Genomic DNA, 286,179 nt, shown 5'->3' on the forward strand with positions numbered 1-286,179 from the left:
ACAGAAATGTCCAGCACGGAAACAGACCCTTCGGTCCAACTCGTCCATGCCGACCAGATATCATGACCTAATCTAGTCCCATTTGCCAGCACTTTGCCCATATCTCTCTAAACCCTTTCTTGTCATATAATCATCCAGCAGCCTTTAGAACATATAGAACATTACAACGCAGTACAGCCCCTTTGCCCTTGGTGTTGTGCGACCCTGAAACCAATCTGAAGCCCATCTAACCTGCACTATTCCATTTTCATCCATATGTCTATCCAATGTCTATTTCAAATGCTGTAATTGTACCAACCTCCACCACCTCCTCTGGCAGCTCATTCCATTCACGTGCTACTCACTGCATGGATAGGTTGCTCCTTAAATCCCTGTTATATCTTTCCTCTCGCACCCTGATCTCTGCCCTTTAGTTCTGGACTCCCCTACCTTGTGTATTTATCTCAACCATGCCCCTCATGATTGTATAACCTCTACAAGTTTATCATTCAGCCTTCGATGCTCCAGGGAAAACAACCCCAGCCTGTTCAGCCTCTCCCTATAACTCAAATCCTCCAACCCTGTCAACATCCTTGTAAATCATTTCTGAATCCTTTCAAGTTTCACAACATCATTCCGATTGGAAGGAAACCACAACTGCATGCAGTATTCCCATGGTGGCCTAACCAATGTCCTGTACAGCCACAACATGACCTCCCAACATCTATACTTGATGCTCTGACCAAATAAAGGAACGCATACCAAATGCCTTATTCACTATACTATCTACCTCCGACTCTACTTTCAAGGAACCTACTCTCTAAGCTCTCTTTGTTCTCCAACACTCCCCAGGACCTTACCATTGGGTAATGTACCCTGGGTGGCACAGTTTTTCAGTGGTTAGCACTGCTACCTCGCTGCACCAGGGATCCGGTTCAATTCCAGCCTCGGGTGACTGTCTGCACGGAGTTTGCATATTCTCCCTGTGTCTGTTTGGGTTTCCTCTGGGTGCTCTGGTTTCCTCCTCCAGTCCAAAGATGTGCAATTCAGGTGAATTCGCCATGATAAGTTGCCCATAGTGATAGGTGCATTTGCAGGGAGTAGGGGAATGGGTCTGTGCGGGTTACTCTTCTGCGGAGTGTCAGTGTGGACTTGTTGGGCTGAAGGGCCTGTTTCCGCACTGTAGGAAATCTAATCTAATCATTAAGTGGAAATGATCTGCTCTGATTTACTTTTCCAAAATGCAACATCTCACATTTACCTAAATTAAACTCAGTCTGCCACTCCCCAGCCCATTGGCCCATCTGTTCAAGATCCTGTTGTACTCTGAAGTATCTTACTTCGCTGTCCACTAAACCTACAATTTTGCTGTCACTTGCAAACTTACTAACTATACCTCCTATGTTCATATCCAAATCATTTATATAAATGACAAAAAGTAGTGGACCCAGCACAGATCCTTGTGGCACTCCACCTGTCACAGGCCTCCAGCCTGAAAAGGAATCTCTGCCGCCACCCTCTGTCTTCTACCTTTGAGCCAGTTCTGTATCCAAATGATTGGTTCTCCTTGCGTTCCATGAGATCGAGCCTTGCTAACCAGTCTCCCATGGGGAACATTGTCAAATATCTTACAGAAGTCCATATAGATTACATCCACGACTCTGCCCTCATCAATCCTCTTTTAACCTCTTCCAAAAACTCATGATTTGTGAGGCATGATTGCCCATGCACAAAGCCGTGCTGACTATCTCTAATCAGTTCTTGCCTTTCCAAATACATGTAAATCCTATCCCTCAGGATTCCCTCCAACAACTTGCCCACCACTGATGACAGACTCACCGGTCTATAGTTCCCTGGCTTTTAGATTAGATTAGATTAGAGTAGATTACTTACAGTGAGGAAACAGGCCCTTCAGTCCAACAAGTCCACACTGACCCGCCGAAGCGCAACCCACCCATACCCCTACATTTACCCCTTATAACCTAACACTACGGGCAATTTAGCATGGCCAATTCACCTGACCTGCACATCTTTGTGACTGTGGGAGGAAACCGGAGCACCCGGAGGAAACCCACGCAGACACGGGGAGAATGTGCAAACTTTTCCTTACCACCTATCTGAAATTGTTGTAGCATATTAGCCAACCTTCTGGCATCTCACCTGTGACTCTTATTGATACAAATATCTCAGCAAGTGGCCCAGCAATCACTTCCCTAGCTTCCTACAGAGTTCTATGATATACCTGATCAGATCCTGGGGATTTATACACTTTTATGCCTTTCAAGTTATCCAACACCATCTCCTTGTAATATGGACATTTTTCAACATATCACCATCTATTTATCCACGTTCTGTATCTTCCAAGTCCTTCTCCACCGTAAATACTGATGTAACATATTCGCTTAGTACCTCACTCATCTCCTGAGGCTCCACACATAGGCGGCCTTGCTGATCTTTGAGGGGCCCTATTCTCTCTCTAGTTACCCTTTTGTCCTTACTATACTTAAGGATTCTCCTTAACTCTATTTCCCAAAGCTATCTCATGTCCCATTTTTTGCCCTCCTGATTTCTCTCTTAGTATACTCTTACTACCTTTATACTCTTCTGAAATATCACTAAATCTCTCCTGTCTGTGCCTGATATATGCTTTCTCCTTTTTCTCAGATAAAAACTCAATTCCTCTTGTCATTCAGCAATACCTGCAACGTCCAACCTTACCTTTTATCCTCACAAGAATATACTGTCTCTTGACCCTTCGTATCTCACTTTTGAAAGCACGCAAACCCCATTTCCCTGCACTTGGCCCATCTCCATCTTATCCATGTATTGGGGACAAACTGAGGACTGCAGATGCTGGAGATCAGAGTCGAATCTGGTGCTGGAAAAGCAAGGCAGGCAGCGTCAGAGGGGCAGGAGAATCGAAGTTTTGGGCATAAGCCCTTCCTGATGAAGGGCTTATGTCAAAACATCAATTCTCCTGGTCCTTGGATGCTGCCTGACATGCTGTCCTTATCCATGCATTTGGCCAAATGCCTTTTAAATGTTGTTAATGTACCAGCCTCAACCACTATTGCTGGCAGCTCATTCCATATGTGTACCACCCTCTGTGTAAAAAAGCTGCCCCTCAGGTTCCCTTTTATTCTTACCCCTCTAACCTTAAACTCATACCCTTCATTCCTCGATTCACCAACCCTGGGAAAACATTGAGTGCATTCATCTATCCATCCCACTCATGATCTCATACACTTTTACAAGATACATTCCCCCATTCTCCTACACTGGACAGAAAACAGCCTAGCTTCCCCAGCCTCTTCCTATAACTCAGTCTCTTGAGTCCTGGAAACATCCTTGTAAAGTTCTTCTGAATTCTTTCCACTTTAATAACATCCTTCCTATAGCAGGGTGACCAAAACTGAACATAATAGTCCAAGTGCAGCCTCACCAACCTCCGGTATAAATGTAACATAACTTCCCAATTTCTATACTCAATGCCCTGACTGATGAAGGCCAGTGTACCAAAACCCTTCTTCACAGCCTGTCTACCTGTAACTCCACTTTCAGGTAGCTGTGCAGCTGAACTCAAAGGCCCCTCTGTTCCACTACATGCCTTCAGGCCCTACCATTCACTCCAAACTCCTACCTCGAGTTGACTTTCCAACCTGCAACACTCACACATCTCTATATTAAACTTCATTTGCCATTCCTCAGCCCGCTTCCCATCTGAACAAGATCCTGCTGCAATATCTGATCACATAAGAACATAATATCATAAGAACTAGGATCAGGAGTAGGTCATCTGACCCTTTGAGCCTTGAGCTATATGAGGTTTGGAGGCCTTGAGCTATATGGAGAGGCTAAATAGGCTGGGGGGATTTTCCATGGAGCGTCAGAATGTGAGGGTTGACCTTGTAGTGGATTATACAATCATGAGGGGCATGGATAGGGTAAATAGCCAAGGTCTTTTTTTCAGGGTAGGGGAATACAAAACTGGAGGGCTTAGGTTTAAGGTGAAGTGGGGAGTTCTGGTTAAATGGGGAGTTCTGATTAAGTGGGGAGTCAGTGGGAGGAGATCTCTGACCGCTCTGAGCAATGACTTTATATGCGACTGTGGGGAGTGGGACTGACTGGAAATGCTGTACAAAGAGCTAGCACAGGTACAATGGACCGAACAAACTCCTTTCATTACTGCAGTGGTTCCAGTGCACAGCCAGACAGAACTAGCCAAATGGAGCCTTTCAGACACGTCTGCTGTTACCGACCAGAGCAGACCCCTTCAGAATATACTGGGAAGTTAGCCTGGACCCTGACATTTTCTGACTTTAAAGGTAACTGTAAGGTGTTCTGTTCCAGATATAATTCAATTGGTTAAACTGCCCGACATGAAGCAAAGCACAATTTATTCAAACACTATCGTTAAAATACAACAAAAGGACGATGAACGTGGAATTACAACTCTATTGGAAAACTTAAACGGGACCCTGGGAAGTGATTAGACATCACCCCCCGCCCCATATTCCCATCCCCCAGGATATCGAAGTCCCCGCTCCCCAGGCTAGCAATTTTCCTGTTTTCCCATCGATATCTTCTTATACTCAGATGGAGGGGTGACTGTAGCTGCGCTGAGCAGTTGAATGGAACTGAACTTTTGGTCAAACAGCCCCAGTTTCTCATACTCTCCCTTCGTGAATTCCTTGGAATCGCCGGTGTACCTCTTGCCAGTGTAAGCCATCCAGGGGTTCCCAACCACCTTCAGGGAGCGAGCAGTCTGATTGAAGAAGAACACCCCAAGATCCGGGGTGCTGCTGTGGAAGGTTTCCTTTCTGCCTGTGAGGCCCTCCTGATCGTACAGAGTTATCTCACTCATCGCTGTGGTGATCTCCTGGAGAGTCTTGGAGGGAGGGTAACAGTCTCTGTGTCTGAGAGGAGCAGCCTTTATATCTGTGTCTGATCCCTGACAGCTCAGTAACTGTGACCAGGAGGTGGGACCTCAGTGTCCTCCTCCTCCTGGAACAGTTCCCATCGCTGCTTCTCAGAAACCAACAGGGCCAGGAGGGGTGGTGGTGGGTTGTTGATCTTGGCCCTGCCTTACAGTGCACCATTGATACCAATGCTCCCAATCTCAGGTCTGAGTCACTTCGGCATTATCATTTATGAGCCTGAATTGATTAGAGACCATGATCTTATCACAGCCCAATGTTAACTCTCCCCTTTTGTCCTTTTCAACTTTCTCCCTATTCTCCTGGATCTTTCAACTTTTCCGCACTGACTCCCCTTTCTTTCTGAGTAGATGCGATCAGCCAGAGATGATAAACTGATAACCTCATTTCTTTCTTTTTCTCATTCTCTCTCTGTCCCGGGAAATCTGCCAATTGTTTGAAGCGAATGCAATTAAACATACCGTTCGGGGAATTGACTTTCTGTGGCCACTTCAACCATTTGGTGACAGGTTTGACAGAATCAGGGCAGTAATGGACATACATGTGTGTTCAAGATAGTCCCTTCTGAGAGTACACCTTATGATAGACGTCTTTCGCCATTTTGTTGACAATTCTTATGCTCTTGTGTTCTAACACACACACACACACGCTTCTGAGCAGACTCTAACCCCTTTTCTCTGGGGGATTTTCTCCTCTTTTCTCTGTCAGGATTCAAACCCAATCTCTTTGGAGTGACACAAATCCCTTTTCTCTCGGGGGAATCTAACCTATTCTCTCTGAATGGACTCTGACCCCTTTTCTCTGGTTCCTGTAGGCGGCTCAAAGCGCTTTCCTTTAATTCCTAAATATTCGGGCACTCTGGACCTACATTTACTACAAATTCAAATTTATTTTATCATCTCTCCGGATTGGTTTACCATTACTCCAACACAGGTCACAACCCTGTTTCGCCATTTCGGTGGAACCTCCACAAATTGTTGAGCAAATGATTAAAAAATGTATAAAATAAAGAAAAGAACTACTGTCGTAAGAAATCTCACAACAGAATTTGAGTTTGGACAAATTTGCACAGAAGTATTATCAAATCGCTAGACTGAGCTATATTGGAAGTTTAAGATTTATGGGTCATCTTAGAGAAAGAACAAAGTATGTATTTTTTTAATCAAACAGATATGTTTGACTTCATTTTTAACTATTATAAAATGATGTACCTTTGATCACACATCTCTCCAGACGTCTGGGATTAGATTGGTGGTAATAATTAAATAGCAAAATTGGATATGATTAAGCAATTAGGGATAGAGAGAGGTGTCAGAAGAAAAGCAAGTCAGAATAATGGGTTGAAATGATGATTAAAGTTAACATCGTCGAAGAGTACGGTGCTAGAAAAACACAGCCAGTGGGGAGTACGAGAATCAACGTTTCAGCATAAGCCCTTAATCAGGAATGAGGCTTATGGGCTAGGGTGGAGGGGGCGCAGTGTGACGAAAGGGAAGGAGTGGGGCTGGGAGCATAGGTAGCTGGGAAAGTGGTAGGTGGATGAAGGCGGAGGTGACAGTGATAAGCCAGAGAGGATGGAGGAGCATATAGGTGGAAAGAAAGATGGACAGGTAGGACCGTTCAAGAGGGCAGTGGCGAGTTGGAAGGTTGGGAATGGTATCAGGTGGGGGGAGGCAAATAGGAAAACTGGAGAAATCCACACTGATCCTGTGTTGTTGCAGCGTCCTAAGGTGGAAGATGAGGTGTTCGTCCTCCAGGCACCAGGTGGTTAGGGATTGGCGATAGAGGAGGCCCAGGACCTGCATATCCTTGGCAGAGTGGGAGGTGAGTTAATGCGTTCAGTCACAGGGCGATGGAGTTAGTTAATGCAGGTGTCCCAGAAATGTTCCTCAAATGATCTGCAAGTTGGCGTTCTGTCTCCCCAGTGTAGAGGAGACCACATTGGATGCAACGTATGCAGTAGCTGGCCAATGTGGAAGTACAGACAAATTTCTGATGGAGGTGGAAGGATCTTTTCGCGCTTTGGATGGAAATGAGGCAGGAGGTGTGGGTGCAGGGTTTGCAATTTTTGCAATTGTAGGGAATGTGCCAGGAGGGGAGGGTGGGTTGGTGAGGGGCATGGGCCTGACAAGGGAGTCGCAGAGAGGATGATCTCTGCGAAATGCAGATAGGTGTGCGGAGGGAAATATATCCCTGGTGGTGAGGTCTGATTGCAGGTGGTGGCAATGGTGGAGGTTGATGCGATGTGTCCAGAAGTTGGTGGGATAGAATATGGGTCAGGGAGGTTTCTGTCCTTGTTGCTATTGGAGGGGTGGTTCAAGGGCGGAGATGTAGGAATTGGAGGAGATACGCTGGAAGGCATCTTCGTCCACGTAGGAGGGGAATTTTTTGGATATTGAAGAAGGAGGCCATCTGGGATATTCTATCGTGGAATTGGTTCTCCTGGGAGCAAGTGTGGCAGAGATGGAGGAATTGGGAAGAAGACATTGCATTTTTACAGGACGTAGGGTGGGAGGAAGTGTAGTCCAGGTAGCTGTGCGAGTCCATGGGTTTGTACTGGATGTTTGTGTTGAGTTGGTCATGTATTTTAGTGAAAAGAAAGATTAGGTGAGTGTACTAAACTGACAGTTTTCTCTCGGTGACGATTTTTTTCCATGTTTCTCCTGGTGAATGTGGCGCTCTAGCCACGACCTGAGGCAGCGTGACTGAAGGTGGAGAGACAAGTCAAACTTCGGAGATCTTTTAATTAGATCATATGAGAGTCAAGATTGTGTCACATGGTCTTGGTATGCTAATGTAAGTGTGCAGCAGTGAAGCAATAAATATGAGTGAATGCTTGGTTTAAAAATAAGATTACATTGAAGAATGGGCCTCAGACATGTACATTTACTTGACAAACAGGTTAGTGTGGCTTGGAAGAGCATGGTTTAAACAATAAGACTCTGACACATAATCCATAGAGAAGTTGACTGAAAGCAGTGATAGTCAGATGAATTGAACGAAAAAAAAACAAAACAAACAAGAAATCATTTACAGATACCTCAGGAATCAGAACAGGGGAATTTTGAGTCCATGTATAATGTTAACGAATCGCCTCTTTGCAGAATCACATCGCTCTGGACTGGATCTTAGATGAGAAAGGTGGCACCTGTGTCCTCGAAGGTCGGGAATGTTGCACCTACATCCCTGATAACTCTGAAGAAACAAAACTGACAAACACAAAGTCATGCAGCTCGTCACATAGTCTTACCACACCTTGTTCCTTTTCACCTTCAGTTAGATAAGAAGACATTATAAACCACATTGTGACAATAATGTACAGATAAAAACTGGTGTTGCTATGCAATTATGTGCTTATCACAACTTATTCCGGGTAAACCAGGTAAGAACATCAGAACTAGGAACAGAAGTAGGCCATCCTACCAGTCAATAAGATCATGGCTGATCTTTCACTTATCCACCTGCTCACCATAACCTTTAATTCCTTTACAGTTCAAAAAATTATCTATCTTAACTTTAAAAACACTCACCAAGTTAGCCTCAACGACTTCACTGGACAGGCAATTCCACAAATTGACAGCTCTCTGGGTGAAAGACGTTCCTCCTCAATTCTGTTCTAAATTTGCTCCCCCTAATTTTGAGGCTATGCCCTCTAGTCTTATTATCTCCCACCATTGGGAACATCCTCCCTGCTCCTATCTTATCTGTTCCCTTCATAATTTTATATGTTTTGATAAGATCCCCTTCATTCTTTTCAATTCCACTGAATATAATCCCAGTCCACTCTGTCTCTCCTCTTAAACAAATCCAGTCAACTCTGGAATCAAACTAGTGAACCTCCTCGGCACCCTCTCCAGTGCCAGTGAATTCCTTACAAAATAAGGGGAAGTTTTAAATCCCATTCAAACTGCAAAATAGAATTTGAGGCAAATGAGCTACTGCTCAATGACATATTGCGAAAGCAATATGTGATTGGTCTGCAGTGTTGCCAAGGCTTGAAATTGATATGTTTTTGGTCAATAAGAATAAACCAATTTTTGATTGACATGGACTTGCATATAAAAGTGTGATTGTAACAGCATGCGGAGCGTTCAATATGTGAGGGTTTTCTGATCCTTTTGGCTGACTGTCATTGTTTGAAATAAAAGGAAGCTGTGTGTGGAATATGCTGTTGTCTGGCTGACCATTTATTTGACAATTCTTGGAGGCTCCACCAAGATGGCGAACCCTTTGGCTTGCGGTACAGTCGTGGAGACAGTGTCTCATCGGTAACCAAACCAGCTGCAGCATATGAAAGATAGGGACTTTATCCCTTTAGTTTGATTACCGATGAGAAAGGAGGTTTGTGACCTGTGTTCCAGGATTGAGAGAAGCCAATCAGGAATGTCAATGGTCCAGACTTGAATATGTGATGTGAGTGAATATTGCTCCAGCATGCTGGAATATATCGGATAAGAAACAGGATTAGAGTCTCTTCAGGGAAAAGGGATCATGCTCCCCTCAGGGAAAAGGGATTAGGTTCCCCCAGGGGAAAGGGGTTAGAGTCCCCACCTGTGTCTGAATGCAAGGTCAGACAGATTGATGAGATGATAGTATGAATATCTTTGCAATAAATTGTGCCGAGGGATCTCAGGGTAAGATTGGGCACATTGACATAATAGATTCAGGGACCCCGCTGACAGAACTTTGAGATATATGATTGTGTGGTTGTACATATTATGTGTTATGTGTTGCCGAGGTCTGGTAAGTTAGGTCACTGTGAAGAACCGCTGAGTTACAAACAAAAATGCCCTAACCATTTTTTTGGTCTGATAACTGGTGAATTGACTGAGGAGTGAGTTTTGTCCAACAAATATCTCAGATAACCAGACAGAGCCGGGATTAAGAGCACAAATGGGCCACGTGAAGGTCAAAGAAAATGGGTTCGAGAACCTCAGTTGGAGCAACAGGCTCATTATTGGCCTAACACAACTAGTCGGGAAAATGGGAAACAATGTCTCTCAAGAGGCTCACCCTCAGAAGGGAACAACTTTGACATACGTGTATGTCATTATGGGCCGGACTTCATAATATTTGTCGACAAGCGGGTGAAATGGACCCAGAACACTGGGAAACCGTTTCCCCTGATGGTACCTTTATTTGAAATTGTATGAAATAACCAGCAGATGTCCTAGGACAAAGGGAGAAGGAGAAAAAGACTGAAATTTGGTGGTCAGTTTCTCATTCTTTACAGACCAAATCTAATAAGAGATTGGAGGATTCAGTGTGGAAAAGTAGAGAAGTCGAAGAGAGTAAGAGGAAAGTCATAATGGTCAATAGAGCAGGCAGTGACAAAATCATGGTCTTAAATACACCGACAACCCAGAGTGATCGTGATGAGGAGACTCAAACTCTTGACTGGGAGGATCCATGGGATGATATTGAAAAGTGATGAGGATGGAGGGGTTACATTGTTGAAGAAATGATCAGCCAAACGACAGTACATTTCACACACAGTTTATTTTAATGCAGGCAATGAGAGTCAGACAGCAAGGTCCCAAGCATAATTATCCCAACACACACAATTACAATCACATTACTATACACACACCCATCTCAATCATATTTCGTTTCTTCTTATTGACCAATTACTTCTTGATCACGAACCTTAATAACAGTTATTCCTTAATAGGTCATCTGCATTAAACTCCTGCAGTTGAGTGTGGTTTAGAGATTTCTCTTTTCTTGTTTTACTGTAACAGGCTGGGTAGGCCTATGTGACCTGTGTAAAAAATATGTAAATACCCGCACAGCAGCACAAGGATTCATCTGTACATTTTTCTGTTTCAATATTTTTTTTTCCACACTCCCACCTTTTGCCCTGAACGGACAACCTTAAATGTCAATCTGAGACAGTCTTTGGGATTCGATATCCTCATCCTCCAGGATTATCACCGTTGGACCATCGCGCTGACTGTAGCTTGCATTACACCGTAGCTGGTGCAAAGGTCCTGATACACCCTACTAGAACCAAAACAATTACAATCAGGAGCAGTATCCCAAGACCCCACTGAACAATTTAGCTTCCCCAATTTCCAAAAATACTGCTCAACCAACTAACAAATCCCCAGCAATCATTGAGTTCATGTAACTTGGCCATTTCCTTTTGGATATGCTCAGTCAGGTTCGTGATTTCTTCGGAGTTATCAGGAATGTAGGTGCAACATTCCTGACCTATGAGGGCACAGGGGCCACCTTTCTCAGACAAGATCCGGTCCAGAGCAATGTTACTCTGCTCGATCACCAAGTTCACCAGGAAAGCCAAGGACACAAACATCACTAAGAGAAAACTGCCAGTTTAATACTATCGCCAAAACGTCCATTTCACTCAAATACACGTTAACTTCAATTGCTATTACAACCCATTATTCAAATTTGTTTTGCTTCTGCTACCACTGGTAATTGTTCAATCTCATCCAATGTTGATATTTAATTGTCACTGACAATCTAATCACAGACATCTGAAGGGATCTGTAGCACATGGTAAATTATTGTATAATGTTTTGAAACAGAAGTCAAACATTTCTGTTTGATTCAGGCAAAACATACTTCACACTGATGTCAGTGGTGGGAAAGTTGCTGGAGAAGGTACTGAGGGATAAAATCTGTTTATATTTGGAAAAGAATGGGCTTATCACTGATCGGCAATATTGTTTTGTGTGGTGTAGATCGTGCCTTACTAACTTAGAGTTCTTTGAGGCAGTGACCAAGCTGACAGATGAAGGAAGGGCTGTAGATGTCATATACATGGACTTTACTAAGAGGTTTTATAAGGTTCCCCATGGTAAACTAATGGAGAAAGTGAAGTCACATGGTGTCCAGAGTGTTTTGTAGCTAGGTGGATAAAGAACTAGTTGAGCAACAGGAGACAGAGAGTAGTAGTTGAAGGGAGTTTCTCGAAATGGAGAAAGGTGACCAATGATGTTCCACAGGGATTAGTTCTGGGGCCATTGTTGCTTGTGATTTACACAAATGATCTGGAAGAGGGCATTGTTGGCCTAGTCAGTGAATTTGCAGATGACACGAAGATTGGTGGAGTAGCAGTAAGCATAGGGGACTGTCAAAGAATACAGGACAATATAGATAGTCTGGAGAGTTGGGCGCAGAAGTAGCAGATGGAGTTCAATCCGGGCAAATGTGAGGTGATACATTTTGGAAAGTCTAATTTTAGAGCAAACTATAGTGTAAACAAAGAGTCTTGGGAAAAGTTGATGAGCAGAGAGATCTGGGAGTTCAGATCCATTGCACCCTGAAGGTGGCTGCACAGGTGGATAAAGTGGTCAACAAGGCATAAGGTATGCTTGCCTTCATTGGACGGGGTATTATGTATAAGAGCTGGAAGGTCATGTTAAAATTGTACAAGACATTGTTTAGGTCACATTTAGAATACTGTGTGCAGTTCTGGTCGCCACATTACTAAAATGATGTGGACGCTTTGGAGAGGGTAAGAGAAGGTTTATGAGCATGTTCCTGGTATGGAAGGTACTAGCTATGAAGAGAGGTTGAGTAGATCAGGATTGTTTTCATTAGAAAAAAAGGGGATTGATGGGGGACCTATTTGAGATCTACAAAATCATGAAGGGTATAGACAGGGTGGATAGAGATAAACGTTTTAACAGGATGAGGGTTTCAATAACAAGAGGTCACGTGTTCAAGGTGAGAGGTGAAAAGTTTAAGGGGGATATACGCAGCAAGTACTTTACACAGAGGGTGGTAGGTGCCTGGAATGCATTGCGAGCAGAGGTAGTAAAGGCAGGCATGGTAGATTCATTTAAGATTTATCTGGACAGACACATGAGTAGCTGAGGAGCAGAGGGATACAGATGCTTAGGAATTGGGTGGATTTGGATCGGTTCAGGCTTGGAGTGTTGAGGGCTTCTTCCTGGGCTGTAAAGTTTCTTTGTTCTTTGTTCATTTATTCTTTCTCTGAGATGACCCATTAATCTTAAACTTACTTTATAACTCCTTCGAGATATTAGATATATTTCCTGACGGGCCCTACCTTCTCCCTTGATCGTGATTTGGAGATACCGGTGTTGGACTGGGGTGTACAAAGTTAAAAATCATACAACACCAGGTTATAGTCCAACAAGTTTAATTGGAAGCACGAGCTTTCAGAGCGCTGCTTCTTCATCAGGTGGCTGTGGAGTACACATTGTAAGACACAGAATATATAGCAAAAATTTCCAGTGTGATGTAACTGAAATTATACATTGAAAAATACGTTGATTATTTGTTAAATCTCTCATCTGTTAGAATGACCATGTTAGTTTCACTTCTTTCATATGTAAATCACAAAGTTTTTTAAAAGTTACATTCTCAGGTTAACTGTAACAATTGTTGTCAGCCAAATAAGATGTTAAGATGTTGAAGGTGTTAGCCCTCTGTGTTCCCTGTCTGTGCCATTATGTTTAGACTGATTCTAATCTAAAAAGTGAGTTAACAAAGTCTTACATGGATTCATGCGGTTTTTGAGCACAGTTCAATGTAACTCTGTAAGTACAAATTTACCCCACAAATATATGTGTATTTGTGCATGTAGGTTTATCTGTGTCTTTATGTGTGTGGGTCTGTGGCAGGGTTGTGAGTGTGAGAGAGTGTGTATACGTGTGTGTGTGAGTGTAAAGGAGTCTAAGTTTGTGAGAGGGTGCATGTGTGAGTGTGGGAGTTTGTGTGTCTGTGGGAGTGTGTGTGTGTGCATCTGTGCACGTGTGTGTGCACGTGTGTATGTGTGTGTGTGTGCGCAGGAGTGTTTGCATGTGTGGACATTGCAATGGTGGTCACCTGTAGTGTGACATGAACCCAAGGTCCGGGTTGAGTCCCTCCCTATGGGTACTGAACTTAGCTTACAGCCTCTGCTCGGCCACTTTTCGCTGTTGACTGTCCTGAAGTCTGCCTTGGAGGATGGTCACCCGATGGTCTGAGGTTGAATGTACTGGACCGCTGAAGTGTTCTCCAACTGGGAGGGAACACTCCTGTCTGTTGATTGTTGTGCGGTGCCCATTCATCCATTGCTGTATCCTCTGCTCGGTTTCACCAATGTTCCATGCCTCAGGCCATCCTTACCTGCAGCAAATGAGAGAGACAACGTTGGCTGAGTCGCTAGAGTACCTGCCTTCTCCCTGATCATTCTCTTATTCCTCATGTATAAATAAAATGCCTTTGGGTTCTCCGCAATCTTTCCTGCCAAGCCCTTTTCGTGCCACCTCCTGGCTCTCCTCAGTCCATTTCTGAGCTCCTTTCCCCAGTATCTTTCTGCAGTTCAAGCTTTTTGGGGATCTCTCACCTGGAGATTTCTGTCATCCTTCCCAAAGTTGTCTGGGAAGTTCCAAGGGCTCTTAACTTGTCTCCATTTATTGGTGCCCAAATATGCATCCATCATCAGCTCAATGTCCTCACAATTTGGGATGTGGCTTTCGCACAAGATCTCTAACTTTTGTAGGTTATCCTCAATTTTTGATTTTGGTGTGGGCCTTATTTCGACTCTACTGCATAACTCGGAGGGTATCCAGGACTAGTAGACATGGATGATCTGGCTGTCTCAGACCAGGAAATGTGAACACAGGGAGCTGACGGACTGGTCCACTTCTGCCTGCCTCTTTGGAGCAGATGTTAGGGCTGAGATCACCACTTTCTGTAACCCACGCCGATCTTGAATGGTACAGTTGCCATACCAGGTAGTGGTACATCCAGACAGAAAGCTGTCGATGGCGCACCTATAAAAGTTGGCAACGGTATTCACTACCATGCCACAAATTCCCTCAACTGCCTGAGGAAGAGGAAAAGTTGTTAGGCCTTTGTAACCAGTACGTCCACATGAAGAGTCCAGGAAGGCTTGTTGTGGATAACCACCCCCAGGAGCTTGACACTCTCCACTTGTTCCACCTCTGTGCTGTTAATGTGTAGGGGGGCATGAGTAACATGCCGTCGAAAGTCAGTAATGAGTTTCTTGGTTTTGCTGGTATTGAGAGCTGGGTTGTTCTCAGTACAGCATTTTTCCAGGTCTTCCACTTCCCGTCTGTAATCTGTTTCGTTGCCATCTTAGATTCAACCGACTATGTCATCAGCAAACTTGTAAATGGCATTAATCTGGTATTTGGTGACGCAGTCATGGGTATACAGTGAATAAAGTAGGGGGCTGAGTATGCACCCATGGGGGGTTCCAGTGTTGAGTGTTAGTGAGGATGAAATATTGTCCCCAGTCTTCACTGATTGTGGCCTGTGGGTCAGGAAACTGGGTGTCAAGTTGCAGGGAGTGGGACTTAGTCCAAGATCACTAAGTTTAGTAATCAGTCTCAAGGGGATAATAATGTTGAAGGCTGAACTGTAGTCAATGAGCAGGATTCTTATGTAGCTGTTCTTGGTGTCAAGGTGTCCGAGGAAGGAGTGAAGGGCAAGTGATATGGCATCTGACGCAGATCTGTGGGTCCAATAGGCAAATTGAAGTGGATCAAGAGTAGTGGGGAGGCTGGAATTGGTTAATGCCATAACCAGCCTTTCAAAGCTTTTAAATGTGGATAAGGATAAAGCAGTAGATATATTTTACATAGATTTCAGTAAGGCATTTCATAAGATTCCCCATGATAGGCTCTTGCACAAAATATAGAGACCTGAGATTGAGGGGGATGTAGTGATTTGAAATCAGAAATTGGCGAGCTGAAAGAAGATAGAGGGTGGTGGTTGATGAGAAATATTCATCCTGGAGTTCAGTTACTAGTGGTGTATTGTCAGGATCTGTTTTGGGTCCACTGCTGCTTGTCATTTTTATAAGTGACCTGGATGAGGGCATAGAAGGATGGGTTATAGTCAGTTTGCGGATGACACTAAGGTCGGTAGATTTGTGGATAGTGATGAAGAATGTTCGAAATGGTTCAAAGGAGATTTACCAGGATGTTGCCTGGTATCAAGGGAAGGATTTGCGAAGAATGACTGAGAGACTTGACGCTGTTTTTGTTAGAGAGAAGGTTCAGATGTGACTTAATTGAATCATAAGATAATCAGATGGTTAGTTCTGGTGAACAGTGAGAGCCTTTTTCCTCAGGTGGTGATGGCTAACATAAGGGGGAATAGTTTTAAATGGAGAGGTTATAGATATAGGACAAATGTCAGAGGTAGTAGGGGCATGGAATGCACTGCCTGCAACAGAGGTAGACTCACCAACTTTAAGGGCATTCAAATGGTCATTGGATAGGTATATTGATGATGATGGAATAGTGTAGGTTAGATGGGTTTCAGATTGGTTTCTCAGGTTGGCACAACATGAATGCTGAAGGGCCTGTACTATGCTGTAATGTTTTATTTTCTATGACTCTCACCCTTCTCTCTTGGGGAATTCTAACCCATTCTCTCTTGGGGGTCTCCAACTCATCTCTCTGAGAGGACTCTCACCCGTTTTCCCTGGTTCCCAAGGGCAGGCTCAAAGCCCCTTTCTCTAATTCCCGTGGGTGGGATCGAAGACGCTTACATTAATTACTAAATATTCGAGCACTCTGGAACGACATTCACCACAAATTCAAATCTATATTGTCATTTCTCCTGAATTGGCTTACCTGAAAATCGAACACAGGTCACATCCCTGTTTCTCACTGGTAACTGAACCAAAGGGATAAAAGTCCCTACCTTTTATATACCGAGGCTGGTTCGTTTATTGGTGAGGCGCGGTGCACAGAACGGTACGTCAAGCCAAAGGTTTAGCCGTCTCGGTGGAACATCCAAGAATTGCTGAAGGAACAATCAGTTCGATGACAGTACATTTCACACACAGTTCCTTTTATTGCAAGCAACGAGAGATAGCGAGCAGGGTACCAAGACCATCACATCATGAGCACTACGCAGGAAATTATAATCACATTTTTGTATACAAGTCCATGTCAATCTTATTGTCGAATTACAAGCCTTAATAAGAGTTGTGTCCTTCATAGTTCATCTACTTGAAGGTCCTGCAGTTGAGTGTGGTTTAGAACTTTCTCTTTTCTTGCTTTACTGTAACAGACTGGGTAGGCCGATGTGACCTGTGGTAAACATACGTAAATCACCACACAGCAGCACAAGGTTTCATCTGTACATTTTTCTGTCTCAATTTAACCCTATCCACAACGTTCAGTGACTTTGCTTGAACTAGAACATAGAACATAGAATATAGAACAATACAGCACAGAACAGGCCCTTCGGCCCACGATGTTGTGCCGAACATTTGTCCTAGCTTAAGCATCCATCCATGTACCTATCCAATTGCCACTTAAAGTTCGCCAATGATTCTGCCACTCCCACAGGCAGTGCATTCCATGCCCCCACCACTCTCTGGGTGAAGAAGGTAGCCCTGACATCTCCCCTATACCTTCCACCCTTCACCTTAAATTTATGTCCCCTTGTAACACTCTGTTGCACCCGGGGAAAAAGTTTCTGATTGTCTACTCTATCTATTCCTCTGATCATCTTATAAACCTCTATCAAGTCACCCCTCATCCTTCTCCGTTCCAATGAGAAAAGGCCTAGCACGCTCAACCTATCCTCATACAACGTATTCTCCATTCCAGGCAACATCCTGGTAAATCTTCTCTGCACCGTCTCCAATGCTTCCACATCTTTCCTAAAGTGAGGCGACCAGAACTGCACACAGTACTCCAAATGTGGCCTAACCAAAGTCCTGTACAGCTGCAACATGACTTCACGACTCTTGAATTCAAGCCCTCTGCTAATGAACACTAAAACACCATAGGCCTTCTTACAAGCTCTATCCACCTGAGTGGCAACTTTCAAAGATCTATGAACATAGACCCCAAGATCCCTCTGCTCCTCCACCTTACTAAGAACCCTACCGTTAACCCTGTATACCGCATTCTTATTTGTCTTTCCAAAATGGATAACCTCACACTTGGCAGGGTTGAACTCCATCTGCCACTCCTCAGCCCATTTCTGCATCATATCTAAGTCCCTTTTCAGCCGACAACAGCCCTCCTCACTATCCACAACTCCACCAATCTACGTATCATCTGCAAATTTACTGACCCACCCTTCGACTCCCTCTTCCAAGTCAGTAATAAAAATTACAAACAGCAGAGGACCCAGAACTGATCCCTGCGGAACTCCACTTGTAACTGGGCTCCAGGCTGAATACTTACCATCTACCACCACTCTCTGACTTCGACCGGTTAGCCAGTTTTCTATCCAACTGGCCAAATTTCCCACTATCCCATGCCTCCTGACTTTCCGCATAAGCCTACCATGGGGAACCTTATCAAATGCCTTACTAAAATCCATGTATACTACATCCATTGCTCTACCCTCATCCACATGCTTCGTCACCTCCTCAAAGAATTCAATAAGACTTGTAAGGCAAGACCTACCCTTCACAAATCCGTGCTGGCTGTCCCTAATCAAGCAGTGTCTTTCCAGATACTCATAAATCCTATCCCTCAGTACCCTTTCCATTGCTTTGCCTACCACCGAAGTAAGACTAACTGGCCTGTAATTGCCGGGGATATCCCTATTCCCTTTTTTGAACATCCACCTGAGTGGAAACACTCTGAATATCTCTGAATGATATTTGGGTATTGAGTGAAATACTGGATGCCCACCCGTGTAAATACGATTATAAACAGGTTGCAAACACGTATGAAACAAATGTTTTGTGCTGTCTGTATAGGATGGGAAATTAAAAGCTGGAATAAAATCTCAAGTATCCTGCAAATTGCCAGCACCAATTACAAGTTCAGCAGGAGAAACATAAGGAACATATATGTTGGTGATGAAACTAGACTTCCTGAAGAAGTGCTTATGCCCGAAACGTCGATTCTCCTGTTCCTTGGATGCTGCCTGACCCGCTGCGCTTTTCCAGTAACACATTTTCAGCTACCCGATAGAATCCCTGGGACTGATCCAGGTAGGGGATATGGCCTGGGTAAGAAAGGGGTAAACTGAGACCTTGTTACACCTGGGGCCCATGCAGTCATTGATCCCAGCTCTGTCACATTAGGGCTCAGGGGGAGCTTTGCAACGTTTATTGTCTCCAATCCCTTTCCCCTTTTCCATCAGATCCAGCAGCTGGGAAGAGGGTGACAATCCCAGATCAAGGATGGTTCACATTAATCCCTCTGATGATGCATCCTTAGGAAACTCTCGCACTGATCCTGTGGCCAAGACAGCAGCCACAGGATGGTCTGGGACTGTGGTACACCCACGTGTTGCCCTCACTGCTCCTGGCAGTTCCGCCCCTTCCCTTGCGGATTCAATCAGAACCCAGCACTGCAGGACAATCTGCCTGGCAAGTTGCAGGAGGTCTCTGACAACGAGACGGTTTAAGGGTCTCCCATGATGACCCTGTGATAGAGCCCTCTGCCTTGTTACCCTGGCTTGCCGACGTGTCACAACTTTACATACGCGGGAACAGGAGGGGTGAATAGTATTATACAGCAATCATAGCATGTACCAGGCTTCACCAATAAAGCTGAAAATAAGGGCTTGATCGATGGTATGTGTGGGATTCGAGATTATAGGTCTCGACATTAACCCACTCACAAGTGCTTTATATTTACTCATTCATAAATCCCTGCTATTACACAGAATCATTCGTTCATTCATGACACCGCGGTTCGGTAGTATATTTTACAATCACAAAGTAGACCAAATTAAAACAACCTGTAAGTGCAGTTGTGGGGGTCAACAGAAACCCACAGGGCTGGAAAGAATAAAAGGGAAGAATTAATTGAATCAGAGAAACTTCATTGGACTGGAATGAAAGTTTCCAGTGACAGCATCCGTGATCGAAAGAGAGTTAAAAATCACACAACACCAGGTTATAGTCCAACAGGTTTACTTGGAAGCACTAGCTGTCAGAGCGCTGCTCCTTCATCAGATAGCTAGTGGGGCAGGATCATAAGACACAGAATTTACAGCAAAGAATCACAGTTCATGCAATTAAAACAATATATTGGACAAACCTCCCAGCAATCTAGGTTGTGTGGTATAATGTTTAACTTTGTCCTCCCCAGTCCAACACCAGCACTTCCACATTAAATGTATGAGGTTACAGTCTGCCTGTACTCCAATCTTGGGTCAGGCTGTATCTATTACCAAAGTAGGAATTTGTAAAGTGTCACATGGATTGACTGCAAACAGATTGTGTGCTCTTTGAACAAAATAGAATGTTTCTGTAAATCAAATCTGCAAATGCAAATTCACCCCACAGACATATATCCGTGTATATGTGCATGTGAGAGATAGAGAGTGTGTGTGGGAGAGAGTGTGAATATGTGCATGCACGTGTGTGTGAGAGTGTGTGTGTGTGTGTGTGCAGTGTCGTGGGGTTACGTGTCATGTGACATGAACTCAAGGTCCCGGTTGAGGACATCATCATGGGTACTAAACCTAGCTGTCAACCTCTGCTCGGACACTCTGTGTTGATGTCTGTCCCAAAGTCCGTCTTGGAGGATCGTCACCCGAAGATGCAAGGCCAAATGTCCCTGACCACTGAAGTGTTCCCTGACTGATAGGGAACATTCCTGTATGGTGATTGTTGTGCGATGTCCATTCATCCTTTGGCGTAGCGTCTGCTTGGTCTCACCAATGTACCATACCTCGGGGCATCCTTACCTGCAGTGTATGAGATAGACAATGTTGGCGAAGTCACATGAGTACCTGCCACGTAAATGGTGGATGGGAGAGAGCAGGTAGGAGTGACCATTTAACGTAGTAAGAGTCCTTGAGCGCACAACAGGGGGTACACACAGGCGTTTACATTTGTTCTAAACCTTATCTAAATGGACAATTCTGAATGGATCAGTTTCAAGCAAATAAACCATCAACATCACAGAAAGGAGAATCATTTCAATGAATTGATAACTACACCCTGTAAATGCTCGACATATCAGGTAACTGATAACTGCATCCTGTAAATGTTAAACCTATTAGTATATTGATACCTGTATCCTGACATTGCTGATCATATTAATGGACACAAAATTTATGGCAAAACTCCCATGATCCTGCTCCACTAGCTACCTGATGAAGGAGCAGTGCTCTGAACTAGTACTTCCAAATAAACCTGTTGGACTTTACCCTGATGTTGTTTGATTTTCAACGTCGTCCACTTCTATCCAACACCAGCACCTCCTCATCGTGATCATATTAGTGTTAGAGACAAAAACAAACTGCAGATGCTGGATTCAAAGGTAGACAAACAGGGGATTGGACGAATACAGAAAGCCAGGCAGCACCAGGAGGTGGACAAGTCAATGTTTCAGGTGTAACCCTTCTTCAACTCATATTAATATGTTGTTATGACATGGTATAAAGAAGCCACTTTCAGTCAGTGCTATAGCTTTAGCTCAGAAACCTGGAACATCAAGTTTACTGAATATAGACAACTGAATGCTATTTTACTGTCTCTGTCTCTTGGTCATGATCTAAAAGGAACCTGAACAACATGGACGGAGTCAGGCGAGATCACAGGGACCAGCCCACTTTCCACAGTCATCTCGTCACTCTCCAGGAAGGTAAGGACGCTTCTAAAAGTCCTCGGGTGAAGGCCAGACCCGTTTCTGGAACATTCCATCCAACTTGTTCAGAACCAGATCTATTCTCAGTGAATTCTACTTGAAGGGAGATGTTGCGTTCAGTAATTTGATAAAAAATATTTTTAAAACATTCATAGCAGAGAGACAGAAGATACTGATAGTAAAGTCCGAGAAAATGCCAATCACAGTATAAGGTGGCAGGCATCACGGATATATCGAAAGGGGAACTGTTAGAAACATTAAAAGAGAAGAATAAACAACAATTCAACCTCTCTTCTACTTGAGCAGAAATCTCCAAGAAATATGGAACCTCCATGGGACATTGGCCTCTGCACAATATTAAAAGTGTCTGGGGAGAAACAACCCAACTCAGGGATAAAAAACAAATCCTTTGGTCTCTGTGTGCCATGCAACAACTCAGACAGAAACAGGAAATCGTCGATAGGTCAAATCATGACAGAGAAAATAATAGCCTTAAAGATCAATTGGCCAACATCTGTAGTGAGTTAAAAGCTACGAAAGAAGAATTGGCAAAAGCAGAAAAGGCAATTGAATGCCTTAAAACAGGCGCAAGACCATGTCCTGGCCTTATTTGCGGCCCTCGGCCCTATAATAATATCCCAAGAGCACCCAGCACCCTGTCAGGTCCTGCCTCAGACTCCTACCCCTAAAAGGAAGAAAGACAGGAGCCTTCAGGCCACATACGCTGGTCCGATATGAGAGGACTAAAGGCCAGAAAGAAACTGACTTAGATGCAGTCAGCAGGCAAACAGGCAGGACGCGATATAACTTAAAGATGTGGGTCCTTCATGAAACAACTGGAAAAGAAATTGGTGAATCATGGTCCAAGGTACTGCCATCACCAAAAAAATGAGGACACAAGATCTGGTCAGAATTATAGGAACTCAAAAACATTTACCATCTCTATCCATTAGACATGGTCCAAATTCTTACAGCCATGGTAGGTTCCACTGCTGGAGTCAGACTCCTTATAAAAGTAAAGGACAGGTTGGGACGAAACGACCGAGATTTGGTTGAGAGATGGGACGCCCTCTGCAATTGGCTGCATGAATATGGTTCCCACTGATTGGACAAAAATATAATATTGCCAACAAAACGGCTCAGAGGATGTGAGAGATTTTCTTCAAAGATGTATTGACAGATGGATCGAACATTCAGGCTTGGACCATAAGTGCACCCCAGGGGAAGGAGAGGGGGGTACACACTCTCCCCTCAAAGTGGCTGTTGTAGCTTTGAGCCCAAACTCACCAAAATGCTTAAATTGCACCACAAAGATTGGGAGTTTGAGTTCAGACATGACTTAGCCACTCTCACCAAAGCCAGGCATTTGCAATGGGATATAGAGGACTGATTGCGGATTATGAAAATGACAGCACCCTCCCCTAAGCCTGAGAATAATCCCAATAAATGTTCTGGACACTGTTTTAAATGTGGTCTTGAAGGCCACAGTGGGAAGAAAACTGTCTGGATGGGATTTCCTGAAAGTGAAGAACCAGTTCACGTTTATGGAACATCTAAAAGAATTCTCCAGTGACCAGCTACAACAGCTGATGGAGCTCACAAGAACCCCTCCCTCTAGGCCCCTCTGTGTACAGCCTCAGAAGGACAAAATGATGGCTGCACCATACAGGTGGGGATGAGTGATTGGGAAATTAATTGGCAGGGGGGTTTACCCCATGTTGTAATAATCTGGGGGCTTTTATCCAGTAATTGAACTTGTTTCGACCGATTTTAATAGATTTGGTGGTAAAAAAAATCCCAGCATATTTAAACACTTGCCGGTTGGTGTCCTAAGTTTGGGAGAAGATTTGTAGCTCGGGTGCTCGTTGTTGTGGTTCTGTTCGCCGAGCTGGACATTTGTGTTGCAGACGTTTCGTCCCCTGTCTCGGTGACATCCTCAGTGCTTGGGAGCCTCCTGTGAAGCGCTTCTGTGATGTTTCCTCCGGCATTTATAGTGTTAATCACTATAAATGCCGGAGGAAACTTTACAGATGCGCTTCACAGGAGGCTCCCAAGCACAGAGGAGGTTAGTGTCCTCGATTTTTCAATAAAACGTCGGTGAGGCAATGCATTTAATTAAGGTAACTTGTGGTTGATTAAATTAAAAGTGAGAAAAATGTATCTTAAAATTGCCAAAGAGATTCTGGGATTTGAAGATGACTCTCAAATTTGCCAAGAAAGTTAAGAAAAGAAAAAGGCCATACTTTTAGAATTAGCAAATCAGTTGGATTTGGTTTTGACCAAGGGCAAAAGAAAAGTTGAAATGGTAAGGGAATTACTCAAGCATTTAGATGTGTCAGAAAAACAGACAAGTGCAGTCGAGATAGAAAAACTTGAATTATAATTGAAGAAAATGGAGTTAGAAGACAAATATATATAGAGAGAGAGGAAAGACAGAGCGAGAAAGAGGAAAGAGAGAGACAGAAGATTCTTGGCTGAGCAAAGAGATAAGAAAGGGAGAATTAAAGAAAGAGAGAGAAGAGAGAGGAACAGAGAGAAAAGAGAGAGAGGAAAAAGAAAATGAGAGAAGCTCTTTAGCCGAGCAGAAAGAGAAAGACTTTGACTTGAGAAGTTGCGACTTTGTCAGCAAAGTCAAGTTAACGGGATGGAGATTAAAAAAGAAGGTAGTGATAGATACAAATACGTCAAAATTCTGCCACATTTTGATAAGAAAGATGTTGAAGCCTTTTTTATTTCACTTCAAACATTGGCTAGACAGATGGTGTGGTCTGAGGGTTTATGGGTAATGCTAATTCAGACCAAACCGGTCGGCAGAGCTGGTGAGATATTTGCCGCGCTGTCAGATGAGGGTTCAAGAGATTACGAAGAGGTTAAACAGACTATTTTAAGTGCCTATGAATTGGTAAAAGAAGCGTTTAACAGTGGTTCAGATACATAAGGAAGGAACCAGGTCAGACTTATGTTGCATTTGAAAGAATTAAACATAGTCATCTTGATAGTTGGGTGCTGCCTTTAAAAATAGATAAGAGTTTTGAAGCTCTAAGAGAGAATATTCTGCTGGAGAAGTTTAAAAACGCTCTTCCAGAGATGATAAGAATTCACGCGGAGGAAGGGAAATGTCAGGAAGTAAGAAGGGCAGCAGCATTAGCAGATGACAACATGTTGGTGGATAGGACAAGCTTCCAGTCAGAGTTTCATCCTGTGAGGGACAGAAGTTGGGAGAAAGGGAGATCCTACATTTGGAAATAAAGAGCAGAGAACACCGGTAAATGTTTACCACAGGTGAACAAAAAAGCCCAAGAGGGTGGAAAGGAGCCGAAATGCCTCACGTGTTTCCACTGTGGTAAATTGGGACACGTAAAGTCACAGTGCTGGTAGTTAAAGAAAGGCACTGTGGGAGAAGATGTGGTTTACCATTGGCATCAGTGAGAATAGTAAAGGCAAAGCCAAGGAGCCCCAGGAGAGTGCACAGCCTCGGCAGGGGCTGGGTATGGAGTTCGTGCCTGATCTCTATAAAGAATCCGCCTCTGTGGGGAAAGTTTACTCAGAACAGCAGGGGGAGAAGGGCAAGAATTTATAATTCTGAGAGATATAAGATCTAACCAGTCTCTAATAGTCAGAGACGAGTGATTTTGCACTCATTCTAATCTGTTACCCAAGAGTGTGGTGACTTGTGGGATAGATGGACAGAAATGTAGCATTCCCCTGTGTAAGATCAGGCTGGAGGGCCAACTCAAGACTGGGGAAGCAAGAATGGGAGTGATTGAGAGAGTATCAGTTCCAGAAATCCAGTTTGTTCTTGAGATTGATTTAGCAGGATCTAAGATGGGAGTGTTACCTCCTGTTGTGGAGAAGCCAAAGGAAAATCAATAAACTGAGGAGTTAAAGCAGACATATCCTGGTATTTTCCAAGACTGTGTAGTAACAAGATCTCAATATCATAAGTCACAGCACACAGCAAAAACTAAAGGTAAAGATGAAGGCGTTGAAGTTCAGTTCACGGACACCCTGTTTGATGTAATGGTGCAGGAAAAACGTGAATAGGCAGAGGGTCAGACAGAAGTGTTTAGTCCTGAAAGGCTAATGGACTTGCAGCAGAAAGACATCACGATAAAAGAATATATGTACATGCGTACTCTAAAAAGGAGGCTGAGGGTTATTATCTGAAAAATAGAATCCTAAGATGAAAATGGAGACCACAACAGATCAGTACAAGAGGAGAAATGGGCCAAAGTGTAGCAGATTGTGCTGGCGGGAGCATATAGTCTGGAAGTGTTACAAGTAGCACGTGAACTATCTGTAGGAGGTCATATAGGGGTACAAAAGATCAGGTTAAAGTACAAAAATATTTTATTGGCCTGGTCTGCTCAAGGATGTGGTTAGCTTTTGCCATACATGTCATACATGCCAAATGGCAGGTAAGCTACAGGCAGTAATAAAACCAGCATCTTTGTTGCCAATTCCTGCATTCAAAGAAACTTTCACATGGGTTATAATTGATTGTGTAAGTCCCCTCCCAGAACCAGACGTGGGAACCAGTTCAAAGTATGTGCGAAGATTTGTAGCTCGGGTGCTCGTTGTTGTGGTTCTGTTCGCCGAGCTGGAAGTTTTTGTTGCAAATGTTTCGTCCCCTGGCTAGGCGACATCATCAGTGCTTGGGAGCCTCCTGCGAAGCGCTTCTTTGATGTTTCCTCCGGTGTTTATAGTGGTCTGTCCCTGCCGCTTCCGGTTGTCAGTTTCAGCTGTCCGCTGTAGTGGTTGGTATATTGGGTCCAGGTCGATGTGTTTGTTGATGGAGTTTGTGGATGAATGCCATGCCTCTAGGAATTCCCTGGCTGTTCTTTGTCTGGCTTGCCCTATGATAGTAGTGTTGTCCCAGTCGAATTCATAATGGATGTGTCTACCAGATTTCTGAAGGCAATTCCATTGTGGAGTATTAAGGCAAAAAAGGGTGGTAGAGGAGTTAGTAGCTTTCTTCACACGGTATGGGCTACCCAGATAGATTCAGTCAGACCAAGGGTTGTGCTTTTACCGCTCAGCTGTTTAAGGAGGTTATGGATAACTTAGGTACACAGCACTTTAAATGCCGTGCGTATCGTCTTGCATCCCAGGGAGCTTTAAAAAGGTGGCATTAGACCTTGAAGACTATGTTGAATGCATACTGTCAGGATTACCTGAATGATTGGGATAAAGGTATCCTAATCGTATTGTTTGCCATTAGAGATGCCCCAACCGAATCTACCCAGTTTACTCCCTTCGAGCTAATATTCGGACATGAAGTGACAGGGCCTTTGAAATTAATTGAAGAAAAATTGACAGGACCAAAGTCAGACATCTTGTACTTAGGTTACATATCATAGATGAGGGAGAGACTAAATCGAGTAGGTGAGTGAGCTAAACAGCACCCAAAGAGGGCACAATTTGAAATGAAGTGGGTGACAGATAAAAACACTGAGACTTGAACATTTTCCTGAGGGGATGATGTGTTAGTGCTGTAACCAGTGATAGGAGATCCCTTCAAAGCCAGGTTTAGTAGGCCATATCAAATTGACAAATAGTTGAGTCAGATGAACTATCCAATAAAGATGCCAGGCAGAAAAAACTGTATCAGGTGTGTCATGTGAATATGTTGAAACTGTATTATACTAGGGAGAAAGAACTGGGAGAATCAGGTGTTATTTACTGCCCCGCAGAGTGAGAAATCAAATCCAGGTGTTGTGGATTTGATGTGCCTCAAAATATGTTAGACAATGAGGAAGTCCTTGAGGAGTGGGATAGGTGAGTCAACTATTTGTTTGAGAAGCAAGGAACACATCTTCCTTCCTAGCAAGTATCTCTTCTAGTTTACCAGTCCGTTTCGCAGTCTCCTCTTCAACAATACGGTCCCTCTCGTTTGTAAATACTGAAGAAAAGTACTCATTCAAGACCTCTCCTATCTCTTCCGACTCAATACACAATCTCCCACTACTGTTTCTGACCGGACTGACCCTCGTTCTCGTCATTCTCATGTTTCTCACATTCGCATAAAAGGCCTTGGGGTTATCCTTGATCCTACCCGCCAAAGATTTTTCATGCCCTCTCTTAGCTCTCCTAATCCCTTTCTTTAGCTCCCTCCTGGCTATCCTGTATCCCTCCAACGCTCTGTCTGAACCTTGTTTCCTCCACCTTATGTAAGCCTCCTTCTTCCTCTTTACTAGACATTCAACCTCCCTTGTCAACCAAGGTTCCCTTACACGACCATCTCTTTCCTGCCTGACAGGTACATACATATCAAGGACACATCGTATCATTTCAACGACATCCTTCCCTGACGACCTATGCTCCCAACTTATGCTCCTCCGATCCTAAGACTACGGGCAATTTAGCATGGAGTTTGGACTGTGGGCAGGAAACTGGAGCACCCGGAGGAAACCCACGCAGACACAGGGAGAACGTACAGTCAGTCGCCTGAGGCGGGAATTGAACCCGGGTCTCTGGCGCTGTGAGGCAGCAGTGCTAACCACTGTGCCACCGTACCACCCATAAACTGAGCCATTGTTTCTTCGGTCTTCTGCTGCACATGTTTCTTATAGACAGGTACCTTTCAGAAAGCTATTCTGCGAGCAGTCGGTTGGTGCTTGTCTGCTTTTTGTATTCCTCCCTCTAACTGCTCAAAATGCCCAATTTTTTTTCCCAAGACATCGGATCATTTCATTGTTTTGATCCAAAACAGTAAAATTCAATTCGATTTGATTTTGGTATCTGGGGCATAATTTAATCTGATTGGCTGAATTTGAATTTGTTGTGTACTATGGTAATGGAGTCACACCTATTTGTTTCAAATAAATGTTAGACTTTTAAACCTTTCAGCACACTCTGTGCCAGCCAGAAATTTCAGCTCCCTTAAAGGTACATACACGTCTACAACTTAATAAAAGTATTCCATCTGCCGACTCTCCCAGCCGGTCCAAATCCTTCTGCAGCCTTCCCACCTCCTCAATACAGCCTCCACCGAACTGTGTGGTATCCATAAACGTAGCAACAATGCCCTCAGTTCCTTCCTCCAACTTGTTATTGTGAAACATCAACACTAAGCCCTGCAGAATCCCTCTAGTCACTGCGTACTATCCTGTAAAAGAGCCGTTTTTCACTGCAGTCTGCCTTCTGCCAGTCAGCCAATCCTCTATCCATGCAAATAAATTGCCCCTAACACTATGGGCTCATATCCTATCAGTAATATCTTGTACGGCTCCTTGTCAAAACCCTTCAAGAAATCTAAATCTGTCACGTGCACTGGCCCTGCTTTGTCTAACATGCTCATTACATCCTCAAAGAATTCTAACAGGTTTGTCAGGCATGACCTTCCCGAGGTGATGATGCTGATTTCAGCCTTTCTACCATGCACTCCACAATCTCATCCTTAATAATGGACTCCAACAGCTTACCAATGTCCGAGATCAGACTAACCAGCCGATAGCTTCCTGTCTTCTACCTCCTTCCCTTCTTAAACAGGGATGTTACATTAGCCATTTTCTAGTTCTTTGGAACCCTCCCTGACGACAGTGATTCTTGAAAGAGATTTGGGAACTGATGGTCTAGTGGTATTATCATTGGACTGTTAATACAGAGGATCAGGTAATGTTCTGGGGATCCAGGTTCAAATCCCACCATGGGAAAAGGTGGAATTGAATTCAGTGAATATCTGGAATTATGAATCTAATGACTACTATAAATCCATTGTCAATTGTCGGAAAAACCCATCTGGTTCACTTACATCTTTTAGGGAAGGAAACTGCTGGCCTACATGTGACTCCAGACCCACATCAAATTGGTTGACTCTTAAATGCCCTCTGGGCAATTAGCGATGGGCAATAAATGCTGCCAAGCCAATGACGCCCTCATCATCCTGTTAAAGAATAAAGAAAGAAAAGATCCCACCAATGCCCCTACTATCTCCTCAGCTATCTCCCACAGAGGGCCAGGGTGCAGTTCATCTGCTTCAGGTGATTTATTCACTTTCAGACCGTTCAGCTTCCCCAGCACCTTCTCCTTCTTTCATTTCCAAATCATTTAAATTTATGTCCCTCTCCTTCTTCTTCCTCTTCCAAGTGGAAGCTATTTGTCCCTCTCTCCTCTGTCCAGACCATGCTCAGGATTTTGGAAACGTCGATCAGATCTCCCTCTCAGCCTTCTTCTCTTCAAGAGAGAATACTCCCATATTCTTCAATCTATCGTCATCGCTGACGTATTTCATTCTTGTAAATCGCTCTGCCCTCTCTCCAATGTGTTCCCATCTTTCCGATGATGTGGGGCCCACACCTGTACACAGTTGGGGTCTAACAGGATTCTTGTGCAATATCACCTCCATGCTCTTGTACTCTATGCCCCTGTTAATAAACCCAAGGACACAGTGTGCTTTATTCACTGCTCTCTCTACCTGTCCTGCCATTTTCAATAATCTGCACCCGTTTATACCAGCTCCTCCTCGTCCAGTTGAGCCCTTTTAGAATTGCACCCCCCATTTCATATTGTTTCTCAATGTCCTTCATACCACAATCCACCACCTCTCACTTCTCTGCACTGAACTTCATCTGCCCCCTCTCTCTCTCCCGAGGATCTAAAATTTGAATTTAGGCAACAAAACTATGTAGATTTTTATTACAACAAAATGGTTTCTCGATTTAAAATAATACTATAAAATGACCTGTGAACCATATGCTGAACATACTGCTGATTTACGGAATTAAATTGCAGTTCAAAGATAAGAGAACAATACAGTTTTCATAAGATGAATACTGACACATTAATTGACCGTTTGAACTAACCTTGAACTGATACATGGCATGACAATTTACGTAAATAAGATACCCTTCTTAAAGAATACCATTGGATTAGCCTGTCTTCAATCATATCACCATACTACAGTCGATTGGACTTTTTTGTAATTAAGAAACCTTTCCTAGGAATCATCATCGTATTAACTTGCTGTAAATCATGTCACCTTATTATATGTGATTGGTATTTCTTGTGATTAAGGTTGTACTATTATTAAAAAATAATGTGTAATTTTCAAATGTAATTGCGCAACTTCACCACGGAACCCAGAAGCTTCAGTCTCTGTGTTGCTGGATAGAATAGCGTCAAGGTACCTTGATTCAATAAACTAATCACCCTTGATTTTTGAATAGACCGCATTTGTCAATTCTTTTGACCAATCTCGAACCAAGAGGCCCCTCTTGAAGGGTCTTAGATCTACATTTAGTGCCGTGACACGTTTCGGCTCGGACAGACTGTGAACAGCAGTGTAAGAGTTAAATGTCCTTCACTGTTGAGTGTTGAGGAATTCGGCCGGCCAGACGTGAGTATTTTAAGAACATTTGGTTTTCCTCTCATTCAGGTGATGTCTGACGTGACCCCTCGCTGTTTATTTTCCAGTCCAGCCCGAAAGGATTGGTCTTAGCAAGGGTTGAGTCTGGGAGACTTTTTAAATGTGAAAAATGTGGGGAGGGATTAATTGAAGTTGAGTGTAATTTGGTACTTACGGACAGTGGGATTGAAAATTGCTGAACTCTGAGGGGAGGGTTGAAAGGCGAATACCCAAACTTTGTTAACTTTTGTTTTTTTTTAAAAACTTCATTCGCCCGAGCTTCGTTGATTTCCGAAATAAAAAAACAATCTCCCGAGATTTGTTATTTTCCGTTTTTTTTTAAAAAAAAGCTTCGATCGCTTAAACTTTGTTTATTTTGGCGTTCGGGTTGTGTGAACTTCGTTTGTTTTCAGTTTTAAAAAAAATTCAATCTCTCGAATTTCTTTAATTTTCGGATTTAAAAGAAAAATTCAACCGCTTAAACTTCGTTTATTTCCGGGTTATAAAAATCGGATGCTTGTATTTTCAGCAGTTTTCAGAGGCATCAACATATTCAATATAGACAGTTATTAAAGAGGTCCCCGGTATTTGAAATTTACAGGGAGCAAGAGGCAATCAGTATTTGAAGTTTATAGGAAGCAAGAGTGAGTCAAACAGCACGGAAACAGACCTTTCAGTCCAACTTGTCCATGTCGACCAAGTTTCCTAAACTTGTCCCGCTACCTGCAATTGGCCCATATCCCTCTGTACCTTTCCTTTAAAGTACCATTCCAAATAACTGTACTTGCATCTACCACTTCCTCCTCATTCCACATACTAACGATCCTGAGAGGAAAAACATTGCCCCCCCAGGTTTTGTTTTAAATTTTTCTCCTCACACCTGGATTCCTGGGATGAAGGGATTATTTTATAAGATCGTATCCATTAGTTTTTGGATGAATAAGGAGTGATCTTAATGTAGTACAAGATCCGGAAGGGAATGGGCAGGGTAGATGTGGAAATAATGCTTCCCCTTCTTCAAGAGATGCAAAAGCAGTTTAAAAATAAGGGATCGTCTCTTTTAAAAAGTGCAGCTAGAACGTAGTTCTCTCTGTTTGAATGTGTGGGTATCTCATCCTCAGTGAGCTGAGAAGACAGTCGATTGATTTTATAAAGACACAGGTAGATACAGAACGAAGGAAGTAAAAATCTGAGATAGGTATAAATATGGAGGTGTTGAGATCGTCGTTAGATCTGCCATGATCTTATTGAATGGCAAAAGAGGTACAAATGGCAGAGAGCCTACTCCTGCTTCTAAGTTGAACATTCAAATAATTCATCAAAAGTGAGACTTCCTTCAAGAGCATACACACTACACAAACACATGGAGAGATTGCCACTGGATGTAGACAACAATAGGAAATACAAAAAATGCACAGAGGCAGACCCCTGGTATTTGATATTACAGGGAGCAAGAGGTCCCCGGTATTTGATATTACAGGGAGCAAGAGTTCCCCGGTATTTGAAGTTATAGTGAGCAAGAGGTGCTCGGTATTTGAAGTTTATGGGGAGCAAGAGGACATCGGTATTTGAAGTTTATAGGGAGCAAGAGGCCCCCGGTATTTGAAGTTTATGGGGAGCAAGAGGACATCGGTATTTGTAGTTTAGAGGGAGCAAGAAGCCCCTGGTATTTGAAGTTTATAGGGAGCAAGAGGCCCCCGGTATTTGAAGTTTAAAGGGAGCAAGAGGACCCCGGTATTTGAAGTTTATAGGGAGCAAGATGCCCCCGGTATTTGAAGTTTATAGGGAGCAAGAGGTCCCCGGTATTTGAAGTTTATAGGGAGCAAGAGGCCCCTGGTATTTGAAGTTTATGGGGAGCAAGAGGTCCCCGGTATTTGAAGTTTATAGGGAGCAAGAGGTCCCCGGTATTTGAAGTTTATAGGGAGCAAGAGGACCCCGGTATTAGAAGTTTCTAGGGAGCAAGAGGTCCCTGGTATTTGAAGTTTATGGGGAGCAAGAGGTCCCCGGTATTTGAAGTTTATAGGGAGCAAGAGGCCCCCGGTATTTGAAGTTTATAGGGAGCAAGAGGCCCCCGGTATTTGAAGTTTATAGGGAGCAAGAGGTCCCCGGTATTTGAAGTTTATAGGGAGCAAGAGGCCCACAGTATTTGACGTTTATAGGGAGCAAGAGGCCCCCGGTATTTGAAGTTTATACGGAGCAAGAGGCCCCCGGTATTTGAAGTTTATGGGGAGCAAGAGTCCCCCGGTATTTGAAGTTTATAGTGAGCAAGAGGCTCCTGGTATTTGAAGTTTATGGGGAGCAAGAGGCCCCCGGTATTTGAAGTTTATAGGGAGCAAGAGGTCCCCGGTATTTGAAGTTTATAGGGAGCAAGAGGCCCCTGGTATTTGAAGTTGATGGGGAGCAAGAGGCCCCCGGTATTTGAAGTTTATAGGGAGCAAGAGTCCCCCGGTATTTGAAGTTTATACAGAGCAAGAGGCCCCCGGTATTTGAAGTTTATAGGGAGCAAGAGGCTCCCGGTATTTGAAGTTTATAGGGAGCAAGAGGCCCCCGGTATTTGAAGTTTATAGGGAGCAAGAGGCCCCTGGTATTTGAAGTTGATGGGGAGCAAGAGGCCCCCGGTATTTGAAGTTTATAGGGAGCAAGAGTCCCCCGGTATTTGAAGTTTATACAGAGCAAGAGGCCCCCGGTATTTGAAGTTTATAGGGAGCAAGAGGCCCCCGGTATTTGAAGTTTATACAGAGCAAGAGGCCCCCGGTATTTGAAGTTTATAGGGAGCAAGAGGCTCCCGGTATTTGAAGTTTATAGGGAGCAAGAGGCCCCCGGTATTTGAAGTTTATAGGGAGCAAGAGGCCCCCTGTATTTGAAGTTTATGGGGAACAAAATGTCCCCGGTATTTGAAATTATAGGGAGCAAGAGGTCTCCGGTATTTGAAGTTTATTGGGAGCAAGCGGCCCCCGGTATTTGTAGTTTCTCGGGAGCAAGAGGACCCCGGTCTTTGAAGTTTATGGGGAGCAAGAGGCTCCCGGCATTTGAAGTTTATAGGGAGCAAGAGGTCCCCGGTTTTGAAGTTTATAGGAAGCAAGAGGACCCCGGTATTTGAAGTTTATAGGGAGCAAGAGGCCCCTGGTATTTGAAGTTTATAGGGAGCAAGAGGCTCCTGGTATTTGAAGTTTATAGGGAGCATGAGGTCCCCGGTATTTGAAGTTTATAGGGAGCAAGAGGTCCCCGGTATTTGAAGTTTATAGGGAGCAAGAGGTCCCCGGTATTTGAAGTTTATAGGGAGCAAGAGGCTCCTGGTATTTGAAGTTTATAGGGAGCATGAGGTCCCCGGTATTTGAAGTTCATAGGGAGCAAGAGGCCCCCGGTATTTGAAGTTATAGGGAGCAAGAGGTCCCTGGTATTTGAAGTTTATACGGAGCAAGAGGCGCCTGCTATTTGAAGTTTATAGGGAGCAAGAGGCCCCTGGTATTTGAAGATATTGGGAGCAAGAGGTCCCCGGTATTTGAAGTTATAGGGAGCAACAGTCCATCAGTATTTAAAGTTTATAGGGAGCAAGTGGCCCCCTGTATTTGAAGTTTATGGGGAACAAAATGTCCCCGGTATTTGAAATTATAGGGAGCAAGAGGTCCCCGGTATTTGAAGTTTACTGGGAGCAAGCGGCCCACAGTATTTGAAGTTTAGAGGGAGCAAGAGGTCCCCGGTATTTGAAGTTTATAGGGAGCAAGAGGACCCCGGTATTTGAAGTTTCTGGGGAGCAAGAGGCCCCCGGTATTTGAAGTTTATAGGGAGCAAGAGGTCCCCGGTTTTGAAGTTTACAGGAAGCAAGAGGACCCCGGTATTTGAAGTTTATAGGGAGCAAGAGGCCCCGGTATTTGAAGTTTATTGGGAGCAAGAGGCCCCCGGTATTTGAAGTTTATAGGGAGCAAGAGGCTCCTGGTATTTGAAGTTTATAGGGAGCAAGAGGTCCCCGGTATTTGAAGTTTATAGGGAGCAAGAGGTTCCTGGTATTTGAAGTTTATAGGGAGCATGAGGTCCCCGGTATTTGAAGTTTACAGGGAGCAAGAGGCTCCTGGTATTTGAAGTTTATAGGGAGCAAGAGGCTCCTGGTATTTGAAGTTTATAGGGAGCAAGAGGTCCCCGGTATTTGAAGTTTATAGGGAGCAAGAGGCCCCCGGTATTTGAAGTTTATAGGGAGCAAGAGGCCCCTAGTATTTGAAGTTTATAGGAAGCAAGATGCCCCTGGTATTTGAAGTTTATTGGGAGCAAGAGGCCCCCGGTATTTGAAGTTTATAGGGAGCAAGAGGCCCCCGGTATGTGAAGTTTATAGGGAGCAAGAGGCCCCCGGTATTTGAAGTTTATAGGGAGCAAGAGGCCCCCGGTATTTGACGTTTATAGGGAGCAAGAGGCTCCTGGTATTTGAAGTTTATAGGAAGCAAGAGGCCCCCGGTATTTGAAGTTTATAGGAAGCAAGAGGCCCCCGGTATTTGACGTTTATAGGGATCAAGAGGCCCCCGGTATTTGAAGTTATAGGGAGCAAGAGGCGCCTGGTATTTGAAGTTTATAGGAAGCAAGAGGCCCCCGATATGTGAAGGTGATAGGGAGCAAGAGGCGCCCGGTATTTGAAGTTTATAGGGAGCAAGAGGCGCCCGGTATTTGAAGTTTATAGGGAGCAAGAGGCCCCCGATATTTGAAGTTTATAGGGAGCATGAGGTCCCCGGTATTTGAAGTTTATAGGGAGCAAGAGTCCCCCGGTATTTGAAGTTTATAGGGAGCAAGAGGCTCCTGGTGTTTGAAGTTTATAGGGAGCAAGAGGCCCCTGGTATGTGAAGTTCATAGGGAGCAAGAGGCCCCCGGTATTTGAAGTTTAGAGGGAGCAAGAGGCGCCTGGTATTTGAAGTTTATACGAAGCAAGAGGCCCCCAGTATGTGAAGTTTATAGGGAGCAAGAGGCCCCCGGTATTTGAAGTTTATGGGGAGCAAGAGGACATCGGTATTTGAAGTTTATAGGGAGCAAGAGGTCCCCGGTATTTGAAGTTTATAGGGAGCAAGAGGTCCCCGCTATTTGAAGTTTATAGGGAGCAAGAGGCCCCTGGTATTTGAAATTTATGGGGAGCAAGAGGTCCCCGGTATTTGAAGTTTATAGGGAGCAAGAGGTCCCCGGTATTTGAAGTTTATAGGGAGCAAGAGGCCCCCGGTATTTGAAGTTTATAGGGAGCAAGAGGTCCCCGGTATTTGAAATTTATGGGGAGCAAGAGGTCCCCGGTATTTGAAGTTTATAGGGAGCAAGAGGCCCCCGGTATTTGAAGTTTATAGGGAGCAAGAGGCCCCCGGTATTTGAAGTTTATAGGGAGCAAGAGGTCCCCGGTATTTGAAGTTTATAGGGAGCAAGAGGCCCACAGTATTTGAAGTTTATAGGGAGCAAGAGGCCCCCGGTATTTGAAGTTTATAGGGAGCAAGAGGCCCCCGGTATTTGAAGTTTATGGGGAGCAAGAGGCCCCCGGTATTTGAAGCTTATAGTGAGCAAGAGGCTCCTGGTATTTGAAGTTTATGGGGAGCAAGAGGCCCCCGGTATTTGAAGTTTATACGGAGCAAGAGGCGCCTGGTATTTGAAGTTTATAGGGAGCAAGAGGCTCCTGGTATTTGAAGTTATAGGGAGCAAGAGGCCCCCGGTATTTGAAGTTTATAGGGAGCAAGAGGCCCCTGGTATTTGAAGATATTGGGAGCAAGAGGTCCCCGGTATTTGAAGTTTATCGGGAGCAAGAGGCTCCTGGTATTTGAAGTTATAGGGAGCAAGAGACCCCCGGTATTTGAAGTTTATAGGGAGCAAGAGGCCCCTGGTATTTGAAGATATTGGGAGCAAGAGGCGCCTGCTATTTGAAGTTTATAGGGAGCAAGAGGCCCCTGGTATTTGAAGATATTGGGAGCAAGAGGTCCCCGGTATTTGAAGTTATAGGGAGCAACAGTCCATCAGTATTTAAAGTTTATAGGGAGCAAGTGGCCCCCTGTATTTGAAGTTTATGGGGAACAAAATGTCCCCGGTATTTGAAATTATAGGGAGCAAGAGGTCCCCGGTATTTGAAGTTTACTGGGAGCAAGCGGCCCACAGTATTTGAAGTTTAGAGGGAGCAAGAGGTCCCCGGTATTTGAAGTTTATAGGGAGCAAGAGGACCCCGGTATTTGAAGTTTCTGGGGAGCAAGAGGCCCCCGGTATTTGAAGTTTATAGGGAGCAAGAGGTCCCCGGTTTTGAAGTTTACAGGAAGCAAGAGGACCCCGGTATTTGAAGTTTATAGGGAGCAAGAGGCCCCGGTATTTGAAGTTTATTGGGAGCAAGAGGCCCCCGGTATTTGAAGTTTATAGGGAGCAAGAGGCTCCTGGTATTTGAAGTTTATAGGGAGCAAGAGGTCCCCGGTATTTGAAGTTTATAGGGAGCAAGAGGTTCCTGGTATTTGAAGTTTATAGGGAGCATGAGGTCCCCGGTATTTGAAGTTTACAGGGAGCAAGAGGCCCCCGGTATTTGAAGTTTATACAGAGCAAGAGGCCCCCGGTATTTGAAGTTTATAGGGAGCAAGAGGCTCCCGGTATTTGAAGTTTATAGGGAGCAAGAGGCCCCCGGTATTTGAAGTTTATAGGGAGCAAGAGGCCCCCTGTATTTGAAGTTTATGGGGAACAAAATGTCCCCGGTATTTGAAATTATAGGGAGCAAGAGGTCTCCGGTATTTGAAGTTTATTGGGAGCAAGCGGCCCCCGGTATTTGTAGTTTCTCGGGAGCAAGAGGACCCCGGTCTTTGAAGTTTATGGGGAGCAAGAGGCTCCCGGCATTTGAAGTTTATAGGGAGCAAGAGGTCCCCGGTTTTGAAGTTTATAGGAAGCAAGAGGACCCCGGTATTTGAAGTTTATAGGGAGCAAGAGGCCCCTGGTATTTGAAGTTTATAGGGAGCAAGAGGCTCCTGGTATTTGAAGTTTATAGGGAGCATGAGGTCCCCGGTATTTGAAGTTTATAGGGAGCAAGAGGCCCCTGGTATTTGAAGTTTATAGGGAGCAAGAGGCCCCTGGTATTTGAAGTTTATAGGGAGCAAGAGGTCCCCGGTATTTGAAGTTTATAGGGAGCAAGAGGTCCCCGGTATTTGAAGTTTATAGGGAGCAAGAGGCTCCTGGTATTTGAAGTTTATAGGGAGCATGAGGTCCCCGGTATTTGAAGTTCATAGGGAGCAAGAGGCCCCCGGTATTTGAAGTTATAGGGAGCAAGAGGTCCCTGGTATTTGAAGTTTATACGGAGCAAGAGGCGCCTGCTATTTGAAGTTTATAGGGAGCAAGAGGCCCCTGGTATTTGAAGATATTGGGAGCAAGAGGTCCCCGGTATTTGAAGTTATAGGGAGCAACAGTCCATCAGTATTTAAAGTTTATAGGGAGCAAGTGGCCCCCTGTATTTGAAGTTTATGGGGAACAAAATGTCCCCGGTATTTGAAATTATAGGGAGCAAGAGGTCCCCGGTATTTGAAGTTTACTGGGAGCAAGCGGCCCACAGTATTTGAAGTTTAGAGGGAGCAAGAGGTCCCCGGTATTTGAAGTTTATAGGGAGCAAGAGGACCCCGGTATTTGAAGTTTCTGGGGAGCAAGAGGCCCCCGGTATTTGAAGTTTATAGGGAGCAAGAGGTCCCCGGTTTTGAAGTTTACAGGAAGCAAGAGGACCCCGGTATTTGAAGTTTATAGGGAGCAAGAGGCCCCGGTATTTGAAGTTTATTGGGAGCAAGAGGCCCCCGGTATTTGAAGTTTATAGGGAGCAAGAGGCTCCTGGTATTTGAAGTTTATAGGGAGCAAGAGGTCCCCGGTATTTGAAGTTTATAGGGAGCAAGAGGTTCCTGGTATTTGAAGTTTATAGGGAGCATGAGGTCCCCGGTATTTGAAGTTTACAGGGAGCAAGAGGCTCCTGGTATTTGAAGTTTATAGGGAGCAAGAGGCTCCTGGTATTTGAAGTTTATAGGGAGCAAGAGGTCCCCGGTATTTGAAGTTTATAGGGAGCAAGAGGCCCCCGGTATTTGAAGTTTATAGGGAGCAAGAGGCCCCTAGTATTTGAAGTTTATAGGAAGCAAGATGCCCCTGGTATTTGAAGTTTATTGGGAGCAAGAGGCCCCCGGTATTTGAAGTTTATAGGGAGCAAGAGGCCCCCGGTATGTGAAGTTTATAGGGAGCAAGAGGCCCCCGGTATTTGAAGTTTATAGGGAGCAAGAGGCCCCCGGTATTTGACGTTTATAGGGAGCAAGAGGCTCCTGGTATTTGAAGTTTATAGGAAGCAAGAGGCCCCCGGTATTTGAAGTTTATAGGAAGCAAGAGGCCCCCGGTATTTGACGTTTATAGGGATCAAGAGGCCCCCGGTATTTGAAGTTATAGGGAGCAAGAGGCGCCTGGTATTTGAAGTTTATAGGAAGCAAGAGGCCCCCGATATGTGAAGGTGATAGGGAGCAAGAGGCGCCCGGTATTTGAAGTTTATAGGGAGCAAGAGGCGCCCGGTATTTGAAGTTTATAGGGAGCAAGAGGCCCCCGATATTTGAAGTTTATAGGGAGCATGAGGTCCCCGGTATTTGAAGTTTATAGGGAGCAAGAGTCCCCCGGTATTTGAAGTTTATAGGGAGCAAGAGGCTCCTGGTGTTTGAAGTTTATAGGGAGCAAGAGGCCCCCGGTATGTGAAGTTCATAGGGAGCAAGAGGCCCCCGGTATTTGAAGTTTAGAGGGAGCAAGAGGCGCCTGGTATTTGAAGTTTATACGAAGCAAGAGGCCCCCAGTATGTGAAGTTTATAGGGAGCAAGAGGCCCCCGGTATTTGAAGTTTATGGGGAGCAAGAGGACATCGGTATTTGAAGTTTATAGGGAGCAAGAGGTCCCCGGTATTTGAAGTTTATAGGGAGCAAGAGGTCCCCGCTATTTGAAGTTTATAGGGAGCAAGAGGCCCCTGGTATTTGAAATTTATGGGGAGCAAGAGGTCCCCGGTATTTGAAGTTTATAGGGAGCAAGAGGTCCCCGGTATTTGAAGTTTATAGGGAGCAAGAGGCCCCCGGTATTTGAAGTTTATAGGGAGCAAGAGGTCCCCGGTATTTGAAATTTATGGGGAGCAAGAGGTCCCCGGTTTTTGAAGTTTATAGGGAGCAAGAGGCCCCCGGTATTTGAAGTTTATAGGGAGCAAGAGGCCCCCGGTATTTGAAGTTTATAGGGAGCAAGAGGTCCCCGGTATTTGAAGTTTATAGGGAGCAAGAGGCCCACAGTATTTGAAGTTTATAGGGAGCAAGAGGCCCCCGGTATTTGAAGTTTATAGGGAGCAAGAGGCCCCCGGTATTTGAAGTTTATGGGGAGCAAGAGGCCCCCGGTATTTGAAGCTTATAGTGAGCAAGAGGCTCCTGGTATTTGAAGTTTATGGGGAGCAAGAGGCCCCCGGTATTTGAAGTTTATACGGAGCAAGAGGCGCCTGGTATTTGAAGTTTATAGGGAGCAAGAGGCTCCTGGTATTTGAAGTTATAGGGAGCAAGAGGCCCCCGGTATTTGAAGTTTATAGGGAGCAAGAGGCCCCTGGTATTTGAAGATATTGGGAGCAAGAGGTCCCCGGTATTTGAAGTTTATCGGGAGCAAGAGGCTCCTGGTATTTGAAGTTATAGGGAGCAAGAGACCCCCGGTATTTGAAGTTTATAGGGAGCAAGAGGCCCCTGGTATTTGAAGATATTGGGAGCAAGAGGCGCCTGCTATTTGAAGTTTATAGGGAGCAAGAGGCCCCTGGTATTTGAAGATATTGGGAGCAAGAGGTCCCCGGTATTTGAAGTTATAGGGAGCAACAGTCCATCAGTATTTAAAGTTTATAGGGAGCAAGTGGCCCCCTGTATTTGAAGTTTATGGGGAACAAAATGTCCCCGGTATTTGAAATTATAGGGAGCAAGAGGTCCCCGGTATTTGAAGTTTACTGGGAGCAAGCGGCCCACAGTATTTGAAGTTTAGAGGGAGCAAGAGGTCCCCGGTATTTGAAGTTTATAGGGAGCAAGAGGACCCCGGTATTTGAAGTTTCTGGGGAGCAAGAGGCCCCCGGTATTTGAAGTTTATAGGGAGCAAGAGGTCCCCGGTTTTGAAGTTTACAGGAAGCAAGAGGACCCCGGTATTTGAAGTTTATAGGGAGCAAGAGGCCCCGGTATTTGAAGTTTATTGGGAGCAAGAGGCCCCCGGTATTTGAAGTTTATAGGGAGCAAGAGGCTCCTGGTATTTGAAGTTTATAGGGAGCAAGAGGTCCCCGGTATTTGAAGTTTATAGGGAGCAAGAGGTTCCTGGTATTTGAAGTTTATAGGGAGCATGAGGTCCCCGGTATTTGAAGTTTACAGGGAGCAAGAGGCTCCTGGTATTTGAAGTTTATAGGGAGCAAGAGGCTCCTGGTATTTGAAGTTTATAGGGAGCAAGAGGTCCCCGGTATTTGAAGTTTATAGGGAGCAAGAGGCCCCCGGTATTTGAAGTTTATAGGGAGCAAGAGGCCCCTAGTATTTGAAGTTTATAGGAAGCAAGATGCCCCTGGTATTTGAAGTTTATTGGGAGCAAGAGGCCCCCGGTATTTGAAGTTTATAGGGAGCAAGAGGCCCCCGGTATGTGAAGTTTATAGGGAGCAAGAGGCCCCCGGTATTTGAAGTTTATAGGGAGCAAGAGGCCCCCGGTATTTGACGTTTATAGGGAGCAAGAGGCTCCTGGTATTTGAAGTTTATAGGAAGCAAGAGGCCCCCGGTATTTGAAGTTTATAGGAAGCAAGAGGCCCCCGGTATTTGACGTTTATAGGGATCAAGAGGCCCCCGGTATTTGAAGTTATAGGGAGCAAGAGGCGCCTGGTATTTGAAGTTTATAGGAAGCAAGAGGCCCCCGATATGTGAAGGTGATAGGGAGCAAGAGGCGCCCGGTATTTGAAGTTTATAGGGAGCAAGAGGCGCCCGGTATTTGAAGTTTATAGGGAGCAAGAGGCCCCCGATATTTGAAGTTTATAGGGAGCATGAGGTCCCCGGTATTTGAAGTTTATAGGGAGCAAGAGTCCCCCGGTATTTGAAGTTTATAGGGAGCAAGAGGCTCCTGGTGTTTGAAGTTTATAGGGAGCAAGAGGCCCCCGGTATGTGAAGTTCATAGGGAGCAAGAGGCCCCCGGTATTTGAAGTTTAGAGGGAGCAAGAGGCGCCTGGTATTTGAAGTTTATACGAAGCAAGAGGCCCCCAGTATGTGAAGTTTATAGGGAGCAAGAGGCCCCCGGTATTTGAAGTTTATGGGGAGCAAGAGGACATCGGTATTTGAAGTTTATAGGGAGCAAGAGGTCCCCGGTATTTGAAGTTTATAGGGAGCAAGAGGTCCCCGGTATTTGAAGTTTATAGGGAGCAAGAGGCCCCTGGTATTTGAAATTTATGGGGAGCAAGAGGTCCCCGGTATTTGAAGTTTATAGGGAGCAAGAGGTCCCCGGTATTTGAAGTTTATAGGGAGCAAGAGGCCCCCGGTATTTGAAGTTTATAGGGAGCAAGAGGCCCCCGGTATTTGAAGTTTATAGGGAGCAAGAGGTCCCCGGTATTTGAAGTTTATAGGGAGCAAGAGGCCCACAGTATTTGAAGTTTATAGGGAGCAAGAGGCCCCCGGTATTTGAAGTTTATAGGGAGCAAGAGGCCCCCGGTATTTGAAGTTTATGGGGAGCAAGAGGCCCCCGGTATTTGAAGCTTATAGTGAGCAAGAGGCTCCTGGTATTTGAAGTTTATGGGGAGCAAGAGGCCCCCGGTATTTGAAGTTTATACGGAGCAAGAGGCGCCTGGTATTTGAAGTTTATAGGGAGCAAGAGGCTCCTGGTATTTGAAGTTATAGGGAGCAAGAGGCCCCCGGTATTTGAAGTTTATAGGGAGCAAGAGGCCCCTGGTATTTGAAGATATTGGGAGCAAGAGGTCCCCGGTATTTGAAGTTTATCGGGAGCAAGAGGCTCCTGGTATTTGAAGTTATAGGGAGCAAGAGACCCCCGGTATTTGAAGTTTATAGGGAGCAAGAGGCCCCTGGTATTTGAAGATATTGGGAGCAAGAGGTCCCCGGTATTTGAAGTTTATCGGGAGCAAGAGGCTCCCGGTATTTGAAATTATAGGGAGCAAGAGGTCCCCGGTATTTGAAGTTTATTGGGAGCAAGCGGCCCACAGTATTTGAAGTTTAGATGGAGCAAGAGGTCCCCGGTATTTGAAGTTTCTGGGGAGCAAGAGGCCCCCGGTATTTGAAGTTTATAGGGAGCAAGAGGTCCCCGGTTTTGAAGTTTACAGGAAGCAAGAGGACCCCGGTATTTGAAGTTTATAGGGAGCAAGAGGCCCCGGTATTTGAAGTTTATTGGGAGCAAGAGGCCCCCGGTATTTGAAGTTTATAGGGAGCAAGAGGCTCCTGGTATTTGAAGTTTATAGGGAGCATGAGGTCCCCGGTATTTGAAGTTTATAGGGAGCAAGAGGTCCCCGGTATTTGAAGTTTATAGAGAGCAAGAGGTTCCTGGTATTTGAAGTTTATAGGGAGCATGAGGTCCCCGGTATTTGAAGTTTACAGGGAGCAAGAGGCCCCCGGTATTTGAAGTTTATAGGGAGCAAGAGGCCCCTGGTATTTGAAGTTTATAGGAAGCAAGAGGCCCCTGGTATTTGAAGTTTATTGGGAGCAAGAGGCCCCCGGTATTTGAAGTTTATAGGGAGCAAGAGGCCCCCGGTATGTGAAGTATATAGGGAGCAAGAGGCCCCCGGTATTTGAAGTTTATAGGGAGCAAGAGGCCCCCGGTATTTGAAGTTTATAGGGAGCAAGAGGCTCCTGGCATTTGAAGTTTATAGGGAGCAAGAGGCGCCTGGTATTTGAAGTTTATAGTGATCAAGAGGCCCCCGGTATTTGAAGTTTATAGGAAGCAAGAGGCCCCCGGTATTTGAAGTTTATAGGGAGCAAGAGGACCCCGGTATTTGAAGTTTATAGGGAGCAAGAGGCCCCCGGTATTTGAAGTTCATAGGGAGCAAGAGGCTCCTGGTATTTGAAGTTATAGGGAGCAAGAGGTCCCTGGTATTTGAAGTTTATACGGAGCAAGAGGCGCCTGCTATTTGAAGTTTAGAGGGAGCAAGAGGTCCCCGGTATTTGAAGTTTATAGGGAGCAAGAGGACCCCGGTATTTGAAGTTTATGGGGAGCAAGAGGCCCCCGGTATTTGAAGTTTATAGGGAGCAAGAGGCCCCCGGTTTTGAAGTTTACAGGAAGCAAGAGGACCCCGGTATTTGAAGTTTATAGGGAGCTAGAGGCCCCGGTATTTGAAGTTTATTGGGAGCAAGAGGCCCCCGGTATTTGAAGTTTATAGGGAGCAAGAGGCTCCTGGTATTTGAAGTTTTTAGGGAGCAAGAGGTCCCCGGTATTTGAAGTTTATAGGGAGCAAGAGGTCCCAGGTATTTGAAGTTTATAGGGAGCAAGAGGTTCCTGGTATTTGAAGTTTATAGGGAGCATGAGGTCCCCGGTATTTGAAGTTTACAGGGAGCAAGAGGCCCCCGGTATTTGAAGTTTATAGGGAGCAAGAGGCCCCTGGTATTTGAAGTTTATAGGAAGCAAGAGGCCCCTGGTATTTGAAGTTTATTGGGAGCAAGAGGCCCCCGGTATTTGAAGCTTATAGGGAGCAAGAGGCCCCCGGTATGTGAAGTTTATAGGGAGCAAGAGGCCCCCGGTATTTGAAGTTTATAGGGAGCAAGAGGCTCCTGGTATTTGAAGTTTATAGGGAGCAAGAGGCGCCTGGTATTTGAAGTTTATAGTGATCAAGAGGCCCCCGGTATTTGAAGTTTATAGGAAGCAAGAGGCCCCCGGTATTTGAAGTTTATAGGAAGCAAGAGGCCCCCGGTATTTGAAGTTTATAGGGAGCAAGAGGCCCCCGGTATTTGAAGTTTATAGGGAGCAAGAGGCCCCCGGTATTTGAAGTTTATAGGGAGCAAGAGGCTCCTGGTATTTGAAGTTTATAGGGAGCAAGAGGCCCCTGGTATTTGAAGTTTATAGGGAGCAAGAGGCGCCTGGTATTTGAAGTTTATAGGAAGCAAGAGGCCCCCGGTATTTGAAGTTTATCGGGATCAAGAGGCCCCCGGTATTTGAAGTTTATAGGAAGCAAGAGGCCCCCGGTATTTGAAGTTTATAGGGAGCAAGAGGCCCCCGGTATGTGAAGTTTATAGGGAGCAAGAGGCCCCCGGTATTTGAAGTTTATAGGGAGCAAGAGGCGCCTGGTATTTGAAGTTTATAGGGAGCAAGAGGCCCCCGGTACTTGTAGTTTATAGGGAGCAAGAGGCCCCCGGTATTTGAAGATAATATGGAGCAAGAGGACCCCGGTATTTGAAGTTTATAGGGAGCAAGAGGTCCCCGGTATTTGAAGTTTATAGGGAGCAAGAGGTCCCCGGTATTTGAAGTTTATAGGGAGCAAGAGGCCGCTGGTATTTGAAGTTTATGGGGAGCAAGAGGACATCGGTATTTGAAGTTCATAGGGAGCAAGAGGCCCCCGGTATTTGAAGTTTATAGGGAGCAAGAGGCCGCTGGTATTTGAAGATATAGGGAGCAAGAGGTCCCCGGTATTTGAAGTTTATCGGGAGCAAGAGGCTCATGGTATTTGAAGTTATACGGAGCAACAGTCCATCAGTATTTAAAGTTTATAGGGAGCAAGAGGCCCCCTGTATTTGAAGATTATGGGGAACAAAATGTCCCCGGTATTTGAAATTATAGGGAGCAAGAGGTCCCAGGAATTTGAAGTTTATGGGGAGCAAGGGGTCCCCGGTATTTGAAGTTTATAGGGAGCAAGAGGTCCCAGGTATTTGAAGTTTATAGGGAGCAAGAGGACCCCGGTATTTGAAGTTTATAGGGAGCAAGAGATCCCCGGTATTTGAAGTTTCTAGGGAGCAAGAGGCCCCTGGTATTTGAAGTTTATGGGGAGCAAGAGGTCCCCGGTATTTGAAGTTTATAGGGAGCAAGAGGCCCCCGGTATTTGAAGATTATAGGGAGCAAGAGGCCCCCGGTATTTGAAGTTTACAGGGAGCAAGAGGTCCCCGGTATTTGAAGTTTATAGGGAGCAAGAGGCCCACAGTATTTGAAGTTTATAGGGAGCAAGAGGCCCCCGGTATTTGAAGTTTATACGGAGCAAGAGGCCCCCGGTATTTGAAGTTTATGGGGAGCAAGAGTCCCCCGGTATTTGAAGTTTATAGTGAGCAAGAGGCTCCTGGTATTTGAAGTTTATGGGGAGCAAGAGGCCCCCGGTATTTGAAGTTTATAGGGAGCAAGAGGCCCCCGGTATTTGAAGTTTATAGGGAGCAAGAGGCCCCTGGTATTTGAAGTTTATGGGGAGCAAGAGGCCCCCGGTATTTGAAGTTTATAGGGAGCAAGAGGCCCCCGGTATTTGAAGTTTATAGGGAGCAAGAGGCCCCCGGTATTTGAAGTTTATATGGAGCAAGAGGCGCCTGGTATTTGAAGTTTATAGGGAGCAAGAGGCTCCCGGTATTTGAAGTTATAGGGAGCAAGAGGCCCCTGGTATTTGAAGTTATAGGGAGCAAGAGGTCCCTGGTATTTGAAGTTTATAGGGAGCAAGAGGTCCCCGGTATTTGAAGTTTATAGGGAGCAAGAGGCCCCTGGTATTTGAAGTTTATGGTGAGCAAGAGGCCCCCGGTATTTGAAGTTTATAGGGAGCAAGAGGCCCCCGGTATTTGAAGTTTATAGGGAGCAAGAGGCCCCCGGTATTTGAAGTTTATAGGGAGCAAGAGGTCCCCGGTATTTGAAGTTTATAGGGAGCAAGAGGCCCACAGTATTTGAAGTTTATGGGGAGCAAGAGGACATCGGTATTTGTCGTTTAGAGGGAGCAAGAAGCCCCCGGTATTTGAAGTTTATAGGGAGCAAGAGGCCGCTGGTATTTGAAGATATAGGGAGCAAGAGGCCCCCGGTATTTGAAGTTTATAGGGAGCAAGAGGTCCCCGGTATTTGAAGTTTATAGGGAGCAAGAGGCCCACAGTATTTGAAGTTTATAGGGAGCAAGAGGCCCCCGGTATTTGAAGTTTATACGGAGCAAGCCCCCGGTATTTGAAGTTTATGGGGAGCAAGAGTCCCCCGGTATTTGAAGTTTATAGTGAGCAAGAGGCTCCTGGTATTTGAAGTTTATGGGGAGCAAGAGGCCCCCGGTATTTGAAGTTTATAGGGAGCAAGAGGTCCCCGGTATTTGAAGTTTATAGGGAGCAAGAGGCCCCTGGTATTTGAAGTTTATGGGGAGCAAGAGGCCCCCGGTATTTGAAGTTTATAGGGAGCAAGAGGCCCCCGGTATTTGAAGTTTATAGGGAGCAAGAGGCCCCCGGTATTTGAAGTTTATACGGAGCAAGAGGCGCCTGGTATTTGAAGTTTATAGGGAGCAAGAGGCTCCCGGTATTTGAAGTTATTGGGAGCAAGAGGTCCCCGGTATTTGAAGTTCATAGGGAGCAAGAGGCTCCTGGTATTTGAAGTTATAGGGATCAAGAGGTCCCTGGTATTTGAAGTTTATAGGGAGCAAGAGGTCCCCGGTATTTGAAGTTTATAGGGAGCAAGAGGCCCCTGGTATTTGAAGTTTATGGTGAGCAAGAGGTCCCCGGTATTTGAAGTTTATAGGGAGCAAGAGGCCCCCGGTATTTGAAGTTTATAGGGAGCAAGAGGCCCCCGGTATTTGAAGTTTATAGGGAGCAAGAGGCCCCCGGTATTTGAAGTTTATAGGGAGCAAGAGGCCCCCGGTATTTGAAGTTATAGGGAGCAAGAGGCCGCTGGTATTTGAAGATATAGGGAGCAAGAGGTCCCCGGTATTTGAAGTTTATCGGGAGCAAGAGGCTCATGGTATTTGAAGTTTTTCGGAGCAACAGTCCATCAGTATTTAAAGTTTATAGGGAGCAAGAGGCCCCCTGTATTTGAAGTTTATGGGGAACAAAATGTCCCCGGTATTTGAAATTATAGGGAGCAAGAGGTCCCAGGTATTTGAAGTTTATGGGGAGCAAGAGGTCCCCGGTATTTGAAGTTTATAGGGAGCAAGAGGTCCCCGGTATTTGAAGTTTATAGGGAGCAAGAGGACCCCGGTATTTGAAGTTTATAGGGAGCAAGAGGTCCCCGGTATTTGAAGTTTCTAGGGAGCAAGAGGCCCCTGGTATTTGAAGTTTATGGGGAGCAAGAGGTCCCCGGTATTTGAAGTTTATAGGGAGCAAGAGGCCCCCGGTATTTGAAGTTTATAGGGAGCAAGAGGCCCCCGGTATTTGAAGTTTATAGGGAGCAAGAGGTCCCCGGTATTTGAAGTTTATAGGGAGCAAGAGGCCCACAGTATTTGAAGTTTATAGGGAGCAAGAGGCCCCCGGTATTTGAAGTTTATAGGGAGCAAGAGGCCCCCGGTATTTGAAGTTTATAGGGAGCAAGAGGCCCCCGGTATTTGAAGTTATAGGGAGCAAGAGGCCGCTGGTATTTGAAGATATAGGGAGCAAGAGGTCCCCGGTATTTGAAGTTTATAGGGAGCAAGAGGCTCATGGTATTTGAAGTTTATGGGGAGCAAGAGTCCCCCGGTATTTGAAGTTTATAGTGAGCAAGAGGCTCCTGGTATTTGAAGTTTATGGGGAGCAAGAGGCCCCCGGTATTTGAAGTTTATAGGGAGCAAGAGGCCTCTGGTATTTGAAGTTTATGGGGAGCATGAGGCCCCCGGTATTTGAAGTTTATAGGGAGCACGAGGCGCCTGGTATTTGAAGTTTATAGGGAGCAAGAGGCCCCCGGTATTTGAAGTTTATACGGAGCAAGATGCCCCCGGTATTTGAAGTTTATGGGGAGCAAGAGTCCCCCGGTATTTGAAGTTTATAGTGAGCAAGAGGCTCCTGGTATTTGAAGTTTATGGGGAGCAAGAGGCCCCCGGTATTTGAAGTTTATAGGGAGCAAGAGGCCCCCGGTATTTGAAGTTTATACGGAGCAAGAGGCTCCTGGTATTTGAAGTTTATAGGGAGCAAGAGGTCCCCGGTATTTGAAGTTTATAGGGAGCAAGAGGCTCCTGGTATTTGAAGTTTATGGGGAGCAATAGGCCCCCGGTATTTGAAGTTTATAGGGAGCAAGAGGCCCCCGGTATTTGAAGTTTATGGGGAGCAAGAGGCCCCCGGTATTTGAAGTTTATAGTGAGCAAGAGGCTCCTGGTATTTGAAGTTTATAGGGAGCAAGAGGTCCCCGGTATTTGAAGTTTATAGGGAGCAAGAGGCCTCTGGTATTTGAAGTTTATGGGGAGCAAGAGGCCCCCGGTATTTGAAGTTTATAGGGAGCAAGAGGCCCCCGGTATTTGAAGTTTATGGGGAGCAAGAGGCTCCTGGTATTTGAAGTTTATAGGGAGCAAGAGGTCCCCGGTATCTGAAGTTTATAGGGAGCAAGAGGTCCCCGGTATTTGAAGTTTACAGAGAGCAAGAGGGTCCTGGTATTTGAAGTTTATAGGGAGCATGAGGTCCCCGGTATTTGAAGTTTACAGGGAGCAAGAGGCCCCCGGTATTTGAAGTTTATAGGGAGCAAGAGGCCCCTGGTATTTGAAGTTTATAGGAAGCAAGAGGCCCCCGGTATTTGAAGTTTATGGGGAGCAAGAGGTCCCCGGTATTTGAAGTTTATAGGGAGCAAGAGGCCCACAGTATTTGAAGTTTATAGAGAGCAAGAGGGTCCTGGTATTTGAAGTTTATAGGGAGCATGAGGTCCCCGGTATTTGAAGTTTACAGGGAGCAAGAGGCCCCCGGTATTTGAAGTTTATAGGGAGCAAGAGGCCCCCGGTATTTGAAGTTTATGGGGAGCAAGTGGTCCCCAGTATTTGAAGTTTATAGGGAGCAAGAGGCCCACAGTATTTGAAGTTTATAGGGAGCAAGAGGCCCCCGGTATTTGAAGTTTATAGGGAGCAAGAGGCCCCCGGTATTTGAAGTTTATGGGGAGCAATAGGCCCCCGGTATTTGAAGTTTATAGGGAGCAAGAGATCCCCGGTATTTGAAATTTATAGGGAGCAAGAGGCCCCTGGTATTTGAAGTTTATAGGGAGCAAGAGGCCCCTGGTATTTGAAGTTGATGGGGAGCAAGAGGTCCCCGGTATTTGAAGTTTATAGGGAGCAAGAGGCCCCTGGTATTTGAAGTTTATGGTGAGCAAGAGGTCCCCGGTATTTGAAGTTTATAGGGAGCAAGAGGCCCCCGGTATTTGAAGTTTATAGGGAGCAAGAGGCCCCCGGTATTTGAAGTTTATAGGGAGCAAGAGGCCCCCGGTATTTGAAGTTTATAGGGAGCAAGAGGCCCCCGGTATTTGAAGTTATAGGGAGCAAGAGGCCGCTGGTATTTGAAGATATAGGGAGCAAGAGGTCCCCGGTATTTGAAGTTTATCGGGAGCAAGAGGCTCATGGTATTTGAAGTTTTTCGGAGCAACAGTCCATCAGTATTTAAAGTTTATAGGGAGCAAGAGGCCCCCTGTATTTGAAGTTTATGGGGAACAAAATGTCCCCGGTATTTGAAATTATAGGGAGCAAGAGGTCCCAGGTATTTGAAGTTTATGGGGAGCAAGAGGTCCCCGGTATTTGAAGTTTATAGGGAGCAAGAGGTCCCCGGTATTTGAAGTTTATAGGGAGCAAGAGGACCCCGGTATTTGAAGTTTATAGGGAGCAAGAGGTCCCCGGTATTTGAAGTTTCTAGGGAGCAAGAGGCCCCTGGTATTTGAAGTTTATGGGGAGCAAGAGGTCCCCGGTATTTGAAGTTTATAGGGAGCAAGAGGCCCCCGGTATTTGAAGTTTATAGGGAGCAAGAGGCCCCCGGTATTTGAAGTTTATAGGGAGCAAGAGGTCCCCGGTATTTGAAGTTTATAGGGAGCAAGAGGCCCACAGTATTTGAAGTTTATAGGGAGCAAGAGGCCCCCGGTATTTGAAGTTTATAGGGAGCAAGAGGCTCCTGGTATTTGAAGTTTATGGGGAGCAAGAGTCCCCCGGTATTTGAAGTTTATAGTGAGCAAGAGGCTCCTGGTATTTGAAGTTTATGGGGAGCAAGAGGCCCCCGGTATTTGAAGTTTATAGGGAGCAAGAGGCCTCTGGTATTTGAAGTTTATGGGGAGCATGAGGCCCCCGGTATTTGAAGTTTATAGGGAGCAAGAGGCGCCTGGTATTTGAAGTTTATAGGGAGCAAGAGGCCCCCGGTATTTGAAGTTTATACGGAGCAAGAGGCCCCCGGTATTTGAAGTTTATGGGGAGCAAGAGTCCCCCGGTATTTGAAGTTTATAGTGAGCAAGAGGCTCCTGGTATTTGAAGTTTATGGGGAGCAAGAGGCCCCCGGTATTTGAAGTTTATAGGGAGCAAGAGGCCCCCGGTATTTGAAGTTTATACGGAGCAAGAGGCGCCTGGTATTTGAAGTTTATAGGGAGCAAGAGGCTCCTGGTATTTGAAGATATAGGGAGCAAGAGGTCCCCGGTATTTGAAGTTTATAGGGAGCAAGAGGACCCCGGTATTTGAAGTTTATAGGGAGCAAGAGGCTCCTGGTATTTGAAGTTTATAGGGAGCATGAGGTCCCCGGTATTTGAAGTTTATAGGGAGCAAGAGGTCCCCGGTATTTGAAGTTTATAGGGAGCAAGAGGTCCCCGGTATTTGAAGTTTATAGGGAGCAAGAGGTTCCTGGTATTTGAAGTTTATAGGGAGCATGAGGTCCCCGGTATTTGAAGTTTACAGGGAGCAAGAGGCCCCCGGTATTTGAAGTTTATAGGGAGCAAGAGGCCCCTGGTATTTGAAGTTTATAGGAAGCAAGAGGCCCCCGGTATTTGAAGTTTATTGGGAGCAAGAGGCCCCTGGTATTTGAAGTTGATGGGGAGCAAGAGGCCCCCGGTATTTGAAGTTTATAGGGAGCAAGCGGCCCCCGGTATTTGAAGTTTATAGGGAGCAAGAGGCCCACAGTATTTGAAGTTTATAGGGAGCAAGAGGCCCCCGGTATTTGAAGTTTATGGGGAGCAAGAGGCCCCCGGTATTTGAAGTTTATAGTGAGCAAGAGGCTCCTGGTATTTGAAGTTGATGGGGAGCAAGAGGTCCCCGGTATTTGAAATTTATAGGGAGCAAGAGGCCCCTGGTATTTGAAGTTGATGGGGAGCAAGAGGTCCCCGGTATTTGAAGTTTATAGGGAGCAAGAGGCCCACAGTATTTGAAGTTTATAGGGAGCAAGAGGCCCCCGGTATTTGAAGTTTATAGGGAGCAAGAGGCCCCCGGTATTTGAAGTTTATGGGGAGCAAGAGGCCCCCGGTATTTGAAGTTTATACTGAGCAAGAGGCTCCTGGTATTTGAAGTTTATGGGGAGCAATAGGCCCCCGGTATTTGAAGTTTATAGGGAGCAAGAGGTCCCCGGTATTTGACATTTATAGGGAGCAAGAGGCCCCTGGTATTTGAAGTTGATGGGGAGCAAGAGGCCCCCGGTATTTGAAGTTTATAGGGAGCAAGAGGCCCCCAGTATTTGAAGTTTATAGGGAGCAAGAGGCCCCCGGTATTTGAAGTTTATAGGGAGCAAGAGGCCCCCGGTATTTGAAGTTTATAGGGAGCAAGAGGCCCCCGGTATTTGAAGTTTATGGGGAGCAAGAGGCCCCCGGTATTTGAAGTTTATAGTGAGCAAGAGGCTCCTGGTATTTGAAGTTTATGGGGAGCAATAGGCCCCCGGTATTTGAAGTTTATAGGGAGCAAGAGGTCCCCGGTATTTGAAATTTATAGGGAGCAAGAGGCCCCTGGTATTTGAAGTTGATGGGGAGCAAGAGGCCCCCGGTATTTGAAGATTATAGGGAGCAAGAGGCCCCGGTATTTGAAGTTTATAGGGAGCAAGAGGCCCCTGGTATTTAAAGTTTATAGGGAGCAAGAGGCTCCTGGTATTTGAAGTTTATAGGGAGCAAGAGGTCCCCGGTATTTGAAGTTTATCGGGAGCAAGAGGCTCCTGGTATTTGAAGTTGATGGGGAGCAAGAGGCCCCCGGTATTTGAAGATTATAGGGAGCAAGAGGCCCCGGTATTTGAAGTTTATAGGGAGCAAGAGGCCCCTGGTATTTAAAGTTTATAGGGAGCAAGAGGCTCCTGGTATTTGAAGTTTATAGGGAGCAAGAGGTCCCCGGTATTTGAAGTTTATCGGGAGCAAGAGGCTCCTGGTATTTGAAGTTTATGGGGAGCAATAGGCCCCCGGTATTTGAAGTTTATAGGGAGCAAGAGGTCCCCGGTATTTGAAATTTATAGGGAGCAAGAGGCCCCTGGTATTTGAAGTTGATGGGGAGCAAGAGGCCTCCGGTATTTGAAGTTTATAGGGAGCAAGAGGCCCCGGTATTTGAAGTTTATAGGGAGCAAGAGGCCCCCGGTATTTAAAGTTTATACGGAGCAAGAGGCGCCTGGTATTTGAAGTTTATAGGGAGCAAGAGGCTCCTGGTATTTGAAGTTATAGGGAGCCAGAGGCCCCCAGTGTTTGAAGTTCATAGGGAGCAAGAGGCTCCTGGTATTTGAAGTTATAGGGAGCAAGAGGCCCCTGGTATTTGAAGTTATAGGGAGCAACAGTCCATCAGTATTTAAAGTTTATAGGGAGCAAGTGGCCCCCTGTATTTGAAGTTTATGGGGAACAAAATGTCCCCGGTATTTGAAATTATAGGGAGCAAGAGGTCCCCGGTATTTGAAGTTTATAGGGAGCAAGAGGACCCCGGTATTTGAAGTTTATGGGGAGCAAGAGGCCCCCGGTATTTAAAGTTTATAGGGAGCAAGAGGTCCCCGGTTTTGAAGTTAAAAAGGAAGCAAGAGGACCCCGGTATTTGAAGTTTATAGGGAGCAAGAGGCCCCGGTATTTGAAGGTTATTGGGAGCAAGAGGCCCCCGGTATTTGAAGTTTATAGGGAGCTAGAGGCTCCTGGTATTTGAAGTTTATAGGGAGCATGAGGTCCCCGGTATTTGAAGTTTATAGGGAGCAAGAGGTCCCCGGTATTTGAAGTTTATAGGGAGCAAGATGTCCCCGGTATTTGAAGTTTATAGGGAGCAAGAGGTTCCTGGTATTTGAAGTTTATAGGGAGCATGAGGTCCCCGGTATTTGAAGTTTACAGGGAGCAAGAGGCCCCCGGTATTTGAAGTTTATAGGGAGCAAGAGACCCCTGGTATTTGAAGTTTATAGGAAGCAAGAGGCCCCTGGTATTTGAAGTTTATAGGGAGCAAGAGGCCCCCGGTATTTGAAGTTTATAGGGAGCAAGAGGCTCCTGGTATTTGAAGTTTATAGGGAGCAAGAGGTCCCCGGTATTTGAAGTTTATAGGGAGCAAGAGGTCCCCGGTATTTGAAGTTTATAGGGAGCAAGAGGCCCCTGGTATTTGAAGTTTATGGTGAGCAAGAGGTCCCCCGTATTTGAAGTTTATAGGGAGCAAGAGGCCCCCGGTATTTGAAGTTTATAGGGAGCAAGAGGCCCCCGGTATTTGAAGTTTATAGGGAGCAAGAGGTCCCCGGTATTTGAAGTTTATAGGGAGCAAGAGGCCCACAGTATTTGAAGTTTATAGGGAGCAAGAGGCCCCCGGTATTTGAAGTTTGTAGGGAGCAAGAGGCCCCCGGTATTTGAAGTTATAGGGAGCAAGAGGCCGCTGGTATTTGAAGATATAGGGAGCAAGAGGTCCCCGGTATTTGAAGTTTATGGGGAGCAAGAGTCCCCCGGTATTTGAAGTTTATAGGGAGCAAGAGGCTCCTGGTATTTGAAGTTTATGGGGAGCAAGAGGCCCCTGGTATTTGAAGTTTATAGGGAGCAAGAGGCCTCTGGTATTTGAAGTTTATAGGGAGCATGAGGCCCCCGGTATTTGAAGTTTATAGGGAGCAAGAGGCGCCTGGTATTTGAAGTTTATAGGGAGCAAGAGGTCCCCGGTATTTGAAGTTTATAGGGAGCAAGAGGTCCCCGGTATTTGAAGTTTATAGGGAGCAAGAGGTCCCCGGTATTTGAAGTTTATAGAGAGCAAGAGGTTCCTGGTATTTGAAGTTTATAGGGAGCATGAGGTCCCCGGTATTTGAAGTTTACAGGGAGCAAGAGGCCCCCGGTATTTGAAGTTTATAGGGAGCAAGAGGCCCCTGGTATTTGAAGTTTATAGGAAGCAAGAGGCCCCCGGTATTTGAAGTTTATGGGGAGCAAGAGGTCCCCGGTATTTGAAGTTTATAGGGAGCAAGAGGCTCCTGGTATTTGAAGTTTATGGGGAGCAATAGGCCCCCGGTATTTGAAGTTTATAGGGAGCAAGAGGCCCCCGGTATTTGATGTTTATGGGGAGCAAGAGGCCCCCGGTATTTGAAGTTTATAGTGAGCAAGAGGCTCCTGGTATTTGAAGTTTATAGGGAGCAAGAGGTCCCCGGTATTTGAAGTTTATAGGGAGCAAGAGGCCTCTGGTATTTGAAGTTTATGGGGAGCAAGAGGCCCCCGGTATTTGAAGTTTATAGGGAGCAAGAGGCCCCCGGTATTTGAAGTTTATAGGGAGCAAGAGGCCCCCGGTATTTGAAGTTTATAGGGAGCAAGAGGCCCCCGGTATTTGAAGTTTATAGGGAGCAAGAGGCCCCCGGTATTTGAAGTTTATGGGGAGCAAGAGGCCCCCGGTATTTGAAGTTTATAGTGAGCAAGAGGCTCCTGGTATTTGAAGTTTATGGGGAGCAATAGGCCCCCGGTATTTGAAGTTTATAGGGAGCAAGAGGTCCCCGGTATTTGAAATTTATAGGGAGCAAGAGGCCCCTGGTATTTGAAGTTGATGGGGAGCAAGAGGCCCCCGGTATTTGAAGATTATAGGGAGCAAGAGGCCCCGGTATTTGAAGTTTATAGGGAGCAAGAGGCTCCTGGTATTTGAAGTTTATAGGGAGCAAGAGGTCCCCGGTATTTGAAGTTTATCGGGAGCAAGAGGCTCCTGGTATTTGAAGTTTATGGGGAGCAATAGGCCCCCGGTATTTGAAGTTTATAGGGAGCAAGAGGTCCCCGGTATTTGAAATTTATAGGGAGCAAGAGGCCCCTGGTATTTGAAGTTGATGGGGAGCAAGAGGCCTCCGGTATTTGAAGTTTATAGGGAGCAAGAGGCCCCGGTATTTGAAGTTTATAGGGAGCAAGAGGCCCCCGGTATTTAAAGTTTATACGGAGCAAGAGGCGCCTGGTATTTGAAGTTTATAGGGAGCAAGAGGCTCCTGGTATTTGAAGTTATAGGGAGCCAGAGGCCCCCAGTGTTTGAAGTTCATAGGGAGCAAGAGGCTCCTGGTATTTGAAGTTATAGGGAGCAAGAGGCCCCTGGTATTTGAAGTTATAGGGAGCAACAGTCCATCAGTATTTAAAGTTTATAGGGAGCAAGTGGCCCCCTGTATTTGAAGTTTATGGGGAACAAAATGTCCCCGGTATTTGAAATTATAGGGAGCAAGAGGTCCCCGGTATTTGAAGTTTATAGGGAGCAAGAGGACCCCGGTATTTGAAGTTTATGGGGAGCAAGAGGCCCCCGGTATTTAAAGTTTATAGGGAGCAAGAGGTCCCCGGTTTTGAAGTTAAAAAGGAAGCAAGAGGACCCCGGTATTTGAAGTTTATAGGGAGCAAGAGGCCCCGGTATTTGAAGGTTATTGGGAGCAAGAGGCCCCCGGTATTTGAAGTTTATAGGGAGCTAGAGGCTCCTGGTATTTGAAGTTTATAGGGAGCATGAGGTCCCCGGTATTTGAAGTTTATAGGGAGCAAGAGGTCCCCGGTATTTGAAGTTTATAGGGAGCAAGATGTCCCCGGTATTTGAAGTTTATAGGGAGCAAGAGGTTCCTGGTATTTGAAGTTTATAGGGAGCATGAGGTCCCCGGTATTTGAAGTTTACAGGGAGCAAGAGGCCCCCGGTATTTGAAGTTTATAGGGAGCAAGAGACCCCTGGTATTTGAAGTTTATAGGAAGCAAGAGGCCCCTGGTATTTGAAGTTTATAGGGAGCAAGAGGCCCCCGGTATTTGAAGTTTATAGGGAGCAAGAGGCTCCTGGTATTTGAAGTTTATAGGGAGCAAGAGGTCCCCGGTATTTGAAGTTTATAGGGAGCAAGAGGTCCCCGGTATTTGAAGTTTATAGGGAGCAAGAGGCCCCTGGTATTTGAAGTTTATGGTGAGCAAGAGGTCCCCCGTATTTGAAGTTTATAGGGAGCAAGAGGCCCCCGGTATTTGAAGTTTATAGGGAGCAAGAGGCCCCCGGTATTTGAAGTTTATAGGGAGCAAGAGGTCCCCGGTATTTGAAGTTTATAGGGAGCAAGAGGCCCACAGTATTTGAAGTTTATAGGGAGCAAGAGGCCCCCGGTATTTGAAGTTTGTAGGGAGCAAGAGGCCCCCGGTATTTGAAGTTATAGGGAGCAAGAGGCCGCTGGTATTTGAAGATATAGGGAGCAAGAGGTCCCCGGTATTTGAAGTTTATGGGGAGCAAGAGTCCCCCGGTATTTGAAGTTTATAGGGAGCAAGAGGCTCCTGGTATTTGAAGTTTATGGGGAGCAAGAGGCCCCTGGTATTTGAAGTTTATAGGGAGCAAGAGGCCTCTGGTATTTGAAGTTTATAGGGAGCATGAGGCCCCCGGTATTTGAAGTTTATAGGGAGCAAGAGGCGCCTGGTATTTGAAGTTTATAGGGAGCAAGAGGTCCCCGGTATTTGAAGTTTATAGGGAGCAAGAGGTCCCCGGTATTTGAAGTTTATAGGGAGCAAGAGGTCCCCGGTATTTGAAGTTTATAGAGAGCAAGAGGTTCCTGGTATTTGAAGTTTATAGGGAGCATGAGGTCCCCGGTATTTGAAGTTTACAGGGAGCAAGAGGCCCCCGGTATTTGAAGTTTATAGGGAGCAAGAGGCCCCTGGTATTTGAAGTTTATAGGAAGCAAGAGGCCCCCGGTATTTGAAGTTTATGGGGAGCAAGAGGTCCCCGGTATTTGAAGTTTATAGGGAGCAAGAGGCTCCTGGTATTTGAAGTTTATGGGGAGCAATAGGCCCCCGGTATTTGAAGTTTATAGGGAGCAAGAGGCCCCCGGTATTTGATGTTTATGGGGAGCAAGAGGCCCCCGGTATTTGAAGTTTATAGTGAGCAAGAGGCTCCTGGTATTTGAAGTTTATAGGGAGCAAGAGGTCCCCGGTATTTGAAGTTTATAGGGAGCAAGAGGACTCTGGTATTTGAAGTTTATGGGGAGCAAGAGGCCCCCGGTATTTGAAGTTTATAGGGAGCAAGAGGCCCCCGGTATTTGAAGTTTATAGGGAGCAAGAGGCCCCCGGTATTTGAAGTTTATGGGGAGCAAGAGGCTCCTGGTATTTGAAGTTTATAGGGAGCAAGAGGTCCCCGGTATTTGAAGTTTATAGGGAGCAAGAGGCCCCTGGTATTTGAAGTTTATGGTGAGCAAGAGGTCCCCCGTATTTGAAGTTTATAGGGAGCAAGAGGCCCCCGGTATTTGAAGTTTATAGGGAGCACGAGGCCCCCGGTATTTGAAGTTTATAGGGAGCAAGAGGTCCCCGGTATTTGAAGTTTATAGGGAGCAAGAGGCCCAAAGTATTTGAAGTTTATAGGGAGCAAGAGGCCCCCGGTATTTGATGTTTGTAGGGAGCAAGAGGCCCCCGGTATTTGAAGTTATAGGGAGCAAGAGGCCGCTGGTATTTGAAGATATAGGGAGCAAGAGGTCCCCGGTATTTGAAGTTTATGGGGAGCAAGAGTCCCCCGGTATTTGAAGTTTATAGGGAGCAAGAGGCTCCTGGTATTTGAAGTTTATGGGGAGCAAGAGGCCCCTGGTATTTGAAGTTTATAGGGAGCAAGAGGCCTCTGGTATTTGAAGTTTATAGGGAGCATGAGGCCCCCGGTATTTGAAGTTTATAGGGAGCAAGAGGCGCCTGGTATTTGAAGTTTATAGGGAGCAAGAGGTCCCCGGTATTTGAAGTTTATAGGGAGCAAGAGGTCCCCGGTATTTGAAGTTTATAGGGAGCAAGAGGTCCCCGGTATTTGAAGTTTATAGGGAGCAAGAGGTCCCCGGTATTTGAAATTTATAGGGAGCAAGAGGCCCCTGGTATTTGAAGTTGATGGGGAGCAAGAGGCCCCCGGTATTTGAAGATTATAGGGAGCAAGAGGCCCCGGTATTTGAAGTTTATACGGAGCAAGAGGCGCCTGGTATTTAAAGTTTATACGGAGCAAGAGGCGCCTGGTATTTGAAGTTTATAGGGAGCAAGAGGCCCCCGGTATTTGAAGTTCATAGGGAGCAAGAGGCTCCTGGTATTTGAAGTTATAGGGAGCAAGAGGTCCCTGGTATTTGAAGTTTATACGGAGCAAGAGGCGCCTGCTATTTGAAGTTTATAGGGAGCAAGAGGCCCCTGGTATTTGAAGATATAGGGAGCAAGAGGCGCCTGGTATTTGAAGATATAGGGAGCAAGAGGTCCCCGGTATTTGAAGTTTATCGGGAGCAAGAGGCTCCTGGTATTTGAAGTTATAGGGAGCAAGAGGCCCCTGGTATTTGAAGTTATAGGGAGCAACAGTCCATCAGTATTTAAAGTTTATAGGGAGCAAGTGGCCCCCTGTATTTGAAGTTTATGGGGAACAAAATGTCCCCGGTATTTGAAATTATAGGGAGCAAGAGGTCCCCGGTATTTGAAGTTTATAGGGAGCAAGAGGACCCCGGTATTTGAAGTTTATGGGGAGCAAGAGGCCCCCGGTATTTAAAGTTTATAGGGAGCAAGAGGTCCCCGGTTTTGAAGTTAAAAAGGAAGCAAGAGGACCCCGGTATTTGAAGTTTATAGGGAGCAAGAGGCCCCGGTATTTGAAGGTTATTGGGAGCAAGAGGCCCCCGGTATTTGAAGTTTATAGGGAGCTAGAGGCTCCTGGTATTTGAAGTTTATAGGGAGCATGAGGTCCCCGGTATTTGAAGTTTATAGGGAGCAAGAGGTCCCCGGTATTTGAAGTTTATAGGGAGCAAGATGTCCCCAGTATTTGAAGTTTATAGGGAGCAAGAGGTTCCTGGTATTTGAAGTTTATAGGGAGCATGAGGTCCCCGGTATTTGAAGTTTACAGGGAGCAAGAGGCCCCCGGTATTTGAAGTTTATAGGGAGCAAGAGACCCCTGGTATTTGAAGTTTATAGGAAGCAAGAGGCCCCTGGTATTTGAAGTTTATAGGGAGCAAGAGGCCCCCGGTATTTGAAGTTTATAGGGAGCAAGAGGCTCCTGGTATTTGAAGTTTATAGGGAGCAAGAGGTCCCCGGTATTTGAAGTTTATAGGGAGCAAGAGGTCCCCGGTATTTGAAGTTTATAGGGAGCAAGAGGTCCCCGGTATTTGAAGTTTATAGGGAGCAAGAGGCCCCTGGTATTTGAAGTTTATGGTGAGCAAGAGGTCCCCCGTATTTGAAGTTTATAGGGAGCAAGAGGCCCCCGGTATTTGAAGTTTATAGGGAGCAAGAGGCCCCCGGTATTTGAAGTTTATAGGGAGCAAGAGGTCCCCGGTATTTGAAGTTTATAGGGAGCAAGAGGCCCACAGTATTTGAAGTTTATAGGGAGCAAGAGGCCCCCGGTATTTGAAGTTTGTAGGGAGCAAGAGGCCCCCGGTATTTGAAGTTATAGGGAGCAAGAGGCCGCTGGTATTTGAAGATATAGGGAGCAAGAGGCCCCCGGTATTTGAAGTTTATGGGGAGCAAGAGTCCCCCGGTATTTGAAGTTTATAGGGAGCAAGAGGCCCACAGTATTTGAAGTTTATAGGGAGCAAGAGGCCCCCGGTATTTGAAGTTTGTAGGGAGCAAGAGGCCCCCGGTATTTGAAGTTATAGGGAGCAAGAGGCCGCTGGTATTTGAAGATATAGGGAGCAAGAGGTCCCCGGTATTTGAAGTTTATGGGGAGCAAGAGTCCCCCGGTATTTGAAGTTTATAGGGAGCAAGAGGCTCCTGGTATTTGAAGTTTATGGGGAGCAAGAGGCCCCTGGTATTTGAAGTTTATAGGGAGCAAGAGGCCTCTGGTATTTGAAGTTTATAGGGAGCATGAGGCCCCCGGTATTTGAAGTTTATAGGGAGCAAGAGGCGCCTGGTATTTGAAGTTTATAGGGAGCAAGAGGTCCCCGGTATTTGAAGTTTATAGGGAGCAAGAGGTCCCCGGTATTTGAAGTTTATAGGGAGCAAGAGGTCCCCGGTATTTGAAGTTTATAGAGAGCAAGAGGTTCCTGGTATTTGAAGTTTATAGGGAGCATGAGGTCCCCGGTATTTGAAGTTTACAGGGAGCAAGAGGCCCCCGGTATTTGAAGTTTATAGGGAGCAAGAGGCCCCTGGTATTTGAAGTTTATAGGAAGCAAGAGGCCCCCGGTATTTGAAGTTTATGGGGAGCAAGAGGTCCCCGGTATTTGAAGTTTATAGGGAGCAAGAGGCTCCTGGTATTTGAAGTTTATGGGGAGCAATAGGCCCCCGGTATTTGAAGTTTATAGGGAGCAAGAGGCCCCCGGTATTTGATGTTTATGGGGAGCAAGAGGCCCCCGGTATTTGAAGTTTATAGTGAGCAAGAGGCTCCTGGTATTTGAAGTTTATAGGGAGCAAGAGGTCCCCGGTATTTGAAGTTTATAGGGAGCAAGAGGCCTCTGGTATTTGAAGTTTATGGGGAGCAAGAGGCCCCCGGTATTTGAAGTTTATAGGGAGCAAGAGGCCCCCGGTATTTGAAGTTTATGGGGAGCAAGAGGCTCCTGGTATTTGAAGTTTATAGGGAGCAAGAGGTCCCCGGTATTTGAAGTTTATAGGGAGCAAGAGGCCCCTGGTATTTGAAGTTTATGGTGAGCAAGAGGTCCCCCGTATTTGAAGTTTATAGGGAGCAAGAGGCCCCCGGTATTTGAAGTTTATAGGGAGCACGAGGCCCCCGGTATTTGAAGTTTATAGGGAGCAAGAGGTCCCCGGTATTTGAAGTTTATAGGGAGCAAGAGGCCCACAGTATTTGAAGTTTATAGGGAGCAAGAGGCCCCCGGTATTTGAAGTTTGAAGGGAGCAAGAGGCCCCCGGTATTTGATGTTATAGGGAGCAAGAGGCCGCTGGTATTTGAAGATATAGGGAGCAAGAGGTCCCCGGTATTTGAAGTTTATGGGGAGCAAGAGTCCCCCGGTATTTGAAGTTTATAGGGAGCAAGAGGCTCCTGGTATTTGAAGTTTATGGGGAGCAAGAGGCCCCTGGTATTTGAAGTTTATAGGGAGCAAGAGGCCTCTGGTATTTGAAGTTTATAGGGAGCATGAGGCCCCCGGTATTTGAAGTTTATAGGGAGCAAGAGGCGCCTGGTATTTGAAGTTTATAGGGAGCAAGAGGTCCCCGGTATTTGAAGTTTATAGGGAGCAAGAGGTCCCCGGTATTTGAAGTTTATAGGGAGCAAGAGGTCCCCGGTATTTGAAGTTTATAGAGAGCAAGAGGTTCCTGGTATTTGAAGTTTATAGGGAGCATGAGGTCCCCGGTATTTGAAGTTTACAGGGAGCAAGAGGCCCCCGGTATTTGAAGTTTATAGGGAGCAAGAGGCCCCTGGTATTTGAAGTTTATAGGAAGCAAGAGGCCCCCGGTATTTGAAGTTTATGGGGAGCAAGAGGTCCCCGGTATTTGAAGTTTATAGGGAGCAAGAGGCTCCTGGTATTTGAAGTTTATGGGGAGCAATAGGCCCCCGGTATTTGAAGTTTATAGGGAGCAAGAGGCCCCCGGTATTTGATGTTTATGGGGAGCAAGAGGCCCCCGGTATTTGAAGTTTATAGTGAGCAAGAGGCTCCTGGTATTTGAAGTTTATAGGGAGCAAGAGGTCCCCGGTATTTGAAGTTTATAGGGAGCAAGAGGCCTCTGGTATTTGAAGTTTATGGGGAGCAAGAGGCCCCCGGTATTTGAAGTTTATAGGGAGCAAGAGGCCCCCGGTATTTGAAGTTTATGGGGAGCAAGAGGCTCCTGGTATTTGAAGTTTATAGGGAGCAAGAGGTCCCCGGTATCTGAAGTTTATAGGGAGCAAGAGGTCCCCGGTATTTGAAGTTTATAGAGAGCAAGAGGGTCCTGGTATTTGAAGTTTATAGGGAGCATGAGGTCCCCGGTATTTGAAGTTTACAGGGAGCAAGAGGCCCCCGGTATTTGAAGTTTATAGGGAGCAAGAGGCCCCTGGTATTTGAAGTTTATAGGAAGCAAGAGGCCCCCGGTATTTGAAGTTTATGGGGAGCAAGAGGTCCCCGGTATTTGAAGTTTATAGGGAGCAAGAGGCCCACAGTATTTGAAGTTTATAGAGAGCAAGAGGGTCCTGGTATTTGAAGTTTATAGGGAGCATGAGGTCCCCGGTATTTGAAGTTTACAGGGAGCAAGAGGCCCCCGGTATTTGAAGTTTATAGGGAGCAAGAGGCCCACAGTATTTGAAGTTTATAGGGAGCAAGAGGCCCCCGGTATTTGAAGTTTATAGGGAGCAAGAGGCCCCCGGTATTTGAAGTTTATGGGGAGCAAGAGGCCCCCGGTATTTGAAGTTTATAGTGAGCAAGAGGCTCCTGGTATTTGAAGTTTATGGGGAGCAATACGCCCCCGGTATTTGAAGTTTATAGGGAGCAAGAGGCCCACAGTATTTGAAGTTTATAGGGAGCAAGAGGCCCCCGGTATTTGAAGTTTATAGGGAGCAAGAGGCCCCCGGTATTTGAAGTTTATAGGGAGCAAGAGGCCCACAGTATTTGAAGTTTATAGGGAGCAAGAGGCCCCCGGTATTTGAAGTTTATGGGGAGCAAGAGGCCCCCGGTATTTGAAGTTTATAGTGAGCAAGAGGCTCCTGGTATTTGAAGTTGATGGGGAGCAAGAGGTCCCCGGTATTTGAAATTTATAGGGAGCAAGAGGCCCCTGGTATTTGAAGTTGATGGGGAGCAAGAGGTCCCCGGTATTTGAAGTTTATAGGGAGCAAGAGGCCCCCGGTATTTGAAGTTTATAGGGAGCAAGAGGCCCCGGTATTTGAAGTTTATGGGGAGCAAGAGGCCCCCGGTATTTGAAGTTTATAGTGAGCAAGAGGCTCCTGGTATTTGAAGTTTATGGGGAGCAATAGGCCCCCGGTATTTGAAGTTTATAGGGAGCAAGAGGCCCCCAGTATTTGAAGTTTATAGGGAGCAAGAGGCCCACAGTATTTGAAGTTTATAGGGAGCAAGAGGCCCCCGGTATTTGAAGTTTATAGGGAGCAAGAGGCCCCCGGTATTTGAAGTTTATGGGGAGCAAGAGGCCCCCGGTATTTGAAGTTTATAGTGAGCAAGAGGCTCCTGGTATTTGAAGTTTATGGGGAGCAATAGGCCCCCGGTATTTGAAGTTTATAGGGAGCAAGAGGTCCCCGGTATTTGAAATTTATAGGGAGCAAGAGGCCCCTGGTATTTGAAGTTGATGGGGAGCAAGAGGCCCCCGGTATTTGAAGATTATAGGGAGCAAGAGGCCCCGGTATTTGAAGTTTATAGGGAGCAAGAGGCCCCTGGTATTTAAAGTTTATACGGAGCAAGAGGCGCCTGGTATTTGAAGTTTATAGGGAGCAAGAGGCCCCCGGTATTTGAAGTTCATAGGGAGCAAGAGGCTCCTGGTATTTGAAGTTATAGGGAGCAAGAGGTCCCTGGTATTTGAAGTTTATACGGAGCAAGAGGCGCCTGCTATTTGAAGTTTATAGGGAGCAAGAGGCCCCTGGTATTTGAAGATATAGGGAGCAAGAGGCGCCTGGTATTTGAAGATATAGGGAGCAAGAGGTCCCCGGTATTTGAAGTTTATCGGGAGCAAGAGGCTCCTGGTATTTGAAGTTATAGGGAGCAAGAGGCCCCTGGTATTTGAAGTTATAGGGAGCAACAGTCCATCAGTATTTAAAGTTTATAGGGAGCAAGTGGCCCCCTGTATTTGAAGTTTATGGGGAACAAAATGTCCCCGGTATTTGAAATTATAGGGAGCAAGAGGTCCCCGGTATTTGAAGTTTATAGGGAGCAAGAGGACCCCGGTATTTGAAGTTTATGGGGAGCAAGAGGCCCCCGGTATTTAAAGTTGAAAGGGAGCAAGAGGTCCCCGGTTTTGAAGTTAAAAAGGAAGCAAGAGGACCCCGGTATTCGAAGTTTATAGGGAGCAAGAGGCCCCGGTATTTGAAGGTTATTGGGAGCAAGAGGCCCCCGGTATTTGAAGTTTATAGGGAGCAAGAGGCTCCTGGTATTTGAAGTTTATAGGGAGCATGAGGTCCCCGGTATTTGAAGTTTATAGGGAGCAAGAGGTCCCCGGTATTTGAAGTTTATAGGGAGCAAGAGGTCCCCGGTATTTGAAGTTTATAGGGAGCAAGAGGTTCCTGGTATTTGAAGTTTATAGGGAGCATGAGGTCCCCGGTATTTGAAGTTTACAGGGAGCAAGAGGCCCCCGGTATTTGAAGTTTATAGGGAGCAAGAGACCCCTGGTATTTGAAGTTTATAGGGAGCAAGAGGCCCCCGGTATTTGAAGTTTATAGGGAGCAAGAGGCTCCTGGTATTTGAAGTTTATAGGGAGCAAGAGGTCCCCGGTATTTGAAGTTTATAGGGAGCAAGAGGTCCCCGGTATTTGAAGTTTATAGGGAGCAAGAGGCCCCTGGTATTTGAAGTTTATGGTGAGCAAGAGGTCCCCTGTATTTGAAGTTTATAGGGAGCAAGAGGCCCCCGGTATTTGAAGTTTATAGGGAGCAAGAGGCCCCCGGTATTTGAAGTTTATAGGGAGCAAGAGGTCCCCGGTATTTGAAGTTTATAGGGAGCAAGAGGCCCACAGTATTTGAAGTTTATAGGGAGCAAGAGGCCCCCGGTATTTGAAGTTTGTAGGGAGCAAGAGGCCCCCGGTATTTGAAGTTATAGGGAGCAAGAGGCCGCTGGTATTTGAAGATATAGGGAGCAAGAGGTCCCCGGTATTTGAAGTTTATGGGGAGCAAGAGTCCCCCGGTATTTGAAGTTTATAGGGAGCAAGAGGCTCCTGGTATTTGAAGTTTATGGGGAGCAAGAGGCCCCTGGTAATTGAAGTTTATAGGGAGCAAGAGGTCCCCGGTATTTGAAGTTTATAGGGAGCAAGAGGCCTCTGGTATTTGAAGTTTATGGGGAGCATGAGGCCCCCGGTATTTGAAGTTTATAGGGAGCAAGAGGCCCCCGGTATTTGAAGTTTATAGGGAGCAAGAGGTCCCCGGTATTTGAAGTTTATAGGGAGCAAGAGGTCCCCGGTATTTGAAGTTTATAGAGAGCAAGAGGTTCCTGGTATTTGAAGTTTATAGGGAGCATGAGGTCCCCGGTATTTGAAGTTTACAGGGAGCAAGAGGCCCCCGGTATTTGAAGTTTATAGGGAGCAAGAGGCCCCTGGTATTTGAAGTTTATAGGAAGCAAGATGCCCCCGGTATTTGAAGTTTATGGGGAGCAAGAGGTCCCCGGTATTTGAAGTTTATAGGGAGCAAGAGGCCCACAGTATTTGAAGTTTATAGGGAGCAAGAGGCCCCCGGTATTTGAGGTTTATAGGGAGCAAGAGGCCCCCGGTATTTGAAGTTTATGGGGAGCTAGAGGCCCCCGGTATTTGAAGTTTATAGTAAGCAAGAGGCTCCTGGTATTTGAAGTTTATGGGGAGCAATAGGCCCCCGGTATTTGAAATTTATAGGGAGCAAGAGGCCCCCGGTATTTGAAGTTTATAGTGAGCAAGAGGCCCCTGGTATTTGAAGTTGATGGGGAGCAATAGGCCCCCGGTATTTGAAGTTTATGGGGAGCAAGAGGCCCCCGGTATTTGAAGTTTATAGGGAGCAAGAGGCGCCTGGTATTTGAAGTTTATAGGAAGCAAGAGGCCCCCGGTATGTGAAGTTTATAGGGAGCAAGAGGCCCCCGGTATTTGAAGTTTATAGGGAGCAAGAGGCGCCTGGTATTTGAAGTTTATAGGGAGCAAGAGGCCCCCAGTATTTGAAGTTTATGGGGAGCAAGAGGACATCGGTATTTGTAGTTTAGAGGGAGCAAGAAGCCCCCGGTATTTGAAGTTTATAGGGAGCAAGAGGCCCCCGGTATTTGAAGTTTATATGGAGCAAGAGGACCCCGGTATTTGAAGTTTATAGGGAGCAAGAGGCCCCCGGTATTTGAAGTTTATAGGGAGCAAGAGGTCCCCGGTATTTGAAGTTAAAGGGAGCAAGAGGCCCCCGGTATTTGAAGTTTATATGGAGCAAGAGGACCCCGGTATTTGAAGTTTATAGGGAGCAAGAGGCCCCCGGTATTTGAAGTTTATAGGGAGCAAGAGGTCCCCGGTATTTGAAGTTTATAGGGAGCAAGAGGCCCCTGGTATTTGAAGTTTATGGGGAGCAAGAGGACATCGGTATTTGAAGTTTATAGGGAGCAAGAAGCCCCCGGTATTTGAAGTTTATGGGGAGCAAGAGGACATCGGTATTTGTAGTTTAGAGGGAGCAAGAAGCCCCCGGTATTTGAAGTTTATAGGGAGCAAGAGGCCGCTGGTATTTGAAGATATAGGGAGCAAGAGGTCCCCGGTATTTGAAGTTTATCGGGAGCAAGAGGCTCATGGTATTTGAAGTTATACGGAGCAACAGTCCATCAGTATTTAAAGTTTATAGGGAGCAAGAGGCCCCCTGTATTTGAAGTTTATGGGGAACAAAATGTCCCCGGTATTTGAAATTATAGGGAGCAAGAGGTCCCAGGTATTTGAAGTTTATGGGGAGCAAGAGGTCCCCGGTATTTGAAGTTTATAGGGAGCAAGAGGTCCCCGGTATTTGAAGTTTATAGGGAGCAAGAGGACCCCGGTATTTGACGTTTATAGGGAGCAAGAGGTCCCCGGTATTTGAGGTTTCTAGGGAGCAAGAGGCCCCTGGTATTTGAAGTTTATGGGGAGCAACAGGTCCCCGGTATTTGAAGTTTATAGGGAGCAAGAGGCCCCCGGTATTTGAAGTTTATAGGGAGCAAGAGGCCCCCGGTATTTGAAGTTTATAGGGAGCAAGAGGTCCCCGGTATTTGAAGTTTATAGGGAGTAAGAGGCCCACAGTATTTGAAGTTTATAGGGAGCAAGAGGCCCCCGGTATTTGAAGTTTATACGGAGCAAGAGGCCCCCGGTATTTGAAGTTTATAGTGAGCAAGAGGCTCCTGGTATTTGAAGTTTATGGGGAGCAAGAGGCCCCCGGTATTTGAAGTTTATAGGGAGCAAGAGGTCCCCGGTATTTGAAGTTTATAGGGAGCAAGAGGCCTCTGGTATTTGAAGTTTATGGGGAGCATGAGGCCCCCGGTATTTGAAGTTTATAGGGAGCAAGAGGCCCCCGGTATTTGAAGTTTATAGGGAGCAAGAGGTCCCCGGTATTTGAAGTTTATAGGGAGCAAGAGGTCCCCGGTATTTGAAGTTTATAGAGAGCAAGAGGTTCCTGGTATTTGAAGTTTATAGGGAGCATGAGGTCCCCGGTATTTGAAGTTTACAGGGAGCAAGAGGCCCCCGGTATTTGAAGTTTATAGGGAGCAAGAGGCCCCCGGTATTTGAAGTTTATAGGAAGCAAGATGCCCCCGGTATTTGAAGTTTATGGGGAGCAAGAGGTCCCCGGTATTTGAAGTTTATAGGGAGCAAGAGGTCCCCGGTATTTGAAGTTTATAGAGAGCAAGAGGTTCCTGGTATTTGAAGTTTATAGGGAGCATGAGGTCCCCGGTATTTGAAGTTTACAGGGAGCAAGAGGCCCGCGGTATTTGAAGTTTATAGGGAGCAAGAGGCCCCCGGTATTTGAAGTTTATAGGAAGCAAGATGCCCCCGGTATTTGAAGTTTATGGGGAGCAAGAGGTCCCCGGTATTTGAAGTTTATAGGGAGCAAGAGGCCCACAGTATTTGAAGTTTATAGGGAGCAAGAGGCCCCCGGTATTTGAGGTTTATAGGGAGCAAGAGGCCCCCGGTATTTGAAGTTTATGGGGAGCTAGAGGCCCCCGGTATTTGAAGTTTATAGTAAGCAAGAGGCTCCTGGTATTTGAAGTTTATGGGGAGCAATAGGCCCCCGGTATTTGAAATTTATAGGGAGCAAGAGGCCCCCGGTATTTGAAGTTTATAGTGAGCAAGAGGCCCCTGGTATTTGAAGTTGATGGGGAGCACTAGGCCCCCGGTATTTGAAGTTTATAGGGAGCAAGAGGCCCCCGGTATTTGAAGTTTATGGGGAGCAAGAGGCCCCCGGTATTTGAAGTTTATAGGGAGCAAGAGGTCCCCGGTATTTGAAGTTTATAGGGAGCAAGAGGTCCCCGGTATTTGAAGTTTATAGAGAGCAAGAGGTTCCTGGTATTTGAAGTTTATAGGGAGCATGAGGTCCCCGGTATTTGAAGTTTACAGGGAGCAAGAGGCCCCCGGTATTTGAAGTTTATACGGAGCAAGAGGCCCACAGTATTTGAAGTTTATAGGGAGCAAGAGGCCCCCGGTATTTGAAGTTTATAGGGAGCAAGAGGCCCCCGGTATTTGAAGTTTATGGGGAGCAAGAGGCCCCCGGTATTTGAAGTTTATAGTGAGCAAGAGGCTCCTGGTATTTGAAGTTTATGGGGAGCAAGAGGCCCCCGGTATTTGAAGTTTATAGGGAGCAAGAGGTCCCCGGTATTTGAAATTTATAGGGAGCAAGAGGCCCCTGGTATTTGAAGTTGATGGGGAGCAAGAGGCCCCCGGTATTTGAAGTTTATAGGGAGCAAGAGGCCCCCGGTATTTGAAGTTTATAGGGAGCAAGAGGCCCACAGTATTTGAAGTTTATAGGGAGCAAGAGGCCCCCGGTATTTGAAGTTTATAGGGAGCAAGAGGTCCCCGGTATTTGAAGTTTATAGGGAGCAAGAGGTCCCCGGTATTTGAAGTTTATAGGGAGCAAGAGGCCCCTGGTATTTGAAGTTTATGGGGAGCAAGAGGACATCGGTATTTGAAGTTTATAGGGAGCAAGAAGCCCCCGGTATTTGAAGTTTATAGGGAGCAAGAGGCCGCTGGTATTTGAAGATATAGGGAGCAAGAGGTCCCCGGTATTTGAAGTTTATCGGGAGCAAGAGGCTCATGGTATTTGAAGTTATACGGAGCAACAGTCCATCAGTATTTAAAGTTTATAGGGAGCAAGAGGCCCCCTGTATTTGAAGTTTATGGGGAACAAAATGTCCCCGGTATTTGAAATTATAGGGAGCAAGAGGTCCCAGGTATTTGAAGTTTATGGGGAGCAAGAGGACCCCGGTATTTGAAGTTTATAGGGAGCAAGAGGTCCCCGGTATTTGAAGTTTATACGGAGCAAGAGGTCCCCGGTATTTGAAGTTTATGGGGAGCAAGAGGCCCACAGTATTTGAAGTTTATAGGGAGCAAGAGGCCCCCGGTATTTGAAGTTTATACGGAGCAAGAGGCCCCCGGTATTTGAAGTTCATAGGGAGCAAGAGGCTCCTGGTATTTGAAGTTATAGGGAGCAAGAGGTCCCTGGTATTTGAAGTTTATACGGAGCAAGAGGCGCCTGCTATTTGAAGTTTATAGGGAGCAAGAGGCCCCTGGTATTTGAAGATATAGGGAGCAAGAGGCGCCTGGTATTTGAAGATATAGGGAGCAAGAGGTCCCTGGTATTTGAAGTTTATCGGGAGCAAGAGGTCCCCGGTATTTGAAGTTTATAGGGAGCAAGAGGTCCCCTGTATTTGAAGTTTATGGGGAACAAAATGTCCCCGGTATTTGAAATTATAGGGAGCAAGAGGTCCCCGGTATTTGAAGTTTATTGGGAGCAAGCGGCCCACAGTATTTGAAGTTTAGAGGGAGCAAGAGGTCCCCGGTATTTGAAGTTTATAGGGAGCAAGAGGACCCCGGTATTTGAAGTATATGGGGAGCAAGAGGCCCCCGGTATTTGAAGTTTATCGGGAGCAAGAGGTCCCCGGTTTTGAAGTTTACAGGAAGCAAGAGGACCCCGGTATTTGAAGTTTATAGGGAGCTAGAGGCCCCGGTATTTGAAGGTTATTGGGAGCAAGAGGCCCCCGGTATTTGAAGTTTATAGGGAGCAAGAGGCTCCTGGTATTTGAAGTTTATAGGGAGCATGAGGTCCCCGGTATTTGAAGTTTATAGGGAGCAAGAGGTCCCCGGTATTTGAAGTTTATAGGGAGCAAGAGGCCCCCGGTATTTGAAGTTTATAGGGAGCAAGAGGTCCCCGGTATTTGAAGTTTATAGGGAGCATGAGGTCCCCGGTATTTGAAGTTTATAGGGAGCAAGAGGCTCCTGGTATTTGAAGTTTACAGGGAGCAAGAGGCCCCCGGTATTTGAAGTTTATAGGGAGCAAGAGGCCCCTGGTATTTGAAGTTTATAGGAAGCAAGAGGCCCCTGGTATTTGAAGTTTATTGGGAGCAAGAGGCCCCCGGTATTTGAAGTTTATAGGGAGCAAGAGGCCCCCGGTATTTGAAGTTTATAGGGAGCAAGAGGCCCCCGGTATGTGAAGTTTATAGGGAGCAAGAGGCCCCCGGTATTTGACGTTTATAGGGAGCAAGAGGCCCCCGGTATTTGACGTTTATAGGGAGCAAGAGGCCCCCGGTATTTGAAGTTTATGGGGAGCAAGAGGCCCCCGGTATTTGAAGTTTATAGTGAGCAAGAGGCTCCTGGTATTTGAAGTTTATGGGGAGCAATAGGCCCCCGGTATTTGAAGTTTATAGGGAGCAAGAGGTCCCCGGTATTTGAAATTTATAGGGAGCAAGAGGCCCCTGGTATTTGAAGTTGATGGGGAGCAAGAGGCCCCCGGTATTTGAAGTTTATAGGGAGCAAGAGGCCCCGGTATTTGAAGTTTATAGGGAGCAATAGGCCCCCGGTATTTCAAGTTTATACGGAGCAAGAGGCGCCTGGTATTTGAAGTTTATAGGGAGCAAGAGGCTCCTGGTATTTGAAGTTATAGGGAGCAAGAGGCCCCCGGTATTTGAAGTTCATAGGGAGCAAGAGGCTCCTGGTATTTGAAGTTATAGGGAGCAAGAGGTCCCTGGTATTTGAAGTTTATACGGAGCAAGAGGCGCCTGCTATTTGAAGTTTATAGGGAGCAAGAGGCCCCTGGTATTTGAAGATATAGGGAGCAAGAGGCGCCCGGTATTTGAAGATATAGGGAGCAAGAGGTCCCCGGTATTTGAAGTTTATCGGGAGCAAGAGGTCCCCGGTATTTGAAGTTTATAGGGAGCAAGAGGTCCCCGGTATTTGAAGTTTATTGGGAGCAAGCGGCCCACAGTATTTGAAGTTTAGAGGGAGCAAGAGGTCCCCGGTATTTGAAGTTTATAGGGAGCAAGAGGACCCCGGTATTTGAAGTTTATGGGGAGCAAGAGGCCCCCGGTATTTGAAGTTTATCGGGAGCAAGAGGTCCCCGGTTTTGAAGTTTACAGGAAGCAAGAGGACCCCGGTATTTGAAGTTTATAGGGAGCTAGAGGCCCCGGTATTTGAAGGTTATTGGGAGCAAGAGGCCCCCGGTATTTGAAGTTTATAGGGAGCAAGAGGCTCCTGGTATTTGAAGTTTATAGGGAGCATGAGGTCCCCGGTATTTGAAGTTTATAGGGAGCAAGAGGTCCCCGGTATTTGAAGTTTATAGGGAGCAAGAGGTCCCCGGTATTTGAAGTTTATAGGGAGCAAGAGGCTCCTGGTATTTGAAGTTTACAGGGAGCAAGAGGCCCCCGGTATTTGAAGTTTATAGGGAGCAAGAGGCCCCTGGTATTTGAAGTTTATAGGAAGCAGGAGGCCCCTGGTATTTGAAGTTTATTGGGAGCAAGAGGCCCCCGGTATTTGAAGTTTATAGGGAGCAAGAGGCCCCCGGTATGTGAAGTTTATAGGGAGCAAGAGGCCCCCGGTATTTGAAGTTTATAGGGAGCAAGAGGCCCCCGGTATTTGAAGTTTATAGGGAGCAAGAGGCTCCTGGTATTTGAAGTTTATAGGGAGCAAGAGGTGCCTGGTATTTGAAGTTTATAGTGATCAAGAGGCCCCCGGTATTTGAAGTTTATAGGGAGCAAGAGGCCCCCGGTATTTGAAGTTTATAGGAAGCAAGAGGCCCCCGGTATTTGAAGTTTATTGGGATCAAGAGGCCCCCGGTATTTGAAGTTATAGGGAGTAAGAGGCGCCTGGTATTTGAAGTTTATAGGAAGCAAGAGGCCCCCGGTATGTGAAGGTTATAGGGAGCAAGAGGCGCCCGGTATTTGAAGTTTATAGGGAGCAAGAGGCGACTGGTATTTGAAGTTTATAGGTAGCAAGAGGCCCCCGGTATTTGAAGTTTATAGGGAGCAAGAGAATCCTGGTATTTGAAGTTTATAGGAAGCAAGAGGCCCCCGGTATGTGAAGTTTATAGGGAGCAAGAGGCCCCCGGTATTTGAAGCTTATAGGGAGCAAGAGGCCCCCGGTATTTGAAGTTTATATGGAGCAAGAGGACCCCGGTATTAGAAGTTTATAGGGAGCAAGAGGCCCCCGGTATTTGAAGTTTATAGGGAGCAAGAGGTCCCCGGTATTTGAAGTTTATAGGGAGCAAGAGGTCCCCGGTATTTGAAGTTTATAGGGAGCAAGAGGCCCCTGGTATTTGAAGTTTATGGGGAGCAAGAGGACATCGGTATTTGAAGTTTATAGGGAGCAAGAAGCCCCCGGTATTTGAAGTTTATAGGGAGCAAGAGGTCCCCGGTATTTGAAGTTTATCGGGAGCAAGAGGCACATGGTATTTGAAGTTATACGGAGCAACAGTCCATCAGTATTTAAAGTTTATAGGGAGCAAGAGGCCCCCTGTATTTGAAGTTTATGGGGAACAAAATGTCCCCGGTATTTGAAATTATAGGGAGCAAGAGGTCCCCGGTATTTGAAGTTTATGGGGAGCAAGAGGCCCACAGTATTTGAAGTTTATAGGGAGCAAGAGGTCCCTGGTATTTGAAGTTTATACGGAGCAAGAGGCGCCTGCTATTTGAAGTTTATAGGGAGCAAGAGGCCCCTGGTATTTGAAGATATAGGGAGCAAGAGGCGCCTGGTATTTGAAGTTTATCGGGAGCAAGAGGTCCCCGGTATTTGAAGTTTATAGGGAGCAAGAGGTCCCCTGTATTTGAAGTTTATGGGGAACAAAATGTCCCCGGTATTTGAAATTATAGGGAGCAAGAGGTCCCCGGTATTTGAAGTTTATTGGGAGCAAGCGGCCCACAGTATTTGAAGTTTAGAGGGAGCAAGAGGTCCCCGGTATTTGAAGTTTATAGGGAGCAAGAGGACCCCGGTATTTGAAGTATATGGGGAGCAAGAGGCCCCCGGTATTTGAAGTTTATAGGGAGCATGAGGTCCCCGGTTTTGAAGTTTACAGGAAGCAAGAGGACCCCGGTATTTGAAGTTTATAGGGAGCTAGAGGCCCCGGTATTTGAAGGTTATTGGGAGCAAGAGGCCCCCGGTATTTGAAGTTTATAGGGAGCAAGAGGCTCCTGGTATTTGAAGTTTATAGGGAGCATGAGGTCCCCGGTATTTGAAGTTTATAGGGAGCATGAGGTCCCCGGTATTTGAAGTTTATAGGGAGCAAGAGGTCCCCGGTATTTGAAGTTTATAGGGAGCAAGAGGCCCCCGGTATTTGAAGTTTATAGGGAGCAAGAGGTCCCCGGTATTTGAAGTTTATAGGGAGCATGAGGTCCCCGGTATTTGAAGTTTATAGGGAGCAAGAGGCTCCTGGTATTTGAAGTTTACAGGGAGCAAGAGGCCCCCGGTATTTGAAGTTTATAGGGAGCAAGAGGCCCCTGGTATTTGAAGTTTATAGGAAGCAAGAGGCCCCTGGTATTTGAAGTTTATTGGGAGCAAGAGGCCCCCGGTATTTGAAGTTTATAGGGAGCAAGAGGCCCCCGGTATTTGAAGTTTATAGGGAGCAAGAGGCCCCCGGTATGTGAAGTTTATAGGGAGCAAGAGGCCCCCGGTATTTGAAGTTTATAGGGAGCAAGAGGCCCCCGGTATTTGAAGTTTATAGGGAGCAAGAGGCTCCTGGTATTTGAAGTTTATAGGGAGCAAGAGGCGCCTGGTATTTGAAGTTTATAGTGATCAAGAGGCCCCCGGTATTTGAAGTTTATAGGAAGCAAGAGGCCCCCGGTATTTGAAGTTTATAGGAAGCAAGAGGCCTCCGGTATTTGAAGTTTATAGGGATCAAGAGGCCCCCGGTATTTGAAGTTATAGGGAGTAAGAGGCGCCTGGTATTTGAAGTTTATAGGAAGCAAGAGGCCCCCGGTATGTGAAGGTTATAGGGAGCAAGAGGCGCCCGGTATTTGAAGTTTATAGGGAGCAAGAGGCGACTGGTATTTGAAGTTTATAGGTAGCAAGAGGCCCCCGGTATTTGAAGTTTATAGGGAGCAAGAGAATCCTGGTATTTGAAGTTTATAGGAAGCAAGAGGCCCCCGGTATGTGAAGTTTATAGGGAGCAAGAGGCCCCCGGTATTTGAAGTTTATAGGGAGCAAGAGGCCCCCGGTATTTGAAGTTTATAGGGAGCAAGAGGCCCCCGGTATTTGAAGTTTATATGTAGCAAGAGGACCCCGGTATTTGAAGTTTATATGGAGCAAGAGGCCCCCGGTATTTGAAGTTTATAGGGAGCAAGAGGCCCCCGGTATTTGAAGTTTATAGGGAGCAAGAGGCCCCCGGTATTTGAAGTTTATATGGAGCAAGAGGACCCCGGTATTTGAAGTTTATAGGGAGCAAGAGGCCCCCGGTATTTGAAGTTTATAGGGAGCAAGAGGTCCCCGGTATTTGAAGATATAGGGAGCAAGAGGTCCCCGGTATTTGAAGTTTATCGGGAGCAAGAGGCTCATGGTATTTGAAGTTATACGGAGCAACAGTCCATCAGTATTTAAAGTTTATAGGGAGCAAGAGGCCCCCTGTATTTGAAGTTTATGGGGAACAAAATGTCCCCGGTATTTGAAATTATAGGGAGCAAGAGGTCCCCGGTATTTGAAGTTTATTGGGAGCAAGCGGCCCACAGTATTTGAAGTTTAGAGGGAGCAAGAGGTCCCCGGTATTTGAAGTTTATAGGGAGCAAGAGGACCCCGGTATTTGAAGTATATGGGGAGCAAGAGGCCCCCGGTATTTGAAGTTTATAGGGAGCATGAGGTCCCCGGTTTTGAAGTTTACAGGAAGCAAGAGGACCCCGGTATTTGAAGTTTATAGGGAGCTAGAGGCCCCCGGTATTTGAAGTTCATAGGGAGCAAGAGGCTCCCGGTATTTGAAGTTTATAGGGAGCAAGAGGTCCCCTGTATTTGAAGTTTATGGGGAACAAAATGTCCCCGGTATTTGAAATTATAGGGAGCAAGAGGTCCCAGGTATTTGAAGTTTATGGGGAGCAAGAGGTCCCCGGTATTTGAAGTTTATAGGGAGCAAGAGGTTCCTGGTATTTGAAGTTTATAGGGAGCATGAGGTCCCCGGTATTTGAAGTTTATAGGGAGCAAGAGGCTCCTGGTATTTGAAGTTTACAGGGAGCAAGAGGCCCCCGGTATTTGAAGTTTATAGGGAGCAAGAGGCCCCTGGTATTTGAAGTTTATAGGAAGCAAGAGGCCCCTGGTATTTGAAGTTTATTGGGAGCAAGAGGCCCCCGGTATTTGAAGTTTATAGGGAGCAAGAGGCCCCCGGTATTTGAAGTTTATAGGGAGCAAGAGGCCCCCGGTATTTGAAGTTTATAGGGAGCAAGAGGCTCCTGGTATTTGAAGTTTATAGGGAGCAAGAGGCGCCTGGTATTTGAAGTTTATAGTGATCAAGAGGCCCCCGGTATTTGAAGTTTATAGGAAGCAAGAGGCCCCTGGTATTTGAAGTTTATAGGGATCAAGAGGCCCCCGGTATTTGAAGTTTATAGGAAGCAAGAGGCCTCCGGTATTTGAAGTTTATAGGGATCAAGAGGCCCCCGGTATTTGAAGTTTATAGGAAGCAAGAGGCCCCTGGTATTTGAAGTTTATAGGGATCAAGAGGCCCCCGGTATTTGAAGTTTATAGGAAGCAAGAGGCCCCCGGTATTTGAAGTTTATATGGAGCAAGAGGCCCCCGGTATTTGAAGTTTATAGGAAGCAAGAGGCCTCCGGTATTTGAAGTTTATAGGGATCAAGAGGCCCCCGGTATTTGAAGTTATAGGGAGTAAGAGGCGCCTGGTATTTGAAGTTTATAGGAAGCAAGAGGCCCCCGGTATGTGAAGGTTATAGGGAGCAAGAGGCGCCCGGTATTTGAAGTTTATAGGGAGCAAGAGGCGACTGGTATTTGAAGTTTATAGGTAGCAAGAGGCCCCCGGTATTTGAAGTTTATAGGGAGCAAGAGAATCCTGGTATTTGAAGTTTATAGGAAGCAAGAGGCCCCCGGTATGTGAAGTTTATAGGGAGCAAGAGGCCCCCGGTATTTGAAGTTTATAGGGAGCAAGAGGCCCCCGGTATTTGAAGTTTATATGGAGCAAGAGGACCCCGGTATTTGAAGTTTATAGGGAGCAAGAGGCCCCCGGTATTTGAAGTTTATAGGGAGCAAGAGGTCCCCGGTATTTGAAGTTTATAGGGAGCAAGAGGTCCCCGGTATTTGAAGTTTATAGGGAGCAAGAGGCCCCTGGTATTTGAAGTTTATGGGGAGCAAGAGGACATCGGTATTTGAAGTTTATAGGGAGCAAGAAGCCCCCGGTATTTGAAGTTTATGGGGAGCAAGAGGACATCGGTATTTGTAGTTTAGAGGGAGCAAGAAGCCCCCGGTATTTGAAGTTTATAGGGAGCAAGAGGCCGCTGGTATTTGAAGATATAGGGAGCAAGAGGTCCCCGGTATTTGAAGTTTATCGGGAGCAAGAGGCTCATGGTATTTGAAGTTATCAGGGAGCAAGAGGCCCCCGGTATTTGAAGTTTATAGGGAGCAAGAGGCCCCTGGTATTTGAAGTTTATAGGAAGCAAGAGGCCCCTGGTATTTGAAGTTTATTGGGAGCAAGAGGCCCCCGGTATTTGAAGTTTATAGGGAGCAAGAGGCCCCCGGTATTTGAAGTTTATAGGGAGCAAGAGGCCCCCGGTATTTGAAGTTTATAGGGAGCAAGAGGCCCCCGGTATTTGAAGTTTATAGGGAGCAAGAGGCTCCTGGTATTTGAAGTTTATAGGGAGCAAGAGGCGCCTGGTATTTGAAGTTTATAGTGATCAAGAGGCCCCCGGTATTTGAAGTTTATAGGAAGCAAGAGGCCCCCGGTATTTGAAGTTTATAGGAAGCAAGAGGCCTCCGGTATTTGAAGTTTATAGGGATCAAGAGGCCCCCGGTATTTGAAGTTATAGGGAGTAAGAGGCGCCTGGTATTTGAAGTTTATAGGAAGCAAGAGGCCCCCGGTATGTGAAGGTTATAGGGAGCAAGAGGCGCCCGGTATTTGAAGTTTATAGGGAGCAAGAGGCGACTGGTATTTGAAGTTTATAGGTAGCAAGAGGCCCCCGGTATTTGAAGTTTATAGGGAGCAAGAGAATCCTGGTATTTGAAGTTTATAGGAAGCAAGAGGCCCCCGGTATGTGAAGTTTATAGGGAGCAAGAGGCCCCCGGTATTTGAAGTTTATAGGGAGCAAGAGGCCCCCGGTATTTGAAGTTTATATGGAGCAAGAGGACCCCGGTATTTGAAGTTTATAGGGAGCAAGAGGCCCCCGGTATTTGAAGTTTATAGGGAGCAAGAGGTCCCCGGTATTTGAAGTTTATAGGGAGCAAGAGGTCCCCGGTATTTGAAGTTTATAGGGAGCAAGAGGCCCCTGGTATTTGAAGTTTATGGGGAGCAAGAGGACATCGGTATTTGAAGTTTATAGGGAGCAAGAAGCCCCCGGTATTTGAAGTTTATGGGGAGCAAGAGGACATCGGTATTTGTAGTTTAGAGGGAGCAAGAAGCCCCCGGTATTTGAAGTTTATAGGGAGCAAGAGGCCGCTGGTATTTGAAGATATAGGGAGCAAGAGGTCCCCGGTATTTGAAGTTTATCGGGAGCAAGAGGCTCATGGTATTTGAAGTTATACGGAGCAACAGTCCATCAGTATTTAAAGTTTATAGGGAGCAAGAGGCCCCCTGTATTTGAAGTTTATGGGGAACAAAATGTCCCCGGTATTTGAAATTATAGGGAGCAAGAGGTCCCAGGTATTTGAAGTTTATGGGGAGCAAGAGGTCCCCGGTATTTGAAGTTTATAGGGAGCAAGAGGTCCCCGGTATTTGAATTTTATAGGGAGCAAGAGGACCCCGGTATTTGAAGTTTATAGGGAGCAAGAGGTCCCCGGTATTTGAAGTTTATAGGGAGCAAGAGGTCCCCGGTATTTGAAGTTTATAGGGAGCAAGAGGCCCACAGTATTTGAAGTTTATACGGAGCAAGAGGCCCCCGGTCTTTGAAGTTTATGGGGAGCAAGAGTCCCCCGGTATTTGAAGTTTATAGTGAGCAAGAGGCTCCTGGTATTTGAAGTTTATGGGGAGCAAGAGGCCCCCGGTATTTGAAGTTTATGGGGAGCTAGAGGCCCCCGGTATTTGAAGTTTATAGTAAGCAAGAGGCTCCTGGTATTTGAAGTTTATGGGGAGCAATAGGCCCCCGGTATTTGAAATTTATAGGGAGCAAGAGGCCCCCGGTATTTGAAGTTTATAGTGAGCAAGAGGCCCCTGGTATTTGAAGTTTATATGGAGCAAGAGGCTCCTGGAATTTGAAGTTTATGGGGAGCAAGAGGCCCCCGGTATTTGAAGTTTATAGGGAGCAAGAGGTCCCCGGTATTTGAAGTTTATAGGGAGCAAGAGGTCCCCGGTATTTGAAGTTTATAGAGAGCAAGAGGTTCCTGGTATTTGAAGTTTATAGGGAGCATGAGGTCCCCGGTATTTGAAGTTTACAGGGAGCAAGAGGCCCCCGGTATTTGAAGTTTATACGGAGCAAGAGGCCCACGGTATTTGAAGTTTATAGGGAGCAAGAGGCCCCCGGTATTTGAAGTTTATAGGGAGCAAGAGGCCCCCGGTATTTGAAGTTTATGGGGAGCAAGAGGCCCCCGGTATTTGAAGTTTATAGTGAGCAAGAGGCTCCTGGTATTTGAAGTTTATGGGGAGCAAGAGGCCCCCGGTATTTGAAGTTTATAGGGAGCAAGAGGCCCCTGGTATTTGAAGTTGATGGGGAGCAAGAGGCCCCCGGTATTTGAAGTTTATAGGGAGCAAGAGGCCCCCGGTATTTGAAGTTTATAGGGAGCAAGAGGCCCACAGTATTTGAAGTTTATAGGGAGCAAGAGGCCCCCGGTATTTGACGTTTATAGGGAGCAAGAGGCCCCCGGTATTTGAAGTTTATGGGGAGCAAGAGGCCCCCGGTATTTGAAGTTTATAGTGAGCAAGAGGCTCCTGGTATTTGAAGTTTATGGGGAGCAATAGGCCCCCGGTATTTGAAGTTTATAGGGAGCAAGAGGTCCCCGGTATTTGAAATTTATAGGGAGCAAGAGGCCCCTGGTATTTGAAGTTGATGGGGAGCAAGAGGCCCCCGGTATTTGAAGTTTATAGGGAGCAAGAGGCCCCGGTATTTGAAGTTTATAGGGAGCAAGAGGCCCCCGGTATTTGAAGATATAGGGAGCAAGAGGCGCCCGGTATTTGAAGATATAGGGAGCAAGAGGTCCCCGGTATTTGAAGTTTATAGGGAGCAAGAGGCCCCTGGTATTTGAAGTTTATGGGGAGCAAGAGGACATCGGTATTTGAAGTTTATAGGGAGCAAGAAGCCCCCGGTATTTGAAGTTTATAGGGAGCAAGAGGCCGCTGGTATTTGAAGATATAGGGAGCAAGAGGTCCCCGGTATTTGAAGTTTATCGGGAGCAAGAGGCTCATGGTATTTGAAGTTATACGGAGCAACAGTCCATCAGTATTTAAAGTTTATAGGGAGCAAGAGGCCCCCTGTATTTGAAGTTTATGGGGAACAAAATGTCCCCGGTATTTGAAATTATAGGGAGCAAGAGGTCCCAGGTATTTGAAGTTTATGGGGAGCAAGAGGACCCCGGTATTTGAAGTTTATAGGGAGCAAGAGGTCCCCGGTATTTGAAGTTTATACGGAGCAAGAGGTCCCCGGTATTTGAAGTTTATGGGGAGCAAGAGGCCCACAGTATTTGAAGTTTATAGGGAGCAAGAGGCCCCCGGTATTTGAAGTTTATACGGAGCAAGAGGCCCCCGGTATTTGAAGTTCATAGGGAGCAAGAGGCTCCTGGTATTTGAAGTTATAGGGAGCAAGAGGTCCCTGGTATTTGAAGTTTATACGGAGCAAGAGGCGCCTGCTATTTGAAGTTTATAGGGAGCAAGAGGCCCCTGGTATTTGAAGATATAGGGAGCAAGAGGCGCCTGGTATTTGAAGATATAGGGAGCAAGAGGTCCCTGGTATTTGAAGTTTATCGGGAGCAAAAGGTCCCCGGTATTTGAAGTTTATAGGGAGCAAGAGGTCCCCTGTATTTGAAGTTTATGGGGAACAAAATGTCCCCGGTATTTGAAATTATAGGGAGCAAGAGGTCCCCGGTATTTGAAGTTTATTGGGAGCAAGCGGCCCACAGTATTTGAAGTTTAGAGGGAGCAAGAGGTCCCCGGTATTTGAAGTTTATAGGGAGCAAGAGGTCCCCGGTATTTGAAGTATATGGGGAGCAAGAGGCCCCCGGTATTTGAAGTTTATCGGGAGCAAGAGGTCCCCGGTTTTGAAGTTTACAGGAAGCAAGAGGACCCTGGTATTTGAAGTTTATAGGGAGCTAGAGGCCCCGGTATTTGAAGGTTATTGGGAGCAAGAGGCCCCCGGTATTTGAAGTTTATAGGGAGCAAGAGGTCCCCGGTATTTGAAGTTTATAGGGAGCAAGAGGCCCCTGGTATTTGAAGTTTATGGGGAGCAAGAGGACATCGGTATTTGAAGTTTATAGGGAGCAAGAAGCCCCCGGTATTTGAAGTTTATGGGGAGCAAGAGGACATCGGTATTTGTAGTTTAGAGGGAGCAAGAAGCCCCCGGTATTTGAAGTTTATAGGGAGCAAGAGGCCGCTGGTATTTGAAGATATAGGGAGCAAGAGGTCCCCGGTATTTGAAGTTTATCGGGAGCAAGAGGCTCATGGTATTTGAAGTTATACGGAGCAACAGTCCATCAGTATTTAAAGTTTATAGGGAGCAAGAGGCCCCCTGTATTTGAAGTTTATGGGGAACAAAATGTCCCCGGTATTTGAAATTATAGGGAGCAAGAGGTCCCAGGTATTTGAAGTTTATGGGGAGCAAGAGGTCCCCGGTATTTGAAGTTTATAGGGAGCAAGAGGTCCCCGGTATTTGAATTTTATAGGGAGCAAGAGGACCCCGGTATTTGAAGTTTATAGGGAGCAAGAGGTCCCCGGTATTTGAAGTTTATAGGGAGCAAGAGGTCCCCGGTATTTGAAGTTTATAGGGAGCAAGAGGCCCACAGTATTTGAAGTTTATACGGAGCAAGAGGCCCCCGGTCTTTGAAGTTTATGGGGAGCAAGAGTCCCCCGGTATTTGAAGTTTATAGTGAGCAAGAGGCTCCTGGTATTTGAAGTTTATGGGGAGCAAGAGGCCCCCGGTATTTGAAGTTTATGGGGAGCTAGAGGCCCCCGGTATTTGAAGTTTATAGTAAGCAAGAGGCTCCTGGTATTTGAAGTTTATGGGGAGCAATAGGCCCCCGGTATTTGAAATTTATAGGGAGCAAGAGGCCCCCGGTATTTGAAGTTTATAGTGAGCAAGAGGCCCCTGGTATTTGAAGTTTATATGGAGCAAGAGGCTCCTGGAATTTGAAGTTTATGGGGAGCAAGAGGCCCCCGGTATTTGAAGTTTATAGGGAGCAAGAGGTCCCCGGTATTTGAAGTTTATAGGGAGCAAGAGGTCCCCGGTATTTGAAGTTTATAGAGAGCAAGAGGTTCCTGGTATTTGAAGTTTATAGGGAGCATGAGGTCCCCGGTATTTGAAGTTTACAGGGAGCAAGAGGCCCCCGGTATTTGAAGTTTATACGGAGCAAGAGGCCCACGGTATTTGAAGTTTATAGGGAGCAAGAGGCCCCCGGTATTTGAAGTTTATAGGGAGCAAGAGGCCCCCGGTATTTGAAGTTTATGGGGAGCAAGAGGCCCCCGGTATTTGAAGTTTATAGTGAGCAAGAGGCTCCTGGTATTTGAAGTTTATGGGGAGCAAGAGGCCCCCGGTATTTGAAGTTTATAGGGAGCAAGAGGCCCCTGGTATTTGAAGTTGATGGGGAGCAAGAGGCCCCCGGTATTTGAAGTTTATAGGGAGCAAGAGGCCCCCGGTATTTGAAGTTTATAGGGAGCAAGAGGCCCACAGTATTTGAAGTTTATAGGGAGCAAGAGGCCCCCGGTATTTGACGTTTATAGGGAGCAAGAGGCCCCCGGTATTTGAAGTTTATGGGGAGCAAGAGGCCCCCGGTATTTGAAGTTTATAGTGAGCAAGAGGCTCCTGGTATTTGAAGTTTATGGGGAGCAATAGGCCCCCGGTATTTGAAGTTTATAGGGAGCAAGAGGTCCCCGGTATTTGAAATTTATAGGGAGCAAGAGGCCCCTGGTATTTGAAGTTGATGGGGAGCAAGAGGCCCCCGGTATTTGAAGTTTATAGGGAGCAAGAGGCCCCGGTATTTGAAGTTTATAGGGAGCAAGAGGCCCCCGGTATTTGAAGATATAGGGAGCAAGAGGCGCCCGGTATTTGAAGATATAGGGAGCAAGAGGTCCCCGGTATTTGAAGTTTATAGGGAGCAAGAGGCCCCTGGTATTTGAAGTTTATGGGGAGCAAGAGGACATCGGTATTTGAAGTTTATAGGGAGCAAGAAGCCCCCGGTATTTGAAGTTTATAGGGAGCAAGAGGCCGCTGGTATTTGAAGATATAGGGAGCAAGAGGTCCCCGGTATTTGAAGTTTATCGGGAGCAAGAGGCTCATGGTATTTGAAGTTATACGGAGCAACAGTCCATCAGTATTTAAAGTTTATAGGGAGCAAGAGGCCCCCTGTATTTGAAGTTTATGGGGAACAAAATGTCCCCGGTATTTGAAATTATAGGGAGCAAGAGGTCCCAGGTATTTGAAGTTTATGGGGAGCAAGAGGACCCCGGTATTTGAAGTTTATAGGGAGCAAGAGGTCCCCGGTATTTGAAGTTTATACGGAGCAAGAGGTCCCCGGTATTTGAAGTTTATGGGGAGCAAGAGGCCCACAGTATTTGAAGTTTATAGGGAGCAAGAGGCCCCCGGTATTTGAAGTTTATACGGAGCAAGAGGCCCCCGGTATTTGAAGTTCATAGGGAGCAAGAGGCTCCTGGTATTTGAAGTTATAGGGAGCAAGAGGTCCCTGGTATTTGAAGTTTATACGGAGCAAGAGGCGCCTGCTATTTGAAGTTTATAGGGAGCAAGAGGCCCCTGGTATTTGAAGATATAGGGAGCAAGAGGCGCCTGGTATTTGAAGATATAGGGAGCAAGAGGTCCCTGGTATTTGAAGTTTATCGGGAGCAAAAGGTCCCCGGTATTTGAAGTTTATAGGGAGCAAGAGGTCCCCTGTATTTGAAGTTTATGGGGAACAAAATGTCCCCGGTATTTGAAATTATAGGGAGCAAGAGGTCCCCGGTATTTGAAGTTTATTGGGAGCAAGCGGCCCACAGTATTTGAAGTTTAGAGGGAGCAAGAGGTCCCCGGTATTTGAAGTTTATAGGGAGCAAGAGGTCCCCGGTATTTGAAGTATATGGGGAGCAAGAGGCCCCCGGTATTTGAAGTTTATCGGGAGCAAGAGGTCCCCGGTTTTGAAGTTTACAGGAAGCAAGAGGACCCTGGTATTTGAAGTTTATAGGGAGCTAGAGGCCCCGGTATTTGAAGGTTATTGGGAGCAAGAGGCCCCCGGTATTTGAAGTTTATAGGGAGCAAGAGGCTCCTGGTATTTGAAGTTTATAGGGAGCATGAGGTCCCCGGTATTTGAAGTTTATAGGGAGCAAGAGGCCCCCGGTATTTGAAGTTTATAGGGAGCAAGAGGTCCCCGGTATTTGAAGTTTATAGGGAGCATGAGGTCCCCGGTATTTGAAGTTTATAGGGAGCAAGAGGCTCCTGGTATTTGAAGTTTACAGGGAGCAAGAGGCCCCCGGTATTTGAAGTTTATAGGGAGCAAGAGGCCCCTGGTATTTGAAGTTTATAGGAAGCAAGAGGCCCCTGGTATTTGAAGTTTATTGGGAGCAAGAGGCCCCCGGTATTTGAAGTTTATAGGGAGCAAGAGGCCCCCGGTATGTGAAGTTTATAGGGAGCAAGAGGCCCCCGGTATTTGAAGTTTATAGGGAGCAAGAGGCCCCCGGTATTTGAAGTTTATAGGGAGCAAGAGGCTCCTGGTATTTGAAGTTTATAGGGAGCAAGAGGCGCCTGGTATTTGAAGTTTATAGTGATCAAGAGGCCCCCGGTATTTGAAGTTTATAGGAAGCAAGAGGCCCCCGGTATTTGAAGTTTATAGGAAGCAAGAGGCCCCCGGTATTTGAAGTTTATCGGGAGCAAGAGGCTCATGGTATTTGAAGTTATACGGAGCAACAGTCCATCAGTATTTAAAGTTTATAGGGAGCAAGAGGCCCCCTGTATTTGAAGTTTATGGGGAACAAAATGTCCCCGGTATTTGAAATTATAGGGAGCAAGAGGTCCCAGGTATTTGAAGTTTATGGGGAGCAAGAGGTCCCCGGTATTTGAAGTTTATAGGGAGCAAGAGGTCCCCGGTATTTGAATTTTATAGGGAGCAAGAGGACCCCGGTATTTGAAGTTTATAGGGAGCAAGAGGCCCCCGGTATTTGAAGTTCATAGGGAGCAAGAGGCTCCCGGTATTTGAAGTTTATAGGGAGCAAGAGGTCCCCTGTATTTGAAGTTTATGGGGAACAAAATGTCCCCGGTATTTGAAATTATAGGGAGCAAGAGGTCCCAGGTATTTGAAGTTTATGGGGAGCAAGAGGTCCCCGGTATTTGAAGTTTATAGGGAGCAAGAGGTTCCTGGTATTTGAAGTTTATAGGGAGCATGAGGTCCCCGGTATTTGAAGTTTATAGGGAGCAAGAGGCTCCTGGTATTTGAAGTTTACAGGGAGCAAGAGGCCCCCGGTATTTGAAGTTTATAGGGAGCAAGAGGCCCCTGGTATTTGAAGTTTATAGGAAGCAAGAGGCCCCTGGTATTTGAAGTTTATTGGGAGCAAGAGGCCCCCGGTATTTGAAGTTTATAGGGAGCAAGAGGCCCCCGGTATTTGAAGTTTATAGGGAGCAAGAGGCCCCCGGTATTTGAAGTTTATAGGGAGCAAGAGGCCCCCGGTATTTGAAGTTTATAGGGAGCAAGAGGCTCCTGGTATTTGAAGTTTATAGGGAGCAAGAGGCGCCTGGTATTTGAAGTTTATAGTGATCAAGAGGCCCCCGGTATTTGAAGTTTATAGGAAGCAAGAGGCCCCCGGTATTTGAAGTTTATAGGAAGCAAGAGGCCTCCGGTATTTGAAGTTTATAGGGATCAAGAGGCCCCCGGTATTTGAAGTTATAGGGAGTAAGAGGCGCCTGGTATTTGAAGTTTATAGGAAGCAAGAGGCCCCCGGTATGTGAAGGTTATAGGGAGCAAGAGGCGCCCGGTATTTGAAGTTTATAGGGAGCAAGAGGCGACTGGTATTTGAAGTTTATAGGTAGCAAGAGGCCCCCGGTATTTGAAGTTTATAGGGAGCAAGAGAATCCTGGTATTTAAAGTTTATAGGAAGCAAGAGGCCCCCGGTATGTGAAGTTTATAGGGAGCAAGAGGCCCCCGGTATTTGAAGTTTATAGGGAGCAAGAGGCCCCCGGTATTTGAAGTTTATATGGAGCAAGAGGACCCCGGTATTTGAAGTTTATAGGGAGCAAGAGGCCCCCGGTATTTGAAGTTTATAGGGAGCAAGAGGTCCCCGGTATTTGAAGTTTATAGGGAGCAAGAGGTCCCCGGTATTTGAAGTTTATAGGGAGCAAGAGGCCCCTGGTATTTGAAGTTTATGGGGAGCAAGAGGACATCGGTATTTGAAGTTTATAGGGAGCAAGAAGCCCCCGGTATTTGAAGTTTATGGGGAGCAAGAGGACATCGGTATTTGTAGTTTAGAGGGAGCAAGAAGCCCCCGGTATTTGAAGTTTATAGGGAGCAAGAGGCCGCTGGTATTTGAAGATATAGGGAGCAAGAGGTCCCCGGTATTTGAAGTTTATCGGGAGCAAGAGGCTCATGGTATTTGAAGTTATACGGAGCAACAGTCCATCAGTATTTAAAGTTTATAGGGAGCAAGAGGCCCCCTGTATTTGAAGTTTATGGGGAACAAAATGTCCCCGGTATTTGAAATTATAGGGAGCAAGAGGTCCCAGGTATTTGAAGTTTATGGGGAGCAAGAGGTCCCCGGTATTTGAAGTTTATAGGGAGCAAGAGGTCCCCGGTATTTGAATTTTATAGGGAGCAAGAGGACCCCGGTATTTGAAGTTTATAGGGAGCAAGAGGTCCCCGGTATTTGAAGTTTATACGGAGCAAGAGGTCCCCGGTATTTGAAGTTTATAGGGAGCAAGAGGCCCACAGTATTTGAAGTTTATAGGGAGCAAGAGGCCCCCGGTATTTGAAGTTTATAGGGAGCAAGAGGCCCCCGGTCTTTGAAGTTTATGGGGAGCAAGAGTCCCCCGGTATTTGAAGTTTATAGGGAGCAAGAGGCTCCTGGTATTTGAAGTTTATGGGGAGCAAGAGGCCCCCGGTATTTGAAGTTTATAGGGAGCAAGAGGTCCCCGGTATTTGAAGTTAAAGGGAGCAAGAGGCCCCTGGTATTTGAACTTTATGGGGAGCAAGAGGCCCCCGGTATTTGAAGTTTATAGGGAGCAAGAGGCCCCCGGTATTTGAAGTTTATAGGGAGCAAGAGGTCCCTGGTATTTGAAGTTTATAGGGAGCAAGAGGTCCCCGGTATTTGAAGTTTATAGGGAGCAAGAGGCCCCTGGTATTTGAAGTTTATGGTGAGCAAGAGGTCCCCGGTATTTGAAGTTTATAGGGAGCAAGAGGCCCCCGGTATTTGAAGTTTATAGGGAGCAAGAGGCCCCCGGTATTTGAAGTTTATAGGGAGCAAGAGGTCCCCGGTATTTGAAGTTTATAGGGAGCAAGAGGCCCACAGTATTTGAAGTTTATAGGGAGCAAGAGGCCCCCGGTATTTGAAGTTTATAGGGAGCAAGAGGCCCCCGGTATTTGAAGTTTATGGGGAGCAAGAGTCTCCCGGTATTTGAAGTTTATAGTGAGCAAGAGGCTCCTGGTATTTGAAGTTTATGGGGAGCAAGAGGCCCCCGGTATTTGAAGTTTATAGGGAGCAAGAGGTCCCCGGTATTTGAAGTTTATAGGGAGCAAGAGGCCCCTGGTATTTGAAGTTTATGGGGAGCAAGAGGCCCCCGGTATTTGAAGTTTATAGGGAGCAAGAGGCCCCCGGTATTTGAAGTTTATGGGGAGCAAGAGGCCCCCGGTATTTGAAGTTTATAGGGAGCAAGAGGCCCCCGGTATTTGAAGTTTATAGGGAGCAAGAGGCCCCCGGTATTTGAAGTTTATACGGAGCAAGAGGCGCCTGGTATTTGAAGTTTATAGGGAGCAAGAGGCTCCCGGTATTTGAAGTTTATAGGGAGCAAGAGGCCCCCGGCATTTGAAGTTCATAGGGAGCAAGAGGCTCCTGGTATTTGAAGTTATAGGGAGCAAGAGGTCCCTGGTATTTGAAGTTTATAGGGAGCAAGAGGTCCCCGGTATTTGAAGTTTATAGGGAGCAAGAGGCCCCTGGTATTTGAAGTTTATGGTGAGCAAGAGGTCCCCGGTATTTGAAGTTTATAGGGAGCAAGAGGCCCCCGGTATTTGAAGTTTATAGGGAGCAAGAGGCCCCCGGTATTTGAAGTTTATAGGGAGCAAGAGGCCCCTGGTATTTGAAGTTGATGGGGAGCAAGAGGCCCCCGGTATTTGAAGTTTATAGGGAGCAAGAGGCCCACAGTATTTGAAGTTTATAGGGAGCAAGAGGCCCCCGGTATTTGAAGTTTATAGGGAGCAAGAGGCCCCCGGTATTTGAAGTTTATGGGGAGCAAGAGTCTCCCGGTATTTGAAGTTTATAGTGAGCAAGAGGCTTCTGGTATTTGAAGTTTATGGGGAGCAAGAGCCCCCCGGTATTTGAAGTTTATAGGGAGCAAGAGGTCCCCGGTATTTGAAGTTTATAGGGAGCAAAGGCCCCTGGTATTTGAAGTTTATGGGGAGCAAGAGGCCCCCGGTATTTGAAGTTTATAGGGAGCAAGAGGCCCCCGGTATTTGAAGTTTATAGGGAGCAAGAGGCCCCTGGTATTTGAAGTTGATGGGGAGCAAGAGGCCCCCGGTATTTGAAGTTTATAGGGAGCAAGAGGCCCCGGTATTTGAAGTTTATAGGGAGCAAGAGGCCCCCGGTATTTAAAGTTTATACGGAGCAAGAGGCGCCTGGTATTTGAAGTTATAGGGAGCAAGAGGCCCCCGGTATTTGAAGTTCATAGGGAGCAAGAGGCTCCTGGTATTTGAAGTTATAGGGAGCAAGAGGCCCCCGGTATTTGAAGTTTATAGGGAGCAAGAGGCCCCCGGTATTTGAAGTTTATAGGGAGCAAGAGGCTCCTGGTATTTGAAGTTATAGGGAGCAAGAGGCCCCCGGTATTTGAAGTTCATAGGGAGCAAGAGGCTCCTGGTATTTGAAGTTATAGGGAGCAAGAGGCCCCCGGTATTTGAAGTTTATAGGGAGCAAGAGGCCCCCGGTATTTGAAGTTTATAGGGAGCAAGAGGTCCCCGGTATTTGAAGTTTATAGGGAGCAAGAGGCCCACAGTATTTGAAGTTTATAGGGAGCAAGAGGCCCCCGGTATTTGAAGTTTATACGGAGCAAGAGGCCCCCGGTATTTGAAGTTCATGGGGAGCAAGAGTCCACCGGTATTTGAAGTTTATACGGAGCAAGAGGTCCCCGGTATTTGAAGTTTATAGTGAGCAAGAGGCTCCTGGTATTTGAAGTTTATGGGGAGCAATAGGCCCCCGGTATTTGAAGTTTATAGGGAGCAAGAGGTCCCCGGTATTTGAAGTTTATAGGGAGCAAGAGGCCTCTGGTATTTGAAGTTTATGGGGAGCATGTGGCCCCCGGTATTTGAAGTTTATAGGGAGCAAGAGGCCCCCGGTATTTGAAGTTTATAGGGAGCAAGAGGCCCCCGGTATTTGAAGTTTATAGGGAGCAAGAGGTCCCTGGTATTTAAAGTTTATGGGGAGCAAGAGGTCCCCGGTATTTGAAGTTTATAGGGAGCAAGAGGCCCCTGGTATTTGAAGTTGATGGGGAGCAAGAGGTCCCCGGTATTTGAAGTTTATAGGGAGCAAGAGGCCCCCAGTATTTGAAGTTTATAGGGAGCAAGAGGTCCCCGGTATTTGAAGTTTATAGGGAGCAAGAGGCCCACAGTATTTGAAGTTTATAGGGAGCAAGAGGCCCCCGGTATTTGAAGTTTATAGTGAGCAAGAGGCTCCTGGTATTTGAAGTTTATGGGGAGCAAGAGGTCCCTCGTATTTGAAGTTTATAGGGAGCAAGAGGTCCCCGGTATTTGAAGTTTATAGGGAGCAAGAGGCCCCTGGTATTTGAAGTTTATGGTGAGCAAGAGGTCCCCGGTATTTGAAGTTTATAGGGAGCAAGAGGCCCCCGGTATTTGAAGTTTATAGGGAGCAAGAGGCCCCTGGTATTTGAAGTTTATGGGGAGCAAGAGGCCCCCGGTATTTGAAGTTTATAGGGAGCAAGAGGCCCCGGTATTTGAAGTTGATAGGGAGCAAGAGGCCCCCGGTATTTGAAGTTTATACGGAGCAAGAGGCGCCTGGTATTTGAAGTTTATAGGGAGCAAGAGGCCCCTGGTATTTGAAGTTTATGGGGAGCAAGAGGCCCCCGGTATTTGAAGTTTATAGGGAGCAAGAGGCCCCCGGTATTTGAAGTTTATAGGGAGCAAGAGGCCCCTGGTATTTGAAGTTGATGGGGAGCAAGAGGCCCCCGGTATTTGAAGTTTATAGGGAGCAAGAGGCCCCGGTATTTGAAGTTTATAGGGAGCAAGAGGCCCCCGGTATTTAAAGTTTATAGGGAGCAAGAGGCTCCTGGTATTTGAAGTTATAGGGAGCAAGAGGCCCCCGGTATTTGAAGTTCATAGGGAGCAAGAGGCTCCTGGTATTTGAAGTTATAGGGAGCAAGAGGTCCCTGGTATTTGAAGTTTATACGGAGCAAGAGGCGCCTGCTATTTGAAGTTTATAGGGAGCAAGAGGCGCCTGGTATTTGAAGATATAGGGAGCAAGAGGTCCCCGGTATTTGAAGTTTATCGGGAGCAAGAGGTCCCCGGTATTTGAAGTTTATAGGGAGCAAGAGGTCCCCTGTATTTGAAGTTTATAGGGAACAAAATGTCCCCGGTATTTGAAATTATAGGGAGCAAGAGGTCCCCGGTATTTGAAGTTTATTGGGAGAAAGCGGCCCACAGTATTTGAAGTTTATGGGGAGCAAGAGGCCCCCGGTATTTGAAGTTTATCGGGAGCAAGAGGTCCCCGGTTTTGAAGTTTACAGGAAGCAAGAGGACCCCGGTATTTGAAGTTTATAGGGAGCTAGAGGCCCCGGTATTTGAAGGTTATTGGGAGCAAGAGGCCCCCGGTATTTGAAGTTTATAGGGAGCAAGAGGCTCCTGGTATTTGAAGTTTATAGGGAGCAAGAGGTCCCCGGTATTTGAAGTTTATAGGGAGCAAGAGGACCCCGGTATTTGAAGTTTATAGGGAGCAAGAGGCCCCCGGTATTTGAAGTTTATACGGAGCAAGAGGCCCCCGGTATTTGAAGTTTATGGGGAGCAAGAGGTCCCCGGTATTTGAAGTTAAAGGGAGCAAGAGGCCCCTGGTATTTGAAGTTTATAGGGAGCAAGAGGCCCCCGGTATTTGAAGTTTATAGGGAGCAAGAGGCCCCCGGTATTTGAAGTTTATACGGAGCAAGAGGCCCCCGGTATTTGAAGTTTATACGGAGCAAGAGGCCCCCGGTATTTGAAGTTTATGGGGAGCAAGAGGTCCCCGGTATTTGAAGTTAAAGGGAGCAAGAGGCCCCTGGTATTTGAAGTTTATAGGGAGCAAGAGGCCCCCGGTATTTGAAGTTTATAGGGAGCAAGAGGCCCCCGGTATTTGAAGTTTATACGGAGCAAGAGGCGCCTGGTATTTGAAGTTTATAGGGAGCAAGAGGCCCCTGGTATTTGAAGTTTATAGGAAGCAAGAGGCCCCTGGTATTTGAAGTTTATTGGGAGCAAGAGGCCCCCGGTATTTGAAGTTTATAGGGAGCAAGAGGCCCCCGGTATTTGAAGTTTATAGGGAGCAAGAGGCCCCCGGTATTTGAAGTTTATAGGGAGCAAGAGGCCCCCGGTATTTGAAGTTCATAGGGAGCAAGAGGTCCCTGGTATTTGAAGTTTATAGGGAGCAAGAGGTCCCCGGTATTTGAAGTTTATAGGGAGCAAGAGGCCCCTGGTATTTGAAGTTTATGGTGAGCAAGAGGTCCCCGGTATTTGAAGTTTATAGGGAGCAAGAGGCCCCCGGTATTTGAAGTTTATAGGGAGCAAGAGGCCCCCGGTATTTGAAGTTTATAGGGAGCAAGAGGCCCCCGGTATTTGAAGTTTATAGGGAGCAAGAGGCCCCCAGTATTTGAAGTTTATGCGGAGCAAGAGTCTCCCGGTATTTGAAGTTTATAGGGAGCAAGAGGTCCCCGGTATTTGAAGTTTATAGGGAGCAAGAGGCCCCTGGTATTTGAAGTTTATGGGGAGCAAGAGGCCCCCGGTATTTGAAGTTTATAGGGAGCAAGAGGCCCCCGGTATTTGAAGTTTATAGGGAGCAAGAGGCCCCCGGTATTTGAAGTTTATACGGAGCAAGAGGCGCCTGGTATTTGAAGTTTATAGGGAGCAAGAGGCTCCCGGTATTTGAAGTTTATAGGGAGCAAGAGGTCCCCGGTATTTGAAGTTTATAGGGAGCAAGTGGCCCACAGTATTTGAAGTTTATAGGGAGCAAGAGGCTCCCGGTATTTGAAGTTTATAGGGAGCAAGAGGCCCCCGGTATTTGAAGTTTATAGGGAGCAAGAGGTCCCCGGTATTTGAAGTTTATAGGGAGCAAGAGGCCCACAGTATTTGAAGTTTATAGGGAGCAAGAGGCCCCCGGTATTTGAAGTTTATGGGGAACAAAATGTCCCCGGTATTTGAAGTTTATGGGGAGCAAGAGGTCCCCGGTATTTGAAGTTTATAGGGAGCAAGAGGACCCCGGTATTTGAAATTTATAGGGAGCAAGAGGTCCCCGGTATTTGAAGTTTCTAGGGAGCAAGAGGCCCCTGGTATTTGAAGTTTATGGGGAGCAAGAGGTCCCCGGTATTTGAAGTTTATAGGGAGCAAGAGGCCCCCGGTATTTGAAGTTTATAGGGAGCAAGAGGCCCCCGGTATTTGACGTTTATAGGGAGCAAGAGGTCCCCGGTATTTGAAGTTTATAGGGAGCAAGAGGCCCACAGTATTTGAAGTTTATAGGGAGCAAGAGGCCCCCGGTATTTGAAGTTTATAGGGAGCAAGAGGCCCCCGGTATTTGAAGTTTATAGGGAGCAAGAGGTCCCCGGTATTTGAAGTTTATAGGGAGCAAGAGGCCCACAGTATTTGAAGTTTATAGGGAGCAAGAGGCCCCCGGTATTTGAAGTTTATGGGGAACAAAATGTCCCCGGTATTTGAAGTTTATAGGGAGCAAGAGGTCCCCGGTATTTGAAGTTTGTAGGGAGCAAGAGGACCCCGGTATTTGAAGTTTCTAGGGAGCAAGAGGCCCCTGGTATTTGAAGTTTATGGGGAGCAAGAGGTCCCCGGTATTTGAAGTTTATAGGGAGCAAGAGGCCCCCGGTATTTGAAGTTTATAGGGAGCAAGAGGCCCCCGGTATTTGAAGTTTATAGGGAGCAAGAGGTCCCCGGTATTTGAAGTTTATAGGGAGCAAGAGGCCCACAGTATTTGAAGTTTATAGGGAGCAAGAGGCCCCCGGTATTTGAAGTTTATACGGAGCAAGAGGCCCCCGGTATTTGAAGTTTATGGGGAGCAAGAGTCCACCGGTATTTGAAGTTTATAGTGAGCAAGAGGCTCCTGGTATTTGAAGTTTATGGGGAGCAATAGGCCCCCGGTATTTGAAGTTTATAGGGAGCAAGAGGTCCCCGGTATTTGAAGTTTATAGGGAGCAAGAGGCCTCTGGTATTTGAAGTTTATGGGGAGCATGTGGCCCCCGGTATTTGAAGTTTATAGGGAGCAAGAGGCCCCCGGTATTTGAAGTTTATAGGGAGCAAGAGACTCCTGGTATTTGAAGTTTATAGGGAGCAAGAGGCCCCCGGTATTTGAAGTTTATAGGGAGCAAGAGGCCCCTGGTATTTGAAGTTTATAGGGAGCAAGAGGCCCCCGGTATTTGAAGTTTATCGGGAGCAAGAGGCCCCTGGTATTTGAAGTTGATGGGGAGCAAGAGGTCCCCGGTATTTGAAGTTTATACGGAGCAAGAGGCCCCCGGTATTTGAAGTTTATAGGGAGCAAGAGGCCCCCGGTATTTGAAGTTTATAGGGAGCAAGAGGTCCCCGGTATTTGAAGTTTATAGGGAGCAAGAGGCCCCTGGTATTTGAAGTTTATAGGGAGCAAGAGGCCCCCGGTATTTGAAGTTTATCGGGAGCAAGAGGCCCCTGGTATTTGAAGATATAGGGAGCAAGAGGTCCCCGGCATTTGAAGTTTATCGGGAGCAAGAGGCTCATGGTATTTGAAGTTATAGGGAGCAACAGTCCATCAGTATGTAAAGTTTATAGGGAGCAAGAGGCCCCCTGTATTTGAAGTTTATGGCGAACAAAATGTTCCCGGTATTTGAAATTATAGGGAGCAAGAGGCCCACAGTATTTGAAGTTTATAGGGAGCAAGAGGCCCCCGGTATTTGAAGTTTATAGGGAGCAAGAGACCCCCGGTATTTGAAGTTTATAGGGAGCAAGAGGCCCCCTGGTATTTGAAGTTTATGGGGAGCAAGAGGTCCCCGGTATTTGAAGTTTATAGGGAGCAAGAGGCCCCTGGTATTTGAAGTTTATGGGGAGCAAGAGGTCCCCGGTATTTGAAGTTTATAGGGAGCAAGAGGCCCCCGGTATTTGAAGTTTATAGGGAGCAAGAGGCCCCTGGTATTTGAAGTTTATGGGGAGCAAGAGGTCCCCGGTATTTGAAGTTTATAGGGAGCAAGAAGCCCCCGGTATTTGAAGTTTATAGGGAGCAAGAGGCCCCCGGTATTTGAAGTTTATACGGAGCAAGAGGCGCCTGGTATTTGAAGTTCATAGGGAGCAAGAGGCTCCTGGTATTTGAAGTTATAGGGAGCAAGTGGTCCCTGGTATTTGAAGTTTATAGGGAGCAAGAGGTCCCCGGTATTTGAAGTTTATAGTGAGCAAGAGGCTCCTGGTATTTGAAGTTGATGGGGAGCAAGAGGCCCCCGGTATTTGAAGTTTTTCGGGAGCAAGAGGCCCCTGGTATTTGAAGTTTATGGGGAGCAAGAGGTCCCCGGTATTTGAAGTTTATAGGGAGCAAGAGGCCCCTGGTATTTGAAGTTTATGGGGAGCAAGAGGTCCCCGGTATTTGAAGTTTATAGGGAGCAAGAGGCCCCCGGTATTTGAAGTTTATAGGGAGCAAGAGGCCCCTGGTATTTGAAGTTTATGGGGAGCAAGAGGTCCCCGGTATTTGAAGTTTATAGGGAGCAAGAAGCCCCCGGTATTTGAAGTTTATAGGGAGCAAGAGGCCCCCGGTATTTGAAGTTTATACGGAGCAAGAGGCGCCTGGTATTTGAAGTTCATAGGGAGCAAGAGGCTCCTGGTATTTGAAGTTATAGGGAGCAAGTGGTCCCTGGTATTTGAAGTTTATAGGGAGCAAGAGGTCCCCGGTATTTGAAGTTTATGGGGAGCAAGAGGCCCCTGGTATTTGAAGTTTATGGGGAGCAAGAGGTCCCCGGTATTTGAAGTTTATAGGGAGCAAGAGGTCCCCGGTATTTGAAGTTTATAGGGAGCAAGAGGTCCCCGGTATTTGAAGTTTATAGGGAGCAAGAGGACCCCGGTATTTGAAGTTTATAGGGAGCAAGAGGTCCCCGGTATTTGAAGTTTCTAGGGAGCAAGAGGCCCCTGGTATTTGAAGTTTATGGGGAGCAAGAGGTCTCCGGTATTTGAAGTTTATAGGGAGCAAGAGGCCCCCGGTATTTGAAGTTTATAGGGAGCAAGAGGCCCCCGGTATTTGAAGTTTATAGGGAGCAAGAGGCCCCCGGTATTTGAAGTTTATAGGGAGCAAGAGGCCCCCGGTATTTGAAGTTTATAGGGAGCAAGAGGTCCCCGGTATTTGCAGTTTATAGGGAGCAAGAGGCCCACAGTATTTGAAGTTTATAGGGAGCAAGAGGCCCCCGGTATTTGAAGTTTATCGGGAGCAAGAGGCCCCTGGTATTTGAAGATATAGGGAGCAAGAGGTCCCCGGCATTTGAAGTTTATCGGGAGCAAGAGGCTCATGGTATTTGAAGTTATAGGGAGCAACAGTCCATCAGTATGTAAAGTTTATAGGGAGCAAGAGGCCCCCTGTATTTGAAGTTTATGGCGAACAAAATGTCCCCGGTATTTGAAATTATAGGGAGCAAGAGGCCCCCGGTATTTGAAGTTTATACGGAGCAAGAGGCCCCCGGTATTTGAAGTTTATGGGGAGCAAGAGGCTCATGGTATTTGAAGTTATACGGAGCAACAGTCCATCAGTATTTAAAGTTTTTAGGGAGCAAGAGGCCCCCTGTATTTGAAGTTTATGGGGAACAAAATGTCCCCGGTATTTGAAATTATAGGGAGCAAGAGGTCCCAGGTATTTGAAGATACAGGGAGCAAGAGGTCCCCGGTATTTGAAGTTTATCGGGAGCAAGAGGCTCATGGTATTTGAAGTTATACGGAGCAACAGTCCATCAGTATTTAAAGTTTATAGGGAGCAAGAGTCCCCCTGTATTTGAAGTTTATGGGGAACAAAATGTCCCCGGTATTTGAAGTTTATGGGGAGCAAGAGGTCCCAGGTATTTGAAGTTTATGGGGAGCAAGAGGTCCCCGGTATTTGAAGTTTATAGGGAGCAAGAGGTCCCCGGTATTTGAAGTTTATAGGGAGCAAGAGGACCCCGGTATTTGAAGTTTATAGGGAGCAAGAGGTCCCCGGTATTTGAAGTTTCTAGGGAGCAAGAGGCCCCTGGTATTTGAAGTTTATGGGGAGCAAGAGGTCTCCGGTATTTGAAGTTTATAGGGAGCAAGAGGCCCCCGGTATTTGAAGTTTATAGGGAGCAAGAGGCCCCCGGTATTTGAAGTTTATAGGGAGCAAGAGGTCCCCGGTATTTGAAGTTTATAGGGAGCAAGAGGCCCACAGTATTTGAAGTTTATACGGAGCAAGAGGCCCCCGGTATTTGAAGTTTATAGGGAGCAAGAGGTCCCCGGTATTTGAAGTTTATAGGGAGCAAGAGGCCCACAGTATTTGAAGTTTATACGGAGCAAGAGGCCCCCGGTATTTGAAGTTTATGGGGAGCAAGAGTCCACCGGTATTTGAAGTTTATAGTGAGCAAGAGGCTCCTGGTATTTGAAGTTTATGGGGAGCAATAGGCCCCCGGTATTTGAAGTTTATAGGGAGCAAGAGGTCCCCGGTATTTGAAGTTTATAGGGAGCAAGAGGCCTCTGGTATTTGAAGTTTATGGGGAGCAAGAGGCCCCCGGTATTTGAAGTTTATAGGGAGCAAGAGGTCCCCGGTATTTGAAGTTTATAGGGAGCAAGAGGCCCACAGTATTTGAAGTTTATACGGAGCAAGAGGCCCCCGGTATTTGAAGTTTATGGGGAGCAAGAGTCCACCGGTATTTGAAGTTTATAGTGAGCAAGAGGCTCCTGGTATTTGAAGTTTATGGGGAGCAATAGGCCCCCGGTATTTGAAGTTTATAGGGAGCAAGAGGTCCCCGGTATTTGAAGTTTATAGGGAGCAAGAGGCCTCTGGTATTTGAAGTTTATAGGGAGCAAGAGGCCTCTGCTATTTGAAGTTTATAGGGAGCAAGAGACTCCTGGTATTTGAAGTTATAGGGAGCAAGAGGTCCCTGGTATTTGAAGTTTATGGGGAGCAAGAGGTCCCCGGTATTTGAAGTTTATAGGGAGCAAGAGGCCCCTGGTATTTGAAGTTGATGGGGAGCAAGAGGTCCCCGGTATTTGAAGTTTATAGGGAGCAAGAGGCCCCCGGTATTTGAAGTTTATAGGGAGCAAGAGGCCCCTGGTATTTGAAGATATAGGGAGCAACAGTCCATCAGTATTTAAAGTTTATAGGGAGCAAGAGGCCCCCTGTATTTGAAGTTTATGGGGAACAAAATGTCCCCGGTATTTGAAATTATAGGGAGCAAGAGGTCCCAGGTATTTGAAGTTTATGGGGAGCAAGAGGTCCCCGGTATTTGAAGTTTATAGGGAGCAAGAGGTCCCCGGTATTTGAAGTTTATAGGGAGCAAGAGGACCCCGGTATTTGAAGTTTATAGGGAGCAAGAGGTCCCCGGTATTTGAAGTTTCTAGGGAGCAAGAGGCCCCTGGTATTTGAAGTTTATGGGGAGCAAGAGGACATCGGTATTTGTAGTTTAGAGGGAGCAAGAAGCCCCCGGTATTTGAAGTTTATAGGGAGCAAGAGGCCGCTGGTATTTGAAGATATAGGGAGCAAGAGGTCCCCGATATTTGAAGTTTATCGGGAGCAAGAGGCTCATGGTATTTGAAGTTATACGGAGCAACAGTCCACCAGTATTTAAAGTTTATAGGGAGCAAGAGGCCCCCTGTATTTGAAGTTTATGGGGAACAAAATGTCCCCGGTATTTGAAATTATAGGGAGCAAGAGGTCCCAGGTATTTGAAGTTTATGGGGAGCAAGAGGTCCCCGGTATTTGAAGTTTATAGTGAGCAAGAGGACTCCGGTATTTGAAGTTTATAGGGAGCAAGAGGTCCCCGGTATTTGAAGTTTCTAGGGAGCAAGAGGCCCCTGGTATTTGAAGTTTATGGGGAGCAAGAGGTCCCCGGTATTTGAAGTTTATAGGAAGCAAGAGAACCCCGGTATTTGAAGTTTATAGGGAGCAAAAGGCCCCTGGTATTTGAAGTTTATTGGGAGCAAGAGGCCCCCGGTATTTGAAGTTTATAGGGAGGAAGAGGCTCCTGGTATTTGAAGTTTATAGGGAGCATGAGGTCCCCGGTATTTGAAGTTTATAGGGAGCAAGAGGTCCCCGGTATTTGAAGTTTATAGGGAGCAAGAGGCCCCCGGTATTTGAAGTTTATAGGGAGCAAGAGGCTCCTGGTATTTGAAGTTTATAGGGAGCAAGAGGCGCCTGGTATTTGAAGTTTATAGTGATCAAGAGGCCCTCGGTATTTGAAGTTTATAGGAAGCAAGAGGCCCCCGGTATTTGAAGTTTATAGGGATCAAGAGGCCCCCGGTATGTGAAGTTTATAGGGAGCAAGAGGCCCCCGGTATTTGAAGTTTATAGGGAGCAAGAGGCACCTGGTATTTGAAGTTTATAGGGAGCAAGAGGCTCCTGGTATTTGAAGTTTATAGGGAGCAAGAGGGCCCCGGTATTTGAAGTTTATGTGGAGCAGGAGGACATCGGTATTTGTAGCTTAGAGGGAGCAAGAAGCCCCCGGTATATGAAGTTTATAGGGAGCAAGAGGCCCCCGGTATTTGAAGTTTATATGGAGCAAGAGGCGCCTGGTATTTGAAGTTTATAGTGATCAAGAGGCCCTCGGTATTTGAAGTTTATAGGAAGCAAGAGGCCCCCGGTATTTGAAGTTTATAGGGATCAAGAGGCCCCCGGTATGTGAAGTTTATAGGGAGCAAGAGGCCCCCGGTATTTGAAGTTTATAGGGAGCAAGAGGCACCTGGTATTTGAAGTTTATAGGGAGCAAGAGGCTCCTGGTATTTGAAGTTTATAGGGAGCAAGAGGGCCCCGGTATTTGAAGTTTATGTGGAGCAGGAGGACATCGGTATTTGTAGCTTAGAGGGAGCAAGAAGCCTCCGGTATATGAAGTTTATAGGGAGCAAGAGGCCCCCGGTATTTGAAGTTTATATGGAGCAAGAGGACCCCGGTATTTGAAGTTTATAGGAAGCAAGAGGCCCCTGGTATTTGAAGTTTATAGGGAGCAAGAGGCCCCCGGTATGTGAAGTTTATAGGGAGCAAGAGGCCCCCGGTATTTGAAGTTTATAGGGAGCAAGAGGCCCCCGGTATTTGAAGTTTATAGGGAGCAAGAGGCTCCTGGTATTTGAAGTTTATAGGGAGCAAGAGGCGCCTGGTATTTGAAGTTTATAGTGATCAAGAGGCCCCCGGTATTTGAAGTTTATAGGAAGCAAGAGGCCCCCGGTATTTGAAGTTTATAGGAAGCAAGAGGCCCCCGGTATTTGAAGTTTCTAGGGATCAAGAGGCCCCCGGTATTTGAAGTTTATAGGGAGCAAGAGACCCCCGGTATTTGAAGTTTATAGGGAGCATGAGGTCCCCGGTATTTGAAGTTTACAGGGAGCAAGAGGCCCCCGGTATTTGAAGTTTATAGGGAGCAAGAGGCCCCTGGTATTTGAAGTTTATAGGAAGCAAGAGGCCCCTGTATTTGAAGTTTATAGGGAGCAAGAGGCCCCCGGTATTTGAAGTTTATAGGGAGCAAGAGGCCCCCGGTATTTGAAGTTTATAGGGAGCAAGAGGCCCCTGGTATTTGAAGTTTATGGGGAGGAAGAGGCCCCCGGTATTTGAAGTTTATAGGGAGCAAGAGGCCCCCGGTATTTGAAGTTTATAGGGAGCAAGAGGCCCCCGGTATTTGAAGTTTATACGGAGCAAGAGGCCCCCGGTATTTGAAGTTTATAGGGAGCAAGAGGCTCCCGGTATTTGAAGTTATAGGGAGCAAGAGGCCCCCGGTATTTGAAGTTCATAGGGAGCAAGAGGCCCCCGGTATTTGAAGTTTATAGGGAGCAAGAGGCTCCCGGTATTTGAAGTTTATAGGAAGCAAGAGGCCCCCGGTATGTGAAGTTTATAGGGAGCAAGAGGCCCCCGGTATTTGAAGTTTATGGGGAGCAAGAGGACATCGGTATTTGAAGTTTATGGGGTGCAAGAGGACATCGGTATTTGTAGTTTAGAGGGAGCAAGAAGCCCCCGGTATTTGAAGTTTATAGGGAGCAAGAGGCCGCTGGTATTTGAAGATATAGGGAGCAAGAGGTCCCCGATATTTGAAGTTTATCGGGAGCAAGAGGCTCATGGTATTTGAAGTTATACGGAGCAACAGTCCACCAGTATTTAAAGTTTATAGGGAGCAAGAGGCCCCCTGTATTTGAAGTTTATGGGGAACAAAATGTCCCCGGTATTTGAAATTATAGGGAGCAAGAGGTCCCAGGTATTTGAAGTTTATGGGGAGCAAGAGGTCCCCGGTATTTGAAGTTTATAGTGAGCAAGAGGACTCCGGTATTTGAAGTTTATAGGGAGCATGAGGTCCCCGGTATTTGAAGTTTACAGGGAGCAAGACGTCCCCGGTATTTGAAGTTTATAGGGAGCATGAGGTCCCCGGTATTTGAAGTTAATAGGGAGCAAGAGGTCCCCGGTATTTGAAGTTTATAGGGAGCAAGAGGTCCCCTGGTATTTGAAGTTTATAGGGAGCAAGAGGTCCCCGGTATTTGAAGTTTATAGGGAGCAAGAGGCTCCTGGTATTTGAAGTTTATAGGGAGCATGAGGTCCCCGGTATTTGAAGTTTACAGGGAGCAAGAGGCCCCCGGTATTTGAAGTTTATAGGGAGCAAGAGGCCCCTGGTATTTGAAGTTTATAGGAAGCAAGAGGCCCCTGTATTTGAAGTTTATAGGGAGCAAGAGGCCCCCGGTATTTGAAGTTTATAGGGAGCAAGAGACCCCCGGTATGTGAAGTTTATAAGGAGCAAGAGGCCCCCGGTATTTGAAGTTTATAGGGAGCAAGAGGCCCCTGGTATTTGAAGTTTATGGGGAGGAAGAGGCCCCCGGTATTTGAAGTTTATAGGGAGCAAGAGGCCCCCGGTATTTGAAGTTTATACGGAGCAAGAGGCCCCCGGTATTTGAAGTTTATGGGGAACAAAATGTCCCCGGTATTTGAAGTTTCTAGGGAGCAAGAGGCCCCTGGTATTTGAAGATTATGGGGAGCAAGAGGTCCCCGGTATTTGAAGTTTATAGGAAGCAAGAGAACCCCGGTATTTGAAGTTTATAGGGAGCAAGAGGCCCCTGGTATTTGAAGTTTATTGGGAGCAAGAGGCCCCCGGTATTTGAAGTTTATAGGGAGGAAGAGGCTCCTGGTATTTGAAGTTTATAGGGAGCATGAGGTCCCCGGTATTTGAAGTTTATAGGGAGCAAGAGGTCCCCGGTATTTGAAGTTTATAGGGAGCAAGAGGCTCCTGGTATTTGAAGTTTATAGGGAGCATGAGGTCCCCGGTATTTGAAGTTTATAGGGAGCAAGAGGCCCCTGGTATTTGAAGTTTATTGGGAGCAAGAGGCCCCCGGTATTTGAAGTTTATAGGGAGGAAGAGGCCCCTGGTATTTGAAGTTTATGGGGAGGAAGAGGCCCCCGGTATTTGAAGTTTATAGGGAGCAAGAGGCCCCCGGTATTTGAAGTTTATAGGGAGCAAGAGGCCCCCGGTATTTGAAGTTTATACGGAGCAAGAGGCCCCCGGTATTTGAAGTTTATAGGGAGCAAGAGGCTCCCGGTATTTGAAGTTATAGGGAGCAAGAGGCCCCCGGTATTTGAAGTTCATAGGGAGCAAGAGGCTCCTGGTATTTGAAGTTATAGGGAGCAAGAGGTCCCTGGTATTTGAAGTTTATAGGGAGCAAGAGGCCCCTGGTATTTGAAGTTTATAGGGAGCAAGAGGTCCCCGGTATTTGAAGTTTATAGGGAGCAAGAGGCCCACAGTATTTGAAGTTTATAGGGAGCAAGAGGCCCCCGGTATTTGAAGTTTATAGGGAGCAAGAGGCCCCCGGTATTTGAAGTTATAGGGAGCAAGAGGCCGCTGGTATTTGAAGATATAGGGAGCAAGAGGTCCCCGGTATTTGAAGTTTATCGGGAGCAAGAGGCTCCTGGTATTTGAAGTTTATAGGGAGCAAGAGGGCCCCGGTATTTGAAGTTTATGTGGAGCAGGAGGACATCGGTATTTGTAGTTTAGAGGGAGCAAGAAGCCCCCGGTATTTGAAGTTTATAGGGAGCAAGAGGCCCCCGGTATTTGAAGTTTATATGGAGCAAGAGGCCCCTGGTATTTGAAGTTTATTGGGAGCAAGAGGCCCCCGGTATTTGAAGTTTATAGGGAGCAAGAGGCCCCCGGTATGTGAAGTTTATAGGGAGCAAGAGGCCCCCGGTATTTGAAGTTTATAGGGAGCAAGAGGCCCCCGGTATTTGAAGTTTATAGGGAGCAAGAGGCTCCTGGTATTTGAAGTTTATCGGGAGCAAGAGGCTCATGGTATTTGAAGTTATAGGGAGCAACAGTCCATCCGTATTTAAAGTTTATAGGGAGCAAGTGGCCCCCTGTATTTGAAGTTTATGGGGAACAAAATGTCCCCGGTATTTGAAATTATAGGGAGCAAGAAGTCCCCGGTATTTGAAGTTTATTGGGAGCAAGCGGCCCACAGTATTTGAAGTTTAGAGGGAGCAAGAGGTCCCCGGTATTTGAAGTTTATAGGGAGCAAGAGGACCCCGGTATTTGAAGTTTATAGGGAGCAAGAGGCCCCGGTATTTGAGGTTTATTGGGAGCAAGAGGCCCCCGGTATTTGAAGTTTATAGGGAGCAAGAGGCTCCTGGTATTTGAAGTTTATAGGGAGCATGAGGTCCCCGGTATTTGAAGTTTATAGGGAGCAAGAGGTCCCCGGTATTTGAAGTTTATAGGGAGCAAGAGGTCCCCGGTATTTGAAGTTTATAGGGAGCAAGAGGTTCCTGGTATTTGAAGTTTATAGGGAGCATGAGGTCCCCGGTATTTGAAGTTTACAGGGAGCAAGAGGCCCCCGGTATATGAAGTTTATAGGAAGCAAGAGGCCTCTGGTATTTGAAGTTTATTGGGAGCAAGAGGCCCCCGGTATGTGAAGTTTATAGGGAGCAAGAGGCCCCCGGTATTTGAAGTTTATGGGGAACAAAATGTCCCCGGTATTTCAAATTATAGGGAGCAAGAGGTCCCAGGTATTAGAAGTTTGTTGGGAGCAAGCGGCCCACAGTATTTGAAGTTTAGAGGGAGCAAGAGGTCCCCGGTATTTGAAGTTTATAGGGAGCAAGAGGTCCCCGGTATTTGAAGTTTATAGGGAGCAAGAGGTCCCCGGTATTTGAAGTTTATAGGGAGCAAGAGGTCCCCGGTTTTGAAGTTTATAGGAAGCAAGAGGCCCCCGGTATTTGAAGTTTATAGGGAGCAAGAGGCTCCTGGTATTTGAAGTTATAGGGAGCAAGAGTCCCCCGGTATTTGAAGTTTATAGTGAGCAAGAGGCTCCTGGTATTTGAAGTTTATGGGGAGCAAGAGGCCCCCTGTATTTAAAGTTTATGGGGAACAAAATGTCCCCGGTATTTGAAATTATAGGGAGCAAGAGGTCCCAGGAATTTGAAGTTTATGGGGAGCAAGAGGTCCCCGGTATTTGAAGTTTATAGGGAGCAAGAGGTCCCCGGTATTTGAAGTTTATAGGGAGCAAGAGGACCCCGGTATTTGAAATTTATAGGGAGCCAGAGGTCCCCGGTATTTGAAGTTTCTAGGGAGCAAGAGGCCCCTGGTATTTGAAGTTTATGGGGAGCAAGAGGTCCCCGGTATTTGAAGTTTATAGGGAGCAAGAGGCCCCCGGTATTTGAAGTTTATAGGGAGCAAGAGGCCCCCGGTATTTGAAGTTTATAGGGAGCAAGAGGTCCCCGGTATTTGAAGTTTATAGGGAGCAAGAGGCCCACTGTATTTGAAGTTTATAGGGAGCAAGAGGCCCCCGGTACTTGAAGTTTATACGGAGCAAGAGGCCCCCGGTATTTGAAGTTTATGGGGAGCAAGAGTCCCCTGGTATTTGAAGTTTATAGTGAGCAAGAGGCTCCTGGTATTTGAAGTTTATGGGGAGCAAGAGGCCCCCGGTATTTGAAGTTTATAGGGAGCAAGAGGTCCCCGGTATTTGAAGTTTATAGGGAGCAAGAGGCCTCTGGTATTTGAAGTTTATGGGGAGCATGAGGCCCCCGGTATTTGAAGTTTATAGGGAGCAAGAGGCCCCCGGTATTTGAAGTTTATAGGGAGCAAGAGGCCACCGGTATTTCAAGTTTATACGGAGCAAGAGGCGCCTGGTATTTGAAGTTTATAGGGAGCAAGAGGCTCCTGGTATTTGAAGTTATAGGGAGCAAGAGGCCCCCGGTATTTGAAGTTCATAGGGAGCAAGAGGCTCCTGGTATTTGAAGTTATAGGGAGCAAGAGGTCCCTGGTATTTGAAGTTTATGGGGAGCAAGAGGTCCCCGGTATTTGAAGTTTATAGGGAGCAAGAGGCCCCCGGTATTTGAAGTTTATAGGGAGCAAGAGGCGCCTGGTATTTGAAGTTTATAGGGAGCAAGAGGTCCCCGGTATTTGAGGTTTATAGGGAGCAAGAGGCCCACAGTATTTGAAGTTTATAGGGAGCAAGAGGCCCCCGGTATTTGAAGTTTATAGGGAGCAAGAAGCCCCCGGTATTTGAAGTTATAGGGAGCAAGAGGCCCCTGGTATTTGAAGATATAGGGAGCAAGAGGTCCCCGGTATTTGAAGTTTATCGGGAGCAAGAGGCTCATGGTATTTGAAGTTATAGGGAGCAACAGTCCATCAGTATTTAAAGTTTATAGGGAGCAAGAGGCCCCCTGTATTTGAAGTTTATGGGGAACAAAATGTCCCCGGTATTTGAAATTATAGGGAGCAAGAGGTCCCTGGTATTTGAAGTTATAGGGAGCAAGACGTCCCCGGTTTTGAAGTTTATAGGAAGCAAGAGGACCCCGGTATTTGAAGTTTATAGGGAGCAAGAGGCCCCTGGTATTTGAAGTTTATTGGGAGCAAGAGGCCCCCGGTATTTGAAGTTTATAGGGAGCAAGAGGCTCCTGGTATTTGAAGTTTATAGGGAGCATGAGGTCCCCGGTATTTGAAGTTAATAGGGAGCAAGAGGTCCCCGGTATTTGAAGTTTATAGGGAGCAAGAGGTCCCCGGTATTTGAAGTTTTTAGGGAGCAAGAGGCTCCTGGTATTTGAAGTTTATAGGGAGCATGAGGGGCCCGGTATTTGAAGTTTACAGGGAGCAAGAGGCCCCCGGTATTTGAAGTTTATAGGGAGCAAGAGGCCCCTGGTATTTTAAGTTTATAGGAAGCAAGAGGCCCCTGTATTTGAAGTTTATAGGGAGCAAAAGGCCCCCGGTATTTGAAGTTTATAGGGAGCAAGAGACCCCCGGTATGTGAAGTTTATAGGGAGCAAGAGGCCCCCAGTATTTGAAGTTTAAATTGAGCAAGAGGCCCCCGGTATTTGAAGTTTATAGGGAGCAAGAGGCTCCTGGTATTTGAAGTTTATAGGGAGCAAGAGGCCCCCGGTATTTGAAGTTTATAGTGAGCAAGAGGCCCCCGGTATTTGAAGTTTACAGGGATCAAGAGGCCCACAGTATTTGAAGTTTATAGGGAGCAAGAGGTCCCCGGTATTTGAAGTTTATAGGGAGCAAGAGGTCCCCGGTATTTGAAGTTTTCTAGGGATCAAGAGGTCCCCGGTATTTGAAGTTTATTGGAAGCAAGAGGCCCCCGGTATTTGAAGTTTACAGGGATCAAGAGGCCCACAGTATTTGAAGTTTATCGGGAGCAAGAGGTCCCCGGTATTTGAAGTTTATAGGGAGCAAGAGGCCCCTGGTATTTGAAGTTTATAGGAAGCAAGAGGCCCCTGGTATTTGAAGTTTATTGGGAGCAAGAGGCCCCCGGTATTTGAAGTTTTTAGGGAGCAAGAGGCCCCCGGTATGTGAAGTTTATAGGGAGCAAGAGGCCCCCGGTATTTGAAGTTTATAGGGAGCAAGAGGCCCCCGGTATTTGAAGTTTATAGGGAGCAAGAGGCCCCCGGTATTTGAAGTTTATAGGGAGCAAGAGGCCCCCGGTATTTGAAGTTTCTCGGGAGCAAGAGGTCCCCGGTATTTGAAGTTTATAGGGAGCAAGAGGCTCCTGGTATTTGAAGTTTATAGGGAGCATGAGGTCCCCGGTATTTGAAGTTTACAGGGAGCAACAGGCCCCCGGTATTTGAGGTTTATAGGGAGCAAGAGGCCCCCGGTATTTGAAGTTTATAGGGAGCAAGAGGCTCCTGGTATTTGAAGTTTATAGGGAGCAAGAGGCGCCTGGTATTTGAAGTTAATAGGGAGCAAGAGGCCCCTGGTATTTGAAGTTTATAGGAAGCAAGAGTCCCCTGGTATTTGAAGATTATAGGAAGCAAGAGGCCCCCGGTATTTGAAGTTTATAGGGAGCAAGAGGCCCCTGGTATTTGAAGTTTATAGGAAGCAAGAGGCCCCTGGTATTTGAAGTTTATTGGGAGCAAGAGGCCCCCGGTATTTGAAGTTTATAGGGAGCAAGAGGCCCCCGGTATTTGAAGTTTATAGGGAGCAAGAGGCCCCTGGTATTTGAAGTTTATGGGGAGCAAGAGGTCCCCGGTATTTGAAGTTTATAGGGAGCAAGAGGCCCCCGGTATTTGAAGTTTATAGGGAGCAAGAGGCTCCTGGTATTTGAAGTTTATAGGGAGCAAGAGGCGCCTGGTATTTGAAGTTTATAGTGATCAAGAGGCCCCCGGTATTTGAAGTTTATAGGAAGCAAGAGGCCCCTGGTATTTGAAGTTTATAGGAAGCAAGAGGCCCCCGGTATTTGAAGTTTATAGGGATCAAGAGGCCCCCGGTATTTGAAGTTATAGATAGCAAGAGGCGCCTGGTATTTGAAGTTTATAGGAAACAAGAGGCCCCCGGTATGTGAAGTTTATAGGGAGCAAGAGGTCCCCGGTATTTGAAGTTTATAGGGAGCAAGAGGCGTCTGGTATTTGAAGTTTATAGGGAGCAAGAGGCCCCCGGTATTTGAAGTTTATGGGGAGCAAGAGGACATCGGTATTTGTAGTTTAGAGGGAGCAAGAAGCCCCCGGTATTTGAAGTTTATAGGGAGCAAGAGGACCCCGGTATTTGAAGTTTATATGGAGCAAGAGGACCCCGGTATTCGAAGTTTATAGGGAGCAAGAGGCCCCCGGTATTTGAAGTTGAAAGGGAGCAAGAGGTCCCCGATATTTGAAGTTGAAAGGGAGCAAGAGGTCCCCGGTATTTGAAGTTTATAGGGAGCAAGAGGTCCCCGGTATTTGAAGTTTATAGGGAGCAAGAGGACCCCGGTATTTGAAGTTTATAGGGAGCAAGAGGTCCCCGGTGTTTGAAGTTTATAGGGAGCAAGAGGCCCCTGGTATTTGAAGTTTATAGGGAGCAAGAGGCCCCCGGTATTTGAAGTTTATAGGGAGCAAGAGGTCCCCGGTATTTGAAGTTTATAGGGAGCAAGAGGCCCCTGGTATTTGAAGTTTATAGGGAGCAAGAGGCTCCTGGTATTTGAAGTTTATAGGGAGCATGAGGTCCCCGGTATTTGAAGTTGAGAGGGAGCAAGAGGCCCCCGGTATTTGAAGTTTATAGGGAGCAAGAGGCTCCTGGTATTTGAAGTTTATAGGGAGCAAGAGGCGCCTGGTATTTGAAGTTTATAGTGATGAAGAGGCCCCCGGTATTTGAAGTTTATAGGAAGCAAGAGGCCCCCGGTATTTGAAGATTATAGGAAGCAAGAGGCCCCCGGTATTTGAAGTTTATAGGGAGCAAGAGGCCCCCGGTATTTGAAATTTATAGGAAGCAAGAGGCCCCTGTTATTTGAAGTTTATTGGGAGCAAGAGGCCCCCGGTATTTGAAGTTTATAGGGAGCAAGAGGCCCCCCGGTATGTGAAGTTTATAGGGAGCAGGAGGCCCCCGGTATTTGAAGTTTATGGGGAACAAAATGTCCCCGGTATTTGAAATTATAGGAAGCAAGAGGCCCCCGGTATTTGAAGTTTATAGGAAGCAAGAGGCCCCCGGTATTTGAAGTTTATAGGGAGCAAGAGGCCCCCGGTATTTGAAGTTTATAGGGATCAAGAGGCCCCCGGTATTTGAAGTTATAGGGAGCAAGAGGCGCCTGGTATTTGAAGTTTATAGGAAGCAAGAGCCCCCGGTATGTGAAGTTTATAGGGAGCAAGAGGCCCCCGGTATTTGAAGTTTATAGGGAGCAAGAGGCGTCTGGTATTTGAAGTTTATAGGGAGCAAGAGGCCCCTGGTATTTGAAGTTTATATGGAGCAAGAGGACCCCGGTATTTGAAGTTTATAGGGAGCAAGAGGCCCCCGGTATTTGAAGTTTATATGGAGCAAGAGGACCCCGGTATTTGAAGTTTATAGGGAGCAAGAGGCCCCCAGTATTTGAAGTTTATAGGGAGCAAGAGGTCCCCGGTATTTGAAGTTTATAGGGAGCAGGAGGCCCCCGGTATTTGAAGTTTATGGGGAACAAAATGTCCCCGGTATTTGAAATTATAGGATGCAAGAGGCCCCCGGTATTTGAAGTTTATAGGAAGCAAGAGGCCCCCGGTATTTGAAGTTTATAGGGAGCAAGAGGCCCCCGGTATTTGAAGTTTATAGGGATCAAGAGGCCCCCGGTATTTGAAGTTATAGGGAGCAAGAGGCGCCTGGTATTTGAAGTTTATAGGAAGCAAGAGCCCCCGGTATGTGAAGTTTATAGGGAGCAAGAGGCCCCCGGTATTTGAAGTTTATAGGGAGCAAGAGGCGTCTGGTATTTGAAGTTTATAGGGAGCAAGAGGCCCCCGGTATTTGAAGTTTATAGGGAGCAAGAGGCCCCTGGTATTTGAAGTTTATGGGGAGCAAGAGGTCCCCGGTATTTGAAGTTTATAGGGAGCAAGAGGCCCCTGGTATTTGAAGTTTATGGGGAGCAAGAGGTCCCCGGTATATGAAGTTTATAGGGAGCAAGAGGACCCCGGTAGTTGAAGTTTATAGGGAGCAAGAGGACCCCGGTATTTGAAGTTTATAGGGAGCAAGAGTTCCCCGGTGTTTGAAGTTTATAGGGAGCAAGAGGCCCCCGGTATTTGAAGTTTATAGGGAGCAAGAGGCCCAGGTATTTGAAGTTTATTGGGAGCAAGAGGCCCCCGGTATTTGAAGTTTATAGGGAGCAAGAGGCTCCTGGTATTTGAAGTTTATATGGAGCATGAGGTCCCCGGTATTTGAAGTTTATAGGGAGCAAGAGGTCCCCGGTATTTGAAGTTTATAGAGAGCAAGAGGTCCCCGGTATTTGAAGTTTATAGGGAGCAAGAGGCTCCTGGTATTTGAAGTTTATAGGGAGCAAGAGGCCCCGGTATTTGAAGTTTATAGGGAGCAAGAGGCCCCCGGTATTTGAAGTTTACAGGGATCAAGAGGCCCCCGGTATTTGAAGTTTACAGGGAGCAATAGGCCCTCGGTATTTGAAGTTTATAGGGAGCAAGAGGCCCCGGTATTTGAAGTTTATAGGGAGCAAGAGGCCCCCGGTATTTGAAGTTTATAGGGCTCAAGAGGCCCCCGGTATTTGAAATTATAGGGAGCAAGAGGCGCCTGGTATTTGAAGTTTATAGGAAGCAAGAGGCCCCCGGTATGTGAAGTTTTTCGGGAGCAAGAGGCCCCCGGTATTTGAAGTTTATAGGGAGCAAGAGGCCCCTGGTATTTGAAGTTTATGGGGAGCAAGAGGTCCCCGGTATTTGAAGTCTATAGGGAGCAAGAGGTCCCCGGTATTTGAAGTTTATAGGGAGCAAGAGGACCCCGGTATTTGAAGATTATAGGGAGCAAGAGGTCCCCGGTGTTTGAAGTTTATAGGGAGCAAGAGGCCCCCGGTATTTGAAGTTTATAGGGAGCAAGAGGCCCCCGGTATTTGAAGTTTATAGGGAGCAAGAGGCCCCCGGTATTTGAAGTTTATAGGGAGCAAGAGGCCCCCGGTATTTGAAGTTTATAGGGAGCAAGAGGCCCACAGTATTTGAAGTTTATAGGGAGCAAGAGGTCCCCGGTATTTGAAGTTTATAGGGAGCAAGAGGCCCCTGGTATTTGAAGTTGATGGGGAGCAAGAGGCCCCCGGTATTTGAAGTTTATAGGGAGCAAGAGGCCCCCGGTATTTGAAGTTTATACGGAGCAAGAGGCTCCTGGTATTTGAAGTTTATAGGGAGCAAGAGGCCCCCGGTATTTGAAGTTCATAGGGAGCAAGAGGCTCCTGGTATTTGAAGTTATAGGGAGCAATAGGTCCCTGGTATTTGTAGTTTATACGGAGCAAGGGGCGCCTGCTATTTAAAGTTTATAGGGAGCAAGAGGTCCCCTGGTATTTGAAGTTATAGGGAGCAAGAGGCCCCTGGTATTTGAAGATATAGGGAGCAAGAGGTCCCCGGTATTTGAAGTTTATCGGGAGCAAGAGGCTCCTGGTATTTGAAGTTATAGGGAGCAACAGTCCATCAGTATTTAAAGTTTATAGGGAGCAAGTGTCCCCCTGTATTTGAAGTATATGGGGAACAAAATGTCCCCGGTATTTGAATTTATAGGGAGCAAGAGGTCCCCGGTATTTGAAGTTAATTGGGAGCAAGCGGCCCACAGTATTTGAAGTTTAGAGGGAGCAAGAGGTCCCCGGTATTTGAAGTTTATAGGGAGCAAGAGGACCCCGGTATTTGAGGTTTCTGGGGAGCAAGAGGCCCCCGGTATTTGAAGTTTATAGGGAGCAAGAGGTCCCCGGTTTTGAAGTTTACAGGAAGCAAGAGGACCCCGGTATTTGAAGTTTATAGGGAGCAAGAGGCCCCGGTATTTGAAGTTTATTGGGAGCAAGAGGCCCCTGGTATTTGAAGTTTATAGGGAGCAAGAGGCTCCGGGTATTTGAAGTTTATAGGGAGCAAGAGGTCCCCGGTATTTGAAGTTTATAGGGAGCAAGAGGTCCCCGGTATTTGAAGTTTATAGGGAGCAAGAGGTCCCCGGTATTTGAAGTTTATAGGGAGCAAGAGGTTCCTGGAATTTGAAGTTTATAGGGAGCATGAGGTCCCCGGTATTTGAAGTTTACAGGGAGCAAGAGGCCCCCGGTATTTGAAGTTTATAGGGAGCAAGAGGCCCCTGGTATTTAAAGTTTATAGGAAGCAAGAGGCCCCTGGTATTTGAAATTTATTGGGAGCAAGAGGCCCCCGGTATTTGAAGTTTATAGGGAGCAAGAGGCCCCCGGTATTTGAAGTTTATAGGAAGCAAGAGGCCCCCGGTATTTGAAGTTTATAGCGATCAAGAGGCCCCCGGTATTTGAAGTTATAGGGAGCAAGAGGCGCCTGGTATTTGAAGTTTATAGGAAGAAAGAGGCCCCCGGTATGTGAAGGTTATAGGGAGCAAGAGGCGCCCGGTATTTGAAGTTTATAGGGAGCAAGAGGCGCCTGGTATTTGAAGTTTATAGGGATCAAGAGGCCCCCGGTATTTGAAGTTTATAGGAAGAAAGAGGCCCCCGGTATGTGAAGGTTATAGGGAGCAAGAGGCGCCCGGTATTTGAAGTTTATAGGAAGAAAGAGGCCCCCGGTATGTGAAGGTTATAGGGAGCAAGAGGCGCCCGGTATTTGAAGTTTATAGGGAGCAAGAGGCCCCCGGTATGTGAAGGTTATAGGGAGCAAGAGGCGCCCGGTATTTGATGTTTATAGGGAGCAAGAGGCGCCTGGTATTTGAAGTTTATAGGGAGCAAGAGGCCCCCGGTATTTGAAGTTTATAGGGAGCAAGAGGCCCCCGGTATTTGAAGTTTATACGGAGCAAGAGGCACCTGGTATTTGAAGTTTATAGGGAGCAAGAGGCTCCTGGTATTTGAAGTTATAGGGAGCAAGAGGCCCCCGGTATTTGAAGTTCATAGGGAGCAAGAGGCTCCTGGTATTTGATGTTATAGGGAGCAAGAGGTCCCTGGTATTTGAAGTTTATACGGAGCAAGAGGCGCCTGCTATTTGAAGTTTATGGGGAGCAAGAGGTCCCCTGGTATTTGAAGTTATAGGGAGCAAGAGGCCCCTGGTATTTGAAGATATAGGGAGCATGAGGTCCCCGGTATTTGAAGTTTATCGCGAGCAAGAGGCTCCTGGTATTTGAAGTTATAGGGAGCAACAGTCCATCAGTATTTAAAGTTTATAGGGAGCAAGTGGCCTCCTGTATTTGAAGTTTATGGGGAACAAAATGTCCCCGGTATTTGAAATTATAGGGAGCAAGAGGTCCCCGGTATTTGAAGTTTATTGGGAGCAAGAGGCCCACAGTATTTGAAGTTTAGAGGGAACAAGAGGTCCCCGGTATTTGAAGTTTATAGGGAGCAAGAGGACCCCGGTATTTGAGGTTTCTGGGGAGCAAGAGGCCTCCGGTATTTGAAGTTTATAGGGAGCAAGAGGTCCCCGGTTTTGAAGTTTATAGGGAGCATGAGGTCCCCGGTAGTTGAGGTTTACAGGGAGCAAGAGGCCCCCGGTATTTGAAGTTTATAGGGAGCAAGAGGCCCCGGTATTTGAAGTTTATAGGGAGCAAGAGGCCCCCGGTATTTGAAGTTTATAGGGAGCAAGAGGCTCCTGGTATTTGAAGTTTATAGGGAGTAGGAGGCGCCTGGTATTTGAAGTTTATAGTGATCAAGAGGCCCCCGGTATTTGACGTTTATTGGAAGCAAGAGGCCCCCGGTATTTGAAGATTATAGGAAGCAAGAGGCCCCCGGTATTTGAAGTTTATAGGGATCAAGAGGCCCCCGGTATTTGAAGTTATAGGGAGCAAGAGGCGCCTGGTATTTGAGGTTTATAGGAAGCAAGAGGCCCCCGGTATGTGAAGTTTATAGGGAGCAAGAGGCCCCCGGTATTTGAAGTTTATAGGGAGCAAGAGGCGTCTGGTATTTGAAGTTTATAGGGAGCAAGAGGCCCCCGGTATTTGAAGTTTATGGGGAGCAAGAGGACATCGGTATTTGTAGTTTAGAGGGAGCAAGAAGCCCCCGGTATTTGAAGTTTATAGGGAGCAAGAGGCCCCCGGTATTTGAAGTTTATATGGAGCAAGAGGACCCCGGTATTTGAAGTTTATAGGGAGCAAGAGGTCCCCGGTATTTGAAGTTTATAGGGAGCAAGAGGTCCCCGGTATTTGAAGTTTATAGGGAGCAAGAGGCCCCTGGTATTTGAAGTTTATGGGGAGCAAGAGGTCCCCGGTATTTGAAGTCTATAGGGAGCAAGAGGTCTCCGGTATTTGAGTTTATAGGGAGCAAGAGGACCCCGGTATTTGAAGATTATAGGGAGCAAGAGGTCCCCGGTGTTTGAAGTTTATAGGGAGCAAGAGGCCCCCGGTATTTGAAGTTTATAGGGAGCAAGAGGCCCCCGGTATTTGAAGTTTATAGGGAGCAAGAGGCCCCCGGTATTTGAAGTTTATAGGGAGCAAGAGGCCCCCGGTATTTGAAGTTTATAGGGAGCAAGAGGCCCACAGTATTTGAAGTTTATGGGGAGCAAGAGGCCCCCGGTATTTGAAGTTTATGGGGAGCAAGACGCCCCCGGTATTTGAAGTTTATAGGGAGCAAGAGGTCCCCGGTATTTGAAGTTTATAGGGAGCAAGAGGCCCCTGGTATTTGAAGTTGATGGGGAGCAAGAGGCCCCCGGTATTTGAAGTTTATAGGGAGCAAGAGGCCCCCGGTATTTGAAGTTTATACGGAGCAAGAGGCTCCTGGTATTTGAAGTTATAGGGAGCAAGAGGCCCCCGGTATTTGAAGTTCATAGGGAGCAAGAGGCTCCTGGTATTTGAAGTTATAGGGAGCAAGAGGTCCCTGGTATTTGAAGTTTATACGGAGCAAGGGGCGCCTGCTATTTGAAGTTTATAGGGAGCAAGAGGTCCCCTGGTATTTGAAGTTATAGGGAGCAAGAGGCCCCTGGTATTTGAAGATATAGGGAGCAAGAGGTCCCCGGTATTTGAAGTTTATCGGGAGCAAGAGGCTCCTGGTATTTGAAGTTATAGGGAGCAACAGTCCATCAGTATTTAAAGTTTATAGGGAGCAAGTGTCCCCCTGTATTTGAAGTATATGGGGAACAAAATGTCCCCGGTATTTGAATTTATAGGGAGCAAGAGGTCCCCGGTATTTGAAGTTAATTGGGAGCAAGCGGCCCACAGTATTTGAAGTTTAGAGGGAGCAAGAGGTCCCCGGTATTTGAAGTTTATAGGGAGCAAGAGGACCCCGGTATTTGAGGTTTCTGGGGAGCAAGAGGCCCCCGGTATTTGAAGTTTATAGGGAGCAAGAGGTCCCCGGTTTTGAAGTTTACAGGAAGCAAGAGGACCCCGGTATTTGAAGTTTATTGGGAGCAACAGGCCCCCGGTATTTGAAGTTTATAGGGAGCAAGAGGCTCCGGGTATTTGAAGTTTATAGGGAGCAAGAGGTCCCCGGTATTTGAAGTTTATAGGGAGCAAGAGGTCCCCGGTATTTGAAGTTTATAGGGAGCAAGAGGTCCCCGGTATTTGAAGTTTATAGGGAGCAAGAGGTTCCTGGAATTTGAAGTTTATAGGGAGCAAGAGGCCCCCGGTATTTGAAGATTATAGGAAGCAAGAGGCCCCCGGTATTTGAAGTTTATAGGGATCAAGAGGCCCCCGGTATTTGAAGTTATAGGGAGCAAGAGGCGCCTGGTATTTGAAGTTTATAGGAAGAAAGAGGCCCCCGGTATGTGAAGGTTATAGGGAGCAAGAGGCGCCCGGTATTTGAAGTTTATAGGGAGCAAGAGGCGCCTGGTATTTGAAGTTTATAGGAAGAAAGAGGCCCCCGGTATGTGAAGGTTATAGGGAGCAAGAGGCGCCCGGTATTTGAAGTTTATAGGGAGCAAGAGGCGCCTGGTATTTGAAGTTTATAGGGATCAAGAGGCCCCCGGTATTTGAAGTTTATAGGAAGAAAGAGGCCCCCGGTATGTGAAGGTTATAGGGAGCAAGAGGCGCCCGGTATTTGAAGTTTATAGGGAGCAAGAGGCCCCCGGTATTTGAAGTTTATAGGAAGAAAGAGGCCCCCGGTATGTGAAGGGTATAGGGAGCAAGAGGCCCCCGGTATTTGAAGTTTATAGGGAGCAAGAGGCCCCTGGTATTTGAAGTTATAGGGAGCAAGAGGCGCCTGGTATTTGAAGTTTATAGGAAGAAAGAGGCCCCCGGTATTTGAAGTTATAGGGAGCAAGAGGCGCCTGGTATTTGAAGTTTATAGGAAGAAAGAGGCCTCCGGTATTTGAAGTTATAGGGAGCAAGAGGCTTCCGGTATTTGAAGTTTATCGGAAGAAAGAGGCCCCCGGTATGTGAAGGTTATAGGGAGCAAGAGGCGCCCGGTATTTGATGTGTATAGGGAGCAAGAGGCCCCTGGTATTTGAAGTTATAGGGAGCAACAGTCCATCAGTATTTAAAGTTTATAGGGAGCAAGAGGCCCCCTGTATTTGAAGTTTATGGGGAACAAAATGTCCCCGGTATTTGAAATTATAGGGAGCAAGACGTCCCCGGTATTTGAAGTTTATTGGGAGCAAGCGGCCCACAGTATTTGAAGTTTAGAGGGAGCAAGAGGTCCCCGGTATTTGAAGTTTATAGGGAGCAAGAGGACCCCGGTATTGGAAGTTTATGGGGAGCAAGAGGCCCCCGGTATTTGAAGTTTATAGGAAGCAAGAGGACCCCGGTATTTGAAGTTTATAGGGAGCAAGAGGCCCCTGGTATTTGAAGTTTATTGGGAGCAAGAGGCCCCCGGTATTTGAAGTTTATGGGGAGCAAGAGGCTCCTGGTATTTGAAGTTTATAGGGAGCATGAGGTCCCCGGTATTTGAAGTTTAGAGGGAGCAAGAGGTCCCCGGTATTTGAAGTTTATAGGGAGCACGAGGTCCCCGGTATTTGAAGTTTATAGGGAGCAAGAGGCTCCTGGTATTTGAAGTTTATAGGGAGCATGAGGTCCCCGGTATTTGAGGTTTACAGGAAGAAAGAGGCCCCCGGTATTTGAAGTTATAGGGAGCAAGAGGCGCCTGGTATTTGAAGTTTATAGGAAGAAAGAGGCCCCCGGTATTTGAAGTTATAGGGAGCAAGAGGCGCCCGGTATTTGAAGTTTATAGGGAGCAAGAGGCGCCTGGTATTTGAAGTTTATAGGGATCAAGAGGCCCCCGGTATTTGAAGTTTATAGGAAGAAAGAGGCCCCCGGTATGTGAAGGTTATAGGGAGCAAGAGGCGCCCGGTATTTGAAGTTTATAGGGAGCAAGAGGCCCCCGGTATTTGAAGTTTATAGGAAGAAAGAGGCCCCCGGTATGTGAAGGTTATAGGGAGCAAGAGGCGCCCGGTATTTGAAGTTTATAGGGAGCAAGAGGCCCCCGGTATTTGAAGTTTATAGGGAGCAAGAGGCCCCCGGTATTTGAAGTTTATAGGGAGCAAGAGGCCCCTGGTATTTGAAGTTTATAGGGAGCAAGAGGCCCCCGGTATTTGAAGTTTATAGGGAGCAAGAGGCCCCTGGTATGTGAAGTTCATTGGGAGCAAGAGGCCCCCGGTATTTGAAGTTTATAGGGAGCAAGAGGCCCCCGGTATTTGAAGTTTATAGGGAGCAAGAGGCCCCCGGTATTTGAAGTTCATAGGGAGCAAGAGGCCCCCGGTATTTGAAGTTTATAGGGAGCAAGAGGCCCCCGGTATTTGAAGTTTATAGGGAGCAAGAGGCCCCCGGTATTTGAAGTTTATAGGGAGCAAGAGGCCCCCGGTATTTGAAGTTTATAGGGAGCAAGAGGCCCCCGGTATTTGAAGTTTATAGGAAGCAAGAGGCCCCCGGTATGTGAAGTTTATAGGGAGCAAGAGGCCCCTGGTATTTGAAGTGTATAGGGAGCAAGAGGCCCCCGGTATTTGAAGTGTATAGGGAGCAAGAGGCTCCTGGTATTTGAAGTTTATAGGGAGCAAGAGGCCCCCGGTATTTGAAGTTTATGGGAAGCAAGAGGCCCCCGGTATTTGAAGTTTATAGGGAGCAAGAGGCGCCTGGTATTTGAAGTTTATAGGAAGCAAGAGGCCCCCGGTATGTGAAGTTTATAAAGAGCAAGAGGCCCCCGGTATTTGAAGTTTATAGGGAGCAAGAGGCGCCTGGTATTTGAAGTTTATAGGGATCAAGAGGCCCCCGGTATTTGAAGTTTATAGGAAGAAAGAGGCCCCCGGTATGTGAAGGTTATAGGGAGCAAGAGGCGCCCGGTATTTGAAGTTTATAGGGAGCAAGAGGCCCCCGGTATTTGAAGTTTATAGGAAGAAAGAGGCCCCCGGTATGTGAAGGTTATAGGGAGCAAGAGGCGCCCGGTATTTGAAGTTTATAGGGAGCAAGAGGCGCCTGGTATTTGAAGTTTATAGGGATCAAGAGGCCCCCGGTATTTGAAGTTTATAGGAAGAAAGAGGCCCCCGGTATGTGAAGGTTATAGGGAGCAAGAGGCGCCCGGTATTTGAAGTTTATAGGGAGCAAGAGGCCCCCGGTATTTGAAGTTTATAGGAAGAAAGAGGCCCCCGGTATGTGAAGGTTATAGGGAGCAAGAGGCGCCCGGTATTTGAAGTTTATAGGGAGCAAGAGGCCCCCGGTATTTGAAGTTTATAGGGAGCAAGAGGCCCCCGGTATTTGAAGTTTATAGGGAGCAAGAGGCCCCTGGTATTTGAAGTTTATAGGGAGCAAGAGGCCCCCGGTATTTGAAGTTTATAGGGAGCAAGAGGCCCCCGGTATTTGAAGTTCATAGGGAGCAAGAGGCCCCTGGTATGTGAAGTTCATTGGGAGCAAGAGGCCCCCGGTATTTGAAGTTTATAGGGAGCAAGAGGCCCCCGGTATTTGAAGTTTATAGGGAGCAAGAGGCCCCCGGTATTTGAAGTTCATAGGGAGCAAGAGGCCCCCGGTATTTGAAGTTTATAGGGAGCAAGAGGCCCCCGGTATTTGAAGTTTATAGGGAGCAAGAGGCCCCCGGTATTTGAAGTTTATAGGGAGCAAGAGGCCCCCGGTATTTGAAGTTTATAGGGAGCAAGAGGCCCCCGGTATTTGAAGTTTATAGGGAGCAAGAGGCCCCCGGTATTTGAAGTTTATAGGGAGCAAGAGGCCCCCGGTATTTGAAGTTTATAGGAAGCAAGAGGCCCCCGGTATGTGAAGTTTATAGGGAGCAAGAGGCCCCCGGTATTTGAAGTGTATAGGGAGCAAGAGGCTCCTGGTATTTGAAGTTTATAGGGAGCAAGAGGCCCCCGGTATTTGAAGTTTATAGGAAGCAAGAGGCCCCCGGTATTTGAAGTTTATAGGGAGCAAGAGGCGCCTGGTATTTGAAGTTTATAGGAAGCAAGAGGCCCCCGGTATGTGAAGTTTATAAAGAGCAAGAGGCCCCCGGTATTTGAAGTTTATAGGGAGCAAGAGGCGCCTGGTATTTGAAGTTTATAGGGAGCAAGAGGCCCCTGGTATTTGAAGTTTATAGGGAGCAAGAGGCCCCCGGTATTTGAAGTTTATGGGGAGCAAGAGGACATCGGTATTTGTAGTTTAGAGGGAGCAAGAAGCCCCCGGTATTTGAAGTTTATAGGGAGCAAGAGGCCCCCGGTATTTGAAGTTTATATGGAGCAAGAGGACCCCGGTATTTGAAGTTTATAGGGAGCAAGAGGCCCCCGGTATTTGAAGTTTATAGGGAGCAAGAGGTCCCCGGTATTTGAAGTTTATAGGGAGCAAGAGGTCCCTGGTATTTGAAGTTTATACGGAGCAAGAGGCGCCTGGTATTTGATGTGTATAGGGAGCAAGAGGCCCCTGGTATTTGAAGTTATAGGGAGCAAGGGGCCCCTGGTATTTGAAGATATAGGGAGCAAGAGGCTCCTGGTATTTGAAGTTATAGGGAGCAAGAGGCCCCCTGTATTTGAAGTTTATGGGGAACAAAATGTCCCCGGTATTTGAAATTATAGGGAGCAAGAGGTCCCCGGTATTTGAAGTTTATTGGGAGCAAGCGGCCCACAGTATTTGAAGTTTAGAGGGAGCAAGAGGTCCCCGGTATTTGAAGTTTATAGGGAGCAAGAGGCCCCCGGTATTTGAAGTTTATAGGGAGCAAGAGGCCCCCGGTATTTGAAGTTTATAGGGAGCAAGAGGCCCCCGGTATTTGAAGTTTATAGGGAGCAAGAGGCCCCCGGTATTTGAAGTTTATAGGGAGCAAGAGGCCCCCGGTATTTGAAGTTTATAGGAAGCAAGAGGCCCCCGGTATGTGAAGTTTATAGGGAGCAAGAGGCCCCCGGTATTTGAAGTGTATAGGGAGCAAGAGGCCCCCGGTATTTGAAGTTTATAGGGAGCAAGAGGCCCCCGGTATTTGAAGTTTATAGGGAGCAAGAGGCCCCCGGTATTTGAAGTTTATAGGGAGCAAGAGGCGCCTGGTATTTGAAGTTTATAGGAAGCAAGAGGCCCCCGGTATGTGAAGTTTATAAAGAGCAAGAGGCCCCCGGTATTTGAAGTTTATAGGGAGCAAGAGGCGCCTGGTATTTGAAGTTTATAGGGAGCAAGAGGCCCCTGGTATTTGAAGTTTATAGGGAGCAAGAGGCCCCCGGTATTTGAAGTTTATGGGGAGCAAGAGGACATCGGTATTTGTAGTTTAGAGGGAGCAAGAAGCCCCCGGTATTTGAAGTTTATAGGGAGCAAGAGGCCCCCGGTATTTGAAGTTTATATGGAGCAAGAGGACCCCGGTATTTGAAGTTTATAGGGAGCAAGAGGCCCCCGGTATTTGAAGTTTATAGGGAGCAAGAGGTCCCCGGTATTTGAAGTTTATAGGGAGCAAGAGGTCCCTGGTATTTGAAGTTTATACGGAGCAAGAGACGCCTGGTATTTGATGTGTATAGGGAGCAAGAGGCCCCTGGTATTTGAAGTTATAGGGAGCAAGGGGCCCCTGGTATTTGAAGATATAGGGAGCAAGAGGCTCCTGGTATTTGAAGTTATAGGGAGCAAGAGGCCCCCTGTATTTGAAGTTTATGGGGAACAAAATGTCCCCGGTATTTGAAATTATAGGGAGCAAGAGGTCCCCGGTATTTGAAGTTTATTGGGAGCAAGCGGCCCACAGTATTTGAAGTTTAGAGGGAGCAAGGGGTCCCCGGTATTTGAAGTTTATTGGGAGCAAGAGGCCCCCGGTATTTGAAGTTTATGGGGAGCAAGAGGCTCCTGGTATTTGAAATTTATAGGGAGCATGAGGTCCCCGGCATTTGAAGTTTAGAGGGAGCAAGAGGTCCCCGGTATTTGAAGTTTATAGGGAGCAAGAGGTCCCCGGTATTTGAAGTTTATAGGGAGCAAGAGGCTCCTGGTATTTGAAGTTTATAGGGAGCATGAGGTCCCCGGTATTTGAGGTTTACAGGGAGCAAGAGGCCCCCGGTATTTGAAGTTTATAGGGAGCAAGAGGCCCCTGGTATTTGAAGTTTATAGGAAGCAAGAGGCGCCTGATATTTGAAGTTTATAGGGAGCAAGAGGCCCCCGGTATTTGAAGTTTATAGGGAGCAAGAGGCCCCCGGTATGTGAAGTTTATAGGGAGCAAGAGGCCCCCGGTATTTGAAGTTTATAGGGAGCAAGAGGCCCCCGGTATTTGAAGTTTATAGGGAGCAAGAGGCCCCCGGTATTTGAAGTTTATAGGGAGCAAGAGGCTCCGGTATTTGAAGTTTAAAGGGAGCAAGAGGCGCCTGGTATTTGAAGTTTATAGTGATCAAGAGGCCCCCGGTATTTGAAGATTATAGGAAGCAAGAGGCCCCCGGTATTTGAAGTTTATAGGCAGCAAGAGGCCCCCGGTATTTGAAGTTTATAGGAAGCAAGAGGCCCCTGGTATTTGAAGTTTATTGGGAGCAAGAGGCCCCCGGTATTTGAAGTTTATAGGGAGCAAGAGGCCCCCGGTATGTGAAGTTTATAGGGAGCAGGAGGCCCCCGGTATTTGAAGTTTATGGGGAACAAAATGTCTCCGGTATTAGAAATTATAGGAAGCAAGAGGCCCCCGGTATTTGAAGTTTATAGGAAGCAAGATGCCCCCGGTATTTGAAGTTTATAGGGATCAAGAGGCCCCCGGTATTTGAAGTTATAGGGAGCAAGAGGCGCCTGGTATGTGAAGTTTATAGGAAGCAAGAGGCCCCCGGTATGTGAAGTTTATAGGGAGCAAGAGGCCCCCGGTATTTGAAGTTTCTCGGGAGCAAGAGGCGTCTGGTATTTGAAGTTTATAGGGAGCAAGAGACCCCTGGTATTTGAAGTTTATAGGAAGCAAGAGGCCCCCGGTATTTGAAGTTTATGGGGAGCAAGAGGACATCGGTATTTGTAGTTTAGAGGGAGCAAGAAGCCCCCGGTATTTGAAGTTTATAGGGAGCAAGAGGCCCCCGGTATTTGAAGTTTATATGGAGCAAGAGGACCCCGGTATTTGAAGTTTATAGGGAGCAAGAGGCACCCGGTATTTGAAGTTTATAGGAAGCAAGAGGTCCCCGGTATTTGAAGTTTATAGGGAGCAAGAGGCCCCTGGTATTTGAAGTTTATGGGGAGCAAGAGGCTCCTGGTATTTGAAGTTTATGGGGAGCAAGAGGTCCCCGGTATTTGAAGTTTATAGGGAGCAAGAGGACCCCGGTATTTGAAGTTTATAGGGAGCAAGAGGTCCCCGGTGTTTGAAGTTTATAGGGAGCAAGAGGCCCCTGGTATTTGAAGTTTATAGGGAGCATGAGGTCCCCGGTATTTGAAGTTTATAGGGAGCAAGAGGTCCCCGGTATTTGAAGTTTATAGGGAGCAAGAGGTCCCCGGTATTTGAACTTTATAGGGAGCAAGAGGCTCCTGGTATTTGAAGTTTATAGGGAGCATGAGGTCCCCGGTATTTGAAGTTTACAGGGAGCAAGAGGCCCCCGGTATTTGAAGTTTATAGGGAGCAAGAGGCCCCTGGTATTTGAAGTTTATAGGGAGCAAGAGGCTCCTGGTATTTGAAGTTTATAGGGAGCAAGAGGCCCCCGGTATTTGATGTTTATAGGGAGCAAGAGGCTCCTGGTATTTGAAGTTTATAGGGAGCAAGAGGCGCCTGGTATTTGAAGTTTATAGTGATCAAGAGGCCCCCGGTATTTGACGTTTATTGGAAGCAAGAGGCCCCCGGTATTTGAAGATTATAAGAAGCCAGAGGCCCCCGGTATTTGAAGTTTATAGGGATCAAGAGGCCCCCGGTATTTGAAGTTATAGGAAGCAAGAGGCCCCCGGTATGTGAAGTTTATAGGGAGCAAGAGGCCCCCGGTATTTGAAGTTTATAGGGAGCAAGAGGCGTCTGGTATTTGAAGTTTATAGGGAGCAACAGGCCCCTGGTATTTGAAGTTTATAGGGAGCAAGAGGCCCCCGGTATTTGAAGTTTATGGGGAGCAAGAGGACATCGGTATTTGTAGTATAGAGGGAGCAAGAAGCCCCCGGTATTTGAAGTTTATAGGGAGCAAGAGGCCCCCGGTATTTGAAGTTTATATGGAGCAAGAGGACCCCGGTATTTGAAGTTTATAGGGAGCAAGAGGTCCCCGGTATTTGAAGTTTATAGGGAGCAAGAGGTCCCCGGTATTTGAAGTTTATAGGGAGCAAGTGGCCCCTGGTATTTGAAGTTTATGGGGAGCAAGAGGTCCCCGGTATTTGAAGTCTATAGGGAGCAAGAGGTCCCCGGTATTTGAAGTTTATGGGGAGCAAGAGGTCCCCGGTATTTGAAGTTTATGGGGAGCAAGAGGCCCCCGGTATTTGAAGTTTATAGGGAGCAAGAGGCCCCCGGTATTTGAAGTTTATAGGGAGCAAGAGGCCCACAGTATTTGAAGTTTATGGGGAGCAAGAGGCCCCCGGTATTTGAAGTTTATAGGGAGCAAGAGGTCCCCGGTATTTGAAGTTTATAGGGAGCAAGAGGCCCCTGGTATTTGAAGTTGATGGGGAGCAAGAGGCCCCCGGTATTTGAAGTTTATAGGGAGCAAGAGGCCCCCGGTATTTGAAGTTTATAGGGAGCAAGAGGACCCCGGTATTTGAAGTTTATACGGAGCAAGAGGCGCCAGGTATTTGAAGTTTATAGGGAGCAAGAGGCTCCTGGTATTTGAAGTTATAGGGAGCAAGAGGCCCCCGGTATTTGAAGTTCATAGGGAGCAAGAGGCTCCTGGTATTTGAAGTTATAGGGAGCAAGAGGTCCCTGGTATTTGAAGTTTATACGGAGCAAGAGGCGCCTGCTATTTGAAGTTATAGGGAGCAAGAGGCCCCTGGTATTTGAAGATATAGGGAGCAAGAGGTCCCCGGTATTTGAAGTTTATCGGGAGCAAGAGGCTCCTGGTATTTGAAGTTATAGGGAGCAAGAGGCCCCTAGTATTTGAAGTTATAGGGAGCAACAGTCCATCAGTATTAAAAGTTTATAGGGAGCAAGTGGCCCCCTGTATTTGAAGTTTATGGGGAACAAAATGTCCCCGGTATTTGAAATTATAGGGAGCAAGAGGTCCCCGGTATTTGAAGTTTATTGGGAGCAAGCGGCCCACAGTATTTGAAGTTTAGAGGGAGCAAGAGGTCCCCGGTATTTGAAGTTTATAGGGAGCAAGAGGACCAGGTATTTGAGGTTTCTGGGGAGCAAGAGGCCCCCGGTGTTTGAAGTTTATAGGGAGCAAGAGGTCCCCGGTTTTGAAGTTTACAGGAAGCAAGAGGACCCCGGTATTTGAAGTTTATAGGGAGCAAGAGGCCCCGGTATTTGAAGTTTATTGGGAGCAAGAGGCCCCCAATATTTGAAGTTTATAGGGAGCAAGAGGTTCCTGGTATTTGAAGTTTATAGGGAGCAAGAGGCCCCTGGTATTTAAAGTTTATAGGAAGCAAGAGGCCCCTGGTATTTGAAGTTTATTGGGAGCAAGAGGCCCCCGGTATTTGAAGTTTATAGGGAGCAAGAGGCCCCCGGTATTTGAAGTTTATAGGAAGCAAGAGGTCCCCGGTATTTGAAGTTTATAGGGAGCAAGAGGTCCCTGGTATTTGAAGTTTATACGGAGCAAGAGGCGCCTGGTATTTGATGTGTATAGGGAGCAAGAGGCCCCTGGTATTTGAAGTTATAGGGAGCAAGGGGCCCCTGGTATTTGAAGATATAGGGAGCAAGAGGCTCCTGGTATTTGAAGTTATAGGGAGCAAGAGGCCCCTGGTATTTGAAGTTATAGGGAGCAAGAGGCCCAGGTATTTGAAGTTTATTGGGAGCAAGAGGCTCCTGGTATTTGAAGTTTATAGGGAGCATGAGGTCCCCGGTATTTGAAGTTTATAGGGAGCAAGAGGTCCCCGGTATTTGAAGTTTATAGGGAGCAAGAGGTCCCCGGTATTTGAACTTTATAGGGAGCAAGAGGCCCCCGGTATTTGAAGTTTATAGGGAGCAAGAGGCCCCCGGTATTTGAAGTTTATAGGGAGCAAGAGGCCCCCGGTATTTGAAGTTTATAGGGAGCAAGAGGCCCACAGTATTTGAAGTTTATGGGGAGCAAGAGGCCCCCGGTATTTGAAGTTTATGGGGAGCAAGACGCCCCCGGTATTTGAAGTTTATAGGGAGCAAGAGGTCCCCGGTATTTGAAGTTTATAGGGAGCAAGAGGCCCCTGGTATTTGAAGTTGATGGGGAGCAAGAGGCCCCCGGTATTTGAAGTTTATAGGGAGCAAGAGGCCCCCGGTATTTCAAGTTTATACGGAGCAAGAGGCTCCTGGTATTTGAAGTTATAGGGAGCAAGAGGCCCCCGGTATTTGAAGTTCATAGGGAGCAAGAGGCTCCTGGTATTTGAAGTTTATAGGGAGCAAGAGGTCCCCTGGTATTTGAAGTTATAGGGAGCAAGAGGCCCCTGGTATTTGAAGATATAGGGAGCAAGAGGTCCCCGGTATTTGAAGTTTATCGGGAGCAAGAGGCTCCTGGTATTTGAAGTTATAGGGAGCAACAGTCCATCAGTATTTAAAGTTTATAGGGAGCAAGTGTCCCCCTGTATTTGAAGTATATGGGGAACAAAATGTCCCCGGTATTTGAATTTATAGGGAGCAAGAGGTCCCCGGTATTTGAAGTTAATTGGGAGCAAGCGGCCCACAGTATTTGAAGTTTAGAGGGAGCAAGAGGTCCCCGGTATTTGAAGTTTATAGGGAGCAAGAGGACCCCGGTATTTGAGGTTTCTGGGGAGCAAGAGGCCCCCGGTATTTGAAGTTTATAGGGAGCAAGAGGTCCCCGGTTTTGAAGTTTACAGGAAGCAAGAGGACCCCGGTATTTGAAGTTTATAGGGAGCAAGAGGCCCCGGTATTTGAAGTTTATTGGGAGCAAGAGGCCCCCGGTATTTGAAGTTTATAGGGAGCAAGAGGCTCCGGGTATTTGAAGTTTATAGGGAGCAAGAGGTCCCCGGTATTTGAAGTTTATAGGGAGCAAGAGGTCCCCGGTATTTGAAGTTTATAGGGAGCAAAAGGTCCCCGGTATTTGAAGTTTATAGGGAGCAAGAGGTTCCTGGAATTTGAAGTTTATAGGGAGCAAGAGGCCCCCGGTATTTGAAGATTATAGGAAGCAAGAGGCCCCCGGTATTTGAAGTTTATAGGGATCAAGAGGCCCCCGGTATTTGAAGTTATAGGGAGCAAGAGGCGCCTGGTATTTGAAGTTTATAGGAAGAAAGAGGCCCCCGGTATGTGAAGGTTATAGGGAGCAAGAGGCGCCCGGTATTTGAAGTTTATAGGGAGCAAGAGGCGCCTGGTATTTGAAGTTTATAGGAAGAAAGAGGCCCCCGGTATGTGAAGGTTATAGGGAGCAAGAGGCGCCCGGTATTTGAAGTTTATAGGGAGCAAGAGGCCCCCGGTATTTGAAGTTTATAGGGAGCAAGAGGCCCCCGGTATTTGAAGTTTATAGGGAGCAAGAGGCCCCTGGTATTTGAAGTTTATAGGGAGCAAGAGGCCCCCGGTATTTGAAGTTTATAGGGAGCAAGAGGCCCCTGGTATGTGAAGTTCATTGGGAGCAAGAGGCCCCCGGTATTTGAAGTTTATAGGGAGCAAGAGGCCCCCGGTATTTGAAGTTTATAGGGAGCAAGAGGCCCCCGGTATTTGAAGTTTATAGGGAGCAAGAGGCCCCCGGTATTTGAAGTTTATAGGGAGCAAGAGGCCCCCGGTATTTGAAGTTTATAGGAAGCAAGAGGCCCCCGGTATTTGAAGTTTATAGGGAGCAAGAGGTCCCCGGTATTTGAAGTTTATAGGGAGCAAGAGGCCCCCGGTATTTGAAGTTTATAGGGAGCAAGAGGTCCCCGGTATTTGAAGTTTATAGGGAGCAAGAGGCCCCCGGTATTTGAAGTTTATAGGGAGCAAGAGGCCCCCGGTATGTGAAGTTTATAGGGAGCAAGAGGCCCCCGGTATTTGAAGTGTATAGGGAGCAAGAGGCTCCTGGTATTTGAAGTTTATAGGGAGCAAGAGGCCCCCGGTATTTGAAGTTTATAGGAAGCAAGAGGCCCCCGGTATTTGAAGTTTATAGGGAGCAAGAGGCGCCTGGTATTTGAAGTTTATAGGAAGCAAGAGGCCCCCGGTATGTGAAGTTTATAAAGAGCAAGAGGCCCCCGGTATTTGAAGTTTATAGGGAGCAAGAGGCGCCTGGTATTTGAAGTTTATAGGGAGCAAGAGGCCCCTGGTATTTGAAGTTTATAGGGAGCAAGAGGCCCCCGGTATTTGAAGTTTATGGGGAGCAAGAGGACATCGGTATTTGAAGTTTATAGGGAGCAAGAGGCCCCTGGTATGTGAAGTTCATTGGGAGCAAGAGGCCCCCGGTATTTGAAGTTTATAGGGAGCAAGAGGCCCCCGGTATTTGAAGTTCATAGGGAGCAAGAGGCCCCCGGTATTTGAAGTTTATAGGGAGCAAGAGGCCCCCGGTATTTGAAGTTTATAGGGAGCAAGAGGCCCCCGGTATTTGAAGTTTATAGGGAGCAAGAGGCCCCCGGTATTTGAAGTTTATAGGGAGCAAGAGGCCCCCGGTATTTGAAGTTTATAGGAAGCAAGAGGCCCCCGGTATTTGAAGTTTATAGGGAGCAAGAGGCCCCCGGTATTTGAAGTTTATAGGGAGCAAGAGGTCCCCGGTATTTGAAGTTTATAGGGAGCAAGAGGCCCCCGGTATTTGAAGTTTATAGGGAGCAAGAGGCCCCCGGTATGTGAAGTTTATAGGGAGCAAGAGGCCCCCGGTATTTGAAGTGTATAGGGAGCAAGAGGCTCCTGGTATTTGAAGTTTATAGGGAGCAAGAGGCCCCCGGTATTTGAAGTTTATAGGAAGCAAGAGGCCCCCGGTATTTGAAGTTTATAGGGAGCAAGAGGCGCCTGGTATTTGAAGTTTATAGGAAGCAAGAGGCCCCCGGTATGTGAAGTTTATAAAGAGCAAGAGGCCCCCGGTATTTGAAGTTTATAGGGAGCAAGAGGCGCCTGGTATTTGAAGTTTATAGGGAGCAAGAGGCCCCTGGTATTTGAAGTTTATAGGGAGCAAGAGGCCCCCGGTATTTGAAGTTTATAGGGAGCAAGAGGCCCCCGGTATGTGAAGTTTATAGGGAGCAAGAGGCCCCCGGTATTTGAAGTGTATAGGGAGCAAGAGGCTCCTGGTATTTGAAGTTTATAGGGAGCAAGAGGCCCCCGGTATTTGAAGTTTATAGGAAGCAAGAGGCCCCCGGTATTTGAAGTTTATAGGGAGCAAGAGGCGCCTGGTATTTGAAGTTTATAGGAAGCAAGAGGCCCCCGGTATGTGAAGTTTATAAAGAGCAAGAGGCCCCCGGTATTTGAAGTTTATAGGGAGCAAGAGGCGCCTGGTATTTGAAGTTTATAGGGAGCAAGAGGCCCCTGGTATTTGAAGTTTATAGGGAGCAAGAGGCCCCCGGTATTTGAAGTTTATGGGGAGCAAGAGGACATCGGTATTTGTAGTTTAGAGGAAGCAAGAGGCCCCCGGTATGTGAAGGTTATAGGGAGCAAGAGGCGCCCGGTATTTGAAGTTTATAGGGAGCAAGAGGCGCCTGGTATTTGAAGTTTATAGGGATCAAGAGGCCCCCGGTATTTGAAGTTTATAGGAAGAAAGAGGCCCCCGGTATGTGAAGGTTATAGGGAGCAAGAGGCGCCCGGTATTTGAAGTTTATAGGGAGCAAGAGGCCCCCGGTATTTGAAGTTTATAGGAAGAAAGAGGCCCCCGGTATGTGAAGGTTATAGGGAGCAAGAGGCGCCCGGTATTTGAAGTTTATAGGGAGCAAGAGGCCCCCGGTATTTGAAGTTTATAGGAAGCAAGAGGCCCCCGGTATTTGAAGTTTATAGGGAGCAAGAGGCGCCTGGTATTTGAAGTTTATAGGAAGCAAGAGGCCCCCGGTATGTGAAGTTTATAAAGAGCAAGAGGCCCCCGGTATTTGAAGTTTATAGGGAGCAAGAGGCGCCTGGTATTTGAAGTTTATAGGGAGCAAGAGGCCCCTGGTATTTGAAGTTTATAGGGAGCAAGAGGCCCCCGGTATTTGAAGTTTATGGGGAGCAAGAGGACATCGGTATTTGAAGTTTATAGGGAGCAAGAGGCCCCTGGTATGTGAAGTTCATTGGGAGCAAGAGGCCCCCGGTATTTGAAGTTTATAGGGAGCAAGAGGCCCCCGGTATTTGAAGTTCATAGGGAGCAAGAGGCCCCCGGTATTTGAAGTTTATAGGGAGCAAGAGGCCCCCGGTATTTGAAGTTTATAGGGAGCAAGAGGCCCCCGGTATTTGAAGTTTATAGGGAGCAAGAGGCCCCCGGTATTTGAAGTTTATAGGGAGCAAGAGGCCCCCGGTATTTGAAGTTTATAGGAAGCAAGAGGCCCCCGGTATTTGAAGTTTATAGGGAGCAAGAGGTCCCCGGTATTTGAAGTTTATAGGGAGCAAGAGGCCCCCGGTATTTGAAGTTTATAGGGAGCAAGAGGCCCCCGGTATGTGAAGTTTATAGGGAGCAAGAGGCCCCCGGTATTTGAAGTGTATAGGGAGCAAGAGGCTCCTGGTATTTGAAGTTTATAGGGAGCAAGAGGCCCCCGGTATTTGAAGTTTATAGGAAGCAAGAGGCCCCCGGTATTTGAAGTTTATAGGGAGCAAGAGGCGCCTGGTATTTGAAGTTTATAGGAAGCAAGAGGCCCCCGGTATGTGAAGTTTATAAAGAGCAAGAGGCCCCCGGTATTTGAAGTTTATAGGGAGCAAGAGGCGCCTGGTATTTGAAGTTTATAGGGAGCAAGAGGCCCCTGGTATTTGAAGTTTATAGGGAGCAAGAGGCCCCCGGTATTTGAAGTTTATGGGGAGCAAGAGGACATCGGTATTTGTAGTTTAGAGGAAGCAAGAAGCCCCCGGTATGTGAAGGTTATAGGGAGCAAGAGGCGCCCGGTATTTGAAGTTTATAGGGAGCAAGAGGCGCCTGGTATTTGAAGTTTATAGGGATCAAGAGGCCCCCGGTATTTGAAGTTTATAGGAAGAAAGAGGCCCCCGGTATGTGAAGGTTATAGGGAGCAAGAGGCGCCCGGTATTTGAAGTTTATAGGGAGCAAGAGGCCCCCGGTATTTGAAGTTTATAGGAAGAAAGAGGCCCCCGGTATGTGAAGGTTATAGGGAGCAAGAGGCGCCCGGTATTTGAAGTTTATAGGGAGCAAGAGGCCCCCGGTATTTGAAGTTTATAGGGAGCAAGAGGCCCCCGGTATTTGAAGTTTATAGGGAGCAAGAGGCCCCTGGTATTTGAAGTTTATAGGGAGCAAGAGGCCCCCGGTATTTGAAGTTTATAGGGAGCAAGAGGCCCCCGGTATTTGAAGTTCATAGGGAGCAAGAGGCCCCTGGTATGTGAAGTTCATTGGGAGCAAGAGGCCCCCGGTATTTGAAGTTTATAGGGAGCAAGAGGCCCCCGGTATTTGAAGTTTATAGGGAGCAAGAGGCCCCCGGTATTTGAAGTTTATAGGGAGCAAGAGGCCCCCGGTATTTGAAGTTTATAGGGAGCAAGAGGCCCCCGGTATTTGAAGTTTATAGGGAGCAAGAGGCCCCCGGTATTTGAAGTTTATAGGGAGCAAGAGGCCCCCGGTATTTGAAGTTTATAGGGAGCAAGAGGCCCCCGGTATTTGAAGTTTATAGGGAGCAAGAGGCCCCCGGTATTTGAAGTTTATAGGGAGCAAGAGGCCCCCGGTATTTGAAGTTTATAGGGAGCAAGAGGCGCCTGGTATTTGAAGTTTATAGGGAGCAAGAGGCCCCCGGTATTTGAAGTTTATAAAGAGCAAGAGGCCCCCGGTATTTGAAGTTTATAGGGAGCAAGAGGCGCCTGGTATTTGAAGTTTATAGGGAGCAAGAGGCCCCTGGTATTTGAAGTTTATAGGGAGCAAGAGGCCCCCGGTATTTGAAGTTTATGGGGAGCAAGAGGACATCGGTATTTGTAGTTTAGAGGGAGCAAGAAGCCCCCGGTATTTGAAGTTTATAGGGAGCAAGAGGCCCCCGGTATTTGAAGTTTATATGGAGCAAGAGGACCCCGGTATTTGAAGTTTATAGGGAGCAAGAGGCCCCCGGTATTTGAAGTTTATAGGGAGCAAGAGGTCCCCGGTATTTGAAGTTTATAGGGAGCAAGAGGTCCCTGGTATTTGAAGTTTATACGGAGCAAGAGGCGCCTGGTATTTGATGTGTATAGGGAGCAAGAGGCCCCTGGTATTTGAAGTTATAGGGAGCAAGGGGCCCCTGGTATTTGAAGATATAGGGAGCAAGAGGCTCCTGGTATTTGAAGTTATAGGGAGCAAGAGGCCCCTGGTATTTGAAGTTATAGGGAGCAACAGTCCATCAGTATTTAAAGTTTATAGGGAGCAAGAGGCCCCCTGTATTTGAAGTTTATGGGGAACAAAATGTCCCCGGTATTTGAAATTATAGGGAGCAAGAGGTCCCCGGTATTTGAAGTTTATTGGGAGCAAGCGGCCCACAGTATTTGAAGTTTAGAGGGAGCAAGAGGTCCCCGGTATTTGAAGTTTATAGGGAGCAAGAGGACCCCGGTATTGGAAGTTTATGGGGAGCAAGAGGCCCCCGGTATTTGAAGTTTATAGGAAGCAAGAGGACCCCGGTATTTGAAGTTTATAGGGAGCAAGAGGCCCCTGGTATTTGAAGTTTATTGGGAGCAAGAGGCCCCCGGTATTTGAAGTTTATGGGGAGCAAGAGGCTCCTGGTATTTGAAGTTTATAGGGAGCATGAGGTCCCCGGTATTTGAAGTTTAGAGGGAGCAAGAGGTCCCCGGTATTTGAAGTTTATAGGGAGCACGAGGTCCCCGGTATTTGAAGTTTATAGGGAGCAAGAGGCTCCTGGTATTTGAAGTTTATCGGGAGCATGAGGTCCCCGGTATTTGAGGTTTACAGGAAGAAAGAGGCCCCCGGTATTTGAAGTTATAGGGAGCAAGAGGCGCCTGGTATTTGAAGTTTATAGGAAGAAAGAGGCCCCCGGTATTTGAAGTTATAGGGAGCAAGAGGCGCCTGGTATTTGAAGTTTATCGGAAGAAAGAGGCCCCCGGTATGTGAAGGTTATAGGGAGCAAGAGGCGCCTGGTATTTGAAGTTTATAGGGATCAAGAGGCCCCCGGTATTTGAAGTTTATAGGAAGAAAGAGGCCCCCGGTATTTGAAGTTTATAGGAAGAAAGAGGCCCCCGGTATGTGAAGGTTATAGGGAGCAAGAGGCGCCCGGTATTTGAAGTTTATAGGGAGCAAGAGGCCCCCGGTATTTGAAGTTTATAGGGAGCAAGAGGCCCCCGGTATTTGAAGTTTATAGGGAGCAAGAGGCCCCTGGTATGTGAAGTTCATTGGGAGCAAGAGGCCCCTGGTATGTGAAGTTCATTGGGAGCAAGAGGCCCCCGGTATTTGAAGTTTATAGGGAGCAAGAGGCCCCCGGTATTTGAAGTTCATAGGGAGCAAGAGGCCCCCGGTATTTGAAGTTTATAGGGAGCAAGAGGCCCCCGGTATTTGAAGTTTATAGGGAGCAAGAGGCCCCCGGTATTTGAAGTTTATAGGGAGCAAGAGGCCCCCGGTATTTGAAGTTTATAGGGAGCAAGAGGCCCCCGGTATTTGAAGTTTATAGGAAGCAAGAGGCCCCCGGTATGTGAAGTTTATAGGGAGCAAGAGGCCCCCGGTATTTGAAGTGTATAGGGAGCAAGAGGCTCCTGGTATTTGAAGTTTATAGGGAGCAAGAGGCCCCCGGTATTTGAAGTTTATAGGAAGCAAGAGGCCCCCGGTATTTGAAGTTTATAGGGAGCAAGAGGCGCCTGGTATTTGAAGTTTATAGGAAGCAAGAGGCCCCCGGTATGTGAAGTTTATAAAGAGCAAGAGGCCCCCGGTATTTGAAGTTTATAGGGAGCAAGAGGCGCCTGGTATTTGAAGTTTATAGGGAGCAAGAGGCCCCTGGTATTTGAAGTTTATAGGGAGCAAGAGGCCCCCGGTATTTGAAGTTTATGGGGAGCAAGAGGACATCGGTATTTGTAGTTTAGAGGGAGCAAGAAGCCCCCGGTATGTGAAGGTTATAGGGAGCAAGAGGCGCCCGGTATTTGAAGTTTATAGGGAGCAAGAGGCGCCTGGTATTTGAAGTTTATAGGGATCAAGAGGCCCCCGGTATTTGAAGTTTATAGGGAGCAAGAGGCCCCTGGTATTTGAAGTTTATAGGGAGCAAGAGGCCCCCGGTATTTGAAGTTTATAGGGAGCAAGAGGCCCCCGGTATTTGAAGTTCATAGGGAGCAAGAGGCCCCTGGTATGTGAAGTTCATTGGGAGCAAGAGGCCCCCGGTATTTGAAGTTTATAGGGAGCAAGAGGCCCCCGGTATTTGAAGTTTATAGGGAGCAAGAGGCCCCCGGTATTTGAAGTTTATAGGGAGCAAGAGGCCCCCGGTATTTGAAGTTTATAGGGAGCAAGAGGCCCCCGGTATTTGAAGTTTATAGGGAGCAAGAGGCCCCCGGTATTTGAAGTTTATAGGGAGCAAGAGGCCCCCGGTATTTGAAGTTTATAGGGAGCAAGAGGCCCCCGGTATTTGAAGTTTATAGGGAGCAAGAGGCCCCCGGTATTTGAAGTTTATAGGGAGCAAGAGGCCCCCGGTATTTGAAGTTTATAGGGAGCAAGAGGCGCCTGGTATTTGAAGTTTATAGGGAGCAAGAGGCCCCCGGTATTTGAAGTTTATAAAGAGCAAGAGGCCCCCGGTATTTGAAGTTTATAGGGAGCAAGAGGCGCCTGGTATTTGAAGTTTATAGGGAGCAAGAGGCCCCTGGTATTTGAAGTTTATAGGGAGCAAGAGGCCCCCGGTATTTGAAGTTTATGGGGAGCAAGAGGACATCGGTATTTGTAGTTTAGAGGGAGCAAGAAGCCCCCGGTATTTGAAGTTTATAGGGAGCAAGAGGCCCCCGGTATTTGAAGTTTATATGGAGCAAGAGGACCCCGGTATTTGAAGTTTATAGGGAGCAAGAGGCCCCCGGTATTTGAAGTTTATAGGGAGCAAGAGGTCCCCGGTATTTGAAGTTTATAGGGAGCAAGAGGTCCCTGGTATTTGAAGTTTATACGGAGCAAGAGGCGCCTGGTATTTGATGTGTATAGGGAGCAAGAGGCCCCTGGTATTTGAAGTTATAGGGAGCAAGGGGCCCCTGGTATTTGAAGATATAGGGAGCAAGAGGCTCCTGGTATTTGAAGTTATAGGGAGCAAGAGGCCCCTGGTATTTGAAGTTATAGGGAGCAACAGTCCATCAGTATTTAAAGTTTATAGGGAGCAAGAGGCCCCCTGTATTTGAAGTTTATGGGGAACAAAATGTCCCCGGTATTTGAAATTATAGGGAGCAAGAGGTCCCCGGTATTTGAAGTTTATTGGGAGCAAGCGGCCCACAGTATTTGAAGTTTAGAGGGAGCAAGAGGTCCCCGGTATTTGAAGTTTATAGGGAGCAAGAGGACCCCGGTATTGGAAGTTTATGGGGAGCAAGAGGCCCCCGGTATTTGAAGTTTATAGGAAGCAAGAGGACCCCGGTATTTGAAGTTTATAGGGAGCAAGAGGCCCCTGGTATTTGAAGTTTATTGGGAGCAAGAGGCCCCCGGTATTTGAAGTTTATGGGGAGCAAGAGGCTCCTGGTATTTGAAGTTTATAGGGAGCATGAGGTCCCCGGTATTTGAAGTTTAGAGGGAGCAAGAGGTCCCCGGTATTTGAAGTTTATAGGGAGCACGAGGTCCCCGGTATTTGAAGTTTATAGGGAGCAAGAGGCTCCTGGTATTTGAAGTTTATAGGGAGCATGAGGTCCCCGGTATTTGAGGTTTACAGGAAGAAAGAGGCCCCCGGTATTTGAAGTTATAGGGAGCAAGAGGCGCCTGGTATTTGAAGTTTATAGGAAGAAAGAGGCCCCCGGTATTTGAAGTTATAGGGAGCAAGAGGCGCCTGGTATTTGAAGTTTATCGGAAGAAAGAGGCCCCCGGTATGTGAAGGTTATAGGGAGCAAGAGGCGCCTGGTATTTGAAGTTTATAGGGATCAAGAGGCCCCCGGTATTTGAAGTTTATAGGAAGAAAGAGGCCCCCGGTATGTGAAGGTTATAGGGAGCAAGAGGCGCCCGGTATTTGAAGTTTATAGGGAGCAAGAGGCCCCCGGTATTTGAAGTTTATAGGAAGAAAGAGGCCCCCGGTATGTGAAGGTTATAGGGAGCAAGAGGCGCCCGGTATTTGAAGTTTATAGGGAGCAAGAGGCCCCCGGTATTTGAAGTTTATAGGGAGCAAGAGGCCCCCGGTATTTGAAGTTTATAGGGAGCAAGAGGCCCCTGGTATGTGAAGTTCATTGGGAGCAAGAGGCCCCTGGTATGTGAAGTTCATTGGGAGCAAGAGGCCCCCGGTATTTGAAGTTTATAGGGAGCAAGAGGCCCCCGGTATTTGAAGTTTATAGGGAGCAAGAGGCCCCCGGTATTTGAAGTTCATAGGGAGCAAGAGGCCCCCGGTATTTGAAGTTTATAGGGAGCAAGAGGCCCCCGGTATTTGAAGTTTATAGGGAGCAAGAGGCCCCCGGTATTTGAAGTTTATAGGGAGCAAGAGGCCCCCGGTATTTGAAGTTTATAGGGAGCAAGAGGCCCCCGGTATTTGAAGTTTATAGGAAGCAAGAGGCCCCCGGTATGTGAAGTTTATAGGGAGCAAGAGGCCCCCGGTATTTGAAGTGTATAGGGAGCAAGAGGCTCCTGGTATTTGAAGTTTATAGGGAGCAAGAGGCCCCCGGTATTTGAAGTTTATAGGAAGCAAGAGGCCCCCGGTATTTGAAGTTTATAGGGAGCAAGAGGCGCCTGGTATTTGAAGTTTATAGGAAGCAAGAGGCCCCCGGTATGTGAAGTTTATAAAGAGCAAGAGGCCCCCGGTATTTGAAGTTTATAGGGAGCAAGAGGCGCCTGGTATTTGAAGTTTATAGGGAGCAAGAGGCCCCTGGTATTTGAAGTTTATAGGGAGCAAGAGGCCCCCGGTATTTGAAGTTTATGGGGAGCAAGAGGACATCGGTATTTGTAGTTTAGAGGGAGCAAGAAGCCCCCGGTATGTGAAGGTTATAGGGAGCAAGAGGCGCCCGGTATTTGAAGTTTATAGGGAGCAAGAGGCGCCTGGTATTTGAAGTTTATAGGGATCAAGAGGCCCCCGGTATTTGAAGTTTATAGGAAGAAAGAGGCCCCCGGTATGTGAAGGTTATAGGGAGCAAGAGGCGCCCGGTATTTGAAGTTTATAGGGAGCAAGAGGCCCCCGGTATTTGAAGTTTATAGGAAGAAAGAGGCCCCCGGTATGTGAAGGTTATAGGGAGCAAGAGGCGCCCGGTATTTGAAGTTTATAGGGAGCAAGAGGCGCCTGGTATTTGAAGTTTATAGGGATCAAGAGGCCCCCGGTATTTGAAGTTTATAGGAAGAAAGAGGCCCCCGGTATGTGAAGGTTATAGGGAGCAAGAGGCGCCCGGTATTTGAAGTTTATAGGGAGCAAGAGGCCCCCGGTATTTGAAGTTTATAGGAAGAAAGAGGCCCCCGGTATGTGAAGGTTATAGGGAGCAAGAGGCGCCCGGTATTTGAAGTTTATAGGGAGCAAGAGGCCCCCGGTATTTGAAGTTTATAGGGAGCAAGAGGCCCCCGGTATTTGAAGTTTATAGGGAGCAAGAGGCCCCTGGTATTTGAAGTTTATAGGGAGCAAGAGGCCCCCGGTATTTGAAGTTTATAGGGAGCAAGAGGCCCCCGGTATTTGAAGTTCATAGGGAGCAAGAGGCCCCCGGTATGTGAAGTTCATTGGGAGCAAGAGGCCCCCGGTATTTGAAGTTTATAGGGAGCAAGAGGCCCCCGGTATTTGAAGTTTATAGGGAGCAAGAGGCCCCCGGTATTTGAAGTTCATAGGGAGCAAGAGGCCCCCGGTATTTGAAGTTTATAGGGAGCAAGAGGCCCCCGGTATTTGAAGTTTATAGGGAGCAAGAGGTCCCCGGTATTTGAAGTTTATAGGAAGCAAGAGGCCCCCGGTATGTGAAGTTTATAGGGAGCAAGAGGCCCCCGGTATTTGAAGTGTATAGGGAGCAAGAGGCTCCTGGTATTTGAAGTTTATAGGGAGCAAGAGGCCCCCGGTATTTGAAGTTTATAGGAAGCAAGAGGCCCCCGGTATTTGAAGTTTATAGGGAGCAAGAGGCGCCTGGTATTTGAAGTTTATAGGAAGCAAGAGGCCCCCGGTATGTGAAGTTTATAAAGAGCAAGAGGCCCCCGGTATTTGAAGTTTATAGGGAGCAAGAGGCCCCTGGTATTTGAAGTTTATAGGGAGCAAGAGGCCCCCGGTATTTGAAGTTTATGGGGAGCAAGAGGACATCGGTATTTGTAGTTTAGAGGGAGCAAGAAGCCCCCGGTATTTGAAGTTTATAGGGAGCAAGAGGCCCCCGGTATTTGAAGTTTATATGGAGCAAGAGGACCCCGGTATTTGAAGTTTATAGGGAGCAAGAGGCCCCCGGTATTTGAAGTTTATAGGGAGCAAGAGGTCCCCGGTATTTGAAGTTTATAGGGAGCAAGAGGTCCCTGGTATTTGAAGTTTATACGGAGCAAGAGGCGCCTGGTATTTGATGTGTATAGGGAGCAAGAGGCCCCTGGTATTTGAAGTTATAGGGAGCAAGGGGCCCCTGGTATTTGAAGATATAGGGAGCAAGAGGCTCCTGGTATTTGAAGTTAGAGGGAGCAAGAGGCCCCTGATTTTTGAAGTTATAGGGAGCAACAGTCCATCAGTATTTAAAGTTTATAGGGAGCAAGAGGCCCCCTGTATTTGAAGTTTATGGGGAACAAAATGTCCCCGGTATTTGAAATTATAGGGAGCAAGAGGTCCCCGGTATTTGAAGTTTATTGGGAGCAAGCGGCCCACAGTATTTGAAGTTTAGAGGGAGCAAGAGGTCCCCGGTATTTGAAGTTTATAGGGAGCAAGAGGACCCCGGTATTGGAAGTTTATGGGGAGCAAGAGGCCCCCGGTATTTGAAGTTTATAGGGAGCAAGAGGTCCCCGGTTTTGAAGTTTATAGGAAGCAAGAGGACCCCGGTATTTGAAGTTTATAGGGAGCAAGAGGCCCCTGGTATTTGAAGTTTATTGGGAGCAAGAGGCCCCCGGTATTTGAAGTTTATGGGGAGCAAGAGGCTCCTGGTATTTGAAGTTTATAGGGAGCATGAGGTCCCCGGTATTTGAAGTTTATAGGGAGCAAGAGGTCCCCGGTATTTGAAGTTTATAGGGAGCAAGAGGCTCCTGGTATTTGAAGTTTATAGGGAGCATGAGGTCCCCGGTATTTGAGGTTTACAGGGAGCAAGAGGCCCCCGGTATTTGAAGTTTATAGGGAGCAAGAGGCCCCTGGTATTTGAAGTTTATAGGAAGCAAGAGGCGCCTGATATTTGAAGTTTATAGGGAGCAAGAGGCCCCCGGTATTTGAAGTTTATAGGGAGCAAGAGGCCCCCGGTATGTGAAGTTTATAGGGAGCAAGAGGCCCCCGGTATTTGAAGTTTATAGGGAGCAAGAGGCCCCCGGTATTTGAAGTTTATAGGGAGCAAGAGGCTCCGGTATTTGAAGTTTAAAGGGAGCAAGAGGCGCCTGGTATTTGAAGTTTATAGTGATCAAGAGGCCCCCGGTATTTGAAGATTATAGGAAGCAAGAGGCCCCCGGTATTTGAAGTTTATAGGGAGCAAGAGGCCCCCGGTATTTGAAGTTTATAGGAAGCAAGAGGCCCCTGGTATTTGAAGTTTATTGGGAGCAAGAGGCCCCCGGTATTTGAAGTTTATAGGGAGCAAGAGGCCCCCGGTATGTGAAGTTTATAGGGAGCAGGAGGCCCCCGGTATTTGAAGTTTATGGGGAACAAAATGTCTCCGGTATTAGAAATTATAGGAAGCAAGAGGCCCCCGGTATTTGAAGTTTATAGGAAGCAAGATGCCCCCGGTATTTGAAGTTTATAGGGATCAAGAGGCCCCCGGTATTTGAAGTTATAGGGAGAAAGAGGCGCCTGGTATGTGAAGTTTATAGGAAGCAAGAGGCCCCCGGTATGTGAAGTTTATAGGGAGCAAGAGGCCCCCGGTATTTGAAGTTTATAGGGAGCAAGAGGCGTCTGGTATTTGAAGTTTATAGGGAGCAAGAGACCCCTGGTATTTGAAGTTTATAGGAAGCAAGAGGCCCCCGGTATTTGAAGTTTATGGGGAGCAAGAGGACATCGGTATTTGTAGTTTAGAGGGAGCAAGAAGCCCCCGGTATTTGAAGTTTATAGGGAGCAAGAGGCCCCCGGTATTTGAAGTTTATATGGAGCAAGAGGACCCCGGTATTTGAAGTTTATAGGGAGCAAGAGGCACCCGGTATTTGAAGTTTATAGGGAGCAAGAGGTCCCCGGTATTTGAAGTTTATAGGAAGCAAGAGGTCCCCGGTATTTGAAGTTTATAGGGAGCAAGAGGCCCCTGGTATTTGAAGTTTATGGGGAGCAAGAGGTCCCCGGTATTTGAAGTTTATAGGGAGCAAGAGGTCCCCGGTATTTGAAGTTTATAGGGAGCAAGAGGTCCCCGGTATTTGAACTTTATAGGGAGCAAGAGGCTCCTGGTATTTGAAGTTTATAGGGAGCATGAGGTCCCCGGTATTTGAAGTTTACAGGGAGCAAGAGGCCCCCGGTATTTGAAGTTTATAGGGAGCAAGAGGCCCCTGGTATTTGAAGTTTATAGGGAGCAAGAGGCTCCTGGTATTTGAAGTTTATAGGGAGCAAGAGGCCCCCGGTATTTGAAGTTTATAGGGAGCAAGAGGCTCCTGGTATTTGAAGTTTATAGGGAGCAAGAGGCGCCTGGTATTTGAAGTTTATAGGGATCAAGAGGCCCCCGGTATTTGAAGTTATAGGAAGCAAGAGGCCCCCGGTATGTGAAGTTTATAGGGAGCAAGAGGCCCCCGGTATTTGAAGTTTATAGGGAGCAAGAGGCGTCTGGTATTTGAAGTTTATAGGGAGCAACAGGCCCCTGGTATTTGAAGTTTATAGGGAGCAAGAGGCCCCCGGTATTTGAAGTTTATGGGGAGCAAGAGGACATCGGTATTTGTAGTATAGAGGGAGCAAGAAGCCCCCGGTATTTGAAGTTTATAGGGAGCAAGAGGCCCCCGGTATTTGAAGTTTATATGGAGCAAGAGGACCCCGGTATTTGAAGTTTATAGGGAGCAAGAGGTCCCCGGTATTTGAAGTTTATAGGGAGCAAGAGGTCCCCGGTATTTGAAGTTTATAGGGAGCAAGTGGCCCCTGGTATTTGAAGTTTATGGGGAGCAAGAGGTCCCCGGTATTTGAAGTCTATAGGGAGCAAGAGGTCCCTGGTATTTGAAGTTTATAGGGAGCAAGAGGCCCACAGTATTTGAAGTTTATGGGGAGCAAGAGGCCCCCGGTATTTGAAGTTTATAGGGAGCAAGAGGTCCCCGGTATTTGAAGTTTATAGGGAGCAAGAGGCCCCTGGTATTTGAAGTTGATGGGGAGCAAGAGGCCCCCGGTATTTGAAGTTTATAGGGAGCAAGAGGCCCCCGGTATTTGAAGTTTATAGGGAGCAAGAGGACCCCGGTATTTGAAGTTTATACGGAGCAAGAGGCGCCAGGTATTTGAAGTTTATAGGGAGCAAGAGGCTCCTGGTATTTGAAGTTATAGGGAGCAATAGGCCCCCGGTATTTGAAGTTCATAGGGAGCAAGAGGCTCCTGGTATTTGAAGTTTATACGGAGCAAGAGGCGCCTGCTATTTGAAGTTATAGGGAGCAAGAGGCCCCTGGTATTTGAAGATATAGGGAGCAAGAGGTCCCCGGTATTTGAAGTTTATCGGGAGCAAGAGGCTCCTGGTATTTGAAGTTATAGGGAGCAAGAGGCCCCTAGTATTTGAAGTTATAGGGAGCAACAGTCCATCAGTATTAAAAGTTTATAGGGAGCAAGTGGCCCCCTGTATTTGAAGTTTATGGGGAACAAAATGTCCCCGGTATTTGAAATTATAGGGAGCAAGAGGTCCCCGGTATTTGAAGTTTATTGGGAGCAAGCGGCCCACAGTATTTGAAGTTTAGAGGGAGCAAGAGGTCCCCGGTATTTGAAGTTTATAGGGAGCAAGAGGACCCGGTATTTGAGGTTTCTGGGGAGCAAGAGGCCCCCGGTATTTGAAGTTTATAGGGAGCAAGAGGTCCCCGGTTTTGAAGTTTACAGGAAGCAAGAGGACCCCGGTATTTGAAGTTTATAGGGAGCAAGAGGCCCCGGTATTTGAAGTTTATTGGGAGCAAGAGGCCCCCAATATTTGAAGTTTATAGGGAGCAAGAGGTTCCTGGTATTTGAAGTTTATAGGGAGCAAGAGGCCCCTGGTATTTAAAGTTTATAGGAAGCAAGAGGCCCCTGGTATTTGAAGTTTATTGGGAGCAAGAGGCCCCCGGTATTTGAAGTTTATAGGGAGCAAGAGGCCCCCGGTATTTGAAGTTTATAGGAAGCAAGAGGTCCCCGGTATTTGAAGTTTATAGGGAGCAAGAGGTCCCTGGTATTTGAAGTTTATACGGAGCAAGAGGCGCCTGGTATTTGATGTGTATAGGGAGCAAGAGGCCCCTGGTATTTGAAGTTATAGGGAGCAAGGGGCCCCTGGTATTTGAAGATATAGGGAGCAAGAGGCTCCTGGTATTTGAAGTTATAGGGAGCAAGAGGCCCCTGGTATTTGAAGTTATAGGGAGCAACAGTCCATCAGTATTTAAAGTTTATAGGGAGCAAGAGGCCCCCTGTATTTGAAGTTTATGGGGAACAAAATGTCCCCGGTATTTGAAATTATAGGGAGCAAGAGGTCCCCGGTATTTGAAGTTTATTGGGAGCAAGCGGCCCACAGTATTTGAAGTTTAGAGGGAGCAAGAGGTCCCCGGTATTTGAAGTTTATAGGGAGCAAGAGGACCCCGGTATTGGAAGTTTATGGGGAGCAAGAGGCCCCCGGTATTTGAAGTTTATAGGGAGCAAGAGGTCCCCGGTTTTGAAGTTTATAGGAAGCAAGAGGACCCCGGTATTTGAAGTTTATAGGGAGCAAGAGGCCCCTGGTATTTGAAGTTTATTGGGAGCAAGAGGCCCCCGGTATTTGAAGTTTATGGGGAGCAAGAGGCTCCTGGTATTTGAAGTTTATAGGGAGCATGAGGTCCCCGGTATTTGAAGTTTAGAGGGAGCAAGTGGTCCCCGGTATTTGAAGTTTATAGGGAGCAAGAGGTCCCCGGTATTTGAAGTTTATAGGGAGCAAGAGGCTCCTGGTATTTGAAGTTTATAGGGAGCATGAGGTCCCCGGTATTTGAGGTTTACAGGGAGCAAGAGGCCCCCGGTATTTGAAGTTTATAGGGAGCAAGAGGCCCCTGGTATTTGAAGTTTATAGGAAGCAAGAGGCGCCTGATATTTGAAGTTTATAGGGAGCAAGAGGCCCCCGGTATTTGAAGTTTATAGGGAGCAAGAGGCCCCCGGTATGTGAAGTTTATAGGGAGCAAGAGGCCCCCGGTATTTGAAGTTTATAGGGAGCAAGAGGCCCCCGGTATTTGAAGTTTATAGGGAGCAAGAGGCCCCCGGTATTTGAAGTTTATAGGGAGCAAGAGGCTCCGGTATTTGAAGTTTAAAGGGAGCAAGAGGCCCCCGGTATTTGAAGTTTATAGGGAGCAAGAGGCGTCTGGTATTTGAAGTTTATAGGGAGCAAGAGACCCCTGGTATTTGAAGTTTATAGGAAGCAAGAGGCCCCCGGTATTTGAAGTTTATGGGGAGCAAGAGGACATCGGTATTTGTAGTTTAGAGGGAGCAAGAAGACCCCGGTATTTGAAGTTTATAGGGAGCAAGAGGCCCCCGGTATTTGAAGTTTATATGGAGCAAGAGGACCCCGGTATTTGAAGTTTATAGGGAGCAAGAGGCACCCGGTATTTGAAGTTTATAGGGAGCAAGAGGTCCCCGGTATTTGACGTTTATAGGAAGCAAGAGGTCCCCGGTATTTGAAGTTTATAGGGAGCAAGAGGCCCCTGGTATTTGAAGTTTATGGGGAGCAAGAGGTCCCCGGTATTTGAAGTTTATAGGGAGCAAGAGGCGCCTGGTATTTGAAGTTTATAGGGAGCAAGAGGACCCCGGTATTTGAAGTTTATAGGGAGCAAGAGGTCCCCGGTGTTTGAAGTTTATAGGGAGCAAGAGGCCCCTGGTATTTGAAGTTTATAGGGAGCAAGAGGCCCAGGTATTTGAAGTTTATTGGGAGCAAGAGGCTCCTGGTATTTGAAGTTTATAGGGAGCATGAGGTCCCCGGTATTTGAAGTTTATAGGGAGCAAGAGGTCCCCGGTATTTGAAGTTTATAGGGAGCAAGAGGTCCCCGGTATTTGAACTTTATAGGGAGCAAGAGGCTCCTGGTATTTGAAGTTTATAGGGAGCATGAGGTCCCCGGTATTTGAAGTTTACAGGGAGCAAGAGGCCCCCGGTATTTGAAGTTTATAGGGAGCAAGAGGCCCCTGGTATTTGAAGTTTATAGGGAGCAAGAGGCTCCTGGTATTTGAAGTTTATAGGGAGCAAGAGGCCCCCGGTATTTGAAGTTTATAGGGAGCAAGAGGCTCCTGGTATTTGAAGTTTATAGGGAGCAAGAGGCGCCTGGTATTTGAAGTTTATAGTGATCAAGAGGCCCCCGGTATTTGACGTTTATTGGAAGCAAGAGGCCCCCGGTATTTGAAGATTATAAGAAGCCAGAGGCCCCCGGTATTTGAAGTTTATAGGGATCAAGAGGCCCCCGGTATTTGAAGTTATAGGAAGCAAGAGGCCCCCGGTATGTGAAGTTTATAGGGAGCAAGAGGCCCCCGGTATTTGAAGTTTATAGGGAGCAAGAGGCGTCTGGTATTTGAAGTTTATAGGGAGCAACAGGCCCCTGGTATTTGAAGTTTATAGGGAGCAAGAGGCCCCCGGTATTTGAAGTTTATGGGGAGCAAGAGGACATCGGTATTTGTAGTATAGAGGGAGCAAGAAGCCCCCGGTATTTGAAGTTTATAGGGAGCAAGAGGCCCCCGGTATTTGAAGTTTATATGGAGCAAGAGGACCCCGGTATTTGAAGTTTATAGGGAGCAAGAGGTCCCCGGTATTTGAAGTTTATAGGGAGCAAGAGGTCCCCGGTATTTGAAGTTTATAGGGAGCAAGTGGCCCCTGGTATTTGAAGTTTATGGGGAGCAAGAGGTCCCCGGTATTTGAAGTCTATAGGGAGCAAGAGGTCCCCGGTATTTGAAGTTTATGGGGAGCAAGAGGTCCCCGGTATTTGAAGTTTATGGGGAGCAAGAGGCCCCCGGTATTTGAAGTTTATAGGGAGCAAGAGGCCCCCGGTATTTGAAGTTTGTAGGGAGCAAGAGGCCCACAGTATTTGAAGTTTATGGGGAGCAAGAGGCCCCCGGTATTTGAAGTTTATAGGGAGCAAGAGGTCCCCGGTATTTGAAGTTTATAGGGAGCAAGAGGCCCCTGGTATTTGAAGTTGATGGGGAGCAAGAGGCCCCCGGTATTTGAAGTTTATAGGGAGCAAGAGGCCCCCGGTATTTGAAGTTTATAGGGAGCAAGAGGACCCCGGTATTTGAAGTTTATACGGAGCAAGAGGCGCCAGGTATTTGAAGTTTATAGGGAGCAAGAGGCTCCTGGTATTTGAAGTTATAGGGAGCAAGAGGCCCCCGGTATTTGAAGTTCATAGGGAGCAAGAGGCTCCTGGTATTTGAAGTTATAGGGAGCAAGAGGTCCCTGGTATTTGAAGTTTATACGGAGCAAGAGGCGCCTGCTATTTGAAGTTATAGGGAGCAAGAGGCCCCTGGTATTTGAAGATATAGGGAGCAAGAGGTCCCCGGTATTTGAAGTTTATCGGGAGCAAGAGGCTCCTGGTATTTGAAGTTATAGGGAGCAAGAGGCCCCTAGTATTTGAAGTTATAGGGAGCAACAGTCCATCAGTTTTAAAAGTTTATAGGGAGCAAGTGGCCCCCTGTATTTGAAGTTTATGGGGAACAAAATGTCCCCGGTATTTGAAATTATAGGGAGCAAGAGGTCCCCGGTATTTGAAGTTTATTGGGAGCAAGCGGCCCACAGTATTTGAAGTTTAGAGGGAGCAAGAGGTCCCCGGTATTTGAAGTTTATAGGGAGCAAGAGGACCCGGTATTTGAGGTTTCTGGGGAGCAAGAGGCCCCCGGTATTTGAAGTTTATAGGGAGCAAGAGGTCCCCGGTTTTGAAGTTTACAGGAAGCAAGAGGACCCCGGTATTTGAAGTTTATAGGGAGCAAGAGGCCCCGGTATTTGAAGTTTATTGGGAGCAAGAGGCCCCCAATATTTGAAGTTTATAGGGAGCAAGAGGTTCCTGGTATTTGAAGTTTATAGGGAGCAAGAGGCCCCTGGTATTTAAAGTTTATAGGAAGCAAGAGGCCCCTGGTATTTGAAGTTTATTGGGAGCAAGAGGCCCCCGGTATTTGAAGTTTATAGGGAGCAAGAGGCCCCCGGTATTTGAAGTTTATAGGAAGCAAGAGGTCCCCGGTATTTGAAGTTTATAGGGAGCAAGAGGTCCCTGGTATTTGAAGTTTATACGGAGCAAGAGGCGCCTGGTATTTGATGTGTATAGGGAGCAAGAGGCCCCTGGTATTTGAAGTTATAGGGAGCAAGGGGCCCCTGGTATTTGAAGATATAGGGAGCAAGAGGCTCCTGGTATTTGAAGTTATAGGGAGCAAGAGGCCCCTGGTATTTGAAGTTATAGGGAGCAACAGTCCATCAGTATTAAAAGTTTATAGGGAGCAAGAGGCCCCCTGTATTTGAAGTTTATGGGGAACAAAATGTCCCCGGTATTTGAAATTATAGGGAGCAAGAGACCCCTGGTATTTGAAGTTTATAGGAAGCAAGAGGCCCCCGGTATTTGAAGTTTATGGGGAGCAAGAGGACATCGGTATTTGTAGTTTAGAGGGAGCAAGAAGACCCCGGTATTTGAAGTTTATAGGGAGCAAGAGGACCCCGGTATTTGAAGTTTATAGGGAGCAAGAGGCCCCCGGTATTTGAAGTTTATATGGAGCAAGAGGACCCCGGTATTTGAAGTTTATAGGGAGCAAGAGGCACCCGGTATTTGAAGTTTATAGGGAGCAAGAGGTCCCCGGTATTTGAAGTTTATAGGAAGCAAGAGGTCCCCGGTATTTGAAGTTTATAGGGAGCAAGAGGCCCCTGGTATTTGAAGTTTATGGGGAGCAAGAGGTCCCCGGTATTTGAAGTTTATAGGGAGCAAGAGGTCCCCGGTATTTGAAGTTTATAGGGAGCAAGAGGACCCCGGTATTTGAAGTTTATAGGGAGCAAGAGGTCCCCGGTATTTGAAGTTTATAGGAAGCAAGAGGTCCCCGGTATTTGAAGTTTATAGGGAGCAAGAGGCCCCTGGTATTTGAAGTTTATAGGAAGCAAGAGGCGCCTGATATTTGAAGTTTATAGGGAGCAAGAGGCCCCCGGTATTTGAAGTTTATAGGGAGCAAGAGGCCCCCGGTATGTGAAGTTTATAGGGAGCAAGAGGCCCCCGGTATTTGAAGTTTATAGGGAGCAAGAGGCCCCCGGTATTTGAAGTTTATAGGGAGCAAGAGGTCCCCGGTATTTGAAGTTTATAGGGAGCAAGAGGACCCCGGTATTTGAAGTTTATAGGGAGCAAGAGGTCCCCGGTATTTGAAGTTTATAGGAAGCAAGAGGTCCCCGGTATTTGAAGTTTATAGGGAGCAAGAGGCCCCCGGTATTTGAAGTTTATAGGGAGCAAGAGGCCCCCGGTATTTGAAGTTTATAGGGAGCAAGAGGCCCCCGGTATTTGAAGTTTATAGGGAGCAAGAGGCCCCGGTATTTGAAGTTTAAAGGGAGCAAGAGGCCCCCGGTATTTGAAGTTTATAGGGAGCAAGAGGCGTCTGGTATTTGAAGTTTATAGGGAGCAAGAGACCCCTGGTATTTGAAGTTTATAGGAAGCAAGAGGCCCCCGGTATTTGAAGTTTATGGGGAGCAAGAGGACATCGGTATTTGTAGTTTAGAGGGAGCAAGAAGCCCCCGGTATTTGAAGTTTATAGGGAGCAAGAGGCCCCCGGTATTTCAAGTTTATATGGAGCAAGAGGACCCCGGTATTTGAAGTTTATAGGGAGCAAGAGGCACCCGGTATTTGAAGTTTATAGGGAGCAAGAGGTCCCCGGTATTTGAAGTTTATAGGAAGCAAGAGGTCCCCGGTATTTGAAGTTTATAGGGAGCAAGAGGCTCCTGGTATTTGAAGTTTATAGGGAGCATGAGGTCCCCGGTATTTGAAGTTTATAGGGAGCAAGAGGTCCCCGGTATTTGAAGTTTATAGGGAGCAAGAGGTCCCCGGTATTTGAACTTTATAGGGAGCAAGAGGCTCCTGGTATTTGAAGTTTATAGGGAGCATGAGGTCCCCGGTATTTGAAGTTTACAGGGAGCAAGAGGCCCCCGGTATTTGAAGTTTATAGGGAGCAAGAGGCCCCTGGTATTTGAAGTTTATAGGGAGCAAGAGGCTCCTGGTATTTGAAGTTTATAGGGAGCAAGAGGCCCCCGGTATTTGAAGTTTATAGGGAGCAAGAGGCTCCTGGTATTTGAAGTTTATAGGGAGCAAGAGGCGCCTGGTATTTGAAGTTTATAGTGATCAAGAGGCCCCCGGTATTTGACGTTTATTGGAAGCAAGAGGCCCCCGGTATTTGAAGATTATAGGAAGCCAGAGGCCCCCGGTATTTGAAGTTTATAGGGATCAAGAGGCCCCCGGTATTTGAAGTTATAGGAAGCAAGAGGCCCCCGGTATGTGAAGTTTATAGGGAGCAAGAGGCCCCCGGTATTTGAAGTTTATAGGGAGCAAGAGGCGTCTGGTATTTGAAGTTTATAGGGAGCAACAGGCCCCTGGTATTTGAAGTTTATAGGGAGCAAGAGGCCCCCGGTATTTGAAGTTTATGGGGAGCAAGAGGACATCGGTATTTGTAGTATAGAGGGAGCAAGAAGCCCCCGGTATTTGAAGTTTATAGGGAGCAAGAGGCCCCCGGTATTTGAAGTTTATATGGAGCAAGAGGACCCCGGTATTTGAAGTTTATAGGGAGCAAGAGGTCCCCGGTATTTGAAGTTTATGGGGAGCAAGAGGTCCCCGGTATTTGAAGTCTATAGGGAGCAAGAGGTCCCCGGTATTTGAAGTTTATGGGGAGCAAGAGGTCCCCGGTATTTGAAGTTTATGGGGAGCAAGAGGCCCCCGGTATTTGAAGTTTATAGGGAGCAAGAGGCCCCCGGTATTTGAAGTTTATAGGGAGCAAGAGGCCCCCGGTATTTGAAGTTTATAGGGAGCAAGAGGCCCACAGTATTTGAAGTTTATGGGGAGCAAGAGGCCCCCGGTATTTGAAGTTTATAGGGAGCAAGAGGTCCCCGGTATTTGAAGTTTATAGGGAGCAAGAGGCCCCTGGTATTTGAAGTTGATGGGGAGCAAGAGGCCCCCGGTATTTGAAGTTTATAGGGAGCAAGAGGCCCCCGGTATTTGAAGTTTATAGGGAGCAAGAGGACCCCGGTATTTGAAGTTTATACGGAGCAAGAGGCGCCAGGTATTTGAAGTTTATAGGAAGCAAGAGGCCCCCGGTATTTGAAGTTTATAGGGAGCAAGAGGCGCCTGGTATTTGAAGTTTATAGGGAGCAAGAGGTCCCCGGTATTTGAAGTTTATAGGGAGCAAGAGGCCCACAGTATTTGAAGTTTATAGGGAGTGTGGGAAATAAATGAATTAATGTTATTTCTGCAAATATAAATTCTGATACAGAATAGGAATGAGAAAATAATATTCAGCAAAAAGAAAGCATGAGACATGAATACAGAACATTGGTGGATATATGGGCAAACAGGAAAGCATCTGTTTCCCCTCCTCAAGACACAGGAACTAACCCTAATCAAAGAGGTCAAAGTGGCCTCTGGATGGAAATAGATGCTGATAGAAGAAAAGATATGCCTAATCAATAATCTACAATAGACTGACGTCAAACACCCTTATGGGAGTCAGAGATAAGAGTTTGTCACGGACAAAACAGGATAAACAGAAGTTGTGGGATCAGTCTTAAGGAAATCTGTGACGTAAGCGAAGCAGGGAACAAACAATGGAATAAGGAAAAATATGGCGATTCAAACTGTATAAATTTCGAGAGTTTGTTGGATTTGGTGTGCATTTTGTCATTACCTTACCAGGTAATTAGACAAAGCACCCATCTATAGGTGTAAAAATAAATGGCTGATCAGAAATTAGTCTCGGACTGAAATTATTAAAGTGAGTGAGCTTTTGTTTCTCACAGGGAGCAAGAGGCTCCTGGTATTTGAAGTTTATAGGGAGCAAGAGGCCCCCGGTATTTGAAGTTTATGGGGCGCAAGAGGCCCCCGGTATTTGAAGTTTATAGTGAGCAAGAGGCTCCTGGTATTTGAAGTTTATGGGGAGCAAGAGGCCCCCGGTATTTGAAGTTTATGGGGAGCAAGAGGCCCCCGGTATTTGAAGTTTATAGGGATCAAGAGGCCCCCGGTATTTGAAGTTATAGGGAGCAAGAGGCGCCTGGTATTTGAAGTTTATAGGAAGCAAGAGGCCCCCGGTATGTGAAGGTTATAGGGAGCAAGAGGCGCCCGGTATTTGAAGTTTATAGGGAGCAAGAGGCGCCTGGTATTTGAAGTTTATAGGGAGCAAGAGGCGCCTGGTATTTGAAGTTGATAGGGAGCAAGAGGTCCCCGGTATTTGAAGTTTATAGGGAGCAAGAGGCACACAGTATTTGAAGTTTATAGGGAGCAAGAGGCTCCTGGTATTTGAAGTTTATGGGGAGCAAGAGGCCCCCGGTATTTGAAGTTTATAGGGAGCAAGAGGCCCCCGGTATTTGAAGTTTATAGGGAGCAAGAGGCCCCCGGTATTTGAAGTTTATACGGAGCAAGAGGCGCCTGGTATTTGAAGTTTATAGGGAGCAAGAGGCTCCTGGTATTTGAAGTTATCGGGAGCAAGAGGCCCCTGGTATTTTAAGTTTATGGGGAGCAAGAGGCCCCCGGTATTTGAAGTTTATAGGGAGCAAGAGGTCCCCGGTATTTGAAGTTTATAGGGAGCAAGAGACCCCTGGTATTTGAAGTTTATAGGGAGCAAGAGGCTCCGGTATTTAAAGTTTAAAGGGAGCAAGAGGCGCCTGGTATTTGAAGTTTATAGTGATCAAGAGGCCCCTGGTATTTTAAGTTTATGGGGAGCAAGAGGCCCCCGGTATTTGAAGTTTATAGGGAGCAAGAGGCCCCCGGTATTTGAAGTTTATACGGAGCAAGAGGCGCCTGGTATTTGAAGTTTATAGGGAGCAAGGGGCCCCTGGTATTTGAAGATATAGGGAGCAAGAGGTCCCCGGTATTTGAAGTTTATCGGGAGCAAGAGGCTCCTGGTATTTGAAGTTATAGGGAGCAAGAGGCCCCTGGTATTTGAAGTTATAGGGAGCAACAGTCCATCAGTATTTAAAGTTTATAGGGAGCAAGAGGCCCCCTGTATTTGAAGTTTATGGGGAACAAAATGTCCCCGGTATTTGAAATTATAGGGAGCAAGAGGACCCCGGTATTTGAAGTTTATTGGGAGCAAGCGGCCCACAGTATTTGAAGTTTAGAGGGAGCAAGAGGTCCCCGGTATTTGAAGTTTATAGGGAGCAAGAGGACCCCGGTATTGGAAGTTTATGGGGAGCAAGAGGCCCCCGGTATTTGAAGTTTATAGGGAGCAAGAGGTCCCCGGTTTTGAAGTTTATAGGAAGCAAGAGGACCCCAGTATTTGAAGTTTATAGGGAGCAAGAGGCCCCTGTTATTTGAAGTTTATTGGGAGCAAGAGGCCCCCGGTATTTGAAGTTTATGGGGAGCAAGAGGCTCCTGGTATTTGAAGTTTATAGGGAGCATGAGGTCCCCGGTATTTGAAGTTTATAGGGAGCAAGAGGTCCCCGGTATTTGAAGTTTATAGGGAGCAAGAGGTCCCCGGTATTTGAAGTTTATAGGGAGCAAGAGGCTCCTGGTATTTGAAGTTTATAGGGAGCATGAGGTCCCCGGTATTTGAAGTTTACAGGGAGCAAGAGGCCCCCGGTATTTGAAGTTTATAGGGAGCAAGAGGCGCCTGATATTTGAAGTTTATAGGGAGCAAGAGGCCCCGGTATTTGAAGTTTATAGGGAGCAAGAGGCCCCCGGTATGTGAAGTTTATAGGGAGCAAGAGGCCCCCGGTATTTGAAGTTTATAGGGAGCAAGAGGCCCCCGGTATTTGAAGTTTATAGGAAGCAAGAGGCGCCTGATATTTGAAGTTTATAGGGAGCAAGAGGCCCCGGTATTTGAAGTTTATAGGGAGCAAGAGGCCCCCGGTATGTGAAGTTTATAGGGAGCAAGAGGCCCCCGGTATTTGAAGTTTATAGGGAGCAAGAGGCCCCCGGTATTTGAAGTTTATAGGGAGCAAGAGGCTCCGGTATTTGAAGTTGATGGGGAGCAAGAGGCCCCCGGTATTTGAAGTTTATAGGGAGCAAGAGGCCCCCGGTATTTGAAGTTTATAGGGAGCAAGAGGCCCCCGGTATTTGAAGTTTATACGGAGCAAGAGGTGCCTGGTATTTGAAGTTTATAGGGAGCAAGAGGCTCCTGGTATTTGAAGTTATAGGGAGCAAGAGGCCCCCGGTATTTGAAGTTCATAGGGAGCAACAGGCTCCTGGTATTTGAAGTTTATGGGGAGCAAGAGGCCCCGGTATTTGAAGTTTATTGGGAGCAAGAGGCCCCCGGTATTTGAAGTTTATAGGGAGCAAGAGGTTCCTGGTATTTGAAGTTTATAGGGAGCATGAGGTCCCCGGTATTTGAAGTTTACAGGGAGCAAGAGGCCCCTGGTATTTAAAGTTTATAGGGAGCATGAGGTCCCCGGTATTTGAAGTTTACAGGGAGCAAGAGGCCCCTGGTATTTGAAGTTTATAGGGAGCAAGATGCCCCCGGTATTTGAAGTTTATAGGGAGCAAGAGGCGCCTGGTATTTGAAGTTTATAGGGAGCAAGAAGCCCCCGGTATTTGAAGTTTATAGGGAGCAAGAGGCTCCTTTTATTTGAAGTTTATAGGGAGCAAGAGGCCCCCGGTATTTGAAGTTTATTGGGAGCAAGAGGCCCCCGGTATTTGAAGTTTATGGGGAGCAAGAGGCTCCTGGTATTTGAAGTTTATTGGGAGCAAGAGGCCCCCGGTATTTGAAGTTTATAGGGAGCAAGAGGCCCCCGGTATTTGAAGTTTATAGGGAGCAAGAGGCGCCCGGTATTTGAAGTTTATAGGGAGCAAGAGGCTCCTGGTATTAGAAGTTTATAGGGAGCAAGAGGTCCCCGGTATTTGAAGTTTAGAGGGAGCAAGAGGTCCCCGGTATTTGAAGTTTATAGGGAGCAAGAGGCCCCCGGTATTTGAAGTTTATGGGGAGCAAGAGGCTCCTGGTATTTGAAGTTTATAGGGAGCAAGAGGCCCCCGGTATTTGAAGTCTATAGGAAGCAAGAGGCCCCCGGTATTTGAAGTTTATAGGGAGCAAGAGGCTCCTGGTATTTGAAGTTTATAGGGAGCAAGAGGCCCCCGGTATGTGAAGTTTATAGGGAGCAAGAGGCCCCCGGTATTTGAAGTTTACAGGGAGCAAGAGGCCCCCGGTATTTGAAGTTTATAGGGAGCAAGAGGCCATTGGTATTTGAAGTTTATGGGGAGCAAGAGGCCCCTGGTATTTAAAGTTTATAGGAAGCAAGAGGCCCCTGGTATTTGAAGTTTATGGGGAGCAAGAGGCCCCTGGTATTTGAAGTTTATTGGGAGCAAGAGGCCCCCGGTATTTGAAGTTTATAGGGAGCAAGAGGCTCCTGGTATTTGAAGTTATAGGGAGCAAGAGGCCCCCGGTATTTGAAGTTCATAGGGAGCAAGAGGCTCCTGGTATTTGAAGTTTATAGGGAGCAAGAGGCCCCCGGTATTTGAAGTTCATAGGGAGCAAGAGGCCCCTGGTATTTGAAGTTTATGGGGAGCAAGAGGCCCCTGGTATTTAAAGTTTATAGGAAGCAAGAGGCCCCTGGTATTTGAAGTTTATTGGGAGCAAGAGGCCCCCGGTATTTGAAGTTTATAGGGAGCAAGAGGCGCCCGGTATTTGAAGTTTATAGGGAGCAAGAGGCTCCTGGTATTTGAAGTTTATAGGGAGCAAGAGGCCCCCGGTATTTGAAGTTTATAGGGAGCAAGAGGCCCCCGGTATTTGAAGTTTATAGGAAGCAAGAGGCCCCCGGTATTTGAAGTTTATAGGAAGCAAGAGGCCCCCGGTATGTGAAGTTTATAGGGAGCAAGAGGCCCCCGGTATTTGAAGTTTATAGGGAGCAAGAGGCTCCTGGTATTTGAAGTTTATAGGAAGCAAGAGGCCCCCGGTATGTGAAGTTTATAGGGAGCAAGAGGCCCCCGGTATTTGAAGTTTATAGGGAGCAAGAGGCCCCCGGTATTTGAAGTTTATAGGGAGCAAGAGGCCCCTGGTATTTAAAGTTTATAGGAAGCAAGAGGCCCCTGGTATTTGAAGTTTATTGGGAGCAAGAGGCCCCCGGTATTTGAAGTTTATACGGAGCAAGAGGCGCCTGCTATTTGAAGTTTATCGGGAGCAAGAGGTCCCCTGGTATTTGAAGTTATAGGGAGCAAGAGGCCCCTGGTATTTGAAGATATAGGGAGCAAGAGGCCCCTGGTATTTGAAGTTATAGGAAGCAACAGTCCATCAGTATTTAAAGTTTATAGGGAGCAAGTGGCCCCCTGTATTTGAAGTTTATGGGGAACAAAATGTCCCCGGTATTTGAAATTATAGGGAGCAAGAGGTCCCCGGTATTTGAAGTTTATTGGGAGCAAGCGGCCCACAGTATTTGAAGTTTATAGGGAGCAAGAGGCCCCTGGTATTTGAAGTTATAGGGAGCAAGAGGCCCCTGGTATTTGAAGTTATAGGGAGCAACAGGCCATCAGTATTTGAAATTATAGGGAGCAAGAGGTCCCGGTATTTGAAGTTTATGGGGAGCAAGAGGCCTCCGATATTTGAAGTTTATGGGGAACAAAATGTCCCCGGTATTTGAAGTTTATAGGGGGCCAGAGGCCCACAGTATTTGAAGTTTATGGGGAGCAAGAGGCCCCCGGTATTTGAAGTTTATGGGGAGCAAGAGGCCCCCGGTATTTGAAGTTTATAGTGAGAAAGAGGCTCCTGGTATTTGAAGTTGATGGGGAGCAAGAGGCCCCCGGTATTTGAAGTTTATAGGGAGCAAGAGGCCCCCGGTATTTGAAGTTTATAGGGAGCAAGAGGACCCCGGTATTTGAAGTTTATACGGAGCAAGAGGCGCCTGGTATTTGAAGTTTATAGGGAGCAAGAGGCTCCTGGTATTTGAAGTTATAGGGAGCAAGAGGCCCCCGGTATTTGAAGTTCATAGGGAGCAAGAGGCTCCTGGTATTTGAAGTTATAGGGAGCAAGAGGTCCCTGGTATTTGAAGTTTATACGGAGCAAGAGGCGCCTGGTATTTGAAGTTATAGGGAGCAAGAGGCCCCTGGTATTTGAAGATATAGGGAGCAAGAGGCTCCTGGTATTAGAAGTTTATAGGGAGCAAGAGGTCCCCGGTATTTGAAGTTTAGAGGGAGCAAGAGGTCCCCGGTATTTGAAGTTTATACGGAGCAAGAGGCCCCCGGTATTTGAAGTTTATGGGGAGCAAGAGGCTCCTGGTATTTGAAGTTTATAGGGAGCAAGAGGCCCCCGGTATTTGAAGTCTATAGGAAGCAAGAGGCCCCCGGTATTTGAAGTTTATAGGGAGCAAGACGCCCCCGGTATTTGAAGTTTATAGGGAGCAAGAGGCCCCCGGTATGTGAAGTTTATAAGGAGCAAGAGGCCCCCGGTATTTGAAGTTTATACGGAGCAAGAGGCGCCTGGTATTTGAAGTTTATAGGGAGCAAGAGGCTCCTGGTATTTGAAGTTATAGGGAGCAAGAGGCCCCCGGTATTTGAAGTTCATAGGGAGCAAGAGGCTCCTGGTATTTGAAGTTATAGGGAGCAAGAGGTCCCTGGTATTTGAAGTTTATACGGAGCAAGAGGCGCCTGCTATTTGAAGTTTATCGGGAGCAAGAGGTCCCCTGGTATTTGAAGTTATAGGGAGCAAGAGGCCCCTGGTATTTGAAGATATAGGGAGCAAGAGGCCCCTGGTATTTGAAGTTATAGGGAGCAACAGTCCATCAGTATTTAAAGTTTATAGGGAGCAAGTGGCCCCCTGTATTTGAAGTTTATGGGGAACAAAATGTCCCCGGTATTTGAAATTATAGGGAGCAAGAGGTCCCCGGTATTTGAAGTTTATTGGGAGCAAGCGGCCCACAGTATTTGAAGTTTATAGGGAGCAAGAGGACCCCGGTATTTGAGGTTTCTGGGGAGCAAGAGGCCCCCGGTATTTGAAGTTTATAGGGAGCAAGAGGTCCCCGGTTTTGAAGTTTACAGGAAGCAAGAGGACCCCGGTATTTGAAGTTTATAGGGAGCAAGAGGCCCCGGTATTTGAAGTTTATTGGGAGCAAGAGGCCCCCGGTATTTGAAGTTTATAGGGAGCAAGAGGCTCCTGGTATTTGAAGTTTATAGGGAGCATGAGGTCCCCGGTATTTGAAGTTTACAGGGAGCAAGAGGTCCCCGGTATTTGAAGTTTATAGGGAGCAAGAGGTTCCTGGTATTTGAAGTTTATAGGGAGCATGAGGTCCCCGGTATTTTAAGTTTACAGGGAGCAAGAGGCCCCCGGTATTTGAAGTTTATAGGGAGCAAGAGGCCCCTGGTATTTAAAGTTTATAGGAAGCAAGAGACCCCTGGTATTTGAAGTTTATTGGGAGCAAGAGGCCCCCGGTATTTGAAGTTTATAGGGAGCAAGAGGCCCCCGGTATTTGAAGTTTATAGGAAGCAAGAGGCCCCCGGTATTTGAAGTTTATAGGGAGCAAGAGGCCCCCGGTATTTGAAGTTTATAGGAAGCAAGAGACCCCTGGTATTTGAAGTTTATTGGGAGCAAGAGGCCCCCGGTATTTGAAGTTTATAGGGAGCAAGAGGTTCCCGGTATTTGAAGTTTATAGGGAGCAAGAGGTTCCTGGTATTTGAAGTTTATAGGGAGCATGAGGTCCCCGGTATTTTAAGTTTACAGGGAGCAAGAGGCCCCCGGTATTTGAAGTTTATAGGGAGCAAGAGGCCCCTGGTATTTAAAGTTTATAGGAAGCAAGAGGCCCCCGGTATTTGAAGTTTATAGGGAGCAAGAGGCCCCCGGTATGTGAAGTTTATAGGGAGCAAGAGGCCCCTGTTATTTGAAGTTTATTGGGAGCAAGAGGCCCCCGGTATTTGAAGTTTATGGGGAGCAAGAGGCTCCTGGTATTTGAAGTTTATAGGGAGCATGAGGTCCCCGGTATTTGAAGTTTATAGGGAGCAAGAGGTCCCCGGTATTTGAAGGTTATAGGGAGCAAGAGGCTCCTGGTATTTGAAGTTTATAGGGAGCATGAGGTCCCCGGTATTTGAAGTTTACAGGGAGCAAGAGGCCCCCGGTATTTGAAGTTTATAGGGAGCAAGAGGCGCCTGATATTTGAAGTTTATAGGGAGCAAGAGGCCCCGGTATTTGAAGTTTATAGGGAGCAAGAGGCCCCCGGTATGTGAAGTTTATAGGGAGCAAGAGGCCCCCGGTATTTGAAGTTTATAGGGAGCAAGAGGCCCCCGGTATTTGAAGTTTATAGGAAGCAAGAGGCGCCTGATATTTGAAGTTTATAGGGAGCAAGAGGCCCCGGTATTTGAAGTTTATAGGGAGCAAGAGGCCCCCGGTATGTGAAGTTTATAGGGAGCAAGAGGCCCCCGGTATTTGAAGTTTATAGGGAGCAAGAGGCCCCCGGTATTTGAAGTTTATAGGGAGCAAGAGGCTCCGGTATTTGAAGTTGATGGGGAGCAAGAGGCCCCCGGTATTTGAAGTTTATAGGGAGCAAGAGGCCCCCGGTATTTGAAGTTTATAGGGAGCAAGAGGCCCCCGGTATTTGAAGTTTATACGGAGCAAGAGGTGCCTGGTATTTGAAGTTTATAGGGAGCAAGAGGCTCCTGGTATTTGAAGTTATAGGGAGCAAGAGGCCCCCGGTATTTGAAGTTCATAGGGAGCAACAGGCTCCTGGTATTTGAAGTTATAGGGAGCAAGAGGCCCCCGGTATTTGAAGTTTAGAGGGAGCAAGAGGTCCCCGGTATTTGAAGTTTATAGGGAGCAAGAGGACCCCGGTATTTGAAGTTTATGGGGAGCAAGAGGCCCCGGTATTTGAAGTTTATTGGGAGCAAGAGGCCCCCGGTATTTGAAGTTTATAGGGAGCATGAGGTCCCCGGTATTTGAAGTTTACAGGGAGCAAGAGGCCCCTGGTATTTAAAGTTTATAGGGAGCATGAGGTCCCCGGTATTTGAAGTTTACAGGGAGCAAGAGGCCCCTGGTATTTGAAGTTTATAGGGAGCAAGATGCCCCCGGTATTTGAAGTTTATAGGGAGCAAGAGGCGCCTGGTATTTGAAGTTTATAGGGAGCAAGAAGCCCCCGGTATTTGAAGTTTATAGGGAGCAAGAGGCTCCTTTTATTTGAAGTTTATAGGGAGCAAGAGGCCCCCGGTATTTGAAGTTTATTGGGAGCAAGAGGCCCCCGGTATTTGAAGTTTATGGGGAGCAAGAGGCTCCTGGTATTTGAAGTTTATAGGGAGCATGAGGTCCCCGGTATTTGAAGTTTATAGGGAGCAAGCGGCCCACAGTATTTGAAGTTTATGGGGAGCAAGAGGCCCCCGGTATTTGAAGTTTATAGTGAGAAAGAGTCTCCTGGTATTTGAAGTTGATGGGGAGCAAGAGGCCCCCGGTATTTGAAGTTTATAGGGAGCAAGAGGCCCCCGGTATTTGAAGTTTATAGGGAGCAAGAGGACCCCGGTATTTGAAGATATAGGGAGCAAGAGGTCCCCGGTATTTGAAGTTTATCGGGAGCAAGAGGCTCCTGGTATTTGAAGTTATAGGGAGCAAGAGGCCCCTGGTATTTGAAGTTATAGGGAGCAACAGTCCATCAGTATTTAAAGTTTATAGGGAGCAAGTGGCCCCCTGTATTTGAAGTTTATGGGGAACAAAATGTCCCCGGTATTTGAAATTATAGGGAGCAAGAGGTCCCCGGTATTTGAAGTTTATTGGGAGCAAGCGGCCCACAGTATTTGAAGTTTAGAGGGAGCAAGAGGTCCCCGGTATTTGAAGTTTATAGGGAGCAAGAGGACCCCGGTATTTGAGGTTTCTGGGGAGCAAGAGGCCCCCGGTATTTGAAGTTTATAGGGAGCATGAGGTCCCCGGTTTTGAAGTTTACAGGAAGCAAGAGGACCCTGGTATTTGAAGTTTATAGGGAGCAAGAGGCCCCGGTATTTGAAGTTTATAGGGAGCAAGAGGCTCCCAGTATTTGAAGTTTATAGGGAGCAAGAGGTTCCTGGTATTTGAAGTTTATAGGGAGCATGAGGTCCCCGGTATTTGAAGTTTATAGGGAGCAAGAGGTCCCCGGTATTTGAAGTTTATAGGGAGCAAGAGGTTCTTGGTATTTGAAGTTTATAGGGAGCATGAGGTCCCCGGTATTTGAAGTTTACAGGGAGCAAGAGGCCCCCGGTATTTGAAGTTTATAGGGAGCAAGAGGCCCCTGGTATTTAATGTTTATAGGAAGCAAGAGGCCCCTGGTATTTGAAGTTTATTGGGAGCAAGAGGCCCCCGGTATTTGAAGTTTATTGGGAGCAAGAGGCCCCCGGTATTTGAAGTTTATAGGGAGCAAGAGGCCCCCGGTATTTGAAGTTTATAGGAAGCAAGAGGCCCCTGGTATTTGAAGTTTATTGGGAGCAAGAGGCCCCCGGTATTTGAAGTTTATCGGGATCAAGAGGCCCCCGGTATTTGAAGTTATAGGGAGCAAGAGGCGCCTGGTATTTGAAGTTTATAGGAAGCAAGAGGCCCCCGGTATGTGAAGTTTATAGGGAGCAAGAGGCGCCCGGTATTTGAAGTTTATAGGGAGCAAGAGGCGCCTGGTATTTGAAGTTTATAGGGAGCAAGAGGTTCCTGGTATTTGAAGTTTATAGGGAGCATGAGGTCCCCGGTATTTGAAGTTTACAGGGAGCAAGAGGCCCCCGGTATTTGAAGTTTATAGGGAGCAAGAGGCCCCTGGTATTTAAAGTTTATAGGAAGCAAGAGGCCCCTGGTATTTGAAGTTTATTGGGAGCAAGAGGCCCCCGGTATTTGAAGTTTATAGGGAGCAAGAGGCGCCCGGTATTTGAAGTTTATAGGGAGCAAGAGGCTCCTGGTATTTGAAGTTTATAGGGAGCAAGAGGCCCCCGGTATTTGAAGTTTATAGGGAGCAAGAGGCCCCCGGTATTTGAAGTTTATAGGAAGCAAGAGGCCCCCGGTATTTGAAGTTTATAGGAAGCAAGAGGCCCCCGGTATGTGAAGTTTATAGGGAGCAAGAGGCCCCCGGTATTTGAAGTTTATAGGGAGCAAGAGGCTCCTGGTATTTGAAGTTTATAGGAAGCAAGAGGCCCCCGGTATGTGAAGTTTATAGGGAGCAAGAGGCCCCCGGTATTTGAAGTTTATAGGGAGCAAGAGGCCCCCGGTATTTGAAGTTTATAGGGAGCAAGAGGCTCCTGGTATTTGAAGTTATAGGGAGCAAGAGGCCCCCGGTATTTGAAGTTCATAGGGAGCAAGAGGCTCCTGGTATTTGAAGTTATAGGGAGCAAGAGGTCCCTGGTATTTGAAGTTTATACGGAGCAAGAGGCGCCTGCTATTTGAAGTTTATCGGGAGCAAGAGGTCCCCTGGTATTTGAAGTTATAGGGAGCAAGAGGCCCCTGGTATTTGAAGATATAGGGAGCAAGAGGCCCCTGGTATTTGAAGTTATAGGGAGCAACAGTCCATCAGTATTTAAAGTTTATAGGGAGCAAGTGGCCCCCTGTATTTGAAGTTTATGGGGAACAAAATGTCCCCGGTATTTGAAATTATAGGGAGCAAGAGGTCCCCGGTATTTGAAGTTTATTGGGAGCAAGCGGCCCACAGTATTTGAAGTTTATAGGGAGCAAGAGGCCCCTGGTATTTGAAGTTATAGGGAGCAACAGGCCATCAGTATTTGAAATTATAGGGAGCAAGAGGTCCCGGTATTTGAAGTTTATTGGGAGCAAGCGGCCCACAGTATTTGAAGTTTATGGGGAGCAAGAGGCCTCCGATATTTGAAGTTTATGGGGAACAAAATGTCCCCGATATTTGAAGTTTATAGGGGGCCAGAGGCCCACAGTATTTGAAGTTTATGGGGAGCAAGAGGCCCCCGGTATTTGAAGTTTATGGGGAGCAAGAGGCCACCCGGTATTTGAAGTTTATAGTGAGAAAGAGGCTCCTGGTATTTGAAGTTGATGGGGAGCAAGAGGCCCCCGGTATTTGAAGTTTATAGGGAGCAAGAGGCCCCCGGTATTTGAAGTTTATAGGGAGCAAGAGGACCCCGGTATTTGAAGTTTATACGGAGCAAGAGGCGCCTGGTATTTGAAGTTTATAGGGAGCAAGAGGCTCCTGGTATTTGAAGTTATAGGGAGCAAGAGGCCCCCGGTATTTGAAGTTCATAGGGAGCAAGAGGCTCCTGGTATTTGAAGTTATAGGGAGCAAGAGGTCCCTGGTATTTGAAGTTTATACGGAGCAAGAGGCGCCTGGTATTTGAAGGTATAGGGAGCAAGAGGCCCCTGGTATTTGAAGATATAGGGAGCAAGAGGTCCCCGGTATTTGAAGTTTATCGGGAGCAAGAGGCTCCTGGTATTTGAAGTTATAGGGAGCAAGAGGCCCCTGGTATTTGAAGTTATAGGGAGCAACAGTCCATCAGTATTTAAAGTTTATAGGGAGCAAGTGGCCCCCTGTATTTGAAGTTTATGGGGAACAAAATGTCCCCGGTATTTGAAATTATAGGGAGCAAGAGGTCCCCGGTATTTGAAGTTTATTGGGAGCAAGCGGCCCACAGTATTTGAAGTTTAGAGGGAGCAAGAGGTCCCCGGTATTTGAAGTTTATAGGGAGCAAGAGGACCCCGGTATTTGAGGTTTCTGGGGAGCAAGAGGCCCCCGGTATTTGAAGTTTATAGGGAGCAAGAGGTCCCCGGTTTTGAAGTTTACAGGAAGCAAGAGGACCCCGGTATTTGAAGATTATAGGGAGCAAGAGGCCCCGGTATTTGAAGTTTATTGGGAGCAAGAGGCCCCCAGTATTTGAAGTTTATAGGGAGCAAGAGGTTCCTGGTATTTGAAGTTTATAGGGAGCATGAGGTCCCCGGTATTTGAAGTTTATAGGGAGCAAGAGGTCCCCGGTATTTGAAGTTTATAGGGAGCAAGAGGTTCCTGGTATTTGAAGTTTATAGGGAGCATGAGGGCCCCGGTATTTGAAGTTTACAGGGAGCAAGAGGCCCCCGGTATTTGAAGTTTATAGGGAGCAAGAGGCCCCTGGTATTTAATGTTTATAGGAAGCAAGAGGCCCCTGGTATTTGAAGTTTATTGGGAGCAAGAGGCCCCCGGTATTTGAAGTTTATAGGGAGCAAGAGGCCCCCGGTATTTGAAGTTTATAGGAAGCAAGAGGCCCCCGGTATTTGAAGTTTATCGGGATCAAGAGGCCCCCGGTATCTGAAGTTATAGGGAGCAAGAGGCGCCTGGTATTTGAAGTTTATAGGAAGCAAGAGGCCCCCGGTATGTGAAGTTTATAGGGAGCAAGAGGCGCCCGGTATTTGAAGTTTATAGGGAGCAAGAGGCGCCTGGTATTTAAAGTTTATAGGAAGCAAGAGGCCCCTGGTATTTGAAGTTTATTGGGAGCAAGAGGCCCCCGGTATTTGAAGTTTATAGGGAGCAAGAGGCCCCCGGTATTTGAAGTTTATAGGGAGCAAGAGGCGCCCGGTATTTGAAGTTTATAGGGAGCAAGAGGCTCCTGGTATTAGAAGTTTATAGGGAGCAAGAGGTCCCCGGTATTTGAAGTTTATAGGAAGCAAGAGGCCCCCGGTTTGTGAAGTTTATAAGGAGCAAGAGGCCCCCGGTATTTGAAGTTTATAGGGAGCAAGACGCCCCCGGTATTTGAAGTTTATAGGGAGCAAGAGGCTCCTGGTATTTGAAGTTTATAGGGAGCAAGAGGCCCCCGGTATGTGAAGTTTATAGGGAGCAAGAGGCCCCCGGTATTTGAAGTTTACAGGGAGCAAGAGGCCCCCGGTATTTGAAGTTTATAGGGAGCAAGAGGCCCCTGGTATTTAAAGTTTATAGGAAGCAAGAGGCCCCTGGTATTTGAAGTTTATTGGGAGCAAGAGGCCCCCGGTATTTGAAGTTTATAGGGAGCAAGAGGCGCCCGGTATTTGAAGTTTATAGGGAGCAAGAGGCTCCTGGTATTTGAAGTTTATAGGGAGCAAGAGGCCCCCGGTATTTGAAGTTTATAGGGAGCAAGAGGCCCCCGGTATTTGAAGTTTATAGGAAGCAAGAGGCCCCCGGTATTTGAAGTTTATAGGAAGCAAGAGGCCCCCGGTATGTGAAGTTTATAGGGAGCAAGAGGCCCCCGGTATTTGAAGTTTATAGGGAGCAAGAGGCTCCTGGTATTTGAAGTTTATAGGAAGCAAGAGGCCCCCGGTATGTGAAGTTTATAGGGAGCAAGAGGCCCCCGGTATTTGAAGTTTATAGGGAGCAAGAGGCCCCCGGTATTTGAAGTTTATAGGGAGCAAGAGGCCCCTGGTATTTAAAGTTTATAGGAAGCAAGAGGCCCCTGGTATTTGAAGTTTATTGGGAGCAAGAGGCCCCCGGTATTTGAAGTTTATAGGGAGCAAGAGGCTCCTGGTATTTGAAGTTATAGGGAGCAAGAGGCCCCCGGTATTTGAAGTTTATACGGAGCAAGAGGCGCCTGCTATTTGAAGTTTATAGGGAGCAAGAGGCCCCTGGTATTTGAAGATATAGGGAGCAAGAGGCCCCTGGTATTTGAAGTTATAGGGAGCAACAGTCCATCAGTATTTAAAGTTTATAGGGAGCAAGTGGCCCCCTGTATTTGAAGTTTATGGGGAACAAAATGTCCCCGGTATTTGAAATTATAGGGAGCAAGAGGTCCCCGGTATTTGAAGTTTATTGGGAGCAAGCGGCGCACAGTATTTGAAGTTCATAGGGAGCAAGAGGCCCCTGGTATTTGAAGTTATAGGGAGCAAGAGGCCCCTGGTATTTGAAGTTATAGGGAGCAACAGGCCATCAGTATTTGAAATTATAGGGAGCAAGAGGCCCCGTTATTTGAAGTTTATTGGGAGCAAGCGGCCCACAGTATTTGAAGTTTATGGGGAGCAAGAGGCCTCCGATATTTGAAGTTTATGGGGAACAAAATGTCCCCGGTATTTGAAGTTTATAGGGGGCCAGAGGCCCCCAGTATTTGAAGTTTATGGGGAGCAAGAGGCCCCCGGTATTTGAAGTTTATGGGGAGCAAGAGGCCCCCGGTATTTGAAGTTTATAGTGAGAAAGAGGCTCCTGGTATTTGAAGTTGATGGGGAGCAAGAGGCCCCCGGTATTTGAAGTTTATAGGGAGCAAGAGGCCCCCGGTATTTGAAGTTTATACGGAGCAAGAGGCGCCTGGTATTTGAAGTTTATAGGGAGCAAGAGGCTCCTGGTATGTGAAGTTATAGGGAGCAAGAGGCCCCCGGTATTTGAAGTTCATAGGGAGCAAGAGGCTCCTGGTATTTGAAGTTATAGGGAGCAAGAGGTCCCCGGTATTTGAAGTTTATAGGGAGCAAGAGGCCCCTGGTATTTGAAGATATAGGGAGCAAGAGGCTCCTGGTATTAGAAGTTTATAGGGAGCAAGAGGTCCCCGGTATTTGAAGTTTAGAGGGAGCAAGAGGTCCCCGGTATTTGAAGTTTATAGGGAGCAAGAGGCCCCCGGTATTTGAAGTTTATGGGGAGCAAGAGGCTCCTGGTATTTGAAGTTTATAGGGAGCAAGAGGCCCCCGGTATTTGAAGTCTATAGGAAGCAAGAGGCCCCCGGTATTTGAAGTTTATAGGGAGCAAGAGGCGCCTGGTATTTGAAGTTTATAGGAAGCAAGAGGCCCCCGGTATGTGAAGTTTATAAGGAGCAAGAGGCCCCCGGTATTTGAAGTTTATAGGGAGCAAGACGCCCCCGGTATTTGAAGTTTATAGGGAGCAAGAGGCTCCTGGTATTTGAAGTTTATAGGGAGCAAGAGGCCCCCGGTATGTGAAGTTTATAGGGAGCAAGAGGCCCCCGGTATTTGAAGTTTATACGGAGCAAGAGGCGCCTGGTATTTGAAGTTTATAGGGAGCAAGAGGCTCCTGGTATTTGAAGTTATAGGGAGCAAGAGGCCCCCGGTATTTGAAGTTCATAGGGAGCAAGAGGCTCCTGGTATTTGAAGTTATAGGGAGCAAGAGGTCCCTGGTATTTGAAGTTTATACGGAGCAAGAGGCGCCTGCTATTTGAAGTTTATCGGGAGCAAGAGGTCCCCTGGTATTTGAAGTTATAGGGAGCAAGAGGCCCCTGGTATTTGAAGATATAGGGAGCAAGAGGCCCCTGGTATTTGAAGTTATAGGGAGCAACAGTCCATCAGTATTTAAAGTTTATAGGGAGCAAGTGGCCCCCTGTATTTGAAGTTTATGGGGAACAAAATGTCCCCGGTATTTGAAATTATAGGGAGCAAGAGGTCCCCGGTATTTGAAGTTTATTGGGAGCAAGCGGCCCACAGTATTTGAAGTTTATAGGGAGCAAGAGGACCCCGGTATTTGAGGTTTCTGGGGAGCAAGAGGCCCCCGGTATTTGAAGTTTATAGGGAGCAAGAGGTCCCCGGTTTTGAAGTTTACAGGAAGCAAGAGGACCCCGGTATTTGAAGTTTATAGGGAGCAAGAGGCCCCGGTATTTGAAGTTTATTGGGAGCAAGAGGCCCCCGGTATTTGAAGTTTATAGGGAGCAAGAGGCTCCTGGTATTTGAAGTTTATAGGGAGCATGAGGTCCCCGGTATTTGAAGTTTACAGGGAGCAAGAGGTCCCCGGTATTTGAAGTTTATAGGGAGCAAGAGGTTCCCGGTATTTGAAGTTTATAGGGAGCAAGAGGTTCCTGGTATTTGAAGTTTATAGGGAGCATGAGGTCCCCGGTATTTTAAGTTTACAGGGAGCAAGAGGCCCCCGGTATTTGAAGTTTATAGGGAGCAAGAGGCCCCTGGTATTTAAAGTTTATAGGAAGCAAGAGACCCCTGGTATTTGAAGTTTATTGGGAGCAAGAGGCCCCCGGTATTTGAAGTTTATAGGGAGCAAGAGGCCCCCGGTATTTGAAGTTTATAGGAAGCAAGAGGCCCCCGGTATTTGAAGTTTATAGGGAGCAAGAGGCCCCCGGTATTTGAAGTTTATAGGAAGCAAGAGACCCCTGGTATTTGAAGTTTATTGGGAGCAAGAGGCCCCCGGTATTTGAAGTTTATAGGGAGCAAGAGGCCCCCGGTATTTGAAGTTTATAGGGAGCAAGAGGCCCCCGGTATTTGAAGTTTATAGGGAGCAAGAGGCCCACAGTATTTGAAGTTTACAGGGAGCAAGAGGTCCCCGGTATTTGAAGTTTATAGGGAGCAAGAGGTTCCCGGTATTTGAAGTTTATAGGGAGCAAGAGGTTCCTGGTATTTGAAGTTTATAGGGAGCAAGAGACCCCCGGTATTTGAAGTTTATAGGGATCAAGAGGCCCCCGGTATTTGAAGTTATAGGGAGCAAGAGGCGCCTGGTATTTGAAGTTTATAGGAAGCAAGAGGCCCCCGGTATGTGAAGGTTATAGGGAGCAAGAGGCGCCCGGTATTTGAAGTTTATAGGGAGCAAGAGGCGCCTGGTATTTGAAGTTTATAGGGAGCAAGAGGTCCCCGGTATTTGAAGTTTATAGGGAGCAAGAGGCCCACAGTATTTGAAGTTTATAGGGAGCAAGAGGCTCCTGGTATTTGAAGTTTATAGGGAGCAAGAGGCCCCCGGTATTTGAAGTTTATGGGGCGCAAGAGGCCCCCGGTATTTGAAGTTTATAGGGAGCAAGAGGCGCCTGGTATTTGAAGTTTATAGGGAGCAAGAGGTCCCCGGTATTTGAAGTTTATAGGGAGCAAGAGGCCCCCGGTATTTGAAGTTTATAGGGAGCAAGAGGCTCCTGGTATTTGAAGTTTATAGGGAGCAAGAGGCTCCTGGTATTTGAAGTTTATAGGGAGCAAGAGGCCCCCGGTATTTGAAGTTTATGGGGCGCAAGAGGCCCCCGGTATTTGAAGTTTATAGTGAGCAAGAGGCTCCTGGTATTTGAAGTTTATGGGGAGCAGGAGGCCCCCGGTATTTGAAGTTTATGGGGAGCAAGAGGCCCCCGGTATTTGAAGTTTATAGGGATCAAGAGGCCCCCGGTATTTGAAGTTATAGGGAGCAAGAGGCGCCTGGTATTTGAAGTTTATACGAAGCAAGAGGCCCCCGGTATGTGAAGGTTATAGGGAGCAAGAGGCGCCCGGTATTTGAAGTTTATAGGGAGCAAGAGGCGCCTAGTATTTGAAGTTTATAGGGAGCAAGAGGTCCCCGGTATTTGAAGTTTATAGGGAGCAAGAGGCCCACAGTATTTGAAGTTTATAGGGAGCAAGAGGCGCCTGGTATTTGAAGTTTATAGGGAGCAAGAGGCCCCCGGTATTTGAAGTTTATGGGGCGCAAGAGGCCCCCGGTATTTGAAGTTTATGGTGAGCAAGAGGCTCCTGGTATTTGAAGTTTATGGGGAGCAAGAGGCCCCCGGTATTTGAAGTTTATGGGGAGCAAGAGGCCCCTGGTATTTGAAGTTTATAGGGAGCAAGAGGCCCCCAGTATTTGAAGTTTATAGGGAGCAAGAGGCCACTGGTATTTGAAGTTTATAGGGAGCAAGAGGCTCCTGGTATTTGAAGTTATCGGGAGCAAGAGGCCCCTGGTATTTTAAGTTTATGGGGAGCAAGAGGCCCCCGGTATTTGAAGTTTATAGGGAGCAAGAGGTCCCCGGTATTTGAAGTTTATAGGGAGCAAGAGGCCCCTGGTATTTGAAGTTTATAGGGAGCAAGAGGCTCCGGTATTTAAAGTTTAAAGGGAGCAAGAGGCGCCTGGTATTTGAAGTTTATAGTGATCAAGAGGCCCCCGGTATTTGAAGTTTATAGGGAGCAAGAGGCCCCTGGTATTTTAAGTTTATGGGGAGCAAGAGGCCCCCGGTATTTGAAGTTTATAGGGAGCAAGAGGCCCCCGGTATTTGAAGTTTATAGGGAGCAAGAGGTCCCTGGTATTTGAAGTTTATACGGAGCAAGAGGCGCCTGGTATTTGAAGTTTATACGGAGCAAGGGGCCCCTGGTATTTGAAGATATAGGGAGCAAGAGGTCCCCGGTATTTGAAGTTTATCGGGAGCAAGAGGCTCCTGGTATTTGAAGTTATAGGGAGCAAGAGGCCCCTGGTATTTGAAGTTATAGGGAGCAACAGTCCATCAGTATTTAAAGTTTATAGGGAGCAAGAGGCCCCCTGTATTTGAAGTTTATGGGGAACAAAATGTCCCCGGTATTTGAAATTATAGGGAGCAAGAGGACCCCGGTATTTGAAGTTTATTGGGAGCAAGCGGCCCACAGTATTTGAAGTTTTGAGGGAGCAAGAGGTCCCCGGTATTTGAAGTTTATAGGGAGCAAGAGGACCCCGGTATTGGAAGTTTATGGGGAGCAAGAGGCCCCCGGTATTTGAAGTTTATAGGGAGCAAGAGGTCCCCGGTTTTGAAGTTTATAGGAAGCAAGAGGACCCCAGTATTTGAAGTTTATAGGGAGCAAGAGGCCCCCGGTATTTGAAGTTTATGGGGAGCAAGAGGCTCCTGGTATTTGAAGTTTATAGGGAGCATGAGGTCCCCGGTATTTGAAGTTTATAGGGAGCAAGAGGTCCCCGGTATTTCAAGTTTATAGGGAGCAAGAGGTCCCCGGTATTTGAAGTTTATAGGGAGCAAGAGGCTCCTGGTATTTGAAGTTTATAGGGAGCATGAGGTCCCCGGTATTTGAAGTTTACAGGGAGCAAGAGGCCCCCGGTATTTGAAGATTATAGGGAGCAAGAGGCCCCTGGTATTTGAAGTTTATAGGAAGCAAGAGGCGCCTGATATTTGAAGTTTATAGGGAGCAAGAGGCCCCGGTATTTGAAGTTTATAGGGAGCAAGAGGCCCCCGGTATTTGAAGTTTATAGGGAGCAAGAGGCTCCGGTATTTAAAGTTTAAAGGGAGCAAGAGGCGCCTGGTATTTGAAGTTTATAGTGATCAAGAGGCCCCCGGTATTTGAAGTTTATAGGGAGCAAGAGGCCCCCGGTATTTGAAGTTTATAGGGAGCAAGAGGCTCCGGTATTTAAAGTTTAAATGGAGCAAGAGGCGCCTGGTATTTGAAGTTTATGGGGAGCAGGAGGCCCCCGGTATTTGAAGTTTATGGGGAGCAAGAGGCCCCCGGTATTTGAAGTTTATAGGGATCAAGAGGCCCCCGGTATTTGAAGTTATAGGGAGCAAGAGGCGCCTGGTATTTGAAGTTTATACGAAGCAAGAGGCCCCCGGTATGTGAAGGTTATAGGGAGCAAGAGGCCCCCGGTATTTGAAGTTTATAGGGAGCAAGAGGCTCCAGTATTTAAAGTTTAAATGGAGCAAGAGGCGCCTGGTATTTGAAGTTTATAGTGATCAAGAGGCCCCCGGTATTTGAAGTTTATAGGAAGCAAGAGGTCCCCGGTATTTGAAGTTTATAGGGAGCAAGAGGCCCCTGGTATTTGAAGTTGATGGGGAGCAAGAGGCCCCCGGTATTTGAAGTTTATAGGGAGCAAGAGGCCCCCGGTATTTGAAGTTTATAGGGAGCAAGAGGCCCCCGGTATTTGAAGTTTATACGGAGCAAGAGGCGCCTGGTATTTGAAGTTTATAGGGAGCAAGAGGCTCCTGGTATTTGAAGTTATAGGGAGCAAGAGGCCCCCGGTATTTGAAGTTCATAGGGAGCAAGAGGCTCCTGGAATTTGAAGTTATAGGGAGCAAGAGGCCCCTGGTATTTGAAGTTTATCGGGAGCAAGAGGCTCCTGGTATTTGAAGTTATAGGGAGCAAGAGGCCCCTGGTATTTGAAGTTATAGGGAGCAACAGTCCATCAGTATTTAAAGTTTATAGGGAGCAAGTGGCCCCCTGTATTTGAAGTTTATGGGGAACAAAATGTCCCCGGTATTTGAAATTATAGGGAGCAAGAGGACCCCGGTATTTGAAGTTTATTGGGAGCAAGCGGCCCACAGTATTTGAAGTTTAGAGGGAGCAAGAGGTCCCCGGTATTTGAAGTTTATAGGGAGCAAGAGGACCCCGGTATTTGAAGTTTATGGGGAGCAAGAGGCCCCGGTATTTGAAGTTTATTGGGAGCAAGAGGCCCCCGGTATTTGAAGTTTATAGGGAGCAAGAGGTTCCTGGTATTTGAAGTTTATAGGGAGCATGAGGTTCCCGGTATTTGAAGTTTACAGGGAGCAAGAGGCCCCTGGTATTTGAAGTTTATAGGGAGCATGAGGTCCCCGGTATTTGAAGTTTATAGGGAGCAAGATGCCCCCGGTATTTGAAGTTTATAGGGAGCAAGAGGCGCCTGGTATTTGAAGTTTATAGGGAGCAAGAAGCCCCCGGTATTTGAAGTTTATAGGGAGCAAGAGGCTCCTTTTATTTGAAGTTTATAGGGAGCAAGAGGCCCCCGGTATGTGAAGTTCATAGGGAGCAAGAGGCTCCTGGTATTTGAAGTTTATAGGGAGCAAGAGGCCCCCGGTATTTGAAGTTTATAGGGAGCAAGAGGCTCCTGGTATTTGAAGTTATAGGGAGCAAGAGGCCCCCGGTATTTGAAGTTTATAGGGAGCAACAGGCCATCAGTATTTGAAATTATAGGGAGCAAGAGGTCCCCGGTATTTGAAGTTTATTGGGAGCAAGCGGCCCACAGTATTTGAAGTTTATGGGGAGCAAGAGGCCTCCGATATTTGAAGTTTATGGGGAACAAAATGTCCCCGTTATTTGAAGTTTATAGGGAGCAAGTGGTCCCCGGTATTTGAAGTTTATAGGGAGCAAAAAGTCCCTGGTATTTGAAGTTTATAGGGAGCAAGTGGCCCCTGGTATTTGAAGTTTATAGGGAGCAAGAGGCCCCCGGTATTTGAAGTTATAGGGAGCAAGAGGTCCCCGGTATTTGAAGTTTATAGGAAGCAAGAGCCCCCGGTATGTGAAGTTTATAGGGAGCAAGAGGCCCCCGGTATTTGAAGTTTATAGGGAGCAAGAGGCGCCTGGTATTTGAAGTTTATAGGGAGCAAGAGGCCCCCGGTATTTGAAGTTTATAGGAAGCAAGAGCCCCCGGTATGTGAAGTTTATAGGGAGCAAGAGGCCCCCGGTATTTGAAGTTTATAGGGAGCAAGAGGCGCCTGGTATTTGAAGTTTATAGGGAGCAAGAGGCCCCCGGTATTTGAAGTTTATAGGGAGCAAGAGGCTCCTGGTATTTGAAGTTTATAGGGAGCAAGAGGCCCCCGGTATTTGAAGTTTATAGGGAGCAAGAGGCCCCTGGTATTTGAAGTTATAGGGAGCAAGAGGCCCCTGGTATTTGAAGTTTATAGGGGGCCAGAGCCCCCGGTATGTGAAGTTTATAGGGAGCAAGAGGCCCCCGGTATTTGAAGTTTATAGGGAGCAAGAGGCGCCTGGTATTTGAAGTTTATAGGGAGCAAGAGGCCCCCGGTATTTGAAGTTTATAGGGAGCAAGAGGCTCCTGGTATTTGAAGTTTATAGGGAGCAAGAGGCCCCCGGTATTCGAAGTTTATAGGGAGCAAGAGGCCCCCGGTATTTGAAGTTTATAGGGAGCAAGAGGCTCCTGGTATTTGAAGTTTATAGGGAGCAAGAGGCCCCTGGTATTTGAAGTTATAGGGAGCAACAGGCCATCAGTATTTGAAATTATAAGGAGCAAGAGGTCCCGGTATTTGAAGTTTATTGGGAGCAAGCGGCCCACAGTATTTGAAGTTTATGGGGAGCAAGAGGCCTCCGATATTTGAAGTTTATGGGGAACAAAATGTCCCCGGTATTTGAAGTTTATAGGGGGCCAGAGGCCCCCGTTTTTTGAAGTTTATAGGGAGCAAGTGGTCCCCGGTATTTGACGTTTATAGGGAGCAAAAAGTCCCTGGTATTTGAAGTTTATAGGGAGCAAGAGGCCCCTGGTATTTGAAGTTTATAGGGAGCAAGAGGCCCCCGGTATTTGAAGTTATAGGGAGCAAGAGGTCCCCGGTATTTGAAGTTTATAGGGAGCAAGAGGCCCCCGGTATTTGAAGTTTTTGGGAGCAAGAGGCCCCCGGTATTTGAAGTTTATAGGGAGCAAGAGGCCCCCGGTATTTGAAGTTTATGGGGAGCAAGAGGCTCCTGGTATTTGAAGTTTATAGAGAGCAAGAGGCCTCTGGTTTTTGAAATTTCTAAGGAGGCTATAGTCCCCAGGTTTTTAATTATAATTTATTATCAATGTAATAAAATATAATATTTGATAAGTTAATAAATAACAATATGAAATTAATCATTAAAAAGTCAATACAGAAGTTCGTTATTTAATAGAAAAGAAATATCGTGATCTTTTATGATCAAAGTATTTTTTGTTAAAAGGTTTGTGAAATTGATTAGCCTTTGTGGAAGTCTGATCAGTGAGTATTTTTTTAAATTAGTTGCTATAAAACTGAAGTAATTTTAAAATGGGTAATTACATAGACAGAACAGATGGTTCATCGTCAACATTAGTGAAAAAAATGTGAAAATTTCCTGAAATGTCTGAGGCCTTTAGACAACTATATGGAGGTCTGAACAAAACATTGGGTGATGAAGAATTTATTAAGTGTTCCGAAATCTGTTCAATTAGTTAAATCAGCTCAGCAATTGATTTGACAACGTAACATGAGAGCGGGAATGAAGGAGTTAATTGGTCTATGGCGACAGTTTCGTGATGAGAGGAGCAAAGAGTCAGTTTTGAGCTCATGGTTGGATATTGCCACCAAATTGGGGATTGAATTAACTGCAAATGGTGCTCTGAAATCTGTTGAGATTCTTAAAAGTGAAATGCTCAAGCAAAACAATTACAGAAACAAAAGGAGAAGTCACAAGTGACTGGTAAATAAACAGAACTGCGTATTTCGATTGTTGGCCTTAGTTTTAATGAGAAAGACAATGATAATTCGGAATTAGATGTGTCGCGTTTTTATTATATTGTTATTTTTTTTAGGCTCCCATTTCAAACTCTTCCTTACAGGCTAATCAGTCTTTGGACTGTTTAACTTCGTTCTCAATAACTTTACTGCTGTAGTCCAGGAACAGCGACAAGATAATAATCTCGCTGCTGTATCTGCTGCATTGTTGTTTGTTGTACCTGTTGTACCTGTTGTATCTGTTCAGTTTGGCTTGTCTTGCTTTGTGGCTTTTTTGTTCATTTTGGTCACTGTTCTTTGTTTATGGAATATAGAGGGTGGCCGTTGTTCTTTCTTGATCTGTTAAAAGATAAGGCTGGCCAGCGGTAACAATTCTTCCACACTTGTTTAAGCAATGATGCCACAGCCAGGATTTATCAGACTAAACTCCCAAGCTAAAAACTGAGATATGGTGTATGTGTGTGTGAGCCGGAGAGAGAGAGAAAAAGAACTGTACAGCTAATAGAAAGTTGAACCTTTTGTGATTCGGTTTGAATATACATTTGTTTGTTAGTGATTGAATGTTTGTACTTTGTTCCCTGGAGCTTGACATCTGGGACTGTTTTGAATCTGATTTCTATTATGGAAATTTAACATGATTTATTTTAAGGTTAAGGATTTTTCAGTGATTATGAAATAAAATATTAACTCCTGTTCTTTTTACAGATCATGACTGCCTTACTGACAGTTTGTAACTAATCTCTTTTATCCTTACATAAAAGCAAACCTTATTTGATTTCAAGGCAGGTTAATCTGAAGGAAAACAACATTATAAACTTTTTTTGTGATTCAGACTCATTTGTATCCACTTAATTTTCAGACTGATGTGTTTCATTGGTGATTATGATGTTCTAGCCGCAGCTTTATTCAGGAAGTCCACTCCCTCAATAACAGTTGAAGTTTCAGTCCAACATTAGATTGTAATAAATAATCAAAGAAATCTCATGGTTAATATCTGTGTCCTTGGATTCGGCCATTATTCATGCATTAGATTTTTTTTAACTTGAATAGACAAATCCTTAAAGCAGCTCTGGTTATTTCACGACCCATAGCATTAAAATTGAGCGATGACTGGTCAGGACTACTTAAGAAATATAATTTTGGATTTAAATTAAGGATTAAACTGGGTAATTATAGTGGATTTCAAAGTTGGGACCTGTATGCATTTTACATTTTAAATATTACATACCAAATAAATGAATTTCCAATTGATGTATAATATATAAATATATATTTATAAATTATATAAGAAAATAAAATGTTGTATGTTACTCAGATGTATATTGTAAAAAATAATGACTATTGATATATTACCACAGAGGAGATCTGATCTCAAAAAAGACAATGAGAACTAAGCTCTGCTGATCCTCCAATGTCCACAAAAGTAATTGAAAACTTATTTTCCATAATCTTCTTCAACTGGATCCCCACTCAGTAATGCATAAAGTATGCTTGGTACCACTCCATCCAGTGCTCTCTCCAAAATTCAGACTGAATTCTATCCATATCATTAGGTGTCCCAAATGGATGAAAAAGGACTACTGCCTGACTTAAGCAGGCACTGCTGTCACCCAGCATTCCAACCTTTGGAAAATAGGGACCGCCAAACATATCGAGGAATAGGATGGTATATCAATCACTTTATTTTGTAGCATCACTGCCCAATTGTCATGGAGTTGGAAAGCTCCATAATGTCACAGCCATGTGATACAGTGACCAGGACAAGTGAATGAGACAAATCACCTATTTAATTATCCTCTTGCAGGTTTGATGAGCTGAAAATCCAAATCTTAAAACGAGCTTTCAGATTCTGACAATCAAGATTCCAAAATGTGTAGTTCGGAACAGGCTTTAAAGTTATACAAGCAAAACTTGATAAATGCGTTAAGTGAGGTTAAAATGAAAAAAAAAGGGGCAAGGAGATCAACTACAGAAGGGAAGAGAATGATGCAATAAGAAGGATAAAACAGCAGAGTACAGTTTTTAAATGTATTAGTCACTTGTTGGGTTTCCACCCTGAATTACAGAAAATTGTTATATTTATTATTATAAATATTTATTATTGTAATAACCCAAATCAGAATTAATTGGTAGGTTTCCTTCACACATTGTTAGTGACCTGTCATATTGATTCATGGTTTTTTAAAATATGACTGCATTAATTCATTCCTGATTAAGTGCTATTGCCCCAAACGTCAATTTTCCTGCTTTTACCGTGCATTAATTCGTTGTTAATTTAGGATGAAAAGCTGCACTTCTGGCCAGTTGACGAAATGGGGCATATGATTGCGAATAGGGATAGATATATATTTATGTCAGATGACACTCCCAAAGGCTGGGGAGGTGACTGTGAATGGGTGTATATATGTATAAAAAATTAGAAATGACATGAGAAAACAATGTAAGGCCACTAAGGTTGAGGAATATATAAACAAGGTTAAAGCAACAATACCGTAAAATAAAAAAAACTTAGGCTAGGGATTCTGAGTAGAATCTATGTCTGGCATACCGAACCTTTTTGAGAATTGGGATTTTGTTCCTGTATACATGCTGAGCCCTGTGGCTATGTAGTTGGCACTGCTGCTTTGCGGTGCTAGGGTCCTGGGTTTAATACCAGCCTTGGATGGCTGTCTGTGTGGAGTTTGCACATTCTCCCTGTGTCTGTATGGGTTTCATCTGGGTGCTCCGGTTTCTTCCCACAATCCAAAGATGTGAAGGTCAGGTGAATTGGCCATGCTAAATTACCCATAGTGTTAGGTCAATTAGTCAGAGTAAAATGGGTCTGGGTGGGTTATTCTTCGGAGGATTGATGTGGACTTGTTGGGCCTTTTACCACACTGTAGAGAATCTAATCATCTCCTGATTTTTCCCAGCTTTAATTTAAACCATCTACTTGTTGAAACTTTTCCTTCTTTTGAAAATGAAGCATCCAGACATCATAGCCGATTTCATGGGAATGAATGACTTGCGCCATCCTAAACCGGGTCCCATCCCGGGGACGAGAGTTATGTTAATGAAGCATGCCCCTGACTGCAAGATCAAACCGGCCAGATTTGTTCAATATGTCCAAGTGTGATACGAATGCAAATGCAGTAAAATTCTAGGAGTAGCCTGAATACGAATGGCATGTGTTACAAGACTGAAAGATGCGCTTATCTGTCTGATAGAAGTGACAAATAACTGAACAATAATCAAGAAGCTGAATTGCCTTTATTTAACCCTATACTTTTGCAATGTTTTCTGGCAGGAATCACTGACATGATCCAGACCAACAGTACAAACCAATCCTGGAATTTCCAGTCCCAAATGAGGTGAGCAGTGGTTTTCTATTGGGAAGGTCAGAACCGGACTGAACCATGATGCAAGTTACAGGTAAAAGAAATTAAATTCAGCATCCCCGCAATCCCAAATGCTGTATGCCCAGTCCTGAGAGGGTTAATTGGAACCAGGATATCCACTGTGGGCAGAACGTACCTCATGTATCTACCCGATGACCACTGCTAGATAACCTTTTCCCGAGGGGATCCTGAAAATGGGGACAGGCAGGCCCCAGCATATCACCTTTGAGAGTGGCAACAAGACATAAAAATAAAAAATCCAGGGGCAAATGCCTGGCCCTTACTTTAACTGTTGAAATGTGGTCAATGGGAAGTAATGTGTCTTTAATGGTAGCTCGGAGCTGACGTTGGGAATCGACAAGTTTTCATCCTATCAAAAGGAAAATCTACTAATATACATTGACTCTTCATTATACTTTTAGTATGATCCATGATTTTGGAGCCTTGTGGGAACATTGAAGATTTTTAACCCCTAAGTCGGGGTGGAGGGGGGGTGGGGGGAGGGGGGGGGGGGGGGGGGGGGTGGCAGCGTTACAATGATGCTATTTTGTCCAATCAATCTTGACAGTCATCAAGATATCTGGCTCATGCTGATGAAACTGATACAGTTTCTAAAGTAATGGGCAAGTATACACAGCTGCCAAGCAGACAGCCATAAACCCCAAACTTCTGATCCCATTGGGTCGTCAGCAAAACCTGTTTAGACACAGTATAAGGACGGGTATGCCAGACCTGGGTCAGTGCAAAAATCACAGGGGAATGATACTGTCTGTTCAGTGCCAATTCACAATGTAGAAGTTGATTTCTCCATTGCTGATTGACTGTTCTCATACGGGTTTAGTGTTTGGGTTGTTTTCAATATTGTTTTGAAATTTGAAAGTAATTTGTAAATTTCCACTTCTGAAATAATTACAGGTGCTTTATACTACAATATACTACTGACTGAATTATCAAGTGATTTGATTTAATATGTGGACGTTAACCCTTAATATCTTTGCTTTGTGAATGGAGCTTGTAAGAAAACACACTGGTTGATTTGATTTACTTTTGGATTGGGTTGTTAGATCCACGAAGGAGTGTCTGGCTGAGTTATTATCTTCATGTAGATATTTAATACTGAACAGTGATGGTTTATAATTTTAAGATTGCACCGATATCTAAATTCTCGGGTTAGCTCAATATTTGAAAGATTTCAGTGTAGTTTGAAAACTTTGTATCATGTTCCATAATTTGGGGACAGCATTGCCCTTCAGCCAATATTTATTACCAACTTTTCTGCTCAAAATCATCACCAGATTTCTACATTTAATTCTAATTACTTTTTACAAAAGCTGTAGATCGGGCCATTTAATTGGGCACAATGTTAATTTTTTTAAAAAAAGAGAGAATACAATATATTGCAGAACTAATCTAAATTTTAGATAATATAGATTTTTTTAGTAGCAAAACTTCAAAGAGTATTACACTTGCCAGCATTGGTGCACAAGGAGGGACAGTTTACCTGCGTGATCCTGAGCAAACACAGACTGTGTACCAACTATGACAGGAAGATGTCCTTGTGTGTTGAAAGACTAAATGTTGCCAAGAATGACTTTTGCAGTGGTCAACGGCTTAAAAAATTAACAGTTCATTTACAGAACAAGTCTAAATGGTCTTTACTATGTAAAGGTGTTGTGTGCCAGTTTGATTACATTTGTACCATGGGCATCCCTGATAAGCCATTTCCCCTTTCAGATAGATCACGTCGAGAAAGAGACAAAGGGGGGATGTTTCTAGAAACCCATAATAACATTTTTGGAGAGGATGAAATAATTTGTTATGCCCTTATTTCAGTAAGAGACCCCCGACCTCTTTTATCCTTCCAAATCCTAACATGGGGGTATGGAATAGTACCAAAGTATTTACAGGACGTAAGGGAATGCTACTGTCTGTTCAGTGCAAATTCACAATCTTTTTAGTTATTACCTAACCCCACCTGCTACTTGTTTATGGACTTCCTCCAATAAATCCACAATATCCTATTCAAATTACGACAAGGGTAAGGAATGGGGGTGCGTTTATGTAAGAGTGCCTAATTTTTTTTTCTGTGCTATGATTAAACGTATTAGTCACCACTGATTTTCTGAAGGACCTTGCATCTCATTTGTATGCCTTAATGAAAAATGAATCACTAATATCACTGGAGTTCAAACTCTATGTGGAGAGGGTAACAATACCCACCTTCATTATGATACCCCTAATGGCACTAATATTTTCCCAGTTTTGGGAGGGGTAGAACCATTTTGAGATGTTGACCATGTTTCTTATCAAGAAACCACCTCATGAGTAGTGAATGATTTTCACCGTCAGCACCCAGGGCCAAATTATGTAATCATGGATTATCCACATACCCCACGAAGTCACCAAGATAGGCCCGCTTCTTACTGGGAAGGACCCTCTATTGCCTATGCTAAACCTAGATTATTTTTTTCAGTTATAATAAGGCATCTAACTACCCTGTCCTGAATAGAGCAAGTAGTCCTCATGCCGTAGCTGTAGGAACACTACTTCCAACTCCTGTTCCCGGTCCAATTACCTGGCAATGACATCATAATTTCCCTTTTAAACAGACAGCTTCTCCTGGCTTCTGTGCAGAATGGAAGAATCCAAAGACCATATCAAGAGGTAAAACACACTCATTGGCAAATGCAGCTCTCAGTGTGCTTTCATTAGGAGAGTCCTTAAGAATTATTAGTCTTCAAGACCATAATTATCTCATTGGTGGACTCACAATTCTGGGGAATTGCTGCCTTATTAGAAAATAGGGACATGCTTTCACAATTGCGCCTATTTGCCCAACAAAACCGATTATATATTTTCGAAGGAGGGTGGATTTTGCGCTATTGTTGAAGGAAAATGCATTTTGAGTGTCACTGATCTTTTCGAATACATTACCAGACATATTGATAATATTCGCACTTTTGTCACCCAAATGAATGAAGGTGCGAGATGGGAAGATTGGGGTTTTGGCTCATGGTACAACAGATTAATTAATATGATATTGTATGGTGCTATTGTTTAAAATGGTCTTTTGTTGATATTGCAATAGTTAAGCGTATTACTGCTAAAATATTTTTATTAATATTAATAATATATTATTAATATTAATATTCTATTGACAATATTGGTTCCATCCAGAAAATTGCTTCTTCTTTCCTTAAATCATGATGAGGAAACATCATTGGCTGCCCTTGGTTCCCCTTCGGAGGAAGATGAAGTATTGCAGTCTTTTGCTGCCATTGAATTGGATTAATTTGATCCATGCCTCCTTTATGGTGTGGTCATAGAATGACCAAAGAAGGAGGGGGGTGGGGGGAAGGTGAGGATCTAAACTTTAACTTTAGGCAACAAAAATATTTTGTTTTTTTTTGTAACGAAATGGTTTCTCAATTAAAAAGAATACTATAAAATGGTCTGTGAACCATACTGTTGAACATACTGCTGATTTACATAATTAAATTGCAGTTCAAAGATAAGAGGACAATAGAGTTTTCAGAAGATGCCATGTACAAACTTTGAACTTGTCCCCCTGCACAGCAAGATCCCGATCATTAAATAAATATCAAGTAAATCAAATATCCCAACATTGACCCCTGACAATATGGGGGGATCCTCTCCGCAGTTTCGAGTCACACTGGGCACCAACCGAACCCAATTCAATTCCTTCGCTGTACAATACCATCTCTGGAAGGACAGGAGCACACGCCCTTGAGGATCAGGTGGATTCTGGGTGGGTGAGATAAGAAGCAACATATTTGTGGTTGAATATTAATTATTTCCCACACCATCAGGACAGAATTAACGTGAGCTTCCTGCTATTGAGCAAACAGATTGTACAAGCTCAAACCCTGAGACCATGCTGCCCAGCTGGTTCAACTGGTCTCTGAGGAAAGGCACCTTTACCTCAGTGCGACACCATAACTCATTCTCTGTTGTTATAAATAAACACAACATTGCTCTGGGTAATCGCTCTTCCTGATATTTGGCAAATTAATCCTCGGGCAAAAAATTAAACAGGAGCCACAGAGAATTTCTGAAATGTTCACCATTCAAACACATCTCCCTATTGCAATAGCTGCTGGAAATCTTTGTTTTACCCTGAGCACTCAGTACTCTGACAGTACAGAGACTCACACACGTCTATAACATGATTTGGACAGCCATTTGATGAAGGAGCAGCACTCATAAAGCTAGTGCTTCCAATTAAACCTGTTGGACGAGAACTGGTGTTGTGTGATTTGTAACGTCTATACTATTTCACCAGCTCAGAATACACCAAAAAAACCTTCACAAACAAATTAGCAATATACCTGCACAGCTCTGAACCAGTATCGACAGCACAGACCCTCTGACAGTGCGGCACTCCCTCAGCACTGACCCCCGATAGTGCGGTACTCGCTCAGCGCTGACTCCCCTGGCAGTGTGGCACTCGCACAGTGCTGACCCTCTGAAAGTGCGGCAATCCCTCAGCACTGACCCTCTGACAATATGGCACTCCCTCAGCACTGACTCTCCGAGACTGCAGTACTCCCTCAGCACTCACCCTCTGACAGTGAGGCGTGCACTCAATTCTGACCCTCTGACAGTTTGGCACTCCCTCGGCACTGGCCCTCCCACAGTATGGTCTATCTGTATCCCAGTGCTGCTCCTCTTCCAGGCCTATTGTGGTTGCTCCATCACTCATAGCCTCGGATTAAAAATTGAGGTAAACAATGAGGCTGGAGGTAGAGGCTGGTTTTTAGAACCTCCACCCCCTGTCAGATGTACCGGGTATATCTCTGTCAAAACATGAACACAACCTGCTGCCTCTGAATGCAATGAGTGTTTGGGGATTGGTTGCTGCTATCTCCTGAACAGTTTGTGAGAGGTGGGAATAGATGGTTCCCCTTGGAACTCAGTGGGAGATTGACATTGAATCATCATTGTTTCTATAAAGCCAAGACTCACTATTTCTCTTGCTCTCAATCATGGAACGGGTAATAAAATGTGTGTGCTTTCCGTATTTACTAACATTGTGAGCATAATTAGCATGAAAACACCAATGTGATTAATTAGAGTAAGGGGTGTCAATTTCCACAGCATGACTTGAGATGGTCATCATGGAACAAGGGTCACTAGACCCGAAATGTTAACTCTGTCTCTCTCTGTAGTAGCTACCAGAACTGCCGAGTTTCTCCAGCACCTTCTGATTGTTTCAGATCTCCTAACTCTCCAGATCTTTATTTTATTGCAGACGATCCAGATCATATCAGCCAAAGAGCTGTCTAATTTATTGCTTCACATTCCTCAGTTCCACCATGAACTGGTATTGGGAATTGAGAAGGTGTTTACTGGGAAAAGGTTTGCAGGGCTTGTGGAAAAGGAACAGTGTGCGGTACAGGACTAATTCATTGTTGTAAAGAGCCATCAGAGGCAGGATGGTAGAATAGCCTTTATAAATCTAATCCAATCCAATCTTTGTTCCACACCAATCCAGTGGTGTCTCAGTTTGTGAAATTCCAGGGAGTTCACAGCAGTGAAACAAAGATTGGATTGAATATATCCCTGGTGGTGGGATACACCTCCTCCCACCCTGCCCCCTGTAAAAACGCCATCCCATATTTCCAATTCCTTCATCTCCGCCGCATCTGCTCCCAGGAGGACCAGTTCCAAAACCATACAACCCAGATGGCCTCCATCTTCAAGGACCGCAATTTCCCACCAGACGTAGTCGACGATGCCCTCCACTGCATCTCTTCCACTTCCCGCTCCTCCACCCTTGAGCCCCGCCCCTCCAACCGCCACCAGGACAGAACCCCACTGGTCCTCACCTACCACCCCACCAACCTCCACATACAACGTATCATCCACCGTCATTTCCGCCACCTCCAAACGGACCCCACCACCACGGATATATTTCCCTCCCCTCCCCTATCAGTGTTCCGAAAAGACCACTCCCTCCGTGACTCCCTCGTCAGGTCCACACACCCCACTAACCCAACCTCCACTCCCGGCACCTTCCCCTGCAACCACAAGAAATGCAAAACTTGCGCCCACACCTCCCCCCTTACTTCCCTCCAAGGCCCCAAGGGACACTCCCATATCTGCCACAAATTCACCTGCACCTCCACACACATAATCTATTGCACCCGATGTGGCCTCCTCTATATTGGGGAGACAGGCCGCCTACTTGCGGAACGTTTCAGAGAACACCTCTGGGACACCCGGACCAACCAACCCAACCACCCCGTAGCCCAACACTTTAACTCCCCCTCCCACTCCACCAAGGACATGCAGGTCCTTGGACACCTCCATTGCCAGATCATGGCAACACGACGGTTGGAGGAAGAGCGCCTCATCTTCTGCCTGGGAACCCTCAAACCACAAGGGATGAACTCAGATTTCTCCAGTTTCCTCATTTCCCCTCACCCCAACTTGTCTCAGTCAAATCCCTTGAACTCAGCACCACCTTCCTAACCTGCAATCTTCTTCCTGACCTCTCTGCCACCACCTCACTCCGGCCTATCACCCTCACCTTGACCTCCCTCCAATTATCGTAAGTCCAACGCTCCTCCCCAAGTCCCTCTTCCCTACCTTTTATCACAGACGCACACACAGACACCCATACACACCCTTATAGACACACACACTCCCACACTCACACATGCACCCCCTCACAGACTTAAGACACTTTGCACTCACTACACGCACACACCACTTTCTCACACTCGCAACCCCCACCCCAGACAGACACACACACACGCAAACAGACAAAGACCCACATGCACACATATATTTTGTGGAGTGAATTTGTACTTGCAGAGTTCCATTGCACTTTGCTCAAAAACTGCATACATTCATGTAGAACTCTGAGCTCAAAAACTGCATGAATTTATGTAAAACTCTGTTATCTCACTTTTTAGATTAGAATCAATCTAAACATCAGGTCATAGACAGAGAACACAGGGGGCTAACACCTTCAACATATTGTCTAGCAATCACCATTGTTAACAGCTAACCCGAGAGTGCAACTTTAAAAAAAAGGTTTTGTGATTTACACATGAAAGAAGTGAAACTATCACTGTATTCTAACAGATGAAAGGCTTAACAGACAATCAATTTTTCGATGTATAATTTCAGTTACATCACACTGCAAATTTTTGCTATAAATTCTGTATTACGATAGAGCCCTTCACTATCACCTGATGAAGGAGCGTCGCTCCGAAAGCTAGTGTGCTTCCAATTAAAAGGTAGTGATCTCAGGATTTCTACCAGTGCCATCTGCTAGCCAGTGTGGAAATGAAAAAATAGGCAGGATGAACATGTGGCTGAAGGGATGGTGTAGGAGAGAGGGGTTCAAATTTGTTGGACAGTGAGACCGGTTCTGGGGAAGGTGGGACTATTACAAATTGAATGGTCTACATCTGAACCAGACTGGAACCAATGTCCTTGGGGGAGTTTTTGCTACTGCTGTTTTGGAGGTTTTAAACTAATGTGGCAGGGGGCTGGGAACCAGAAGAAAAATCAAATAGGCAGCGAGGTGGAAACTGGAAACTGTAAGAATCGTGAAGACAGCATTAATAAAGGGAAGAGTAGGCAGAGAGCAGATGAACGCAAAAGAAATGGTCGCCTGAAATGCATCTACTTTAATGCAAGGATATAGTGTGTAAGGCAGATGAATTTAGGGCTTGGATTGGTGCCTGGGAGAATGGCTTTATTGTGATCACAGAGACTTGTTTGAAGGAAGGGATGATTGGCAACTAAATGTTCCAGGATATAGACGCTTCAGTAAGGACAGGGAGGGAAGTGAAAGGTAGGGAAGGAGTTGCATTGCTGGTCAGGGACGATACCACAGCTGTGCTAAAGGAGGACACTATGGAGGTCTTGGGTAGTGAGGCATTATGGGTGGAGCTGAGAAATAAGAAGGGTGCAGTTACATTGTTTGGGCTGTATTCCAGGCCTCGCAACAGTGAGCAAGAGGTAGAAGAACAAATAGGTAAACAGATTATGGAAAGATCTAGAGGCAATACCGTAGTGGTGATGGGAGATTTTAATTTTCCCAACATTGACTGGGATACACTTAGCATCAGAGGTCTGGTTAGGGTAGAATTTGTCAGAAAAGTCCAGGAGAGTTTTCTAGAGCAGTATGCCAATAGTTTGATGAGGGAAGGGGCAATATTGGTTTTTAACTGGGGAATGAGCCAGGACAGGTGGTAGAAGTTGTGATGGGGGATTTCTTTGGCAACAGTGACCACAATTCTGTAAGTTTTAGAATATTCGTAGATAAAGATGAGAGTGATCCAAATGGAAGAGTAAAAAACTGGGCCAAAGCCAATTATATCAAAATTAGATAGGAGCTCAGAAATGTGGATTGGACACAGCTATTTGAAGGGAAGTCCACATTTGATATCTGGGAGGCTTTCAAAGATAGGTTAAAGATAGTGCAGGATAGGCATGTCCCGTTGAAGGCAAAGGATAGGAAAGGCAAGATTCGTGAACCAAGGGTGACACAAAAAGTTGTACGATTAGCCAAGAGAAAAAGAGAAGCATACATAAGGTCTAGGCAGCTAAGAACAGAACGGGAATATCGGAAGTGTAGGACAAGTCTTAAATGAGGAATCAAGCGGGCGAAAAAGGGTCATGAAATAACTTTAGTGAGGAGAGTTGAGGATAATCCCAAAGCATTTTATTCTTATAGAAGAAGTAAGTGGGTAACTAGAGAAAGGATTGGTCCACCAAAGGATAATGAAGGAAGGCTGTGTGTCGAACCTAATAGAATGGGTGAGATTCTGAATGATTACTTTGCATCAGTGTTCACTGAGGAGAGGAACATGATGAATCTTGAGATGAGAGATAGACGTTTTATTAGTATGGATCATGTTGACATAATTGGTAAGATGTGCTGGGCTGGCTAGAGGTTATTAAGATGGATAAATCCCCAGGACAGGATGGGATCTATCCCAGGTTGCTGAGGGAGGCAAAAGAGAAAATAGCTTGGGCCCCTGACAGATATCTTTTTGGCATTCTTAAACACAGGTGATGTGCTAGAGGGCTGGAAGGTTGCTCATGTTGTCCCCCTGTACAAGAAGGGTACTAGGGATATTCCGGGTAACTACAGACCAGTGAGCCTGACATCGGTGGTGGGAAAGTTTCTGGAGAAGGTACAGAGGGATAGGATCTATTTGTAGTTAGAAAAGAATGGGCTTATCAGTGATAGGCAACATGGTTTTGTGCAGGGGAGAGCGTGCCTTACCAACTTAATAGAGTTTTTTGAGGAAATGACCAAGTCAATAGATGAAGGAAGGTCTGTGGATGTCATATACTTGGACTTTAGTAAGGTGTTTGATAAGGTTCCCCATGGTAAACTAATAGAGAAAGTGAAGTCACATGGTGTGCAGGATGTTCTAGCCAGGTCGATAAAGAACTGGTTGAGCAACAGGAGACAGAGAGTAGTAGTTGAAGGGAGTTTCTCAAAATGGAGAAAGGTGACCAGTGGTGTTCCGCAGGGATCAGTGCTGGGGCCACTAATGTTTGTGATTTACATAAATGATCTGGAAGAGGGCACTGTTGGTATGATCAGTAAGTTTGCAGATGACACGAAGATTGGTGGAGTAGCAGAAAGCATAAGGGACTGTCAAAGGATACAGGAGAATATAGATAGAGTTGGGTGGAAAAGTGGCAGACAGATTTCAATCCAGACAAATGTGAGATGATGCATTTAGGCAAGACTACTTCTAGAGCGAATTATACAATGAACGGAAGAGCCTTGGGAAAAGTTGATGGGCAGAGAAATCTGGGAGTTCAGGTCCATTGTACCCTGAAGGTTGCTGCACAGTGGACAGTGTGGTCAAGAAGTCATATGGTCTGCTTGCCTTCATTGGGTAGGGTATTGAGTATAAGAGTTAGCAGGTCATGTTAAAATTGTACAAGACATTGGTTTGGCCACAGTTAGAATACTGTGTACAGTTCTGGGTGCCACATTACCAAAAGGATGTGGACACTTTGGAGAGGGTGCAGAGAAGGTTTACGCGGATGTTACCTGGTGTGGAAGGTGCTAGCTATGAAGAGCGGTTGAGTAGGTTAGGTTTGTTTTCACTAGAAAAAAGGAAATTGAGGGGGAACTTGATTGAGGTTTACAAAATCATGAAGGTATAGACAGGGTGAATAGAGACAAGCTTTTCCCCAGTGTGAGAGACTCAATAACGAGAGGTCAAGCATTCAAGGTGAGAGGTGAACCGTTTAAAGGGATATAAGCGGCAAGTACTTTACATAGAGGGCAGTGGGCGTCTGGAACGAGTTGCCAGCAAGTACTTTACATAAAGGCAGGCTTGGTGGATTCAGTTCAGATGCATCTGCATAAATGCATGAGTAGGTGGGGAGCAGAGGGATACAGTTGCTTCGGAATTGGGCGGCAGGTTTAGACAATAGATTTGGATCGGCTCAGGCTTGGAGGCCCGAAGGGCCTGTTCCTGGGCTGTACATTTTCTTTGTTCTTTGTTATTCTTTGTGTAAGCGTGTGTACGTGTGCGTGTGTGTATCTGAGTGTATGTGTGTGAGAACATATATCTGAGTGCATGTGTGTGTCTGAGATCATATATCTCTGTGTGTGAGTGTGTAATTGTCCTTGCCCGTGTGCGTCTCAATGTGTATGTGTCTGGGTTGGTGTATTTATGTGTATGTGTGTGAATGTGTTGTGTGCATGTGTACCTGTGTGTGAGTGCATGGGTTTCTGTGTCTGTGTGAGAATGTGTCTGTGTTTGAGTGTGTATATGTAAGTGTGTCTGAGTGTGTGCCTGTGTGTACGTGTTTGTGGCTGTGCATGTTTCTCAATGTGTGTGTGAGTGAGAGAACCTTTGTGTCTGTGTTCATTCTGTGTGTGAGTGTGAGTTTATGTGACATTTTGTGTATAAAACATAGAACAGTATAGCGCAGGAACGGGCCCTTAGACCCACTATGTTGTCTGACATGTCACCAAATTAAACTAATCTTTTCTGCCTGCAGATGGTCCATATCCCTCCATTGCTTGCGTACTCATGTGCCTATCTAAAAGTCCCTTAAATGCCCTTATCTTATCTGCCTCCACCACCACCCCAGCAGTACCACTCACACTCCTACCTCTCTCTGTGCAAAAAACTTTCCCCTCTACTGTTAAATGCATGACCCTTAGCATTAGACATTTCAAATCTGGGAAAAAGATTCTGACCATCAGCACTACGTATGCCGCTCATAACTTGATAAACTTCGATCAAGACTCCCCTCACCCTCCACCGTTACAGGGAACACAACCCAAAGCTTTTTCTCGTCTCTCTGTGTAGTTCATACATTCTCACTGAGGCATCCTGGTAAACCTCTTCTGCACCCTCTCCAACGCCTCCATGTCCTTCCTGTAATGTGGCAAACAGAAATGAACACAATACTCTACATGTGGCTGAACCAAAGTGGGATAAAACTGCAACATGACATCCTGACTGTTGAACTCAATTCTCCGAACAATAAAGGCAAGATGCCATAAGCCTTCTTTACCAACCAATATGTGTATATGTGTGTTAGAGAGCATATATATGTGTGTGTGTGTATGTGTCTGTGTGTGTGTGTGTGTATCTGTGTGTCTGTGTGTGCGTGTTGCCATGTAGATGTCCACATTTGTAGACATATGTTTTTGAAAATGCACACCATTACGTTCCATGCTGATGTTTGACTCAGTGAACATGTCTATATTTATAGGTAAAGCACACAGAAAGTGAAGATTATTGGGAAGCCACAGGATTGTGAATCCTTTGAAAACGGCAGAGCATCACTAAAAAATCAATAAGGGTGAAGAAGATGAAATCTGAGAGTCAGCTAGCTCGTTATACAAAAGCAGATTGGAAAGAGCTTTTTGTAGATATTTACAAAAGAAGGAACAGGCAAGAGTGGACATTGGATCAGTGGAAACTGAGACTGGGGAAGTAGAAATGGGGAACAAAGAAACAGAGAGGGAATTGAGCAGATGCTTTGCATCAGTTTTCATGGTGGAAGATACCAACAGCATGCCATGCTAGTGGCAGAGGTGAGGGTGGTGGCCAACACTAAGGAGAATGTCCTGGGGAATCTAAAACGTCTGAAGGTGGATAGATCACCCAGACCACACGGATTACACCAGGGGATAGCTGAGGAGATTGTGGAGCTATTGATGGTGATCTTTCAGGAATCACTGAGATCAGGGAGGGTCCCAGGGATCTGGAAAATGGCTAATGTAACATTCCTGTTGAAGCAAGGTGGGAGACAGAAGCCAGGAAACTATAGTTCGGTTAGCCTGACCTCGGTCATTGGTAAGATTTCCGAGTGCATTATTAAAGATGAGATTGCAGAGTGCATGGTAAAATCGGACTGAGTCAGCATGGCTTCATCGGGGTGAGGGGGACATGCCTGACAAGTCTGTTTTAATACTTTGAGGAGGGAACAAGTAAGTGAGGCAAAGGAGAGCCAGTCGGTGTTATCTATTTGAATTTCCAGAAGATATTTGACAGGGTGCCATATAGGAGGCTGCTAAATCAGATAAGAGCCCATGGTGTTAGGGGCAATGTACTGGCATGGATAGAGGATTGGCTGCTGGAAGGTGGTAGAGAGTGGGGATAAAGGAGTCTTTTTTCAGGAAGGCATGGAGTGACTAGTGAAGTCCTATAGGGGTCAGTGTCGGGACCACAACTGTTCACATTATGCATTAACAATCTGGGCGAAAGGGTATTGTCACTAAGTTTGTGGATGACACAGAGATAGGTGGAGGGACAGATGCTATCGAGGATGTGGGGAGGCTGCAGAAGGACTTGGACAGACTGGGAGAGTGGGCAAAGAAGTGGCAGATGGAATACACTGTGGGAAAGTGTGAAGTTATGCACTTTGGAAGAATAGAGGTATAGACGATATTCTAAAAGGGGAAAAGCTTTAGAAACAAGAAGCAAAAAGGATCTTATGAGTCTGAGTTCAGGACTTTCTAGAGGTTGTATCTCTGAGTTCTCCAGGGCCCAATCATCTTCAGCTGCTTCATCAATGACATTCCCCCCAACTTAAGGTCAGAAGTGGGAATGCTCACTGATGATTGTTCAATGTTCAGCACCATTCGCTACACCTCAGATACTGATGGAGTCCATGTTCAAAGGCAGCAAGCCCTGGACAATATCCAGGCTTGGGCTGACATGTGGCAAGTAATATTTGCCACAGACACGTGCCAGGAAATGACCATCTCCGATAAGAAAAATCATCCCTTGACATTCAATAGTGCTACCTTTAGATTGTCCCTCAATACCAACATCCTGAGATTCACCATTGATGAGAAACTTAACTGGACTCACCACAGAAACACAGTCGCTACAATATCAGGCCAGAGACTGGGAATACTGCATTAAGGAACTCACCTCCTGACTCCCCAAAGCCTGTCCATCATCAACAAGGCACAAGTCTGGAGTTTGCTGGAAGATTTCATGAGTTGTCAATAAGAGATGGTGTAACACATGGGACTCTGGGGAAGCTGATGTGTAAGTTGACCGTGAACATGGGATGTCAGCAGAGTAGTATCTGAGAACCCTTTGTGAGATTTCTCAGCTGACACTCCGTGGAAGGGCAGCTGACTTGTTTGCTGCATTCGATGGAGGTTGTGATACTGGGTCAAGAAATTCTGTGACACTGCTATCGATTCAAATATCACAAACATCTCATCGACAAATCAGAGATACTCAGGGAGCAGGAGGTAAGCAATGTTTCTGACAAAAGAGTGTTTCTGATGAGGACCAACACAGATGTTTGCAAGTAGCTTTGTTGAACGTAGAACATAGAACAATACGGGGCAGAACAGGCCCTTCGGCCCTCGATGTTGCGCCGACTATGAACTAATCTACACACCTCCCCCAGCACTATCCCATTATCATCCACGTGCTTATGCAAAGACTGTTTAAATGCCCCTAATGTGGCTGAGTTAATTACATTGGCAGGCAGGGCATTCCACGCCCTTATCACTCTCTGAGTAAAGAACCTGCGTCTGACATCTGTCTTAAATCTATCACAAATTGTACAAGACATTGGTTTGGCCACAGTTAGAATACTGTGTACAGTTCTGGGCGCCACGTTACCAAAAGGATGTGGACACTTTGGAGAGGGTGCAGAGAAGGTTTACGCGATGTTACCTGGTGTGGAAGGTGCTAGCTATGAAGAGAGTTGAGTAGGTTAGGTTTGTTTTCACTAGAAAAAAGGAAATTGAGGGGGAACTTGATTGAGGTTTACAAAATCATGAAGGTATAGACAGGGTGGATAGAGACAAGCTTTTCCCCAGTGTGAGGGACTCAATAACGAGAGGTCAAGCATTCAAGGTGAGAGGTGAACCGTTTAAAGGGGATATAAGCAGCAAGTACTTTACATAGAGGGCAGTGGGCATCTGGAATGCGTTGCCAGCACAGGTGGTAAAGGCAGGCTCGGTGGATTCATTTCAGATGCATCTGCATAGATGCATGAGTAGGTGGGGAGCAGAGGGATACAGTTGCTTCGGAATTGGGCGGCAGGTTTAGACAATAGATTTGGATCGGCTCAGGCTTGGAGGCCCGAAGGGCCTGTTCCTGGGCTGTAAATTTTCTTTGTTCTTTGTTATTCTTTGTGTAAGCGTGTGTACGTGTGCGTGTGTGTATCTGAGTGTATGTGTGTGAGAACATATATCTGAGTGCATGTGTGTGTGTCTGAGATCATATAGCTGTGTGTGTGTGTGTGAGTGTGTAATTGTCCTTGCCCGTGTGCGTCTCAATGTGTATGTGTCTGGGTTGGTGTATTTATGTGTATGTGTGTGAATGTGTTGTGTGCATGTGTACCTGTGTGTGAGTGCATGAGTTTCTGTGTCTGTGTGAGTATGTGTCTGTGTTTGAGTGTGTATATGTAAGTGTGTCTGAGTGTGTGCCTGTGTGTACGTGTTTGTGGCTGTGCATGTTTCTCAATGTGTGTGTGAGTGAGAGAACCTTTGTGTCTGTGTTCATTCTGTTTGTGAGTGAGTGTGAGTTTATGTGACATTTTGTGTATAAAACATAGAACAGTATAGCGCAGGAACGGGCCCTTAGACCCATTATGTTGTCTGACATGTCACCAAATTAAACTAATCTTTTCTGCCTCTAACATCTGTCTTGAATCTATCACCCCTCAATTTGCAGTGACATCCCCTCGTAAAAGCCCAAGTCATCATCCTCGGAAATAGACTCTCATTGTCCACACTATCTAATCCTCTGACCATCTTGTGTGTTTCTAGTAAATCACCTCTTAGCCTTCTCCTCTCCAATGAGAACAGACCCAAGTCCTGATTTGGAGATGCCGGTGTTGGACTGGGGTGTATAAAATTAAAAATCACACAGCACCAGGTTATAGTCCAACAGGTTTAATTGGAAATTAACTTTGTAGACCCGAGTCCCTCAGCCATTCCTCATAAGACCTTCGCTTCAGACCCGGCAACAGTCTGGTAAATCTCCTCTGCGTCTTTTCTGATGCTTCCTCATCGCTCCTGTAATGGGGTGACCAGAACTATACACAGCATTCCGAGTCAGTATTAGTATTTTGTACAGTTGCAACATGAAAACACAGCTGCTGAACTCAATCCCTCTACCAATAAAACCTAACATATTGTATGCCTTCTTAACAGCACTATCAACCCGGGCGGCAACTTTTAGGGATCTAAATATGTGGACACCAAATTTCGTCTGCAAATCCACACTCCCAAGAACCTTTCCATTGACCCAGTATTCTGCCTTCCTGTTATTCTTCCCAAAGTGAATAACCTCACATTTATCTGCATTGAATTCCAGTTGCCACCTTTCAGCCCAGTTCTGAAGTCTCTCTGCAAACTGCAACATTCTTCCACACTGTCCAACATTCCACCGACTTAGTATAATCTGCAAACTTACCTCTGCCAGCGTCCAAGTCGTTTCTAAAAATAGCAAACAGCAATGGTCCCAAAACAGATCCTGTGGCACACTACTAGTAACCGGATTCCAGGCTGAATATTTTCCATCAACCATCCACTCGTTGCCTTTTTACAGAAAGCCAGTTTCTAATCCAAAAGCTAACTCACCTTCGATCACATGCCTCTGCATTTTATCCAGTAGCCTACCATGTGGAACCCGATTAAAGCTTTACTGAAGTCTATGTACACCATGTCAACTGTCCTACCATCATCAATACGCTTGGTCACCGTCCCAAAAAATTCAATGAGGTTTGTGAGACACAACCTGCTCTTGAAAAATCCATACCTACTATTTCCAATAAAATTGTTGCTTGTGAGATGATTATAAATCCTATCTCTTATAATCCTTTCTAAAACTTTTCCTACAACAGACATAAGGGCTCACCTGTCTACAATTACCTAGGTCAGCTCTACTGCCCCTCTTGAACGTGGGCACAACATTTGCAATCCTCCAGTCCTCTGGTACTAAACCTGTAGACAATGACGACTCAAAGATCAAGGTCAAAGGCTCTGCCATCTCTTTCCTAGATTCCCAGTGAACCCTCAGAAAAATCCCATCTGGCCCAGGGACTTACCTACTTTCACTCCTTCTAGAAATAATAACACCTTCTCCTTACTAACCTCAAGCCTTTCAAGTCTCATAATGTGTATCTTAGTCTTCTCCTCTACAATATTCTCCTTTTCCTTAGTGAGAACAGATGGGAAATATTCATTCAGCACCTCTTCAATCTCCACAGGGTCCACACTCAACTTCCCACTTCTGTCTTTGACAGGCCCTTTTCCTACATTAGTCATCATTTTATTCTTCACATATCTAGAGAAAGTTTTAGTGTTCTCCTTTATTCTACCTGCTAAAGACTGCTCATGTCCCCTCCTTGCTCTTCTTAACTCTACCTTTAAATCCTATCTAGCTTTTCTGTAACTCACCATCGCCTCATCTGAACCATCTCATCCCAACATCACATTAGCCTCTCTCTTCTGCTGAACGAGAGATACCAGTTTTTGAGTAAACCACGGTTCCCTTACCATCTTTTCAGTTCTCTTACCACCTCCTCCTTGCCTGACAGGGACATATCTATCAAAGACACTCAATATCTGTTCCTTAAGCCAGCTCCACATTTCGATTGTCTCCATCCCCTGCATTTTGCTGCCCCATTCGTAACCTCCTTAGTCCTGCCTAATCGCCTTATAATTGCCCTCTCCCCATCTATAACTCTTGCCCTGTGGCATGTACGTATTCTTTTCCATCACTAAACTAAATATAGCTGAATTATGGTCATGATTTGGAGATGCCGGTGTTGGACTGGGGTGTACAAAGTTAAACATCACACCAGCTGATGAAGGAGCAGCATTACGAAAACTAGTGCTTCCAATTAAATCTGTTGGAGTATAACCTGGTGCTATGTGATTTTTAACTTTGAATTGTAGTCACTCTCTCTAATGTGCTTACCTATTTCTAAATCAAACACCTGGCCTGTTCATTACCAAGCACCAGATCTAATGTGGCCTCCCGACTTGTCGGCCCTTCGATATACTATGTCAGAAAACCCTCCTGCACACATTGGACAAAAGCTGATCCATCCGACGTAATAGAGTTGTGGCATTTCCAGTCAATGTTGGGGAAGTTAAATTCCCCCATAATGACCACCTTGTACCTTTCACTTCTGCCCAGAATCGATTTGCCAATCCTCTCCTCCACATTCCAGGAACTTTGCAGAGGACTATAAAAAAACTCCCAGCGATGTGACCTCTCCTTTCCTGTTTCTATCCTCAGCCCATGCCACCCATGTCGATTAGACCTCGTCAAAAGTTCTTCCATCCATCATTATACCGTCCTTGACTAACAAAGCCACACCACCCTCTCTGTTACCACCTTCCCTGATGTCTTTGAAAGATCTAAACACTGGAACTTGTAACACCCATTCCTGACCTTGCTTTATGCATGTCTCAGTCATGATCACAACATTGAAGTCCTAGGTACCTATCCATTCTGCAAGCTCACCTACCTGTTTCCGGATACTCCTGGTGTTGAAGTAGACACACTTCAAACCAGTTTGCTGTCTGCCAGCATGCTCCTGTGACCATGAAATCTTGTCCATGTCCTCCCTACTCTTATCCACCTGTGTATTGGAACACACACACACCCGCACCCCCGGTGAGCTAGTTTAATCTCACCCAAATAGCACCAGCAGATTTCCCACTCAGGATATTAATACCCCTCTGGTTCAAGTGAAGACCGTCCTGTTTGTACAGGTCCCAGCTTCCCCAGAATGAAGCCCAATTATCTGTATACCTGAAACCCTCCCTCCTGCACCATCCTGCAGCCACGTGTTCAGCTGATACCTCTCCCTGTTCTTCGCCTCACTCTCACATGGCACGGGTAACAAACCATAGATTCCTGAAGAAGGGCTTATGCCCGAAACGTCGATTCTCCTGTTCCTTGGATGCTGCCTGACCTGCTGCGCTTTTCCAGCAACACATTTTCAGCTAACAAACCAGAGATGACAACTCTGTTTCTTCTTGCTCTCAGCTTCCACCCTAGCTCCCTGAAATCCTGCATTACATCCCTATCCATCTTTCTATCTATGTCATTGGTACCGATATGGACTATGACCTGGGGTTGGTCACCCTCTCCCTTCATGACCCCAAAGGCACAATCCGAGACATCACAGACCCTAGCACCTGGGAGGCAACACACAAACCATGAGTCTTGTTCTTTCCCAACAAACCTTCTATCTGACCCTCTCACTATTGAGTCCCCAATGACTAACACTATCCTCCTTTCCCTGCTTCCCTTCTGTACAACAGGGACAGACTCTATGCTAGAGACTGCACCCCACTGCATACTCCTGGTAAGTCATCCTCCCGAACAGTATCCAAAATGGTATATTTGTTTTTCAGGGGAACGAACACAGGAGATATTTCCTGACATTTGACATATGACTGACATTTCCCCCCTTCGAACAGTCACCCAGCGTTCTTCATGCCAAGGAGTAACTACTTCCCTGGAACTCTTATCCATCACAGACTCTGCCTCACGAATGATCTGAAGTTCATCCAGCTCCCGCTCCAGTTCCCTAACACAGTCTTGTAGGAGAGAGAGTTGAGTGCATTTCCTGCCGATGTACTTGGATGGGACACTAATGGCGTCCCTCACCCCAAACATCATGCAGGAGGAACATTGCTCTCCCTGCACTGCCATCCCTGCTAGATCCCTTATCACAAAGTAAAAAGAAATAGAAGCTTATCTGATGTGTCCCTGGTGTTTAAGGCTCGAGGAGTGGGATTGTTGGGTGGGAGGCCCTACAAGGTTAGGACTCGGGTTTAGAAAACACTGACTTATATAGCTGAGGGGGAAAAAAGAGTCCCTCCTTTCCCAGAAACCTCTGCTCTCCGAGATGCTGTCACTGCCGAAGCTCGAGATAGGCTTTTAAAGTTTTAAATCAGTGACTGCCCTTTCCTGGCAGGACCTGGGACCAAGCTCCCACTCTTCCTGCTGCCAAAAACAGAAATTGAGGGTTTTTCAAACTCCTGACATGTACGCCTTGTAATCCAGAACTGTACCTCAGTGTTCTGAAGTCTTGCCCATGCAAATGCTTGCTTATTGATTCCTGTATTTTGCGGATTCCTATTTGTGCTGCCATGGAATCTTCTGTGATCCTCGCAGCATCTCCTGAACAGATCTGGGCAAGAGTCGAGCAACAAATGATGTTATTTGTTATTTTTATAAATGATTTAGATGAGAGTTGCAGAGGTATGTTTCGTATGTTTGTGGATGATATCAAGATTGATGGTGTAGTGGACAGTGAAGAAGGTTATCTGGGAATATAGCGAGGTCTTGATAAACTAGGCCAGTAAGCTGAGGAATGGCAAATGGAGTTTAAATTTGATAAATGCAAGGTGTTGCATTTTGTTGGGTCAAAGCAGGGCAGGACTTACACAGTTAGTGGGAAGGCCCTGGGGAGTTGTATAGAACAAAGCAGTCTACTGGTACAGGTTCAAAGCTCCTTGAATGTGGATTCACAGGTAGACAGAATGGTGACAAAGGCTTTTGGCAAGCAAGCTTTCATCAGTCAGAACATTGAGTTTAGGAGTTGGGATGTCCTGTTGCAGTTGAACAAGACGGAGTGAGGCCACATTTGGAGAACTGTGTGCAGTTCTGGTCACCCTACTGTAGAAAGGATAGTGTTAAACTAGAAAGAGTGCACAAAGGATTTATGAGGATGCTAACTGGACTTGAAGTTTTGTGTTATAAGGAGAGATTGGATAGACTGAGACTTTTTTCCCTGGAGTGTAGGAGACTGAGGGATGACCTTACAGATGTTTATTATATCATGAGAGACATCAATAAGGTAGATAGCCAGTTTTGAGTAGATTTGTCCCTCAGATTGTGGTTCTTGATATAGGTTTGCTCACTGAGCTGGAAGGTTTCTTTTCAGACGTTTTGTCAGCATACTATGTGACATCCTCAGTGAGCCTCCAGACGAAGCAGGTGTTTCCTGCTTTCTATTTATACATTTGGGTTCCTTGGGTTGGTGATGTCATTTCCTGTTCTTTTTCTCAGGGGGTGGTAAATGGGGTCCAAGTCAATGTGTTTTTTGATAGAGTTCCAGTTGGAATGCCAGGCTTCTGGGAATTCTTGAGCGTGTCTCTGTTTGGGTTGTCCTAGGATGGATGTGTTGTCCTATTCGAAGTAAGGATACTAGTGAGAGAGGGTCATGTTGTTTTGTAGCTAGCTGATGTTCATGTATCCTGTTGGCTAGTTTTTTGCCTGTTTGTCCAATGTAGTGTTTGTTACAGTCCTTGCAGAGTATTTTGTAAATGACATTAGTTTTGCTTGTTGTCTGTATAGGGTCTTTCAAGGTCATTAGCTGCTGTTTTAGTGTGTTGGTGGGTTTGTGGGCTACCATGATGCCAAGGGGTCTGAGTAGTCTGGCAGTCATTTCTGAGATGTCTTTGATGTAGGGGAGAGTGGTTAGGGTTTCTGGACATGTTTTGCCTGCTTGTTTAGGTTTGCTGCTGAGAAATCGGCGGACTGTGTTCATTGGGTACCCATTCATTTTGAATGTGCTGTATAGGTGGTTTTCCTCTGCTCTGCGTAGTTCCTCTGTGCTATAGTGTGTGGTGACTCATTGAAATAATGCCCTGATGCAGCTTTGTTTGTGGGTGTTGGGATGATTGCTTCTGTAGTTCAATATTTGGTCCGTATGTGTTGTTTTCCTGTAGATGCTGGTTTGAAGTTGCCCATTGGCTGTTCGCTTTACTGTGACATCTAGGAATGGCAGTTTGTTGTTGTTTTCCTCCTCTTTAGTGAATTTTATGCCAGTGAAGGTATTATTGATGATCTTGAAGGTTTCTTCTCATTTGCTTCTTTTAGTGATGACAAAGGTATCATCCATGTAGCGGACCCAAAGTTTAGGTTGGATGGTTGGTGGAGCTGTTTGTTCAAGTCTCTGCATTACTGCTTCTGCTAAGAATCCTGATATCGGAGATCCCATGGGTGTTCCGTTGGTTTGTCTGTAGGTTTTGTTGTTGAAGGTGAAGTGTGTGGTAAGGCTTAGGTCCACTAGCTTGATGATACTGTCCTTGCTGATGAAGTTGGTAGTGTTTAATGTATGTATCTTTGGGTCTTCTAATAGTGTAGTCAGTGTTTCTTTGGCCAGGTTGATGTTGATTGATGTGAACAGGGCTGTTACATCAAAGGAGACCATTATTTCATCCTCTTCTATCTTGGGTGTCTTTGATAGTCTTCAGGAATTCTTGGGTGGAGTCTACACCTATACAGCGCATTCAAAAAGAATGGATACCCAATGAACATAGTCCACCGATTTCTCAGCACAAACCCAAGCAAGTAGACAAAACGTGCCCAGAAACCATCGCCACTCTCCCCTACATCAAAGACAACTCAGAAATGACTGACAGACTACTCAGATCCCTTGGCTTCATGGTAGCCCATAAACCCACCAACACACAAAAACAGCAGCTAATGAACTTGAAAGGCCCTATACAGGCAACAAGAAAACTAATGTCATTTACAAATCCCTGTACAAGAACACTACCATTGGACAAACAGGCAGAAAACTAGCCACCAGATTCATGAACATTAACTAGCCACAAAAAGACATGACCCTCTCTCACTAGCATCCTTGGATACAGATAAGGAAGGACTGGGACAACGCATCCATCCCAGAACAAGCCAAACAGAGGCACGCATGAGAATTCCTAGAAGCATGGCATTCCAACTGGAACTCCATCAACAAACACATTGACTTGGACCCCATTTACCACCCCCTGAGAAGAATAACATGAAATGACATCAGCATTGGAAATGACGTCACCACAGGAAATGAAATCACCATGCCAAGGAAACCCAAACATATAAATCAAAAACAGGAAACACTAGCAGTCCTTCATCCGGAGGCTCACTGAAGATGTTACCTAGTATGGTGACGAAACGTCTGAAAATGAACCTTCCAGCTCAGCGAGCAAACTTACATCCAGAAGATAGATAGCTGACAGATTTTCCCCATGGTAGGGTAGTCTAAAACTCGAGAGAAAAGGTTTAAGGTGAGAGGCAGCGATATAAAATTTCTTTCACACAGAGGGTGGTGTGTATGTGGAACAGGATGCCAGAGGTCGTGGCACAGGCAGCTAGAACTGAGGATGGAGTTCCTGTCACTGTGTTTGATTCAGACTTCACCAAGTCCCACCATCACACATGGTAGATCATCGTTTTCATCATTACCACAGGCTCAAGTTTCACTTTAACATGAAATACTGAAGGAATGTGTGTGTGAGAGATAATGTATGTTTAAGCGTGTGTGCAAGAGAATGTGTGTGAGTGTATGCATGTGAGAGAGTTTGTGAGAGAGTGTGTGTGCGTGTTTGTGAGCGTCTGTGTGAGGGTGTGTGTGTGAGAGAGAGTTTGTGAGAGAGTGTGTGTTCGTATGTGTGAGAGTGTGTGTGAGAGAGAGTGTGTGTTTGAGGGTGTGTGTGAGAGACAGCGTGTGTGAGTGCGTGTACGTGTGACAGTGTGTGAGAGACTGTTTCTGTGTGTTTGTGCATGTGTGTGTGTGAGTATATGCCTGTTTGTACATGAGTGTGAGAGATGAAGAGAGTATGTGTGTGTGTGGGGCGGAGGTAATGATGTGCGCGTTTGTGTGCGTGTGGCTGATTTTCAGGCCTGAGCTTCCTGTATAACATTCCCACCCCCTCACAGGAGTATTTCGCTGGAAGCCGACCTCCCCAGCCCCCGTTATTCACAGAGAGCTTAAGGGAAATGGACAAAATGAGCAAATCTGGGCACCACACCTTCAGAAGGAGAGGTTGGCCTCAGAGGGAGTTCAGTGTATGTGTCTCAGAACAACACCTAAACTGCATGAGTGATATGAAGAGAAGGGATTTCACAAATGAGGCAAGTTTTGTTTAGAATTTAAAAGGTTAAGGCATGATCTGATTGCAATCTTCAAGATAATAACAGCAAAAGACAGGGTAGTTAAAGGTACATGGCTCAGTGGTTAGCACTGCTGCCGCACAGTGCCAGGGACCCAGGTTCAATTCTACCCTCGGGTGACTGTTTATGTGGAGATTGCACATTCTCCCCATGTCTGCGTGGGTTTCCTTTGGCTGCTCCGGCTTCCTCCCACAATCCAAAGATGTGCAGGTTAGGCAAATTGGCCATAGTGAGCAGGAATGTGCAGGTTATGTGGATTAGCTTTGGGAAACACAAGAATTGTGTAATAGGGTTGGTCTAGGAGAAATGATTTTCAGAGAGTCAGTGAGGGCTAAAGGCGCTGAATGGCCTGCTCCCACACTGTAAGGATTCTATGATATAATATTCCCACTGGTTGGGGAAAATGGAGTCTGAGAATGAGGTACAGAGTGTTCAGGAGAATTGTTAGGAAGCACTCCCGCACACAAAGGATGGGAGAAGTTTGGAACTCTCTTCCACAAATGGCAGCGGATGCTGGATCAGTTGTTAATGGATATATGTTTGTTAAGCAAAGGGATGAAGGGATATGGACCAAAGGCAGATAGATGGAGTTAGACCTTGATCTTACTGAATGGCAGAATAGAAGTTTATATGATAATGAATGGTAAGTGCCTTTTCCCACGGATGGGAGGTTCAATACTGGGTGCACATTTTTAAAGTGACAGGAAAGAGATTTTAAACAGACAGGAGGGGCAGCATTTTTACACAGAGGGTGGTTCGGCTGTGGAATGAACTTCCTGAGGAAGTAGTGGATGTGGGCACAGCAACAATGTTTAAAAGACATTTGGATAAGTATGTGAATAGAAAAGATTTGGAGGGATATGATCCAGGAACAAGTAGGTGGGACTAGTTTAGTTTGGGATTATGTTCGGCATGGACGGGTTGGGCTGAAGGGTCTGTTTCCATGTTGTATGACTCTATGACTCTTTGAATCTCGAACAGAATTGAGGGGTTGAATGGCCTTCACCAGTTCCCATGGAATAGACAGAGGCTGGCAGCCTCCAGGGAAGTGCAGAGTGAGTGGGTAAACTCAGTTCATCCCATCAACCCCCTGACAGAATCCCCTCACTCACTGTTTAACACCATCCCTACAAATCTTCCAGACTTCATCAATTTTATTGTCACACATTGCCCACATCATCAATGGTCTTGGACCAGTGTTGAAACACAAGGCTCTGCCTGGTTAACCCTGGTGAAACTTTGTGACACAGTTTGTGAATTTGTACTCTAAAGCAGAAGGAAATAAATTTGAGTTCTCAGTTCTGCATTTTTTATTTAAAAGACGTCAGAAAGTCACTTTTGAACAGTGAATTCATAGAACATAGAACAGGACAGCACAGGACAGGCCCTTCGGCCCTCGATGTTGCACCGACCTGTGGAACCAATCTGAAGCCCGTCAAACCGACACTATTCCATTCTCGTCCATATGTCTAACCAATGACCATGTGAACACCCTTAAAGTTGCCGAGTCCACTACTGTTGCAGGCAGTGCATTCTGTGCCCCTGCTACACTCTGAGTAAAGAAACTACCTCTGACATCTGTCCTATATCTATCACCCCTCAATTTAAAACTATATCCCCTCGTGCTAGCCATCACCATCTGAGGAAAAAGGCTCTCAATCTCCACCCTATCTAATCCTCTGATTATCTGATATGTCTCAATTAAGTCACCTCTTAACCTTCTCTCTAACGAAAACAGCCTCAAATCCCGCAGCCTTTCCTCATAAGATCTTTCTTCCATACCAGACAACATCTTAGCAAATCTCCTCTGAACCCTTTCCAAAGCTTCCATATCCCTCCTATAATGCGGTGACCAGAACTGTACACAATACTCCAAATGTGGCCGCACCAGAGTTTTGTACAGCTGCAACATAACCTAATGGTTCCAAAATGCAAGCCTTCTACAATAAAAGCTAACACACCGTACGTCTTCTTACCAACTTTATCAACCTGGGTGGCAACTTTCAAGGATGTATGACCTAGACACAGAGATCTCTCTGCTCAAGTACACTACCAAGAATGTTACTATTAGCCTAGTACTCTGTATTCCTGTTACGCTTTCTGAAGTGAATCACCTCACACTTTTCCACATTAAACTCCATTTGCCACCTCTCAGCCCAGCTCTGCAGCTTATCTATGTCTCTCTGTAACCTTGAACCTTCTTTGTCACTATCTTCTACTCCACCGACCTTAGTGTCATCCACAAATTTACTAACCCATCCTTCTATGCCCTCATCCAGGTCATTTGTATAAATGGTAAACAACAGTGGACCCAAAACAGATCCTTGCGGTACCCCACGAGTAACTGAACTCCAGGATGAATATTTCCCATCAGCCACCACCCTTGGACTCTTTCAGCTAACCAATTTCTGATCCAAACCAGTAAATCACCCTCAATCCCATGGCTCCGTAATTTGTGCAATAGCCTACCATGGAGAACCTTATCAAATGCCTTACTGAAATCCATATACACCACGTCAACCACTTTACCCTCATCCACATGTTTTGTCACATTCTCAAGGAATCAATGAGGTTTGTGAGGCACGACCTACCCTTCACCAAACCAAGTTGTCTATCTGTAATCAACTTATTCCTTTCTAGATGATTATAAATCCTATCTCTTATAACCGAAGTAAGGCTCACTGGTCTATAATTTCCAGGGTTGTCTCTACTCCCCTTCTTAAACAAGGGAACAACATTTACTATCCTCCAGTCTACTGGCACTATTCCTCTTGACAATGGTGACATAAAGATCAAAGTCAAAGACTTGGCAATCTCCTCCCTGGCTTCCCAGAGAATCCTAGGATAAATCCATTCCGGCCCAGGAGACTTACCTATTTCTACACTTTCCCGAATTTCTAACACCTCCTCATTATGCACTTCAATCCCATCTAATCTAATAGCTTGTATCTCAGTACTCTCCTCGATAACATTGTCTTTTCAAGTGTGAATACTGATTAAAAGTGTTAATTTAGTTGTTCCCCTATCTCCTCTGACTCCAAGCATAACTTCCCACTGCTATGCTTGAATGGCTTAATCTTACTGTCATTCTTTAAGTCCTGATATAGCTATAGAAAGCCTTTCGGGTTTTCCTTGATCGTATCTGCCAATGATTTCTCATGTCCCCTCCTGGCTCTTCTTAACTCTGTCTTTAGGTCTTTCTGGCTAACTTGTAACTCTCAAGTGCCCTAACTGAGCCATCACATCTCATCCTAACTAAAGCCTTTTTCTTCACCTTGAAGAGAGATTTGACTTTCTTTGTAAACCATGGCTCCTGCACTCGACAACTTCATCCCTGCCTGATAGGTATATACTTACCAAGGGCCCACAGTATCTGGTCCTTGAATAAGCTCCACATTTCAATTGTGCCCATCTCCTGCAGGGGACAACTTCAAAGTTTGGAGATGTGGAGTTGGCACCAAACCAGGAAGAATTGCAAACTGTGATGGGTACAGTGCGGGACTGTAAAAGGACTTTGACAATCTGGGGGAGTAGGGTGAGCGAGGGGGAAGATGGGGTTCAGTGCAGAAAAGTGGGACGTGATGCACTTTGGTGGGAAGGACATTGAGAGACAACATAAAATGGTAGGGGAGCAATTCTAAAGGGGGTGCAGCAGGGGCAGCGGAAGTTGGGGGTTATATGTGCACAGATAATTGAAGCGAGTACGACAGGTAGAGAGAGCAGTGAATAAAGCACATGATGTCCCCAGTTTTATTAACAGGGGCACAGAGAGAGGGACAGACCCAGAAAGGGAGAGGCTGAAACAGTGAGGGTGACAGAGACACAGACAGTGAGAGAGATACAGAGACACAGGCAGAAATAGACAGAGGGAGACTGACAGGGCCAGAGAGAGAGTGACAGAGAGACAGTGAGAGAGAGAGAGACAGACAGACAGACAGAGAGACTGAGAGACTGAGAGAGAGGTGGAGTGGAATAGACAGAGAGACAAAATACTACAATCTGTGATTCCACAGGAATCAGTGAATGATGAGGGAAATTGGTGATATTTTTCAGGGAAATTGTTAAGATGCATACTTTGATGAAAAAGCCATAAGTGTTTCAGGTAAAACAGGAACTCTGACTGTCTACACCTGGTGCCCTGACATTCCACACTATACTCGGTGTTCAATCCCATATCATGGTAACCCTGGCAATGTTTCCCACAGTAACAATACCAGCTCGGGTCTGTGAAGTAATTAGCAGGTGGTGCCTTAGTGCCAAGGGGAGCTCTGATCTCAACATGGAGTGATGTGCTGGGTCAGAATTATCTCTCAATTTTAATGTTTCTGTTGCAAGACTTTGACACAATATCAATGGTTAAGATCATCAGAAAACATTGGAGTGTGATCCCCATGATGCAGTGTGTGAGCTGATGAATTCCTCCCTGTTCTGCCTTTCCACTTAAATATTCCCAAGGCACAGGGAACAAAGCAGAGTGTTTTAACATCGAGGTCAGTCTCTGTCTCCCATCATCCACGTCTTACAATCTTCCCTCCTGCACAGACTCAGCTAGATGGTCTGGTCTGGAAAGTTGGGTGTGTAACTGAGCACACAGTTACAGACAGCACTGACGGACACTCTTTTATCCAAACTCTCCTCATCTTTCACTGGGGCATTTGGACAGGAACAGCCTGACACTCTGTAAACTCTCATGGATTCTCTCCATCCCTGTCTCTCGCACTCTTTCTCCATTACTATATCTCTCTTTCTCTTTCTCTCTCTGTCCTTATCTGTCAAACACTCTGTTCCCATCTCTCACACATTCTCCCTCTCTCCCTATCTCTCACACACTCTCTCTCGCGGAGAGCGGCACAAGCTGGGCGGAAGTGAGGTTGGAGCACAGAGCTGGTCGGATTATTCGAGAGGCTGAGAGGGTGATAGATAGAAGCTACAGGGACATAGTTACGCCAGAGAACAGAGGTAGCTGGGTAACAGTTAGAGGCGGGAAGGGGAGGAAGCAGGCAGTGCAGGGATCCCCTGTGGTCGTTCCCCTAAACAATAAGTATACCGCTTTGGATACTGTTGGGGGGGATGGCCTAGCAGGGGTAAGCTGCAGTGACCGGGTCTGTGGCGCGAGGTCTGGCTCTGAGACTCAGAAGGGAAAGGGGGAGAGGAGGAGAGGGCTAGTTATAGGGGACTCTCTAGTTAGAGGGACGGACAGGCGATTCTGTGGACATGGGCGAGACTCTCGGTTGGTTTGTTGCCTCCCGGGTGCCAGGGTCCGAGACGTCGCGGACCGTGTCTTCAGAATCCTTAAAGGGGAGGGTGTGCAGCCAGAAGTCATGGTGCACATTGGCACCAATGACATAGGTAGGAAGAGGGGTGGGGAGGTCATTCAAGAGCTCAGGGAGTTAGGCTGGAAGCTAAAAGCTAGGACAGACAGAATCGTCATGTCTGGGTTGTTGCCGGTGCCACGTGACAGTGAGGCAAGGAATAGGGAGAGAGTGCAGTTGAACACGTGGCTGCAAGGATGGTGTACGAGGGAGGGCTTCAGGTATTTGGACAATTGGACTGCATTCTGGGGAAGGTGGGACCTGTACAAGCAGGACGGGTTGCACCTGAACCAGAAGGGCACCAATATCCTGGGGGGTAGGTTTGCTAGCACTCTTTGGGGGGGGTTTAAACTAATTTGGCAGGGGGATGGGATCCGGACTTGTAGTCCAGCAAGTAGGCTAGCTGTTTGTCAGGATGTCCAAGAATGTAGCGCGGCTGTGAAGACGGTAGCACTAACAGGGAATACTTGCAGACACAGAGGGGTTCAAGTGCGTATACTTCAACGCAAGGAGTATCAGAAATAAGGTGGGTGAACTTAAGGCGTGGATCGGTACCTGGGGCTACGATGTTGTGGCCATCACGGAAACGTGGATAGAAGAGGGACAGGAATGGTTGTTGGAGGTTCCTGGTTACAGATGTTTCAGTAAGGTTAGGGAGGGTGGTAAAAAAGGAGGGGGGGTGCGTTGCTAATTAGAAATGGTATAACGGTTGCAGAAAGGCAGTTCGAGGGGGATCTGCCTTTGGAGGTAGTATGGGCTGAAGTCAGAAATAGGAAAGGTGCAGTCACCTTGTTGGGTGTTTACTATAGGCCCCCCAATAGCAGCAGAGATGTGGAGAAACAGATTGGGAAACAAATTTTGGAAAGGTGCAGAAGCCACAGGGTAGTAGTCATGGGCGATTTCAACTTCCCAAATATTGATTGGAAGCTCTTTAGATCACATAGATTGGATGGGGCGGTGTTTGTGCAGTGTGTCCAGGAAGCTTTTCTAACCCAGTCTGTAGATTGTCCGACTAGAGGGGAGGCCATATTGGATTTGGTACTCGGTTATGAACCGGGACATGTGATGGGCTTGTTAGTGGATGAACATTTTGGTGATGGTGACCACAATTCTGTGACTTTCACCTTGGTTATGGAGAGAGATAGGTTTGTGCAACAGGGTAGGTTTTACAATTGGGGGAAGGGTAATTACGATGCTGTAAGACAGGATCTGAGGAGCATAAATTGGGAGCATAGACTGTCAGGGAAGGATGACGTTGAAATGTGGAACTTTTTCAAGGAACAGATACGACATGTCCTTGATATGTATACACCTGTCAGGCAGGAAAGAAATGGTTGTGTGAGGGAACCTTGGTTGACGAGGGAGGTTGAATGTCTTGTAAAGAGGAAGAAGGAGGCTTACATAAGGTTGAGGAGACAGGGTTCAGACAGAGCAGTGGAGGGATACAGGATAGCCAGAAGGGACCTGAAGAAAGGGATTAGGAGAGCTGAGAGAGGGCATGAAAAATCTTTGGCGGATAGGATCAAGGATAACCCCAAGGCCTTTTCTGCGTATGTGAGAAACATGAGAATGACGAGAACGAGGGTAGGTCCAATCAGGGACAGTAGTGGGAGACTGTGTATTGTGTCGGAAGAGTTAGGAGAGGTCTTGAATGAGTACATTTCTTCAGTATTTACAAACGAGAGGGACCGTATTGTTGAAGAGGAGAGTGTGAAATGGACTGGTAAGCTAGAGGAGATACTTGTTAGGAAGGAAGATGTGTTGGACATTTTGAATAACTTGAGGATAGACAAGTCCCCCGGGCCTGACGGGATATATCCTAGGATTATGTGGGAAGCAAGAGAGGAAATTGCCGAGCCGTTGGCAATGATCTTTTCGTCTTCACTGTCAACAGGGGTGGTACCAGGGGACTGGAGAGTGGCGAATGTTGTGCCCCTGTTCAAAAAAGGGAATAGGGATAACCCCGGGAATTACAGGCCAGTCAGTCTTACTTCAATGGTGGGCAAAGTAATGGAAAGGGTACTGAGGGATAGGATTTATGAGTATCTGGAAAGGCACTGCTTGATTAGGGACAGCCAGCACGGATTTGTGAAGGGTAGGTCTTGTCTTACAAATCTTATGGAATTCTTTGAGGAGGTGACCAAGCATGTGGATGAGGGTAGAGCAGTGGATGTAGTATACATGGATTTTAGTAAGGCATTTGATAAGGTTCCCCATGGTAGGCTTATGCGGAATGTCAGGAGGCATGGGATAGAGGGAAATTTGGCCAATTGGATAGAAAACTGGCTAACCGGTCGAAGTTAGAGAGTGGTTGTAGATGGCAAATATTCAGCCTGGAGCCCAGTTACAAGTGGAGTTCCACAGGGATCAGTTCTGGGTCCTCTGCTGTTTGTAATTTTTATTAATGACTTGGATGAGGGAGTCAAAGGGTGGTTCAGTAAATTTGCAGATGATACGAAGATTGGTGGAGTTGTGGATAGTGAGGAGGGCTGTTGTCAGCTGCAAAGAGACTTAGATATGATGCAGAGCTGGGCTGAGGAGTGGCAGATGGAGTTCAACCCTGCCAAGTGTGAGGTTGTCCATTTTGGAAAGACAAATAAGAATGCGGAATACAGGGTTAACGGTAGGGTTCTTAGTGAGGTGGAGGAACAGAGGGATCTTGGAGTCTATGTTCATAGATCTTTGAAAGTTGCCACTCAGGTGGATAGAGCTTGTAAGAAGGCCTATGGTGTTTTAGTGTTCATTAGCAGAGGGCTTGAATTCAAGAGTCGTGAAGTCATGTTGCAGCTGTACAGGACTTTGGTTAGGCCACATTTGGAGTACTGTGTGCAGTTCTGGTCGCCTCACTATAGGAAAGATGTGGAAGCTTTGGAGAGGGTGCAGAGAAGATTTACCAGGATGTTGCCTGGAATGGAGAATAGGTCGTACGAGGATAGGTTGAGAGTGCTAGGCCTTTTCTCATTGTAACAGCGAAGGATGAGGGGTGACTTGATAGAGGTTTATAAGATGATCAGAGGAATAGATAGAGTAGACAGTCAGAAACTTTTTCCCCGGGTGCAACAGAGTGTTACAAGGGGACATAAATTTAAGGTAAAGGGTGGAAGGTATAGGGGAGATGTCAGGGGTGGGTTCTTTACCCAGAGAGTGGTGGGGGCAGGGAATGCGCTGCCTGTGGGAGTGGTAGAGTCAATCTTTGGTGACCTTTAAGCGGCAATTGGATAGGTACATGGATGGGTGCTTAAGCTAGGACAAATGTTCGGCACAACATTGTGGGCCGAAGGGCCAGTTCTGTGCTGTATTGTTCTATGTTCTATGTTCTATCCCTTCTCTCACTCCCTCTCTCTCTCTGTCCCTATCTTTCACATACTCTCTCTCTGTCCCTATCTCTCTCTCCCTCTCTCTCTGTATCCCTATCTCTCACTCCCTCTCTATCTGTCCCTATCTCTCACTCCTTCTCTCTCTGTCCCTATCTCTCACTCCCTCTCCCTCTGTCCATACCTTTCACATACTCTTTCTCTGTCCCTATCTTTCACAAACTCTCTCTGTCCCTTATCTCTCACTCCCTCTCTCTTCTCGCATATGTCTCACTCCCTCTCTCTGTCCCTATCTCCCATTCTCTCTCTCTCTCTCTCTCTCTCTCTCTCTCGCTCTCTCTCGCTCTCTCTCTCGCTCTCTCTCTCGCTCTCTCTCGCTCTCTCTCGTTCGCGCTCTCACTCTTCAGGAGGTCAGTGTGGGCAGAATGGCTTGTTTCCACACTGGAGGATACTCTGCCCCTCTCCAGGTCTGTCTCTCTCCATTATAATATTTCGATCATGCTTTGTAAGGTTTTTTTGTAGATTAGATTAGATAACTTAGATTAGATTACTTACAATGTGGAAACAGGCCCTTCGGCCCAACAAGTCCACACCGACCCGCCGATGCGCAACCCACCCAAACCCATTCCCCTACATTTACCCCTTCACCTAACACTACGGGCAATTTAGCATGGCCAATTCACCTAACCTGCACACTTTTGGACTGTGGGGGGGAAAACGGAGCACCCGGAGGAACCAGAATACATTAATTCCCAGGATCAGGGACACAGCACAAATGAAAATGTGACCTCATAGAAACACTGTAAGTTCATTGGTTGCCAACTGCTATAATTTTAACTGTTTCATAAATTTCAAATCTCAGGTATATTGCGGAAATATTTACAGGTCACAAAGTAAAAGGTGAGTAGGAAACATTTAAAAACCAAATTAAGAGCTGAGCAAATGAAATGGAGTTGCAGGGCCAGGGGATGTGTTATACCTGGATGGTGGAGAAACTGGTACAGCCCATTGTGCTTCAAAGGGACCACATCTGGAGCAAGTGTTGGTTGTTTGAGGAACTCTGGCTCACAGTTGATGAGCTGGAGTCTGAGCTCCAAAACACTGACACATCGGGGACAGGGAGAGTTACTTGAATGCTATGTTTCAGGAGGCAGACACATATTTTCGATTAACTGCCTTGTAGTTGGTCAGTGGTCAGGGACAGGAAGGTGTGACTATGAACAAGGCAGGTTCAGGGATAGAGGAGGTAGTGCTGAGGGAGCTTGTCGATCAGATTTGGGATTCTTGCTCCCTGTATGGATGTGAGTGTGGGCTGGAGGGAGGGTGAGCAAACTGACCATAAACCTGTGGGACAGGATGAAGGTCCTACACAGCCATCCAAGACGGAGGGGAAAAAAGAGAAATGTGGTTGTAATTGGGGAGAGTATTGTTAGGGGAATGGACACTGCTCTCTGTGGGCAGGATTGAGAATTCTGAAGGCTGTGTTGCCTGGTGCCAGCGTTCAGGAGATCTAGATACAGGGGAATTTGGAATGGGAGGGGAAAGATCCAGTTGTTGTGGTCCATATCATTTCCAATGATATTGGGAGAATGAGGAAAATGTTCCTACTGAGGGAATGTGAACAGCTAGGGTCTGAATTAAAAATCAGAACCAAAAAGGGAATAATCTCTGGATTACTACCCATGACGTAATTGGCACAAGGTCAATAAGATTAAAGAGGTTAACACGTGTGAAGATTGGTGTGTGAGAAATGGGTTTGAATTTACGGGACATTGGTATCTGTACTGGGAAAGGAGGGTGCAGCTCCAGGGTAGTAGTTATGGGGGTCTTTAACCTCCCAATATTGACTGGGAATATTATATTCAAGTAGTTTAGATGAGTCAGTTGTTGTTCAATGCCTGCAGGAGAGTTTTCTGACAGTGTGTAGACAGGCCAACAAGGGGTGATGCCATATTGGATTTGGTACTGGGGAATGAACCGGCAGGATATTAGATTTGGAGGTAGGTGAGCGCTTTGCCAATAGTGACCATAATTTGCTTATGTTTGCAATAGCAATGGGCAGGGATAAGTATATACCGCAGAGCGTGAGTTGTAGCTGGCGGAAAGGCGATTAGGCAAGATTTAGGATGCAGAGGATGGGGAAGGAAACTGCAGGGGATGGACACACTTGAAATGTGGAGCTTATTCAAAGAACAGCTACTGCGGGTCCTTGATATGCATATGTCTGTCAGGCAAGGAGGAAGGGGTCGAGAGGGGGAGCCATGGTTTACTAAAGAAGATGAAGCTGTTGTCAGGAGGAAGAGAAGGCTTATGCGAGGATGAGGCGTGAAAGCTTATATAGGGGGGCTTGAGAGTTATAAGTTAGCCAGAAAAGTTTGAAAGAGAGGGCTAAGAAAAACCAGGAGGCGACATGAGAAGTTGTTAGCAGATAGGATCAAGGAAAACTCTAAGGCCTTCTGTAGGTATGTCAGGAATAAAAGAATGACTAGAGTAAGATTAGGGCCAATCAAAGACAGTATTGGGAAGTTGTGTGTGGAATCTGAGGAAATAGGGGAAGTGCTTAATGAATACTTTTCGACAGTATTCACATTGGAAAAGGGCAATGTTCATGACAATATGGAGATACAGGCGACTAGATTAGATGGGATTGAGGTTGACAAAGAGGACGTTTTAGCAAGTTTGGATATGAAAACAGATAAAACCCTCGGCTGGATGGGATTTATCCTCGGATTCTCTGGGAAGCCAGGGAGGAGATTGCAGAACCTTCAGCTTTGATCTTTATGTTGTCATTGTCGACAGGAGTAGTGCCAGAAGACTGGAGGATAGCAAATGCTGTTCCCTTGTTTAAGAAGGGGACTCAGGACAACCCTAATGACTATAGGCCTGAAAGTCTTACTTCGGTTGTGGGTAAAGTGTTGGAAAAGGTAAAATGAGGTGGGATTTATAATCATCTGGAAAGGGATAGTTTAATTGGGGATAGTCAACACAGTTTTGTGAAGAGTACGTCACTAAACTTATTGAGTTCTTTGAGAAGCTGACAAAACAGGTGGATGAAGATAAAGCAGTTGACATGGTGTATATGGATTTCAGTAAGGTTTTTGATAAGGTTCCACACGGTAGGCCATTGCAGTAAATACCAAGTTTCGGGATTGAACGTGATATAGTGGTTTGGATCAGAAGTTGGCTCACTGAAAGAAGACAGAGAGGAGTAGTTGATATCTGGTGGTTGATTTCTGGGTGCCACATTACCAAAAGAATATGGACACTTTGGAGAGGGTTCAGAGAAGGTTTACAAGGACCTTGCCTGGTATGGAAGTTGCTAGCTATGAAAAGAGGTTGAGTACATGAGGATTGTTTTCATTAGAAAAAAGGAAATTGAGGGGGGACTTGATTGAAGTCTACAAAATCATGAAGGATATCGACAGGATAGATAGAGATAAGCTTTTTCCCAGGGTGAAGGATTCAATAACAAGAAGTCACGTTTTCAAGGTGAGAGGTGGAATATTTATGGGGGATACACGTGGCAAGTATGGTAAACAGAGGGTGGTAGGTGCCTGGAACGTGTTGCCAGCAGAGGTAGTAGAGGCAGGCCCGGTAGATTCATTTAAGGTGCGTCTGGACAGATGCATGAGGAGGGGGGGAGCAGAGGGATACAAATACTAAGGAATTGGGCGACAGGGTTAGACAGCGGATTTGGATTGGCTCAGGCTTGGAGGGTCAAAGGGCTGTAAATTTTCTTTGTTCTTCTTTGACGGAAAATGTTCATCCTGGAGCTCGGTCACCAGTGGTGTGCCACAAGGATCTGTTTGGGGGCCACTGCTGTTTGTCATTTTTATAAATGATCTGGAGGTGGGTGTGGAAGGATGCGTTAGCAAATTTGCAGATGACACCAAGGTAGGCAGAGTTGTGGATAGTGCCGTGGGATGTTGTGCGTTACAGAGGAACATAGATAAGATGCAGAGCTGGGCTGAGAAGTGGCAAATGGAGTTTAATGTGGAAAAGTGTAACGTAGTTCACTTTAGAAGAAGTAACGGGCTAATTGTAGAAATCTTGGTAGTTTAGATGAACAGAGAGAACATGGTGTCCAGGTACATAAATCCCTGGAAGTTTCCACCAGGTTGACAGGGTTGTTAAGAAGGTATATGCTGCTTTGGCATTTATTGGTAGGGGGATTGAGTTTCAGAGGCATGAGGTCATGCTTCAGCTGTACAAGACACTGGTAAGTCCGCACATGGAGTATTGCGTGTAGTTCTGGTCACCGCATTATAGGAAGGATGTGGAAGCTTTGCAAAGGGTTCAGAGGAGATTTACTCAGATTTTGCCTGGTACAGAAGGAAGGTCTTACGAGGAAAGGCTGAAGGAACTAAAGCTGTTTTCATTGGAGAGAAGAAGGTTGAGAGCTGACTTAATTGAGATATATAAGATAATCAAAAGGTTAGAGAGGGTGGACAGTGAGTGCCTTTTTCTTCGGATGGTGAAGGATAATGTGAGGGACCTGGCTTTTAAATTGAGGGGTGATAGATTTAGGATAGATATTCGGGGGTAGTTTCTTCACTCAGAGAGCAATAGGGATGTGGAATGGCCTGACTGCAACACTAGTAGACTCGTCGATGTTAAAGGCATTTAAATGGACATTGGACATATGGATAATAATGGAACAGTGTAGGTTAGATGAGCATCAGATTAATTTTACAGGTCGGCGCAACATCGAGGGCCGAAAGGCCTGTACTGGGCTGTAAATATCTATGTTCTATGCTCCAATGGGATTGGCTCTGTGTGGATCACACAGGGACCAAAGACCTGGTAAATTACATAACTGAGGCTGTCCGTAGGGCTTTAAGCAGAATGAGGGGAGTTTCAGTCACACAGAAAATTGTGGAAAATGTTAAAGCAGAGGGGAGGGCTAAGCAGAGGTTATTAAAGTTAACAGAAGAAGTATTAGGTCAGAGTGTCGAGAAAGGGCCAGGAATCTAAATTCAGACACAGCACATAAAGGAACAACTGTGAGAAGGGGTGCAGTCAATGCAGGGCTGAGGGTGTTGTACTTAAATACAAACAGGATACAAAACAGGGTAAATGAGCTTGTGGCACAGATTGAAATTGGCAGGTATGATGTTGTGGGTATCACAGAGAGGTGGCTGCAAGGTGATCAGGTCTGACAGCTAAATATCTAAGGATACACATCAGATTGAAAGGACAGGGAGATGGGTGCAGGGGGTTGCTTTGCCTTATTAATAAGAAATGAAACTAAATTGATAGCAAAACGTGATGCAGATTCAGAATACGTAGAATCTTTGTGAGGATAGTTGAGGATTCACAAAGGAAAAATAACCCAGATGGGTGCTATGCAAAGGGCTCCGAGCAGTAGTCAGTGTGGAGGGCACAAAATACATCAGGAGAGAGAAAAGGCATGTAAGAAAGGCATTATTCTAATAATCATGGAGGTCTTCAAAAGGCAAGCAGATTGGGAGATTCAGATTAGTCACAGATCCAAAGAAAAGGAATTCGTGGAAAGTCTAGGATTTCTTTTTTAGCAAACTGTGGCAGATCCTGAAAGGGAACAGACAGTTCTGGATTCAGTGATGTGTCATGAGGCAGACTGGATTAGGGAGATTAAGGTGAAGGAACCCTTGGGGAACAGTGACCGTAAATAATCGAAAATGCTGTTGGTATCTTCCACCATGAAAACTGACGCAAAGCATCTGTTCAGTTCCCTCTCTGTTTATTTGTTCCCCATTATGACTTCTCCATCGTCATTTTCCAACAATCCAATGTCCACTCTTCTGTGTCTCTTACTTTATACACTGTATATATTTACAAAAAACTTGTTCCAATCTCCTTTAACATAACGAGCTAGCTTACTCTCAGATTTCATCTCTTTCCTTATTGCTTTTTTAGTTATCCTCTGCTGGTTTTCAAAAGCTTCCCAATCCTGTGGCTTCCCAATAATTTTCACTTTCTGTTTGCTTTAGGTACAAATTTAGATGTGTACTGAGACAAACATCAACATGGAACGTAAATGTCTGCATTTTCACAGATATACATGTACAAATGTGGCCACCTACACAGTAACACACACACACATGCACACACACATGCACACACACAGGATTTCAACACAACGACACTGAAGGAACAGCGATATATTTCCAAATCAGAATGAAGAATGGTTTCGTAGAGATATTGCAGGAATGGTGTTCCCATTTAATATGTGGACACTGTTGATTTAATAGCTATTTGAAAACTTGCATTTTGGAGGATTGTGGAAAATATTTCATGTTTTGTGGAAACACCTCGAGTGGTTTCTTTCAAGGTCACGGGCACTGCTTTTCTAAAACCCAAACTTCCATGAAATGACATGACTTGTGCTCACTGCTCGCTGTGCTGCCCACCGTGCTGTGGCTGTTTGCACAGTAACTGGATGGAGAGAGTGCTTTGTGTCTGTAATTATCTGAGGGACATAAAGCCTGTGAGGAAGGGCTCCCCATCTGATCACTCCCATGGTTGGTGAAAGAAACAACCCACTTGTTGAGTTCGGGATGAAACCTTTCCCTTCCTTCTGAAAGAATGATCGAATGAACTTCTTGATTGTATTTCCTTGAACAAACTGATAGATACCGGGGACAGCCCTGTGTGTGTGTGTGATTAGTGATGGCCACACGTGTAAGAACACAGAGGTGATAGACGTTGAAAGATTTTATGCTTCATCCTTCTGTCTTCAACAATGACCTATTGGCTGGAGTGTTCTTACTTCCACAAGTACAGTCCCTGCAGAGAATAGTCGTTTTTCTGTTTTCATGAAGAGTGAGATTGTGTGAGAGAGAAAAACAGAACATTGTTGCTGAAAAATGTGTTGCTGGAAAAGCGCAGCAGGTCAGGCAGCATCCAAGGAGCAGGAGAATCGACGTTTTGGGCATAAGCCCTTCTTCAGGAATCATGCCCGAAACGTCGATTCTCCTGCTCCTTGGATGCTGCCTGACCTGCTGCACTTTTCCAGCAACACATTTTTCAGCTCTGACCTCCAGCATCTGCAGTCCTCACTTTTTCCACAGAAAACTGTTGGAAAAGCTCAGCAGGTCTGGCAACACTGTGGAGAGAAATCAGAACTAACAGTTCAGGTCCAGTGACCCTTCCTCAGAAGCGCCAACTCTTTTTATTTCTCTCCACAGATGCTGTCAGACCTGCTGAGTTTTCCCAGTAACTTCTGTTTTTGTTTCTGATTTACAGCATCTGCAGTTCTTCTGGTTTTGACTGAGATTATGTTGGTGTGTTTTGGGGATGTTGAGATGGATCGCTATTTATATGTGTACGTTACTTGGCTTTGTGTTAAACAGTGATTGCATCTTCAATTAATGTTAGATTTTGATGATAAGCTTTGGTCAGTGCCTTGAGTATAGGAGTTGGGAGGTCATGGTGAGGCTGTATGGAACATTGACGAGGCCACGTTTGGAATACTGCATTCAATTAGGGAGGGTGTAAGATTAGGGAGGGTGGTAAAAGAGGAGGGGGGCTGGCGTTGCTAATTAGAAATGGTATAACGGCTGCAGAAAAGCAGTTCGAGGGGGATCTGCCTTTGAAGGTAGTATGGGCTGAAGTCAGAAATAGGAAAGGTGCAGTCACCTTGTGGGTGTTTACTATAGGCCCCCCAATAGCAGCAGAGATGTGGAGAAACAGATTGGGAAACAGATTTTGGAAAGGTGCAGAAGCCACAGGGTAGTAGTCAACGGCAATTTCAACTTCCCAAATATTGATTGGAAGCTCTTTAGATCACATAGATTGGATGGGGCGGTGTTTGTGCAGTGTGTCCAGGAAGCCTTTCTAACTCAGTATGTAGATTGCCCGACCAGAGGGGAGGCCATATTGGATTTGGTACTTGGTCCGAACCGGGACAAGTGATGGGCTTGTTAGTGGGGGAACATTTTGGTGATGATGACCACAATTCTGTGACTTTCACCTTGGTTATGGAGAGAGATAGGTTTGTGCAACAGGGTAAGTTTTACAATTGGGGAAAGGGTAAATACGATGCTGTAAGACAGGATCTGAGGAGCATAAATTGGGAGCATAGGCTGTCGTAGAAATGTGGAACTTTTTCAAGGAACAGATACGACGTGTCCTTGATATGTATGTACCTGTCAGGCAGGAAAGAGATGGTCGTGTGGGATCCTTGGTTGACGAGGGAGGTTGAATGTCTTGTAAAGAGGAAGAAGGGGGCTTTCATAAGTTGAGGAAACAAGGTTCAGACATAGCATTGGAGGGATACAGGATAGCCAGAAGGGAGCTGAAGAAAGGGATTAGGAGAGCTAAGAGAGGGCATGAAAAATCTTTGACGGATTTTATGCGAATGTGAGAAACATGAGAATGACGAGAACGAGGGTAGGTCCGATCAAGGACAGTAGTGGGAGACTGTGTATTGAGTCGGAAGAGATAAGTGAGTTCTTGAATAAGTACTTTTCTTCAGTATTTACAAATGAGAGGGACCGTATTGTTGAAGAGGAGAGTGTGAAATGGACTGGTAAGCTAGAGGAGATACTTGTTAGGAAGGAAGATGTGTTGGACATTTTGAATAACTTGAGGATAGACAAGTCCCCCGGGCCTGACGGGATATATCCCAGGATTATGTGGGAAGCAAGAGAGGAAATTGCAGAGCTGTTGGCAATGATCTTTTCGTCTTCACTGTTAACGGGGGTGGTACCAGGGGACTGGAGAGTGGCGAATGTTGTGCCCCTGTTCAAAAAAGGGAATAGGGATAACCCCGGGAATTACAGGCCAGTTAGTCTTACTTCGGTGGTAGGCAAAGTAATGGAAAGGGTACTGAGGGATAGGATTTGAGTATCTGGAAAGACATTGCTTGATTAGGGACAGCCAGCACGGATTTGTGAAGGGTAGGTCTTGCCTTACAAGTCTGATTGAATTCTTTGAGGAGGTGACCAAGCATGTGGATGAGGGTAGAGCAGTGGATGTAGTATACATGGATTTTAGTAAGGCATTTGATAAGGTTCCCCATGGTAGGCTTATGCGGAAAGTCAGGAGGCATGGGATAGAGGGAAATTTGGCCAGTTGGATAGAAAACTGGCTAACCGGTCAAAGTCAGAGAGTGATGGTAGATGGCAAATATTCAGCCTGGAGCCCAGTTACAAGTGGAGTTCCGCAGGGATCAGTTCTGGGTCCTCTGCTGTTCGTAATTTTTATATCTCTGGTGGTGGGGTCTGTTTGGAGGTGGAGGAAATGTCAGTGGATGATGCTGTTTATGCTGAGGTTGATGGGGTGAAAAGTGAGGACCAGGACGTTGTGTCCTTGTTGCGGTTGGAGGGGTAGGCCCCACCACTAGGGATGTATTTCCTTTCCCACCACTTTCCGCTTTCTGCAAAGATTGTTCCCTCTGAGACTACCTGGTCAGGTCCACACCCCTACAATCCACCCTCCCATCCTGTCATCCTCCCCTGCCACTTTAGGTATTGCAAAACCTGCGCTACACCTCCCGCCTCACCTCCATCCAAGGCCCCAAAGGAGCCTTCCACATCCATCAGTTTCACCTGCACATCCACCGATATCATTTATTGTATCCGTTGCTCCCAATGTGGTGTCCTTTACATTGGGGAGACTGGATGCCTCCTCACAGAGTGCTTTAGGGAATATCTCTGGGACACCCGCACCAATCAACCCCGTGGCCAAACATTTCGACTCCCCCTCCTACTCTGCCAAGGACATGCAGGTCCTGTGCCTCCTCCACCACCGCTCCCCCACCCCCCGACACCTGGAGGAAGAATGCCTCACCTTCTGCCTCGAAACATTTCAACCCCAGGGCATCAATGTGGATTTCACCAGTTTCCTCATTTCCCTGCGCCCCCATCTTACATCAGTTCCAACCTTCCATCTCAGCGCTATTCTCATGACCTGTCCTACCCACTAATCTTCCTGCCCACCTATCCGCATCCTCCTCCTCTCTGACCTATCACCTTTACTCCTTCCTCCATCCACCTATTATACTCTTTGCTACCTTCTCTCCAGCCCCACCCTTTTCCCATTAATCTCTCCACCCCGAAGGCTCCCTGCCTCATTGCTAATGAAGTTGAAACTTTATTGCTGGAACAGCACAGCAGGTCAGGCAGCATCCAGGGAACAGGAGATTCGACGTTTCGGGCACAGGCCCTTCTTCAGGAATGAGCAGAGAGTGTTCAGCAGGAGAAGATAAAAGGTAGGGAGGAGGGACTTGGAGGAGGGGCGTTGGAAATGTGATAGGTGGAAAGAGGTCAAGGTGAGGGTGATAGGTCGGAGTAGGATGGAGGCGGAGAGGTCAAGAAGAAGACTGCAGGTCAGGAAGGCGGTGCCGGGCTGGAGGAATCCGGCTGAGACAAGGTGGGGAGAGGGGGGATGAAGAAACTGGTGAAGTCCAAGTTCATCCCCTGCGGTTGGAGGGTTCCCAGTCGGAAGATAAGACGCTCCTCCTCCGACCGTCGGGTTGTTGTGGTTTGGCGGTGGATGAGTCCAATGACCTGCATATCCTTGGTGGAGTGGGAGGGGGAGTTAAAATGCTGTGCTACAGGTTGGTTGGGTTGGTTCGTCCGGGTGGCCCAGAGGTGCTCTCTGAATCGCTCCGCAAGTAGGCGGCCTGTCTCCCCAATATAGAGGAGGCCACACCGGCTGCAGCGGATGCAGTAGATGATGTGGGTGGAGGTGCAGGTGAATCTGTGGCGGATATGGAAGTTTCCTTTGGGGCCTTGGAGAGAAGTGAGGGGGGAGGTGTGGGCGCAAGTGTTGCACCTCCTGCGGTTGCAAGGGAAGGTGCCGGGAGTGGAGCTTGGGTCGGTGGGGGGTGTGGATCTGACAAGGGAGTCGCGGAGGGAGTGGTCTCTACGGAAAGCTGATAGGGGAGGGGAGGGAAATATATCCTTGGTGCTGGGGTCTGTTTGGAGGTGGCGGAAGTGACGGCGGATGATGCGCTGTACATGGAGATTGGTGGGGTGGTAGGTGAGGACCAGTGGGGTTCTGTCCTGGTGGCGGTTGGAGGGGCGGGGCTCAAGGGCGGAGGAGCGGGAAGTGGAGGAGATGCGGTGGAGGGCACCGTCGACCACGTCGGGGGGGAAATTGCGGTCCACTACACTAACACCTTCCACCCCAACCTCAAATTCACCTGGACAGTCTCGGACTCCTCCCTCCCCTTCCTAGACCTTTCTGTTTCTATCTCAGGTGACCGAATCAACACGGACATCTACTACAAACCAACCGACTCCCACAGCTACCTGGACTACACCTCCTCCCATCCTGCCCCCTGTAAAAACGCCATCCCATTCTCCCAATTCCTTCGTCTCCGCCGCATCTGCTCCCAGGAGGACCAGTTCAAAATACGTACAACACAGATGGCCTCCTTCTTCAAGGACCGCAATTTCCCCCCCCGACGTGGTCGACGGTGCCCTCCACCGCATCTCCTCCACTTCCCGCTCCTCCGCCCTTGAGCCCCGCCCCTCCAACCGCCACCAGGACAGAACCCCACTGGTCCTCACCTACCACCCCACCAATCTCCATGTACAGCGCATCATCCGCCGTCACTTCCGCCACCTCCAAACAGACCCCAGCACCAAGGATATATTTCCCTCCCCTCCCCTATCAGCTTTCCGTAGAGACCACTGCCTCCGCGACTCCCTTGTCAGATCCACACCCCCCACCGACCCAACCTCCACTCCCGGCACCTTCCCTTGCAACCGCAGGAGGTGCAACACTTGCGCCCACACCTCCCCCCTCACTTCTCTCCAAGGCCCCAAAGGAAACTTCCATATCCGCCACAGATTCACCTGCACCTCCACCCACATCATCTACTGCATCCGCTGCAGCCGGTGTGGCCTCCTCTATATTGGGGAGACAGGCCGCCTACTTGCGGAGCGATTCAGAGAGCACCTCTGGGCCACCCGGACGAACCAACCCAACCAACCTGTAGCACAGCATTTCAACTCCCCCTCCCACTCCACCAAGGATATGCAGGTCATTGGACTCATCCACCGCCAAACCACAACAACCCGACGGTCGGAGGAGGAGCGTCTTATCTTCCGACTGGGAACCCTCCAACCGCAGGGGATGAACTTGGACTTCACCAGTTTCTTCATCCCCCCTCCCCCCACCTTGTCTCAGCCGGATCCCTCCAGCCCGGCACCGCCTTCCTGACCTGCAATCTTCTTCTTGACCTCTCCGCCTCCATCCTACTCCGACCTATCACCCTCACCTTGACCTCTTTCCACCTATCACATTTCCAACGCCCTCCTCCAAGTCCCTCCTCCCTACCTTTTATCTTCTCCTGCTGAACACTCTCTGCTCATTCCTGAAGAAGGGCCTGTGCCCGAAACGTCGAATCTCCTGTTCCCTGGATGCTGCCTAACCTGCTGTGCTGTTCCAGCAATAAAGTTTCAACTTTGATCTCCAGCATCTGCAGACCTCACTTTCTCCTCGTTGCTAATGAAGGGCTTTTGTCTGAAATGTAGATTTTCCTGCTCTTCGGATGGTGCCTGGCCTGCTGTGCTTTTCCAGCACTACTCTAATCTAGATTCCTTACTTCCACCTCATGCACAATAGCAATAATCCTCCCCATCTTATTCCTGCATATGTCCTCATACTGCTGCAACCAACCTTTCAACTGAGTTCTGTGCTCCTGAGACAGATAGTCCACTAACCTATCCCACTCCTCAAGGGCTTCCTCATTACTTCACATATTTTGAGACATATTGATCTCCATGACATCTGGATTTGATTCCTCATTCTGTGGGGCAGTAACTAACACCAGTTTCTCCTGTTCTCTGTCTCTATTTTAATAAGGTTTCAACATAAACACATGACATACCCGACACAGATTTTTCTATCCTGCATCTTTACCAGATAGTTTACCTAATTCAGCTTTTTCTCAATTTGATAGCGAGCACTAAACCTGGCTTTGAAGGGATCGCCTATCACTAGTTACAATACTAATATGCCATCCTCTTGGGAAAACATTCAAGTATTAGTGTTTTTATCTGCCACCTGTTTCATTCTATGCTGTGCCCTTTTCAGGTGCTGTTTAACTAACTCACCGACCCGATTTCATCTCTCCCACACCTCAGACACATAATCCAAGTGTGAGATCTCTGACTTTGATCCTGTCAATTTTTCTTTAATTAATTTCAAACTCCCTCTCACTTTATGTCCGAATATTAACTCAAAGGGAGTAAACTGAGTAGATTTGTTTGGGGTATTTCTAATGGCAAACAATGTGAATGGGATCCATTTATCCTAATCATTCAGGTAGGCCTGACATTAAGCTCTTAACATGGTCTTCAGTGTCTGATGCCACCTTTCCATGGCTCTTTAGGATTCAGGAAAGTGCACACTTGATTTAAAGTGCTGTATGCCTCAGCTATCCATGACTTTCTGAAACATGTTAGCAGTGAAACTAGCCCCTTGGTCTGACTGAATCTCTCTGGGTAGCCCATACTGCGTAAAGAAAGCTGCTAACTCTTCCACCACACCTTTTGCCTAATACTCCATCATGGAATTGCTTCCAGAAATCTGGTAGACACATCCATTATGGTTAGCAAGTACTGGTTCCAACTTTTAGTTTTTGGGAGGGGACCTACACAATCTGCCATGACCCGTGTGAAAGCTTCTTCGAATGCAGGAATTGGCAACAAAAGTGCTGGTTTTATTACCGTCTGTGGCCTACCTACCATTTGGCAGAGATGGCATGGACAGCAACGTTTAACCACATCCTTGTGCAGTTCAGGACAATAGAAGTGTTTTTCTACCTCAGCCTGTGTCTTCCTCACACCTAGGTGACCTCCTACTGGTAATTCATGTGCTACCTGTAACACTTCCTGTCTGTATGCTCCCGGAAACACAATCTGGTGCACCTCTACCCATTTCTCCTCTGCACTAACCTGCTGTGCAGGTTCAATTTTTCAATTTTGATCATTGGTTCAATTTTTGCAAAACAATAAATTCAAACTGGATTGGATTTTATTTTTCTGAGTCATAATTTCAACTGATTGAATAAATACAAATTGGTGTCAAAACAGCAACCAACTCAGGTATCTATTTCACAGCCAAATGTTACATATTTTCAGTTGTCCAGTGCACTCTGGGATTGCCATCTAGTTATATCACGCAGGAGATGTAAGCTCTCAGTTTCGATTAGCATTCATTCTCTCTCAAAGATACAGTACACACCTACAACTTCATAACGGGGTAAATAGATCAGGTCTTTTCCCTGAGGTAGCGGAATCTCAAACTAGAGGTCATAAGTTGAAGGTGAGAGAGGAAAGATTTAAAAGGGAGCTGAGGGGTAATTTTTTCACGCAGGGACTGGAGCATGCATGGGATGAGCTGCTAGAGGAAATGGTGGAGGTTGTATAATTACAACATTTAAAAGGCATCTGGATGGGTATACAAATAGGAAGTATTTGGACAGATATAAACCAAGTGCTGGCAAATGGAACTGGTTTAATTTCAGATACATGGTTGGCATGGACAAGCTGGACTGCAGGGTCTGAATCCGTGCTGTACAGCTCTATAATTCTATGACTCTCCTTTGCCCTCAGGGTCTTGAGGACGCTCTGTGCTGACGACTTCTTGAAGGACTGGTGGGTCACAGTGAGATATTTCCAATTGAGGGCAGTGAGTGACCTGGAGGGGAGCTTGCAGTGATAATGTTCCCATGTATCTGCTGTCTTTGTCTTTCTACATGGAAGTGGCCATGGGTTTGGAAGGTGCTATCTAAGGAGCTAACAATCGATCCAAGACTTTTATATTAATTCTGAACTTTCCCAGTGACAGAGCTTTCTCCTCTATCCCATGGTCTGGGCTGAATCCTCCTCTTCAGTAAAGACAGATTGACAGTATCCATTTCACACCTCCATCATGAATTGCAGATGGGGAGATTTTTTGACCAGCTGAGGATGTTGGTTCCTCCCCTGTTAAGGAATGTTTGGACCTACATTTCCACTGCTCTCTTCTTTGTACAAAAGTGACTCGTCAATATGCAGTTTTTCAAACCCCAGTCAGAACAGATTGGAGGTGACCTGGATGTGACTGATGGCTGACAGTGAACTTACAGTCAATGTGAGTTGGAAAACGCCTTCACAATGTTAATCCGGAGTGTACAGTAATTTTGTTCCAGACTGTATTGGTTCATTTAGAGTTCCTTATTCTGTAAGTCATTGAGTAATGTATCTGTCTTTGAGAGTTGATCAATTGTTTTCCTGCATCATTCTGCAACTCCCACTGCCTGAGGACATGCTCAGTCTTACAACATCATTCCAATTAATTACCGATGGGAACAACCAGCTTCAGACCTGCCCATACCTGTCACAATAACCATCTCACAGTTGTGAACTCCCAGGCCTTTTACAAACTGAGAAACCCACTGAATGGGAGTGGAACAAAGATTGGATTGGATTGGATTTATAAAGGCCATTCTATCTGTCATGCCTCTCCCTTTAAACACTTTCTCAATTCCATTGGAAAGTTGGTGTGTGATCAGCTCGCACTCTGTCAGATGCCTCCCAGTCTCCTCATTTCTCTCCTCCCTCAGGGATTCGCTCTTTCTCCATTTTCAAAATCCTGAATGGAGCCTGGATAGAGTAGAGAGAGAGAAGCTGTTCCTACTGTGGGGGAGGCAGGTTCAACTGAGGCATTCTAGAAGGATATTGGATGGGTATATGCATATAAATGGGGAACAGGGATGTGGGGAACAGGCAGGAGATTGGCTGTGGGGAGATAAAGTAGTGCTGGCAGGATGGGGGCTGAATGGTCTCATTTGGCACTGTGGCAATTCTGTGGGGATTGTGTGTCTCTGAATGAGATCAGGTGATGAGTTACAGTCATTGGTCTATCCCAACACCAGTTCATGATGTGACTGAACAATGTGAAGAAATAAATTACACCATTAATGGGCTGATGTGATCTGGATAGCCTACAAAACAAAATTAAAACCTGGGGAGTTAGGAGATCTAAAACAATCTGAGAGTGCTGGAGAAACTCAACAGATCTGGTAGCAACTGTAGAGACACAGACAGAAAGAGAGAGAGAGACAGAGGCAACGTTTTGAGTCTTGTGACTCTTCTTCCATGATGACCATCCCAATTAATGCTGGAGGATTTGAAATTGTCTGCCATAACTACTAGATTAGTGTTTGAATGTTAATTATGCTGATAATGTTATTAAATATATAAAGTACGCACATTTCATCACAGGCTCCAAGAAGAAGGTGACATGATAATTGCTCAGCTTTATGGTTGAGCTTTATCAGATCTACAAGTGATATTTGCGTCTGCTTTGTGAAAGAAGCTTCATTCTATTGAAATGTGAGTTGCATGTGTTTCTTGTTTTTGTAACCTTTATAATTTGAGAAGGAATGAGCTTCCCCAAAAACTTTAAGTGTCAAACATGACCTTGATAACATTTAATCTTGACTTTGCAAGGGCTAAAAACTTCTCTGCTCAGGAGTGAACTTACAACTGAGTCACTTCTATCCACAAAGCAGACAGCCACATTGCATCCAGTGGCAGAGAGGAATATTGATCAGGAAGGCAAGAGAACTTTCTGATCCTAATATGGTGATTTGGGATCTTTTCTTTCATGGAAACAGGCAGAACTTTGACTTAATAGGTCTTAGACCATGATGCTTAAGAGTTGACCTCAGTCATGTGTGTGAGACATTATATGTTTATGTTCCACAAAACAAGAATTGCCGTTAGGAAAATCTGACACAAAATAGTTTTTGGTTTGAATGACTTGGGGCTAACACTGAGTTTGTGCTTCATTCACTGATCCCACCTCAAGGCTGCAGGAGGGACACTGTCATTGGCCTCAGTTTTCCTTGGGTTAAAGACGACCAAAGCTGCTGGAGGTTTCATTATCCTGATCAGTATCCAATGATGAGACTGATGTAAGAAGGTGAGGTCCCCAATGATAACTGGTGTTCCATGATACCTTTTCCCCACTTCAAATCTGAAGTTTGCGCTATTTCCATGAAATATTGGCATAATATTCTGAAAGAAAAACAGAAATTGCTGAGAAAATACAGTAGCTGCAGAGAGAAAGCAGAATTAGCATTTCAAGGTTGGTGACTTTTAATCAGAACTGGTTGCAGTTCAGAAAACGTAGTATTTATACAGAAGGTGATGTTGGGGTGGGGGTGTAGGGGAAAGGTGTGTGGAATGGTGGAAGTGGAATCGAGAGAGAGAGAGAGAGAGATAGGAAAGGGGTTTGCAGATGAGGGGATTATTGAAAGGATGCACGGACAGAGATTTAAGTGAATGACTGACAATAAGAACTGAGAGTCAGACAGAATGGTTTCCTGTTCCCGTTGGAATTGGTAGCTAGCCTATCCCCAGAAATGAAAACACATGTTGAGGAAGGGAAGTGAGGAGTCAGAGATGGACCAAGTTGAAGGTGAGAGCAGGGTGGAAGTTGGAACTTAGTGAGACCACATTTGGATTATTGTGTGTAGTTCTGGTCACCCGACTATATGAAGGATACCGGGTTGATGGCCCTTCAGGCACAGTCAATGTTTGTCTCAGTGTGTGTCCCGGGAAACTGACCCAAAGAGCTGCTCAGGGTGAACCTCCCCAAAAACCACAGTGTGATAACACAGTGCCTTCCTGTCCCTCAGTGATGCTGGTTTCTGAGAAGCTGCGATGGGAACTGTTCCAGGAGGAGGAGGACACTGAGATCCCACCTCCTGGTCACAATTACTGAGCTGTCAGGGATCTGACACAGATATAAAGGGTGCTCCTCTCAGACACAGAGATTGTTACCCTCCCTCCCAGACTCTCTGGGAGATCACCGCAGCGATGAGTGAGATTAATCTGTATGAACATGAGGGCTGCACGGGGAACAATGAAACCTTTTACAGTTGTACCCTGAACCTCGGATTGAAGTTTAGATTAGATTAGATTAGATTAGATTAGATTACAGTGTGGATACAGGCCCTTCGGCCCAACAAGTCCACACCGACCCGCCGAAGCGAAACCCACCCATACCCCTACATTTACCCCTTACCTGACACTACGGGCAATTTAGTATGTCCAATTCACCTGACCCTGCACATCTTTGGACTGTGGGAGGAAACCGGAGCACCCGGAGGAAATCCACACAGACACGGGGAGAATGTGCAAACTCCACACAGTCAGTCGCCTGAGGCGGGAATTGAACCCGGGTCTCTGGCGCTGTGAGGCAGCAGTGCTAACCACTGTGCCACCGTGCCGCCAGTGATAAGTTCTTCAGTGATATTGCTCACTCCCTGAAGGTGAAGAGGAACCCCTGGGTGGTTTACATTGGCAACAACTACACAGCAACCACAAGATATTGGAGGAGGGAGAGCATGAGAAACTGGGAGTGCTTGATCAGAAGATCAGCTCCCTTCAGCTGCTCACTGCAGATCCAAGGACCAACCCATCCATCGAAGAGTAAGAAGATGTTAACTTCAAGGGAGAACTGATAACCTGACCACAGACAAGGAGGTGTGAGGCTGTCAGACCCAGAGGGAGGGGTTATGAGGGGGAAGGTTTAATATCCTCCCAGGATCTTGATAATCCCCCACCCCCTCAAACCCCCAGCTGTGAGGATCAGCCTTCTGCTACTCCCTCCACACTGACCCTCTAAACCTGCAGCACTCCATCAGAACTGATCACCTGACAGTGCGGCTCTCCCTCAGTACTGACCCTCCCAATGGGACAGCACTCCATCAGAACTGATCACTTGACAGTGCGGCTCTCCCTCAGTACTGACCCTCCCAATGGGGCAGCACTCCATCAGAACTGATCACCTGACAATGCGGCTCTCCCTCAGTACTGACCCTCCCAATGGGGCAGCACTCCATCAGAACTGATCATCTGACAGTGCGACTCTCCCTCAGTACTGACCCTCCCAATGGGGCAGCACTCCATCAGAACTGATCATCTGACAGTGCAGGGGTCCTTTAGTATTGACCCTCTGACAGTGTCACATGCACTTTGCACTTACCCACTGAAGGTGCAGCACTCCCTCCGCACTGACCTTCCGAAAATGCGGCATTCCTTCAGTGCTGACCCTCTGACAGTGCAGCACTCCCTCAGTACTGACATTCTGAAAGTACAGCACTCCATCAGTGCTGACCCTCTGACAGTGCAGCACTCCCTCAGTACTGACATTCTGAAAGTACAGCACTCCATCAGTGCTGACCCTCTGACAGTGCAGCACTCCCTCAGTACTGACCCTCCAATAGGGCAGCACTCCATCAATCTAATCCTCCAATATTGCAGCATTACCTCAGTACTGACCCTCTAACAGTGGGGCACTCCTTCAGTCCTGACTCTCTGACATTTCACCACTACCTCAGTAGTGATCCTCTGACAATGCAGCACTCCCTCAGCACTGACCCTCCAACAGTGAGACACTTCATCAACACTGAACCTCTGACAGTGCAGCACTCTGTCGGCACTGAACCTCTGACAGTGCAGCACTCCTTTAATATTGACCCACTGACAGTGTTGCATGCCGTTGTGTTAGGACAGGTTGATGTAAGGAAGGAGGATGTGCTGAAAATTTTGAAAAACATAAAGATAGATAGATCCCCTGGGCCAGATGGGATATATTCTCGGTTCTGGATTAGTGGTGTTGGAAGAGCACAGCAGTTCAGGCAGCATCCAAGGAGCTTCGAAATCGACGTTTCGGGCAAAAGCCCTTCATCAGGAATAAAGGCAGTGAGCCTGAAGCGTGGAAGGATAAGCTAGAGGAGGGGGCAGAGGAAATGACCTGGGAGTTGCAGTGGGAGAGGGACTCCCTGAGATTCTTGTAGAGAGAGGAGGAAAACTTCTTCAAGGCAGGCATCCTTGCAAGAGGATTCTCTCCACGCTTCAGGCTCACTGCCTTTATTCCTGATGAAGGGCTTTTGCCCGAAACGTCAATTTCGAAGCTCCTTGGATGCTGCCTGAACTGCTGTGCTCTTCCAGCACCACTAATCCAGAATCTGGTTTCCAGCATCTGCAGTCATTATTTTTACCTCGTATATCCTAGATTACTGCAGGAAGTGAGGGAAGAGTTTGCTGCATTTTTGACGATAATCTTTGCATCCTCACTGTCCACTGGAGTCGTGCCAGATAATTGGAGGGTTGCAAATGTTACTCCCTTGTTCAAGAAAGGGAATAGGGAGAATCCTGGGAATTACAGACCAGTCAGTTTTACATCAGTGGTGGGCAAAGTATTGGACAGGACTCTGAGAGACAGGATTTATGATTACTTGGAGAACCATAGTTTGATTAGAGATTGACAGCATACCATTTTTGAGGGGTAGGTCATGTCTCACGAATCTGATTGAAGTCTTTGAGGATGTGACAAAACTTATTGATAAGGTCAGGCAATGGATGTGGCGTACATGGATTTTATCAAGGCATTTGATCAAGTTCCCTATGATAGGCCCATTCAGAAAGTAAGGAGACATGGGATACAGAGAAACCTGCCTGTCTGGATACGGAATTGGCTGACCCATAGAAGACAGGTGGTGGTAGATGTGGAATCTTCAGCTGGAGTCAGTGACCAGTGGTGTTCCACAGGGATAGGTTCTGGGACCTCTGGTCTTTGTGATTTTTAAGTGAGTTAGTAAGTTTGCCGATGACGCAAAGGTTGGTTGAGTCATGGATAATAGAGAGGGCAGTTGTAAGTTGCAACGAGACATTGACAGGATGCAGAACTGGGCTGATAAGTGGCAGATGGAGTTCAACCTGTAAAAGTGTGGAGTGATACATTTTGGAAGGTCAAATTTGAATGCAGAATACGGGGTTAAATGCAGGGTTCTTGGCAGCGTGGAGGAGTAAAGGGATCTTGGGGTCCATGTCGATAGATCCCTCAAAGTTGCCACCAAGGTTGATAGGGTTGTCAAGAAGGCATATGGTGTGTTAGCTTTTATTTGCAGGGGAATTCAGTTTAAGAGCTGCAAGGTTATGCTGCAGCTCTATAGAATCCTGGTTAGACCGCACTTGGAATAGTGTGTTCAGTTCTGATCGCCTCATTAGAGGGATTATGTGGAAACTTTCGAGAGGGTGCAGGGAGATTTATCAGAATGCTGCCTGGATTGCAGGGCATGTTTTATGAAGAAAGGTTGAGGAATCTAGGGCTTTTCTCATTGGAGCGAAGAGGGATGAGAGGTGACTTGATAGAGGTGTACAAGATATTGAGAGACATAGATAGAGTGGATAGCCAAAGACATTTTCCCCTTGGCGGAAATGTCTATCATGAAGGGGCATAATGTTAAGGTAATTGGAGGAAAGTTTAGGGGAGATGCCAGAGTTAGATTCTTTACTCAGAGATTGGTGGGTGTGTGGAATGCACTGTCGGCAGTGGTCGTAGAGTCACATACATCAGGGATACTTCAGCGACTCTTGCATAGGTACATGGAAGATAGTACAATGAAGGGTATGCAGGTTAGTCTGATCTTAGGGTAGGATGAAAGGCTGGCACAGCATTGAGGGCTGAATGGTCTGCACTGTTCTGTGTTCTATGTTCACTCCATCAGCACTAACCCTCTGACAGTGCAGTACCCATCAGTGCTGATCTCCAACAGTGCAGCACTCCATCAGCACTGATCTTCCGACAGTGGGGCACTCCCTCAGGACTGACCCTTGAACAGTGCAGCACTCCCTCCGCACTGACCCTCGAATAGTGCAGCATTCCCTCAGCACTGACCCTTGAACAGTGCAGCACTTCCACACACAAAAGACTAAAAAAGGCTGACTGCTAACAGCTAAATAAATGCTGAGCCATTCCAACCCCAGGATCCAATCTGAAAAATGAGGATTTACAGAGCTAGAGACTGAGAAGGACAGTTTTGTTTTGTGTGTGAGACCATCTTTTGTTACAAAATATGCTTCATTCATAAAAAACTTTAATATGTCGACATACACAGTTCCTAAAATATTTCTGATCAGTCTTTGCAATAAGGTCAATCATTGTACGACACCAGGTTATAGTCCAACACCTTTATTTGAAAACACAAGCATTCGGAACCTCCCTCCTCCTTCAGGTGCTGGGAGAGAGGGGGACATCAGACACACAATTTATAAGTAAAAGATCAAAGGGTCATACAACTGATTAAATGCATTGAACAAACCCAGGATGGCTAATCATTGGAATCTCTTTTGGGGTAGAAGTGACCTGTACAAGAAGGACGGAGTGCACCTAAATTGCAAGGGGACTAATATACTGGCAGGGAAATTTGCTCAAACTGCTTGGGGGGATTTAAACTAGTAAGGTGGGTAGGGGGGAACCCAGGGCGAGAGTGAGGTAAGAGATCAATCTGAGACTGGTACAGTTGAGAACAGAAGTGAGTCAAACCGTCACGGAACGCAGGGACAAGGTAAGATTAATAAATTAAACTGCATTTATTTCAATGCAAGGGGCCTAACAGGGGAGGCAGATGAACTCAGAGCATGGTTAGGAACATGGGACTGGGATATCATAGCAATTACAGAAACATGGCTCAGGGATGGGCAGGACTGGCAGCTTAATATTCCAGGATACAAATGCTTCAGGAAGGATAGAAAGGGAGGCAAGAGAGGAGGGGGAGTGGCATTTTTCACAAGGGATAGCATTACAGCTGTACTGAGGGAGGATATTCCTGGAAATACATCCAGGGAAGTTATTTGGGTGGAACTGAGAAATAAGAAAGGGATGATCACCTCATTGGAATTGTTGTATAGACCCCCTAATAGTCAGAGGGAAATTGAGAAACAAACTTATAAGGAATTTAGGTGCAATCCGTCCTTCGCAGCAGAGAGTGGCGGGAGCTGGGCGGAAGTTCAGACGGAGCGCAAAGCCGGTTGGGAAGGTAAGTGATTGCTATTAGAGTGGGTGTGTTCTAAACCCCTGGTCCTACAAAGTAGGGTCTCCCTCCCTCCCTCCTCCTCTAACCTTAATTAAGAGTCCACAGATGTGCCACAAAAAGAGGGTCTAAGGAAGTTTAGATCGAAGAGTGAGGCTTCAGCTCAGGAATCTTTGACAAGGAGGTTGAGTGAAGTGATTACACCACAGTTGAAAAGGGTGAAGACATGACTGCCCAGCTGGTTCAGTGCGCTACGTGCTTGATGTGGGAGGTCAACGACTCTGGTGTGTCTGGCTCGTATATGTGTGGAAAATGTGTGCACATTCAGCAATTGACCGAGCATATTGCAGCGCTGACGAAAGAACTCGAAGACGTTAGGCTCATCCGAGAGAACGAGATCTTTCTGGACAAGACCTTCAGCGATGTTATTACACCAATCATGACAGAAGAGAGCAGAAGAGAGGAGACGATGAGGAAGGCAGAGAGGAGACAGGTGCAAGAGACCCCGGGGGAAGTACCTGTCAGGAACAAGTTGAAGCTTTTGGAAACAGAGACTGATGACACTGCCAGTCCGCGAGGCGGCCAGGTCTGTCAATCAAAAGTTGGTGCAGAGGCAGAGCGGAAGAGTCAGACATCGCACAGAGTCGTGGTAATAGGGGACTCCATCGTGAGAGGAACTGACCGGGGTTTTTGTTGCAGCAGACGGGATTTAAGGATGGTGTGTTGCCTTCCTGGTGCTAGAGTGAAAGACATTGCGGACAGAGTGCAGGAAATCCTCAAGGATGAGGGTGAAAAGCCAGAGGTGGTGGTACATGTCAGCATAAATGATGTCGGGAAGAAGAGGAGGAACATACTACAGCGAGACTTCGGAGAACTAGGAAGAAGGCTGAAAAGCAGGACGTCCAAGGTGGTTTTTTAGATTAGATTAGATTACTTACAGTGTGGAAACTGTATCTCCGGTTTGCTTCCAGTTCCTCGGGCTAGCGTGGCCAGAAATAGGGAGATAATGGACTTGAACGTGTGGTTGGGGAACTGGTGCAGGAAGCAAGGATTTAAGTTCTTGGATCACTGGGGTATATTTTGTGGTAAGCATAAATTCTACAAGAGAGACGGCTTGCATCTTAATAGGTTAGGGACCAGCATTCTGGCAGGCAGGTTTTCTTCTGCAACACCGCTACATTTAAACTAAGTATCGGGGGGGGAGGGGACAAGCTGGATGTTTTAAAAGGAAATTGAAGGGAAAGTTAGAACAAGAGAAGTCAAGAAAGACAGCTGTATCAATGAGGCAGAAAACTCGGAAAGGCATCATGCTATAAAGTTGAGTGAAATAGGGGTTGATGGGAAGGGTGAGAGCAGTAACAAATTAAAAATCCTATACATCAATGCACGAAGCATTAGACAAAAGATGGATGAGCTTGAGGCTCTTTTGGAAATTGGCAGATACGATATTGTGGGGATAACTGAGACGTGGCTTCAAGTGGACAGGGCCTGGGAAATGAATATTCAAGGCTACATATGCTATCGTAAGGACAGACTGACGGGCAGAGGGGATGGGGTGGCCTTGTTGGTAAGGGAGGATATTCAGTCCCTTGCACGGGGGGACCTAGAGTCAGGGGATGTAGAGTCAGTGTGGATAGAGCTTCGAAATACCTAAGGGTAAAAAGACCCTCTTGGGAGTCATCTACAGGCCCCAAACAGTAGTCTGGATGTCGGATGTAAGTTGAATCAGGAGCTGAAATTGGCCTGTCGCAAAGATGTCACTACAGTTGTTATGGGGGATTTTAACATGCAGGTAGACTGGGAGAATCAGGATGGTATTGGACCTCAAGAAAGAGACTTTGTGGAGTGCCTCAGAGATGGATTCTTAGAGCAGCTGGTGCTGGAGCCGACCAGGGAGAAGGCAATTCTGGATCTGGTATTGTGTGATGAACCAGAATTGGTCAGAGACCTCGAAGTGAAGGAGCCATTGGGAAGTAGTGACCATAATACAATAAGCTTCAATCTGCAATTTGAGAGGGAGAGGGTACAGTACTTCTGTTGAATAAAGGGAACTATGGAGCTATGAGGGAGGAGCTGGCCAAAGTTCAATGGTGCAATACCTTAGTAGGGATGACTGTGGAGGAACAATGGCGGATACTTCTGTGTATAATGCAGAAGTTGTAGGATCAGTTCATTCCTAAAAGGAAGAAAGATCCCAGGAGGAGGCATGGGTGGCCGTGGCTGACGAGGGAAGTAAAGAAACATATAAAGTTAAAAGAGAAAAAGTATAACATAGCTAAGATAAGTGGGAAAACTGAGGACTGGGAAGCTTTTAAGAGGATTACTAAGAAGGAAATGCGCAGAGGAAAAATGAGGTACGAAGATAAACTGGCCAAGAATATTAAGGAGGATAGTAAAAGCTTTTTTTAGGTATGTGCAAGGCAAAAAATTGTTTAGGACAAAAATTGGGCCCTTGAAGACAGAAACCGGGGAATATATTACTAGGAACAAAGAAATGGCAGAGGAATTAAATGGGTACTTCAGATCTGTGTTCACTGGGGAAGACACAAGCAATCTCCCCGAGGTAACAGTGGCTGAAGGACCTGAACTTAAGGGAATTTATATTTGCCAGGATTTGGTGTTGGAGAGACTGTTAGGTCTGAAGGTTGATAAGTCTCCGGGGCCTGATGATCTGCATCCCAGGGTACTGAAGGAGGTGGCTCGGGAAATCGTGGATGCGTTGGTGATTATTTTCCAGAGTTCGATAGATTCGGGGTCAGTTCCTGAGGATTGGAGGGTGGCTAATGTTATACCACTTTTTAAGAAAGGTGGGCGAGAGAAAGCAGGAAATTATAGACCAGTTAGTCTGACCTCAGTGGTGGGAAAGATGCTGGAGTCTATTATAAAGGATGAAATTACGGCACATCTGGATAGTAGTAACAGGATAGGACAGAGTCAGCATGGATTTATGAAGGGGAAATCATGCTTGACTAATCTACTTGAATTTTTTCAGGATGTAACTCTGAAGTTGGACGAGGAAAATCCAGTAGATGTAGTGTACGTGGGCTTTCAGAAAGCTTTTGATAAAGTCCCACAAAGGAGGTTAGTGAGTAAAATTAGGGCGCATGGTATTGGGGGCAAAGTACTAGATTGGATTGAAAATTGATTGGCTGATAGGAAACAAAGGGTAGTGATGAACGGCTCCATTTTGGAATGCAGGCAGTGACCAGTGGGGTACCGCAGGGATCCGTGCTGGGACCGCAGCTTTTTACAATATATGTTAATGATATAGAAGATGGTATCAGTAATAACATTAGCAAATTTGCTGATGATACAAAGCTGGGTGGCAGGGTGAAATGTGATGAGGATGTTAGGAGATTACAGGGTGACCTGAACAAGTTAGGAGAGTGGGCAGATGCATGGCAGATGCAGTTTAATGTGGATAAATGTATGGTTATCCACTTTGGTGGCAAGAACAGGAAGGCAGACTACTACCTCAACGGAATCAATTTATGTAAAGGGGCAGTACAGAGAGATCTGGGTGTTCTTGTACACCAGTCAATGAAGGCAAGCATGCAGGTACAGCAGGTAGTGAAGAAGGCTAATAGCATGCTGGCTTTCATAACAAGAGGAATTGAGTATAGAAGCAAAGAGGTGCTTCTGCAGTTGTACAGGGCCCTGGTGAGACCATACCTGGAGTACTGTGTGCAGTTCTGGTCTCCAAATTTGAGAAAAGACATTCTGGCTATTGAGGGAGTGCAGCGTAGATTCACGAGGTCAATTCCTGGAATGGCAGGATTACCTTACACTGAAAGATTGGAGCGACTGGGCTTGTATACGCTTGAGTTTAGAAGGCTGAGAGGGGATCTGATTGAGACATATAAGATTATGAAAGGATTGGACACTCTGGCAGTAGGAAACATATTTGATGGGTGAGTGCTGAACCAGAGGACACAGCTTAAAATACGGGGTAGACCATTTAGGACAGAGCTCAGGAGAAACGTCTTCACCCAGAGAGTGGTGGCTGTGTGGAATGCTCTGCCCCAGAGGGCAGTGGAGCCCACTCTCTGGATTCATTTAAGAAAGAGTTGGATAGAGCTCTCAAAGATAGTGGAATCAAGGGTTATGGAGATAAGGCAGGAACATGATACTGATTAGGAATGATCAACCATGATTATATTGAATGGCGGTGCAGGCTCGAGGGGCTGAATGGCCTACTCCTGCACATATTGTCTATTGTCTATTGTCTATTGAGATCTGTAAGAATAATAGGGTAGTTATGGTATGGGATTTTAACTTTCCAAACATCCACTGGGACTGCCCTAGTGTTAAAGGTTTAGATGGAGAGGAATTTCTTAAGAGTGTACAAGACAATTTTCTAATTCAGTCTGTGGATGTACCTACTAGAGAATGTGCAAAATTGACCTACTCTTGGGAAATAAGACAGGGCAGGTGACTGTGATGTGGAAGATATAGACTGTATGGAAATAGATGGTGACAACTTGCAAAATGTTCAGATTACAGAAGAGGAAGTGCTGGATCTCTTGAAATGGTTAAAGGTGGAAAAATCCCCAGAACCTGATCAGGTGTACCCGAGAACTTTGTGGGAAGCTAGAAAAGTGATTGCTGGGTCTCTTGCTGAGATATTTGTATCATCAAAAGGTGAGGTGCTGGAAGACTGGAGGTTGGCAAACGTGCTGCCACTGTTTAAGAAGGGCGGTAAAGACAAGTCAGGGAACTATAGACCAGTGAGCCGGACGTCGGTGGTGTGCAAGTTGTTGGAGGGAATCCTGAGGAACAGGATGTACATGTATCCTGACCTATCACCTTCATCTCCTCCCCCACTCACCCATTGTACTCTATGCTACTCTCTCCCCACCCCCACCCTCCCCTAGCTTATCTCTCCACGCTTCAAGCTCGCTGCCTTTATTCCTGATGAAGGGCTTTTGCCCGAAACGTCGATTTCGCTGCTCGTTGGATGCTGCCTGAATTGCTGTGCTCTTCCAGCACCACTGATCCAGAATCTGGTTTCCAGCATCTGCAGTTATTGTTTTTACCTCATGTATTTGGAAAGGCAAGGACTGATTAGGGATAATTAACATGGTTTTGTGCGTGGGAAATCATGTCTCACAAACTTGATTGAGTTTTTTGAAGAAGTAACAAAGACGATTGATGAGGGCAGAGCAATAGATGTGATCTATATGGACTTCAGTAAGGCATTCAACAAGGTTCCCCATGGGAGACTGACTAGCAAGGTTAAATCTCATGGAATACAGGGAGAACTAGCCATTTGGATACAAAACTGGCTCAAAGGTAGAAGACAGAGGGTGGTGGTGGAGGGTTGTTTTTCAGCTTGGAGGCCTGTGACCAGTGGAGTGCCACAAAGATCAGTGCTGGGTCCTCTACTTTTTGTCATTTACATAAATGATTTGGATGCGAGCATAAGAGGTACAGTTAGTAAGTTTGGAGATGACACCAAAATTGGAGGTGTAGTGGACAGGAAAGTGGGTTACCTCAGATTACAACAGGATCTGGACCAGATAGGCCAATAGGCTGAGAAGTGGCAGATGGAGTTTAATTCAGATAAATGTGAGGTGCTGCATTTTGGGAAAGCAAATCTTAGCAGGACTTATACACTTAATGGTAAGGTCCTAGGGAGTGTTGCTGAACAAAGAGACCTTGGAGTGCAGGTTCATAGCTCCTTGAAAGTGGAGTTGCAGGTAGATAGGATAGTGAAGAAGGCGTTTGGTATGCTTTCCTTTATTGGTCAGAGTATTGAGTACAGGAGTTGGGAGGTCATGTTGTGGCTGTACAGGACATTGGTTAGGCCACTGTTGGAATATTGCGTGCAATTCTGGTCTCCTTCCTATCGGAAAGATGTTTTGAAACTTGAAAGGGTTCAGAAAAGATTTACAAGGATGTTGCCAGGATTGGAGGATTTGAGCTACAGGAAGAGGCTGAATAGGCTGGGACTGTTTCCCTGGAGCGTTGGAGGCTGAGGGGTGACCTTATAGAGGTTTACAACATTATGAGGGGCATGGATAGGGTAAATAGACAAAGTCTTTTTCCTGGAGTCGGGGAGTCCAGAACTAGAGGGCATAGGTTTAGGGTGAGAGGGGAAAGATATAAAAGAGACCTAAGGGGCAACCTTTTCACGCAGAGGGTGGTGTGTGTATGGAATGAGATGCCAGAGGAAGTGGTGGAGGCTGGTACAATTGCAACATTTAAGAGGCATTTGGATGGGTTTATGAATACGAAGGGTTTGGAGGGATATGGGTCAGGTGCTGGCAGGTGGGACTAGATTGTGTTGGGATATCTGGTCTGCATGGACAGGTTGGACTGAAGGGTCTATTTCCATGCTGTACATCTCTATGACTCTATGACTCGCTTAAATTTTCAATCAGTTAAAATGGATATGCAGGTTTCAATTGATGAATATGCAAATCCCAGAATTTCATTCAAATCACTGCCTCGAGATAAATGGAGGTTTTATCAGTATAAAGGAGGTGACATGTCCACTCAGACAATACATTTTAGGTGTAAGACCTTGTTTCGAGTGGCTATATCTTAACCTGGAATCAGACTAGCCTTATTTCCAAAGTAGGAATTTATAAAATGCCACATTGACTGACTGTCTACAAATTGTGTGCTTTTTGAACAAAATAAAATGTATCTGCAAATACAAATCTGCAAAGGCTACTTAGCTTCTCATACACGGGAGTGAAGGATTTTGTGAAACTTGAAAGGGTTCAGAAAATATTTACAAGGATGTTACCAGGGTTAGAGGATTTGAGCTATAGGGAGAGGCTGAATAAGCTGGGACTGTTTTTCCTGCAGTGTCGGAGGCTGAGGGGTGAGCTCAGAGACATTTAGAAAAGCATGAGGGGCATGGATAATATAAATACTGTAGACAAAGTCTTTTCCTTGGGGTGGGGGAGTCCAGAACTAGAGGGCATAGCTTAGGGTGATAAGGGGAAGATATGAAAGGGACCTAAGGGGCAACTTTTTCACACAGAAGTTGGTGCGTGGATGGAGTGAGCTGCCAGAGGAAGTGGTGGAGGCTGGTACAATTGTATGAATTAAAAGGCATCTGGATGGGTATACGAATAGGAAGTGTTAAGAGGGATATAGGCTAAGTGCTGGCAAATGGGTCTCGATCAGGTTGTGATATCTGGTTGGCATGGAAGAGTTGGACCGAAGGGTCTATTTCTGTGCTGTACATCTTTATGACTCTATACTACTGCAGCGTGCTGAGGACAGACATGTCAGCAAGTGAGCAGGATGCTGTGGTAAAATGACCGGCTGCAGGAAGATTAGGGTCTTGCTTGTAAACAGACCCGAGGTGTTCTACAAAGCAGTCACCCAGGATGCATTTGGTGAAAAGTCATTTGGACTCAAAACGTTAGCTTGGTCTCTCTGCATGGATGCTGTCTGACCCAATGTGAACATCAACATTTATTTTTATCATTACAGGTTCCAGCATCTGCCATAATTAGCTCCGACATTCCTGTATCCTCTTTGTACATGAAACAAACAAACATTGGGAATTCATAAAACCAAACCAAGGCATCTCTTGCATTTACATATATCTGAGGCACTGGGAGGATAACTGAATGGACCCCTAGTTAACTTCAGCAGAAGCACCTCAGACAGGGATGTTCCCTCCTAGTCAGGGAACACTTCAGCGGTCAGGGACATTCGGCGTTGGATCTTCAGGTGACCGTCATCCAAGGCGCACTTTGGTATATGAAACAACACAGAGTGGCCGAGCAGAGGCTGATAGCCTCAACTGGAATGGCCTCAACCGGGACATTGGGTTTATGTCACACTACTTGTGACCCCACTACATTACACACTCTCACACACACACACTCGTACACACACAAGCATACATATGCACACTCTCATACACATACTCTCTCAGACATACACACACATATTCTCTCACTCACATGCACACACACACAATACAGACACACGCATACACAGTCTCTCTCACACACACACACATATACAGTCTCTCACACACAGTCTCTCTCACACAGACACAAAAACATTCCAAGTGATTAAAGACTTACAGCAATCTAGGTCTATTCAATACATCATCTCAGTTGTATGACACTTTGATCTTTTACTATAACTCTGTGTCCTATGATCCTGCCTCACTAGCTACCTGATGAAGGAACAGCACTCAGAAAGCTTGCACATCCAAATAAACCTGTTGGACTATAACCTGGTGCTGTGTGATTTGTTCACCAAAGTTGCACAACTTCAACAAAATGATATCAAATGCTCAGACAGTCAGTATAAGCGGGATGGGCTGAACAGCCACCATTGCACCATGATAACTCTGTGATTCAGTGATTTGGTGTATTTCCCCTCATTCTCCAACCTTCCTGCTTTAAAGAGGACAAACCTTGTCTCTGGAAAAAACCTGCTGATTAAATCTAATCCTGGGAAAATCCCACATGTAATTCCGAATGCCCCAAATCCTGGAGCTCTCTCCTCAGTGTCACCGAGACTATCCCGTGTTAAGAGACCACATGGAATGCTGCTGTTCCCCGGGGCAGTGAGGAATGTGGGATTAAAGCTGAACTAACACACCAACAGCTACATCCCCCTCCCACAGTCAACTATTGAAAAGAAATGGACTGGGCTGGGGGATTCACTGTCTCTCTCTACCCTGTAACAAATCAAAACACTTATTTTACCCCAGTGACCAGAATCTCCAATCAAATACCTTCTAAAAAGATCTATCAATGAGGTTTCTTAAAAACACACTTACTGTCGAGTCATAGAATTGTAAAGCATGGAAACAGATCCTTTGAGGAGAAAGTGAGGTCTGCAGATGCTGGAGATCCGAGCTGAAAATGTGTTGCTGGAAAAGCGCAGCAGGTCAGGCAGCATCCAGGGAACAGGAGAATCAACGTTTAGGGCATAAGCCCTTCTTCAGGAATGGCTGAAGAAGGGCTTATGCCCGAAACGTCGATTCTCCTGTTCCCTGGATGCTGCCTGACCTGCTGCGTTTTTCCAGCAACACATTTTCAGCTCAAACAGATCCTTTGGTCAAACTAGTACATTCAGTCCAGATATTCAAAATTAACCTCGTCCCATTTGACAACACATGGCCCACATCCCTCTAAACGCTTCTTATACATTTACCCAACAGGATGCTTTTGAAGTGTTGTCATTGTACCAGCCTCCACCATCTCCTCTGGCAGCTTGTTCCATATGCACACCACCCTCTGTGTGAAAAAGTTGCCCCTCAGATCCCTTATCAAGCTTTCCCCACTCACCGTAAAGCTATGCCCTCTAGTTCTGGATGCCCCACCCCAGGGAAATGACCTTCGCTGTTCACCCTATCCATGCCTCTCAGGATTTTATAAACTTCTATAAGGTCACCCCCACAGCCTCTGATGTTCCAGGGAAAATAGCCCCAGCTTATTCAGCCTCTCCCTATAGCTCTAACCATCCAACCCTGGCACCATCCTTTTAAATCTTCACTGAATTATTTTAAATTTCACAACATCCTTCCTACAGCAGGGAGACCAGAAGTGAACACATTATTCCAAACATGGCCTTCTCAATGCCCTGTACAGCCTCACCATGATCTCCCAACTCCTATACTCAAGGCACTGACCAAAGCTCATTATCAAAAGCAAACATTAATTGAAGATGTAATCACTGTTTAAAACAAAGTCAAGTAACGTACACATATAAATAGCGATCCCTCTAAACATCCCCAAAACACACCAACATAATCTCAGTCAAAACCAGAAGAACTGCAGATGCTGTAAATCAGAAACAAAAACAGGAGTTGCTGGGAAAGCTCAGCAGGTCTGACAGCATCTGTGGAGAGAAATAAAAAGAGTTAGAGCCTCTGAGGAAGGGTCACTGGACCCAAAACGCTAACTCTGATTTCTTTCCACAGATGCTGCTCGAACTGCTGAGCTTTTCCAGCAATTGTCTGTTTTTCTCTCTCACACAATCTCACTCTTCATGAAAACAGAAAAGCGAATATTCTCTGCAGGGACTGTATTTGTGAAAGTAAGGACACTTCAGCCAATAGGTCATTGTTGAAGACAGAATGTCTGAGGCATAAAACCTTTCAAAGTCTATCACCTCCGTGTTCTCACACGTGTGGCCATCACTAATCACACACACACAGGGCTGTCCCCGGTATCTATCAGCTTGTTCAGGGAAATACAATCGAGAAGTTCACAAGTGGTGACCTTTAAAGAAATCACTCCAGGTGTTATCACAAAATGTAAAATATTTTCCACAATCCTCTAAAATATAAGTTTTAAAATAAACAATAAATCAATAGTGTCCATATATTAAATGGGAATACCATCCCGGCAAGATCTCTTTGAAATCACTCCTCATTCTGTATTGTAAATATATCATCGTTCCTTCAGTGTCACTGGGTTGAAATCCTGGAATTCTCTCCCTAAGGAACATTGTGGATCTACCGACAGCACATAGACTGCAGTGGTTCAAGAAGGCAGCTCACTCCCACCTTCTCAAGGGGCTCCAGTGATGTGGCAATAAACGATGGGCCCAACCAGGAATGCCCACATCACAAATTAAGAATTTGAAAGAAGTATGTTCACAGTAATTCCTCTAAAGATATCCTGACAGTTTCAAACGTTCAGGTCCAACAATGTCTGCTGCTGAAGCATAATTATGTTGTTCGATGTCACTTCGACCCTCCCCTCTCCAAAATGAAATCTCTCACTCTAAAGGTGCGTGTGTGTGTCGGTAGCTCAGTGGTTAGCACTGCAGCCGCACAGCGCCAGAGACCTGGGTTCAAATCCCCCCTCAGGCAACTGTCTGTGTGGAGTTTGTACATTCTCCCCATGTCTGCGTGGGTTTCCTCCCACAGTCCAAAAATGGTCAGATTAGGTGAATTGGCCATGCTAAATTGCCTGTAGCGTTAGCTGCATTTGTCAGGCATGAATGTAGGGGAATGGGTCTGGGTGAGTTTCTCTTTGGAGGGTCGGTTTGGGCTGAAGGGCCTGTTTCCACGCTGTAGGGAATCTAACCTAAAAATCTTCCTTTCCTCTCTCCTCATTTAGTTTCTGCTCTCCATACTCACCACTGCGTGGAGCCTTTTACATAGCACCCATCTGGGTTTTTTTCTCCTTTGTGATTGTTGTGGTTCAGTTCGCCGAGCTGGGAATTTCTGGTGCAGATGTTTCGTCCCCTGTCTCGGTGACATCCTCAGTGCTTGGGAGCCTCCTGTGAAGCGCTTCTGTGATCTTTCCTCCGGCATTTGTAGTGGTTTGAATCTGCCGCTTCCGGTTGTCAGTTCCAGTTGTCTGCTGCAGTGGTCGGTATATTGGGTCCAGGTCGATGTGCTTATTGATTGAATCTGTCGATGAGTGCCAAGCCTCTAGGAATTCCCTGGCTGTTCTCTGTTTGGCTTGGCCTATAATAGTAGTGTTGTCCCAGTCAAACTGTCCTCTGCGTGCTTGTCCTCTGCGTGTGTGGATACTAAGGATAGCTGATCCGCCAAAAAACGGATACCCCCGCAATTTCATCAACAGATGCCTAAAGGAAAGACAATGGAATGAGGACAAGCCACAACCCAAAGGTCTAGCCACACTACCATACATCAAGAGCATTTCCGAATTGACAGCCAGACTACTGCGACCACTAGGACCCATAACAGCACACAAACCAATAGCCACACTCAGACAACAACTCACCAGGACAAAGGACCCGATACCCAGCATGAGCAAAACCAATGTAGTGTACAAAATCCCATGCAAGGTCTGCACAAAACACTACATAGAACAAACAGGAAGACAGCTAACGATCCGCGTCCATGAACACCAACTAGCCACGAAACGACATGACCAGCTATCCTTAGTATCCACACACGTAATCCACAACATCCCTCAGCACTGTCCACAACTCTGCCTACCTTAGTGTCATCTGCAAATTTACTAACCCATCCTTCCACACCCACCTCCAGATCATTTATAAAGATGACGAAGAGCAGTGCCCCCCAAACAGATCTTTGTGGCACACCACTGGTAACCAAGCTCCAGGATGAACATTTCCCATCAACTACCACCCTCTGTCTTCTTTCAGCGAGTCAACGTCTGATCCAAACCGCTATATCACCCTCAACCCCATGCCTCCCTATTTTGTGCAACAGCCTACCATGTGGAACCTGATCGACATCTTACTGAAGTCCATTTCCACCACATCAACCGATTTACCTTCATCCACCTGTTTTGTCACTTACTCAAAGAACTCATGACCTACCCTTCACAAAAGTGTGTAGACTATCCCTAATTAAATTATTCCTTTCCTGATGATTATAAATCTTATCTCGCATAACCTTTCCAATACCTTACCCACAACTGAAGTAAGGCTCACTGGTCTATAATTATCAGGGTTGTCCCGACTCCCCTTCTTAAACAAGGGAACAACATTTGCTATCCTCCAGTCTTCTGGCACTACTCCTGTCGACAATGACGACATAAAGATCAAAGCCAAAGACTCTGCAATCTCCTCCCTGGCTTCCCAGAGAATCCGAGGATAAATCCCATCCAGCCCAGGGGGCTTATCTGTTTTCAGATCGACCAAAATTCATAAAACCTCCCCTTTGTCAACCTCAATCCCATCTAATCTAGTAGCCTGTATCTCCATATTCTCATTAACATTACACTTTCCATTGTGAATACTGACGAAGTGTATTCATTAAGCACTTCCCTTATGTCCTCAGATTCCACACACAATTTCCTAATACTGCCTTTGATTGGCCCTAATCTGGCTCTTTTTAGCCCTCTCTTCAGATCTTTTCTGGCTAACTTATAACTCTCAAGCCCCCTAACTGAGCCTTCATGCCTCATCCTCACACAAACCTTCTTCTTCCTCTTGACGAGAGCTTCAACTTCTTTCATAAACCGTGGCTGCCTCTCTCGAGAACTACCTCCCTGCCTGATAGACATTTACTTATCAAGGGCCCGCAGCAGCTGTTCCTTGAATAAGCTTCACATTTCAAGTGTGTCAATCCCTGCAGTTTCCTTCCCCATCTTAAGCATCTGAAATCTTGCTTAAACATATTGTAATTGCCTTTCTCACAGCTGTAACTCTTGCCCTGCGATATATACCTATCCCTGCCCAATGTTATTGTAAACATAACCAAATTGTGGTCACTATCATCAAAGTGCTCACCTACCTCCAAATCTAATACTGGCCAGGTTCATTCCCCAGTACCAAATCCAATCTGGCATCGTCTCTTGTTGACTTGTCTACCCACTTCCTGAAGAAGGGCTTATGCCCGAAACGTCGATTCTCCTGTTCCCTGGATGCTGCCTGACCTGCTGCGCTTTTCCAGCAACACATTTCCAGCTACCCACTGTGTCAGAAAACTCTCTTGCACACATTGAAAAAAAACTGAATCATCTAAACTATTTGAACTATAGTATTTCCAGTCAAAATTGGGGAAGTTAAAGACCCCCATAACAACTACCCTGGAGCAGCTCCCTCCTTTCCCAGTACAGATGCCAATGTCCTGTGAATTCAAACCCATTTCTCCAAAATCAATCTTTGTGCCTCACGTTAACCTCTTTAATTTTATTGATCCTGTACCAATTAACCTGTGGGTAGTAATCCAGAAATTATTCCCTTTTTGGTTCTGATTTTTAATTTCACATTTCCTCAGGAGAAACGTTTTCCTCATTCTCCGAATATCATTGGAACTGACATGGACCACAGCAAGTGGATCTTTCCCCTTTCATTCTAATTCCCCTGTATCCCAGATTAGATCTCCTGAACGCTGGCACCAGGCAACACAACCTTCAGAATTCTCAATCCTTCCCACAAAGAGCAGTGTCCGTTCCCCTGACAATACTATCCCCGATTACATTTACATTTCTCTTTTCTCCCCTCCATCAGGACCATCATCCTATCCCACAGGATTATGGTCAGTTTGCTCACTCTCCCTCCAGCCCACACTCTCATCCACAGAGGGAGCAAGAATCCCAAATCTGATCGACTAACTCCCTCAGCACTACCTCATAGTCATAGTCACACCCTCCTGTCCCTGATCACTGACCGAATACGAGGCAGTTAATCGAAGATGTGTGACTGCCTCCTGAAACACAGCATTCAGGTAACTCTCCCCATCCCTGATGAGTCACAGTGATTGGGGCTTAGACTCCAGCTCATCAACTATGAGCCAGAATTCCTCAAACAACCAACACTTGCTCCAGATGTGGTCCCTTTGAAGCACAATGGGCTGTACCAGTTTCTCCACCATCCAGGTATAATACATCCCCTGGCCCTGCAACTCCCTTTCATTTACTCAGCTCTTCATTTGTTTTTTCAAAGTTTTCTTCTCGTCTTTTACATTGTAACATGTAAATATTTCCCCAATTTACCTGAAATTTGAAATTTATAAAACAGTTAAATTAGTAGCAGTTAGCAACCAATGAACTTACAGTTTTTCTGTGAGGTCACCTTTTCCGTTTGTGCTGAGCCTCTGATCCTGGGAATTACTTAATCTGAGTGACAATAATAACTTACGAAGTGTGATCCAAAAACCATAATGGAGAGAGACAGTGTCTGCACTGTGTGGAAACAGGCCATTCAGCCCACACTGACCTCTTGAAATACATCCTTGGGCAGCAAGGTGGCACAGTACCAGTGACCTGGGTTCAATTCCCACCTCAGGTGACTGACTGTGTGGAGTTTCCAAGTTCTCCCTGTGTCTGCGTGGGTTTCCTCTGGGTGCTCCGGTTTCCTCCCACAGTCTAAAAATGTACAGGTGAGGTGAATTGGCCATGCTACACTGCCTGTAGTGTTAGGTGCTGGGTGGGCGGACTTCGGCAGGTCGGTGTGGACTTGTTGGGCCGAAGGGCCTGTTTCCACACTGTAAGTAATCTAATCTAATCCTCTGAGACCCAACCTCCAACCAGGCAATTCCACATCTTATCATTGAGCCTGCACATCCCTGGAAGCTATGGTCTATTTAGCATGGCCAATCCACCTCAACCTGCACATCTTTGGATTGTGGGAGGAAACCGGAGCACCCAGAGGAAACTTATGCAGACACAGAATGTGTAAACTCCATATAGACAGTCGCCTGAGTCCCTGGTGCTGTGAGGCAGCAGTGCAAACCACTGAGTCACCCTCTCCAGTGTGAAAGAGGGACAGAGAGAGAGTGTGAGAGACAGGGACAGAGAGAGAGGGAGAGAGTATGAAAGAAAGGGCAGAGACAGTGTGTGAGAGAGATAGGGACAGAGAGTGGGAGTGAGAGAATGGACAGAGACAGAGTATTTGAGAGACCAGGACAGAGAGAGAGAGAGAGAGAGAGAGACAGGTTGATGGAGAAAGAGTGCGAGAGATAGAGATGGAGAGAATCCATGAAAGCTTACAGAGTGTCAGGCCGTTCCTGTCCAAATGCCCCAGTGAAACATGAGGAGAGTTTGGATAAAAGAGTACCCAGTCAGTGCTGTCTGTGACTGTGTACTCAGTTACACACCCAACCTTCCAGACTATACCATCGAGCTGAGTCTGTGCAGTAGGGAAGATTGTGAGATGTGGATGATGAGAGACAGAGACTTACCTCGATGTTAAAACACTCTGCTTTGATCCCTGTGCCTTGGGAATATTTAAGTGGAAAGGCAGAACAGGGAGAAGTTCATCAGCTCACACACAGCATCATGGGCAACATTTTCAAATATTTTCTGATGACCTTAACCATTGATATTGTGTCACAGTCTCAAGACAGAAACATTATAGATTAGATTACATTACAGTGTGGAAACAGGCCCTTCGGCCCAACAAGTCCACACCGACCCGCCAAAGCGCCACCCACCCATACCCCTACATTTACCCCTTACCTAACACTACGGGCAATTTAGCATGGTCAATTCACCTGACCTGCACATCTTTGTGACTGTGGGAGGAAACCGGAGCACCCGGAGGAAACCCACGCAGACACGGGGAGAATGTTCAAACTCCACACAGTTAGTCGCCTGAGGCAGGAATTGAACCCGGGTCTCCGGCGCTGTGAGGCAGCAGTGCTAACCGCTGTGCCACCGTGCCGCCCACTATGATAATTGAGAGATAATTCCGATCCAGCACATCATTCCGTGCTGAGATCAGAGCTTCCCTTGGAACTAAAGTACCAGCTTCACAGACCCGAGCTGGTATAGTTACTGTGGTAAACATTGCCAGGGTTACCATGATGTGGGATTGAACACCAAGTACAGTGTGGAATGTCAGGGCACCAGGTGTAGACAGTCAGAGCTCCTGGCAAAAGTGAAGACTGCAGATGATGGAAACCAGAGTTTAGATCAGAGTGGTGCTGGAAAAGCACAGCAGGTCAGGAAACATCCGAGGAGCAGGAAAATCATCAGTACATGGTTGAAGAGCTTCAGGGCAGAGGAGATGACCTGGGGTTTGCAGTGAGAGAGAGAGAGACTCACTGAGATTCTTGTGGAGAGAGGAGGAGAACTTCTTCAAGGTAGGCATCCTTACAAGAGGATTCTCAGTAAGGTTAAAATCAATGAGACAAAAGTGAGGCCTGCAGATGCTGGAAACCAGAGTCAAGATTAGATTTCCTGGTTTACCTGAAACACTCCTGACTTTTTCAACAAAGGATGCATCTTAACAATTTCTCTGAAAAATATCACCAATTTCCCACAGCAGTCACTGATTCCTGTGGAATCACAGATTGTAGTATTTTGTCTCTCTCTGTCTATTCCACTCCATCTCTCTCTCTGTCACTCTGTCTGTCTCTGTCTGCCCCTGTTTCTCTCTCTCTCTGTTCCACTCTCTCTCTCTCTGTCTCTCTGTCTGTCTCTGTCTGCCCCTGTTTCTCTCTCTCTTTCTGTTACATTCTCTCTCTGTCCATGTCAGTTTCCCTCTGTCTATTTCTGTCTGTGTCTCAGTCAGTCTCACTGTTTCAGCCCCTCCCTTTCTGAGTCTGTCCCTCTCACTGCTCCAGTTAATAAAGCTGAGGACAATGTGTGCATTATCCACTGCTCTCTCTACCTGTTTTGACACCTTTAATTATCTGTGCACATGTATTGCCCAACTCCCCCTACCCCGGCACACCCCCTTTAGATTTGCCCCCCTCCATTTCATGTTGTCTCTCAATGTCCTTCCCACCAAAGAGCATCACCTCCCACTTCTCTGCACTGAACTCCATCTGCCCCCGCTCTCCCCCTACTCCCGCAAATTGTCAAAGTCCCGCACTGTACCCAACACAGTTTGCAATTCTTCCTGATTTGGTGCCAACTCCAAACTTTGAAATTGTCCCCTGCACAGCAAGATCCCAATCATAAATAAATATCCAGCAAAGCAAAATGCCTAACACTGACTCCTGGGAAGCGTGTGGGAGGTGATGGGGTGCGGAGTTGAGAGGGGTGCGTGTGTGTGCAGTGGGGAACTGTTCTGCAGTTTCGAGTCACACCGGGCACCACACGAGCCCAATTCAATCCCTTCACTGTACAATACCATCTCTGGAAGGACAGGAGCACACACCCTTGAGGATCAGGTGGATTCTGTGTGGGTAAGATAAGAGCAAGATATTTGTGGTTGAATATTAATTACTTCCCACACCATCAGGACACAATTAATGTGAGCTTCCTGCTATCGAGCAAACAGATTGTACAACCTCAAACCCTGAGACCATGCTGCCCAGCTGGTTCAACTGGTCTCTGTGGGAAGGGACGACTGTACCACCTTTATCTCAGTGTGACAACGTGACTCATTCTCTGTTGTTATAAATAGGCACAACATTGCTCTGGGTAATCGTTCTTCCCGATATCTGGCAAATTAATCCTCGGGCAAAAAATATCTCATTAAACAGGAGCCACAGAGAATTTCAGAAATGTTCACCATTCAAACACATCTCCCTATTGCAATAGTTGCTGGAAGTCATTGTTTCATCCGGAGCACTGAGAGTACAGAGACACACATCTATACCATTTCACCAGCTCAGAATGCACTTAAATAACTTCACAAACAAACAAGTGAGATCTCTGCATGGCTCTGAAACAGTATCCACAGAACAGACCCTCTGACAGAGAGTGGTAATTCCTCAGCACGGACCCACTGACAGTGCTGCACTCCCTCAGTACTGACCCTCTGACAGTGTGGCACTCCCTCGGCACTGACCCTCTGACAGTGCGGCACTCCCTCAGCACTGACCCACCGACAATGCGGCACTCCCTCAGCACTGACCCTCTGACAGTATGGCACTCCCTTAGCACGGACCCACTGACAGTGCTGCACTCCCTCAACACAGACTCTCCAACAGTGCAGAACTATCTCAGCTCTGACCCTCTGACAGTGTGGCACTCCCTCAGTACTGACTCTCTGACAGTGTGGCACTCCCTCAGCACTGACCCTCCGACAGTGCAGCACTCCCTCAGCACTGACCCTCTGACAGTGCTGCACTCCCTCAGCACTAACCCTCTGACAGTGTGGCACTCCCTCAGCACTGACCCTCTGACAGTGCGGCACTCCCTCAGCACTGACCCACTGACAGTGCTGCACTCCCTCAGCACTGACCCTCTGACAGTGTGGCACTCCCTCAGCACTGACTCTCTGACAGTGCAGCATCCCTCCTTCACTGACCCTCCAACAGGGCAGTGCCCCCTCAATACTCACCCTCCAAGAGTGCAACATTCCCTCCGCACTGAGAGGGTGGCATTCCCTCAGCACTGACCTCCCACAGTATGGTCTATCTGTACCCCTGTGCTGTTCCTCTTCCTGTCCTATAGTGGTTGCTCCGTCACTCACAGCCTCGGAGTAAAGATTGAGGTAAACAATGAGGTTGGAGGTAGGGGCTGGTTTTTAGAACCTCCACCCCCTGTCAGATGTACTGGGTATATCTCTGTCAAAACATGAACACAACCCGCTGGCTGTGAATGCAGTGAGTGGCTGGGGATTAGGTGCTGCTATCTCCTGAATAGTTTGTGAGAGGTCACGGCTGTGGGAATAGGTGGTTCCCATTGGAACTCAGTGGGAGATGGACATTGAATCATCATTGTTTGTACAAAGCCAGACTCACTATTTCTCTTGGTCTCGACTGTGGAGCCTGTGATAAAACATGTGTGATTTATGTATTTACTAACATTGTGAGCATAATTAGCATGAAAACACCAATGTGGTTAATTATAGTAGGGGGTGTCAACTTCCCCAGTATGACTTGAGATGGTCATCATGAAAAAGGGTCACTAGACCCGAAACGTTAACTCTGTCTCTCTCTGTAATCCGTACGAGACCTATTGAGTTTCTCCAGCAGGTTCTGATAGTTTCACGTCTCCTAACACCCCAGATCTTTATTTTATTGTCAATGATCCAGATCACATCAGCCTAATAGCTATCTAATTTATTGCTTCATATTCCTCAGTTCCACCGTGAGCTGGTATTTGGAATTGAGAAGGTGTTTACAGGGAAAAGGTTTCCAGGGTCAGGGAAAAAAGAAGGGGGTGAGGTATGGGACTAATTTGATGGTGTACAGAGCCATCAGAGTCACAATGGGTAGAATGGCCTCATAAATCTAACCCAATCTTTGTTCCACTTCCATCCAGAGGGTGTCCCAGTTTGTAAAAGTCCTGGGAGTTCACAGCAGTGAAACAGTTCCTGTCACAGGTATGGGCAGGTCTGAAGCTGTTTGTTCCCATCGGTAACTAATTGGAATGATGTTGTAAGACTGAACGTGTCCTCAGGCAGTGGGAGTTGTAAAATGATGCAGAAAAACAATTCAACAACTCTCAAAGACAGATACATTACTCGATGACTTCCTTCTATTAATTTAAAAAAATACTTTATTCATAAGAAATCTCTTTGTATCCAAACATGGTGACAAATGCAATTTGGTTTTGTGCAGAAGAATGTCAAATAAACAACCAAACATTGACTCTATCCAACAAACCAGAGACCTCTCTTACACATACAAGACTTTGGTTGAGACACTAGGAAGGTCCAATAACTGGACAGACCCCCATTTCCCTTCAGCAGAAAGAGCTCAGATGGTGGTCTTTCCCCACAGCACCTTGGCAGCAGCTGCCCCAGGTGTTAATGCATCCCTCGGCATGTCGTCCTGGAGCTTGGAATGTGCCAGTCTGGAACACTCGGTCAGGGTCAACTCCTTCCTCTGGAAGACCAGCAAGCTTCGGGCAGACCAAAGAGCGTCTGTCACTGAATTGATGGTCGTCCAGGTGTTTGTCTCGGTGTGTGTTCTGGGGAGCACACCGTCCCACATCACGGAGCTGCTCGCAATGAACCGCGACAAAAACCACTGCATCTTTCTCCAGAGTTACTTTGCAAAGGCACATTTCAGGAGGAGATGTGTGACAGCCTCTGTGCCCCTGCACCTGCCGAGCGATATCTTGGGGCTTGTTGGAAAGGTCTGGATTCAGCGAAGGGGCTCAATACAACACACAAACAAGGCACGAGGGAGTGGGCAGCCCTGCCTGACTCTGGATCTGATCGGGAAGCTTTCTGATTCCCACCCATTGATTGAGACTGCGCTAACGATGTTGGTGTAGAGCAGACAGATCCAGTTGCAGGTTCCCTCCCCAAAGCCCATTTTGGGGAGCACGTCCCACATACAAGTGTGTGATATCCTGTCCAAGACCTTCTCCTGATCCAGGCTGATGAGGCAGGCGTCCATCCCCCTGACCTGCACATAGGTGATCGTATCCCTGAGGAATGTGAGGCTCTCCGTGACCTGAGATAGGTCTCAGCTGAAACCCTGTCCCTCTGACAATGGGGCTGTCACTCAGCTGCTTGGTCATTGAGCTCAGAGTGACTCACATTGAGTCTCCCTGACATTATCATTCATTCTGTCTGGTTCAGGGTTTCAGGTTACACAGAGTGGGCTGACACTCGATCTGAAGTATAACTGAAGACAAACATTCAGAGGCAGAAAGTGAGGACTGCAGATGCTGGAGAGTCAGAGTCGAAAAGTGTGGCACTGGTGAAGTACAGCAGGTCAGGCAGCGTCCAAACAGCAGGGGAATTGATATTTCTCTCATTAGTGATTCATCAGACCTTCCTGATGAAGGGTTTATGCCTGATACATCAATTCTCCTGCTCCTCGGATGCTGCCTGACTTGCTGTACTTTTCCAGTGACACACTTTGGAGGCAGTTTGATGAGTCCTGTTGCTGACCATTAAACTAACATTGCAGGCTTACCCTCTTTACCGGAGAGTCAGAGATTCCTATTGGACAATCCTGGTGTAAATTCCCATAAATATCTGTCTCTAGGACAAACATATTATATAATGGAAGAATTAAAGGAATTCTCTGCAAATAATAAACTAAGCCAAACAATTGGAATCCCATGAGCATTTTCCTATTGGATTGTATCTCTGTGAGTTGTTCTGTGCAGGAAGATTGAGCTATTTGTAATATTGTGGAATAACTCAGTCCAATAAGGACAGGAAAAGGCAGTCTAATAATTTCCTAAATTATCAATGTTCATGTGTTGGGAATCCAGTCTGGGACTTTACGTTTTTGCGATAGCGTTCTCTGAACACAAACCGTAAAGATTGTTCTTTTTTCTGCAGAAATTTCCGGATGCACTGAGAAGGGAAAGCTTCCATCCTTGGCTTGAGTTTTATTTCTAACCTATCCATTCCCCACCCTGGAATGATCCAACATTGACATTTATCTCCTGTTTCTGAGTCAAACTCTCCCAGATCCACTGCAAGTTTCCCCTTTAATAAATGTGTGCAAGTACATTGGTTAAAGTTTGGGAGAAGATTTGTAGCTCGGGTGCTCGTTGTTGTGGTTCTGTTCGCCGAGCTGGGAATTTGTGTTGCAGACGTTTCGTCCCCTGTCTAGGTGACATCCTCAGTGCTTGGGAGCCTCCTGTGAAGTGCTTCTGTGATCTTTCCTCCGGCATTTGTAGTGGTTTCAATCTGCTGCTTCCGGTTGTCAGTTCCAGCTGTCCGCTGCAGTGGCCGGTATATTGGGTCCAGGTCGATGTGCTTGTTGATTGAATCTGTGGATGAGTGCCATGCCTCTAGGAATTCCCTGGCTGTTCTCTGTTTGGCTTGTCCTATAATAGTAGTGTTGTCCCAGTCAAACTCATGTGGCCCAATATACCGGCCAGTGCAGTGGACAGCTGGAACTGACAACCGGAAGCGGCAGAGACAAACCACTATAAATGCCGGAGGAAAGATCACAGAAGCACTTCACAGGAGGCTCCCAAGCACTGAGGATGTCACCTTGACAGGGGACAAAACGTCTGCAACACAAATTCCCAGCTCAGCGAACAGAACCACAACAAGTATATTGGCTCCGTGCAGTACTGAGTGTGGACAAAGATGCTGATGCAGATTAATTCAGGTGGGTGTGAGCTTCCTGACACCAGCTATTCAACAGTTCTCCCAATAATGAGGAGAAGGGAGCTGTCTGTCTCAGGTGCCTGAGGTGGAGCGGGGTCCAGAACCAGCGGGGCTCTGACCGATACTTGGAGTTGTCGTCAGCTCCATCCCCTCTGCTAGAAAGAGGGTGGGGATCTGAGCAAGGACGGGGGTGGTGGGGTGGGAATTGAGTCTGTGCTTCCACCAATAGGGGCTCCTGTCGCTGGCTGAGGGGAGGGCCTTGTGTTGCCATGGCAACCAGTATCAGTGATGGTGGAGGGAGTGGGTTGGATGGCTCTGGGAGAACAAGTCCCACATGTCTCCTTGGAGAAGCTCCAGCTCACGGGCAAAGCCATCGAGAAGCTTCATGTAGTGCCCGGCTGTGGTCACGGTGTCGATGGGGCTCAGACGGGTGAAGCTCTCCCGTCCGAGCTGTGCCCTGTTCAGATGGAGTTCCCCATCGGTGCCAGGCCCCGAAACCTCCCACGGGAGCTTGCTCCCCAACCTGAGCCCCTCTCTCTCGGAAATGCCCCTCGTGCCAATCCACTCTGCACTGAGGGGCTTTCCTGGGTTTGCCCCTCCTCTTCCATGATCTGAAGGGGATGCTGCTCCATTTCTGGATCCACTTCAGCCCCACGCTCCTGATCTTTGAACACCCGGTGCAGAGGGGACCAGGCAGATCGGGAGACCTCCTCATTGGCCTGTTCCTGGGCCTGGTCAAAGTGGCCCTCAGCAGGGTCCAGGCAGTGGGCAGTCGAGGGGGATGTTTGTCCTGACTGTCTGACCCTCTTCCTCGGCTGGGTCAGTACCCGGGTGTACCTGGAGAGTGAGCACGTGGTGTCCATGGGAACAGTTCAGGCCTTCAGTGACTGATGGGCACAGGGAGCACTGAGCTGTGTCATTAATCCTGGAAATACCATTTTAATGAGATTTAAATTTCCATCCAATTCCTATTTTGGGTTTTCTCACAGTGGGTCAGTCCTGCTCCTTTTAAATCGAGATTGCATTGTTTACTGTTCCTTCACAAAAGATATAAATAGATACAAACTGACACTGGGACATTTGGTTCAGGAAGTGTGTGTGTAATTTTGCAATTAAGTAGTTATAAACATGTGGGAATATTGGTTCCAGTTGTATCATTCACCAAGTGACTCTCTGAAATTTAACACTTCAAAGATTACCGTGGATCCTGTACAGAAGAAGTCTTGGTTGGTATAGTTCCCAGTACAGAGACAGCCATTGTGTGATCACTGTGCCCTGTTAGATAAGACTGTCTCAGGGAGAGAGTGTGTACAATGTCCTCTTACTGCTGTGACATGTTGCTGCTTTGCTGCTATGTTTGCAATGTATCACAAATAAAGTTAAAATGATTTGACTGACACTGTGTGGTCGTGTCCGGTTTAATACACGTGAACTCAGATTATATTCAGGAACTCAGTTAATCATTTCACCACCAGCTGCTATAAGCTCCTCTTACCTGGTTCCATTCTGACCCATCCAGTCAGAGTCAGAGGTTCATCTGCAGTGGATTTCCTTCTTGCTCCCACAGTGTTCCCTCGAGAATCCCGCAAAGATCTGTCCTTGGCCCCTTCCTATTTCACAGCCACACGTTAACTCTCGCTCACATCATTAGAAAACATGTTAAGTTCCACTCATACCCACTGATGATACCCAGCTCGATCTCCCCACCACTCAGATACTGACAGAGGGGGTGCACCCTCTCACACTCTGTATAAAGAAGATACACAGACCCCTCCAATTGAGGCTATAATTTACAATATTGATCCTGTCCAACTTGTCCCGTTTCCAAATTCATTCTTGTGATAGGGAGTGCTCCTGACAAGGACAGTTTTTTTGTCCATCCCTCCTTGTCCCTGATTGGATGGATCTGTCAGGGAACTGGGAAAGGTGTGATGGATTGAATAGCCTCCTTCTATGCTGTCAGATACCATGATCAAAATGATCAATCATAGTTATTTCGAAATGTGTATCACATTTCACAAACTCATCAGGATCTACTTCTCAATGTTGCCCACAGACAGTAGAGCTGCTTTATAAACCTGCAGAGAGAACGTGTCCAGCAGATACTGATCACACATTGATCCAGCCAGGAATGTGACAAACTATTCCAGACACCAAGTTCTGGAGAGGTTTCCCTGGATTCTTATGAGACAGGAGACATCAGCAGACAAAGCAACAAGAACAGATCACAAACCACATCAGGAAATCCTGGGAACACACAGCAGCTCAGACAGTAACTGTGGAGAGACCAAGCAGCTTGATACCTGAACAGGAGGAACAGTGGGACCTTTGTCACAGCACCATCAGATCTTGCTGTGTGTTGGTGGTTTAGGGTGTAGGTTTGCTCGCTGAGCTGTAGGTTTGATATCCGGACATTTCATTACCTGGCTAGGTAACATCATCAGTGGCGACCTCCAAGTGAAGTGAAGCTGTTGTCTCCTGCTTTCTATTTATATGTTTGTCCTGGATGGGGTTTGTGGTGATGTCATTTCCTGTTCATTTTCTGAGGGGTTGATAGATGGTATCTCGATCTATGTGTTTGTTTATGGCATTGTGGTTGGAGTGCCAGGCCTCTCGGAATTCTCTGGCATGTCTTTGCGAAGACTGTCCCAGGATAAATGTGTTGTCCCAGTCGAAATGGTGTTTTTTTTCCTCCGTGTTGGTGGTTGTTTAATTCACTGTCACTTCTTCAGGAAGATCCACCTCCAGGAAGTTCTGCTCCTCTGTTTGATGTGACCTCCCTTTGACCCTGGTCCCTGCTCTCTCTCTCTCTCTCTCTCTCCCCTCTCTCTCTCCTCTCTCTCTCTCCCCCCTCTCTCTCTCTCTCTCTCCCTCTCTCTCTCCCCCCTCTCTCTCTCTCTCCCTCTCTCTCTCTCTCCCTCTCCCTCTCTCTCTCCCCCTCTCCGTCTCTCTGTCTCTCCTCTCTCTCTCTCTCTCTCCCCCCCCCCCCCTCTCTCTCTCTCTCTCTACCCCCCTCCTTGTGTTGGTTTGGGGTTGTATTGATCAATCTGAGATCCAGCCGATCCAACAGGAACTTTCACTGGGAAAGGGGAGAAATCCTTGTGAAGTGACAGGGGAATGTACAGTGAGATAAATGGACAGTTCTTTCAAAGAGCTGGGGCTCAGGCATGTTAAACTAAATGGCCTTCTTCTGTGCTGTAACACTCTTTGAATCTAAAACTGGAACTGATCCCTCCTGGTGTTGAACAGCTCAATCTAATTTCCTGTCTCCTGTCTCCCCTCTCGGGAGAACAACCCCAGCTTCTCCAATCTCTCGACAGAACTGAAGGCTGTCACCTCTGGAACATTCCTGTCAATCTTTTCTGTCACTTTCTGAAGCCTCCACAACCTCCCTACAGTGCGGGCTCCAGAACTGACACTCGAGTTGTGGTCGAGCCAGTGTTTTATGAAGCTACATCATCACCTCCCTGTTTTGTCCCCTCTCTCTATTTGTTAAACGCAGGTTCCTGGAAACCTTTGTAGACACTCTCTCAATCTGTCCTGCCACCATCAACAGATTCTGCACATACATCCCCAGGGCCCCCACACCCTCTTTTGTACCTTTTATTCCATATCGCCTCTCCGGATCTTTCCATCAAATTGTATCACTTCACACCTCTCTGCATTCACTTACAATCACCACGTTTCCGTTGCCTCCACCACAGACTGCTATCCTCTTGAAGTCTCTCGCTGTTTCTCTCACAGTTCACAATATTTCTAAGTTTGTGCCGCCTGCAAATGCTGTAACTATACAGCAATATATTACACAGGGAAGAGATAAAAACAATGTCTCTTATATCGCCAGCTGTGGAATATCCCTGTTTACTTTCTCCAGTCTAAAGCCCAACCAGTAACCGCTCTCTGTTCCGTGAGAGGAATTAAAGTCCCTCAGAGGGTGAGTCTGGTGGATTGATCATCAGCGACAAGTAACTGGTGGGGGCAGAGAACACGTGTGTCTGTTTCCACCAGAGAAAATGCAAAATGAATTCTGCAGAATATTTGGGAACCTGGAAATGGGTTTCTGGGAGAGAGGGACTTATAACAATCCCAATCATAAGAACATAAGAACTAGGATCAGGAGGAGGCCATCTGACCCTTCGAGCCTGCTCTGCCATTCCATAACATCATGGCTGATCTTTTCATGGCCTCAGCTCAACTTACCCACCCTCTCACCGTAACCCTTAATTCCTTGACTGTTCAGAAAATTATCTATCTTAGCTTTAAAAACATTCACTGAGAAAGCCTCAACTACATCCCTGAGCAGGGAATTCCACAGATTCACATCCCTCTGGGTGAAGAAGTTCCTTCTCAATTCAGTCCTAAATCTGCTCTTCCTAACTTTGAGGCAATAGACAATAGACAATAGACAATAGACAATAGGTGCAGGAGTAGGCCATTCAGCCCCTCGAGCCTGCACCGCCATTCAATATAATCATGGCTGATCATTCCTAATCAGTATCCTGTTCCTGCCTTATCTCCATAACCCTTGATTCCACTATCTTTGAGAGCTCTATCCAACTCTTTCTTAAATGAATCCAGAGACTGGGCCTCCACTGTCCTCTGGGACAGAGCATTGCACACAGCCACCACTCTCTGGATGAAGAAGTTTCTCCTCATCTCTGTCCTAAATGGTCTACCCCGTATTTTTAAGCTGTGTCCTCTGGTTCGGCACTCACCCATCAGTGGAAATATGTTTCCTACTGCCAGAGTGTCCAATCTTTTCATAATCTTATATGTCTCAATCAGATCCCCTCTCAGCCTTCTAAACTCAAGGGTATACCAGCCCAGTCGCTTCAGTCTTTCAGTGTAAGGTAATCCTGCCATTCCAGGAATTGACCTCGTGAACCCACGCTGCACTCCCTCAATAGCCAGAATGTCTTTTCTCAAGTTTGGAGACCAAAACTGCACACAGTACTCCAGGTGTGGTCTCACCAGGGCCCTGTACAGCTGCAGAAGCACCTCTTTGCTTCTATATCAATTCCTCTTGTTATGAAGGCCAGCATGCTATTAGCCTTCTTCACTACCTGCTGTACCTGCATGCTTGCCTTCATTGACTGGTGTACAAGAACACCCAGATCTCTCTGTACTGCCCCTTTACATAAATTGATTTCATTGAGGTAGTAATCTGCCTTCCTGTTCTTGCCACCGAAGTGGATAACCATACATTTATCCACATTAAACTGCCATGCATCTGCCCACTCACCTAACTTGTCCAGGTCACCCTGTAATCTCCTAACATCCTCATCACCCTGTAATCTAACATCCCCTTCGACGCCAACAGTCACTTTGAGTGCGAGCAGCAGCTAAGGTAAGACAGTTTGTTTTAAAATTACTTACCGGTAGCGGGCAGCGGTGTTTTTTTTTTCTCTCTTTTACAGAAAGAGCGGGAGCAGCGGGGGAAGTGACGAAGACCGGAGGGGCAGCCGGGTAGGTTTTTTTCCCTTTAAAAGCGAGCAGGAGAAGAACCCGAGGCACTACAGAGGTAGTGTCTCCCACCCGCCCTCCTCCTCTAACCTAAATAATAAGACCCGTTGTGGTAAGTAAGTAAGTGCTGCATTTTGCTTGTTGAATTCTTTAGACCCAGTTTTTTTTTACAAAAGGTTACTTTCAGAGGGATGGCAGTGAAGGCAGTGCAATGTTCCTCTTGCAACATGTTTGAGGTGAGGGATGCCATGGACGTCCCTGCTGAAAACACTTGCAGGAAGTGCACCCATCTCCAGCTCCTCCAAGACCGTGTTAGGGAACTGGAGCTGGAGTTGGATGAACTTAGGATAATTCGGGAGGCAGAGGGGGTCATAGATCGGAGCTTTAGGGAAGTAGTAACTCCAAAGATGGCAGATAGATGGGTGACAGTGAGGGGGACTGGGAGGAAGCAGCCAGTGCAGGGACCCCCTGCGGCCGTTCCCCTCAAGAACAAGTATACCGTTTTGGATACTTGTGGGGGGGACGACTTACCAGGGGCAAGTAACGGGGCTCAGGCCTCTGGCACGGAGCCTGTCCCCGTTACTCAGAAGGGAAGGGTGGAGAAGAGCAGAGCAATACTAATTGGGGACTCGATAGTTCGGGGCACAGATAGGAGGTTTTGTGGGAACGAGAGAGACTCACGTTTGGTATGTTGCCTCCCAAGTGCAAGGGTACGTGATGTCTCTGATCGTGTTTTCCGGGTCCTTAAGGGGGAGGGGGAGCAGCCCAAAGTCGTGTTCCACATTGGCACCAATGACATAGGTAGGAGGAGCGCTGAGGATGTTAGGCAGGCTTTCAGGGAGCTAGGTTGGAAGCTCAGAGTTAGAACGAACAGAGTTGTTGTCTCTGGTTTGTTACCCGTGCCACGTGATAGAGAGTCGAGGAATAGGGAGAGAGAACAGCTAAATGCGTGGCTACAGGGATGGTGCAGGAGGGAGGGATTCCGGTATTTGGATAACTGGGGTTCTTTCTGGGGAAGGTGGGACCTCTATAAACAGGATGGTCTACACCTGAACCTGAGGGGCACCAGTATCCTTGGTGGGAGGTTTGCTAGTGCTCTTGGGGGGGGTTTAAACTAACTCTGCAGGGGCATGGAAACCCAGACTGTAGCTTTAGGGTGCAGGACCTGGAGTGTAGGGAGGTTAGGAACATGGCATCAATTTCAAAGGAGGGTGCCTGTAAACAGGAAAGTGGTTTGAAGTGTGTATACTTCAATGCAAGAAGTATACGAAATAAAGTAGGTGAACTTGCAGCGTGGGTTGGTACCTGGGACTTCGATGTTGTGGCTATTACGGAGACATGGGTAGAACAGGGACAGGATTGGCTGTTGCAGGTTCCAGGGTTTAAATGTTTTAGTAGGGTCAGAGGTGGGGGTAAAAGAGGGGGAGGTGTGGCATTGCTTGTCAAAGATAGTATTACAGCTGTGGAAAGGACGATGGATGAGGACTCGCCATCTGAGGTAGTTTGGGCTGAGGTTAGGAATAGGAAAGGTGAGGTCACCCTGTTAGGAGTTTTTTACAGGCCTCCTAATAGTCCTAGAAACGTAGAAGAAAGGATTGCGAGGATGATTCAAGAGAAGAGTGAAAGTAATAGGGTGGTTGTTATGGGGGACTTTAACTTTCCTGATATTAATTGGGAAAGCTATAGCTCAAGTTCGTTAGATGGGTCAGTGTTTGTCCAATATGTGCAGGAGGGTTTCCTGACACAATATGTAGATAGGCCAACAAGAGGTGAGGCCATACTGGATTTGGTTCTGGGTAATGAACCAGGCCAGGTGTTAGAATTAGAGATAGGTGAGCACTTTGGGGACAGTGACCACAATTCGGTGACCTTTACTCTAGTGATGGAGAGGGATAAGTGTGCACTACAGGGCAAGAGTTATAGATGGGGTCAGGGAAATTATGATGCTGTGAGGCATGACTTAGGATGTGTGGCCTGGAAAAGTAAGCTTCAAGGCAAGGGTGTAATTGATATGTGGAGCTTGTTCAAGGAGCAACTATTGAGTGTCCTTGATAAGTATGTGCCCGTCAGGCAGGGAGGAAAGGGTCGTGTGAGGGAGCCGTGGTTTAATAAGGAATTGGAATCCCTTGTTAAATGGAAGAGGGCGGCCTATGTAAAGATGAGGCGTGAAGGTTCAATTGGGGCGATTGAGAGTTATAAGGTAGCCAGGAAGGACCTGAAGAGAGAGCTAAGAGCAGCAAGGAGGGGACATGAAAGGTCCTTAGTTGGTAGGATTAGGGAAAACCCTAAGGCTTTCTATAGGTATGCCAGGAATAAAAGAATGACTAGGGTAGGAATAGGTCCAGTCAAGGACAGTAGTGGGAAGTTGCGTGTGGAGGCTGAAGAGATTGGGGAGACACTGAATGAATACTTTTTGTCAGTATTCAATCAGGAACAGGACATTGTTGTCAATGTGAGTACTGAGTCACAATTAAGTAGAATGGATGGCTTTGAGGTATGTAGAGAAGAGGTGTTGGAAATCCTGGAAAGGGTGAAAATAGATAAGTCCCCTGGGCCTGATGGCATTTATCCTAGGATTCTCTGGGAAGCAAGGAGATTGCAGAGCCATTGGCCTTGATTTTTATGTCCTCGTTGTCTACAGGAGTAGTGCCAGAAGATTGGAGGCTAGCAAATGTGGTTCCCTTGTTCAAGAAGGGGAGTAGGGATGACCCTAGTAACTATAGGCCAGTGAGTCTCACTTCTGTTGTGGGCAAAATCTTAGAGAGAATTGTAAGGGATAGGATTTATGAACATCTGGATAGGAATAATGTGATCAAGGATAGTCAGCATGGTTTTGTGAAGGGCAGGTCGTGCCTCACAAACCTTATTGAATTCTTTGAGAAGGTGACTAAGGAGGTGGACGAGGGGAAAGCAGTAGATGTGGTGTATATGGATTTTAGTAAGGCGTTTGATAAGGTTCCCCATGGTAGACTACTGCAAAAAATACGGAGGTATGGCATTGAGGGTGAGTTGGAGGTTTGGATTAGGAGTTGGCTGGCTGGAAGAAGACAGAGGGTAGTAGTTGATGGCAAAGGTTCATCTTGGAGTGCCGTCACTAGCGGTGTTCCGCAAGGATCTGTTTTGGGACCATTGCTGTTTGTCATTTTTATAAATGACCTGGAGGAGGGGTTAGAAAGTTGGGTGAGCAAGTTTGCAGATGATACGAAAGTCGGAGGAGTTGTAGACAGTGAGGAAGGATGTGGCAGGTTACAGCGGGATATAGATAAGCTGCAGAACTGGGCAGAAAGGTGGCAAATGGAGTTCAATGTCGCTAAGTGTGAGGTGATTCACTTTGGTAAGAGTAATAAAAAGATGGGGTACTGGGATAATGGTCGGATACTTGGTAGTGTGGATGAGCAGAGGGATCTTGGTGTCCATGTACACAAATCTTTGAAAGTTGCCACCCAGGTAAATAGTGCGGTGAAGAAGGCATATGGCGTACTGGCTTTTATTGGTAGAGGAATTGAGTTCCGGAGTACTGAGGTCATGTTGCAGTTGTATAAGACTCTGGTGCGGCCACATCTGGAGTATTGTGTGCAGTTTTGGTCACCATACTATAGGAAGGATGTGGAGGCACTGGAACGGGTGCAGAGAAGGTTTACCAGGATGTTGCCTGGTATGGTAGAAAGATCGTATGAGGAAAGGCTGAGGCACTTGGGGTTGTTTTCATTGGAGAAAAGAAGGTTTAGGGGTGATTTGATAGAGGTGTATAAGATGATTAGGGGTTTAGATAGGGTCGACAGTGAGAATCTTTTTCCTCGTATGGAGTCAGCTATTACAAGGGGGCATAGCTTTAAATTAAGGGGGGTAGGTATAGGACAGATGTTAGGGGTAGGTTCTTTACTCAGCGAGTCGTGAGTTCATGGAATGCCCTGCCAGTAGCAGTGGTGGACTCTCCCTCATTATGGGCATTTAAGCGGGCATTGGATAGGCATATGGAGGATAGTGGGCTAGTGTAGGTTAGGTGGGCTTGGATCGGCGCAACATCGAGGGCCGAAGGGCCTGTACTGCGCTGTATTCTTCTATGTTCTATGTTCTATCACATTTCACCCTGCCACCCAGCTTTGTATCATCAGCAAATTTGCTAATGTTATTGCTGATACCATCTTCTATATCATTAACATATATTGTAAAAAGCTGCGGTCCCAGCACGGATCCCTGCGGTACCCCACTGGTCACTGCCTGCCATTCCGAAATGGAGCCGTTCATCACTACCCTTTGTTTCCTATTAGCCAACCAATTTTCAATCCAATCTAGTACTTTGCCCCCAATACCATGCGTCCTAATTTTGCTCACTAACCTCCTGTGTGGGACTTTATCAAAAGCTTTCTGAAAGTCCAGGTACAATACATCTACTGGATCTCCCTCGTCCAACTTCAGAGTTACATCCTCAAAAAATTCAAGAAGTTTAGTCAAGCATGATTTCCCCTTCATAAATCCATGCTGACTCTGTCCTATCCTGTTACTACTATCCAGATGTGCCGTAATTTCATCCTTTATAATAGACTCCAGCATCTTTCCCACCACTGAGGTCAGACTAACTGGTCTATAATTTCCTGCTTTCTCTCGCCCACCTTTCTTAAAAAGTGGTATAACATTAGCCACCCTCCAATCCTCAGGAACCGACCCCGACCCCAAGGCTGTTCCCTCTTGTCCTAGTTTCACCCACCAGTGGAAACACCCTCTCTACTTCCATCTCATCTATTCCCTTCAGAATTTTATAAATTTCTTAAAAATCCTCCCCTCATTCTTCCCAAATTCAAATGAATATAATTCCAGTCTGCTCAGTCTCTCCTCATAAACCAAACTCATCAACTCCAGAATCAACTTAGTGAACCCCCTCGGCACCCCCTCTCGTGTCAGTACATCCTTTCTCAAGATAGGAGACCGAAACTGCACACAGTTCTCCAGGTGTGGCCTTACCTACACCCTATACAGCTGCAACATAACCTCCCTGCTTTTAAACTCTATCCCTTTAGCAATGAAGGACAAACTTCCATTTGCCTTCCTAATTACCTGTTGTCCCTGCAGACCAACCTTCAGTGATTCATGCACAAGGACACCCTGGTCCCTCTGCACAGCAGCATGCTGCATCTTTTTACCATTTTAGTAACAGTCCTTTTTACTGTTATTCTGACCAAAATGGTTGACTTCACATTCATTAACATTGTTCTCCATCTGCCAGACCTTTTCCCCCTCACTTAAAGTAGTTATGTCCCTTTGCAAAGTTTCACAGTCCTCTGCACACTTTGCCCAACTACTCATCTCAGTGTCATCCGCAAACTTTGACACGCTACACATGGTCCCCAACTCTAAACCATCGATGCAAACTGTGATTAATTGCAGCCCCAATACTGATCCCTGAGGCACACCACTAGTTCCTGATTGTCAACTAGAAAAACACTCGTTTATCCCCACTCTTTGCTTCCTATTTGTTAACCAATCCTCTGTCCATGCTAATACATTGCCCACAGTGCAGTGCATCTTTATCTTCTGCAGCAGCCCTTTGTCCGGCACCTTGTCGAATACCTTTTGGAAATCAAGACATACCACATGCTCGCAATGTGCCCATAGAATTCCAGTAAATTAGTTTAACTTGACCTGTCCTTTGTGAACCCATGCTGCATCTGCCCAATGGGCTAATTTATATCTAGATGTCTGTCTTGCTATTTCTTCCTTAATAATAGACTCAAGCATCTTCCCCACTGCAGAGATTAAGCTCACGGTCTATAATTCCCCATCTTTTGTCTACCCCCTTTTTCAAACAGTGGCATCACATTTGCTGTTTCCAATCTGCTGGAATTCCACTAGAGTCTAGTGAATTTTGGAAAAATACCACAAATGTTTTTGTTATTTCTCCCACCATTGCTTTTAGCATCCTGGGATGCATTCCATTAGGGCCAGGAGATTTGTTTACCCTGAGCTCTATTAGCTTGCCCAACATTATCTCTTTAGGGTGTAGGTTTGCTCGCTGAGCTGTAGGTTTGATATCCGGACGTTTCATTACCTGGCTAGGTAACATCATCAGTGGTGACCTCCAAGTGAAGCGAAGCTGTTGTCTCCTGCTTTCTATTTATATGTTTGTCCTGGATGGGGTTTGTGGTGATGTCATTTCCTGTTCATTTTCTGAGGGGTTGATAGATGGTATCTAGATCTGTGTGTTTGTTTATAGCGTTGTGGTTGGAGTGCCAGGCCTCTAGGAATTCTCTGGCATGTCTTTGCTTAGCCTGTCCCAGGATAGATGTGTTGTCCATCAAAATGGTGTTTTTTTTCCTCCGTGTGTAGGGCTACGAGGGAGAGAGGGTCATGTCTTTTTGTGGCTAGCTGGTGTTCGTGTATCCTGGTGGCTAACTTTCTTCCTGTTTGTCCTATGTAGTGTTTGTGGCAGTCCTTGCATGGAATTTTGTAGACGATGTTGGTTTTGTCTATGGGTTGTACTGGGTCTTTTAAGTTTGTTAGTTTTGTTTGAGAGTGTTGGTGGGTTTGTGTGTTACAAGGATTCCGAGGGGTCTTAGTAGTCTGGCTGTCATTTCTGAAACTTCTTTGATGTATGGTAAGGTGGTTAGGGTTTCTGGCTGTGTTTGGACTGTATTTTTTGTGCATCTGCTCTTCTTGAATACGTTGTATAGGTGGTTCTCCTCTGTTTTCCGAAGTTCATCTGTGCTGCAGTGTGTGGTGGCTCATTGGAATAGTGTTCTGATACAGCTTTGTTTGTATGTGTTGGGATGGTTGCTGGTGTAGTTAAGTATTTGGTCAGTGTTTGTCGGTTTTCTGTATACGCAGGTTTGTAGTTCTCCGTTGTCCGTTCTTTCGACTGTGACATCCAGGAATGCGAGATTGTTGTCGGTTTCTTCCTCCTTGGTGAACTTTATGCCTGTGAGGGTGTTGTTGATGATGTTAAATTTCTCTTCTGTCTTGTTTTGTTTTGTGATGACAAAGGTGTCATCTATGTAGCAGACCCAGATTTTTGGTTTGATGGCTGGTAGGGCTGTTTGTTCTAGTCTTTGCATTACTGCTGTGAATCCTGATAGTGGAGATCCCATGGGCGTGCCGTTGTTTGTAGATTATGTTGTTGAAGGTGAAGTGGGTGGTGAGGCACAGGTCCACTAGCCTCATGATGTTTTCGTTGATAACAGAGACCTGGCACTCCAACCACAATGCCATAAACAAACACATAGATCTAGATACCCATCTATCAAACCCTCAGAAAACGAACAGGAAATGACATCACCACAAACCCAAGGAACCCCATCCAGGAGAAAGATATAAATAGAAAGCAGGAGACAACAGCTTCGCTTCACTTGGAGGTCGCCACTGATGATGTTACCTAGCCAGGTAGTGAAACGTCTGGATATCAAACCTACAGCTCAGCGAGCAAACCTACACCCTAAACCTCAACCTGAGCTACAAACCTTCACAAACCTTGCAAAAAACTATCTCTTTCCTAATAATGATTGTTTCCAGGTCCTCGCCTACCTTCATCGCTTTGTCAATCACTGGGAAAAGGTACCAGGAAAACCATGAGGACAGAAGTTGGACAAGTGCCCTGGACCACATGGCCTGCCCCCCCAGGGTCTTCAATGCAGTGGCTGCAGGGATAGCAGATGTAATGGTTGTGTATTTTCCCAAACCTTCCCAGGGTTGGGAAAGGTTCCAGTAGTTGGCACATCGTTATTATAACACCTCTGTTCCAGGAGGAAGGTAGAATGAAAACAGAAAACCAGAGGCCAATGAAACTGAAGTTTCTCAAACATGGTGCAAAAACATGAGTAACTCTCAAACCACAAGTTGCCCAGTGATTTCATTTAAACCAAAAAGTCCTGATGCCATTTAGTCAGAATAGGAGGCTTTCAAACCCTGAGAGATTTGCGGATTCTCGAAATCTGAAAGAGAAGCAGGAGTTGCTGGTAAAATTTAGCAGGTCTGGTAACAACTGTGGAGAGAAATCAGAATGAACGATTTGGTTCCAGTGAGGCTTCCTCAGAACTGATGCTGCCAGATCCTTTCTGCTTTTCTTTCGGATTTTAAACTCTTTGCACTCCCAATCCACACCGCTGACTGCTTGCCTTGCTATTCATTATGCGTTTAAGTTTACTTGTTACCTCAAAGGCGATCTCAAGACTTTGTTCACCGTTTCATGGATGGTCTGTCTCTGGAGAATCGTGTGTCAATGTTCATGGCTATTTTCCGTGTACCTTCACCGCCACCTGGTGGTTCTGATTGGGACTCCATATATTATTCCCCTTGTATTACTGGTTCCGGACACCTTTTCCATTGACCCTCAAAAGGACTCGAAATGTTCATTCTATTTCTGTCGCCAAAGATGTAATCTGATTTGCTGAGAATTTGCAGCCTTTTTATGATTTTACTTCCGATGTCTGGCATCCGCAGTACAGTGGTAAAAACAATGACTGCAGATGCTGGAAACCAGATTCTGGATCAGTGGTGCTGGAAGAGCACAGCAATTCAGGCAGCATCCGACGAGCAGCAAAATCGACGTTTCGGGCAAAAGCCCTTCATCAGGGGGCTTTTGCCCGAAACGTCGATTTTGCTGCTCGTCGGATTCTGCCTGAATTACTGTGCTCTTCCAGCACCACTGATCCAGAATCCGCAGTACAGTGTTGAGTTTTGTAGCCATGATTTGGAGATGCCGGTGTTGGACTGGAGCGTACAAAGTTAAAAAATCACGCAACACCACGTTATAGTCCAACAAGTTTAGGTGCTCCGAAAGCTAGTTCTTCCAATTAAACCTGTTGGATTTTTAGTTTTGTAGCAGAACTGTTCATTCGCTTTGATGATCCCTGAATTATATTTGGTCGCAGTATCATTTGCCGCCACATGGTGGCGGTCCTGCACCTCGTATAACATCGCCGTTCAGAAATTTCCATGCCTCCAGTTCCCTGCACTACCGCTCACCGCCACAAGGTGGTAATGTCGCACAGATTAAACTGTTGAAGTAGAATTGGGACTCGCTGAAACTCTCCCAGGGAAGTGAGTGCCCTGTGGGTTATTGGAAGTGTCCTTGTCCCTGGTTCAAGTTGCACTTGTGGAATTGTTGGTTAACGAAGTTGTGCTGATATTTCATTCAAAATGTTCAAGATCAACTTGCAGAACCTTCTTACATTTATCAGTAGCTGATGATATAAGAGCAGTTGAGATTCCAAAACATGGAATTGGAGCTTTCACCATTCGGGGCTGCATGATGGCTCAGTAGTTAGCACTGCTGCCTCACAGGGCCAAGGGTCTGGGTTCGATTTCAGCCTCGGGCGACTATCTTCTTGCGTCCGCGTGGATTTCCTTCGGGTGCTCCGGTTTCCTCCTACAAGTTGTACAGGTTAGGTGGATTGGCCATGCTAAATTGCCCATTGTTTTCAGGGATGTGTTGGTTAGGTGCATTAGTCAGTGGTAAACATAGGGTAGAGGAATGGGTCCTGGAGGGGGGTTACTCTTCGGAGGGTTAGTGTGGACTTGTTGGGCAGAAGGGTCAGTTTCCACACTATAGGGATTCTATTCTAACTTTTTGACACAGTAACCGGGAAGGAACAGTCATATATTTGTAATTTCCCGATGGTATATGAGTTAGGGTAGAACTTGCAGATGGTGATGTTCCCATGTACGTGCTGTCCTTACCCTTCGAGGTGGTTGAAGTTGCATATGTGGAAGGTAGTGTATAAGGAGCCTTCGTGAAGTTCTGCAATGCATCTTTTAAATGGTACATATATCTAACAGTTTGTCTCTGGTGGCGGGAGTTAAGTTCGAGCTGATGGAAGGGGTGCCATTACAGAAACGCGTTTTCTCCTGAATTGTGTTGATCACCTTGTGTTTTATTGGTGTTGAACTCATCCAGGCAAGTGAAGAGTCTGCTATCACATCCCTGATTTATGACTTGGAGATGAAGGACAGGCTCTGGAGAGTCAGGAGGTGAATTACTGGCAGGAAAATTTCCAGCCTTTGACCTGCTTTTGTAGCTACAGTATGTGTATGGCTGGTCACTTCAGTTTCTGGTCAATGATAACCTCCAGGATACTGAGAGTAGGGATTGCACCAATGCTAATGAATGGAATTTCTATTGAATGTCGAGGGTGATGGCTGCATTCTCACTTGTTGGAGATAGAACATAGAACATAGAACATAGAAGAATACAGCGCAGTACAGGCCCTTCGGCCCTCGATGTTGCGCCGATCCAAGCCCACCTAACCTACACTAGCCCACTATCCTCCATATGCCTATCCAATGCCCGCTTAAATGCCCATAATGAGGGAGAGTCCACCACTGCTACTGGCAGGGCATTCCATGAACTCACGACTCGCTGAGTAAAGAACCTACCCCTAACATCTGTCCTATACCTACCCCCCCCCCCTTAATTTAAAGCTATGCCCCCTTGTTCATTGTGTGGCAAGTGTGTGACATGAATGCTATTTGCCACTTGTCAGAACAAACCTGTATGTTTTCCAGGTCTTGCTGCTTTCATATAGGATATATTTGTGTATTTCGGGAGACACAAATGGTGCTTAATACCTTAAAACCACCACTGAATATTCAGTCACCTCCCCTCCTCAAAACTAACTTTGATGGAGGGAAGTTGTTTCATTAAACAGCTATAGATAGTTTTGCCAATGTGCTCCGTGACTAACTGCAGGATTGCTCTTTTGGTTCTGTGATAGTATCCCTATCTCTCATCCAAGAGACTAAGGTTCTAGTTCCATCTGCCCCACAGGGATGGAATAACATTTCTGAACAAGTTGATTGGAAAAATATATTAATGAAACAAAGTAACCTGGCTAACTGCATGTGAGAACTACAGAAATGTTCTGGAGCTGAAAGGATTGGCTTCCAATAATCATAACCATCACCCCTTGTGTGCAGTATGACTCAAACCAGTGAAGTGTTTTTCCAAATTCCCATTGACTCTGGCTTTTCTGGCGCTCTGTTATGCTGTACCATGTCAAATGCTATACTGATGTCAAGAACTATCAGAACCATTACATCCAGATTTATTTCTGTCATTGCTTAATTATCCTGTCTTTGATGTTTGTGTACATAAGTATCCAAATTATAAAATATAAGTTTGGACGAAGAGACTTACCTGTGTTCTACCAGGTTTAATGGCCTCCATCATTCCTCTCCAGACTGGAAATGGTAAAAGGATGTTCAATTTTTCAGTCGACAGGACACCATCATTTATTGACAGCAGCTTAAACGTTTCATTGCTAACCCTGTTAATAATAAAGAGCTGATCATAAATTTCACCAGAAGACTTTCCCGAGTCATTTCACCAATTTGCACCGAGTTTCAGGAAACTGCTTGTTCTACCTTCTCTTCCAAGATGTTTCCTTCTGGAATAAACAAACCGTGAATATGATTGACAACCTCTATCCAGAAAACAGCAGTTACAATCACATTGTAGGAGTCTGCCAGTTCAGATTGCAACATAATAACGTAAGACCTAGAAGCAAGAGAAGGCAATTCAACCTCTTGAGCCTGCTCCACCATTCAATACAGTCATGGCCGATTTCATCGTTTCCACTTTCCTCTCACTCTCCATAATCTGCCATCCTATTACTAATTAAAAATATGTCTATCTCCTCTTTAAATTAATTCACTGAATGGTATGATAGAGAATTCCACAAATTCGCCATCCTTTGAGAGAAGTATTTGCTCCTCATCTGATGACCTTTCATTCTAGACAAACCCAAAAAAGGAATCACTCTCTCACCATCTACTACATCAATCCCCTTTTGCATCTTGTAGACCTCAATGTCATCTTGTCTCATTTTTCTAAACTCTTGAGAGTATGGGCGGAAACAGGTCAATCTCTCCTCGTAAAGACAAACCCCTCAGCTCTGGAGTCAATCTTATGAATCTGCTCTGAACTACTGGCAATACAACTATATACCTTCTCAAGTAAGGAATCTGATATAGGTGCTTAAAATTATGAATGGTGTCAATCAATAGATTTGGTGAAGAGTTCCCCCTTCTAAGAAGGCTGAACATTTGGATCTGTGAACATTTGGTGACAAATAAATGAAATGGGGAGTTCAGGTGAAGGGGGTTTATTGAGGCAGTGATGAGAACGTGGATAAAGCAGTCCTTTCTGTGTCCCTGCGATTCTACACAATTCTCACACATTAATTTCTTGTCAGTTTTACAAAATACCTTCCGTTCTTGCTGCTGTTCCTCACAGTGATGTTTACTTTCCTTCCCTTGAGGATTCTGATTTAATTTTCGAGCTTCCTTGGCTAGATTCGGCTATGGCCTGATTTACCCTGAAGTTTACATCCAGACACTCCTGTTATTTCTCTTCCAGCTAAAATTGCTGTTATGTGCGGTACTCAGGTATATTTGTTTCTATCTCTGAAACTCCGGTTCGCCATTGATCCCCAACTACCTATCCTTAAAATGTCATAACACATGTGTAATCACAGCCATTATGAGAATTGCAATGGCAGCCTTTGTACCCAGCATGCATCGGGCTGAGGAACCCTTTCTATTACCTGAGCTGTAAGGAACAGTGCGCTTGCGCGGAGCTGCTCGGACACCACATGGTCACAAGGGGCGGCTGAAACGGGAGGCTTCGGCATCAATATTTCTGTGTCTGTGTCTGTCTGTGTGTATGTGAGAGAGAGAGTGTGTGCATTAGTGTAAGAGGGTGTGCACGTGAGTGTGTGTGTCTGAGAGAGTGTGTAAGAGAGTGTGCATATATCTGCTTGTGTGTGTATGAGTGTGTCTGTGAAAGTGTATAGTGTAGTGGGGTCACATGTAGTGTGACATGAGGCCACCCCAATTGATGCTATCAGCCTCTGCCCGACCACTCTGCATCATTTATTGACAGCAGCGCCTTGAACGATGGTCACCTGACGATCCAAGGCCGAGTATCCCTGACCGCTGAAGTGTTCCCTGACTGGGAGGGGACATTACTGTCTGAGCTCTCTCTGCTGAAGTTAACTGGGGTCTGTTCAGTCATCGATCCTCCCAGTGCCTCAGATATATGTAAATGCAAGAGATGCCTTGGTTTGGTTTTACGAATTCCCAATGTTTGTTTGTTTCACACACAAAGAGGATACAGGAATGTCAGAGCTAATTATTGCAGATGCTGGAACTTGTACTGATAACAACAAATGCTGGAGCTCACACTGGGTCAGACAGCATCCATGCAAAGAGACCAAGCTAAGTTTTTGAGTTGAGATGACTTTTCACCAAATGCATCCTGGGTGACTGCTTTGCAGAACACCTCGGGTCTGTTTACAAGCAAGACCCAAATCTTCCTGTAGCCGATCATTTTACCACAGTATCCTGCTCACATGCCAACATGTCTGTCCTCAGCACACTGCAGTATTCCAGTGATCCCAGCGCAAACTGGACGGACAATATCTCATCTTCAGACGAGGCACTTTACAGCCTTCTGGAGTTAAGATTTGAATCCCTACAGTGTGGAAACAGGCCCTTTGGCTCAACCAGTCCACACCGACCCTCTGAAGAACAACCCACCCAGACCCATTTCCCTCTGACTATTGCACCTAACACTACGGGCAATTTAGCATGGCCAATTCACCCGACCTGCACATCTTTGGACTGTGGGAGAAAACTGGAGCATCCAGAGGAAACCCACGCAGAATGTGCAAACTCCACATAGACAGTCACCTGAGGCAGGGATTGAACGTGGACCCTTGGTGCTGTGAGACAGCAGTGCTAACCACTGAGCCATCATGCTGCCCCAAATGTTAATATTGAATTCAAAACATTCAAACTGTGAACCATTTCTTTCCTTTGTTTGAGCTTGTTACCATGTCCTCTCTCCCCTCCCCCCATCCAAGTGTCTGTCCTTTACAGTCTGGCAGGAGACACACCACTGTTCTGCCATTCTTACATTTCCATCACTTTATCCGAATTATCAACATCTTTTCTCCACTAGCAGTCTGCACCCATTATCCACCCCCACACCCCCACCAAGCTATGACATAAATCCTGTCCCTTCCACACTTCACGTCAGCTCTGATAAGAACCATCTAAACTGGAAACGTTAGCTTGCTCCCTCTCCATGGGCACTGTCTGACCCACTGGGATCTCCAGCATTTGTTGTTAATGACACAGGAATGTGTCACTAACTGTGTCTGTGTGTAACAAACTGTTCTGGTGTGAATATTCTCCTGGATCACTCAGGAAGACTTTGACTTTTTTTCTTACAATTTCCAATCTTTGTTTCACATGCAAAGACTGAACAGAAATGTTTCAGTAACTGTACACAGACATATACAGTGTATATTAAGGCATTTTTTATGAATGAAGTATATTTTTGAAAAAAATATCCTCTCACACACAAAACAAAACTGTCTTTCCCAGTCTCTCACTCTATAAATCCTCCTTTTTCAGATTGAATCTTGGGATCTGGATGGATTAGCATTCAGTTAGCTGTTAGGTGTCAGCCATTTTTAGTCTTTTGTGTGTGGGAGTGCTGCACTGTAGGAGGGTCAGTGCTGAGCGAGTGCTGCACTGTCAGAGGGTGTGTGCTGAGTGAGTGCTGCACTTTCAGAGGGTGTGTGCTGAGGGTGCAGACACTTTCAGAGGGTCAGTACTAAGGGAGTGCTGCACACTGTCGGATGATCAGTGCTGAGGGTGTGCCACATTTTCAGAGGATCAGTGCTGTGGGATTGTTATATTTTTAGAGGGACAGTGCTAAGGAAGTGCTGCACTGTTGAATGGTCAGTACTAAGGGAATGCTGTACTGTGAGGTCAGTAGTGATAGAGTGCCACACTGTCAGGGGGTCAGCAGTGTTGAACACTTCAGGAACTCTCTGTTATTCCTGTTTGACCGGACAATGTTTGCCCAGGTGTTAATCCACAGGTCACAAAGTCATAGAGTCACGGAGATGTACAGCATGGAAACAGACCATTCGGTCCAACTCATCCATGCCGACCAGATATCCTAATCTAAGTTAGTCCCATTTGCCAGCACTTGGCCCATTTCTCTCTAAACCCTTCCTATTCATTTTTCCATCCAGATGCCTTTTTAAATGCTGCAATTATATCAAACTCCAACACTTCCTCTGGCAAATCATTCCATATGTGTACCACCCTCTGTGTAAAACAATTGCTCCTCAGGTCCCTTTTATATCTTTCCCCTCTCAGCCTAACCTATGACATCTCATTCTGCACTCTCCCACCCCAGGGAAAAGACTTTGTTTATTTGTCATGTCCATGTCCCTCATGATTTTATAAACCTCCATCAGGTCACCCCTCAGCCTCTGACACTCCAGGGAAAATAGCCCCAACCTATTTTGCCTCTCCCTATAGCTCAAATCCTCCAACCCTGGCAACATCTTTGTAAATCTTTTTTGAACCCTGTCAAGTTTCACAACATCTTTACAATAGGAAGGAGAATAGAAGTGCATGCAATATTATCAAAGTGGCCTAACCAACGTCCTGTATGGCAGCAACATGACTTCCCAAATCTAATACTCAAAACTCTGACCAATAAAGGAAAGCATACCAAATGCCTTCTTCACTATCCTATCTACCTGCAACTTTACTTTGAAGGAATAATGAACCTGCTCTCCAAGGTCTATTTGTTCAGCATCACTCCCTCAGACCTTACCATTAAGTGTATAAGTCCTGCTATGATTTGCTTTTTCAAAATGCAGCACCTCGCATTTATTTAAACTCCATCTGCCACTCCTCACCACAATGGCCCATCTGATCAAGATCCTTTTGCACTCTGAGGTAACTTTCTTCGCTCTTCACTTCACCTCCAAGTTTGGTGTCATCTGCAAACTTACTAACTATACCTCCTATGTTCACATCCAAATCATTTATTTAAATGATGAAAAGTAGTGGACCCAGCACCAATCTTTGTGGCACTCCAATAGTCACAGGCCTCCAGTCTGCAAAGCAACCCTCCACCACCACCCTCTATCTTCTACCTTCAAGTTAGTTCTGTATTCAAATGGCTAGATGTCCCTGTATTCCATTAGAACTAATCTTGCTAACCAGCCTCCCATGGGGAACCCTGTCAAATGCCTCACTGAAGTCAATACAGATCATGTCTGCCGCTCTACTTTCATTAATCCTCTTTGTTACATCTTCAAAATACTCATTCAAGTTTGTGAGACATGATTTCCCATGCACAAAGCTAGGCTGACTATCTCTAATCAGTCCTTGCCCTTCCAAATGCCTGGAAATCCTATCCCTCAGGATTCCCTCCAACAACTTGCCCACCATCAACATCAGGATCACCGATCTATAGTTCCCTGGCTTTTCCTTACTATCTTTCTTAAATAATAGTATCATCTTAGCCAACTTCCAGCCTTCCAGCACCTCTCCTGTGACTAACTGTGATACAAATAGCTCAGCAAGGGGCTCGGCAATCACTTTTCTAGCTTCCCACAGAATTCTAGGGTACACCTGAATGGTTCTAGGATTTATCCACTTTTATGCATTTCAAGACATATAGCACCTCCTCCTCTGTAACATGAACATTTTTCAAGATGCTACCATCTATTTCCCCACATTCCATATTTTCCATTTTACTCTCCACAGTTATACTACCTTTTTGTCCTTAATCCCTTTGGATTCTCCTGAACCATTTTTGACAGAGCTATCTCATGTCTCCTTTTTGTCTTTCTGATTTCCCTCTTAAGTATACTCCTACTGCCGTTATATTCTTCTAAGGATTTTCTCAATATCAGCTGTCTATACCTGACATATGCTTCCTTCCTTTTCTGAACCAAAACCTTAATTTCTCTAGTCATCCAGTATTCCCTGTACCCATTGGGGACTCAGTAGTTAGAGGGTCAGATAGAAGGTTTGGTGGGTGTGAAAGAGACTCGCGGTTTGTGTGTTGCCTCCCAGGTGCCAGGGACCGTGATGTCTCAGATCATGTCTTTGGGGTCCTGAAGGGAGAGGGTGACCAACCCCAAGTTGTGGTCCATATAGGTACCAAAGACATCGGTAGAAAGAGGGATAGGGATGGAAGGCAGGATTTCAGGGAGCTAGGGTGGAAGCTGAAAGCTAGAACAAACATAGTTTTTATCTCTGGTTTGTCACCTGTGCCACGTGATAGTGAGGTGAAGAACAGCGAGAGATATCAGCTGAACATGTGGCTGCGGGGATGGTGCAGGAGGGAGGGTTTCAGGTATATCAATAATTGGAGTTCATTCTGGGGAAGGTGGGACCTCTACAAACAGGAAGGTCTTCGCTTGAACCAGAAGGGTACTAGTATCCTGGATGGGAAACCTGCTAATGCTATTCGGGTGGGTTTAAACCAGCTCAGCACGGGGATGGAAACCTGTGGTGAAGTTCCAGTGCACAGGAGGATGAAAGTAAGGAGGACATGGACAGGAGTTTACGGTCACAAGAGAGTGCTGGCAGACAGCAAGCTGGTTTGAAATGTGTCTATTTCAATACCAGAAGTATCCGGAATAAGGAAGGTGATTTAACAGTTTGGATTAGCAACTGGCTTTCTGTAAGAAAGCAATAAGTAGTGGTTGATGGAAAATATTCAACCGGAGTCCAGTTATTAGTGGTGTGCCACAAGGATCTGATTTGGGACCACTGGTGTTTGTCATTTTTATAAACGACTTGGATGCAGGCCGAAGTGGATGGATTAGTAAATTTGCAGATGATACTAAAGTCGATGGAGTGGTGGACAGTGTGGAAGAATGTTGCAGGCTGCAGGGTAACTTGGATAAACTGCAGAATTGGGCTGAGAAGTGGCAAATGGAGTTCGATGCAGATAAATGTGAGGTGATTCACTTTGGGCAGAATAACTGGGTTAATGGAAAGATTCTTGGTAGTGTGAATGTGCAGAGGGAAGAGAGAAGAAAGTAAAGATTAGAATGGTGCTGGCAAAGCGCAGCAGGTCAGGCATTATCCAAGGAGCAGGAACATTGACATTTCGGGCAGGAGCCCTTCATCTGGAAAGAGGCTGAAAGCCTCGGGGGTGGAGAGATAAATGGGAGGAGGTGAGGCTGGGGAGAAGGTAGCTAGGAATGCAATAGATGGATGGAGGAAGGGGTAAAGGTGATAGGTAAGGTAACTAGTTTATTTCCTAATCCTTTTTTTTTAGTAGTCACTTCGGGAGTTAGAATAGTGGGAATGGAGTTTAGGGCAGTGGAATGTTCCTCTTGCAGAATGTGGGAAGTAAGTGTCCCTGCTGACTACATCTGTGGGAAGTGCTCCCAACACCAGCTCCTCGAAGACCACGTTAGGGAACTGGAGCAGGAGTTGGATGAACGTCGGATCATTCGGGAGGCAGAGGGGGTTATTGACAGGACTTACAGAGAGGATTAAGGTTGAGGTTTCTAAATTCTTGGAAGAGCAGGGTCGGATTAGAACAAGTAAGCATGAATTTTGTAAGGGGAGGTCGTGCCTGACAAACCTGTTGGAATTCTTTGAAGAGGTGACAAGTAGGTTAGACCAGGGAGACCCAGTGGATGTGGTCTATCTAGACTTCCAAAAGGCCTTTGATATGGTGCCACACAGGAGGCTGCTGAGCAAGGTGAGGGCCCATGGTGTTTGAGGTGAGCTACTGGCATGGGTTGAGGATTGGCTGTCTGACCGAAGGCAGAGAGTTGGGATTAAAGGTTCTTTTTCAGAATGGCAGCCGGTGACAAGCGGTGTCCCGCAGGGTTCAGTGTTGGGGCCGCAGCTGTTCACGTTATATATTAATGATCTGGATGAAGGGACTGGGGGCATTCTAGCAAAGTTTGCCGATAATACGAAGTTAGGTGGACAGGCAGGTAGTACTGAGGAAGTGGGAAGGCTGCAGAAGGATCTAGACAGGTTAGAGGAGTGGTCCAGGAAATGGCTGATGGAATTCAATGTCAGCAAATAGGATGTTTGGGGACTCGTTAACTGAGGTCATATGGGCTGAGGTTAGAAACAGGAAAGGAGATGGGTGAGCCCATGGGTGTGCCGTTGATTTGTTCATATATCTGGTTGTTGAATGTGAAGTGTGTTGTGAGGCCCAGTAGTTTGAGTATGCCGTCTTTGTTGATAGGTTCATCGTCTTGTTGTCTGTTCTGTATGTCCAGCAGGTTGGCTATTGTTTCTCTGGCTAGGGCTTTGTCGATAGAGGTGAACAGTGCTGTTACATCTTTGGACTCTTACACCCATCTCTGGACTCGTAGCAGAAGTGATAATGCAAAGATTAGAACAAACAGTCATACCGCAAATTCAACCCAAACTCTGGGTCAGATATGTAGATGACACCTATGTAATCATTAAAAACACAGAAATAGAAAACACACAGTGGATCATCAACGCCACACTCACAGGAATCCGATTCACGAGAGAGGAAGAAAAGGACAAACCAACTCCCATTCCTAGACGTGATGGTACAGAGAACACCGAACGGAGAATTCACCACAAAGGTATCCAGGAAAGCCACACACACACACACAGACCAAGTCCTGAACTATGAAAGCAACCACCCCAACACACACAAAATAAGTTGCATCAAGACACTATTCAAAAGGGCCACAACACACTGCAGTACACCAGAACTGCAAAAAGAGGAAGAAGAACACCTCTACAATGTATTCGCCAAAAACGGATACCCCCGCAATTTCATCAACAGATGCCTAAGGGAAAGACAACGGAATGAGGGCATACCACAACCCAAAGGACTAGCCACGCTACCATACATCAAGAACATTTCTGAACTGACAGCCAGACTACTACGACCACTAGGATTCATAGCAGCACACAAACCAACAGCTACTCTCAGACAACAACTCACCAGGACAAAGGACCCAATACCCAGCATGAATAAAACCAACGTAGTGTACAAAATCCCATGCAAGGACTGCTCAAAACACTACATAGGACAAACAGGAAGACAGCTAACGATCCGCATCCATGAACACCAACTAGCCACAAAATGACATGACCAGTTATCCTTAGTAGCCACACACTCAGATGACAAGCAACATGAGTTCGACTGGGACAACACTACTATTATAGGACAAGCCAAACAGAGAACAGCCAGGGAATTCCTAGAGGCATGGCACTCATCCACAGATTCAATCAATAAGCACATCGACCTGGACCCAATATACCGACCACTGCAACGGACAGCTGGAACTGACAACCGGAAACGACAGATACAAACCACTATAAATGCTGGAGGAAAGATCACAGAAGCGCTTCACAGGAGACTCCCAAGCACTGAGGATGTCACCTAGACAGGGGACGAAACGTCTGCAACACAAATTCCCAGCTCGGCGAACAGAACCACAACAACAAGCACCCAAGCTACAAATCTTCTCACAAACTTCTATGTTCTTTGTTCTAGGTCAGAGAGGAGGATGGAATGGATAGGTGGGAAGGGAGATTGATAGGTGGGACAGGTCATGAGGATGGTGCTGAGCTGTAAGTTTGGAACTGGGGTAAGGTGGGAGGGAAGAGAAATGAGGAAACTGGTGGAGTCCACATTGATGCCCTGGGGTTGAAGGGTCCCAAGGTGAAGATGTGGTGTTCTTCCTCCAGGCGTCGGGTGGTGAGGTAGAGGTGGTGGACGAGGGCCAGGACCTGCATGTCCTCGGCAGAGTGGGAGGGGGAGTTGAAATGTTGGGCCACAGGGTGGTGGGGTTGATTGGTCTGGGTGTCCCAGAGATCTTCCCTAAAGCTCTCTGCTCGGAGGCGTCCAGTCTCCCCACTGTAGAGGAGACCGCATCAGGATCAACGGATACAATAAATGATATTGGTGGATGTGCAGGCAAATTTTTGATGGATGTGGAAAGCTCTTTTGGGGCCTTGGATGGAGGAGGGAGGAGGTGTGGCCACAGGTTTTGCAATTCCTGCGGTGGCGGGGGAAGGTGCCAGGATAGGAGGGTGGGTTGTTGGGGGGGTGTGGACCTCACCAGGTAGTTACAGAAGGAATGGTCTTTGCGGAAAGCGAATAGGGTGGGGAGGGAAATATATCCCTGGTGGTGGAGTCCGTTTGGAGGTGGTGGAAATGTCAGCAGATGATACTGTTTATGCGGAGGTTATGGAGTGTAGGAGGGGTGTTCAGTCCTTTTTGCGATTGGAGGGGTGGGGTTTGAGGATGGAGGTGTGGGATCACGATGAGATGCATTGGAGAGCATCTTCAACCATGTGAGAGGGGGAATTACAGTCTTTAAAGAAGGAGGCCATCTGGTGTGTTCTGTGGTGGAACTGGTCCTCCTGGGAGCAGATTATGGTGGAGGCAGAGGAATTGGGAATATGGGATGGAATTTTTGCAGGAGGTAGCTGTGGGAGTTGGTGGGTTTGTAAAAATTGTCGGTGTCAAGTCGGTCATCACTAATGGAAATGGAGAGGTCCAGGAAGGGGAGGGAGGTGTCAGAGATGGTCCAGGTAAATTTAAGGTCAGGGTGGAATGTGTTGGTGAAGTTGATGAATTGCTCAACCTCCTTGCGGGAGCACAAGGTGGCACTGATGCAGTCATCAATGTAGCGGAGGAAAAGGTGGGGAGTGGTGCCGGTGTAATTAAGGAAGATGCACTGTTCTACATAGCCGACAAAGAGATAGGCATAGCTGGGGCCCATGCAAGTGTCAATGCCTAACCATAAATATATGGTTATCCACTTTGGTGGCAAGAACAGGAAGGCAGATTACTACCTCAATGGAATCAATTTAGGCAAAGGGGCAGTACTGAGAGATCTGGGTGTTCTTGTACACCAGTCAATGAAGGCAAGCATGCAGGTACAGCAGCTAGTGAAGAAGGCTAATAGCATGCTGGCCTTCATAACAAGAGGGATTGAGTATAGAAGCAAAGAGGTGCTTCTGCAGCTGTACAGGGCCCTGGTGAGACCACACCTGGAGTACTGTGTGCAGTTCTGGTCTCCAAATTTGAGGAAAGACATTCTGGCTATTGAGGGAGTGCAGCGTGGGTTCACGAGGTCAATTCCTGGAATGGCAGGATTACCTTACACTGAAAGACTGAAGCAACTGGGCTGGTATACCCTTGAGTTTAGAAGATTGAGAGGGGATCTGATTGAGACATATAAGATTATGAAAGGATTGGACACTCTGGCAGCAGGAAACATGTTTCCACTGATGGGTGAGTGCCGAACCAGGGGACACAGCTTAAAAATACGGGGTAGACCATTTAGGACAGAGATGAGGAGAAACTTCTTCACCCAGAGAGTGGTGGCTGTGTGGAATGCTCTGCCCCAGAGGGCAGTGGAGGCCCAGTCTCTGGATTCATTTAAGAAAGAGTTGGATAGAGCTCTCAAAGATAGTGGAATCACGGGTTATGGAGATAAGGCAGGAAGAGGATACTGATTAGGAATGATCAGCCATGATCATATTGAATGGCGGTGCAGGCTCGAAGGGCTGAATGGCCTACTCCTGCACCTATTGTCTATTGTCTTTCATCTGGTGGATTCGAAAGAGAAATTGTTGAGGGTGATGGACCAGTTCAGTGAAAATGAATGGGAGTGTCAGTGGAAGAGTACTGGTGGGGACATTGGGAGAAGAAGAAACGGAGGGCTTGGAGGCCCTGGTCATCGAGGATAGAAGTGTAGAGGGATTGGAGGTCCATTGTGAAGATGAGGCAATCAGGACCATGGAATTGGAAGTCTTGGAGGAGGTGGAGGGCCTGGGTGGTGTCCCGAACATAAGTGGGGAGTTCCTGGACTAAAGGGAATAGACAGTTTCGAGATAGGTGGAGATGAGTTCAGTGGGGCAGGAGCAGGATGAGATGATGGGTCGGCCGGGGTAGTCAGGCTTGTGGATCTTGGGAAGGAGGTAGAATCGGGTGGTGCAGGGTTCCCGGACTATGAGGTTAGAAGTTGTGGTTGTGTATGGTTTGGGAGATGATGGTTTGGTGTTGGGGGTGGGGTCAGGGTCGAAGGAGCAGTAGGAGGAAGTGTCTTCGAGTTGGCACCTGACTTCAGCGGTATCGAGGTCAGTGCGCCAAACTACCACTGCATCCCCTTTGTCCGTTGGTTTGATGGGGAGGTTGGGATTGAAGCAGAGGCAATTAAGGAATGCACATTGTAAGGGTGAGAGGTTTGAGGGGGGTTGGGGGCAGAAAGGTTGAGGCGGTTAATGTCCCAGCGGCAGTTGGAAATGAAGAGATCGAGGGCAGGTAATATACCAGCATGGGGTGTCCAGGTGGTTGGAGTGTGTTGGAGGAAGGTGAAGGGGTCCTCGGAGGGTGGGCGGGATTTTTGATTGATGAAGGTAAGATTGAGAGTGATAAAGATAAGGCTTTTACTGAGGACTGATCATTTGTCCTCAGTGATGGGGAGGTCTGGGGAGAATAGTGAAAGCTTGGCAGGGCTGGGAGCTAGGACCTGGTATAGGTGTAGAGCTGGGAGTGGGGGCAGAGACTGTGACTGGAGTGGGCGTGGTGGTGGGGGTAATGGGGATGGAGTCATTTTCAGAGGTAAAGTTCCTTCGGTTCTGGGAGGGGTGATGGGGATTGTGACAGTGGGATCTGTGGGGGAGTGTGCTGGCAGTGTGCAGGTAAGTGGCATTTTATGGGGCGGAGCCCTGTGCAGGGGGATCTTGGAGTCCATGTACATATATCCCTGAAAGTTGTCACCCAGGTTGATTGTGCTGTTAAGAAGGCATATTGTGTTATGTTTTGGAGGGTTGAGTTCCAGAGCTGTGATGTCATGTTACAACTGTACAAATGCTAGTGCGGCCTCACTTGGAATATTGTGTGCAGTTCTGGTTGCCCCATTACTGGAAGGAAGCATTGGAAAAAGTGTAAAGGAAATTTACCACGATGTAGCCTGGTCTGGAGGGAAGGTCTTATGAGGAAAGACTGAGGGACCTGGGTCTGTTCTCATTGGAGAGAAGAATGCAAGAGGGGATTTAATAGAGACATACAAGATGATCAGAGGATTAGATAGGGTGGACAGTAAGAGTCTTTTTCCATGGATGATGCCATCTGCTTGTACGAGAAAGCATAGCTGCAAATTGAGGGGTGATAGATTTAAGACAGATGTTAGGGGCAGGTTCTTTACTCAGAGAGTGGTGAAGGCGTAGAATGCCCTGCCTCCCAATGTAGTTAACTCAGCCACATTAGAGGCATTTAAACGGTCCTTGGATAAGCATATGGATGCTGATTGGATCATGTAGGGTGATGGGCTTAGATTAGTCCACAGGTCGGAACAACATCAAGGGCCGAAGGGTCTGTTCTGTGCTGTGTTGCTCTTTGTTCTATGTTCTAGGTCCAGAAGGAGGTGAAGGCTATGCTTGATGCGGATATCATCAAATTGAGTCAGAGCAAGTGGACTTCGCCGATCATCTTAGTTCCCAAACCTGACAGGAGTCAACGATTTTGTGGATAATCAGAAGGTCAACACTGTTATAAAATTGGGCTCATATTCTATACCAAAATTGGAGGACTGTATTGAGAAAGTTGTAAAGCCAGTTATATCACCAAGTTGGACTTTCTGTGTGGTTACTGACAGGTACCTTTATCAGAGACGGTGAAATAAATTTCTGCGTTTGTAACCCCAAATGGGCTCTATCAATTCAAAGTGATGCCCTTTGGAATGAAGAACACACCCACCACATTCCGAAGACTCATGAACAGAGTTGTGGGGGAGTTAACAAACTGCAAGGTCTATTTGGACAATGTAATGATCTTTAGTAAATCCTGGAAAGATCACATGGTACTGTTGGCAGAGCTCTTTGAATGACTATGAGAAGCAAAACTGGTAATAAACTTAAAGAAAACTGAATTTGTGAAAGCAGAGGTGACGTTCTTGGGACATAATATCAGTCATGGAAGGTTGACCCCACAGAAAACAAACCAAAGGTCATCAAGAATTTCCACGACCAACCTCGAAGAAAGATTCGTTAGGACTCAATGAATTCTATCGGAAGTTTGTACCAAACCTCAGCAGTGTAGTGGTACTGTAAACCAATTTGCTGAAGAAGAACACAAAGTTTCAGTGGACAAAACAATGCAGGAGGCATTTGACCATTTGAAAGCAATATTGACCACCAAACTAGTTTTAGCTACACCAAACTTCAAAACCTTCTAAAGTCACCATCAGTGCTACTGACATAGGAATTGGAGCTGTAGTGCTACGGGAAGCACTGCTACAGTGGGTCAGGGCTGAGAGATAAATGGGAGGGGGTGCGGTTTGGGAAAAGGTAGCTGAGAAAGCGATAGGTTGCTGATGGTGAGAGAGAATATGATAGGTCATTGGGGGGAGGGGGGGGAGGCTGTGGGGGAGGGGGGGAGTGATGGACAGGTCCAGAAAGCAGTGCAGAGTTGGAAGCTTGGGACTGGGATAATGTGGGGGGAGGGGAAATGAGGAAGCTGTTGAAATCCACATTTATCCCATATGGTTGCAGGGTCCCAAGGCCGAATATGCGGCATTCCGCCTCCAGGCATCGGGTGGTAATGGTGGAGAAGGCCTGCGAACTGCATGTCCTTGTTGGAGTGGGAGGGGAGTTGAAGTGTTCAGTCAAGGGGTGGTGGGGTTAGTGGGTTCAGGTATCCCAGAGATATTCTCTGAAACGATCTGCAAAAAGGCATCCTGTCTCCCCAATGTAGAGGTGATCACACTGGGTGCAATGGATGCAGTAGATGACTTTGGTAGAGGTACAGGTAAATTTCTGATGGATGTGGAAGGATCCCTTGGGGCCTTGGATAGACGTGAGGGGGTGGTGTGGGCGCAAGCTTTGCACTTTCTGCAGTGGCAGGGAAAGGTGCCAAGAGTGGGGTGTGGGCTGGTAGGGGGTGTGGACCTGACAAGGGAGTCGCGGAGGGAATAGTCTTTTCGGAAGGCTCTTTCGGGTGGGGAGGGAAATATATCCCTGGTGGTGGGGTCTGTTTTGAGGTGGTGGAAGTGGCGGAGGATTATGCGATGTATCCGGAGGTTGGTGGGGTAGAAGGTGAGGACTGGGGGGGTTCTGTCCTTGTTGCATTGGGGGTGGGGTTCAAGGTTGGTGGTGCGTGAAGTGGAGGAGATGCACTGGAGGGCATCGTCAACCACATGAGAAGGGAAATTGTGACCGTGGGGAAGAAGGAGGCTATCTGGGACTTTCTGAGGTGGAATTGGTTATTCTGGTAACAGATATAGTGGAGGCAGAGGAATTGGGAATAAGGGATGGCGTTTTTACAGGAGGTAGGGTGGGAGGAGGTGTAGTCTAGGTAACTGTGGGAGTCAGTGGGCTTGTAACCACTGACTGTGGTTAGTCAGTCGCCAGAGACGGTGATGGAGAAGTCCAGGAAGGGGAGGGAGATTTCCGAGATGGTCCAGCTGATTTTGAGATCATGGTGGAAGGTGTTGGTAAAGTTGATGAACTGTTCAACCTCCTCGTGGGAGCACAAGGCAGCGCTGATACAGTCATCGATGTAGCAGAGAAACAGGTGGGGAGTGGTGCCAGTGTAACTGCAGAATATGGACTGTTCCATATGTCCGACAAGCAGGCAGGCATAGTTGAGTCTCTTGTGGAGGAAGTGGGAGGATTGGAAGGAGACATTGAGGGTGCAGACCAGGTCAGCCAGGTGGATGAAGGTGTCGGTGGAAGGGTACTGGTTGGGACAGTGTGAGAGGAAGAAATTGAGGGCTTGGAGACCTTCGTTGTGGCAGATCGATGTGTACAGGGACTGGATGTCCATGGTGAAGATGAGGCTTTGGGGCCCAGGGAAATCTTGAAGGAGGTGAAAGGCATGGATAGTCTCACAAACATAGATGGGGAGTTCCTGGACTAAGGGGGACGGGACGGTGTCGAGATAGGAAGAGATGAGGTCATTGGGACAGGCGCAGGCTGAGACAATGGGTTGACCAGGGCAGTCAGATTTGTGAATCATTGGTAGGAGGTGGAATCGGGCAGTGCAAGGTTCATGGACAATGACGTTGGACGCTGTGGACAGGGAGACTGTGCTGCATCCCGTTGCACACGGTGTGGTCTCCTCTACATCAGGAAGACAGGATGCCTTCCTGCGGATCGTTTCTGGGACACTCACACCCACCAACTCAACTGCACCGTGGCTGAACACATCAACTGCCCTTCCCACTCTGTCAAGGACATGCAGGTCCTGGGCCTCCTCCACTGCCAAACTGTTACCACCCAATGCCTGGAGGAAGAACGCCTCATATTCAGCCTTGGGACTCAGCAGCCATACATGATTAACTGGATTTCAACAGCTTCTTCATTTCCCCTCCCCCCACATTATCCCAGTCCCAAGCCTCCAACTCAGCACCGCACTCTGGACCAGTCCATCACTCCCCCCGTCTGACCTATCACCTTCTCTCTCACCTTCATCCACCTATCGCTTTCTCAGCTACCTTTCCCCCAACCCCACCCTACTCCCATTTATCTCTCAGTCCCGACCCACAAGCCTCATTCCTAATGAAAGGCTTATGCCTGAAATGTCGATTCTCCTGTTCCTCGGATACTGCCTGCCATGCTGTGTTTTACCAGCACTACACTCTCGACTTATAACATTTTAATGTGCATGTCATGAACAATGTTTCAGAGACACTTGTGTACACAGATCACAATCCTCTTACCTTCTTAGAATGTTTTAAAGACATGAATATGAGACTATTTCATTGGAGTCTTATGTTACAGACTTTTAATTTAAAAATCGTACTGTTGCAGGTCAAAAGAATTGCAGATGCATTATCATGAATTTAACTGATAAAGTTTAGATGATATTTGTATTTTTCTGGGAAGAAGTTAAGGTGAAGTTAGATTAAAGTTATCTATATGTTTTGGTATTGTGTTTAAAGAATAAAGAGAAAAAAATGAAGCCATCTTTTCATTATGATGGTTCATTTTTTTCTTGGGGGGGGAGATGTTATGAAGGTGTAAGGGATACTGTGCCTTTAAGAAAGTTGGAAGCTAGCAAAGACTCAGCAAGCACATAGAGTGCTGGAGTATTTACAGTGTAACATGTGGTCCAGCAGTTAACAGTACCTGGGTTGTTATGAGACAAAAAGAAATTCAAATTCGGTCAATCAGTTTAAATTATGCCCCAAGATACTAAACTCCAAACAAGTTTGAATTTGGTATTTTTACAATTTTAAAACCAGTGAAATGATCT

General features: G+C 46.3%; 1 long non-coding RNA gene across 1 annotated transcript; it reads left to right on the top strand.

Annotated features, from left to right (window-relative positions):
- The first annotated feature begins 30,709 nt into the window (after nucleotides 1-30,709).
- LOC148139987 (uncharacterized) lies at nucleotides 30,710-237,936 on the top strand. Its single transcript, XR_015752990.1, has 3 exons — nucleotides 30,710-30,788; nucleotides 175,390-175,453; nucleotides 237,810-237,936. It is a non-coding gene; the product is annotated as an uncharacterized LOC148139987 (long non-coding RNA).
- Nucleotides 237,937-286,179: the final 48,243 nt, after the last annotated feature.

The sequence above is a fragment of the Chiloscyllium plagiosum genome, unplaced genomic scaffold (assembly GCF_037043375.1).
Source record: "Chiloscyllium plagiosum isolate Xiang-an unplaced genomic scaffold, Cpla_swu_hap1 HiC_scaffold_35, whole genome shotgun sequence".
Lineage (NCBI taxonomy): Eukaryota > Metazoa > Chordata > Chondrichthyes > Orectolobiformes > Hemiscylliidae > Chiloscyllium > Chiloscyllium plagiosum.